The following is a 288,358-nucleotide window of genomic DNA, read 5'->3' as shown; positions in this document are numbered from 1 at the left end:
TTAGGCCTCAGGACTTTTGCATGTACTATTTCTTTAAAGCCGAAGTCCCCTCTGCTCCCATTTCCACCTGGTGAACCACCACCCAAGCTTATTTTATTTTATTTTATTTTATTTTTTCACCCAAGCTTATTAACCCAGCTCACATCTCACCTGTGTTGGAAAGTCTCCCCAGTGTTGCTAGGCAAATTTAACTCCCTACTTTATCCCTCATAATTCTCTTTAGTATGTACTCTATTAAAATATGCAATCATCTCACTCTATTTGTTTATGTATCTGACTTTACAACTAGGCTGAGACCCAAGCAGCTAAAAAATAAACAAAAGCCTTACTCATCCTTGTATACAGAGGCACTTAATAAATCCTTACCAAAAAACAAAAACAAAAACAAAAAAAACAGGCTTTCCAATGAGCTTCAAGCCAAAACAGTTTTTCACTTTACTCCTTCCTTCCCACCCTTGCCCTATTCTAATTTACTCTTCAAAAAAGGCTATGGGGGGCAGCCCGGATGGCTCAGAGGTTTGGCTGTGCCTTCAGCCCAGATCGTGATCCTGGAGACCCGGGATCGAGTCCCACATCGGGCTCCCTGCATGGAGCCTGCTTCTCCCACTGCCTATGTCTCTGCCTCTCTGTTTCTCTCTGTCTCTCTCTGTGTCTCTCATGAATGAATAAATAAAATCTTTTAAAAAAGGCTATGGAAGCAACATGATACTCACTTAATACTAAAGCTGGGGATCCTTGGGTGGCTCAGCAGTTTAGCCTCTGCCTTCAGTTCAGGGCGTGATCCTGGAGACTGGAGATTGAGTCCCACATCGGGCTCCCTGTGTAGAGCCTGCTTCTTCCTCTGCCTGTGTCTCTGCCTCTGTGTGTGTGTGTGTGTGTGTGTGTGTGTGTGGGTCTCATGAATAAATAAATAAAATCTTTAAAAAAAAAGAATACTAAAGCTGAGGATGGTATTTTTAAAAGTCTCCATCTCTCACAGACAAATGACAAGATAGGAATACACACTAGTGACTTGTTTCTCAGAACACTATGCTGAGAATTTAGAAGGTATCCTTATTCTCCAAAGACTCATTCAGGAAAAGAGATAAGATACCATCATGAGTCATTTAAATGTTTCAAATGCTAATAGCAAGTGTAGTCACCTAGAGGTGGGGGAGAAGAGAATGCTTCTCAAATTTGCCCACCAGCCTTCTCTCCCCAGCTATGCTCCCAGTCAGGGCACCCTCCCCTCCCACCTGATCAGATGTGCTTACTCACAAGTGTCCCACCCACCTCAGCTCTGCCCTTGATCTGCACCCAGGACAACTTCAAAGGCCTCCTATGGTCTTCATGTGGTCCTTATGGTTCCCTCCAGTCCCTCATGGGACTCCATGACCCCAACAGGTCTATGCAGGCCAAGCTTCTCCTGCATAGACCTGTTCTACCTGTGGCTTTCTCCCCATCAAGCTCTGCTCCAGGCTTACTGTTCAGATCTTGGCTTACATGTTGTGTCCTCACAGGGTCCTTTCTGGATCTCTCTTTAGAAAATAAGTACTTCTTCACTTCCTTATCAACACATTCTGGTTATTTTCTTTACCATTTTCATAAGTATGTCTGTGTTTGTGTGTGTGTTGGGGGGGTTGCCTGGGAATGTATGTGTGTGTGTGTGGTGTGTTTAAGGCATTTGTTCTTATTTTTTTAATTTAATTTAATTTTTTAAAAGATTTATTTATTTATTCATTCATTCATGAAAGACACAGAGAGAGAGAGAGAGGCAGAGAAAGGCAGAGAGAGAAGAAGGCTCCATGCAGGGAGCCCGATGCGGGACTCAATCCCCGGACTCCAGGATCACACCCTGGGCTGAAGGCAGGCACTAAACTGCTGAGCCACCCAGGTGTCCCTAAAATTTTATTTTAATGCCAGTATAGCTAACATACAGTGTTAAATTAGTTCCAGGTGTACAATATAGTGATTCAAGAAGTCTATATATTCCTCAGTGCTTATCATTTGTTATTTGTTTTAAAAGATTTTATTTATTTATTCATAGACACAGAGAGAGAGAGGCAGAGACACAGGCAGAGGGAGAAGCAGGCTCCATGCAGGGAGCCTGATGTGGGACTCGATCCCGGGTCTCCAGGATCACACCCCAGGCTGCAGGCAGCGCCAAACCACTGTGCCACTGGCGCTGCCCTGCTCTTATTTTTAAAAAAGTAAGGAACTTTAGGTTAGAATATCCCCTCTCTCTTTTTCTCTTCTGTATTCTACCACCTAGCTGAGTGCCAGGAACATACCGAAGACATGTGTATTTGAAGGGAGGAAGAGAGCAGAGAGCAAGGGAAGGAAAGGAGGAGGAGAAGGAGGGAGGAAGACATCCGTAATTTCCATGAGCCCTATTCTTCCGTGCATTACATCCATTCGTTTTCTTCCAACAGAATTACACTTCTGAAGTGGAGACTTAGTGCAAAACGTGGTAGGTCAACTGGGGTGAAGGAGGAAGGAGAAGTACACAGAAAATTGCTCTTGGTCTGCCGTATCAGTACCAAAGATGTTGAACTGTAGAGGCAAAATAATTTGGCTGTATAGACAAAATGCAGTTTTGCTTGTAAACCGCCTTTTATCCAGGTAACTGTCACTTATCCCTTCCCTCTTCCACTGTCTTGCTTTCTGGGAAGGAGTGATCAGAGCTAGGTAATCTCTCTACACATAGTTGCTGCTTCTTCCAGGCTCACCTTTCACCAATGTTTTGTGTCTCCACTGACTATGTAACATGGCTTTAAAATGATTATCAGCCAGAGAGTGAGCAAGAAGTCTTTACCCAAATGTCCTAAGTACATTCCGAGTGCCATGTGATAGTACAATAAAACTATCGTCCTTGTACGCTAATGAATTTAACAAAGGTGTTTATTTTAGAGCCTTTGTCTCAATAAAATACATTGAGTTGATTTCTCCCTGCACTCCCATGACATCACATTCACCCTCCTTTGCTCCTATGCTCCAACTACTCATTCTTATTTTCTGGCTCCCTTGCTGGCTCCTTCTACTTACCTATCACGTTAAATGTTGGAGTTTCTCCAGGCTTCTAGATCCTAGGCACTTCTCAATAAGAACACCACCAGGAATATAACAACAGCAAACACTGCCTATGAGCCACTCATCTATGAGATTTTCTCAAGCTTTCTCATTTACCTCATGAAAGCTAATAAGATATCATCCTCTACTATTGTCTCTATTCCAGAGGATGGAATTGAGACCCAGAGAGATTCAGTAAGTTACCCACCCTGTGTAGTATGGCTGGTCATGGACCAAGCCAGGCAACCAAGTACCACAACCTCAGTTCATAACCGTAATTCTTTACCCATGGTTCTCAACCAGAAGCAATTTTGCCCCCTTGGAAATAATTGAAAATATCTGAAGACATACTGGTTATTACAACTGCGAGGGTGGGGGGTGCTACTGGCATCAGGCATCAGAAGTCAGGGTGCTGTAAGTATCCTACAGTGCACGGAGAAGTCACCCCAACAAAGAATTTGCCAGCCCAGGATGTTAACAGTGCTAAACTGAAAAACCCTGCTCTACACCTCTTTTGTAACCTTTTACAAGGTGAGCTTATCTGTACCCCAAAGTCCAACCTGTACACTAAATATACTAGAATTGACATTCTTAGCTCTGACCTCTCCTTTGACTTTTTCAACTTTCCTGCATTTGGATATACAACTCGATATCTCCATTAGATATCACAAATTTTTTGTATCCAAAGCTGAACTCGTGGGCCTTCCCCCAGTACAAATCCTCCTCCAAGGCTCCCTATCTCCACAAATGGCACCACCATCCAATCATCTACACAAGCCAGACACCCAGGAGATCCCTTGGCACTGCCTCTTTCTCCCTCTTTTCCAATTCTATCCAACAGAAGTATAATTGATTTTACCTCCCAAGGGCTCCTCTGGAGCCCAACCATTCCTCTCCATTACCACCAATATCACCCTCTTGTTCCCAGTTTCCCTGCAGGCATTTCTAGCTTCTTGGGCAATGACAGTCACCTCCTGAGCTCAGCTTCACCAGGTGAACCTCTCATATATTATGATCCCTGAGAAGACATCACTTAAGAATTGCTATGCTGATCAAAAAATAAAACAAAACAAAAAAAGTTCAAAAGATATTAAATAGTTATTTTATCCAGCTCTAAAAGCATCCTTCTCTGAGCAGATTTCCCAGTTTGGCCATTGTTAATCCATTGGTATCTGAACAGATGGCACATTTAAGACAGAATGGTTAGGACCAAGATGGCAGAGTAGGAGACCCAGGTTCTATCCTCCAACAATGAACAATAATTAGACAGACATCCATGTAATGAATGAAAATAGCTCTGGGAAAGCTCAGGAGTCCACTGAAGAAGCTGCTTCAACACAGTAGAGCAAAACCCCTGAGATTCATGGAAATATGTACATGTGTCTTTTTTCTCAATCTTAAATACCATGGCTGACACATAGTAAGCACTTAGTAAATTAAAAATAAAAAGACCCTGGATATATATTGAGCACTCTGTAAGCACCAGGTTCTACACTAAATGATAGGATCACATTGATGGATAAGATTGGCCTGGTTCCAAAGACCTTACAGTTACAACCTTTTCTGATCATGAACCAAACATCTTAACTATTCCAGCAGGGAAGCTGTTACACTTGTTTCTGGTAGCCAGTCCCAGAGGCCCTATCCTCCAGAGAACATTGGCTCTGGATCCTTTTCCATTTACCTTAATTCTTTTTTTTTTTTTTTTTTTAAGATTTTATTTATTTATTTGAGAGAGACAGAGAGAGCAGGAACAGGGGGAGGGGCAGAGGGAGAAGCGGACTCCCTGCTGAGCAGGAAGCCCGGCAACAATGCTGGCTCTATCCCAGGACCCCAGGATCATGACCTGAGCCAAAAGCAAATGCTTAACCAACTGAGCCACCCAAGCGGCCCTTCCTTAATTCTTGCATGAATTTCTCTCATCCACTTTGATGTTTGAAAGGAATATCTTTTATAATCTTCATTTTTTTTGCTTATCCCCTCTAGGACTAAATGCCTGGCCAGAGTCATCATGCAAAATATGAAAAATCAATGCATTGTTGCTCTGAGCGTTCTCAAAGGAGGTTATGTTCCCTCTATTGATTCACTGGACCACATTAAAGCCCTGAATTGAAATACTGACAAATCTTTGTCTATGTTTATGGATTTTTATCAGGCTAAAGAGCTTTCTTGTACATTTTCTGCCATAATACAATTTCTGCAGCCTGCAAGAGCTTCTGGTTTCAGACCACCCAAACTGTTTTATTTGAATCCAATATAAAATGCTCTGGAGAGCAATTGATTTATGGCTTAATGACTTTCCAAACATAGTATGTTCTAGGACAAATTATCTGCAGGGCATAGCATGTTGTGGTTGAGTGTAGAGAAAAGCCATGTTGCCAGAAATAGTGTGATTCTTCCGCTTTTACATATCAACTAAGAGATCCTTGAACTCCTAACACTGGATTGAAAAATGTCTTAAATTTAAGGACACCTCTTGCCCTCAATGCAAAGTAAAAAAATAGTTAGAGAATGAAATTAATGCAACATCATGGTAAAACAGGATTAGAAATAAATTGAAAACCAGGAGGCCTGGCTTCAATCCCCTAACACTTTCACTCACTACATATACACAGATGTCACTTTTCCCCTTAGCATCCCAATCTGCGGAATGAAGTAGCTGGACTACATCAGAGATCACAAACCAGCAGCCAAATGGCAGGATTTGCCTGGCAACCTAATTTCTTTGGGTTGCACAGTATAAAACAAACAAAAACCAGCAAACAAACATTAAAACCCAACATAGCCAAGATTTTTCAACTGAAGAGATTTCCACTCAAATTCCACATCTCCAGGCTCTCCAGAGAAATCAGAAGATGGGGCCACATCCATATGCATTCCTCATGGACATGGCTGTTAGAAGTGTGTAACTGCTAGCCACTTTCCCTGGCGCCCCAGCAATACAGTTCGCCACTATCTCCTGACTCCTCATATCAATCCCTGGTACTGGGAGAAGTTAGTTTTCATTTATATTCACATGACTCTGTTGTTCTCCTATTGTAGAGAACCATTTCATTTTCCCACTAGTGATGGGGCGGAGGGGAGAGTATGTACAGGAGCAGATAGACAATGAAAGCTGCGTGCTTCAATAAAAGTGGCAAAGAGAACATGTTTTTGTGGAACCAAAGACTATTTCTAAGTGTATCCTGTGCAAACAGGATGCATCCTTGTTGAACTGATGCAACAGGATGATTTCACTCATTGATGCTACATATCTGGAAGGCCAGTGTTAGTGTTTATATCTCCCAGATGAGATGATCTCAGGGGTCTCTTCCAGTTCTAGAGACTCTATGAAAAATGTGTGTTCTGCTGTTAGAAAAGCCATTTATAAGTGCCTGGGTGGCTCAGTCAGGGAAGCGTCAGACTCTTGATTTCAGCTCAGGTCATGATCCCAGGGTCGTGGGATCAAGCCCCCACATTGGCTCAGCAGTGGGAGTCTCCTTAATATTCTCTCTTTCCCTCTCCCTCTGCCCCCCACAGACCCCTCACACATGTGCCTGAGTACTCTTTCTCTCCCTAAAAAATAAAAATAAAAAATAATTCTAAAAAAATAAATGAAACAAGAAAAGGGAAAAGCCATTTATTCACCTTTTAGGGCTCTCTCTTTTTCTTTACGAGTGTAACTCACATACCAAGAAAATGGATGTCTCTGGAGAAGAGGATCTTAACCATATTAAATGGAAAGTATGAATTGACGAAATGAAGCACAGCTTGTGTTCAGAACACATTATGTGGGATGAAGCCATCTGCTTAATAGTCTATCTCCATGAGTAAAAATCACCTATGCTCTTCGGCAGGGGCAGAAATGAAATTGCCAGCATGATGGGTGGCATATTGATAAGTTGTGTATAGAAAGGCAGCTCATTTCTCTATGTCTACCTAAGCATTCATCACCTACAGCCAGAACCCATGGATCCAGTTAGGTCCTGCAATGCAATGCGCTGGAGAGTCTCTGAAACATCCTAGAAAAGTGCAAACTTTTGCATGCCTATGCACATGAGCATTCTTCTGAGATGATGGTCCATAGCTTTCACAAGATTCCTGAAAGCCCCATGACTCCTAATCCCCAAAAGTTAAGAACCCTTGAGATACGCAGGGTATCAATTAAGCTAACCAACTGCAGATGTGTTCTTGCTGGGGCATAATTACAATGACCGTATTTTCAAAACTAAAAGCTGGGGTGCAGATTTGAGCACACAGCTGGACACCAAGACAGGATATTGAAATGACAATTGTTCCAGGAAACCCAAGTCATTCAGTCACTTTGGAAATAAGGCTGTCAGGATGTGACAGGAGCTGAGGAAATGTGGTGTAATTACTAGGGGGTCCTGTCAAACAAGTTAGAAAAAGCAGTAACTGTGAAGACCACAGAGTTACTGGCAAAATCAGTACCAGACTCTGGATCTTTTAACGACCTTTTTACAATTCCATCCCCTTGCATTAATTTCAGATCAGACCCTTTTCCTTACCTTCCACCCTACACACACACACACACACACACACACACACACACACACTGTTCTATTCCCACTGGGAGAAAGCCTAGCAAAATAGCTCCTCTAGTTGTGGCCTGCTGTCTCCTCCTCCCTTCTCTTCTTCAAGATTTATTTATTTATTCATTCATTCATTCATGAGACAGAGAGAAAGGCAGAGACACAGGCAGAGGGAGAAGCAAGCCCCATGCAGGGAGCCCGATGTGAGACTGGAATCCCAGGACCCCAGGATCACACCCTGAGCCGAAGGCAGATGCTCAACTGCTGAGGCACCCAGGCGTCCCTCTGAATCTTCTTCTAGTCCAGGACATATGTCACAGTGATTTACATATCCTATTTTTTTTCCTTTCTTTTTTTCATCTCTTCCTCCTCCTTTCTCCCCTCCTCCCTCTCTCTTCTCTCTCTTTAGCAGCTGTGATTCCAAAGACTCAAATTTTGATCAGAGAGTCTGTATCAGAGTAACAAACAGGAAAAATGGAAAGGAATGGAAAAACTCCCAGACCCTAAGTTCTCATTTGTCAGTCAGCCTACTAAAGTTTCTTCTGCTCCCTCACTTGCACACTTGCTCTTCAGAGCGTGGTCCCAGAACCAGTGGCAATAGTATCACCTAGGAATTGGCTAGAAATGCCACGTCACAGGCTCTTCCTCAGACTTAGAGAATGGGAATCTGCGCTTAGCACCCCATTCCCAGGGCAGGGGTGGCAGGGGTGGCGGGGGTCGGGGGTGGTGGTGGAGATCTCGATGCACCTTACAGTTGGAAAGACTGCAAGAGAGGCAGGTGCCCGGCCCACAGTTAGAGCGCCCCAGCTGGCCAAGGGCTGTTATTACAGCCATCCTCAAGAAATCAGGAAACCAACATGCAGTGAGATCTGGTTATATACATAGACCATAGAGGTGTCCCTTATTCCCTCATAAAGAGTCGAGAATGGTCCCTCTTCAAGACTTGAATGCAGCATGATGGAACGGCAAAAGGACCGCTGTTCTAAATGTCCAAAACCTGTCTTCTAACTGTAGCCCTGGCACTTACCTTCAGGTCACTGGAATTCCCTAAGGCTCTGTTCCATCTGATTCAAAATAGAGCAAATATTACCTTTCCTGTCCATGGGGCAGCGTTTCTGCAAATGTCAAATGGGAGGGAGTGCAGGGTCATGGTTGAGAGTGAATCTAGGGCCCTAGATTTAGACAGCCCCAAATACAAAGTGTTTGTCCACCACTTCTTAGCTGAGTAGACTTAGGTAAGTAGCTTGCCCTCTCTGTTATAATAGTACCTCTCCCATAGGGTTGTTGGAACATTTTAAAAACCAAAGCCGCTGGGTGGCTCAGCGGTTTGGCACTTGCCTTCAGCCCAGGGTGTGATCCTGGAGACCCAGGATCGAGTCCTGCGTCGGGCTCCCTGCATGGAGCCTGCTTCTCCCTCTGCCTGTGTCTCTGCCTCTCTCTTTCTCACTCTGTCTCTCATGAATAAATAAATAAAATTAAAAAAAAAAAAAAAAGAAACCAAAGGCATGGGACGCTTGGGTGGCTCAGTGGTTGAGCATCTGCCCTTGGCTCAGGGCATAACCCAGTTCCGGGATTGAGTCCTGCATCAGGCTCCCCGCAGGGAGCCTGCTTCTCCCTCTGCCTATGTCTCTGCCTCTCTCTGTGTGTCTCTCATGAATAAATACATAAAATCTTAAAAATATATAAAAACCAAAGGCACTCCATAGGCACATAGTAAGAAACTGGTCAGTGTTATCACCGATGTGAAAACCATTTGGTAAACAGTGACGAGCTCTATGCATGGGTTTTATTCTCAGTAGTAGGCAGGCATGCAAGGTGATCACCCCTAGATGAGAATTAAGAAGTCACCCATGGCTCACCAAGGAATTTCCCAGACCTCTGTCCCATGTCCTAAAGTATACATAGAGGCACCAGGACCTTAGTTTGAGAGTAACTCAGGGTTTCTCCATGATGTATAGGTAGCAAAGCCATGTAGTCGCAAGGCTTTTTGTGAAAACCTATGAAATAGTGTTTAATTACAAGCGTTTGCTCATAAATGCTCACAAATGTTAACCGCTGGCATTGCTGTTATTTTTAGTTTCATAGAATATTATCTTGTGATAGATTCTAATAAACCTAGGAGGCAGAGAAGCACCAAAGGGTGAATCAATAGGATTTCCTCAATTTTCCAAACATGGCTTTATGAAACCCATTTTGTGAAAATTAAAACAGACCTCTGTCTCATGAAATTATCATGTTTTAAAGGTTTTTACAGGTAGGATCCCAGTTTATCCTCACAACAGACTTACAGGCTAGAAAGAAGTAACATCCCCATTTCATACATGCTGAAACTGAGACCCAAGGAGAGAGAGAGAGATTTGCCTAGGACCGTGCACCTGGTCGCAGTGGAGACAGACCCTGGTCTGTGAGAGCAAAAGCTGTTGCTTTATCTTTGCATGAGTCTGTCTCACTCTATTGTTTGGCTCCAGCCAAGGTCCAGTTCATTGAATATCTGGGAGAAAAGAGTGTGAGCACCACCGGGGAGATGGGACTGTTGCATAGCAACCCTGCGCTTGAGCTTGGTGAGGGGAGAAAGGCTCCTCAAGGTTTTAAAACACCATCACTAAAAATAGCCCCAGAAATGACAGCTAAACATGAGGTCTCCTCCAAGAAGAAAAACCTATCTTGTGACTGAGTGTCTTGGCTGTGTCGTCCTTGAGAAAAGCACGTGAAATAATGGTAGGCTGAGCATCAGCAGCTTCTCTCCACAAACACACTACTTCATTCCACTCATTCACCTCATAGGTGAAGGGGCTGCCATTTGTATGGTACTCATGAAGTATCTCCATATTTCTTTCCACTCCAAAGCTGGAATTCAATCCAGGTCGAGGCAAGCGCAGCCTAGTTGATTGCAAAACATGGCCTTCGGCTTCCCTGTATTAATCTTCCAGAAATTAATCACCTTGGTTGGAACCACCTTTGGTGCAAATGCGTCTAATGCCTACATTCGTCACTCCAGGAGAAACCATGCCAATTACCGTGGCACCAACTATAAATTTCATGGCTTCTAAAGAATATTAGATATTTAATTAGATCTTTAAAACCCTCTTCACCTAGTACCTTAAGGGTCCCCGGGTCCTCTTCTGAAGCTGATAATTAAAGAAAGAACTCTGTCCTAAATCTGCTGGCTTCCTCTGGGAATCAGAAAATATTCATCAGAATAATTACGAAGCCTGAATATTGGCCTGACATGAACAGGCACAAGAAGCCACACACACAAAAAAAAAACTTAAATGTAGCCATTTGCCCACAAAGAACTTCCAAGAAATAATGGTCGTCCAAGACATTCATCTCCTAATCCCTAGAACCTGTGACTATGTTAAATTACATAGCCAAGGGGAAGGAACTAAGGTTACAGAAGGAATGAAAGGCACTAATCCATTGACTTTAAAATAGAGAGATGAGCCTGAAAAAAATAAAATAAAATAAAATAAAATAAAATAAAATAAAATAAAATAAAATAATAGTGAGATTAGCCTGGATTATCCAGGTGGGCCCAAGGCAATCACCAGCACCCTTAAAAATGGAAGAAGGAAGCAGGAGAAGAGAGTCAGGTAAATATCTGACTATAAAAGAAAGATGCAGAGAGATGTAACACTGTTGGCTTTGAGGATGGAAAAGGGGGCCGTGAGCCAAGGAATGAGGGCAGCCTCCACAAGATGGAAAGAGCAAGGAGACTGCTCTTTCCTAGAGCATCCAGAGCCTCTGGAGCCTACCAACACGTTGACTCTGGCCCAATGAGACTCCTTTCATACCCTTTGACTCCCAGAACTGTAAGTTGATAAATTTGCACTGTTTTAAGCCAGTTTGTGGCACTTCGTTATAGCAGCCATAACACCCTAATACAAGCTTCATCAACAGCTCAGAGCTCAGTACTAGGAACATAAGAATGAGGGAGACAGCCACTGCCATTACCCTCTTGCAGTTTCTACTCTGGTGGTGGAGACAAGAGGGAAAAAAACAAAGAACCACAGACTGCAAGATGCACAATAAAGAAAAACCAAAGAGGGGTTGACAAAAAAAAATAAAAAAAATTAAAAAAAAAACAAAGAGGGGTTGACAAAGAGACTAGCAGAATGGGAATGGGGGAATTTAGATGGGAACAATGGAAGGTATCTCTGCAGACACGACATCTCAGCCTAAAGAAAGAGAAGGGGTTGAAGGGGAAAGAATGCCAGGTGAGGAAAATAGCACATGCAAAGTCCCTGGGGTGGAAAAGAGCCTGGCACACCCCAGGCACTGCTGGAAAGCCAAAGTGGGTGAAGCACAGTAGGCCAGAGAAGAGGACGTGTGAGACGGCAGTGACCAGTAAAGAAAAGGCTGGTCATGCTGGGCCTCTCAGGGCTCTGTGCCAGTTTGGATTATCTGCCAAGAGTCCTGGGTTTGAAGGAGTTTAAGTAGAAAACTGGTGCAATGCTGTTCAAATTTAAGAAAATCCCTTCTGTTGCGTGCAGAGGAATGGATTGAAATGGGGGACCACGAAGACCCCAGGTCTCAGCTATAGTCCACATGGGGTAACGAAGGTGGCTTACGCATGGGTCTAACTATGGAGATGGGGCAAGGTTCAAGACATATTTTGCAAACAGCACTTCTAGACTAGCTGAGCACCGCTCTTTGCGTCCATTTTGTTACCACCACTACTATTTTCTTAAGCAAGAAGGAGACAAGAGGCAGGATGCCATTTTTATCTTAAACACTAGTCAGCTCTTGTTCATACAGCTCTTCATTTAGCAAGTGTTTACTGAGTACCGACTACAAACCAGATGCTATTTTAGGGAACTGGAAATATTACAGTAAACTCAATATACACCCTGTCCCAGGGTGCTTAAATTCTAGTGAGTTGGGCAGATAATGAGCAAATCAGTGTAAGCACATATAATGAAATCTCAGGTAGTCATAGACGATGAAGAAAATAATACAGCGGGGCATTCCTACCTCAGGGGGGATGGGAATCCTGGCTAACTCATGGAAATTATGAGTTCATTAGCTAGCCTAACCAGGAAATGGGAAATAAAGACGTTGATTGTGTAGTTAAGATAATTAGTAATAACTGCAAACAGGAGTTGTCATGAGCCCTAAGGCAGCTACATCTTTTTCTGTCAAATGATATTCTGAGGTGAAACTTGGATTGGGCCGTGGAGAATGCTTTTATTTCTGACAGAAGGAAGAGAGTAGACAGGAAGAAGGGGAAGAATGAGAAGGTGGAGTGACAGGGAGGGGGAGGCATGGGGAGGTCACTGCCAGCCCTCAGTGGGCACCAGATTTGTCCAACCTAATCGTCGATCAGTGGACCATGGCATGCTTGCCTGATGACACACAGGTACCCCTTTTCCTTGGTTTCCACAAGAAGGGGGAATAAGTGCCCCGGCTGTATGATTTGTGTAGAATACTGAAATTCAGAATTCCCCCACAAAATAAATTGCCTTTGTATTCAGACATTACTGGAGTTTGTCAGGACCGGAAAAGCATTGCTCCCCAAATCAGAGGGGCCCCAGCCACAAACAGGAACATAGTCAGGCGACTAAACTCTTTTGGAACTTTTCTGTGCTGAAAATAGAAGCCTGGGACACCTGGGTAGCTCAGTGGTTGAGCATCGGCCTTCAGCTCAGGTCGTGATCCTGGGGCCTGGGGAACGAGCCCCACATGGGGCTCCCCACAGGGAGCCTGCTTCTCCCTCTGTCTCTGTCTCTGCCTCTCTGGCTGTGGGTCTCATGAATGAATAAATTAAAAAATCTTTGGGGATCCCTGGGTGGCGCAGCAGTTTGGCGCCTGCCTTTGGCCCAGGGCGCGATCCTGGAGACCCGGGATCAAATCCCACGTCGGGCTCCCGGTGCATGGAGCCTGCTTCTCCCTCTGCCTGTGTCTCTGCCTCTCTCTCTCTCTCTCTGCGACTATAATTAATAAAAAATAATTAAAAAAATATTAAAAAAAATCTTTGAAAAAAAAAAGAAATTATACTGATGTTATTCCCAGATTATTTTTAAATTTAGAGAAGTCCACTTGACATATCGAAGAAGAATCCAGAAATGGGTAATATTTCTTCTTGAATCACTAAGTCTAAACTATAACTTTATTAATATGGGGATGCCTGGGTGGCTCAGTGGTTGAGCATCTGCCTTCAGCTCAGGGTGTGATCCTGGAGACCCAGAATCGAGTCCCACGTCGGGCTCCCTGCATGGAGCCTGCTTCTCCCTCTGCCTGTGTCTCTGCCTCTCTTTCTTTCTCTCTGTGTCTCTCATGAATAAATAAATAAAATCTTTAAAAATATATATATAACTTTATTAATATGAGGAAAGAATATTTTCTAGTTCCAGGATAGCGTGAAATACTCTTTTCCTCCAGACGAACCACCTTTGCCTGGAGTCAGAGACTCAAACACAATAGGAAAAAAAATGTGAACACACCTTAAGGCTTCCTCCCATTTCCCCAGAAATCTAGTGTGAAAGAGAAGAGGGAGTCTCAGCAGAAAGGGGAAGCACAAGTTACAATTTCTCGGCACTCAGACAGAACCACTCGTGCCACGGGTGGAGGGGAACTCAGCATGGACTCCCATGGCCAGAGGGATCCAGCAAATCACCCCCTCCTCGTCCTAATGAAGCAGGATGGGTTTTATACATGCACAATCCATGCATACTTCCTCACAGACAGTTAGAGAGGAAATTCTGTGTTTCAAGAAATATGGGAAAGAGTGTTTGCAGAAGTGAAAATGATTCCTATTTTTTCCAAGTTTGAGATGTAGGTAAAGAAAGGTATCTCACTCTCCTTTTCTCTCACTTGTCCTGATGTGTGTCTCATGGTACATGGCCAGGGTTGTCCCGCTTCTCAGTCTGGAGGACAAGACAGGGAATGGTGTAGACTTTGGTGAACTTCAAGGGGCAGCCACCACCCATCATCATGTTGCGAACTCAAAATGTAGCATGCAACAGAATCCCCTGAGAATCTTTATAAAAATGAGATTCCTGAACCAGAAAGCCAAGGATTCCGGTCATGGGGTCCAGAACAGGGTTCTGGAGTCTGCACTGAAAAATCACCTTGTGCCAGCACTAACCCAGAAAAACACACTGTGTGCTACAATTGCAAGCTGCATATGTAATTATATTTTCTAGCAGCTACACTTTTAAAAGGCAAAAAGAAACAGAAGAAATTCATTTTAAAAATATATTTTATTTTGGAGTGCCTGGGTGGGCCCAGTCAGTTAAGTGTCAGCTGAACAGGGAGTCTGCATAAGATTCTCTCTCTGCCCCTCCCTCTTGCTCACTCACACTCACTCTCTCTTTAGAATAAGCAAATAAATCTTTAAAAAAGTACTTCGTCTCCTGTCATACCTATCATTTCAATTTTTTAAAAGATCTTATTTATTTATTTGACAGAGAGAGAGAACAAGCATGGGGAGAGGCAGGCAGAGGGAGAGAGAGAAGTAGCATCCCCACTGAGCGGGGATCCCAGGACCCTGAGATCATGACCCGAGCTGACGACAGATGCTTAATTGACTGAGCCACCCCGGCACCCCTATAGCTATCATTTCAACGTGTAGTCCTTATTAACAAAATCCTTGATTTCTTTCCAAGTCTTCAAGATTTGGTGTAGTTTATACTCTCAGCACACCTCAGTTCATAGTAGCCACATACCAAGTGCTCAACTGTCATTATTGCAAGAGATCATTCTTGATCAGCTTTGCAAAAATCATACTTGCATCGATTCCCATTGCTGAAATAAAAGCTTCCTGGCTTAGTTTGTTCAACTTGCTACAACAAAATACCACAGACCAGGTGGCTTATCTACAATAGAAGGTTATTTCTCACAGTTCTGGAGGCTGGAAGCCCGAGATCAGGGTGGGTGGTCAGTGTGGTTGGGTGAGGACTTCTCTGCAGACTTTTCATTGTCCTCCAATGGCAGAGGAGGGAGCTCTGTGGGGTCTCTTTTATAAGGGCATTAATCCTATTCATGAGAGCTCCTCCCGTATGAGCTAATCACCCCCCCAAAGACTTTATCTCCTAATACCAGCACATCGAATTTTGGAATTTCTTTTTTTTTTTTTTTAATTTTTATTTATTTATGATAGTCACACAGAGAGAGAGAGAGAGAGAGAGAGAGAGGCAGAGACACAGGCAGAGGGAGAAGCAGGCTCCATGCACCGGGAGCCTGACGTGGGATTCGATCCCGGGTCTCCAGGATCGCGCCCTGGGCCAAAGGCAGGCGCCAAACCGCTGCGCCACCCAGGGTTCCCGAATTTTGGAATTTCAACATATAAATGTTAGGAGGACACAGACATTCACACCATAGCTGTGCTCAAGGCCAGAGAATATATTTGGCCACTATCATTTGCTCCGAACCCCCCCCCCCCCCCACACACACACACTTGGAATAGCAGACTAAATTCCCAAATCCAGCTCTGCCTATTAACTCCATGACCTTGGACAAGTGACCACTTCATCCAACAAGATCCCAATATCCTCATCTATATGTAAATTTCTTGAACAGGAAGATCTCTGGAGATGCCTTTCTAAAACTCAATAATGCTAACAAATGGATTATCTGCCCTTTAGTTCCAGAAAAAGAGCATTTTTCTTTTATTCCTGTCTTTGTTTTGTGATTTGTCTCCAATAGTAAGAGGCGAGGCATGGAGGACTCGTCTAGTCTTCAGAAAGCTTGGGTGGCACCAGTTCTGTGAGGCTGAGAGTAAATTACCGACTAGCCTATGAGATGGTCACACCTGGGAGAGTCTCTCCGCAAAAATGCTGCTCTTAACTCATGCTCACCTATGAGGAAGCTGAGGATTTAATTTAAGCTCCTGGTGTTAATTAGAACAAGTGAGACAATGCTGATAGCACAAATGACCCCCGAATCTCAGTTGCTTAAAACCAAAGTTTCTTTTTCCCTCACACAGATGGCATGTCCAATGTGGGTCAATACTATCTATTATGGGTTGAATTTTGTTTCCCCCAAATTCATATATTGAAGTCCTAACCCACACTACCTCAGAATGTGATCTTATTTGGAAGTAAGGTCAGTGTAGCTATAATTAATCAAGATGAGGTCAACTGGAGTAGGTCAAGTCCCTAGTCTGATATGACTGGTTTTTTCATGGTAAGAGGAAGTTTAGAGACAGACATGCACACAGGGAGAGAGCCAAGTGAAGATGAAGGCAGATATTGCAGAGATGTTTCTAGAAACCAGGAAACACCAAGAATTGCCAGCAAACCACCAGAAGCTATGGAGAGGCTGGAACAGATCCTCCCTCCCCCTGTCCCTTAGAAGGAACCAACCCTGATGACACCTTGATCTTGGACTGTTGGCTCTGAATGAGTTCTGGGATGGATGAGTATCAGTCATGATGAGTGAATAATGGGCGAGAACAAGAGTATGTGCACCATGCACTCGCCCCTCAGGTTCCAGGGGGAGCAGACAGAGATGTTGGGGCAATGCCTATCTCACCATCAGCATAGAAAAGAGGTCAGAACCCCTGATGTTAGGCCTCGATTCCAAATAACATGTGACAATCCTTTCCCAGATATGTAGACCCCTTGATGGTTTTCGAACCGTTCCTACTTGTTTTCTCTCTTTCTGTAATTCTCAACACTCAGAAGGCAGGCATCTTCGAGAAAGGTAAAGGAAAGTTTCGCAGAGGCTAAGTGACTTTCCTAAAGTCATGCGGTGTTAGTGGCTTTCAAAAACCAGGATTAAAACCCACTTTTCTCAGGTTTCTCTTGTCATACCCCCTGGTGCAGAGGCTCGGCTCTCATTCCTCACTGGCAAACCCCATAGTCTCTGTTCTAGAAAGAGGTTTGAAACAGGAAAAGGAAACACCATGCCCTGCAGCCATCAGTAAGATACACTCCAGGAGCCAGCATGTAGGAAGGCCTTATGCAAGGACTTGGTCACCATTATTTCTCTTGACGTTCAGGAATCATCCGGGTAGGGCAGGTTCTGTAGGATGCATGGGTTAAGGCGCTTTTGTTCTGACACGTGTAAAGGAAACCAGAGGCACACTGCTCCACAATGTAACAAGTAGGCCAGTGTAGAAACATGCGTGCAAGCTCCAAGCTTCTAGGTGTTCAGGTGACATAACCAGACAGCATCTCCATCCCGAAACTTCGGCTTGAGAAGCTTCTCAAACATACAGCGTGAGAAAGATGATTAAGGCATTTCTTTTAAGATGACTTTTTAATTGCAAAATACTAATATCCCAGCATCTCTGCCTCCCTGAGCGGAGGGAAATATTTAGAAAGTGTTTGTGTGTCCTAAGAGAAAGGCTGGTACATAATTGCAAATTACTACCACTTCTGCAGGTCAGGCTGCCGAGATGATCTCCCGGCAGGCTGGCAATCAGAAATCTGCTTCTAATCTGGTGGTTTTTCACAGCTGGTAACCTTTTCCTTTATTCCTGGATAGAATGGAAAATTAGCGTTGTATGCTGACTCCTTTCGCTTTCACGGACCATTTATCATATCAAAGCCCATTTGTCTGTGTACCAGCCTAACCAAATTAGGTAAACAGAGTTCCAGGAGGAACCAACAGCTGTTAGTGAGACAAGTAATCACAAAACAAAGCCTCCTGGCAGCAGCTGCCACCTAAACACAGTTTTCAAAAATACGGCAGCTAAGAGGCAGTTTAAGGAGAGCATCTTCGGGGGACTATTTACAGTGCTTAGGTTGAAGTGGAGGCTTGGATTCCCAATTCCTTGATCTGGCCGGAAAGCCCTGCAGGACCTGGCCATGCCCACCTTCCTGAGCCTTTCCCTGCCTGCAGGGGCCAGACCCAGGGCTGAATGTACTCCATGCACTGCTCCACTGCATCCTGGCAGTGCACCCAGGCAGATCTAACGGTTACTGCCATGCTTCTCGAGGACTCTCTGCAATTCAGAGAGGCTGAGTGATCTGCCTAGGGTCACACAGCTAGAAAGGGGAAGAGCTGCTTGAATCAAGACACTCTCCACTCTTATGTATCATTCAGTCATGGGCCACACACACTGTGCATGAGTCTGGGGATTGTTAAACAAAATATTCCAACATTTTCCTGAGATCGAGCCTGTGCTGGGCCCTGGGCTTGGCACAGAGTCTGCTTGAGATTCCCTGCCCGTTCCGCTTGTGCTCTCTCTGAAATAAATAAACAGGGACACCTGGGTGGCTCAGCAGTTGAGTATCTGCCTTTGGTTCAGGTCATGATCCCAGGGTCCTGGGATTGAGTCCCGCATAGGGCTCCCCACAGGGAGTCTGCTTCTCCTTCTGCCTATGTCTCTGCCCCCCTCTCAATCTGTGTCTCTCATGGATAAATAAATAAACAAACTCTTTAATAAAATGAATAAATAAATCTTTAAAAACAAACCCATTCTGACCCTCCCTTTGGTTTCCTTTTCTTTCATCAGTATGTGACCAGGTGGTAGAAGGTAGAGGTGGTGGCAGCAGAGGGCAGAAGTGATGAGACGAGTTGCAGAAGCCTGTGTGGGTAGGTTTTAGGACCTGCCAATAATCCGTGCCCCCCTGGGAGAGGCTGCCAGCCCAGAGCTGGGTTTTGGTCTCAGGTCTGTATCCCTTAGTTTCTGGCACTTTCTCCCTGGCTGTCTGGTCCGGGGTGCGTCTTCTATCTAACCCTGATGTACCACTGGGATTTGGACAGTGCCCCGACAGGGCTGGCTCTGATAGAGTTAGCTCCAAGAGAAGGGGGTTGGGGAGACCATGTCCTGCTTGATTATACTGGATCCTTCTCAGCCCTGCATTTTGTTATACAGGGGGGACACGGGTCCTCACCAGCAGTGAGAAGAGCCTATTGTCTGTGGACATACGAGGAAGATGTAAACTGGAAACATTTAACAGGATGTAGACACAGGACAAAAAAGAGAGGAGCCTGCCTTTCTTCCCTTGGCTACCTGGGAGGTCGCAGATAAACCTGAATGCAATGAACATCTTGCTACCTTGCCCTCTGCTTCTGGTACAATTTCCTACTCTTTCCCACTCACACAATCTGTGTCTCTGGTCTTCTTTAGTTTTAATATCAGGCAAATCATCTTAAACCAGTTTCTAATAGGCAAGGTATACATTACAAATAAAAGACGTCTCAGGGCATATACTTACACACACACACACACACACACACATATATATATTAAGTAGTAGTCAAATAGACACAAAAATACAGAGAAAGTATAAAACCCATGCTCAATAAGGAACAAAAGTCATACATGGATATTGCCATTGGAGTGAAATGGTTTTTATGCAAATCCTAACTCCATCTGTATCTGTTCTATGCTACTCACCTGTTTATCTGCTCTCTCAGAATGCTCACAGGCAAAGAAAGGGAAAGAAGTTCCACTTTGGAGCGTGGTTATAAGGACTAATTAAACCTATCCATGTAAAGCAAGGAACACACTTCCCTACAACACCTCATACATGGGTCCCCAAGCATAAGGGGCTGTCACTGATGATGATTTCTGATATAGAAAGAGTATAAAACTCACATTGTCACAGTGCCGGAAAAGGAAAACAAGTAATCCCAGGGCTGCCACGGTGACGGAAGATGCTATCAGAAACACATTTTTACCTTTACTAAGCTGGCATACATTTTAATCTCAACACAAGGTCAGAGTTAGACTCATGTTGTGGCAACTGTAAACATCTCATTTCCCATGAGGCTATACAAATGAGCCTACTTAGCTGCCCAGTACCTACCTGGGGGAAAAAAATGTTACTTTTAACTATGAAGAAAGACAAACAACATTAATAGAAACATGCTCTGCTTTTTATCCCTGCCTCTAGAGCACATCTGTATTCTGAATGACAACACAGAAAGGAAATACGGTCCGACAGCAGATGCTTTTTCCCAGAAAGATGACTCACCTCCTCTGTGAGTGTCCTGCTGAGACTTGTTTATAAGGATGGCGTCCTCTGGGAACCTCTGGTTGTGCATGTTTTATGCCATGCATTTTGCTTCCGTGTACACGGAGTGAGGCAAGTTCACTAGGAATGTACAATCTTGTAAAAATTTATAAAAGCAAATTCCGTGCATACATCATGTATGTATATATAGCACTGGGTATATTGTGTGCTGCTAACCTAGCCGGAATGCTAGAAGATGCGAGTGGCCCACTGCCCACACTGCCTCTTCCCCAGTAGAGAACCCAGCACTCTCTGGAGACAGAAGGGTGCCCCCCACATCTCACCCCTCTTAGGAGTTGCTCCTATACAGCAAGCCAGTCCTCTCTCTCTCTCTTGCTCTCTCCTCCCCTCTCTCCCTCTCTTTCTCTCCTCACCAGCTGGCCTCCATTTATCTTTGTAGGCTTTCCCCCACTACTGGCTTCCTGCCCTTCCTTCAAGCACCCTCCAAGCTTCTCCTTCCTCCTAGAGTGACTAACCCCCTCACCGAAGCCCATCAAAATCATCCCTGTCCTTCAAAGCCCAGTTGAAACGTTTTCTTCATTTCCATGTTTAGAAAAAAAAAACAAAACAAACAGGTATTGAAATCTGGATGCTGCAGTTACAGTAATAGGGGAAAAGATGCACTCTTCCCGTCTCCTGGATCTGAGATTTTAGTGAGGAGAGGCAGGAAATTATGGAAAAATAAACATGTATGATATCATTCAGCAATGAGTGCTTTGAAGAGAAATAAAGTGGGTTAAGGGAAAAAGGAATGGCAGCATTTTAGGGGCTATTTTGGGCAGCAGATCATGCTCCCCCATGAAGGTTTCCTTTATCCCCAGGAAGAAACAGTGCCTCCTGCCCCTAAACCCTACTCATCGCTCTAATTCGGCACCGCCCAAAGTGCCTTCAACAAAACACTAGTTCAGATCAATGCTAGTGGGTATTATGGGAGTAAAAAGAACTCCATGGCCAAATACATCAAGAAAAGCTGCCATAAACAAAATAAAGGAGACTTCTTTACAGCTTTACTTCTTGGAAACTTTGCCATGTTAATATAGATCATAAATCTGCAAGAGGAGGCATCAAATGCAGCTTTTCCCAAATGTATTTGACCACAGTCTGTCCCACAGAGCACTTCACAGGCCTGCATTTGCTTGGATCCCACTTTGGGAAACACAAAATTTCCCTTTCTAGAATATCAACACTTCGACACAAGTGTGAGTATGACACTTGATCATTGTGTTCAACACATGACAACACAGCTCATGCCATGTAGTAGTCATGAGCAAATAAGCACTTTCGTTGCTAACAGCTTATTGTCTTGGGTAAATCTAGAGGCCTGATACAAATCCTCACTGATGTGATAGGAGGGAGGACAAGAGTAGGTGTCTGCCAGAGGGAATGTGAGCTCACATTTGTTGTTGTTGTTGTAAAAGAAGGGAATTAATAAGGATGAGTGCTTCTAGGTTCCATCTCCCAAAAATACCCTAGGAAGAAACCTGCAAGAATTTTCTCCAAAGCACATGTTTAACTAGAAGTTAGGTCCTCGAGCTGATATTTCCAAAAAGGTTGCAAGATGGTTGGAAACTCAGAAACTACAACCATCAGACTGTGCTAATATGGTGGCCACTAGACACCTGTGGCTATTTAAATTACCTGAAAATAAATAAAATTTAAAATGCTTAGTTCTTCAGGCACACCAAATAATCAAGTGCACACCTGGTTGGTGGCCACTGCATTAGAAAACATAGAGATTCTTACCCTCATTGCAGAAAGTTTACATACAGCACTGCTAGAAGCATAACCCTCCACCACCAGATCCTTGAAATTGCTCCAAAGCAGCCTGTGTCCTTTTCTGGCTTCCACTGAAGACCTCAAGCAATGACCAGCACCCTTCTTCCCTGACAACACTATTATGCAGCCATTTTAAGACAACATCTGGGTGACTCAGTTAGTTAAATGGCCTTTGGCTCAGGCCATGATCCCAGGGTCATGATCCCTGCATTGGGGTATGGGGTGGTCCCTGCTCAGCAGGGAATCTGCTTCTCCCTCTCCCATTTCCCCACCCCCACTTGTGCTATCTCTCTCACTCTATCTCAAATAAATAAAGAAAGTCTTAAAAAAAAAAAAAAAGAACAGGACACCAGCCATGGGACAAACATGAAACCAGAGGCTAGCAACAAATTGGTAGCATCTTCTCAAAAGACTTGTCCATCTGTCTCTCTGCCCACCGCAGTGTTTATTATGCGTTATATCAGGAGAGGTTGCATGCAGAGTGTCACTCCTACGGGCAGAGCACAGGTAGCATGGTTTCTGCTGAAGTGTCAAGAATGGGTTGAATAAGGCATCAAGATAGGTGAGTGGTAGAGTCTGGATTTGGGGAGGGATATGAGTTTCTTCCTCCCCCACCCACCTGTAAAGGCAAGATAATTTAACCAGGGTTGAGTTGTGAGTTCTGGGTGGCCCAGGCCAAGGTGAGGACACAGGGTGAATTCCCTGTGGAGCAGAGGCTGTCTTCTTCTGCAGACACTGAGCTTCCTACATGCACTGGAAAGATCTTAAACCAATTTCACAACTAATTCACAAGCTAATTGGGACCAGACGGCTCCTCATTGTGGGGCACAGTCACGCCATTATATGCATCCTAGGCCGAGCGTTCATTTAGATTACAGATTTCCCAGCACACTTGTTACTGGTAATTAAACCTACTTGATGGTTCCATTACACAAAGAAACATGACAGTAAAGGAATCAAACATAACTAATCTTTATCTCATTTCTAGAGGGGCACAGAAATGAGAACCAACAATGATATAAAATAGACGAATTATGCACGCCCATCAGTTTTGTGTTTTTGCCAGCCTGGTTCACCGAAACACAGAGATTTTAAGACATCTTAATATGCAAGCATATATCTGTTTTATTGTTTCACAATGAAAATTAAACGTGGGTGAAAACACCATGAATTACTTTGAAAAATCACATTTGCAGTGCCTGGAAATAAATCCTCAGCAATTTATGTTTTTGTAATCTAGGACAGTTCTAAAAGCATTTCCCTGTAATCCCTACCTAACCTTTAATTCCTAGCCTACACCTGCTGCCAGAAATCCAGGGCTGCCTCAGGTCACTGACTTTTTGGCTCAGGTGCCTACCCAGACTTCTGGGCCAGGCTGATTTCCACCATTTTATTTTATTTATGTTATTTTATTTTATTTTATTTTATTTTATTTTATTTTTATTTTTATTTTATTTTCAGATTTAAATTCCACTTCTCCCCCTTTCAAAGCATATACTTATATCACAATTGCCCAAAGGTTAGGACACAAATGCAGATGCTTGGGCCCTGAGTCAGTATCCCTGAGGCCTCAGCTCAAGAACATACATGTTTAATCAGCCCCAGGAGATTCTTGTGCAGACTAAAGCTACTCACTACCATATTTGACACCAAACCCTCAAGAGCAAAGACCAATTGCTATGTATCTCTGCATCTCTAACATCCAACTCCATGCCTAGCCAAGAATGGGCACTTCACCAGGGAATGTACTGAACCAAACTCATAAACTCTTTTCTTTTCAATGGGTCTTAAAAAGAAAAATAGAAAAAAAAAAAAAAAAAAAAGCAAGGACTGCATCATGTAGGAATCTCTTTATAGCCAATTCACCTCAACGCTTGCTCAGAAATGCATGATCCTTGGTGAGTTTTACACCGAGAGAAGGACCTGTGGGGTGGGATTTGGGGGCACTGAGGTGTCCATGCAGCATCCTTGCCCCCAGATGACTTTGATGCCGAGGACCCCTAACACATAGAGAAATTCGTCTTTAACCCTAGTCCTTGGGATGCCTGGGTGGCTCAGTGGTTAAGCGGCTGCCTTTAGCTTGAGTCATGACCTTAGGGTCCTGGGATTGAGTCCCACATCGGGGTTCCCACAGGGAGCCTGCTTCTCCCTCTGCCTGTGCCTCTGCCTCTCTCTGTGGGTCTCTCATGAATAAAGAAATAAAATCTTAAAAAAAAAAAAAAAAAAAACCTAGTCCTCAAAGAACTCCCTCTCCTTAAAAGAGGGGAAGGCTATGGCTCCTTAATTCCATCTGATTTGGGGGTGAGGGAGAGTTGATGGAGGATGGGGCTGTGAGCTTGCAGGGTGAGAGGGGGAAGCATGCGTCTGCTTGGTAAATGCCCCACCCAGCAGTGGTAGCCAGTACACTCTGATGTGTCTATGAGACTTAATCTAAAGCCCTCCCCTGGGGATCCCTGGGTGGCTCAGTGGTTTAGCTCCTGCCTTTGGCCCAGAGTGCGATCCTGGTCCTGCATCAGGCTCCCAGCATGGAGCCTGCTTCTCCCTCCTCCTGTGTCTCTGCCTCTCTCTCTCTATCATGAATAAATAAATAAAATCTTTAAAAAAAAATAAAAAAATAAAGCCCTCCCCTATGACTTCCCTCCAAGAGTTTGGAGATCCTCCTGCAAACTGAGGGAGTGGGGATCCCTGGGTGGCACAGTGGTTTAGTGCCTGCCTTTGGCCCAGGGCGCGATCCTGGAGACCCGGGATCGAATCCCATGTTGGGCTCCCGGTGCATGGAGCCTGCTTCTCCCTCTGCCTATGTCTCTGCCTCTCTCTCTCTCTGTGACTATCATAAATAAATAAAAATTTTAAAAAAATAAATAAAAAATAAAAATTAAAAAAAAAAAACTGAGGGAGTGGAGGAAACTTGGATTTCCTAGGAAAATAATGCCTAGTGCTATGTGTTCCCTAGTGTCTCACCTGCTCTCCGCAGCCTATCTAGGCCCCAGGGCCTATACCAAGAGAGAATTCATCATTTGCTGCTGGTCCTCGCTCCCCAGAGCAGTTAGCCCTTTTTCCACGATTAAAGCACTAATCTGGCATTAAGGCTAATTGTTTGTTATAGGTCTTTTCCCCAGATGTTCTTTGTTCCTGAAGGCTGACTGGTATTTTCTTATCTCTGTACCACCCCAGCTGGCCATGAGGTGCTGCTCAAATAAAGTTTCCAGGTGGGTAGACTTCAGATAAGGCCCCTCCTGCCCCCTGGGATGTGCTTCTTTAACGAAACTGCACCAGTGAGGTGTTAGCTTTGCAGGCTGGCCTGAACCTTGTCACAGCTTTGCTTCTCTTTAACATGTTTTCCAGAATTATGTTACTACCAACAAGTCTGTGTGCAAAAACTACAGAGACAAGTCACTTCCCCTAAAAGACATTGCCAGTTTAACCTTGAAGCCTGTTTTGTTTTGCAGGTGCAGATATATGCACACACCTCATACATATATAATCTTATTATGATACATTTCACCTTGTGATGCTCTCTGTGCTATGGCTTCCAGCCTTACAAAAGCCATAAGAACTGAGTTTTTTACAACAGTATTTCTGATCTTGAAAGAAGAAACTGTGCATATAGCCTTGGTGCACCTCGGGATGCCATGTTATACTTTAAAGCAACCCAAACTCCTGTTACCTTCTGACTTTCTGATGCTGAGAGTATGTGAATTTTTCTGAAGGTTTAAAGCATCTTTTTCTGCTCCTTGGGCCCAGACTTTTGGAAGAGCCCTCTGATCACCTCCGGTCTCTCCCCACTTTCATTCCATTCCCATCTTGCTTCCACAGAGATCTTCTTGGAAACCCTGACCTGTTATTCCTCTCCCTTTAGGAAGAAGTTCAACTTCCATTTTGCTTTGGCTTCCAAACCTTTTTATGTCTTCCCAGAGCTACACTCTGCAAAATGTCCCTTTTCGCTCCAACTGTGCTATACTGCCTCCCCGTCTGAACAAGACTCTTCACCCAAGCTTGGCTTCTGCTGTTCCCTCTGCCCAAGAATGTCGACTTCCCACCTTGGCCTTTTGAAATCCCACGTATCTCTCAAATGCCACTAGAGTGCCAGAGCTGTAGCTCAGTGGATGAGATCAAAACCTGGCTCTTCCATTTACCTTCTGTGTGACCATGAGCAAGGCACTCCAGCGTGCTCATCTTCACAATGATCCAATCAAAGGATATCTAAAAGAAGAGCAAATAAAATCCTCAATGATTTTTCAGCCTTCAACTTAATCCTCTGAATCACTCTCCTATCTATTTTCATATAGAGCTGAGAACACACTGTGCATTATGAGAGCTGAGGATCATGTTTATTATCACCCCCAATAGACCAGGAACCCTTAGAGATCAAGGGGCCCCATCTTAGACATGGCTAGCATGCAGTTGCTACTCAATGGATATTGGATGAGGGGCTTGATTTATCTCCTCATTTATAATCAGACTCACATAATTCAAAGGTCAGTTGCCTCTGAGAGGTGATGTCAAAATAAATGAACACAGAGGTCAGAACCAGCTAATCTTTAACCCTAGCAGTGTGACATAACACAAGACACGTCGTTATTTCCTAATCTGGAAAGTGAGGATAGTAATAGCTCTAGAGAAATTACTTTGTGCAGTTGCTCAAACTAAGTTTGCTAATGTAGGTGCAAGTGCCGTGAACATTGTTATTTGGATGTCATCAAGCTTTTAGTTTGGGTTCTCCCAGCCTTGCCAAGGACTGGCCAGGTGAACATCTGAGACCTGAGTAGTTTTAAAGGTCTTAGGAACTGTAGCTCAGCTGTCCCATGATTGAGGGCCACAGTGTGACTTTCATGGAGATCAGGCAACCAGGTTTTTATGGACCCCTTCCTCCATAAAATGATAATGAAATAATTCTATTTTATGACTGCATTCATATAAAGAAGGGTATAACTCAGGCTGGATTCATTATTTCATGTTGCCTATTATTATATCCATTTTCTTCTTCTGATTTTAAAGATGATTTATTCATTTGAGAGAGAGAGCACCAGGGGGGAGGTAGGGGCAGAGGAGAGGGAGAAGCAGACTCCTCGCTGAGCAGGGAGCTCCATGCCACAGATCCCAGGACCCTGGGATTATGACCTGAGCCTGAGTTGAAGGCAGATGCTTAACTGACTAAGCCACACAGGTGCCCCTCTTCTTTTTATGTTTTGTAATTTTATTTTTTTTAAGATTTTTATTTATTCATGAGACACACAGAGAGAGGCAGAGACATGAGCAGAGGGAGAAGCAGGCTCTATGCAGGGAGCCTGATGTGGGACTCGATCCCAGCACTCCGGGATCACGACCTGAGCCAAAGGCAGACGCTCAACCACAGAGCACCCAGGTGTTCCTTCTTTTGATTTTTAAAAGAATATAAGTTGGAACATTTTTGTGAAGCCCCAAGTTACTGTGGACCCCAGGCATTGTACCTCCTCCTGAGCCTGTGCCCCATGGAGAAGTCAACCTGGCTTTCAGTCTTTGAAGTCTGGGGTCTTACAAGTATCAGCTCAAACCAGGCTCCCCTCCAACTGCCTCTCCTCCAGCCACTTCTGCGGTCTTCGCACAAACTTATTCTTCTTCTTGTAACTCCTCTGTCTCTTTCCTTTATTTATTTTCCACACATACCTTAGAGTAGCTCCCCAATGATCACACTCCCTTACAGCACAGATTGCTGGGCCCTATCCCCAGTTTCTGACTCAACAGCTCTGGGGTGAGCCCCAGAATCTACACTTTTAACAGCACCACATGATGCTCATGCTCTGAGGACCACACCTAGAGCACATGCACACCTGCTTTCTCCTTCCTTTCCTTTCCCCTTTCCTTTCCTTTCCCCTTTCCTTTCCTTTCTCCTTTCCTTTCCTTTCTCTCTTTCTTTTCTTTTCTTTCTTTCTGATTTTATGTATTCGTGAGAGACACACAGAGAGAGGCGGAGACATAGGCAGAGGGAGAAACTCCCTGGGGGAGCCTGAGCACAGCTGCTTTCCTCCCCATTTCCGTGGTCTCTGGTAAGCCTTCTCTGACCTGGTTCACCCACGTTTCTCCCTGTTTCTCCCTCATATATTCGTCAAGGACTAAAGGCCTCTGCTTTATCTATGCACTTGTTTCATCCATGTCTCCCTCCCTCTCTCTCTCCCACTTGCCTGTAGGCTCCGCGTGTCTTTTTGCTAGGTGGGATCTGCGCCCTGCTAGCACAGAGGAAACATGCGCAGACGGCTGCTCAGAAAACGAGCCAATTTAACCTCCCAGCAACAGTGAATGCAGGTGTCAAATCCTCTGAACTCACCAGCACTGCATTTGTACGTTCTTTCCTCTTCCCTTTTTTTTTTTTTTTTTTTTTTACAAGGACCAACCTCAGAATTCTTTTCCCTTCCGAAGAAGCGGGGCAGAAACCGCTTTGCAAACCCGCGAAGAGCCTGGCCCTAAGCCCCGCCCCGCGGCCGCAGGCCCCGCCCCCGTTCCCGCCCCAGGCCGCAGGCCCCGCCCCCGCCCGCCCCAGGCCGCGGCTGCTCTGCGCATGCCCACCGGCTGAGCGCTTCCGAGGCGTCTCCATCCGAAAGCAAACTTTTGCCTGCGGGATGTCCGGACCTAGTCGGTCCCCGGAGCCGGCCAGGTAAAACCTCCCCCGCCCTGGGCACGCGGAGCGCCGGAGCGCCGTGCGGGGCCTCTCTGCCGGGGCCTCCTGCCGAGCGCACCTGCCCCCGCGGAGCCCGGCTCGGAGCGCCCGCCTACCTGGCCGGCCGGGCCCGGCGCCTTGGCACCTCCCCGCGCGAGGCGGGCGGGCCTCGGCCCGTGGGCTCGCCTCCAGCCTCCCGGGTTCGCGCCCGTTCCCCACGGGCAGAGCGCTGCCGCCTGCCCAGAGGCCGGCCCTCTTCATCCCAGGGCCGCTGCGGACCCTGACGCCGGGAAGCATGGGCGCGCCCCGGCAGCTCAGGGTTCGGGGCCCCCGTGGTGACCGTGGGTCTCGGTTACCTAACCTGACCCGCCTGGGCCCCGAGCAAGGCCTCGTCTGGCGGGACCGTCGCGAGGCTGGGAAGAGAAGCGTGGAAAGTGCACCGGGGGAGCGCATGCAGGGCGCCTGCTGCGGGGGGGCCGTGTGGGGTCCTTCCAGGGACCAGCCCCAAACGTGGACAGACGCACTCTCGCCACTGCTGGCGCCCCTGGTTGGTTCTGGGAGAGCCTCTAAAGCCGAGGTTGGTCCGGGGCGGGGGTCCTCCGGCGGCCTGCGTGCCTGGGATGCACTCCCCCCAGAACGCCCTCCAGGGCCACCTAATGCTGGAGACATTTATGGCGGTAGTTGCCGTTGCACTGGGCGCTCGCCGGGTGCCAGCCACGGTATATGCCATCAGTGTCACCCCGGCTCACAAATATCTTCAAGCATGTCACAGATGCGGAAAGCAAGGCTTGGGGAGGTCATTCCTAAACACTTGAAAACCACTGCTGCCTTGACTTACATACCTCATTTTGCCCACGATGTAAAAACTGCCTTTCCCAGCGGAAAGTTAAAACCAAACGGTTAGTTTCTAGGCCTGGCATAACAAACTACCACAAGCTTGATGGCTTAAAACAACGGAAATTTATCTCCCAATGTTCTGAAGGCTGGACATCCGAAATTTCCTGCCTCTTGCAACTTCTGATGGATCTTAACGTTCCTGAGCTTGTGGCAACATCACTCCAATCTCTGTGTCTTCACCTTGCCCTCTTCCCTATGTGTGTGTCTACGACCTCTCCTTTTTACAAGGTTGCTAATCACTGGATTTAGAGCCCACCCTAACTCCAGGATGATTTCATCTCAAGATCCATAACTACATCTGCAAAGATACTATTTCCAAATAAAGTCACATTCTGAGCCTTCTGGGTGACATGAATTTGGGGAGACACTATTTAAACTACTACACAAACCAGCCACAAAAGACACCAGTCGAAAGGACCGAAACATTCAGGGTCATGAACTCAAGGCACCCAGTGTTTGTTATAAATCCAGATACTTTGCACATTGTCCTCAAAGTGGGTTACCCTGGCCCACAGGATCAGCATCACTATTGCTTGGGAGTTTGATGCTAACTTCCAGGCCCCACCCCAAACTTCCTGAGTCACAGTTTTGGGGTGGGCCCAGCCCTCTGGGTGAATCTGCTGCCACTAAAGTTTGGGAACCACTGTTACAAGGCAACTGAAGACGAAAGGGTTTGATAATATAAGAGAAAGTCCTTAACCTGACAGTTGTGTAACCTTACAATGACTTGTTTACCGACACTGCCTTACTGGAATATAATTAAGAATTCAACATTTAACTAGGGCATTGTTGAAAGAATATTTTACCATAATTTCTATTTAAGTTTCAAAGTGAACTTGTGTACTAAACTGTATTCTTAGTTTTTTATTTTTTTTATTTTTTTGCTCATCTTATCTTGCCAACAGTCATGTGATTTGTGTGTTGTTATTTCTGCTGTGTTCCTGGAAAATACAATGAGAGTCAGAAATGGTAAGCTCCAAGATACACAATGAAACAGAAACATAGGACTAGGAGCTTTTTATCATAACTCTGGTTACTAAAATATTTGGTTTGTTTCCATTTTAGACACAGTTTGATGGATGAAGCTAAGGCTCGCTTAAAAAAGCATGATGTTGGGACCAAATATTCTCACTTGTCGTCTAACAAATTTTCTGTCCTTTTACCATTGTTGGTAAAAGAAGGAAAACTCTACCTGTTGTTCACCCTCCGGTCAGAGAAGGTAGGTGACAAAAGACTCCTGCCATTCAGTTCCAGGACATTTGAAAACCCCACAACAATTTGTCACTTGCACACATTTTGAGACCATGCATTCTCAAATGGACTTTCAAGATTTGTGATGTTCAGGGGTACAAGAAGCCACAGGACAACAAGGCATTTTTTGGAGAAGTTTTTTTAAAAAATAAGTAATTTAGCTAGCAAGTAATTTGAAATACTTTTAGACCAGGGTTTCTTAATCTTGGTGCTATTGGCATTTGGGCTGGATAATTTTTTTTATTGTGTGAGCTATTCTGTGCATAATGAGATGTTTAGCATCACCCTGGGCTTTACCCACTAGGTGCCAGTAATACACACACACACACACACACACACACACCCCTTGTGACAACCACAGGGGTCTCCAGATATCCCTGTCCTGGCAGGGGTGGGGGATGGGTACAACTGCTGCCACCAACAGCCACTGTTTTAGACTCCCACCCAGGTTATAATATGAAAATTCTAGAGCACAGAAATTAACAGCCTAGGCCCTGAAGCTGGCTGCCTGTGTTTGAACGCAGGCTCACTCCTTGCCAGCTCTGTGATTTTGTTCTAATTATTTGCCCTCTCTGTGCTGCAGTCTCCTTACCTGCAAAATGCAGACAAAACGCTAGCACTTGCTTCATAAGGCTACTATGAAGATTTTCCAGGGAAACAAATGCAAAGCAACTAAACTGGCCCCAGCACATGGCAAGGATGCAGTAAGCTTCAGCCGCCATCACTATTGCTGTTGGCAGACATGGCCTGAGGTTTTCAGATAAACTATTCTAACTTTAAAGAAATGTTGGGCTGGGAATGGAGCTTCCCTGGGTACACCCCTGGATATAGTCATTCTCCTTTGCTGTTGGGGTGCTTCTGAGGAAAAGTTGGGGAAGCAGTAACTTCAGAGTTATCCAAGTACAAAAAATGAAACTGGGCCATACAGCATGGCTTCAAAGCAGAACAATGAATAGTATCCTCTCAGGGGGGAAAAGAAAGCTGAGGAATCAGCTGAAGTTTTCTGGGTTTGAGATCAGACTCGTGTGAATTCTTTTGGGTCTGGGTCAGGTAACAATCACATAAACACAGGAGGTAAGAAAGTCCAGATTCCAACAGGAGATACCTAGCTGGGAGCCAGGGGACCTGGGTCTGTTCTCAGTTTTGCCAAAGAGCAGAGGAGAAGCACTTCAATATATTTTTCGAACCATCAGACAAATAATAATGTAGACAGTTGAGGCAAGACCAAAATGGATCTCAGGTTACTACTTCATCCAGAGAGCTTTGCCTGTTGATTATTATGTGAGAATCATCTTACACCATAAACTCTGGTGTGCAAAGATCACGTTTAAAAAAAAAAGTATTAAAAAATTTTTTAAAATTAATTAATTAAAAGTATTTAAATCTAATTAGATCTGATTCTACCCCTGTCTCATTCTAGGGGCAAGAAATTCCCTCCCAGGCTTTACTGGAGCTGCACAGCTCCCTGGAGTCGCACAAGTAGAGAAGGGGAAGGGGTGCCTATCCCCAGTCCCTCCTGCTTTAGCATGGGCTCTCCTACCAACTCTGGAACCTAGAACAAAGTTTTTAATCTCTATGAGTCTCTGTTTTCTCATTCCTAAAATGGGATTGAAAACAGTGCCTAATGTTATGAAGGTAAAGAATCCTCCTCTCCTCTCCTCTCCTCTCCTCTCCTCTCCTCTCCTCTCCTCTCCTCTCCTCTCCTCTCCTCTCCTCTCCTCTCCTCCTCCCCTCCCCTCCCCTCCCCTCCCCTCCCTCCCTCCCTCCTCTCTCCTCCCCTCCTCTCCCCCATTCTACTTGTCTTTCCTTTCCTCCCTCTCCCCCCAGCTTGCTAGGGCTTGAAACAGGCAAAAGAAAATGCAAGAACAAAACATAGATTTAAGTTTTGGGAAATTAGGGATCCCTGGGTGGCACAGCGGTTTAGCGCCTGCCTTTGGCCCAGGGCGCGATCCTAGAGACCTGGGATCGAATCCCACATCAGGACTCCCGGTGCATGGAGCCTGCTTCTCCCTCTGCCTGTGTCTCTGCCTCTCTCTCTCTCTGTCTCTGTGTGACTATCATAAATAAATAAAAATTAAAAAAAAAAGTTTTGGGAAATTAGCCTACAACCTTACTGGCTTCTAAATAGATTTCCATAAAGGTTTTATTTAATAAAAATTTTTATGCCGTTAAAAAGAAAGATTAAAAACGTCTGTACTTAAGGCCCTTTTTGGCACTGACAGTTATGAATAATCATTTTTATGAATGTGTCTATTTTCTTCAAAACAGCATAGCATTTTCTTAATAGTATTTGAAATAGCCATCCCATCAGGTCTGTATTTCTGTCGAGCCTGCTGACTCCCCATAGGTGCCTTCTGCCACGAATGCTCTGGTGCTCCATGTGCTACAATAGAATACTTTTTTTCAGAGGTGATGTAACAGTAGGTTTGTTTCTTAAAAATTTGGGTAGTCAGTAGTCGAGATTGTAGAAACCTATCCCTCAACCTTGTTTTCACCAACTCTCGTAACTGTAATTGATGTGAAGATGTGTGTGATTCCTACGTCCTGTAGCAATTCCTGCAGTGTTCTTGATACATTAGCAGAGAGTTACTTTAAAATGTTATCTTTTGTTTTTTTAAAAAAGCTTGCTTAAATGGGACTTTAAATTCTAGAGCACTACAGAATTTATAACAGCATCTAGTTTATTCTTACATAGATATATTGGCCCTGGTGCTAAAAATGCCAGTGAGATCTCTTGATTTAGCTTCTAAACATCAAGAACTGACCTTACAAGGTCTCATTAATAAATATTTCACATTGGCCAGACCCTGTGCCATGAACTTCAGCCATCAGCCTATGTGACTGGCTCTGTGACCTTGGGAGATATACAGGGACATTACCCCTGTGTCATCCCATTGAGAAGAGGCCCACCTGGACTCCTGCTGAGCCTGAGGCCTTATAGCAGTTCAATAGAAAGGATGGTGGGCACCAGGCAGGAGTGAAGTCAATAAAGTTGGGTTATATTTGTTGTAACCCAACCCAAAGATGGAGGATGCTACAAATGGAGCCACAGTTCTTCTAAAGTCAGGAAGGCATGGAATCAAGAGTGGAGATGGAAGGGGCAGTGTAGGGAGAAGAGACTTCTGTTCCCTTGCATGCATGCACAGAGATACAGAGGTGCCGATGTGTCCATGCTAATGGCTCAAGTAGCGGTCACATTACCTGCCTTTTAGTAGGCCTTAATGCATGTGTGGTATGCTGGTTAAGAGCATGGGATGGAGAGTTAAAACACTGGTGTACATTCTGGCTCTACTACATATATAACCCTTGTGTGACCCTGGTCAGGTTTTGTTTTATTTTGTTTTTTGTTTTTAACTCTTTTGAGCTTCAGTTCCCTTGTCAAAAGAGGAAATGGTAATAGTGTAACAGTAGCTTCTATATCCATCAACGGATGGATGGATAACAAATACATGATATACATGGCATAGGTAAATCCATAGAGATAGAAAGTAGGGGCAAGGAAGCGGGAGGTTGGGGAGCAAGTACAGGGTGAAGAAGATGTTCTGGAACTAGACAGTGGTAGTGGTTGTACAGCATCATGAATGTATTAAATGTCACTGAGTGGTTCACTTTAAAATGGTTCATTTTAGGGGCACCTGGGTGGCTCAGTCAGTAAAGCATCTGTCTCTTGATTTTGGCTCAAGTTGTGATCTCAGGGTCATGAGATGGAGCCCCTTGTCAGGCTTTGAGCTCAGCAGAGTCTACTTAAGATTATCTCCTTCTCCCTCTGCTCTCCCTGTCCCCCTGCTGCTCACACTCTCTCTCTCTAAAAAATTAAACATATGGTTCATTTTATGTTATATAAATTTCACCTCAATTAAAAAATAAATGCTTTTTAAAAATAACAGCATACGGACCTGTTCTAAGGGCTAAGTGGAAAAGCTTCTTGTGAAGAAGCACGCCTGGAGCAGGGTAAGCATCCAGTAAAGGCTGTCTATTGATAACATTGCCCTTTTTATTATACTTCCTTTTGGCTCCCACCTCCCCCCCATTAAGCATAGATCTGTTTCGTGTGCTTGGTATCTTTTAGGGGCAAGTAGAAAAAAATTACAAGTGAATGAAGTTCTCAAAGCTCATTTTTAAAGAGGATTCAAGTAAAAACTTTTTTGGGGAGGGGGTGTTCTTATTCCCCCCCTTATTACCCCCAGTGTGGGAGTGGTCTCTGGCACAAAATAGGTCAGTAAATACTTGTTGAATGAGTCAACTGGAATCCTGCATCACAGCTCTGTTCTTTCACTATCCAGCTAAGAAGGTCACCTGGAGAAGTTTGTTTCCCCGGAGGCAAGTGTGAACCTACAGATGTGGATGATGTGGCCACAGCTCTCCGGGAAGCCCAGGAAGAAGTAGGGCTACATCCTCATCAGGTAGGAGGTTGTCTGCTGCCTGGTGCCGTATCTGTTTGACGTAAGTGGTAGAGTGGAACTGGATTGCTTACACTGTCATGAGCCCCTGGTGGATCCATGATTGTCAGCATTCCGTGTATGGGCAAGCATGACCCTTGACAGATGGAGCCCAGAGACAGATTCTCATGTAGACTCTGCCCCTTGTCAGTCAAGTGGCCTTGGGCAAGCCCCCTTTCCCTTTGGAGCCCCTCTTTGCCCATCCAGAAATGAAAGGTTCGAACTCCATCTCTGAAAGTGGATCTCTAGAATCCTGCAGGTGCTTCGGGATTCTTTCTTTAACATTCAATTTACACTTTTTTTTTTTGCCAGTATACATTTTTTTTGAGAATTCAGTTGAAAAAATAATCATGCCCTTGAGCATGCTGTGTTCTAAACTTTAGCCTCTTGGAAGCCACTAGTGTCTTACCTTTGTCCTAAATATACATATTTTTATACATACCATGGAATCAAGCTTATCCATATCACATTAATAGAGAAGTACCCTGAGATCACTAGGCAAGCTGTTTAAGAACTATTACTATTTGTAACTACATTTCTGTGTGAATCAGGACTTCCTTGATTGTATACATAAAAAAACAAACATGAAAGGAGTAAAATGAATTCTGGGGCTGATATACCCAGATCTTACTGCACATGAACTTTCAACTGTTGCATTAATGGACTTTAGAAGGAGTAAATGTTGTAAATTTGTACTTGGATGACAGCATTATTTTATTGGTTTAAAATTTCTAATATAAACTTGTAATGTTAGCATAGTTACAAATTTACAGAAAAGTTGCAAAGATACTATGGAGGGTTCATGTATCCCGCACCCAGTTCCTCCCATTGTCAACATCTCACATCACTGGTGTATGTTTGTTACAACTAAGAAACCAATGTTAATACACTGTTATTACCTAAACTCCAGACTTTATTTGCCTTCTACTAATTTTTCTACTAATGTCCTCTTTTCTGTCCTGGATCTCATCTAGGATACCATAGTGTTTTTGGTTGTCACGGCTCTTTAGTCTCTGGTCTGTGACAGTGTCTCAGACTTTCCTTATTCTCGTGACCTTGACACTTCTGAGGTGCACTGCTCAGGTATGTTGTAGAATGCCTCTCCATTTGGATTTACCTGATATTTTCCTCGGTTAAGCTAGGGTTATAGGTTTGGGAGAAGACTACCACAGAGGTGAAGTGCTCTAATCCCATATTGAAGGTAGGTATAAACTGTGTGCTTTATATACATTGGGCTTTCAGGTACATTTTTATTTCAGGAGGAGAGTCCCACTGATGCATAACAATGAGAAAAACAGTGAGTCAGACCATCCTTTATGTTCCATTTGGCTTAAAGTCTCGGTGGTACAGTCTTATGACGATCAGTGATGCTGAGACATCGATCTTAATCAGGCCCATTTTGAAAACAGAGAGGTCACCACTCAAAGGAGATTTTGTTCAGAAGAAGTTAATGGCCTCTCAAATAAATGCTTCCTAAATGAGAGGGGAAAGCATGGGATTAGGACAAGAAATGTATCAATTACTTCCTAGGCAACTAAGTTTTCTAATGGGAACCCCTTCCACTCAACGTCTACAAATCCCCCAGCCTAAAGGGGGGATTTATTTTAAAACTCTATTGACAGATTGAACCCTAATGGTAAAAAAGTTCCCAAAGTGAGAGTAACTCAGTTTCCAAGGCTCCTGGGAACTACTGAGTTCTGCCTATGAGGGATAAGAATACGACTGTCTTCACAGGAGAATGTTGGGTCTTCAGGAGATTTTGGTGGGCCAGATGCTCCTAAAGCCAGAGATTTCTAAAATGACCTCCTCTTGATATAATAATGCCAATCACATTATCAAGAAATTAGGACGAACAAAGGCTTTCAAGAAAGATGTCCTGTGTTTGGAAGTGCTGGCGAGGGTTGTTTTGTTCTTTGGGACCTTGCAAATCTTTTAAACGTAGTGTAAAACTACCATTTATTAAACACAAGCAGAATCTAACTCAGTGATTCTTACTTAGAGCTGATTTTGCCCCCGGGGTACATGGCGATGTCTGGAGGTGTTTTTGGGAGTCAGAGCTAGAGAGGGTGCTGTTGGCTGTTTCCCACCTCCTTTGTTAATCCTTCAAGGCAGGCTATGGCCTTCCAAGCCCACTCCAGGTGTCCTGCCATACATGTATGTGCTTCTCTTTGCAACAGCCTCGGGAGACATTTCTCCCTTTTCTCTTTAGAAGCCACAAACCCATACATTTCCACGCATTCTCCTTCACTTTGCCACCTCTGCAGCTTCAGCTCCTGTAAGCATTTTGGTGCCTTTCAGTGGCATTTCCTTTCCCGAGAATGTTTCTAAGTGCATGTGGCTTCTTCCAGGAGCTGGAAACATGCCTTATCCCTGCTGCCACGGCAGGAGACAGTCTCCATGGGATTTCAGCTCAGCAAGTGGTCAAAATTCAGTCTTTCCTTTGTCTTAGCATGTCTGCCGTGCACGCACCATCCTTTTTTCCTTCTAAGGCAGACACCTGTGTTTTGGGAACTATGTGTCCAGAGATTCTGGTTCATCCACAGATTTCCAAAGTCTTTCTGACTTTCTAAGCTAGAGCCGTGTTGAAAATGCCTGACTTCCCAGCAGAAACATTCAGTATAACAACATTACCTCCCTTTGTGGCTTTGATTCCCCCACCACACACACCAGTTATTTCCTTAGACTCAGACATGTGAGTCCAAGGGCCAGCACTGCCACGCTAAGTTGCTTGTCCATACCTGTGCCTAGCAGTTTGGCCCTTCCAGTAAGGGTGAGTTTGTGCTCCTAGCTCAGCCCTCAGGAAGAGCTTGAATCCGAGCTGCAGCTGAGAACTCTCCACTGCAGTATGTAAGCCATGTGCAAGGCTGATGTGTCATCTCTGAGATAATGGTGACATTTGTGTCTTCATAGCATTTAAGCACTATGCTCTAGTGTGTGGACAGCAGCCGGTGAATCCTGGTTTCTACCAAGTCTTACGTGGCCATGACCTTGAACAGGTTGCCTCAAGTCTGCTGTTAGGGCTTCTTCAAGTTCAGACATGTTGTGAAGAAGCAGGGAGAGGGTGCTGGGTACTAGACAGGGCCCCAGAAGCTGTGGGTCACTTCATGGTGATAGCAACCACAAATGCACGTTGAACGAACACTGCAGGTTCTGTTCAGAAGCCATCATATCCCTCTTACTGTGTTTCTGAAAGTTCTCACCTGCAGCTTTCCACCCTTCCTTGCTCACTGAGAGCCTGGAGGGCCTGAGAATGGTCTTGGCTGGGCAGGCCTTCACCAGTGACTGTGCTGAGGGGCATGACAGCCTAGCTCTGCACCGTGCTTTACACCTGGATGCCCCGCAGCACCCTCGCCCTCGCCTGGCCTCCTCCCTACCTCAGGCTTTGTCCTGGGAGCACTTCCTTAAGAAATCACTTGCATCTGAGTGTTCCCCACCTCCCAGAGACTGCTTCTGGGGAACCTGTGGCCAAAGAGGCCAAGCATTCACCCAGGGCCATGTGTTGTTCACTGATGATAGAATGCTGTTTCTGCCTCGGGGCCCCTTAGGATCCCAGATCTCCCACCCCAAGGACAGCTAAAGTCTACACTCCTGGTCCAGATACTGACTTTCACCATGAATTCAGTTAATGGTCTGACTCATTACTGCTCTTAAACATGCTTCAGCTGTCACAGCCCTGAGAATTTTCCATGGACCTCTTTATCCTGCTCTAATATCCCAGCTTCACAAGGTATCCCTGGCTTTTCCCAGCTACTTTCTCTTGGAATGCCCACCCCGCCCCTAACTCCAGATTCTTCTCACTTTCCATTTCAAGTTTATGCAGCTCTTCTCTTATGATGCAGCTCCTACACTAAACCCCAGGCCTCACCCTGGAGATTTCCCAGCAGGTCTTTCACTTAACAATACCCTGCATTCATTTGCAAGCAATTGTGGTTATAAATAGAAATCCTTCTCCACATATAAACATCTGTTATGTAAAATAGTTAATATATAATGATAAATGTAGTTTCCCATAATTGGGTATATGACACAGTTAATATTGTCACTTTTCTATTAATAAGATGGCACATCCTTATCTGTCCTGATGGGGAAAGGTGTCTATCTCATGCATTCTGAGGGCCGCAGAGTATCCTGTAGATACACTCATAACTGACCGACCCTGAATGTCCATCAGTGGAGGAGTGATAACTTTATAGTTTGGGACTATTGCAAATGATGCTTCAGTCTTGTATCTTTTCTCACTGGTAGAAATTTATCATACAGATATATTTACACAAATGCGGTTGCTAGGTCTAAGGGACCATGTTTTTATAATATTGTCAGATTGCCCTTCCGAAAGATTATACCAGTATGTTCACAAAAGATACCATTTTCAGACTTGTCTCATAGACACTGCGTCAGGTAGGGGTGAGACTACCCCCATTTCAAAGGGGATATGACGTTCACCTCTGGAGCAAATTCTTGCTCCTTCCCTACCCACCTTGTGTAATTGACTGCTTTGCACTGTTTTCTTAATCTGCGTATTTTGTTTTCTGCTTTTAGAGAGATACATTGATAACCCCGGTTGTAGGATTTATAGACCACAACTTCCAGGCCCAGCCTAATCCCGATGAAGTTAAGAGCGTGTTTTTGGTGCCTCTAGAATATTTCCTACATCCGCATGTCTACCACCAGAGCTACCTGACACATAGTGATCATCATGTTGTTATTCATTGCTTTGAGTACACAAACCCTGAAGATGGTGTCACTTACCAAGTCAAGGGAGTAACTGCAAAACTAGCCCTGTTCCTTGCCTTAATTATTTTGGGGAGAAAACCCATCTTTGAAATGGAGTTTAATCTCAATGACCTAATTTCATCCTCTGAAGAGAATTTCCTGAAACTTCATAAACATGCTACAAGCAAGTTGTGATTTGTGAGACCACCACCCAAATAACTAAGAGGATTTTGTGGGTGCTGATCCAGAAGAACAACAACAATGCAAGCTATTGGAATTTGACAGGTGCAGCTCTTTTTCCTGCAATATGAAGACCAAAAACCTTGACTTTTTCCCTACTTTGCCTTGTATTAGCTGAAAGAGCAAAAAGTCTTTCAAAAGTGGAAAAATGTGTTCAAAGTGTTGCATCATTTCACCCACAACATGTCAGTATTTGTTCTACACATGTAAGGAAAGGTATCTGGCACAAAGTAGGCACTTAATAAATATTTGCTGAGAATAAAATTAAAATAAATAAATAAATAAATAAATAAATAAATAAATAAATAAATATTTGCTGAATATATGAATGACCCTGTGGCATTTATTTTATTCAAGAGAGGTAATATCTCTTTCTGTCTGTTGTTACATGTGACTAGAAACTTCTGGCTGGCCATTAGGATCTATCCACCTTTTCCTCCCTGGCAGTAGAGTCGAAGCTAAGTTCCTATCTCCCCAGGAAGAAACTGCATTACCCAGGATCCCCTGCAGTTAAATGTGTCTCTGGAACTTAATTTGGGCCAATGGGATGTGAGTAAAATTTGCTCTTGCAGGTCATCTCTTAAGTGAAGAGGTAAGCCAGCTTCCTTGGACTCTCCCTTTTCCAGGAGCTGCAACATGGATTTATCTGCAAACCAGCCTTGACCGTACAAGTGAGGACAATTCCTAGGGGGATGGCAGGACTCAAAGGTGGTAGGAGTTTGGATCTCTAAATGACTCTGGAGTAAAGCAAACTGCCACCCTGCATTGTTCACTTGGTCTTGTTATGTGAGAGAAGAATAAAATTCTGTCACTTTTCGGACTACCGTTATTTGGAGTCATTTTATTAGAGCAGAGCAACAGCTCTGCTAAATAATAAACCATAACACTTGAAAATGGCTAGATGGCTATTTACCCAAACTTGAAGTGTTGCCAGCAATTAGAATTTGGGATGATTCTGACATTTAACACATGTGTCTGTGACATGCACAAGACACCCATGGGTGTTGGTAGGTTTAGTAGTCATCATCCAGAGCAACTGAAACAAAGGAATTTAAGAGGCCCACGTGCCCACCAATTGGGAGAGACCATGTTCTCTGTCTTAAGATGATGAAAGCAGAAAAACACTGGTTTTGAGCACAAGCCCTAAGTCAAAAGTCAAAAAGACAAACGTTCTGAATTGCATGCCTTGAGATCTACCACTCTTATGTGGACATCTCCATACATCATGCCCTCTAGTTAGCAAGAATTTCTTTGTTCAATTATCGTATTAACCATCCTGCACAAGGTCAGAGAAACCAGTGCATGAAGCAACATGACCTCAAGTCCGTGGTGGCAATTTCCTATCTTACTGACAGTTACCAGAGTTTTAGAAAGCCAAACCAGTTTTAGGAAGCTTCTGGTATAGCTGAAAATGTGATTGCCTACACCAAACAAATCAATCGGCTGGCAGAAGAAAAACACCCGATATGCTGCTTTGCACCCATAAGCATGGAAATGGCACAGATCTGTCTCCAACCTTGAAAGCAGATGTTGGATAAGCTTCTCCATTAACATTCAGTAACTGGCCCTGCATGAACAGGCCTAAACTGTTTCCGAGCAATTATAGAAGCATTTGCAAATGTGTATTTACAATCTGACAGCAGTATAATTGCCTGGTAGATTGTTGACCTCTCTGGCAGTGCAGAAAGCTGCCTTTCTGAACTGTTTGTTTCTGTGAACTCCTCAGACCTGCCTGGTTTCTAAGAGGAGTTGGCTCAGCCGAAGTCTACAGTCTGAATGAACTCGTGGCCACCCAATTTAAGGGGCTAAATATTTAGCAATGGAGGTATTGCCTCCCCCACACACCTTTTTTTGATGTATTTTCTATATTTTATGTGTTTTAGGACATTTCTGTTCAGGGTTCCAGTTAAACATCCTTTGGTTAAAAGGAACAGAAGTCTAGCGAATCTGGCTCAAATGAACGAAGTTATTGGCAGGGTACGGCTCTCAGGGAGTCTGCAAAACCACTGAACACATCAGCAATGGGGAAGGAGCAGCCTCAGCTAGCTACCTCAAAAGCAAGAAGTTGTAAACCTTCTGTGTTCCATCCTGTCATTACTGTGGGAATAACCATCCGTTTGAGTTGATTGATACGGGCATAGAAAAGCAACAGAAGCTCAGTGTGTCAGTCTCCAGGTCCTTGGAGGAAGCTTCACTTAGCCTAGCTTGGGTCACCTGGCAGCTTCCCAGTAACCTGTGGATGTGGTCAAGGGTAGGGTCTGGGACCGCAAATGCACCTCTCTCCCTAAGTCCCCAGAATCAGCAGGCTGTGAGGAGGAGCATTTCTCAAGAAAGTGGGCTAGGTGAACATCCCAAAACATTTGCTGTCTCCATCTCTAAAGTCTATACCTAAATTCTGTAGACTGTGCCATCCAGCCAGCTCAGCTAGGTCCCCTTCTTTGCATCCCTGCCAGCCTCGGTAAGCAGGTGGTTAAGAGCCGTGATCCTGAGAGTCAGCATGCCAACATTTGAATCCCAGCTCCAGCATCAGCCCGTTTGGTGACCTTTAGCAAGCGACTCATTGTCTACGAGCCTCAGTTTCCTCTTCTGTAAGTGGGAGAAAGAAACTTTTTTAGGCTTTTGAAGGGATTGATTAAAGGAGTGAATACACCTGGCCCCTTTACTGAAAGCACAACTAAATGCTCAGATTAATGCCTAGGAAGTAGAAAGGGCTCAGTTACCTGTTAGCTGGTAGTTGTAGCATTATTATAACTGCAAGATTATATGATAACAATAATATTAAGTATTATAATTTCTCTGGTTCACACATCATCATTTCCTTATGCCAGAGATTCTTGAGCTTTCTTGGTTCACAGTGAGCACCCTTGGCATATCAGTAATTTTTTTCACGGTACATGTAGGCCAAAAGAATAATTTTGTTTGTTGTATTGTTACATCCAAACAATTTATTTTATTTTTTAAATTTTTAAAAAAGATTTTATTTACTTATTCATTAGATACACAGAGAGAGAGAGAGGCAGAGATATAGACAGAGGGAGAAGCAGGCTCCTCACAGGGAGCCTAATGCGGTACTTGATCCCAACACCTAGAATCACACCGTGAGCCAAAGGCAGATGCCCAAACGCTGAACCACCCAGGTGTCCCACATCCAAACAATTTAGTAAGTGTTCATGTCCTACTAACTTGGTAGCCATTTGAAATTATACTATATGCTAGAAAAATACTATTTTTATTTGAATCTTATAATCACTCATTAAGGGGATACAAGCACCAGTTCAGCCCACAAGTAGATTGAAGATTCACATACAGTCTTGTGATAGGAATAAACATGCAGAAACAGAGAGAAGGGACACATGACTCAGACTTGGGACTCAGGGAAGCCATCTCAGAGGAGATAGTGGCTGAGCTGAGCCTTGCTAGATAGGGAGATGCTACTTGAGTGAATGGAGTGGTGGAGGTGATGATGGGCACAAACGTTGATTAAGCTGGCCTTTGAGTTTGCTTACTCATTTAACCCTCATACCAAATCTGCAGTGAGTATTAGTCTTATTCCCATTCTTAGGAAATTTTGAGGATCAGAGAAGTTAAATATTTTCTCCCTGGTCACACAGTTCATAAATGAAAGAGCCCATCCAAACCCACATGTATGAATTTTGGAACCTATAATTTTTTTGCTACTTCCCACTTACTCCCAGATGAGGCTCATTTCATCAGATAGAGGCAAGAATAAAAGATTAAATTTATGTTTCCCTTGATTCCCCACATATGAAAGGGAAAACAATAAAAACTTAATAAATTGGAGGGAGAACAGAGTTTATTTTTGCCTTCATCATGTCCTCCAGCTTCTTCAGCTGGCGTTGCACACAGTGGAATGAGTAATTAGCTAGGATGATTTTAATTAAAATGGAACCTACCAATTAATAAATGAAAGTGCTGGCATACTTGCTAGTTTAACAACTCAGTGTGTGGTGCCAGCTTTCCAGTTAAAGAACTGAGATGGGGAAATATTGCTTCACCCCTCAGACAAGATGATTAAATAGAACTTGAGTCTTATGCTTGGTTCCAGTTGGCTTCTTATCTGAGACTAGCACAAGGTTTTGATATAATCACTGGAGTGATCATCACTCAGTCTAGTTGTCTTAGATGTGGTGTGTGGGTCCCTAATGGAGTCTGTGTGTATATTGCATTTAGAATTCCTGATTGCCTTCCCATCGCCACTCAGCCTCTCCCTGTGCCTTCCCACTGTTGAGCAGCACTCAGCCTCTAAGTGTCAATCCCTGGGTGCCCATGACTTCAACCACCCACGCTGCATCAGAGCATGGACACTGTTTCATTGCACTGCTTTGCTTATCTGATTAGTACATGTGTATCTTTGTGCCTATTCCAGCCATGACCCAGGAAGGGACAGATCAGCATACCATGACACCCCTCAGTTTAACTTCTCCTGGCCTGAAATGAAGCGAGGAATCAATGGCCAACCCAAAGGCAGTGTCTAATTTGATGGCCAGTAATCTATGACTTGTGTGGTCTGCTTAAAGAATTGAGCAAAATCGATTAGATTTTCCAAAGAATTTGCATTATACCAGAACATAATACTTGTTCAAGAACTACTTTGGGCCATGTGCATAATGGTGAGTAAGTCCAAAAAGTCAGAGGTTAAAGGTTAGTTAGTCAGTAATTGGTGGAAATGTGTCTTTAGGCAGTCTCGGTCCTGTCAGAGTCCACCAGATACAATTGGAAGAAGAAATATTTCCTGAAGCAATTTAAAGATCCTTTTTAAAGGGCTCATATTCAAGTCCATAAATTTTTATTTTATAGGTATAGCCTTGGTTTGATATTTCCTTGACTATAACTTTCCTCATTTTTCATTTTATATTGTCAAGCCTTTATTCCATACTTCATCACGGTTGTCAATGGCACTTCTGTTTCTCTTTTTTTCATTTCTTTCTCATGTGAAACCAAAGCTTTCTGGCCACTTTGTTCTACTTTTTTAATTCATTTGTGTTTCCTTATTAATTTGTGAACAGATTCCTCTCTGGGCTCATTTCCTCTCCTCCCACTAGCCTGGGTTTGTCTTCTAAATCTCCTCTATTCCATGGAGCCCGTAAAGCATTCTGAGAAGTTACTTAGTTTTTTTTCTGATTTTAAATCGGTATGGCCTAACATTGAACCAAATGATAAATTGAAGATAGTTTTGCCAGGGCTCCTAACCTCTTATAAACATTTATCAATCTGACTTAGCCCCCTTTTGTGAATAGTGGCCCTCAAAAGATATATCCAGGTCCTAATCCACAGCACCTGTGAATGTGACTTTATTTGGAAATAGTCTTTGTGGATGTGATTAAGGATCTTGAGATGAGACCATCCTGGATGGGTGGGCTTTATATATATGGGCCATTTGTCAGGGTGGGCCTTATCAGTGGATGCAGAGGGAGTTTTGAGACATACACAGAAACACAGGGGAGAAGGCCATGTGAAGATGAAGCAGGGGTTGGAGGAACACAGCCACAAACCCAAGGAACGTAGCAGCCACCAGAAGCTAGAAGAGACAAAGAAGGTGCCTTCCCTAGAGACTTCAGGGAGAAGTGTGACCCTGTCAACACCTTGATTTTGGACTTCCAGCCCTGAGAACTGTGAGAGAATAAATTTCTGTTGTTAAAGGCCAGCAAGTTCATGGCAATTTGTTACACCAGCTCTAGGAAACAAATACCCCCTGGTTCTGAACTCCCACACGCAATTTTGAGGAATAAGTCTCCCCTCTGCCTTAGGATTAACATGGAAACAGTCCACTGTTGACTGTCCAGGGATTGGCACACAGCCCGGACTGTTAGATTTATTTGCTCACTAATTCTCTTGGGATTAGGATCAAACAGCACCAGAGCCTGTCTGCCTGCACTCCGGAGAACATCCTTGGGGTGTTCTCATTAACTAGACTATACGTTTTAGTTAGTGGTTGCTAACTAGTCAGTGTTGCTAGACTGACTATAAGTTCCATGAAAGCAGTGACTTTGCCTTGTTGGTATTTCCAGGGCATGGCAGTGTCTGGAATGCAATACTTTCCAATGCTTCTTAGCTCGATAACCTGGAAATCTGAGTTGCCCTTGACACTGTCCTTGCCCTTACTCCCTAGCAGACACAGTCACTCATGTTCCTAGGTCCCCATCAATGCAATGAGCTCCAGATAACTCCCAACAGCCAATTGTTACATCCTGTGCCTGAAGATTTTTCTAAATCCATAGCAGGCAGGTTGGAAGTGCCAGAAAATTAATGGCCCCTATATCAATCCTCAGTCAATGGCTAGAAGAATTTGATATATCAGTAGCCCAGCTATTTCACCTCTTAGGTGGGATAATTCTGAGGTGCAATTCTTCGTTGATGCTGAGAATAAACTAAGTTCCAGTCATCCTCTATGGTAGTTGGCTTAATACCTCACTTTTTAGTGGCTGCCTTCTTTTTTCTTGTCTCATTTCCCCACTCCTCTACCAATGAGTCCTATGTATTCCAATAAAGTACTTGAGTCTTTGTCTTAGAGTTTCTAGTAAACTCAAACTAGGATACTCCTATATCCAAACTGCCACCAAATTCCACTGAATCTACCTTCTGACTGTCTGTCAAAGCTAGTTTTTCATATCTCTACAGACATCAACTTAATTTAAGGCATTGTGGACTTCCGCGAAACATCTCTCTGGTGAACACTGCTCTGTACCATTTTCCCCTACGGCCAGAGTTGTTTTTCAGCATTCAAATATGATCATACTTTCTTTGAGACACCTTGATGACTTCCCATTGTTTTTATGAGAAAGACCAATGGAGCATATAAGCCTTGTATTCTGCTCCTGCCTACCTCCTCCAGCTGTATATTGTATCAAGTGCCCCCTTCCTGCTTGTCCCACTCCTATATCATTGGTTAAATTCATGAATGCCACAGGACTCTTGTACAAGAGTCTCAGCTTCTCAGGGAAGCCTCTTCTGGCACTGTAAGTAGGTCAGTTCCCCTGGTGATCCGTTCTCTTGGTACCCTGTACCTCTCCCCCATAACTCCTATCAGAACTACATTATTACATCTCTTTGTCTGATTCCTTGATTGATGCCCCTTTCCTCCTTTAGACTCTGAGTTCTACAATAGCATGATCACGTCTCAGTTTTGGCCCATCATTGTACCCTACCATTTAGTGTAGCAGTTGGCAAAAAGTAGATGCCCAAAAGCTATTAATTAAGTGAAAGAAAACTAAATGGGCAAAGACAGCTATTCCTAATCAAATAGCCAGCTGGGTGGGCTGAGAAAAAATCCAGTCTCTTCCAAATAGAGTACTGAACAAATATCAACCTAAAAAAAATTAAAAATAAAAATAAAAAAATAGCTCAGCATTGTTAGTCAACCCTATTCACAGGATAAAGGGTATAAAGTGCCTTACCACGAATGAATCAGGGAGGGGCTCCTATCTTCAGTCAGTAACTTGGTTGTTTTCCACACCTAGCTCTCCATATACTTTCCTATGAGCACTAGAGGGCAAGAATTAGATCTCTTCATCCTATCTCCAATGCATGACACATGTTTGGGCCCCCATGCGCCTGCCGATCTAGATAAACTTGACTTAAATCCCCAGTGTAATTCCAATGCAAAGCTCAACGTCCAATGTTCCGAGATTTATTCAAGGGTTTATTCAAACCCTTAAGGGCTTACGTTTCCACGTATCACCTCTGGTTCAATTTCCACCTTCAGCGAATCTTAGTTCTGTGTTCTGTATTTTTTTAAATTTTTTAAAAAAGATTTTATTTATTTATTCATGACAGACACACAGAGAGAGGCAGGGACACAGGCAGAGGGAGAAGCAGGCTCCATGCAGGGAGCCCGACGTGGGACTGGATCCTGGGTCTCCAGGATCAGGCCCTGGGCTGAAGGCAGCGCTAAACTGCTGTGCCACCCGGGCTGCCCCATGAATGTCTTTATTTAATTAGAGACAGAGCAGCATCAGCCAGGTAAGTAGATTGTAACTAACAGAGCAGAACTTAAATTTGAATATCGTGTTTTCATGTTCTTAAAAAAGGTCCTGTTGGGATGCCTGGATGGCTCAGTGGTTTAGCGCCTGCCTTTGGCCCAGGGCATGATCCTGGAGTCCCAGAATCAAGTCCCACATCGGGCTCCCTGTATGGAGCCTGCTTCTTCCTCTCCCTGTGTCTCTGCCTCTCTCTGTGTTTCTCATGAATAAATAAATTAAAAGCTTAAAAATAAAAGGCCCTGTCCATTACTGCCACATCAGGTTCCAGGTTGACATGGCATTCCTCAGCACTCTGGCCCTTGCTTTCTCTCCTCTCTTCACTTACACTACCAAAGTGGCACTCATTTATTAGACTCCCTGCATCTCATGACCACCAGGACTTAGCTTCCACATCCAAAAAGCTTAGCAATAAATTTTCCTAAATAAAAATAATTCATTTAAATATGGTAAACGGATTCCAATCACACTTCTTTCTCATTCCACTGGACATTTTTTTTTTTTAATGAAATGACAGGGTCAAGTGAGGATAGTCTTATAGCAAACCCACAGGTGCTGGATTAAAAAAAAAAAAAACATTTGTGCAAAACATATTTAGTGTGTAAACACATTGATCTTGTATGGAGATAGATGAGCCTGAGAAATGCTGGTGGGAATGATGATAAGATCAGAGGTAGGACCTGGAGTGAGACGCTGCTTTTGAGGAGGGGGCAGAGGGAGGAGGGAGAGGGAGAAGCAAGGGGATCAGACTGGACCATAGAGGATGGAGGTGGAAGAGAGTGGGAAAGGAAGGAGCAGTCAGCACTTGACCTTTGGAGGAGAGGTTTGAGAGGAACAACCTTGAAACACCTAGAGATAATTTTGGGTCACTAGCCAGGGACATGGGCATTGGCCCTGGCACTGCCTATTAATATGCTGTGTGACCTTGGAGACATTAATCAACCTGTCTGAACCTTAAGTTTCTCATGTATAAAGCAGATTTGAACTAGTTGCTCTCTAAACAACTTGTACTTTGAAATCTCTAATTCTGGACCTTCTCCAGCCATATTTGAGCATGTACAGGTATCTAATCACTTTTGCTTAATGTTTTACAGAGGAAAAAAATCTGAGGAAAAGAAAAGAATCGCTTTTTGTCTACTGTTTGAAGCTAGCAGCATGCAGAGAGCTCATTATGCTAAAATACCATTTGGGGAGATTAATTAAAAACTCTGACATTCAGAGCAGGGATTTGGGGGCAGGAATGTACAAGTCCAGAACTCTGGGCAGAATTAGACAGGCATCTAAACGTTGAACCTTATTAGGTATCTAGCTAGGCATTAAGAGGGGGACATTTCGAAGCCAATATTCCAAACCCAAGGGCTGGTTGGCTTTGTATGTTTTGTTTGAATTATTGCACATTTAATAGGATTTGGCTTTGGTGCCTATGCTCAACAGTCTGTTTCCTTGGCAATGCAATCCCCAGAGGGGCAAAGGCCATATGAAACACATAGGTCATTTTGCAACCTAGTGAGTAAGGCGAGTGTGTATCCCCCTTACATATACGGTAAGGAAAAGAATGAGCAGCATAGGGTAAGTACTCAATAAATAGAAGGCACTATTATTCTTACCAGAAAAAAAATCCACACTATGCTTCATATTATAATAGATGTGCAAACAAGCTATTTTTTTCCAAAAATGATTATCAGACAAAATAACTCTTCTCAGCAGTTCCATTGGCATTATCTTTGATTCTAGGTTTTTCCCCTACGTCCTTCACTTGCTTTCCACCAGCAAGTCTTGTTCATTCTGTGTCCAAGTCATACTCCAAATCCATCCAGTTCTCTGCATTTCCCCTGTTACATCTGGTTTTAGCCACCATCACCTCCCACCTGGACCCACAACAGCCTCCTAACTGGTCCTCTCTTTACACCTATTCTCACCCTTGCATCCTTCACCCAACATCCACAGTGATCTTTCAAAAACCTGAGCAAAATCATATCACTTCTTGTCTTAAGACCTTCTTGTACCTTCCAACTGTACCTATAATGAAGTTCAAGCTTGTCTCCTGGCTGACAAATTGGCACATTCTGGACCCTGCCTGCCTCTGATCCCCTCTCACCCTGGGCCACTTAGCTTCCTTCAGTACAATCTTCCTTCTCTCTTTGAAGCATAAGACGGTCATCCCTACAATAGAGGTTTTGCACCAGCTGTCTCCTCTACTTGGAATGGTCTTGCTCTGGTCTTTGCATGCCTGGTGCCAGTTTTATCATCAATTCTTGGCGTACTTGTCCTTTCAGGAGAGTCCTACCTGGTGCCATGCTCTATTATATACCCATATTTCAATTTTCTGCATTCCACTTTCAATACTGATATTTTTGTATATTTATTTACTTGTATTTTTTTCCTTTCTCTCCCACTAGAACATAAGCTCTGTGAGTATGGAAACATTTTATTAGATTTTATTTTCTGCCAGGACTCAGTAAATATATCTTGAATGCATGAATGGATTAATTTTGTTGAAAACTAGGTAGCCAAGTCATTTTGCCACAATGAATTAGGTCAGCACTACAGTGAAATCATACCAATGATCAGGTCAAAAATTTCTCAGGTATTCCAGTTTTTATTTTTATTGTATTTTGATATTGGTAATTCGTTTCACAATGGGACAATTTTATAACCATTTATGCACCTTTAGTTTTGACCATTTACACATTGTTAACAATTCTAAATGGAATTCTAACATCTTTTGCTTTCTTCTTAAAAAATGTCTAATTTACTCCAGGTAATTAGTCTGGCTTTATGTTTGTATACATTAGGAAAAAATTAGGACAACCTAGGCACCCAAACAACTTGTGAACTGTTTAAATAAATTACCATAAATTATAGAAAAGTATATATTATTTCATTTTTGTCAAATGATTTTATCCATACCTCTCTATTTAGATAGTTATTCACCAAGGTGTTTGAAATTGTCTTCTCAGGAAGAGGGTTAAGATCATGCTACCCTTTAACACAAAAACTTTGAAAGACTATAAAATATAAGGACCTGGGATGTTTGAGTAGGAGGAGAGAATTTAAAAAACAAAAAACAACCTAATCCCCAGTAGAGAAAAAGGTAAAAAATCCAAATTCTGAAATCAAGAGTTTGAATGACAGCATTCAGCTGGGGGTGGGGGTGGGGGTGGGGGTGGGGAATCAGAGAATGGTGATCCTGGCTGCATCTTTGGCAAGCATTGGCTCAGCTGACCAGGCAACACTGTGATAGTCTATGGGTGACTTTGAGACTGTCTTCTTTTTTGTTCTCTCTCCTACTCCATTCCCTGCACCCCATATCATCCCTCTACATCCCAGTATATTATCTTCACATACCCACATTACAAATTGGTCATGTATAAAACATTCAGAGAAGTTGAAAAGGTCTTCTGAATGTATGGAAGATACATATGGCTATGCATCTTCTTGGGCATCTATTTTCACCAACTAATTCTCCTGCAGCAGAGCCATGTTCCAGGACAGTGAATTGAAACTAGCCAGTAATGAATGGGGTCCAGCAACATGCAGGCATGTCAGAACCTGGTGCAGGACCCCCACTGCACATAAGTTGCCAGGAGAACCACAGAGCCCTTAGGAGAAAATCAACCTGGAAGAGAGTCTAGAATAACAGACTGAGACTGGGAAAAGAATCTGAAAGTTCTTTTGAATTTCTGAAAAGAAAAATCATGGTCCAAGATAGACAGTGGCTTCTGGTACTCCTCCTGCCACTTTGACAGTGGATATGTGTAGCCACGGGAGGAAGCACATGCCTCAGAGGGCTGAAGCTGTGAGGCCTCTGTGGGCGTTGAGGTTCTTGCCACTCCCCTGTCTTAAACAATGTTGATATAGATTTATCGCAAGACCATCCCCAAAGACTAATTCACTAAAATGGGGAAAAAAATATTTTTCAATCTTGCAAAATGTCAAGGCTATTTAATAATCACGAATGCCCTGAGCCGAAGATATGAGTTTCCATTATGGCCAGATAGAGGTAATCACTTGAGAAAAAAAATATTGTACCTAAAAATGAGTCTGAGCCTTTGCGTAGAGAAGACATTTTGCTTCTCATTCCACATATTTTTAATATAAAACCACAAGTGGGTCCTTCTGTGGGATCCACAGATATTGAAAACCTTCACTGATCAGGCAACTCTTTCCCTATGGCTTTCCCTTCTACCCACTCCTACTGGAAGTGTTTAGGTCTAAAAGGACCCAAGCAATGAACAGAATGAACAATAATGTGTATTTACAGAGGGTTCCCATGTCACACTTCTTGTTCAATTGTTCTTATGATCCAATGTGCAAGACTGGAACAGTTAGCTCCGTTGTTCAGCGTGAGCAAAGAGATTTGTGATGTCTGATGCTTGCCTAACAATACAAGGCTATTTAAGTGAGGATCACTACTGCAGAACCTGTACTCCAGTGACTTTCTTCAATCACTTGTTCTGACATTCCTGTCATAGATACCAGTATTGCTTTTCCTCTCTGGACAGCAAACTTACAGACCTTATGGATGATCCTATGGAGGTACAGGGGAAATAGAATACTATTCAGTCTTGTGTCCTGAGAACTCTAGGCAATATGAAGTCTGGAGGACCCACAGGAGAGACATTAAACAAACAAACAAAACAACAAAAACCTCAAACACTAAGCAGATGACAGAGTGGAAACTGTCTGCCAAAGAATTCTATCCTTTTCGATCTCTACTCAAGGCAATCTGACAAAATTAATTAATTTTGACCTCTAGCCAATAACACATCAGGAGATAGCTCACTGATGAACTTTTTCGTTTGGAACATAAGGTCACTGATGTTTGTAGGGCATGCAACACTGTTAAATTAACGCTTATGCTCTGTTAGTGGCGGAGGGTGGGAGGGTTAGGTTGAAGTTGCATTTTTTGGACTGAAGTCATCAGATAAATTCTCTTGGCTGTAAGTGCTCAGACCTCAGGGATAGCTGAATATAAACAATTAGATTATCTTGGTCTACTCACATTTTGCAGATAATTGTTCCCTATAAAATTTCTCTTCTCTTGCTCTTCAGTTGAATCTGGACTCTTGACTATATTAATAAGAAATGAGCCAGGCTATCTATTATTTATTTCTCAAATTATCCTCACTTATTATAAGATTTGATCAATAAAAATTAAATTATTAAGGGACCGACATATTTAAAAAGTGATACCCAAAACACTTGGATTATAGAATTCTGTTGTCAGATTTAAAGCCTAAAGGAAAGAATCCACCCCTGCCCTACCAGCACTTACACACACACACACACACACACACACACACACACACACAAACTACTCCCTAGAGGATAAACAATGAATTGTATCAACCCTAATCTTTGAGAAACTGGCAGCTGAAAACAAACAAACAAACAAAAAAAAAACGGTTAGGTCAATATGAGATACTTCTAATAACATTAGTGTAGAGTCATAATTACTACTGCCATTTTGAAGGTTTACTTCATATTCCTTTTTTAAAAAATATTTATTTATTTATTATTTATTTATTTATTTATTTATTTATTTATTTTAGAGAGAGAGTGAGTGGCAGGGGTGGGGTCCTAGGGAGAGAGAGAGAATCTCCAGCAGACTCCCTGCTGTGCATAGATCCTGCTGAAGGTCTTGACCTCAGGACCCTGAGATCACAATCTGAGCCAAAACCGAGAGTCGGACACCCAACAGATTGAGCCACCTAGGTGCCCTAAGGCTTACTTTGTATTATTCTAAAGCAGAGATCTGCAAACTCTGGTCTGTTTTTATAAAGCTTCATTAGAACAGAGCACACCCATTCATTGACATATTGCCTATGGCTGTGTTTGCTCTACATTGACAGTGTTGAGCATTGCCACAGGGACCTATGGACCTAAAAAGCTACAAAAATTAATGCTCTGACCCTTTACAGAAAAAGTTTGCAGAACCCTGGTCTAAATGGTTCCAGCATTTTCCTTTTTAACCATCACAAAGACTATAAGCTAGGCTGATGCTATTTCCATTCCCACTTTACAGATGAAAAAACTGAGACCCAGAGGGTATCAAGTAACTTCTCCAAGTAAAGCTAGGGCCCAATCCATGTAAAACTTACCTTCCTAATGAACCCGCAGTGCTGCCTATTGCCTATTGCCTGCATGCTCTTGCCCTTCCTTACACCAGTACTCTCTAAAACCTGTAAGATCTGCTGCCTGGGCAAGAAAAATAGCTTTGGGAACTAGGATAGGAGCCTCCAAAGAATGGATTGTGGAGGTGGATGCAAGAGAACTTACAGGGAAAGCCCTTCTGTATCAGGCATAACATAAATATCAGCCAGCGGCCAAAGATGTCACCATAAAATTAAAGCTTCCCTGCCCAAATATACTCTCTCCTGTCTCCTAACCTCTGATGATCTTTAATAATTTAGGAAAAACTCAAGGATTTCCCTATATGTTCTAAGCCATAGAACAACAGGAGACAAAATCACACCAATAAGGAACTTGCAGGAACTCTGTGGCAAACTCTTAGGTCAGACTATCAAACCAATAATACATGCATAAAGACCAACCAACAGCACGGCTGCTTGAAGGAACCCATCATTTTCGAGACAGCTTGGGAATGACTTCTGTAGATTAGTAGTGACCTTCACCACCACCTACAGCATCAGTATGAAGGTTCCCATGCTACTGATGAGTAGACCCACCACAGCCACAGACCTGGTGAGAGGTAAGAGATGTGGTCTATCTCCATGGCCCCTGTTTGGATCCTACTACCACTGCTCTTCCATTCTCGTTCTGGATCTGCATGTTCTCTTCCTATTGCAGTCCTGCTCCTGCTCCCTGGCCTTGCTGAATGCTCTTGGCTTCTCTGATTTGACCTTTTGGGAGCTCTTTAAGGGCCACCTCATGTTCTCAAGCTTGTCCTCTACCCATGCCTGGAGGGATTCTCTCTACCCCTCAGCTCTTGGACTGTCATCCTTGCACAGGGTCCATGCCAATTTTCTCTGTATCGCTCCAATTTTAGTATATGTGCTGCCGAAGCAAGCACTTGGATTGTCACTTAACCTACCAGAATGCCCTGGTAAAAGCTCTGGTTCCCTTTCGGCCTTGGTCTTACCAAGTCCAATTTCAATCCCTGGTAACATGTGCATATTTCACTGAGGGACGTGAAGATCTCCACTGAGGCTCCAGACATTGCAGGAAAATTGAAAATCACTGCTCTCTCAGCAAAACCCCATAGCACATGCATATTATTCCTTATTGAGAAAAGGTGGTCGAAGGAAGTAGGGGGAAAAAAACCCACTTATTTTGGACCCATTAGGTCTCACTCCATGTGGGTGTGGCTAGTCTTTTAATACTCTAGGCTGTTAAATCATCATGTGTAAAAGAAAAAAAAAGCATTAAGTGCCTCGTCATCAGGTCTGTTGGAAGTGATAGAGACAATAAAGAGTGACCTCTGGACTCCCAACCAAGAGGGCACTGAGTAATCATTGGTACCATCATACATCCATTCCAGGGCCACCACTACATAGATTCCTGTATAGTGGATCTTTTTCTCTAAAACTCTGTGCCCACAGCTACCTCTCTAAAACCCTCCCTTCACTCCATCCAGTTTTTGTGTTCACCCCACTGCTCGAGTCTGTTGCTTCTCAACGTGTGGTCCTTGGGCAAGCAGCATGGTCCTCACTCCAGAGCTTACATGAAATACAGAATCTCAGGCCCTTCTTTAGACCTGGTGAATCAGAATCTACAATGAAACAAGATCCCTGGTGATTCTTGGGAAGTCTGGGAAGCACTGCTCTACTTTATTTTTCTCCAGTAAATCCCATCTGTAAGTTCTGTCCCATCATGCATGTAACCTGGTGTATCAGATTCCTGTTGCTGGTGTAACATATTAGCACCAATGGAATGGTTTTAAAACCCACACATTTATTCTCTTGAACTTCTGGAGGCCAGAAGTCCACAAGCAGATTCCTGGACTTAAAGCAAAGTGTTGGCAGCACCATGGTCCTCCAGAAGCTCCTGGGAAGAATCTGTTCCATTATCCTTTCCAGCTTCTAGAACCACATTCGTTGGCTTGTGGCTCCCATCTTCAAAACCAACAGGTAGCATCTTACTTCAGCCTTCACATGGCCTTGTGTCTTTCTTTTGCTTCCTCTTTTTAAGGACTCTTGTGGGTCCAAACAGATAATCCAAGATAATCTCTATATATGAAGATCCTTAGCTTAATCACATCTGCAAAGTTCTTTTTGTCACATAAAGTAACATTCAAGGTTCTAGGGGGAGGACATGGATATTTGGGGTGGGGTATTATACAGTTTACCATGCCTGGGGCTCTAATTTGGCACTTAGTAGGTCTCTCATAGAAGTTGGTTGGCTCCGCTATCATTTAGTGGATGTCACAATTAGTATATGCCAACCTGGACATGCCTTCATAGAGACACGCAACTAAATAAATTGGCTATAATTGATCTTAATCAAATATTAATGAACATATCCCTCAGGTTCATGTGTTTTCAATGGAAGAAGTAATTAACCTTCAAGGCATCACAAAAGAGGTGAACGAAGTCCTGATAAATGAATAGAAACTCAGCAGGTGACTGAGACAGGGAGAGACACTTCAAGCAGAGGGGAAGGCATGTGAATAAGCGTGAAGACATGAAATAGCAAAGCCCATTCAAGGAGCTATAAGTATAGGGGAAATAAAGCATCAGTGTGAAGCCAGGAAGATCAGAAGATGAAGCAAAGGCAGTCAGTAGGGATCACAGGAGGAAGGGCTTTGAGTGCCTGACCAAGGAGATCAGTGACCATCCTGTAGATAAGCATTAAAGTGCTAAAATCAGGATATTGACAAAATCAGACATTGTTGAAGGAAGGTCATTCTAATAACTATGTGGAGGCTCTTTTGCAAAAGCTCAGCACAATTAAATTAACGTTCAGTTCATGGTAGGTGTTAGAACAAATATCTGCTCAATGTTTCTTATGCACCATCACACTCGAACTGCCGTAGAAAAAGGGACCCAGAATAACAAGATGTTCTGTTCCAAGCAGGTGCCACTCTGATCTGAGCGGGGGCAAAGCTGCTCAGTGGTAATCAACATGTGAGTTGCTGCTCAGTCCTTTTTAACTAACGAGGAGACACCAGGTATTAAATGGCAAGAAAGTTTTTTGGCATAGCATGCCCAGAAGGCACCCTGATTCCTTCAAGGCGAGCTCGGTCAGTTCTCTGCTCAGTGCTTCTCAGACTCAGAAGATTTGTGCCGGTCATAGTCCTCTGACCTTTTGAATGGATATATCTGATGGTCAGCAGGATTAAGGAGCACCGGCCTAGCCACTTGAGTTGCTCTTTGATAGTGTGAGATTCAGGAACTATCTGGTTCAATGTAGGTAGACAACCATGAATTTTCCTGGCTTGTCTGGAGATGCAGATAACAATGAAGAAGCTGCTGGTAACAATAATCATTCGATCACTTCCTCTGTGCATAGCACTTGCCTTACCTACATTGCCTCTAGTCCTTACAACAGCGTCCCTAAAACTTGAACGCCACCCACAGTAGAAAATTCATTTTATACCATAATGCATTATACACATACATACATGTAAACATTCCGTGAAACTACACACTGCGGGTAATCCATTATGGCATTTTCTATTCCATTTTTTCTATTTCATTTCATTTTGTATTTATATTTATTTATTTACTTACTTATTTAAGATTTTATTTATTTATTCACGAGAGACACACAGAGAGAGAGAGAGAGGCAGAGGCACAGGCAGAGGGAGAAGCAGACTCCATGCAGGGAGCCTGATGTGGGACTTGATCCCTGGACTCCAGGATCAGGCCCTGGACTGAAGGCAGGGGCTAAACCGCTGAGCCACCCAGGGATCCCCATTTCATTTTTTAAATGTTGGTCATCATGTCCCAAATTGACTTAGTGATCGCAGTTCAAGAGTAAAACATGAGTATGGTGGTTCCCCTATCTCCTAGCAAAATAATCGAAGATGGGATGCATTTAGCACCATTGCCCAGGGCAATGCAGATCCCAGTCTGCAGTTCCCATCCTAACATGCTGTGTCCCAAGGCACAGAGCCTCTGCTATTGGGAGAAACGCCTTAGTACAGCAGAGAAGGGATATAACAACAACCACAGCAGTGATATAACAAATATTAATAGCTAACACCTTCTAAGCCCTGTCGATGCAATACCCAGCTTCCTAAGCTTCCTGATTCCAGGATGGAGAAATAGCACCGGAGAGACAACACTGTGCAATGGAGCATGTACTGAACTGAGTACCCGAAGCCTTGCATTTGCTCCACTCTCAACCCTGACCTCCACTAACTAATTCCAGCCTCGGATTACCTAACTGGATACGGGGACCGATTACTCACTAGATGCCAGCAAAAGCATCTACTAGTTATATTAAGGATCAAAAGTGCAAAAGCCCTTCTTAAACTGTACAAATGTCAGTTCCTTACTTGCTTACCTTTCTTGAAAGGCCCACTTAGCAAAGAAGATGGAAAAATGCAAAGCCCTCAGCTTTGTCCTTTCATCAAAGAAGGCAAATATAAGAGTCATGGTGTTCCTTGCTTCAGGAAAAAAAAAAAAAAAGCCTGATAGAACAGGGCATTTTGCCAAAAACAAAAAGCAAAACAACATAAAAAACCAAAACCAAAACCTTGTTTCCTTCCAAGAAAGGTAATGCAGCCGTCATCCACCAAGCTGACACTTCAAGTGGGCATCGGTCCCTTCTAGAGCCACGGAAGATGTTGGCACTGGCCCTGGAAACTCATGCCCACCATCACGCACCCAGAAAAGACAAGGATGTTGGATACCAAGTGGGCCTGGGAAAGTTTGTCTCTATCCATGAGCCTTCTACCCATTCTTAGCTCTTCCAGCAAGGCCTTTGCTCATGAAAACTGGATGACAAAGGGATGGAAGTTGCATGAGAAATCCAGAACCCAGTATCAGAAGGAAGAGCTCTATAGACACTTAAGAAATGGGCCCCAGACGGACACACACACACTGGAGCCTGCTGAGATTGGCACACAGAGGAAGCACTAAGTTAGACCATCCTTCAGGTGTGTCCCTACAGTTCCCTCTCACCTCCAACCTTTGTCTACACTGTTCCTTCCCCTGTGATGTCTGCTCCATGCCACCATCTCATCCAGCTGTGGGCTGTCCTTTCCCTGTCTCTATCTCTCTGTCTGTCTCTCTCTTGTTCCATAGCACTTCTTCTAGTACTTCAACTCAATTCAGTGGAAATACAAGTTCCAAGATCACACCAACACCAAATTTCTTTTTTTTTTAAGATTTTATTTATTTATTTATTCATCACACACACACACACACACACACACACACACACACACACACACAGGCAGAGACACAGGCAGAGGGATAAGCAGGCTCCATGCAGGGAGCCCGACGCGGTACTCGATCCCGGGTCTCCAGGATCAGGCCCTGGGCTGAAGGTGGCGCTAAACCGCTGAGCCACCCAGGCTGCCCCCAAATTTCTTAAGAAACATAATTGTATAAAGAAAAGAGTGTGGATTCAAATCCCACTCTGCCTCTTAGCAGCGGTGTAAGCAAATCCTATATACCATTCCGCACAAGACCTGATGGGATAAAACTCAGGATTTGGGCCACAGCGCAGTTTTAATCCTGGTTCTAGAACATGGCACATAGCATGTAGTGCATTTGGGCAAGTTGCTAACAACTGTTAAGTCTTAGCATCCATACCTGTAAACTGAAGAAATGATAGTACCTTCTTCCTGGTGTAGCCCTGAGGATTGGCAAGGTACTGGGGTGTGCACGATGGCGCCATGGCTGCCTGAGGCTCAAATTTGCCATCTCTGGACCATTGTGAGGACAGAAGGAAAGGCTGTTGTGTGAGGTCCCTAGCACCATCCACGGCAGTGTGAGCAGCTCAGTAGCTGCTCTCCCTGTGGTTGGCTAGGGAAAAGGGACACTCTCATGCCTTCTAGCTCATTTTGGGGAGTCCTCTCCATGCCTAATGATGTGCTTTGGCCATAGCAGGCACTAGGTTAGTATTTGTGAAAAGCAGAACACCACTTGGGGAGCAAGTTAACCAAGATCCAGCCAGCCCAAATCTCCTGATCCCAAATCTTCCAGGAGCCAGGAAGATGCTACAGGGACTCAAATTGCATCTGGTGAGAAGTGTTCACAAGATCTAAGGGCCGGGTACTACAACTGGAATTTGGCAGGTTAATGCCTCACATCCCCTGAATCCATCCATCTATCCATCCATCCATCCATACATACATACATACATACATCCCATCCAACCATCAATCCTCCCATCCATCCATCCATACATCCATCCAGTCAGGCAGACAGTAATAAATGAGGCCACTCCTTCCTTTCTCTGAGTTTACTAAACTAAGGAGAACTTTGTATTCAACATTTCCCTCCGAAATATCAACTTGGCCAGATTCAAAGGCCTTCATCTGAGCATTCCAAAAAGCCAGAGTCATGAGGACTGACCACTCTTGCCAGACATTCTGAGAGCAATCAGCAGCACCACCGCTGACACAGCATTTCCTAGGCATACAACTTAATCAGCCCATGGCCCCATGGAAAAACACGGGGCATGAGGCCAGGTTCCTGCACTGTAGCCCCAAATGTTCTCAGTTTGCTGTGCACCTGTGGGTGAGTCATTTTACCTCTCTGAGTGGGCAATGCCACGCATGCTTATTTATATATAGATAGGACACCACTATAAGTAGAGCCCCCACACTCTGCTGGGTACTTTGCGTTCATTATCTCGTTTAATCTTTGCAGTAGCTCTGTGTTGGGATTTGACCCAGAGTTGATCTGACTTCAGATGCCATGTTTTTCAATTTTTCAAAAGCCAGTTGGCTTGTGTATCATCTCCATGATTTTTGCCATAAAAAATGCCATGTGGCACTCCTATTATTTTCAAACTTACATATACTTATTTTAAAGGAAAATATATTTCACTACCATGGAAGGAAAACCAATATCACTTGAGAAGATCAACTCAAAATGAGGCATAAAACAATGCTATAAAATTCTACCCATTATTAGTGCTTACTAGTATGCATCCAGGGCTCCTCAGAAGACAGATGATATTTTCAAATGGGGAAACCAAGAGAATTTAATGGAGAGATTATTAACAAAGATGCAGAACAAGATTAAGGGAAATTAACCTGGCAAATGACAGGAGCAATGACCCACTAGAGTAGTCTTGATAGATTTAGCAAACAGAAACACAGGATATCCGATTAAATTTGAATTTCAGAAAGCAACAAATAGATTTTTTCTTAGTATAATTATGTCCATGCAATATTTGATGCCCATCTGTATCAAGGTTGTTTTTTGGAAATACAAATTTAACTGGACATCCTGCACTTTTCTGGCAACACTGCTCTAGGAGGGAAAGAGTAGGAGAAGTGGTTCTTAAAACACCCCAGAGCATGGCATCTGGAGGAGAGCCCATGGGGCAAGGGAAGGAGCTAAGGGAATGAAGATCTGAGCTCTTGCTTCTTCCCCAGGCTTCCAGTCACTTCCTGGTATTTCCCATTATTAGAAGAATCCAGAAACTAATGGGCAAGTGAACCTGTTGACAGTCTTCCAGTGGTTTCTGTGGAGATCAGCCTCTCAGGGCACAGAACAGGGTAGAAAAAGGAGAGGCAAACAGAAGATACCTAGCACAGGTATCTCAAATATCCAGGATATTTGAGTCCCAAATTGAATTCCTTTTAGTAAAAAAAAAAAAAAAAAAATTAGCAAGGGTTAGTTGCAGAGGTGTTAAATATTTGCTAGCACCCAACCTGATACTTTCTCTTTAACTTAGCCAGAAGCTGTGGAAAAAGAAAAACTTCCTCATGAAGTGAGTGGTGTTATTTAATGTCATGGCCATGTACCACCTACGATTATCTTGTGCATGGCCCACACTTTGGGAAACCCTGTTATAATGTCAACCACTGCAGGGGCAGGACTAGGGTCAGAGGATTGAGGCACTCACCTAGGATGCACAATTTAAAGCAATACCAAAAATGTAACCGACGCTAACAGTAGTCTAATGCGTGATTCCTAGAAATTGGAAAGAGTGCAAGTATCCATGAAAACCGAAACATCAATATTTTAATAAAGACAGGATCCGCCCCTGCGTTTGGAGAACTTACCCTAACTTGTGTCCTCCTAATCCAGGGTCTGTAGGTAGTATCTGTATTTGGTGGGTGTGGTAGTACCAATACTTTTCACATTAGGGAGTACTCTTTAATGCTACAAATTATTAGCATCTTATTTGAAGTTCCCAAAAATCCATGAGGGAGCCAGGAAAATAAAAATCATTCCTGCTTTAGAGTCATAGACAGGTAGTTTTTATCAAAGACCTGGGTTCAAAGCCTATATCTACCTCTTACAAGTGTGCAACCAGGGGTGATCTGCAAATTAACCTTCCCAGAGAATTCAGACCTTCCCCAGCCTCACTACCCCCTTACTCTCCCTCTGCTGCAGAGCCCGTTCAGCACCCTTGAAAGGTCACTTCTAGAACTTTCAGGGGGAGCCCCTCTTGATTGAAGACTCTTCATTTCCTACCAACCTAGTAGCTCTCATTCACTGTAAGAAGCTTCCACTTGTTGACTTATTTCCTTTCTTATCCGTGAAAGGAGAGTAGGGAAGGTTCACCGAGGGACTATACAACCATTTTCTGCTACATGCACAGAGAAGCCAAGAAAAGGAGGAGGGAAAAAGCAAATTTTTAGAGAGAAGCAAAGAGAAAGCACCCCACTGCCCCAAGAGACCTAGAAAATGCCTGGGTCCAGACGTCTTTCTTGTTCCGGGGCCCCATCCGCCCCTGGCATCCTTCCAAACACCACCAGCTTTTTCTTTAAGCCCATTGTTGAAGGTTTTCTTTTGCTTTTAAGACAGACAGTATTGAAAAACCAAAACCACTTCTGCAGCAAGCTAATTAATTCACCTATAGCTCTTGGAGTTTCCATGGCTGCCCTCCTATTCAGAGTGAATTTCCCCCACTCCAAACAAGAGGTACAATTGAATTATGAGATTCGTAAAATATGCCAAATAAATATTCATCACTGCTTCATCTGCTTATTCAAAATCACTCCTGGATATTTACAGATTTTCTTGTATAGACTCTAAAGCGTATAATACTTTGGATTGCTCTGTACATTCTGAGCTTTGAACAAAGCAACAAAACACACCAAAATGTAGTTTTCGACTCTCTGAAAGACTCTGATTGCTGCCACCATAAATTTATTGTGGGTTCAGTGCTTTTGAGAAATATGACTCTTTGAAGAAAATGGCCTGGGGATTTGCGGATCAGACACGGGGTACAAATTCTAGTTCTGTCACTTATTTGCTGTGTGGTCTTGGGCAAGAAACTTAGTCTCTCTGGATCTTATAAATTTGAAATCTATAAAGTGGGAATAATCTTCTGGGAGTTCTAGAAGAATCAATTAAGATGTTATATATATGAAGGGGCACTGAAGTTAGCTCTAACATACAGGGTGCAAGAACATCACATTTGTTTCTCTAAATAAAATGTAGCCTAACAGCCTTTTGCATCTCAGCTACAAACAAGTATTTACTTGTTTATAGAATCAACATAGAAAAAAATCTATGCTGATTACCCATCCCACCAGGATGGCAGAAAGTACAGCAATGGAACTCTAGAGCCAACTTGTGAAGGCCCTGAGGGTCTTTCCAAGAGCAGAGCATTCATTCAGGAACCTCCTGGGCCTCATCAGTATGGTCCTATTGCTTCCAAGCACAGTATGAGTGCAAGGGCTCTGGCGAGGCAGAGGGTCCTGGTAGCTGGAGCTCAGCCCCCTCTGAGCTTCCCCCTCACAGCTACTTTCCCCGGGGATCGTGGATCGGTCACCTCTCTCCTGTGCTGGGAGGGGGTAGAGTGGGGGTCTAGATCACTCATGGAATGCGCAGCCCTCCCTCAGTCCTAGAAAAGAGTCTCAACACCCGCCTATGACCTGGCTACTTCTGCCTCCCTAACCTCCTAACCCTGGAATCTTCTCTTTCCTCAGAGACATTTTGACTCTATGTGAACGTGCAGGCCAGAGGTGATAGACTCACAGCCCACAGATGTGTTTTAGTCTATTTTACAAATTAAATTTGTTGAGATTTTAAAATGGGGTGAGAATCAACTTTGGTACATACACACAATGGATTACCGAGCAGCTGTAAAGAGAAATAGGAATGATCTCCATGAACGGATTATAGAGTGACTTCCAGGAGAGATTGTTAAGTGAAAAAAAGGAAAGATCCAAAAGGCGCATACAGAATGTGTTAGAAGAGACAAAAAGAAAACAAACATGTATGCACTAATCTTTTCCAAAAAGACAACGAAGATAAGCCCAAAAACAATGAACTTGGTTACCTACAAGGCTCGGATAGGAGGAACAGGGCGGGAAGAGATGCAGAAGGGAGTCGACTTCCCTAAGCATACCTTTTTTTTTGTATAGTTTTGACTTTTGGAAGGATGTTAATGCTGCACATATTCAAAAAATAAAGTGAAATCCACAAGGATGACCAGGAAGGAGTGGTCCGATGTTACGCAACCTAGTGTCAGTCGGCTGCTTACACATCCGCCAAACAGTCCTTCATCTTGGGTTTGGGTTAGACCATCCAGGCCATACCAACCCTAGGGCCAATGGCTTCCCTATGTCATCATTTTAGCACCAACTCTCCAGCAAGTGAACAGAGATGAGATCTTCCAACTCTAAGCATCTGAGGTCATGCTTTAGCACTACTTATTTTACAGTTAAAAGATTAAAAATATTTTCTTCCTTTTTAAATTCTCCCTATCTCTTCCATCCACTACCCTTGTGTCTCTAGTCCTTTATCTCTCCCCACTTTCTGTGAAGGGAGAGATTTTCCTTTTCTTTTTTCCTTCCTTCCCTCTCTCCCACCCTCCCTTCCTCCCTTCTTCCCTTCCTTTCTTTTTTTCTGGGTGAGCTCACTGGGAATGAAGATGCATGTTCCTCTTGGACGCTGCAGGTGAAGCATCTTCAGTGTAGCTGGGGCCTCTCTGCTGCCACCTGTAACCTGCCCTCTGTGCTGTCCCAGAGGACTTTACCTCTTTCCCCACCTTGTGTCCTTTTACCAAATACCATCTATTTGCCGAGGCTTGGTATATTGTCTGTCCCAGGGGAAGGGCGAGGAAGGAAGTAATTCCACCTCAAGGGTAAATATTTTGGGATGTTTAAAAATCTGATAGACTAAATTCCTGCCTTCCCCCCAACCCCAGAAAAGGATCTCGAAGCCAGACAGAACTTTGGGAAATGAAAAACATAGGTGAAAGAGTCCTTCAGAAGATCCTTTGGGACTTGGTGACAGATGGTGTGATGAACATATATGGGTTTTGGAACCAGTCAACCCGGCTTGTACCCAGTTTTTCCATTCTCTGGTGTGTGTATCTCAGTTTCTTATAAATGACAGTAAAACTAAGATAAATCTACTTTCTACTCCATAGATTATTGAGTCAATTAATGAGACGATATATATATATATAAAGATCATACACCATACAGCTATTCATTTACTTATTCAAAATTACTTCTTCTTCCCATCAGTAGAGCTGGAAGGGAAGATGTACGCCAGATTTTTTTTTTCTTAAAACAAAGTCATTTAAAAGTATTCAGTATGAAAGCAATATATGCTAATTGTAGAAACATTATAAAGTACAGATACGCACAAAGAATAAAAATTGCAGGATATTCATAAAATAATCAAGCACAGATAATCACCATGAAGACCTCCCTTGATCCTTGCTGATCATCTGAACATTAAATACACAAGCATATATGTAGGTATCGCTTATCTGAGTGCTTTTTCAACCTGCTTAAAATACTCTACCATTGATGATATTCTCAAAGAGCTCATGATTTTTAATTTTATGGATATGAAAAACAAATCTCTTATTCTCACTTCTGTTGTAGAAGTTAAGATTTCCAGACTCAGAGTATTATAATTAATGCCACAGTGAAAAATGCTTAGAGAGGAGATATTTGCATACGTCTTTAATAATTTCCTTAATATATGTTTCTAAAAAGGAATTGCTGAGTCAAAATTTATATCTTCCAGAGGCTTTTGTTTCACATGCACAAATTCTCTTCTCAAATGTTTGTACCACTTTTCACCTCCAAAAACACCCATGTGGATCCTCTGCTCTATGCCTGTAGTCACGCTGGACTGTAGCATTCAAAGACACACAACGACACGCTCGTCACATGCTTTTCAAATTTCCTGGCAAGAGAAAGGAGCTCAGCATTCAAATTTGTATTTATTTGAGCTTATTTTTTCAGATGCGACTTGCTTACCAACTGGAACATTCTTAAATAAATCACTGTCCTATCCAGATTGTGTGTCTTGGGACTTTTCCATGAATACGGATGGTCTTCTCACTTGAACTGTGTCTATCTGAAAATGACTTTCACTTCTGAGCATATGCCTTTCCATGAAATCCCAAGTTAATACCCAAAAATACAGATGGAAAACTCTTGAATAGATTATACAGCCCATCTGTTTCCAATACTCTTCTTCTGGGAATAATTTTATTTTTTACATAATTATAGAAAAGTTGGTGAAGCAAATTTACCTGGGACCCTAGAATTTTTTATTAAAAATAATAAAAGCTTCATTTCCCCCCAAAGAAGCTCTGGTGTGTTTACTGAAGTCAGCAAGAACTACTGTTCAAGAGGTCTTGTTTAGGAGATTTCCTTTGTGTTTTATTTCCAGAGAAATATTTTATTTTCCAGACTGGAAAGCCATATCACCTTTGAATGTCCCACTAGTATTTTTTTCTATAGAACATTTGGTTTTCTTATAAATACTTTGGTTTTATACCCATGTGTTCTTTCTTCAAACCACAACCGCGGTTCCCTACCCTTCAAAATATCTTTTCCCATACCAAGTGGAATTCTTTTCTGCTCTGTTCTAAAAATTGCACTTCTCTTCTGGCTCCTGCCTGAAGATTCATTGCCCCGATCTATTTGTGTTCAAGAGTTGGAGACCTAACAGAAACTGTTTCCTTCTCTCCTTTGCCACCTCCTTACCTTCTTTAAGGACACATTCAATGCCTACTTTTGTCCTCAAAGAAATAAACAAGACATAACCCTGGCCTTCCAGAATGAGATGTCATAACAGGCATGCAGCGATAAGATTACATTGTGCTTACCTACTCAGAGCACTTCCCAATTCCTTATCTGGGGAACTTTAAAACTTTTTTTCTTTTTTTTGACTACTTTAATACTCTTTTGGGACTTTTTCAGAGGATTATCACCAGCCCACCAAGCTTTCCTTTGCCTCTTTCATGGTGACATACTAAAGATAAAAGAAAAGGGAAAGATCAGGGCACCTAGATGGCTCAGTGGTTGAGCATCTGCCTTTGGCTCAGGTCATGATCCTGGGGTCATGGGATCGAGTCCCTTATCGGGCTCTCTGTGTCTCTCATGAATAAATAATAAATTCTTAAAAAAAAAAAAGGGAAGAAAAGAAAAAGATCCTAATGGACATTAGTCAACTTTTTTGACTACTCAGGTTCATCTGAACCTCCTTCTTAGGCATGCCCCGCCTTGAACCTTGGGAATAGACAAAACCTGAATCCCAATTTAGGACCTGATGATACAACGTGTTTGCTTTGCCAGTCTCCCCCATGGTTAAGATGCAGGACTGTGGTCCAAGTGCCACTGATCAGATTCACGCCCAACCTGGGCTTTGCGGCAAAGAAGCAGAGAACTGACTCTGAGGATGGGTGCCTGGAGCAGGGGCAGCAATGTCAAGGTTTTAGTGGTAACAGAGTGATGGAACAGCAGTGGTACCCACCCAATGCCTGCTGTTGGTGGTGGGGGCACGAAGGGGTCCCATGTTTACCAGATATGGTAAGAGCCATGTCCTTACCAGACAGCTCCTGTGGCATAATTTCAGCTGGGTTCCTGTCCACTTTTCAACTTCTGTTGTTCTAGCAGGTTTCCAGAGCCTGGACTCCACCAATCCTCCCACAGATCCCCCAAGTGACCCAACATCCCTCCAATTAATTCCCATCCTCTGTATGTTAGATCAGACAGTTTCAAGTAAGGACCTGGCCTGAAAAATGATGCACCATGTCACATGAAGACCAAATGACCTCCTAACTGCTGGATTGACTTTATGCAGCAGCTGGGATACAGAAAAGTAGCGGGAAATCTAATTATCACAGGATATTACTGGAACTCTGGATTCAGTAGAACCTGCCCCTTGATAATTAGCGCCCTATTTACGGTGCAAAACTTGATTTTGTTTGACCAAACAATACCACCTATCGCATCAAGTTACCATTGTAATTTTGACTTGTATTCCTTTTTACTGCTTAAAAGTGTAATATGTAAAAAATAAATACATTAAAAATAAAATAAAAAATAAAAATGTAGCATGTAAGCATGTCTTGCCTTTTTGAATCATTTATAAGGGCTCTAAGTATAAGGATATCACAGTTGGCTTGTATTTCTATAAGTAGTGTGATGGTAATAATAGCTTAAATCAATATGCTACAGCAGGTGCCAGCGCTGCCCTACCTGTATGCCCTTAACACTCACCTCTGCACCCCTAAAGCTGCTGGCTATGAATACCTGCTATTCTCTGCCTGAGGGCTTTTGCTTTGGGAACCAGCTTGGCCTGAAAGCAGGGCAAGCCAGAAGTTCTGAAAAGTTAATGCTCCTGAAAGCAGCCCTCAGCAAATCGTACAAGGGAAATTCCTGGTGCATAAATACCTCCGCTTCATCGGTGCCCATTTGGAATAACCCAAAGGCATGTGTTCCACTGTCTTCCATAATTCCCCAGTGGGGATGAGCACTGGGTGCAACTTGCTTGCAAATGCACCCTTCTCCTGTTTCCTTCCAATCCTCATCTATTCTTCGCTCCAGTACCACCACTTCTTGGGATCCTCTCCCAACTGTTGGAATGCACATCCTAGCCTCCGGGTCTGCTTGACAGGGAACCCTAGCTAAGATAGCTGTGCGTCATCAACACTGTACATTTACCTGATGTCATGTGTGTGAAGGGCTGCCAGAGATTGCAGGAACTCACTCACACATGTATCATACAATTACACTGATTTGCCAGCCCGGTAAGCAGAGGGTACAGGAAGTCACCAGAAGAGTGATTACTGCCCAGAGAAGGGGCAGAGCTAGCACATTTGGCAGTTTCTCTGGGCCTCAGACCTAACAGGGGCACAGCTGCCGAGAACACTGTGCACCCAGCATGGGGTTTTGCTTTGCTACTGCTGTTGTATCTTCAAACTTGTATTACCAGAAGATCTTGCCCAAACAATCTACACACCACTGTTAAAGCAAACATCGTAAACCCCTAGCTTCCCTGAACGTTCCTGAACGTGGCTCGGCACCACCAAAGGTCACAACCTCCTCTTGCAGGGTTGGAGGTGGGGGTGGGGGGAGAATCTGGTCAGTGCCCAGGATCCCTAAACAACATCCCTGCCTGTACCTCTCCAGCATCACAGAAAGCCTTTTCTCCAGAGTGCTTTACCCCATGTGGGAAACCCCACAGCACGTGGAGGAGAGGAGGAATGAGTCCACAGGAGGGCTGCCTGAGTAGTGGGTGGCTTACTGCCTGGGGGGATGGGCTCAGAGTTCACATCAGCAGTAACACACTGGGTGTAATGTCACATTAGCTCCATTTACTCTGTCCTATTCCCCTTCTACCACTGCTTATCCGGGTCAAAGCATCGACCCCCCCACTCCATGCGCCTCATCCTGCAGCCTGCCTCAATTCTGCTGTAGGTGTGATTGAATTCAATCATACCGATAAGACAAAAGAGGGGCACCTAGGTGGCTCAGTAGGTTTAGTGTCTGCCTTTGGTTCAGGTCATAATCCCAGGGTCCTGACCCTGCATCCAGTTCCCTGCTCAATGGGAGCCTGTTTCTCCTTCTCCCTCTGCCTGCTGTTCCCACTGCTTGTGCACGTGCGCTCTCTCTGTCGAATAAAATAAAATCGTAAAAAAAAAAAAAAAAGATAAAACAACACACACACACACACTTACACAAACTTACACTTACACAAACATGATAATCAACTGGATGAACAGGTTCATGCGATGCCAAGACTCAAATTCAATATCTAAGAGATGATCCTAGTTGGAAAGGCAGGGGTATCTTAAATTAAAGCATGTCCTTTGATTCTTCCCCCCCTCAATAAAATATGAACTGTGTCTAAAACAAAACTGCCCAAGACGATTTAGCAGCCCTCTAAGATCAGCTTCAAATTTATTCAAGTGCCTGGAGTGAGACCTGCATGAAACAGGCTTCTGAACTCTTCCAAAGGACAAACAGTATCCCAGATTGGACACATTCCCCTGGTGTGTGCTGTCATTTCAGGAGCTATCATTTCTGATCAATGTCGTTTCTGCAGAGACAGCCCTGGTGCCAGGCCACTGCCAACATTGACGACTGATGTGACCTCAGCCCCTGGGCTGGAAAGTCCCTTGAGCATCAATTAGTGCAAGTGTCTCCTTTTACCAACTGGAACAAGGACATTTCCAAAGTCACACAGGCAGCAAGTCAAAACCACAGGCCTCCTTGCTCACAGGATCTAAGGATCCATGGCTTCCAGCAGGATCTTTTGACTTTGACACTGTAACATCTGGGGCTGGAGATCTCTTTGTTGTGGGCATTCTCCTGTGCCTTGCAGGCTGGTTAGTGGCATCCCTTCCCTCTACCCACTAGACGTCTACAGCACGAGTTGTGACAACAGAAACTGTCTGTAGACATTGTCAAATATCCCCAGAGAGGCAAAGTCACCCCCGGCTGAGAACTACTGACTTTGGGCAAAAATTGCAAACTGGTACCATGTGGGCTAAGTTTGGCTCAGCTATGTTTTGTTCCTTATACATAACATTGGTTAGATTTTTTTAAATTTGGGAGATTTCACCTAAAAATCCAGACTTCTGGCTTCTCTTGAACATTTGGGAGACCTGGCATACATTCTGTGAGCACGCATTCTCCCATGGCCATGAGGGATCGAAATCGAATTGATTCCAGTCTCTTTAGAATGGCTGTCTACCCTCCTGTGTATCACTGTCCCCACTGCCCTCTCATGTTCCCCCCACACAGACATGTGATTAGGTTCACCATCTTCTTGGGCACCAATTAATATTTAAGTCTTCTCAAAACTGTTTGTAGTTTCATTTTTTCTCAAGAAAGCCTCTCAGCTCACTGAGGGTAGATCATGTCATTTCCTCCTTTTGATTCTCCAATAGGGCCTAACCCTGAGCAGACATTCAGGAAGAGTTTTCCATTGATTTGTCCAGAGCAATATCTCCCAAAAGATACCCTGCAGAATGCTAGTTGTGGACCTCAAGGAAAGAAAGGGGCTAGAAGTTGAGCAAGTTTGGGTGAGGCTGTCTTCTGTACTCTAAACTACTGTTTTATTGAATGTACTTTGGAAAAGGTTATATCAGAACTCTAAAACTTTCAAAGTAAACACAGTTGTTAAGATACTAAGTGCAAAAAAAAAGATACTAAGTGCTATGACAAAGGCAATTACAGAGTATTATCGTGATTTTTCCAAGCATTGATATTTATCTGGGTTACTTCTTTTAATTTCCCATGCAAACTGGTAAAGTAGGTGTGATCAATATCCACATCTTACAGATTAAAAAATAAAGCAACAGAAAGATTAAGGAATTAGCCCATGGTTACATAGCTAGGAACAGTTCAAGCCAGGGTTGGAAAACAGCCTGCCCAACCCCAGTTTCTATGCATTTATCCTGTATCTTCATTGTCCTGCCTCTCCGGGACATTGTGCCATGCTGTTGATATGTTTGTCTCCCTCTCAAGACATGCACCAAACCTTAGTCATGAAGGAAGCAGAAAGGGAATTATTGTCCATTCACCTACTGTTATGTGTGAGGAATAATACTTGGAAGAGTTTGGCATGGTGTCTTATGCAGTTTTTCACACTATGCCTGAAAATGAGGTCTTCTAGTTTTTAATTTGGGCAACTCTCTTAACCTATTGGATCCCAAAAGCCACATAGCTAGTAAGTGGAAAACTGGGATCTAAACAAGTTCTGGAAATGTTATATGCTCCTTCCACCTTGCTTATTGCATAGCAGGGATACAAAAACTAGGCGGGTGGAGGGATGGATAAACAGATGAATGGATGGATGGATGGATGGATGGATGGATAAATAGATGAATGGGTGGGTAGATGGATGGATGGATGATGAATGGACATTATTTCTTGCCCACTTAGTTTGGGTAAAGCACCCCACAAACTTTGTAAAGAGGAGGGGCATACTTAAAGGGATAGGGTAGGATGCCTGCCCCTGAAATTTTTTTCTCCTGGGGTTGGAGTCTTTTAATCTCAGAACAGGAAAGGCAAAATGTGCTTTTCTCATACTGAGCATTTTCAATTTACATTGAGGTCTTGTAGCTTCACACAGTCATTACTCTGAGAAAGACCCAACCAACTGGATATGGGCCAGTAAAACAACAAAGGAAACAAAACTCTCAGAGAAATAAACTCTTAACCCCAAAATATCAGGGAAATAAGAGGCTGAGTTAGCTGGAGGGTTACTTCATCCTGATTTATAGTGTGATGCTCTCGGTTTATAAGAAAAATGGTGACGATGGGTGGGGGAGGGAATGCTCCTCCTTCCTGATTTCTCTTGGACTCCATCTGAGGAGTGAATGCTTTGTTTACTTCTGAACCTGAATTTCACATCCTTCTCCCTTTACCATTATTCACCGTGATCTATAACAAAGTACTTTGGGGAAAACACAGCTCTCTGCAACATTTTAAAGAGGCAGACAGCATCATTGTACTGATGATTCATGAAGGAAATCAAACAACCTCAAACTAGGGGGAAAACCCTAGATAATAATCAGAGGAAAGGGTAAAAGAAATCACTTAGAAATTACCTTTTAGCATGAACAGTGCTCAAAAACATAAACTACTTGTTTAAATTCCTTACTCAGTCCTCGGTGATATATTCTCCTTACTTAGCCATCCACGTTTACCAAATGATACTAAACAATTGATAAGATCATCTCTCTATGGATAAAAGGGTAAGCATAGGTGAAATGTTTCTATTTCTATTCATACATAATCATGCTCACAAAGTGGTAAAGACAATTTTCAGTGACCTATGACTGGTATCTTTTGGTTATGGAACAAGAATTGGATTCTCTTGTTAACTTCCTTTATAAAATTACAGTTTCTATAAAGAGAAATTCATTTGAAGAATTCTTATTAAGAGAAGATTCCAAGAGGGTGGAAAATTCTCCTAAAGGAATTGATGAGAGAGCAGTGCTGGGTCACAGGGGTTGAGATCCTTGGGTAGCATTGTGCTTTTGGGAGGCCTGGGAAGGACTGGCCTCCATCCTCCACACATTCCCCATTCTCTTCCAGTGGCATCTCCATACCCTGCTATACCTTCCAGTGTTTTCTCTCGTCTTTCCCATCACTTGAATAACCCTGACTTTTACCTAGGACAATGTCACATAAGTAAAAAAAAGCTATTATTTCCTAATTTCCTTTTCAACAGGATGTGGTTGTGTGTCTAGCTCTGGCCAAAAAGAGAGAATAGATGGATGTAGAGGACTTCTGAAGTCTCCTTAAAAAGAAGCATGTGGGTCTTTCTCCTCCCTTCCATTCATCTCTATCCTGTTACCCGGACCATGGATGTGAGGACTGTAACTTGAACCATGAGACTGAGGGCTGATCCTCATCTAGTTGAGGCACAGAGCTGGAAGGAACATTGATCCTTGGTGACTGACCTCGTAGAGACTCCATACTATCCTTATATATGCTTATCTTCTTTAAGCCACTTCTTACTTTGTTGTTGTTGTTATTCATAGCTGAATCTACTACTTTATCATCACTTTCATAGGGAAGCCTTCTTTGACTGTCTAGGCAGCATCTTATACTTCTTCTTTATAGTGCTTATCAGGCTGAGAAATGTTTTAATTACTTATTTAATATTTTTGGCTTAATATTTGTAGCAGAGACTCTCAATGCTCCACCCACACTCTCTTGGAACTAACTCCTCACTGCCATGTGGGACGGTCGAGCAGCATTACACTGAAGCATGTGCAACATTTTCAGGATAGCTTGGTCTAGCCTTTGACTCTAAAACAGCCACTGCACAGGGCAGACCAGAGGGGCAGATGGCTAGTGCCCTCCCCCGCCCCCAACAGCCCTAGACCAAGGACTGACAGGAGTTGGTAGACACTCCATCTACTTGCCTCCTGATCAGAATGCCTCTGAAATATGTTCTACACCATCATCTAGAATTCTCCAACAGGATTTCACCTGAGCCAATGACAGTGATAACCTGCTGGATAATGTATCTTGTATCGACTTCTTTCTCTTTTTGGTCTCATTTCCACAGACCCCTGTTTCCTGGAATCACCACTCAAATAAGTCATTTGCATTCAGGAATTTGAATGAAGAAAGGTTTGCTTCTGGGGAACCCAACCTCAACCAATATGTGTCTCCCTGGGAGGAATGCTGCTCCTTTAGAGCCGGGAATATGTTTTTCTTATTCACCATTCTATCTGCAGTATTAGCAGTAGCCCAAGGCCAGCACTCAAAAGGTGATGAATAAATGTCAGTTCACTTTTTTCTCCCCTCTTACACATCTAGAGTTGTCCGCCTATGACTGGTCCTATGAGATACAATTAGGAAGCGTACTCTATCACATTCAGGATGGGCTGCACACCTATCCAGTACTTCTCTGAAAATAATGCTATGCCCATGGCAATCATGCTCCATTATCTGTTAAATTACATCAACACAAACTATAGGAAATTACGGCACATGTTCTTTCGTATGAGCCCTTAGATTTTACAAAGGGTTTTCAATGGCCAGAATCTCCTACCTTTCTTTACTATTGACCTTCTAAATTTGTCTCCTTCCTCTTGACCCATTCTATGGCATTTTGAAACTATAACAGCATATAAAACTACAGACATTACAGCATAGTGGGTAAGTATCCACCTTTTAGACTCAAATGGCTCCCACTTTAAATCCTGTCACTGCCACAGACTAAGTTGGTGACCTTGGAAAAGTTATTCAGTTTCTACTAATTTTTTTTCCCATATAAGATAGGGATAATAGTACCTATGGCACAGGATTGCTTTGTAGATTAAATAATATAACATATGCCTAATAAATGACCCTACTTGTATTGAGGAAAATACAAGAGAATATTATTTTTTAAACTTTTTTTTAAGAGAGAGAGACTGGGGAGGGGCAAAAGAGGATGGAGGGATCCAAAGCGGGCTACACGCCCAGCATGGAGCCTGATGTGGGGCTCGATCTTACAACCCCGGGATCATAACCTGAGCTGTAATCAAGAGTCAATGCCTAACCAACTGAGCCATCCAGGCGCCACAAGAGAATAAATATTATTATTTTGTAAAGATTTAAATTATTCATGAGAGACACACAGAGAAAGGCAGAGACGTGGGCAGAGGGAGAAGAGGCTTCCTGTGGGGAGCCCCATGCAGGACTCGATCCCAGGATCCCAGGATCATTCCCTGAGCCAAAGGCAGATGCTTAGCCACTTGGGCCACCCAGGTGTCCTGAGAATAAATATTATTAAAGGATATAGCTGAAGACATTTCTCCTTGCTCCAGGTAACATATTTCTCCAGAAAGTTACTGAACCATTTCAAGTTATTTAGAAAACCACTCCTAAAATTGTACTAAGACTGCTTCCCATATATTCTTACTCAAAGAGCTCACCTCTGTTAGCCACTCTCTCAGATGGTCAGTATTTTGAGGGATTCCTAAATTCGACTGTCTGCACTGCTCTTAAAGGCACACCCAGCTGTTCCCAGGCTATAAACAAGTCCGTAGAGCTGAGCTGTAATACTGTGTCCCACCAGAAGCGGCTGCTGTTTGACATCGCCCTACAACTATTTCCCAATTGAAGTTCTAAGTGAGTGAATGCCCAAGAAAGCAATTTTACAAATTGAAAATAGATTTATTGTGTTTATTTGGAGAGGTGCCTTGCAGCATGACTCTTGCCATCAGAGAGGCACAGCTTTGGGAATATTTAACAATCCAAATAGTGGAATATAGGACTCAGAGGAAGGTTTTTGTCCCCCCAGCAGCACAGACTGTGGTACGCTTCCTCTTGGTTGTTGTGACAATCAGCTGCATACCAATTATAATCTGGGGTTTGTAAACTGCTAGAAGATTCCCTTGGAGGGAGTAATTATATTTCCTTTAACATATAAGGCAAACATTTTTTCTTAAACATGCTATGTGCTGACTGCAAAGTAGATTTACTTTACTCATGCTAAAGGAAAACCCTCGGGATAAAGGCGAGGAATCTTGGTAGGACAGAGATATTAGGAGGCCAATAAATGAACAGAGAACATAAATGATGCCATGGAGTGTTATCATTCAGGGGTGGAGCTGGCTTGACCAGTTCAAGTAAACATGCATGATGAGATGTTAAGAGCATTGATGTTACGACTCAGTTTCCTCTTCTAGAAAGCAGAATAATGCTCATCGAATAAAGTTATTCTGAGAATCTAATTATAAAACACATCTGAAGTGTCCAGAACAGCAGATACCCCAAAACAATATCATATACTGTAGATTGTCAGCCTCTAGCCCATCTCCTTTGGACTCACCATTCCCTATACAACAAGACAATGGTTCCCTAGTGAAAGCACTTAAAGTTCTCTGCCTGGGGATTCTCTCAGCCCAGGGGCATGAGGCGGGTTGGAAGTGCCAGGGAGTTAATATTCCCAAGAATAGCCCTTAGCCAATCATGCAGAAAATTTAGTGGTAAGTACCCATTGCCTTGCTCTTTGGGCAGGACAACTCTGGGGCTTGTTTCACAAGGGTCTACTGTGGGTTTGAGTCCCCTTCATCCCTGTGCTAACCTGCTGATTAATGCACCTTGGATGGCTTCTCTGGCTTCCCTGTCTCACTTTCCTACTTTCTGATGGGAGCTTCCCGGGATTACCTCCAAAATAAACCACTGGCACTCAAAGTCTTGTTTCGGGATAGAATCCAGCACTATATCTTACACTGGAAACTGACTTCATAACTTGGGGATCACAATGACATATTCAATTCACTAACAAGCCTTGTCTATTCAGTTTCCTCTCCAGCCCCTCTTCCGTCCCACAGCCACTACCTCAGTTAGGGCTCTTATTTATCTATTTATTTGTTTATGTCTGCACCATAGTCTCTAACCAATGTCCATGCTTCCAGTAAATCTGTCTTCTAATCCACCATCCACTTACTGCCAAAGTTATTATGCTAAAATACCGTAATGCCATTCCCTGTTGTTTTTTTTTTTTAAGACTTCAGGGGTACCCATCACCTCCACAATTATGTCTTAAATTTTATAATGTGGTATGTAAAACACCTCAAAAACTAGTTCCAATCTTTCAGCACCTTCTCCAGTGGTTGCTAGCCACAGCTAATGGTCAGCCTACAAAGAACAAGACAGTGTCTTTTCTTTCCACCTGTCACCTTTCCAAGTGTTTGAATTGCTTGTGATCTTCCCTGTCTGAGGAATCTGACTTATTGTTCAAGCTCTAGCTCAAACCTCTTCACCTCCGTGAGGACCTCTCCAACTCCAGGAGCCAGTTCCCTCCTCTGGGCTCCCATAGAGGATGCTCCCTCTGGGCATCTGTATCCACTGGCTCATTCATTCATTCACTCACTCAACAAGGGTTCTCCTGAGCACTTTCTATGATGTCCCAAGCATGTGCTAAGCGCCAGAGAAACCATGCTGGATAAAAGCAGAAATCACTCTTGCCCACATGAAGATCACAGTTGGAAAACGGAAACAGACATTAATTGTCAAGTGATCACATAAAAGTTCACTACAAACTGCCACAAGAGTTTACTATCAATGTTGCAGACCCAACCTCTGGATACAAGGAATAGGTGCTTAAGTTGAAAGTGGAGTAGAAGATAACATCAGATGAAGGAAGTGGAACATACATTTCAGGCACAGGTGGTAGGAGGGACCACAATACTCTATTTGAGGAATAGAAGAGAGGCGCGGGGAGAATAGAAGGAGAAGAGCCACTTATACCATTCACTTTGTCCTTCCTACTTGTTGGCTGTGACTTCCCTCTCTCATGCTTGAGAATAAGGTACCTTAGAGGTAAGGGCCATGTTGCCACTGAAAGTCCTATCCACTCCAGCGCTTAGCACAATGCAAATAAACAAGATTAATGTACCCATTTTACGGATGAGAGAGTTGAGGACCAGAAAGGTTGAGTGAGTTGCCCAAGTCCCAAAAAGCTGGCAGTGGCTGCGCAGTAAGTAGAACAAACATCCATCACTCCCCCACCACAATCTCTCTTTAAACAACTGCATGGCAGTCTTCCTCCACCTGCCCATCTTTTTTTTTTTTTTCTAAAAAGTCCAAGTTTTTCTATAAGCTCCTTTTCAAAGGGCTCGTAACAAACCCCAGAAAGCCAGTTATTGGGGTCTGCGTGTGTGTGTGTGTGTGTGTGTGCGTGTGTGTTGGGGAGGGTGTGCACATGGATCTTGTGGTGGTCAAAACACAAAGAGGACCCCTTTCAGGTACAGAATTCTTTTCTGAAGACTCTCTGATGGCCGGCAAGGGTGCGGGTGGGGAGACTTAGCCGTCCTACGCGGCTCCCGGTGATGCCTGGTGAAGAGCATCTGCCCTGACCCCGAGGGGCTGGAGGGAGAAGACCCCGCTTTGGACTCTTGGGGGGGGGGGGGGCGGTGAGATTTCTCGTTTCCCGCTTCCCGAACCTCTTCCCCTTTGCAGCCGGCCCCTGCGGTTTGGGAGGCCGCTCCCGCTCCCGCCTGCCCCGCGGCTCGGGCGGGTGAGGTCGGCGGGCGAGGCGGGCACCGGGTCCCGGGAGGCGGCCACCCGCTCGGGGAGGCGCCCTCCAGGCCCAGACGACCGTCTCTGTCCCTTTCGAGGCGCCGAGGCTGTGCCGTAAATAACAGAGTACTGCGCCCACCGCGGAGGACCCGGCGCCCCCTGCGTGTTCACCCACGAGTCTCGGCAAATCTGGGCCCCGCCGCGGCGACCAACGGGCCGCTTGGAGACGGGCTCCGGGGCCGCAGCGGTCGCCTCGCCCGGGCGCGCGAGGGAGGCGCGGAGCGGGCGGCGGGCGGCGGGCGCGGGCTGGGGCGCGGCTCTTGCGAGGATTACGGCGGAGGCTGGGGCCCGGGGCGCGCTCGCCGAGGCTGCAGCCATTGCATCGCCGAGCATCCCGCATTCAACAGGAGGAGCCCGCGGGACACCGGCCGAGCCCCCGCGCCGCAGCCGCCGCAGCCCGTGCGCCCCGCGCCCCGGTGCGCCATGGCCAAGGAAGGCGCGGAGAAGGCGGAGGAGACGGAGCAGATGATCGAGAAGGAGGCAGGCAAGGAGCCTGCGGAGGGCGGCGGCGGCGGCTCTCACCGCCTCGGGGACGCCCAGGAGATGCGCGCCGTGCTGCTGGCCGGCTTCGGGGGGCTCAACAAGCTGCGGGTCTCCAGGAAGGCCATGCCCGAGCCGCAGGACGGCGAGCTCAAGATCCGCGTCAAAGCCTGGTCCAGTATCCGCGGCTCGCTCGCGTCTCCCTCTGCGCGCTCGGCGCTCGCGGGGCGGGGGTGGCGGAGCCTCGGCCGCGGGACCCCCAACCCCCGCGCCCCGCCCGGGTCGCAGGGCCTCGCGCAGCCCGCGGCCGGCCCACGCCGGGGAGGATGCCGCGAGGTCGCCCCGGCCCCCTGCAAGCCGGAGCCGGGGCGGGGGTGCGGGGCGGGGAGGGGGGCCCGGTGGGGGCGCCCAGCGCCCGGGGCCCGTCGGGCAGGGCAGCTCGGCCGCGGGAGGGGGAGTTGGACGCCCCGCTTCGACCGTGATCGTCACCGCCGGCCCCCTGTGCCCCGCCTTGGATTTTAGAGTTGTATGCGTGCGGTCTCGTTTAGTACTTCTGGGACCCAGGGAGTCGGGTACCATCTCTGCCCCCCGTTGCAGGCGAGGAGACCGGGGCCCGGACGGGGTAAGGCGCCCACGGTGCCCCCCGCCGCTCCCGATGGGCCCGCCCGGGGCTTGCTCCTCCATCCCGCAACCCTGTGAGCGGCGGATGCGCGGGCGCTGGCCCCCGAGCCGGGGCTGGGCAAGTGCGGGGTCTGCCCGGTGGGGAGACCGGGCCCGCGAGCCGGCGGCCAGGCGCGGGAGTCCCGGCCTGGCGAGGAGGGAGGCCAGGGCCCCCTCTGCCCCGCTGGCATCTTCCGTGCCTCTCCAAAGTGGAAGAACCAACCGCCGGCAACCTCCTCAGGACTCCTGTGCCCCCTTCTCAAAGGAAGCTCAGCCATCTGAGGGTCCTGACGTTCCCCACTCGCTCCTCCCGGGGGAACTCCTGCCCAGCTAGGATTCCCCCCTGCAAGCTTTTCCGTGTGCTGTCACTAGATGATCATTTCTCTGAAGTTCCAGGAGGGAGGGCTCACCCCAGAGGGTTCCCTGGATCCAACACTCTTGAGTTCTTTATGCAGTAGTAGGAAGCACCTACGGGGCACTTGCTCCCAGCGTAGTGAGATGGATTTACCCTTTCTCATGTCTGTGTCTTAAAGTCCCCAGGAGACAATGCTCTGGAAAGCAGCAGTCAGCTTACTGCTCCTAGGTTAGACCCCAAACCCCAACTCTAGGACCATATGCAGAGAGGCAAGAGAAATGCAAAGGAGATTCTTCTCCTGTTCACTGCTTTGAGAGCAGGTGCAGGATTCACTTGCCAGGCTGGAAGGCAGCTGGCAAGAGAAGCGGGCTCTGGTCTCTGACTCACTCCTCATACATGTAGCCGGTCATGGTTGACTCTAAACATGACTCTTGGGAATTCAGGGTACGGGGAAAGGCTTTTGCAAACTGGGGGATCCTGTACAGTTCTATTTTGTTAACTCTTGTGAACTAAGCTGATTGGTCCCAGAAGGCAGAGCTTACGTCTGCCCTTTGCACAAATAAATCCCCAATGCCCAGCACAGTGCTTGGCACACAGTATGTCCAGCATCAGTTCCTGCTGAGGGACCAAGTTATTGCTAAATGAATGGAGTGAGAAAAGATGCTTGGATCGGGCTTGCTGAGTCCTTAATTTCTTCACTTGCTGTTGGAAGGACGTCTGCCTCGTAAAACTAAAACTATGTATTGAAAATTCTCTCTCCTTATATGTGTGTGTGTGTGTGTATGTATATAATTTATGACCCTCCATCCAGGGTATGTTCAGAGAGTGGAAGTGTTGAAACTACTTTTTAAAGAAAAGAGCATCATTTGCAGTACAAATAGGTCTGGGTTCTCTAGTCTTATGCTAATTGCATAGATGCTGATGGGAACTGAAGCATTTTGAAATGATACATGTCAAGATGAAAGCCAGGAGATTGCTTTTCAAAGCCAGATGCACAAGCCTGTTCTTTATCGGAGCTGTACACACACACACACACACACACACACGCACGCACGCATGCATGCACACAGTAGAATCACTGCAGATTCCCCACCCTAGTTGTTCAGGAAGCCAACCAGGCATGCGGGAACAAGTGGGATCCAGTATTGCAAAGGGCCCAGGTTGATTTTCATTTCCCTAAGCTGGAAGCATAGTTAATCAGTTTGCAAGGAGGGATTGAGGTAGGTTTGTGAAGCTTGCCCGCTGGGCCTTTCCTCCTCCTCTGGGCCAGGATTGGCTGGCCAAAGATGCCGACTGATTGTAAGTTTAGCCTTGGGAGCCAGGATGACTCATTCTGTATTTTTATGAATCAGCTGATGGCTTCCTGGATGAAGGTCCCCCTTTTATCTGCTCTCTATTTTTAATGGAAACCTTTTATCATCAAGTAGGATATGCTGTTTGGGGATAAAGCATAGTCCATCTTAACTAGTATTATTCAGACCTGGAATGAAGGTCCCAGTTGGTTACTCTATAAATTTTGTGGAAATGGAAGAGAGGAGGTACAGGGAAATACATATTTTATTTCATTTACTCCCTCCCATTTATGGTCCAATGTGATAGGTATTATGGTAGAGCAAATGGAGGCTTGGAGATGTTGAGTAATTTGCTAAAAACATCACACAGATAGTACAGTTAGGATTTGAGTCTTGGCCTGTCTCTCCTTAAAGCTCTACTGTTTTCCTTTTATTCCATTTGGTCTCCCTCCGTGAAAGAGCCACAGGAAATGTGATTTACCTCTCTGGACCTTTGGCATGCAAGCTTGCTTTCCTTCCTTTCTTCAGAATATGGCTTCTTTGATCTTTTTATGTCCAATTTAAGAGAACATTCTCTGGCTATTCCCAGAGTAATAGGGCTTTTCTCCTCAAATGGAGACTTGATGGTGAAATGCAGCTTAAAAAGAACCACTTCGGAGAGTGTAGGGTGGGAGGGATTGCAGAGTCTTCTAATTTGTTACAAGAGCATCAGCTTTGATGGGGAACCCATTCATCGAGCAATTTACATAGCAAGTGATTTAAGTGGCCACGCGGAAAAAGCCCTTGGCCTTTGGAAGAAGAAGGATCTGGATGTAGACCCAAGCCCCATCACTTCCTATCTGTGTGACCTCAACAGACACATCTCAGCTTCTCCATCTTGCCACGCCTCGACTGCAAAATGCAGATAATACAATGAACCGCATGTTGTTCAGAGGATCAGATATAAGAAAGAGACTGGCACTAAATAGGTAGTAGTTGTTGTGACTGTTGTCATCATGGTTGTAGTATCTATGCCTATATGACTTATTTCTTGACAGTTTGGTAATTTGGAGGCCATCATTTAAATCATGTATATAATATAGGCAATGTCATGTTACATTTGCTCAGTGATGAAGAGTGAGACCTTCCTAGACATGAGTCCCAGCCCTGCCACTTGCTAACCATATGTCTTGGGTCTTGCACCCCAGAGGCAGAGCCTGAGACGGGTGCTTTTTTAAGTGGTTGATTGAGGGGGTGCTTTCAGGAGAATGGGAGCAAGGGGAACAAGACAAGGAAGGAGCTAAGCAAGGATTTCATCTCCCCTGGACCCCACCAGGAGTTCTGGAGCATGAATTGTACCATAGAGTCAATCTGACCTTGAAGCAATAGGGGAAGCCTTTGTGCCTCCTGCACACCCCAACCCCCTGTCGTCAGTCGGGTATGGGCAGTGGATGCATGGAGCCTCTCAGGCAAAGGTGTCTTCTGTTTGAGCTCCATTCCTCTGGAAGAGGGTGGGGGGTTAGGGCACTGCATTGAGCCATGAGCCGCCAACGCTCCCAGCAGTTCCCCAACTGGGATAGGTGTACTGCCCAGGAAAAAGGGATCTGAGTGAGGCACAAACATGGCTCTCTATGCTGGTTGACCTTGAACATGTTGTTTACTTCTCTAAACTTCAGTTTCCTGGTCTATAAAATAGAAATGATAATAGCACCTCCCTTTACAGTGTTGTCATGGAGCTGAAATGAGATACAGTGTATAAAGACCTTTTTGGTGATGCCTGGCATATAGCAAGTGGTCAATAAATGATAGCTATTATTATTTAAACCATTGTTCTTGGTTTCCATAGCTACCGTCTACAGTGTTATCATTCAAACTGGAACTTTTGGGGTAAAGGGGCACTGATTAATAATTACTCTGGAAAAAAAAATTACTCTGGAGCAGGAGCAGACTAGAATTGTTCTAGGCAAACTAGGCATGTACCCCACACTAACTGCTAAGGGTCAGGTCTATGCCTTTGGCGTCTTGTCAAAGTGGGGACTTCTCTTGGACAGAAGCTAGGAGGATTTGAGGCTGAGGGTCTCTAGGCTGGGCTGCAGAAATATATTTAAGTGGCCATTAACAAGCCGTGTCTGGTTTGTGGCTCAAATTGGCTTGTGATGGAAAGGCACTAATGGATTGGGGACATTTATTTTCCCAGACTGATTTACAGAGAGAGGCTAGAATGAGAGCAGTTGGATGAAAAATGGTCCCAGCCGGTCATGGCTCTATTGGCTGATCTGAAAATGGGCTGAGGGCAGGCCACACTAAAGGAAAGCCAACACACGGTGGGATTCTGACATGTCAGAGGGGTAGAGTGCACTGGGCCAGGGGAAGGAACTGACATTGGCTGAGGAGCCACAAACTGACTTGCCTGCTCTGTACTTCGTTCCATTTTACCTAATAACGACTCAACAAGATCAATACTACTATCTTCGTTTTAAAGATGGGAAACTGACATTCAGAGATATGTTAAGATCACAAACAACTAATCCAAGTCCACGGGCTCCTCGACTCTTTACATTTGGGAAAATCAGTAAGACTCAGGGACAAAGGCACAAGAGAGAAAGGACACAGAGAGAGTAAGGGACCAAGAAATACAGAGAGGCAGACAGACACAAAGACTGGAATCAAGAATACAAAGAACCATGCGTGCATTTGACTGGTTGGAAGTTGATAAGACTCAAAATGGCACAGTGCCATCTTGCCCCCTCCAAATGGCCATTGGGTTTCCAAACCACATCCACTTTCCCTCCACTGCTGATGTATGGGACCCTTTGGAGATCCACTTTGGATCAAATTGCTATGGCTGTTGACCCAGAATATCTGTGCTGATTAAACACAGTCACCACTCCTTGGACCCACTCAAGACATTCAGATTCCTTCCTCTGCCCCCTTTGCCTCGACTGGGCTATTGCTACATTGACAACTTGACTGTAGAATATCCCCAAACAACATAGGATTAAAGTGTCACTGATAAAACCAGGCTAATGAAATATGGCCAATATTATCTTTCCTGTGTTTATGCAAATAAACGAATAGAATGCACAAGGTTAAGTGATACCGATGTTTGTAAAACTGAGAAATTGTTTGGAAGGTCCTGTAATACCCAAGCCAGGAGCCACTCTGGCATGGAGATTGGAACAAAGTGTTCTGAATCACTCTGTGTTGGATAGAGATATCAGGATTTGACAGGAAAGGATGACTCTGTGCTGACTCACATTGAGCCCCACTTGGTGATGAGGAGATGGAGATGCTACTGGAGGGATCTTACTTTATTCATGAAAGTTTGCATTTTTCCCATTAACTGTGTCCTCCCTGATGAGAGCTGGGGTCAGTGACTATGTCTGCTTTTCATCCAACAATGGAATGGGCTTCTTGCTTTCCCAGCAATTCAAGGAAGAAAGGAAGCCCAGAACTAGGGCTTCTTTTATTTCATAGAAAAAGGAAGTACAGAACATTTTATAGAACATCCGGCCTACAGCAGGTTCCCATAAGTAGCAGCCTGATCTTAGTTATATCGGCACTCATCAGAAACCAATGGCAGGTTACCCATGACGGGCAAAGGGAGTGATGGCTGAGAATCGTGCTCATCCTACCCTACACTTGCACCATCTTTGTAGCAACAAAGCCCATTATCCTCCATTTCCCATAAGATGCTCATAACTCCGTGAGGTTATCATGCGTATTTTCAGAGCTGAAGTGGAAAGAGCGAGAAGCTACAGAAGATCTGAGTTCAGACCCTAACTCTACCACACCACGGTTGTGTGACATTAAGCGAACAGTACTTTCAACCTGCCCATATCCTCACTTTGGTAATTATATCCACTTTTTAAAAATTAATTAATTAATTTGAAGTTCAATTTGCCAACATATAGCATATTACCCAGTGCTCATCCCATCAAATGCCCCCCCCCTCAGTGCCCGTTACCCAGTCACCCCCACTCCCCTGCCCACAGCCCCTTCCACCACCCCTTGTTTCCCAGAGTTAGGAGTTAGGAGTCTCTCATGTTCTGTCTCCCTCTCTGATGTTTTCACTCATTTTCTCTCCTTTCCCCTTTAATCCCTTTCACTATTTTTGATACTCCCCAGATGAATGAGACCATATGATGTTTGTCCTTCTCTGATGGACTTAACTTCACTCAGCATAATACCCTCCAGTTCCATCCACATGGAAGCAAATGGTGGGTATTTGTCGTTTGTAATGGCTGAGGAATATTCCATTGTATACATAGACCACACCTTCTCTATCCATCATCTTTCGATGGACACAGAGGCTCCTTCCACAGTTTGGCTATTGTGGCCATTGCTGCTAGAAACATCGGGGTGCAGGTGTCCTGGCGTTTCACTGCATCTGTATCTTTGGGGTAAATCCCCAGCAGTGCAGTTGCTGGGTCGCAGGGCAGGTCTATTTTTAACTCTTTGAGGAACCTCCACACAGTTTTCCAGAGTGACTGCACCAGTTCACATTCCCACCCACAGTACAAGAGGGTTCCCCTTTCTCCACATCCTCCAACATTTGTTGTTTCCTGCCTTGTTAATTTTCCCCATTCTCACTGGTGTGAGGTGGTATCTCATTGTGGTTTTGATTTGTATTTCCCTGATGGCAAGTGATGCGGAGCATTTTCTCATGTGTATGTTGGCCGTGTCTGTGTCTTTCTCTGTGAGATTTCTGTCATGTCTTTTGCCCATTTCATGATTGGATTGTTTGTTTCTTTGCTGTTGAGTTTAAGAAGTTCTTTATAGATCTTGGATACTGGCCCTTTATCTGATACGTCATTTGCAAATACCTTCTCCCATTCTGTAGGTTGTCTTTTAGTTTTGTTGACTGTTTCTTTTGCTGTGCAGAAGCTATTTATCTTGATTAAGTCCCAATAATTCATTTTTGCTTGTTTCCTTTGCCTTCATAGATGTATCTTGCGAGAAGTTGCTGTGGCCAAGTTCAAAAAGGGTGTTGCCTGTGTCCTCCTCTAGGATTTTGATGGATTCTTGTCTCACGTTTAGATCTTTCATCCATTTTGAGTTTATCTTTGTGTCTGGTGTAAGAGAGTGGTCTAGTTTCATTCTTCTGCATGTGGATGTCCAATTTTCCCAGCACCATTTATCGAAGAGACTGTTTTTTTCCAGTGGATAGCCATTCCTGCTTTGTCGAATATTAGTTAACCATAGAGTTGAAGGCCCATTTCTGGGTTCTCTCTTCTGTTCCATTGACCTATGTGTCTGTTTTTGTGCCAGTACCACACTGTCTTGATGACCACAGCTTTGTAGTACAACCTGAAATCCAGCATTGTGATGCCCCCAGCTCTGGTTTTCTTTTTTAATATTCCCCTGGCTATTCAGGGTCTTTTCTGATTCCACACAAATATTAAGATGATTTGTCCCAACTCTGAAGAAAGTCCATGGTATTTGGATAGGGATTGCATTAAATGTGTACCTTGCCCTGGGTAGCATTGACATTTTCACAATATTAATTCTGCCAATCCATGAGCATGGAATATTTTTCCATCTCTTTGTGTCTTCCTCAATTTCTTTCAGAAGTGTTCTGTAGTTTTTAGGGTGTAGATCCTTTACCTCTTTGGTTAGGTTTATTCCTAGGTATCTCATGCTTGTGGGTGCAATTGTAAATGGGATTGACTCCTTAATTTCTCTTTCTTCAGTCTCATTGAATTATACCCACTTTTAAGTGTTGTTATGAGGACCAGCTGAAAGTCCATCAAGGCCCGACTGCTCCTTGCACACCAGGAGTGTTCAAGAAAGATTATTTTCCTTCCTCAGTTGCTCAAGCTGTAAGAGACAGGTGGAAACTTGATGCCATCCTCTGGTTCCTGGCTTTGCTGTTCTCCTGCCAAACTACATTGGTACCAAGGAGCAAGGTGCTGGCTTTTGAATCTTTTCCCCAGGGTTGGAATGGATTTGGACTGATCTACAGCTACCCTCACACCAGCCCTCTGCATGCCCACCCTTTGGTGGCAGCAGGGATTTCTAGGATAGTGGGGTGTGCCGAAGAGCCCAGCCTCTGAAGTTTGGTTCACTCTCATTGAGAGGAACCAAAATCCCACAACCTTTGGGCACATCACTGACATTTACCACCGACAAGAGAGCTCACCCAGGCATGGGGAAATGACACCCCTATGACCCCAAGTTCCTGGCACTTCTCTTAATAGGGGTCTTTTTTGGCATCTTGGCATTTGTCAGAGAAGAAAAAGTTTAATTAGAAACAAGAAGAGCCTCTTCATAGGAAAAGGCCAACAGGCGTGTAATCTTAAATTAGTTTGATTCCTCTGTGTGTGATCTCACACAGAAAATCAGTTGGAGCCATGGTATTAAAATGAGGAAATTTAATGTTTGAAGGCCCAGGAGACAAAATACGTGCTTCAGGGAAAGAGGCTGTTTCATCTTTGAACGTGATATTTTCTTGATGAAAACACACAGGGAGCTTCTGTCCGCAATCTCATTCTGTCAGTGACCCTTGATCCGTGAGCTAAGCCTCATCCCTACCATTGTTCGGGACCGGGGGTGTGCTAAACAGTGCTTTCCCAGGCAGACCTACCTTGGGAAGTGAACGCACTGGGCCCTCTTACTCCCGATTTGTCTAAATGGCTGTAGTCCCCAGAGCTCAATGTAGGATAGTTATCTTCTGTGAGGGAAATGGTAATGATTCATTTCTTGGGCTGGCATTGACTACACACCCAGACTGGATGGGAGGAAGTATGCTTTTTGGTTATAAAATAGTTAATGTCTGAAATGAAGCAGAACTGGTTTTGAGTCCTGGATCTGATTGTTTTAGCGACCTGTCTGACCTTAGGAAAATGACTTTGGCTTTTATTACCTCAGTTTGCTCATCTGTAATATGGGTATACTTACAGCACCTATGGGGTATTTTCTTTGTGGGAAGGTAAAAAGAGATAAATATGTCTAAAGTATCTAGCAATGATGTTGGCATATTTAATATTTGTAATTTGAATTAAGTCTTTGTCATATAGTATATGTTTAATATATATTAATGGGAAGGAGGAGATGCAAAGAATAAGGCATTAAAAAGTCCCTCCAGACTTCATGAAGCTTTCTGGATGGAGTCCCTATTCAGATTCCAAAGGGCACAAGACTGATATCAAAGGTGGTCCAGACAGGATGTGCCATGAGATACGCAAGAAGAATCAGGTGAATTTCTGAAGGAACAGGAGAGGAAACAGAGCCAAGATGTATTGTCTCCTCCTGTGTGCCAGAAGCTGGGCCAAGCTCATGGATCTTCAACAAGAAGACCAGTCACTTCTGCTCTGATTTCTTTTTCCTTTAGTTCAGTTCTGCCAACCATCATGGACTTCTAGGCTCCCCTCTTTCTTTTCGCTTCCCTATTTTGTCTTCTCACAAGGTAGCTTCATGTGCTTCTCCTGCAATGAGCTTCCTGATAATTGGAGAGATGGTGGCCTTCTGCCCCAGATGCCTTGTGCAAGTGTAGCAAGGCTCAATGCAGAGCCCCAATTTTTTTCCCCAATTTTCAAATATCAAGGAAGGAATCTTAATGGCCCACATACCAGCCTCTGGATCTCTCTTCCTCTCTCTGCCTGGCCCAAGGGAATGATGTGCTTGGCAACATTTGCATCTCATGCCCTCCAACCCTGACCTAGAAGAATAGAACATCATGATTGATTGCTCTACTAGGAACGCATGAAGGGTATGTGTATGTGTGTGTTGGGGGGTGGGTATATACTCTGAAAGGAATGGAGGGCAGTTATCAGAAGACAAGGGTAAGAAACACACTGAACTGGTCAAAATGGTAGCCACCGCGGGGAATGGGTGACTGAACTTCACCACAAAAAGTGACGAATCAGAGAAGGGACTGGAGAAGCCAGCTCCATTTCCTATCCTAGGACCTTATATTCTTAGCACAAAGTGATTGAATCATCTAAATGACATATGTATTTTCAACTTTGAGGCCCATTGTCCTTTTTTTACTTCTTTAAAAATTTTGAATTCAATTAATTGACATATAATGTATTGTTAGTTTCAGAGGTAGATGTCAGTGATTCATCAGTCTTATATAACACCCAGTGCTCATTACATCATGTGCCCTCCTTAATGCCCATCTCCCAGTTATCCCATCCCCTCATCCCCCTCCCCTCCAGGATCTCTCAGATTGTTTCCTATGATTAAGAGTCTCTTATAGTTTGTCTCCCTGTCTGATTTTGTCTTGTTTTATTTTTCCTCTCTTCCCCTATGATCCTTTGTTTTGTTTCCTACATTCTACATATGAGTGAGATCATATGGTAATTGTCTTTCTCTGATTGACTTACTTTGCTCAGCATAATAAATACCCTCTAGTTCCATCCAAGGCCCACTATCTTTTAAATCTCTTTGGTAACCTTGGGAATTCTGGAAACTTGTTCTATTATCATTTAACTGCTGAATATCAAGCCTAATGCTTGGTTAACAGTAGGCACTCAATAAATGTCTGGGGAATGAACGAATACATTACCGACTTTCCCTCAAACGTTAGGTGCACAAGTTGCAGCAACTTTCTGCAGAAGTTGCTGTGTCACTTGCAAATACCAGTAGTATTTACTTTCCTAATATGGGGGCAGCTGGTCCACGCCAGTGTGGTTTCTAGCTCCCCTCTGTCACCTCCACTTCCTCTCCAGCATGTGGGGCTTCTAGTGGAGACTTGAGAGGACACCCAAGGAGGGTACCAAATGTTTTCAGATGGTTTGATTTTACGTCTTCTTGATACAATTTGTTCTCTTGAAACTGGATGTTGGCTTTTTGAATTCTCTAATAACTACTTTCCCTAGGCTGGGAAATGTGGGTCTCTGACTTCTCAAGATGTCTATAATTTTCTCCTTCTTGACATCCCACTGCCTCAAGTGTTGGAGGCCCAGGATCTTAAAGAGAACCCTCGGTGCTGTGTCTGGGGATTATTCCTCCTGGAGCACTTTACTCAAGTGTTCCTGCGCTGTTTGTCTACCAGGGGACCCAGGCCCCAGCAGCCTGGATGCTCAAACAGTATTTAAGCAAACTTCTGAGGCAATCATTTCACGATATACACATATATCACATCATTATGCTGTACGTCTTCACCTGAAGCAATGTTATATGTCAGTTATAGCTCAGTAACACTGGAAAATAAATCAGTTATTTCAAACTACTGGAGGGGAAAACCTAGTCTTTTTAAAACAAAGAGTATGTCCATGATAGCTCCTACTTTCCTTAGTAGGTATCAGGACCCCCCCGCCTTGACACCTGCCAGGTAGGTGCAGGGGTTTCCTAGGGGGTGCTGCCCTGACACTCACAAACTGTTCTCCTGGTTGCCCCATTGATTCTGACCCCCTCCTTTTGCCCTGTTCCATCCCTCCTACTGTACACTGGAGCCACCCCACTATGTTCCCCATTTCTTCTCCATCCCTGGTGCTGTAGCCCTCTGCTTGGACCATGGCACCCTTTCTACTTCATACAGGTGAAAAGCATCAATATGCTACCTTATGTGTTCATGCCTCTGCTGTTCAGAGCTAGTAAATGTAACACTCTTTCGTTAATTACTTCTCATCGCTATTATCATAATGACTCTTATTGAGTATTTATGCTAAGTGTTTTATAGGAACTTCTAGGATACCAAACATTTCACAGATGAAGATGCACGATCAAAGAAGTGTGGGAACTTGCTCAAGATCACACAACTAATTAGACAAAGAGAGCTGATGTTGATTGAGCCAGGGCTCGCTCTCTCTCTCTCTCTCTCTCTCTCCCTCTCCAGGGATTTTGTACCCATTGTCCACTGCTCTGTCCTAGACTTAGCCCCCCTGGAGATGATGGGTGATTCGCATAGTAGCATATACCTCATATCAGAAGCAAGCCCTTCCCTGCCTTGAATTGCCACAGGTGGTTTCACCCAGAATTACTTATATTCTCCAACTCACATTTCACTTAGGATGAATCTTTTTTCTTTTCCCCAGAAGGCTTAGCTGCTCTTCATGATCCATAGTGGCAGCTCCACTGGCCCAGACAGTCTGAGTTCTACAGTGAACTCTGATGAGGCTCTCAAGCTGTAACTCTGTAGTCCCCCCTCCTTCCTCCCAATGCAGACATAGGTGCCTCTTCAAATGGACTATCCATCAAGTTACAGACTTCGTTTTTTTTAAATTCCTTGTCTAAGATCAGAAACAATTGTTTTTCATTTGTCTATACTATACCCAGTTCATCAACTAATGATGAACTATTATCACTATTATCACTATTCTTCTGATTTGCCTGAAGGATCTTGTAAGTGGACATGTTTTTACCCTCCCCACTAGACTCACTAACATTGTACTTATTGGGGGACCTTCATAATAAACTCTGAGCCCACATTCTGCAGCCAGAACCCAGGATGTGAAATGCAGCTAGCAATGTGCCCACCTTCCCCAAACATTCCTTCCAGGTTTATCTGCTTTCGGATCCCTGAGAGCCTTCTCTGACTGCAGACAAGTCCTTGCCTCTGGGACTCCTCCTCCATAGGAAATAAACAGCAAAGGTGATTTTCACCCTCCTACTCCCTTGGAGCCCCTCATCCTCTCTGTCCTCAGCCAGCAGCAGCACTTGTGGGAGACTCGACTTCTTGCTTTTGCTCTTTTAACATTGTCTTTGCATTTCCTATTCTTCTTTACCCCTTTTGTATCCTTGACGTAGGTGGGTCTGTTCATTCTTGAATAGAAGCCCAACTTCCAATATAATTTCAAAGCACTGTCAAATTCTGTTGAGTCCTTTGGAAAACACCAGTGCTAGATCCATTTGTGCTACAGAGAAAAGCCTCCCAAAAATGTCCTCTTCCCATCTCCATCCCCCCATGCCTCCTGCTAACCTCCAGGCTGGCCCCCAGTGCTCTTCAAACACCTCCAGACTCTCAAATCCTACCCTTGGATCTCTTGTCTTATACATTTATCTCTGCTCACCTTTCACGCCTATTCTTTTATCTTCCAGAAGTAAATCTCTACTCTTCCTAAAGCACATCAGGACTTTGATCCTCTGTTTACCTCCTTCCTGCTCCACCAAAGTACACAACAAGGCTGAGATCATTCCCTTCAGCAAGAGGGAAAGAAAGAGCTTGAGTCATTCCTATGTTCCTACAGACACCTTCAGTGGAGGAATGGTTTTTGCAAGACCAGACCATGCCCTGTGCTAAGCATGAGAAAGGTGGATTTTAAGACAAACTCTTCTGCCTTGGAGCTGCACATTGTCTATGGGGAAGGCAGCAGGGTAGTGACTCTGCTACTGCCTCCTTCTTAGGCTAATTACATTTAAATATTAATTAGCCTAAATTAAAAGTTCAGTTCCTTAATCACTCTAGCCACATTTCAAGTGTTTGGTAACCACATATGGCCAGTGGCCTCTAAATTAGACAGGCCAGGTACAGAATATTTCCACTGCTGCAGAATGTTCAGTTGGACAGTTGGCTGCTCTTGTCTTCAGCTCACTTTTTCCCTACGAAACAATTGTTATACTAAACATTGTTTTTATCAGTAGCAATGACTTAGAGGATAACTGTCATGTTATAGCGAAAATGGACTTTTTCTTTGTGGGGCCCTTGCCCCTCTGGGTCTCCAGTGAGAAGTCAAGCAGGAACTGCTTTGTACTGTCTGACACTGCTTTCTTCCTTCCGTTGAGAGGTGGGATGAAGCAGAAGAGGTCAGGAGAACAGGAGCAAAGGAGACACCCTTTTCCTAAGTGACACTTTCCTGGAGACACCTCTCTGATTCCTGCAAAGCGAGTTAGTAACTGCCCTCTCTAGCTATGACCCTTGTACCGGCTCTTGTTAGGGGGGAGTGTCACACAATGTAGTCACTTATTTGTTGATCTCTGAACTCCTGGGAAGCAGAGCTGCCATTGTCACCGTGGTAACATTAATGCTGAGCCAAGCCCCAAGCCATGGAGGGGCTGCTGAGTTTCAATCGAATTAGATTGAATGTTCTACATAACCAATCCCTGCCAGGCACTTGTTTGAAGTCAAAGACTTGGTCAACGTCTAACATGGGACCCAGAGATTTTAACCATTTTTTGGAACCTTCTCAGGAACAAATACCTGCTGTGTCCCCAGGAGAGGCTACAAGTAAATAAATAACTCTAGGTCCAAAAATCAAGGGATGAGTCTTGGCATCCAGCAGAACTTGTTTTAAACCCATTGGTACCATGCTTGTCTGCTTCTGTTGAAAGCTGGCTCTTGATATTTAGATTCTCAATCATTGGCCATTTTGTTCCATGTTTGGAATACTACCGAAGTGTGGTTTGAATACTAATTGGGACATATGGCTTGAATATATTTCCTCTCTCAGAGGGAACAGAACAGACGTGTACAACGCTAGCCCAAACTGTGGCCCTCATCATCCTCCAGATTTTGTGGCTATGGGGCTCTGGGGGTGGGATGGGGCAACGATAGGATTTTTTACTTCATTAGCAAAATGGTAGATAACTAAACATCAGATGTGTCAGAGAACCTCATATGTTTCAATGGCCACAGTGGTCTGTTTATCCAAAAATAGTGGTTAGAGAGGGTGGGCAGGGACATGTGGAGTGGAACACTGAGGGAGCCAGTGTGAGGAACCACAGGCCAGCGATGGGAAGAAGGGGGTCTGAGCATCCCTTCCAACCACTGATGGAACACGGGTGGCTTCTCTATCCTGAGGTCCATCCAGGACAGTTCTGGCTGTTTTCAAATGAGAGGTGCCATTTGAGATTTGCATAAAAGGTGTCCTTGTTTTAGACAATGAGTGGGGTTTTTTTTTGCCCTCCCCCAGCAGATTGGTATCAGTCTTGAGATAACAAAACAGGTGCTTACACAAGCCCAAAAAGAAAAAAAAAGGGGTGGGGGTGGGGAATTTGGAAGCAAGATTTTCTGAGATCAAGGCCTATTGTCCTGGGCTTTCTCAAGTTATCAGCTGAGATGAAGAAACAAAAACAAAAATGTCAGCTCTGGGGAGATGAGGGAATGGCTCAGACATCTGCTTCTTTGCCTCCCTTGGATTCGGAGTTAAATGCTTTGATGAACATACGCAACAGCAAGATGAGTGCAGAATAAAGAAGGCACACCTCCCCCTTTGCTCAGAGCAAAGCCTCACGTGTGGCCCTCTCGCTCTTCCCGGAGCTGGCGGAGGTGCCCACGGATGCTCCCCAAGCCGAGCAAATCCCACACTTCCCCCCTGGAGTGTGACAGCGTTCTCCTTCATGTCCACGTAGCTTCCAGTATCCTGTAACCTCTGACTTCATACAGACCCATAGAAAGCCCCAAACTCCTATTTTTCCTGGACCTTCCCAAGCGATTTACCTGCATGTATTTTTTTAAAAGATTTTATTTATCTATTCATGAGAGACACAGAGAGGCAGAGACACAGGCAGAGGGAGAAGCAGGCTCCTTACGAGGAGCCCCATGTGGGACTCGATCCCAGGACCCCAGGATCACAACCTAAGCCAAAGGCAGACACTCAACCACTGAGCCACCCAGGTGTCCCACCTGCATGTATTTTGAAAATCCATCTGCCTTTTACCTTTTTTGTTTTTCTCAGTCTCTGTCCTTTCCTTGGTGCTTTGATCTCTTCAATTCCTGCCTTTCCCTTTCCTCTTATTTTCTCAGATTGGGGCGTAAAGATCTCATTCTCTTTTCCTCCCTCTCTGCATTAGTTATAAAACGCCCAGAACTTTCCTCCTCAGGGGCCACTATGCAAAGGAGCTCCATAAATATTCACCATCAGTGACAACTGCTTTGTGCCCACAGGGAATAAAACCTGGAAAAGGAAGAATGTGCCACCCCTCTCGTAGTGGATACTGGGTACACCACCTGGAATCATCTTTTAGGACCCAGGACCCAGACTGAGGGTGGCTGAGTGCTCCCAGTTATATCCCTGCTGAGGCATTGGCCAAGGCTGCACTCCCTCCCATGACAAGCTGATGTGAGGGTATGAAGGCCTAGTCCCCTGGCCTTGATTCACGGTGACTCGAGGGGCCATCCTAGCTCTGGAACTTTCCATGGCCAGATGGAGTCTTTTTTACTACTACGTCAGTATTTAACTTCTTCCTCCGCCCAGGCCAACTGCCTCACGAGAGCACCCCTTGTGTTGTTTCCTAGAGCTCCCCCCATCACACCTGCATGCAAATCTCAGGCTCAGAGTCTGCTTCCCAAGGAACCTGACCTGTGACACTTCTTTGTGTCGTGATGGTGGGAGTGGGGGATGGTGGTGACAATGACAGCAGCTCACATTTATTGAGTACTTACTCTGTGTGAGGCACTCTGTTTTACATGTAGTGTCGCATACGATCCACACCAATACCCCATAGGGTGAGCGTGTTGCTACCCCATTTGTGAGATGAATAAACTAAAGCTCAAGGATTGCAGCAACTCACTTGAGGGGGAGTCAGAAAGCTAATGCTAAGGACCTAAATTTAGCTTTAGTGCTTGCAGAGGAACACTAGAACAATTCCTTGGGAAATTTTTTCTAGGGGTCAGTGTTCTGATTTCATGGTTACCTTGTGGGATAGCAAATGTCCTGGTGGCTGTGTGAGCACTCTGTGTATACCTCTGTGAAGCCACCCATCACGCCGTACTGTAATCAGCTCTTATAATCTTGCAGCCCCCTGTTCCCTCTGTATATCCAGTCCTTAGAATATGCTCAGGATGTAGGAAGTGTTCATTGTGGCAGATGAGTCGAGAAGCCCTCTCTCTGTAACTGGGAAAACTGAGTGATGGTCTCTCGAAAGCAAAGCACAGTAGCAAAAAGTACAGCCTTTGGACTCACACTGTTTGCTTTTACACCTTGGCTTTGTGAACCTCAACATGCCTTGGTTTTATTCTCTGTAAAATGTGGTAATGGGATTTATCTCTTGGCGTTGTTATGGTTGCTGTAAAAATTATGCTTATGAAACCCTCAATCCCATGCCTGCTACATAGCAAGTATCCCATAAATGTTATCTAGCCACAATTAGTAGCCACAGATCATCCCTTTTGTCCCCATGCTCTATCATCAGAGAAATTAGAATAGGGGTTTCTACATATCTGCCAGCTTATGGAGGGGGAACCCTCCAATTGTCACAAATCCCTATGAGAAAACCCTTTTCAGAAAGAGTACATCTGTTCTTTGGGGGAACAGCTGGCTTTGGGCTACTAGAGCGATTTTTCTCAACCCTAACAGCACATGAGAATATGTGTGTGGGCTAAAGCGACTCATTGCTGGGTCAGGATATACACCTTTAGAAAAAGAAAAAAAATCATATATATATATAAGTGAACATCATAATAATCTAACTTGTGACCCAGAAAATGACTGTACTAGGCTCTATCAGGCTGCACCCTCTGTGGTCAGCAGTTACTACTACAGAGGAAGGGGACTGACTGCCATCACCCACAAAGACCAAGGTCTCATGGTCTTACTGGGTGAGTACTTGTTACACACAAATTCAAAGGTCTTGGAGAGGTTCGTAGGAGCTCATGATTTCAAGAAACTTAAGACATGTCAGCTATTCCTGTGTTTTAGATCCCCTCCCATGACATCTTCCATGATCTTCACAAATACCCCAAGTCACCAAGAACGTGACAACCTATATTTTTATCAGCAGTTAGGGCATAGATGTAAGTGGCATGATAATCATGTTTTCAGAGGATACAAATTCAAGAGGAAGAGCCAATATTTTGGATGAAGGAATTAGGATCCAAAAAAGAGCCAGACAAATTGGCATGATGAAGCTAATCTAATAAGACCACATTTCACAAGGATACATATAATCCTTTGGACTGGGATCAAAAAATTCAAGTGCCCTAGAGAACAATTGAGAGAGCTTTCCATTTTCTTATCTATTTAATCATCGTCTATTAATTTTTACCTTGCCTCATTCCAAAAAGGACTTGAAGTAGCTTAAAAAGAAAGGATATGGCAGTCGTTCACTAAGTGGCATCCCCAGACCAGCAGCAGCGGCATCACCTGGAAACTCGCTAGAAATGCAAAGTCTTGGACCTCACCCCAGACCTGCTGAGTCAGAAACTCAGCAGTGGGGCCCTACAATCTGCATTTTAACAAGCCCTCTGGGGAATTCTGATACATAATAAGTTTTGAGATGTGTTATCATAGAGTTTAAGGTTTTTTGTTTTTTGTTTTTTTTAAAGAAACTCCAAAGCATTCAGAAAGTTAAGATGAAGTTGAGTGTTAGGATGACAGAATGAATACCATAAAGCTCTGCAGTTGGGTGGCGGCAGGGGGAGGGCTGCAAATTTGGCTCAGCTTCCTATTAGCCAATGCAAAGAAAGGAATACCATTAGTTTATAAACTTCTGGGACCGTAAGATCCATACAAATCAGTCCTTGTGCTTATGTATGAGGAACAGTTCCTCTGTCTTCATAAAGAAGCAAATATATATTGTAACACATGATATACTCAACAATATTCCCTAGTAGGTAAAATAATAGGCTTCTGAAGGGGATTGGCCATCTCTCTCTTAATTGAACCAATGACGAGGCAATACTTGGGATTTCTATTGAATGTGAGATCAGAATATATGATGGGGTTCTTTCTACTGATCTGTGTCAACAGAAGTAAGCTGCTGGAAAAGGGAGGTTTTCATGGTACTGTTCTCTGTGTTGTGGTCGGACGATGTTCGGATTCCCATGGCCAATGCTCAAGAGTACTGACAATAGGGGGAAGGAACTAAAAGACAAGAGATCTACAATCCTTTCGTATAAGCAACCCCTCCCCACTTCCTTTCACCTAGGGAATAAAAGACAGTGGAACTTCTCCATATCTACTTGCCTCTTCTTTGCTAAACATCTTTGGGCCAATTTTATCTCAAATTGGAAACTTCATAAACCATAGCCGATTCTTCCATCATCCACTTAGTGGTGTCCTGTAATAAATAATTTGTGTCTTCTTCAAGATATTAGCATATCTAAAAGAAATGGACAGCTCCCAGACATGAGCTTTGAGGACAGGAATACATAGTAGTCCACCATGGTGTACAGTTAACAGAACGACTATCCTAGTGGTCAACAACGCAAGGCTGGAAGTCATATGAAAAGGGCTCGTACCCCAGTTGTCATACACAAGGTATTTATCTTCTCCAGGCCTGACCTTCCTCTTGCACAAAATGGAGAATGAAATGGTCCATGCTTTAATGGATGTAGCATCATCAGGGGAGCAATATTTGTTGACTCTAGCAGAACATAAAAAGAAGACAGCTAAACTTCTCTCATGAGACGTTACAAGGTTAGCATCCATCACTTAGTAGATAACAGAAAATAAAGGATAGGGGTCATGGTATTTTGCCTCCCTTCTAAATAGGATCTAAGCATCCCCAATCAATGTCTTTTCCTAAAACCACCAAGCATTCCTTCCTATTTACCTAAGTTTTTTTTTTTTTTTTTTTAAGATTTTTAAATTTATTTATGAGAGAGAGTGAGAGAGCACAAAGGGTAAAGGGGGAGAAATAGGCTCCTTACTGAGCAGGGAGACTGATGCGAGCTCAATCCCAGGACCCTAGGATCATGACCTGAGCTGAAGGCAAACGCTTAACTGAGCCACTCAGGTAACCCCCCTATTTACTTACCTAAGTTTTGATGTGATAATATCTTAAGGGGAGTGCACAGGACAAAGGAGTGCCAAGTGAACAGCGTGGGAGAGCTGGGGAGGGCTTCGGAGACTCGGCCAAGGCCCTTGCATGCATGGACGGCCGCATCTACTTGTATCTAAGAGTTCTTGGTGTCATGGGATACACAACAAGCAAGGAGTTTGAAGACCTTAGTTCAAGTCTCAGCTCCGCCATGTGCTAATTGTGTTGTCTTTGACAAGTCAGGTTGCTTGCTAAGGAATCTTGTTATTCACATCTATTTAATGGGAATAATAACATCTGTACTTGTGCCTTTCTGGGGTGTTACAAGGTCTAATTCGATGTGTATGAAAGCACACTGCAAACTGCACCATGCGGTTCAGATGTAACAGAGGATTCTTTTTTAAAAGGACTATCCCCACATTTCCCTGTGTCTTCTATAACATCTCTCGTCCTTTGCTTTGAGGTTTTGGGGGTCCCTTTGTCAAACCTGTCTTCATTCCTTCACGATCCAATGTCTTGTTAATAACCATTTAAACGTGGGCTTTGAATAAGAATATGGGAGGAAACACTTAAGGCCTGTTTTGTTAAAATTATACTAATCTTTGAGAAAGCTAAGATTATCCAGCAGAATACTATGTCAAGCACTTTCCAGCACTATTTTATTTCTTGCAACAATCTTAAATGTTTAAGAGCCATATAAGTATTAGATAAGAGAGACATCTGAAGATTAGCCCCTGTGTGAGGCCGGGTCATGAAAATAGTCACTGCCATCCCAAAACAATCTCTAAGTGAAGATCAAATTATCTTAGAGAATACTGGAAACTATAATTAAGAAGGTGTATAGGTTGGCAAAAGAAAAGTGTTAGACCCCAGTTTAAGTCCATGGCTTCACTCTTCACTGTCTGTGTGGCCTTGGGCAAATAACTTATCATCTCTACACAGGGTTACTGGTTTTGTTTTTAAAAAAACGAAGTCAATAATGTCTGTCCGCTGGATGATTTAGGGTTATTGATTACGGTATTTGTTTTAGTTTGTCTTTTGGCTTCATGAGACAGTGACCGCACACGTAACCCAAACAAAGAGGTTCTCTGTTCTAAAGACAGGTGTGGAGTAGCAAAAGAATCCTGGGAAATCGGAGGGCAGGGGGCTCGCTGGGCCTGGGCCTCACTGGAGACTGGACCTTCACAATCTTAGCAACTTGGCAAAGAAGTTTGTAAAGCCCATCCGGGGGCAAGCTGTTGGGTTGCTTCTGAGGCTCTTTGTCTTTTTCTTTTAATTTCCCTACCTACTGGCTTTTTCACTTATGCTTCCCCAGAGTGTAGGTCAGTAGGTCCCTCTAGCTCAGTTTTATCTTTTGACGTCCTCTCTGATTAGTTGTTTTCTTGCTACAGGCTTCCTAATTCAGAGTCTTTGAGAGAACATTCAGTTCTTAGATCAGCTCGTTTATTTCATACAATGCAATGGATTCCTGCTTAGAGTAGGAATGGCCGTTCCTCCAACACTGGGCCCACCACTGGTGCAATCAGCTGTCAGAAAGATAAGTTATAAACGTGGCCCCTTGGACATGTCACTTCAGCAAGGGCAGTGGGCGAAGTTCCCATAAAGAGGTGTGGTATGGGGATGTCTGGGTGGCTAAGTGGTTGAGCCTGGGATCAGGTCCTGCATCAAGTTCTTGCAGGGAGCCTACTTCTCCCTCTGCCGACATCTCTGCCTCTCTCTGTGTGTCTCTTATGAATAAATAAATAAAATCTTGGGATGCCTGGGTGGCTCAGCAGTTGAGCGTCTACCTTTGGCCCAGGGTGTGATCCTGGAGTCCCGGGATCGAGTCCCACATCAGGCTCCCTGCGAGGAGCCTGCTTCTCCTTCTGCCTACGTCTCTGCCTCTCTCTGTGTCTCTCACGAATAAATAAATAAAATCTTTTAAAAACAAGAGGTGTTGCATGTAAGGGCTCAAGTTCTAGACTCTGCTTGCATTCAGATCCTGATTTTGACAGTTTTTAGAGATGTGACCTTAAGCAAATTACTTCAACTTGCTCATCTCAGTTTTCTCATCTGAAAAATGGGTGATAGTTCATACCTCGTAGTATTATGATTAGGTCTTAAATAACGAAAGTAAAGCACTTAGCACAATTCTTGCTACAAAGGGAACTCTCAGTAAATGCTAGCTATGTCCTTATCAGGAGCAGGTGTGTGGGCAGGCAGTTGGAAATAGGTCTGGTACAACATGTAGAGGTACTCCGCTAACCATTGTTCATCAACGTCCCCTGGGATATGCCTACTTCACGGTGCTTTCCTGAAGATGGGCAGCGCTCTCCATGCCCTTGACAGAATTGCTGCTTGCCTCACTGCGGAGGTGGGGTGCTACGGGCTCTTATAAAGTCAGTCTTGGGACGCCTGGGTGGCTCAGTGGTTAAGCGTCTGCCTTTGGCTCAGGTCGTGATCCCGAGGTCCTGGGATCGAGTCCTGCATTGGGCTCCCCTCAGGGAGCCTGCTTCTCCCCCTGCCTGTGTCTCTGCCTCTCTCTGTTTCTCACAAATAAATAAAAATAAAAATAAAAATAAAAAAATAAAGTCAGTCTTACTTTGCCCTTCTCACTGAATTTGAGTAGCTGGGCTCTCAATTTATAATCAGTGTGCCCACTTCATGCTGGATAGGGGTAGAAGGCAGCCCGATTGAATAGCATTACAAGCATCTAGGATGAAACCTTCTCCAGGGGGCTAGTATGTTTACAGAACTGTCAAGTAATTTCTTCTGGCATTTCTCCATCAGGGTCTTGGGAAATCATAGGGTTTCATTCAAAGGAGAACACAGTGAGCTAATATATGCATGAAACGAGATGGAGTGCTTGATTTGGGAGATAGGAATTCCTTTTATTGTTACGTGGTGATGCTTTATTTATTTGGTTATGTTGGAAAAAGGGCTGTTTCACAGAAGTGGAGCTTATGGGTAGCTCAGTTTTCCCATCACAGCTCTGAAACTATTTTTAACTCCCGTTTAATGGCAGTCTTCCTAAAATGTATCACATACTTCTGCATTCTTAAGAGAAGGCGCAAATTTAAATGTAAGCATTTACTGGATACTTGCTATGTACCTGGCATCATGTGTAGGTGTTTACCTGCCATGAATTTTCCCAACATCCCTGTGAGACAGGTACTACCAGAGCCTCCATTTTAGTGACAAGGAAATGGAGGTTTACAGAGGCTAAGGAGCTGGTCCAAAGACACAGGTGGAAGTGGTGAAATTGAGATTGGTGCTCAGGCCTCTCCAAGCTCTTAAGAAACTGGCCATGCTACTGGAGGACAGTTTGGTTAGACAATGGCCCTAAGAACTATTAGCAATCAAAGTGTAGCATCTTTGGAGGTCTACGTACACATTCCAGCAACGTGTCCCTTACTTCGAGCACCCCTTGGCCACTTGTTGAAAGGAGTTAGGACTCAAACGGGCAGCACCTCTCTTTGAATACTCATGAATATTCCTTCATTTGGCAGATGTTACTTGAGTACTTGTATGTTGCTGTGGGCCTGATGCATGCCGGGGACTCTGGAAACAAAGAAATATGAGGCATTCTGCTGCCTTTGAGGAGGACACACATTAGAGATACTTCAGCTAGGGCCACTGTGAAACTTGCTTGATGTGTGGCCAGGAAAACCTTGAGAAGGTGGCCACTCTTGAACCCACCTTTCAAGGAAGTCATCTCCTCATCGTTACCCATTTTCAATGGGTGAGACTAATGACCAGGAGATTTAGGTAGAATTTGATGTTTCCTTTTCTCCAGAGAGGCCGAGGAAGGAATGAGCAAGCTTTGAATCATCTTGCTTGGAAAAGAAGCTGTGGCCAGATGCTAATGGACCTTGAGCCAGACTAAGCAGTTTGGTTTCTATAACCCAAGTCTTTCTTAGAATGGTGGCTTATACACTCTACCTACATTGTGCGTGCTCTCTAATAAATAAATAAAATCCTTTAAAAATGGGGGATTATGAAAACAGGAAGTACATTAGAACATCTGGCAAAAAAAAATACATGTTCAGTGGGATGTGTTTTCTCATTTGATTAGTAAATGACTGTTCAGCGCAGTTTCCAAGACTAGCTCTTAAAAAGTTAACAACAGTTTGGAGCACTGATGTTATTAAAATCAAGTATATGGCTTTCCAAGGTGATGGCTTAATATATCTTAATGGTAGCTTTCCTGTTTCAAAAGTAATATGTTAATCGAAGAGACCTAGTCACTTTTTTCATCCAAAGAGAACTAAGATCTTTGAAGCAAACCTTCCAGTATTACCATATCCATTGGTCCATCCATTTGATCTCACTTCTTCTAGTTACACTCCCCCAGTTGGATGTAACATCGTCCCTCGATGGCTCGTATTTGCCATTATGGGTGCTGTGTATGGCACAGTGCTGGGATGAGTTTGTGTAATGACTAATTGTGTGTCAATTATTTCGAGACCTTTTAAATTTGTCTTCTCTCTCTTTCTCTTTCTCATAGATGGCTGATGGCCATTGTGTCTGGCTGCTTTCCATGTGTCTTCTTATAACTTCTTCCTAGTATGTTCTTTACCCTTGAGGAAGTGCTAGCATGGCTAATGACCAGGCTAGCCGACACGTGTTATTAGAGTAAGAGTTAGCAGGCTCTGAATGAGGCCAAGGGGGCTGTCGTTTAAATCAGAGGGTAACATCTGCAACGGTCATTCTAACTGCCAGGAAAGCATTCCCTGTTTATAGAGATCATTGTTTTTGCTTTCTTAGTGACATCCGCCAAATGACTTACTATTAGGCATATTTTACCATAAAGAAACAAAAGAAAGGAGAGGAACAGGGGAGGGGAGAGAGGGTCAAAAAGGGAATGTAAAAAAAGTCAAGCCCATGCGTTCCGTTGGATTCATTTGGAATGTCTCTTTTCACATCTGCTGTTCACAGTGGTTTGAACTTCATTGACTTGATGGTGCGACAGGGGAACATCGACAACCCTCCCAAGACTCCCCTAGTGCCAGGATTTGAATGTTCTGGGATTGTTGAAGCTCTGGGGGACAGCGTGAAAGGATACGAGGTAATATTTCAACTCATGATGGAAAAAAGTAATACCTATTTGGAATCTGTTGAGATAATAAAAGATGATGAAAAAAATGTTTGAGAGAATCTATGGTGTGTGTCATTGTTGTCGTCTTATTGGTCGGTCTTATTAACATGTTTATAAATGATAGGATTTTCCACATGCCTCATGCCTTTCTCATGTACCATCTTGGTTGCTCCTGGGAACAGCCTGGTGAAGTGGCCAGGGCAAAATCTGTCTTCCCTTTGCTCATGTAAGGTAGCTGTTAGTAAGAATTCCTGGCCTTGGATTAACTAGGTGTGCATACCCCCTCACCCTACCCATGGCTCCCATTTTCCCACTATCTCAGGCTCAGAAACCAGCTACAAAACATATAAGAGAAATGGGGAGAAATATCCCTGTATTTCATAATCTGGTTCCTTTAACTATCTGCTTAACTGATGCATTTAAGAAATCATTTATAAATGATTATTTCAGACACTGGGGAAGTGACATTTTTGAATGATGATTTTAAAGGCATAGGGTAGAGGCACCTTCCAATGAAACAGAATTAGCCATGGGTTGATGGCTTTGGGAATAGGGCAATGGATAAAAAGGGTTATTTTATTTTTCTGGCTCTTTTGTATGTGTTAAAAATTCTCCATAATAAAAAATTTTTAATCGATGAAAAGATATATGACCCTTCCTACCCCTGTAATGCAAATCAAATAGAATCCAGTCTCTTAAAAACTGAAAAACTGTGGGCAAATCAATTGCACAAAACTGCAGCAGTTTGGAGTGAGAAAAACCAATGCCAATCAGGTACGAGAGCTCTTGCGCATAACTTAAGTGCTTCCCCAGGGAGAGATGAATAGAGCTAACATTTGAGAATCCACCAGAACCAGAAACATGGACACGTCATCCTTCTTCCGCCTTCCCACAATGATGCAAGGTAAAGATTGTTATTATCCCTTTGGAGGTGAGGTTCAGAAGGGTACAGTTGTTTCCGGTGAAGTCAGAAAGGTAGCCAAACATGGATTCAAGTCACCAGATCTTCACCCATTTCCAACCTGCAAAAGCTGCAGGGCTAAATGCAGAGACGAAAATCCTACAAATGCAATGCCAAAATGCCCTTGGCATCAAATTGGAGCCCGCCACTCAGGCTCAGTGCGTCTGAGCCTCGACATACTCTGAAAATATCTGTATGTTCCAAATTCACTGTGATGAATGTCTGAAAATCTCATCCCACACATCAGTCTTTATGTCACTGGTTTCCAGATATTACAGCAGAGAAGTATAAGAAAGAAGTAAATGTACTTTTCTTTTCTTTCATATGACTTCGCATTTTTCTGTCCCCAGGTAAGCAATATTACCAGAGGCAGCGCCAACGCTCCCTGAAAGTGCTGCATATGAGAAATATTATCTGTTCTTCGCTCCTCTACCTGGTCCCAAAGGAAAAGATCATGCTACTAATGCTATTAATCCTGAGCATTGCATAAATAATCCATTGTTTTAGAATATAACAGTAGATGGGGATGTTGTTGGCCTCGGTTTAGAAGGAGGACATACTATGCTTGATTATGTGTTTTTCCCTTATATATGATCTTTCTTCTGATGCTTAGGCTTTGCTTACTTATTGTCAATCCTACCCTTCACTCCCACTCCCCTCCAGTGACTTTTAGCTGCACAAACAAATGAAGGAAGCCACCTCCAGGTTTCCTTTCAGGGTGTGACTTGGGGGAAAACCAATACTAATATCCCCTCTATAATTTTTTTAAAGATTTTATTTATTTATTTGTTACTAAGAGAGAGAGAGAGGCAGAGACACAGGCAGAGGGAGGAGCAGGCTCCCTGCATGGAGCCTGACATGGGACTCGATCCCAGGTCTCCAGGATCATACCCTGGGCTGAAGGCAGCGCTAAACCACTGAGCCACCTGGGCTGCCCTCCCTCTATAATTTTGACTTAAGATTTTTAGTCATGTCACAGATGGAATTTCACGGGGCGGTACACTGAATAGCTTTCTTGGTTTGATCTACTGCAAGGGAAGCTTGCAAAGTTGTCTCCAGAGGCACAGCAGTAAAGGAGTAATTGGGGCTCAGTCACCCAGGACTAATTTCTTTTTATTAACAAAATCAAATAATGAGATGAATTGGATATTAAAAAAAAAAAAAGCTGCCTACCTCTGGACTCAGGTTAGGGCTGATGTGATGGCTAAGCCACTCTTGCCATTTTTATAATGTAATGATGGAGCAAAGTTGAATGAGAGACCTGGAGTGGTCAACCCTGGTGTGCTGGCTGTGACCATCATTGCCAAGGTGGTTGAGCTACTTTTCACTGCCCTCTGTGTTGGCACAGGGCCATCATACTCCATGATGTTATGTACCTTTGGATGCATGATTCTATGCAAAAAAAAAAAAGGATGCCAGTGTTGCCTTGATTATCCTCTGGTCTAAGTGGTTGCATTTAAAATGGTAAATCCCAACATTCATCATTTGGTCTTCAACCCTTCCAGGGATTGAGAGACTCCCTGCCAGTGGGGCAGCCTCTCCTTTCCATCAGTTCTATGGGATGAGAAACCAGTCTGTTCTTTTTAAGAGTTAACACTGAGTGTTCTTTCCTCACTTTCTATGCACCATGACAAATACACTGCATGCATATTATATTAATCTCCCCATAAGGACCCTTTCCTAATATACTTATTTTACAGTTGAGGAAACATAAAGAGTTACACTAATATTCTCAGAGGTGGTAGGTCCCCCTGGTGTACACCCTTAGAGAACCATGTCTTCTTTGTAGCGCCTACCTCAGGTGTGATGAATTAATCACTTGTATTTGGAATCAGCCTTGCCAGACTTAAATCCTTGCTCAGCTACTCCCTAGCTGCATGACCTTGGGCATGTGCTTTCATCTCTCTCAGCCTCAATTTCAATGTCTGGAAAATCTATAATCATTCATCTGTAATGTGAGCTCTTATAGACCCATCTCATAGGAGGCTTTTGTTGTTGTTTGTTGAGTAGGGAAGAAGAGAAGTGCTAAGCTTCAGAGAAAATAAAACAGGAGACTCAGTTATAAATATATAAAAACTAAAGCACACGAGTATGAAAGCCATTCATTTATTGAAAATTCACTCTGAGCACAGCAGTTTGAAGATTATGTTTGAAAGTTGCAGTCCAAGCAACTAATGTCAAAGAGCAGAGTGGTTTGACTTCACCAGCGCTTGGCAGTTCACACAAGCTCCTAGGATCAGTTCACTCATTTGTATTTCCCTTTAATAATGATATGGAAAAGCTTAGCATGCCATGGTAACCACTCTATAGGGAAGAATGCTTTATTTCTTATTTTTTTTGCATGATGTCTGGCTATGTAAACAACTGATAAAAAAGAACACAGTATTTGGCCATGCCTTCCTAGGGGTTTTGTAAAGATCAGATGAGTTAAAGCATGTGATGCCCTTAGGACAATGCCTATTATATGGTATGTGTTCCAAAAAAGGGTTAGTTGTTATTCACACCTCACGGTATCCTATTTTGCTCTAAGTCTAGTTGTTCTTGTTCAGTCTTCTGCACTTAGATTTACATGGCTCTTCTGATCACATCTACTGTGATCCGTAATTCAGAGCTAACCTGTGATGCAAATACCCCAATAAACTAGCCTGGCAGGGAATCCCTAAGGAGCAGCATAAAACGAATGAGAGTGATTTTTATTCCCAGCTCTGCCCATTTAAACTTCCTTATGGCTTAATTTTCCTCAACTCCCAAACAGAGATGGGATGAGAGGTTGAGTGGGTAAAATGAGCTTCTGACACGAACATGGCCTGGTGTGTGATGTGACGGCGTTGTATAGTTATGCTTGAGAAGAAGGGTAGAGAACCTGGCTTCCGTAGTCCCTGGCAAGTTTTCATAGATGGGCTTCAGAGCATCCACAAATGCCTTGGAATTGGGAGGCAGGTGAGGGGGTGCATATTTGAGGGTTTGGTTGTTTTGTTGTGTTTTCAGGAAAGGAATCTATAGTTTCCATTTAGGTTCCTAAGAGGATTTGAGAAATCTTTAAGAAAAGAGTAATAAGTTTCCATTAACCCTGTGCCTCCCCGTTTCCAGATCGGGGACCGTGTCATGGCATTTGTCAATTACAATGCCTGGGCAGAGGTGGTCTGCACGCCAGTGGAGTTTGTCTACAAGATCCCAGATGACATGAGCTTCTCGGAGGCCGCTGCATTCCCCATGAACTTCGTCACAGCCTATATGATGCTCTTTGAAGTTGCCAATCTCCGAGAAGGGATGTCTGTGCTCGTGCACTCAGCTGGTGGCGGCGTGGTAAGTTGGTTGGTTGTGCGTCCTTTTCCTCAAAATCATAAGGGTGAAAGTGGACTGATATCCAGTTAACAGTGGCATTCCTGTGTGAGCTATGTCCACTAGTAGTGATGATCTCTGTGGTTCTGGATGAAGCTCACATGCCTGGCAGAACTCCCCATCCATTGGGAGTAGGATGACTGTGTTAGGGGTAGGATGAACCTCTGGAGTTTGAGAGGTCTCCAAGATGGCATATTAGGACTCAGTGGGTCTCAGAGATGGTTTCAGTCTTGGTAGCACACTAAGCTGTGATGTCAGTCATTGTGTGATGCCTCATAAGTCACATACGACTAATATTATCTGAAACGCCAAAATGGTAGATGACTTACTTCTTCAATAAGTTGCCATGGATCCTAGGTTGTTCCCATATTAGTGACATCTTTATTCATTCGTGTTCTGATATATTTTCTTGAGTGGGAGAGGTGAATGGAGATCGTATTAGCACACTGGGAATTACACATGAACCTAAGAATAGCTGTGAGAGTGGTTGAATAAGCAAATATCACCTATCAGGTGTGTCTTTGATAAGGGGAGAAATAATGGAAATACAAAATTCCTGCCCTGCAGTTTTGAGATGGCAGAAATTTCTTCTATGGTTTGGCTATATCTCAGTGCCAGTCTGTCAGTACATATTGCATGGCTGCCACACAGAACGCACTGTGTTCCCATCGCAATCTACTGGGACTGGAGTAGAACTTCAGTCTTTCTGAGCATGAGAGGTCTAACTCATTAATTCAGCAAGTATTTATTGAATATATACCATATTCTGGATTCTTATAGGTTAGAGATTTAAAAGAGACGTTCCTAATACACCCTTTAATAGGGTTTGTTCTCAGTACTGGTGATTTTGTGGTTTGGTGAGCTCAGAAATGAGCTTGTATGTTGGGGTCTATCTTGAAGATGTTTTCATTGGGGGTTCTCCCAACATCATTTTTTTTCTTATCTTGGATTTCTACAACTATCAAAACCCTACATGGTGTAAAGCGCATTTCTGTTTTCCTTTCCAAGAGGACAGACTCTCCTACGAAAACATGAAGGCAAAGATGTGAAACTTTAGGAATGCCTTATGAGGAATATCTTCCATCGCTTTAGCAAATGTGCTGATGTCTCCTGACCATGAGTAAAGATATAATAAAAGCTAAACATCCTTAGAAAAGAAATGGATTTCATTGCCAGCGAATCTACTAACAGCAAGCAAGCCATTTAGAATGCTGGCATTTATGGTCTCAGCGTGCTCAGCATACCGGAGACAGAGACTTGGGAGACTTGTTTTCATATCGTCAACATAAGCTCCAGTCTCTACAGTGGTGCTGGGCCCAGTTTGGCTGGGGCCCAGTGTTTAAACATGTTTCCTTTCGTGTGTGTGTGTGTGTGTGTGTGTGTGTATGTGTTTCATTTTGAGTTTGTCCCTGGAACAAAGAGGAATGTATCAGGGGCATGTGTCTCACAAAAGGGAAGAAAATCTTGGAAAATAACAAAAGTTTTTATCATGCCTTATTCTGGGCTTCTAGACATTAAAAGAATAAGACCCAAAATGCAAAATAGATGAAGGCAAACAGGGGGAAGAGACAATGAGGTTGCAAGATAAGTGGGTGCCCATAACGTGGACTCTGATGTCCTAAAGTTCTTCCTTCCTAATAGTCAGTGCAAAGAGGGAAAAACAATCAGCCATTTGAGCTGGTGTTCATTTAAGAGGAAACAGACCAATTAGCAGGGGAACCGCAGCTAGTACTGGGTCTGAGACTGGAAGTATTTCTCTGTGGTTTCTCATAAGAAACGTATGCTGACATGCGATAAACCATCTTCCGCAAAACTGTTATAGTAAATGCAACTATTTCCGTGATGCTTTTGCTTATGATGTGCCCCAGATGTCATCTAATAGCACCAAATTAAAGCAATATTTTGTGAAAGTAAATATCCTGGGGCCAAAAGGAGACGGCCTGGTTTAACCTCTGGAGAGTTTAAAGGTGTCATTGGACAGCTCAACACTCAGGTGAGTGGGTCTCCTTGAATGGTGTTTCAACCAAGATTTGACAGATGGTGTGCAGCACTGAGTTCAAGGTGACCATTAGAGGAAAGACTTTTGGCCAAGTGCAGATCCACATATCTGAATACTCAACCAAACTGGGTGGAGTTGACACTATCTTATAAAAATTGAGCAGTCCTAGGGAAAGCCCAGACCATTCCATTGCTCCACTGTGGAAAGACCAGGCAGAGCTAGATTCCCCCCAAAGAAACAAATAGACACTGCTCTCATGGTGGGGGGATCTCCCTAGGGAGTACTTTTTATGTGCTCTCTGTGGTACCCTGAGGAGAAATGGAGGTACTTCCCACCACTGTTGAACAAATCTGGTAAGTGCAGCCTCTGGCTCATGATTGTGGTGGTAGCAGGATTATGACCTCCCACTGAGGTCCATGCCCTCATCCCTGGCATCTGTGAGTAGTTTACCTTGCATGGCAAAGGAATTTTGTGATGTGATTAAGGAAAGGACCTTCAGATGGATAGATTTGCCTGGATTACCCAGGTGTGCCCAATGTCATCCCAAGGGTCTTTACAGATGGAAAAAGAAGGTAGAAGAGTCAGAAAGAGATTTAAAGATGTTACACTGCAGGCTTTGCTGATGAGGAAGAGACCACAAGCCAAGGCATGTGGGCGGGCTCTAGCTGCCGGAAAAGACAGGGAAATGGGCTCTCCCCTGGAGCTTCTGGAAAGGAACAGCCCCACTAACACTTTGATTTTAGCCTAGTGAAATCCATTTTGGACTTCTAATCTCCAGAACCAAATATAATACAACTGTGTTGGGTTTTTTTGGGAACCACTATTTGTGAGTAGTTCTAATTGCAGCCACAATAGGAAGTGAATACAGCTACATTTCCTGGGCTGCCTCCCTTCTCGTGGTGGAGAGCCCACAAGGACTTGAAAAAAATGCAAGTAGCAAGCAGCAGAACAAGGATTCGCTCCCAAGTCTGGCTGATTCCAAAACCTATTCTCTCCATTAGACAACTCAGAATGTTAGGAGAACCCAGATCATTCATTCCTTCATTTATTCATTTGACAAATATTTGTTCAACCTCTACCCAGTGTTAACTGTAGAACCAAGGGCTGTGGTCAGTACCTGTTTTCTCACTTGATGTTGATGACATGACAAAGATTAAACCTAATTAGGAAAGGGGCACCTGGGTGGCTCAGAAGGTTAAGCATCCAACCCTTGATTTCAGCTCAGGTCATGATCTCAGGGTCGTGAGATCAGACTCCGTGTCTGGCTCTGCACTGGGCATAGAGCCTGTTTAAGATTCTCTCTCTCCCTTTCCCTCTGCCCATCTCCCTCACCTTCTCTCCCTCTCTAAAAAACCCCACAAAACCCCTAATTAGGATAAAGTTTCCTAAGTCGAGTTAATATGAAGTTTGCAGTTCTAACAGCACCAAGACTTCCATCTGATTTTTATCAAAAGTTGGGGGAACTTACAGACAGAATGTGAGGAATGCCCGCCTACAGCGTGATTTTGAAGAACACTAATACAGCACAGCAGCACCCTCTTATCCAAGGGGATTACATTCCAAGAACCCCCAGTGGATGCCCGAAACTGCAGGTGTATCAGACCCTATGTAGACCATGTTTTTTCTTACCTGTGCGCACCTATGACAAAGTTTAACTTCTAAATTAGGCACAGTAAGCGATTAACAACAACAGTGATAAATAGAATAACTGCAACAGTGTTTTGTAATAAAAGCCTTATGAATGTGATCTCTCTCTCTCTCTCTCTCTCTCTCTCAAAATACCTTATTGGGCTGTATTCCCCCTTCTTGTGATGATGCAAGATGACAAAATGCCCATGTACTGCTGACTTGAAATGAGGTGAATGATGTAGGCATTGGGATGTAGCGTTAGGCTACTACCGACCTTCTGACCAAACATCAGAAGGAGGATCATCTGCTTCCTGACCCAGGTGGACTGTGGGTAGCTGAAACTGTGGAAAGAGAAACCGTGGCTAAGGGGGAATCGCTGTATAGGAAAATCATTCGATCCAGAGCAGGTTAGTCTCTCCGTGGAATTGCCGGAGTGTCTACACTGCTCTGTCATGTCTTTGAAGACACGTTCTCACTGACAATAACAGAACCAGATGGTCTGAGAAGGGAGGTCCCTCAAATCATTTCTTTCGATTCTGGCCGAAAATGGTCTGACAATCTCTTAGAGGAGAAGTAACAAGAAAAGCAACCGAGAGGGGCTCACGTCGGGACCCCATGACGGGGACGATTTTGCTGCCCGGCCCATTTGACAAGCTGCTGTGACTTGGAGCATCTTGACTGGAAAGGGCTTGGTTTCTGCCGAGCAGCACATCCGTCACTCTGTGGTTACTTGTGTCTGTGTCCGACATTGATGCTTTCCAGGTTTTGGCGTCCTTTTACCTGTTCATCATGTCATCTGAACAGAGAGGAGCAGCCTGCGATGGCCCAGAGACTTGGAAAGGATAGCAGAGCTCAAGTTCCTGACAGACTCAAATGGCTACTACTCAAGTTCTATTCATTATGGATGGGGCATTTCCTGTGCCTTTCAAATCATCATAAAGGAGGGAGAGCCAGGATCTTTGGAGGAGGCATCCTGAGGCTCCCCTACCTCATGCGGTCCTCCCTGAATGGCCAACTAGCCATACATCAGGTTAACATTAAAGTGGCAGAACCTGGGAAGAGTAGGGGTCCTTGGTGGGTTGGACGGTTGGGACGTATCAGATAGTCATTCCATTTTAGCAGGAAGGACATGACCATCTGCAGAATCACTACTTGAGAATATTTTGTTGAAAATAAAATCCTCATTGATCATGAAAGTTACCAGCATCTACCCAGCCAGCCTAGCCAGCAACCCATGAGTTGTGGGGAGCCCTTCTCCTGTATGCAGTAAATTTCCATATCCTATGATTCATTCTTTTATTCATTCGCTCATCCACCACAGAGGTGCAAGGGCCCACTCAGTTCCAGACATCAGATTAGGCACTAGGCACTCAGCAGAGGGTGCCCAAGGAAGTGGCATTTGCACCGCGATCTCAGGGTGCCCAAGGAAGTGGCATTTGCACTGCGATCTCAGGATGATAAGCAGGCATGCTGGATAAGACTGGAGGTGGAGGTGGAGGGTAAGGCGTTTGTGAGAAATAGAGGCAGGGGTAGATATAAAGAATTCCGGCCAACAGGATGTTTTTTATAGCCACCCGCCTCTCCCTGCCCCATCTCCTGCTGGTTTTCTCATGGCCCTGGCCTCTCTCACCCACTTTCCTGTAGCAGGCATTTGATTGCCTTTCCATGCACAGTCCCCTCTCTTAAGTCAGCTCTGTACTTGCAGCCAAAATGCCAATCCGCTCTTGTCACTCCTTGCTTATAACCCATGGAGACTCCCACTGTTGATAGGATTGAGTTCAGTCTCCTGAGCTTCTTGGCACAAATGGCCCTCATTTTCTGGATCTTGTCTTTCCCTCTGGCCGCTTCTCGCCATCCCTCTTCTTTCAGTAACACGGAAACACTCACAGGTTCCACAGGTGTGTGGCTGAACTGGCTGCCCAGCCAGGGACAGCATTTCCAATCCCCTCTCCCTTATCCCTGCCCCTGTGTCCAGCTGGGGCACACACCCGAGCTCAAGCCAATGGGACGTGGCAGGGGCCATGTGATGCTTCTCACTTCCAGGCCTGCCCCTTCCTGTGAGACCTTCCATGCTCTCTGTCTTTGTGGTTTCCTGGCAGGTGGCAAGGCTGACCTGGGAGTACATGTTGAAGATGGTAGAAACTTCGCCAGCTCAGGACCCTCAATGACTGCCTTTTCATGCCACGTCCTGTCCCTGCCCCTACCCCACTGCCATTTAGGCTTTATGCGAGCAGGGGAAGAAAAGAAACTCTGTTGTCTTGATTCCTGAGATTCCAGGGATTGCCTGTCACAGCAGCTAGCGTTGCATTTCCATTACTCCACACACAGGGCGCCTGGCTCTCCTGCATCCCCAGGCTGTACCCACCTCCTCCCTCTGCTGTCCCTGGGGTAACGGCAAAGGCACAGGCCCTGGAGGCAGACAGTCTACCTCCACAGCCCACCTCCTCTGGCGAGCTGCTCATCTTCTCAGTAATGGGAATACTGACATTACATTTATTCTGCAGAGGGTTTTTGTGTATGTCAAATGCGTTGATGCTCAGGAAGCACTTAACATAGGACCAGACACAAAGTGTTAGCTATTATCATTATTATTATCATCATCATCATCATCATCATCATTTGTTGGTTTGCTTATCTTATCCCCTCCCCCAAGCTCTAAGCCCTATCCCAGAGCACCTGGGTCTTATTCTTTTTTGTGTCTGTTCCTTCCTACTTAATAAGGGCAGTAAACGTTTGTGAATCAAAAAGCCATTGCAGGCCATTTTTCTATGTTCTAGAAGAGTTGCTTGCTGCGCTAAGGAGAGCCCCGTCAATGAGTTAATCCCAGGGGGGAGAAATTGTTCTTAGCGATCTTACCAATTTTAATCTATTAAGCAGTCCTCGGTGATCTTGCTCATCCAACATTCTGAGTGTTCTTCACTGAGATTTTTGTCTGCATTCAGTGTGCATTACTGGTTGAAGGAGGCGCTCTTTTCATGGCCCTGTGGCTGTCCCACCCATCACCCCTCCATCATTCCATGGTCCAGCCATGCTCAGCCTGTATCCTTCAGCCTCCCCTCCCCGCCCTGCCCAACTAGCATGACATATGCATGAGACCTTAGGGCAGGAAGGAAACAAAGACCGACACCAACTTGTGTCGAACATACACCAGCCGTGTAGTAGAATCTTTGAAAATGTGACTCACATAAGCCTTCATAACAGCTCTCCCCCAATGGAGCCCGTTGGATGGCACATGGCGGTGAAGAGCTGGAGCATGAGCTTTAGAGTCAACCTCCCTAGGTTTAACCCCAGCTCCACCTTCCCAACCCTAAGACCCAAATTCCTTATCTGTAAAGTGGGGTGATGTTAGTTCTAGCCTTGGGTGGAACTTGTGAACTTGGAGCAGTGCTCGGCAGAGGATGAACACCCAGTGAAATGTGGTGATCATATTTGGTAGGTTAAGAGATTTGCTGTTGTTTCTGAGGCTGCAATGTTAATTAGTAGGAAGGATCGAGAAAACGCAAATATCCAGGGCTGGGGGGAGCTCCCAATCTGGTGCTCTTGGCACTAGACCTCAGAGATGCGCGCCTCCTCTCGTTTCTTTTGCTCGCCCCACCCTGCACCCCAGACAATGAGGACTTCACTAGAGCAAGACCTCCAGCTCCCCGGGGGCTATAGCACTAGGAAATGGAGCCTCTGAAAATTTAAAGAGAACAAAGTGGCTGCGTCATATCCTTCATGAATAATCGAAAGTCCGAGGATAAACGGCTCGGCAGCGCCAGCAGCAAGGGCTGCAGACCGAGGACCCTGAAATGGCCAACGCCTTGTTCTCTGATGGCCCCAAGAAGAAGGCCATCACCTTCCTAAATGTCAGAGGTGCTTCAGTGACATGTCCTAGAGCAATGCCCCACCTCCCTGCTTCTGGAAACCTCTGGGGCTGGCAGGCAGTGCTTGGATTCCTTATCAGCAATATGCCTTAGGTTAAGAAAAAAATATATCTACAAACACTTCTTCCAGGCTATATCTACGCCTGCAAAAGCCTCATTTGATCTTTATTCTAGTTGCTTTTAACTCCTTTATAGTAAATCATGACAGGACCAAAGAAACTATCTTTATCATAAAAATTATAAAGGTTAATTTGATGTCTGAGATGGGATTCATTCATTCAATAGTAGTTGAATAAGTATATCAGTTCACAAGCGGGTAAGGGCTGAATAGATGGGAGCCAGTCACTTCCATACCCTGTCTCTGAGGAAGATACTATCATATCCCCACTTTAACAAAGAGACAGAGACACGGAGAGGTTAAGTAGCTTGCTCCAGGTCACACAGCTACGAAAGAGGAAGAGCTGGCGCGTAGGAGAGCCCACGTTTTCAAGTATGAGGTGGGGCTGGCAGGTTAGATTGCTTCTGCTTAGATTGTGGTGAAATGGATTCCACCTCATAGGTTTTGTTGGTGGCTTTCCCCCCAGAAGCTGAGGCCAACCTGGGGTTGCCCAGGAATTAGAGGATCTTCAGAAGGAGGGAAGGGGGCCAAGAAGGCAGCATTGAAGTTATGGACATAATGGCCCCGATCCCAGAGTCAGAGCTGGTTTCCAATCCTAGCTTCTCTGGTTTCCAGGGGAGAAAAGACCTAGAACAAGTACTTTGACTTCATTGGACCTTTTTTCATCATCTGTAAAAAAATGGGTATAATGCCTATCTCATAGTTTTTATATGATGGCTTATTTATTTTTTAAAAGATTTATTTATTTATTCATGAGAGACACAGAGAGAGGCAGAAACATAGGCAGAGGGAGAAGCAAGCTCCATGCAGGGAGCCCGATGTGGGACTCGATCCCAGATCCTGGGATCATGCCCTGAGCCGAAGGCAAACGCTCAACCGCTGAGCCACCCAGGGGTCCCTTATATGATGTTTTAAAAGAGCATTTTGTAACGGGCTCAGAAAACTCAACTGTCAGCGGCTATTATTAGTGTTATTATTATTACCATCATGTTATTAAGATCATTATCTGATTAAAGAATATTACTCAAGAGTACTCCGGCCTTTATAGCCAGAAGCCAGCGGGCAGCAAACAGTAGAGTCCACTGGTGGCTGGTGGTTGGAACCTGGAGCAACGGGCAGCCTGAGCAGATCTATGCTCCCTTTGTGGATCTTCCCTGACAGCCAGCTGCTCGGTGCTCCCAGGTAGGGGTAGGTGGGGTGTCACACAAGCCCCTTTCCAAACATCACTTTCCTCCAACACAGACGACATAATTAGACTTTAAGGAAAACCTAGCTCCATAGTTCCAGCCCCTGGATACATGCCAAGAACTCCAAACGACATAAACCAGTCTTTGCTGAGTTTATATGGCCCTGGGGATGCATCCGCTTCCCCAGTGACACACCCAAAAGGCCACAGTTGCTGTTCAGAATATTATTGCCCTTATTAAGAAGAAAAACCAGTTCAGCTGAGAAAAAGTGAGATGCATAGCAAGCAGCAGCCTCGTTTCTTTTCACGGACACCACCAGGGTGTCGGCCATGGGCCTGGGTACCCTAGCACCCAGGCTGGCCCCAGGGCACCCTGCAGCTCACTCCATGATACTCAACACTACGTATTACTCACCCCTATTCAGTATGTGCTCGGGCTTCTCAGCTGTGCCACAGGATACTGAGAAATCTGAACCCAGTCTTTGCTTACACAAGCTGTGGAGTCCTCCCACCCTGCCTCCATCCTTTCTGGCTCACACTCATCACCCTTGATCATAACCCCACCCCCATCTCTCTCCCATCTCTCTTTGCCTGGGCTTTTTCTCTGTCTCTTTCTCTGTTTCTCTAGATCTCTCTCTCTCATGCTTCTTTCTTTCTATGTGCTTTTCTGTCTCTCTTCTTCCCTTTCTTCTTTCTCTCTCTCTCCCTACCCACCGACCCCCACTGAAGCCTGCAGCCTTGTGCATATCATGCACATTTCCTGGAGGCCCATGAATCCCTGATGGCATGACAGGGCAGTGATTGTAGAACATGGGACCCAAGCGCCTGCTCTAGGACATCAGAGATGACTGTGCTTAGGAACGAAACTTAGAGCTGGTATCTAAGGATGAGGAGGAGATGGGGAGATAAGCACAATGGAGGAGCGATAGAAGGTTACAAGAATGGGCAATGACGTGGAATCTGCACACGTTCATGGAGCTGACCTGCTCATGGCAGGAGAGAGGGAGAAAGAAGTGACAGTGAGTCATTGGCAGACAAATGACCACATAGCAGCCGTGTTGATAATTTTATCCCTATCCTTACCCTAAAAGCCATGTGGAGTCATAGAGGCTTTTGAGCAGACATTTAACTCATGGTTGACATTTTCATAAGCTCCTGTGTTGCCAGAAGGTGAATAGATTGAGTGGGTCAGGGTGTCAGCCGGGTGACTTAGAGATGGCTGTGTTCCAGGGTGTTCTCTCCAGCTTCTCTCATTAGAGCACTTAGAGGGAGGGCAGTACCCAAGACTCTGTGCTTTGGGCTGGTATCATCATAGTGGAACCTGAATAGCCTTATTCACATTTTGAATAACCTTTTCTTGTGTCTCAGGTTTTCTGTAAAATGAGGCAGAGCCACTCCTGCTTCTGTAAAAATAAGGTAGACCCAATATTTCATGGGTAAAATTAGGAAGATACATGGTTTCTAAGCCCTGTCCTTTATTGGAGATCACGTGTATTCTTGTTTTATTTTGTTTTTTAAAGAATTTATTTATTTGTGAGAGAGATAGTGAGAGAGAGAAAGAGAGTGCATGAGCAGAGGGGAAATGGAGAAGCAGGCTCCCCACTGGGCAGGGACTCCCAACGCGGGTCTGGATCCCAGGACCCTGGGATCATGACCTGAGCTGAAGGCAGACTGTTCACCGACTGAGCCACCCAGGTGTCCCTTGTGTGTTTTCTTTTTTACCCACCAGCTGAAAACTTCCTAACCTGTCACTCTCCTCAACAGCACTCCCTCCCCTAACCCATGGCTCCCTTCTTGAAACTTTTTCACAGTTAGAGAAACAGTTAACAATGGTTGTTAAGCATTCAGTCTCTGGGGCAGACTTGCTCAATTTGAGTGCTGATTTCTCTGACTTCTTACTTAGCTGGTCTTTAGTTTCTTCATGTATAATATAGTTATGATACTTACTTCATAGTACTGGGAGCCTTGAATGAATCAGTACGTATAAAGCATTCAAACATGGCCTGACCACAGTGTGTACTGAATAAATGTTACCTAATAAAGCTGTGATCTGCCACCCAGAAGACCCTTCAGGACTGAGGTACTCATTTCCCCTAGCTGCCACGGTGGATGCCTCCTGGTGACCATATCCCTCTCTAGAAATAGGCCTCGGGGAAAGGAGCTGCCTTGTACAAGTTCCTGCCCCTTGCTGGGGCAGCCCGTATTCTCATCACTGTTGGATACAGGGCTACAAAAGCCCAGTCCTCCTGCCTCAATGGACACAACTCTGAAGAGCTAGCCCAGTTTTGGAGCAACTCTTGGGACGAGCTAAAGCATCTCTTGCAATTGCGCCCCAGCTCAACTTCCCCTGTCTCCCCAGTCCTGCTTCCCTCATTCTTTGGCAGATGTCATGCCTGAGAGTACCCCCCAGTAAACACCCCGCATGCAGACCTCACTCAGAGTCCTTCTTCAGGGATCCTGACCTATGATGATTATTGTGGTGCCCATCGTTACTATCAGGTGTCGTATCTGGAGCCCATGCAAACTTCTTTGCCTACCTGGTCCACTGGGTGCATACCTCAGTGATGGATCTCCCTTAGACCTTGCTTCATAGCCCTGGTCTCACTTAGTTCAGGAAACTCATCTCTTTTCTCAGAATCCTCCCTGAGTGCCCAGAAGGAGCTTAATGAATGCTAATGGGTTGAACAAGTGGGTGAACAAGGTTGCTGCTGAACATTTTTTTCTTCCTCAATCATTTGGGCTTCTCTTGGTATTAATACACCAAGGATATGTACCAGCCAAAACATTGGAATAACCACAACATGAGTTGTGGTTAATGGCCCTGAGCTGGGTTAATGCGGCCCCCGGCGTTAGGCCCCTGTGGTGGGCTTTGCCAGCAGCTTCGAGAAGTAATGTTCTTTTCTGGGATCAGCTGAAAGAAGAGAAGGTCAAAGAAGAGATTAAAGCTGTATTTCTCTTCATTTGGGCCAGTTACGTAAACTCTTAAGACCTCAGCTTCTTCCCTCGCATCATGAAGTGTTGATGTGAGTGTTCAGTGAGTTGATTCAGTGGCTTCCAAAGTGTGGTCCCCGGACCATCAACATCACCTAGGAACTTGTTAGAAATGTCAGTTCTTGGACCCCACCCCAGACCTACTACAGAGTCAGAAGCTGGGATGGGGCCCACAGTCTGTGTTTCAACTGCACCTCCCTCCCCCACAAGGAGACTCCAATGCAAGCTCAAGTTTGAGAACCAGCGATACAGAGAGCTTGCGTAGGACCGAAGTTCAGGAGGAATTAGACATCGCAGTCGTTGTGTGGCAGTGCTGTCCTACGTAATGCACGTTAAATATAGACGTAAGGAACGCGTTAGTAGTCACTTCAGTCCCCCGTGCTGAGGCCGGCTAGCTCATGTTGATCACGGCACAGAAGCTTAGAGTCTGCAAAGCCAGACCCACCTGTATTTGCATATTGGCTTCAGCAACTGACGGGATGGTCTTAACCCAGTTGCTTAACCTAAGGCTCCATCCCCTTGTGTGTGAGGCTGGCGTGATAGCACCATGCTCTCGCTGTGGTCCCTCAGTTAGCCAGATGAGAGAATCATCAGAGGATGCCAGCTCCAGGTGAGCACACAGTAAATGGTGCCTGTGATTACATCCAAGTTACGCCCTACCTCAGAGGAGACAACAGCAATGGGATAATGCTTTTGTATATGTTTCAGCATTTGCTAGTAAAAGCAGATGCGTACCAAAGATTCAGCGGGATATGGCACGGAATAATGTCCATTTGGCTATTTTTAATTGTTCTGTTGGAAATGATGTTTTAATCGGCAAATGCCAATTTTTCAGATTTTAGGAAGTTTATGTATAATGTATATAGATTTTATATATGTAAAATGAGGCATGGAAATATATTTTTTCTTAATGTTTTTACAAGCATGCTGTCAAATGCTTTGTACCCATTATTTTATTTATGGTTACAACAACCCTGTGAGGTATATATTTATCATCACCAACACATTTTGAGAGTTAGGTAACCAAGGCTTGCTGAAGTGAAGTCGGTTATCCGAAGCCACAAGGCTGGCAAAGATGGAGGTAGAAGTCACACTCAGATGGGTCCTTCTCAAAGCCTGTGTTTTAAACCACTAAGGTAAGCCAGGGAATGAGGAAGGTGACAGCAGGTACAGGTCTACCCATCTGCTCAATGCTTTTTGCCTACTCACCTATTTTGGGAGCATCGAAGCTACCTTGCTACCAGCTGTCTTTTTTGATGGCATATAGGGTCACATTGGCCTGAGCAGCCAGGTGGCCGTGGGAGGGCAGGAGAGAAGCACAGGGGGCAGGGCAAGGTGGTGGGTATGCATCGAGCCACCCAGCGTGTAGTGGTGGCCACGTTACTCCCCACTTCTCCAGGGCCCTGACAGAAGGTTGATCCTTATAGGGTTGCCAGGTTTAGCAAATATGGATTTTATCTGGCAATCCTCACTTTCCAGGGGCCCTTGAGTTCTCCCACAAAAAGTTCTAAACCTTCCAGGGAGTTAATTATACTAGCAAGGCTGAAATCCTGGATTTAGATGATTAGGAGATACATCCAGTGAGGAATGCATTAAGGAGGGCAAATATTTTAAGCCTCAAGAAAGGCACTGAAAGAGCCCTGTTCTCTAGAGCCCATCCCCATGATGACAAGTGGCTATGAGTTCAATGCCAAGACCTGGACTCCCCATCCAGGGCTAAGCAGAGCCAGCCTTACTCCCTGCTGCTCAGGGCTCTTCTGCAGCCACATAAGCCCATAGCATGAAGAAATGACAGCACCCTAAAGCCTGGAAATAGGAGACGGGACAATGGAGGAGACGAGCCGTCCTCAGCCAGGGAGTACATGAGACAGGCTGTAGATCCTATTTATTCACTCAACAGACCTTTACTGAGCATTTACTGTGTGCTAGGAGCATGCTAGGTGTCTGGAAGGCAGTGGTGCGTAAAGGAGCTAGGCACATAGTCAAATAACAAATACATGGGTACATGTTTTCTATATATGTGTATATATACAAATATAAATAAAGGATCAAGGTGCTAGCATTAAGAATAAAGAAGAAAAAAGATGCAGATTGAATCTTCAAAGATGACCTCACTGAGTGAGGGACATTTGAGCAGAGACAAGGAGGCAAAAGAAGCTCATTGTGGGCTTCAGGAAACACCAAACCTCCCCCAGGCAGGAATTGCTGATGGTACCAAGTCACTGGAAAGGGCCTGTTTTCCCCGCCTCATCAGAGTTGGCTTGCTGGCATCTAGGCTGCTACCCACTGGGCTTTGTGGCAGGCGCCCAGACGCCCACCCCTCCTGGTTCGTGCCAGCACTCACTGAGGTCATTTCCTGGCTTGCACTTGGCCCTTCCATGGGCAGGCTGGGAACCTCCCACAACATATGAGCGAGGGGGTTGGGGGCCAGATTCCTGAGCTTCCACCCTGTGGTGGGAGGATGAGCATCAGCACTATCTGCATGGTCTCTCACAAGCCCTCCCCGCCCCCAAGGGATATGTCCAGCTGTGTACCCAGGCCCACCATTTGATGGGCTTCTCTCCCTCCCCTGCTTCTCTATCCCACACCCTCATCTTACTCCTTCATCCCATCTTTGGGATTCCTAAGTAAATTACATGCACATAGATCTTCATCTTAGGGGCTGCTTTGGGGGGCGGGGTCACAAACCATCTGAATAAGCCATTCATGGTCAGCCAAAAGTAACTCAAGCATCCCTCATCCCATCATCCCCCGGCCCTGACCAACCCTCATATCTTCTGACATGCCCATCTCTCCATCTTCCCCTTGTGACCATATACTTTTCAACCTGACAGCCTTTGCTAGTTCCCTTTATTCCTCTGCCTGGCAAATTCCCATCCATCAAGTAAATGTTACTTCCTCTTGGAAGCCTTTCCTACGTTCTCATCTCTATACCTTCAGCATTGTTTTACTGATATTGCTCTCACCAGCCTCCATCCATCCATCTATCCATCCATCCATCCATCCATCCATCCAACAGATATGTATTAACTACCTCCAAATGCCAAGACCTAGCATGCCACAACTGTCTATGGGTCTTCCTGTCTAGACGGATCTTCTTGAGGGCAGAGTGAGTCTTAAGCACTGCTGTGTTTCTAGCACATAACACAGGATCCAGGATGGAGTGGGCGCATGGTGATTGTTTGATCGAATTAAACTGATGAGCTTCACCTGTTCCAGGCAGACGGCATCTGTGCAATGATAATGAGATTTTTAATTACACAGAGGAAGGTACATTTATTAAGTATGTAGAATTAATAAATGAGTATGTTTTCATCAAATTGTGAACAATATGGAGGCAGTTTCATTACTTAATATAGCTTGTAAGCCATTAAACTAGTGACCATGTTTGATTTACCAAAACCAAAATGTATTCTCAAAGCAGAAACGGCTCTTGGCAGGCTCTGTTTTATCACTCTGTGGGTCACAGAGTCTGGAATTCCCGCTTTGCCTTCCAGTCTTCTCTTTGGAACTCTGCTAAGCTTTTGACCTTGAAATTTCATACTGGTAGGGTTGCCATTTAAAATACATGACACTGTGCTATCTACTGGCAATATCTTCTAAAGAAAGATTCAGAGTTCGTCAAACAGGGACCCAGTCTGTATTGAAACATTGAGCATCCACACTTTGTCCAACAATGTGCTCGACACAAAATATACAGCAGCCGATAAAACGGATTTAGTCTCTGCTTTCTGAAACTAAAAGTCAAAGATCTATGTACAAAGATATTCCCTGAAATATGGCTTATAAAACTGTGGCATTATAATTTCCTGTAAGACAGGGGTTGGTTAAGAGAAATTATAATAGATCTACATAATAAAAGATTCCCCGGCCATTCAAAATGATGGTGTTAAAGAATTTTTCATGACCCACGAAAACGCTTACAATATAAGCTTAGAAAGAAAACAATAATCAGGCTACACAGTGGTATATTCAGTGTGATTCCAATTCTGTGGACAATCAAATATTGATGTCTACATGTTGCAAAGCTATTGGCACAAAATGAGCCAGATTATGTAGAGTATTTATCTCTGAGATACGACATTGTGGTTGGCATTTTTACAGTTTCCTGTATTTTCCACATTTTATTCTTTACCATGGGCATGAACATGTGTTGCTTTCATAATAATACTTTTTAAAGAGCTTAGTGGAAATCAGAATAGATCCTTCCACTGCAAAATGTGGCATTTCATCCTCCCATATATCAGAAGAGCTTACTAAGATGTTCAGAGTTTTGTGCTGTGCTTGGGGAAATAATAGCTTCAATCTTGCCAGGAGCTCTTTGGGAATGAGGAAGCAGACAGGAAACTCAGAAACTGTGAATGGTTTACCTTCAGTGCCTTTGTTGATTGCAACCTATAAATATTTAGTGGCCTAGAAGCAGTGGATATGTGAGGGCAGGGAGGAAGGAGACAAAAGCCAAACGACCTATCTCTCCCTCTGTCCCCCATGCTTCCCCCATGTCTCCCCATGCTTCCGTCCCCCATACAAACCTGTGATCCTCGAATTGGGTTGCTCGTATACTGTACCAGCAGTGCCACAAAAGTGGCAATAAGGACCCACGTGCATGCTTTTGCTATAACTGAGGAGGCATATCCTGCCTGCCCACCAGAGTGTGGACTTGAGAGGGCTCTAAGATGCAGCATATCATGTGATACTACTTGCTGTGTGTCAAAATGAGGTTAAATGATATGGTTATCGAAAGAAAAATACCTATTTACTGGGCCATGCAAGACCATTGTCTTATGCGGACCTATAAAGAGAGCCTGATCAGCCACTAAGCAGTTCTAAAATCGAGTGGCAAAACCCACAGACCGTGGGATGACTGTGTTGCCTTTGCAGAGACTGTGAGATACTGCTACACGGTGATCGTGAGTAGCGATGGAATTTCACCCTACTTTTTTGGTGCTCTTCTCATCTTCTTGATCTATTCAAGTTCTGTTATACAAAAGTAGGCTGTGAACACAGAAATATCTAGAACTGCCAATGCTCAAGTGGAGGGAGATGGTCCCAGCATGCCACATTTAAGAGGGTTTCCATTCTATATTGTCCACTGGACATAGTTCTGTTTGTCAGTGACAAGAACTGAAGTGATTGGACACAGGCTGGAAAAAAAGGATTCGGGATGTAGGAATGATGTTAGGACTATCAACAGAGTAGTAATATGGGCTATGAGACCTCCAGATGTGTTGTGTGCCATGCCCTCTGGGAGCAAAATCTACAGGGAGGCTTCCCACAGCACAATGTAAATGAGACCTTCAGAACCATAGAGTTGGCCCCAAACAGGATGGGCTAACCGGGGAGGCCATTCATTCTCCATTCCCATCTCATCGGTTTGCATCCCAGAAGCACATAGCGGGAGCTGAGTCAGGCTTTCTGCACCAGGTGTGTGGGTAGAGAGCAGGGACCCCATAACATCTTTAGGTCTTGAAGACTCCAAATGTAGGCTTTCAACACTTCGTGGTCCTCCCTCTTTGTCCCGCCGTGCGTGATTGCCTGGTGAGAGTCTTTGCTGGAGAAATGGAGGAGGAGTCCACGTCCTTAACCATAATTTAGCTGGTGCAGGCAGGATGCCCAGCCCTTTACAGGATCACATCTGTCGCTCCTCACACCCTCTGAGAGGCGGGCACCATTACCATGTACATGTGTGGAAACTACCGTTCTCAAAGCTCACGTGACTCACCCAATTCCAGATGGCTAGTAAGCACAGCCAGGGCTATTCCAGAGGCAATCTGTGTCCAGAACCTGCTGCCTGCTGCTAGTATTCCCAGAACCCAGTTCAGGTGCACGGCACAAATTAAGTATGTATAGAGCATAGCACACTGATTTATGTGCTGAATGGTACAACAGGTAAATGTAAGATTTGTAGGACTGTGAAAAGCAAACCGTGAAAGGAGCAGGATGCCACCTTACTGAGATGTGCCAGAGAAGGAAGAGATGTGAAGAGATTTTCTTCTGTTCATTCATTCCCACATTTTTATGAACCCCTTCCATGTGCCTGGTGCTATGCAAAGGTAGGTGGGGTCCTGATAGAGGCTGTTAAAGACATAGTGTTGGACCTGGTGGCGTCACTGTAAACAAGAGAGAGGGATTGAGAAACAGTATCAAGAGTGGACTAATATTACACTTGTTCTCTTTACAAAGAAAGTTGGTTAACTTTGAAAGTTTGCTGTTGATTTGAGACAGCAGGACAAGGCATTGGGAAGTGAGCTGCTCTTTAGAGAGAGTGGGTCTGAGGATGGAGAGGCCGAAAGCATTCGGGGAATTGGGCTAAACATCCCCCTGGGAATTCCCATCTGGAGACTGGCCTCTGCACCTCGCTTCCCCACAGGCCTGAAGATGAAACGTGCTCTTATCCAGAGGCATCCGATGCCACCCCATGCCCAGACAGGCTCTGCAGTGTCAGGTTCAGAACCTCAGCCGAGGGGTTTGAAGCTACAGAAAGAGCCTTGGTGTGTGATCTCCGAGGGCAGGCAGGGGAGAGCAGCGCTTTGAGAGTTTGGGTATTTCATGCCTGGGGAAGTTGTTTTCCAGTGAAGCTGTTGATTGTAGCAGTAGGTCAGGCTCCTGTTCCTGTCCCGAGGTCTGGTTAATGAGGTGTCTTCAACGAACAGGGACACTCAGGGAAAGGCAGGCAGGCAGGTCACTGAGGTGTGGAAAGCATCATCCGAGTGAGAGCAGACCCTGCCAGGCACTGATGCATCTGTCTTCCCAAATCTCTGCAGTTGGGTGTCCCTGGGTGGCCCAGTGGTTGAGCGTCTGCCTTTAGCTCAGGTCATCATCCTGGAGTCCTGGGATCGAATCCTGTATCAGGTTCCTTGGAGGGAACCTGCTTCTCCCTCTGCCTACGTTTCTGCCTCTCTCTGTGTGTATCTCATAAATAAATGAATAAAATCTTAAAAAAAAAACTCTGCAGTTGGGATGCAAGCAATGTAGTAGATGGGGAGTAGGGCATGCAAGCTTATACCTCCTAAGCCCCTCTTTGTGCTCGACCCTGTGCAGAGTTTTTCTATATATGTTTATTTAACACTCATGCCAACCCTGTGAGGTAGGAAACATTACCCCAATGTTAAAGATAAGCTGTCCATTCAGAATAAGTGGCCCATTGTCCCTCAAGTGATGAGTAGTAGATCCAAGGATCAAACTCCAAATCCCATAGATTCCTACACCTTTGCTCTCCTCTCCTGGCCACCTTGAATTTCCTTGACTTACTATTAGGGTGGCCACTCCAATAGTGGTGACCCAATCCACCCACGACACTTCCAGTTTATACCTATTGGATGGGAAAAATTAATAATAGTATCCCTCTTCACTCGCGAAGAGTCTCCCAATTTAGACAAGAAATTCTATGATCACTCTATCTAACAAGGTTTTGGTTGAAATAGATGCATTTATCAAAACCACAGCTCCAAACTGTGGGTACAAATTGTAATTTGGCTGGAAATGTGAATCCGGCATCCCACCATGCAAATGTAATCATCCAGGAAATTTATCCAGATGCACTGCATGGAAGGCAGCCAGCCTGGAAGTGGTTCTGCCCCACCATGATTTAGAGCCCCATGAAGGAGATTTTGCCATCTGGTGGGCTGGACTGGCTCCCTGGCTAGCGTTCCAGTCACGTGGTTCCTGGAGTCCAAATCTCAGGCAATGTGGGAGTCTGTGAACTAGGGGTTGGCCTATGGCCACCCGTGGTTTCCATCAGTCGGAAAGTGGTACTGATGAGAGATGCAAGACTTGACATGATCCCCATGAGGGCTGGATAGTAGAGTCCCCTTGTGTAGTTGGGCAGGTTGTACACTGCACAAAAACGCTCGACTCCTGGGACGAAAGAGGGATGCTCTTTTGTATAGTTTTAGTAGATGGTCAGTCAGATGTGGCCACAACAGGAGACAGAGGCGAGGGTCAGGAAAACAGTTTATTATACTCGTAGGTCCTAAAGACATGGAGGCACGCAGGACCACAAGGGAAAGATACCAGGGTGGTCAGGAGGCAGAAGACAGCAGTGGTGCATGCACTTAAGCAATGGTCTCTATTAGGGTTTCTGGGGAAAAGCAAGACAGGGCAGCGTGGGCAGTTTAGGATTGGCTAGTTTGAATAATTTCAGTGTGGGGTCTGGGTTACAGAGATGGTTTCTGTTTGCCTGTATCTGGCCCTGGGGTGATCCAGGCAGAGGAGTATTGCCTCTTGGAGTATATGGACCAGGTGGAGGAGGTCTGGCTCTGAATTAGTCAGTTTGATATCAGTGGCATACTCCCAACTGAGCCCTCTTTTATTTCTAAGACTGGCTAACCTAGAGAAGGACAGTCTCCCTAGCCAGAAAGATTTTTTAAGGTGCCAAAACTTCATGTAATTTACGGGAAATTTGAAAAATTTACGATACAGATGCCCACATTCCAGTTGCCAGGGCTCACAGCTAAGTCTGCCAATTGGTGGGGGAGTGGGGAGCGGTGGCCATAAATCAAACCCTTCCAACCCAGCTACCTGTCCTGTCGTTGACAATCATAAATCCCAGAGCGCCTGAGAATAGGCTGTATAGCCTGGAACTAGTGGGCTGAAGATCATAGCATAGCATGCAGCAGCATAGCATGTGGGAAGAACAGAAGGGCCCTAAAATTTACTATCTGCTTGGCACTAAGCATTCTAGTCTGCAGCTCACCAACGCTTTGCATAGTTGGCTCATTCTCCATTTTATAGACGAGACACTGCAGCTCAGAGAGATGGAGTATCTGTCCAAACTCACACAGCCTGTCAGTGGTACATCAAGATTCAGGTTTCGCTGACTCAAATGGTGCTCGGTCACCACTCACCGTCAAGGAAATGCAAATGAAAATCGCAATGAGATACTCACCTGCTAGGATGGCTGCTCTCAAAAAACAAAAGGTCGGTGTTGGCAAGGATGTGAATAAAAAGGAACACTTGTGCACTGTAGGGAGGAATGCAAATTGGTACAACCATTATGGAAAACACTATGGAGGCTCCTCAAAAAATTAAAAATAGAACTACTGTAGGATCCGGCAATTCCACTTCTGGTTATCCGTCTCAAAGAACTGAAATAAGATCTCAGGGAGATGTTTGCACTCCTATGTTCGTTGCAGTATTATTTACAATCACAAAGACACGGAAACAACCCAAATGTCCTTCAACAGATGAATGGATAAGCACAATATGGTATAGACACACACGAGAGAGCATCTTACAGCCTTTAGAAAGAAGGAGCTTCTGCCCTTTGCTACCCCATGGATGAACCTGAAGGACTGTTATACTACAGGAGATAAGCCAGACCCAGAGGAACAAAACCTACATGATCACACTTAGAAGAGGAACCTAAAAGTCACAAAAGCAGAGAGTACAATGCTGGTTGCCAGGGGCTGGAGGAGGTGGGGTGGAGAGGTATCAAAGGGTGTGTGGTTTCAGTTATGTGAGATGAATGAGTCCTAGTGATCTCCTGCACAGCACAGAGCCTCTAGTTAATGATACTGTGCTGAATACTTAAAAGTTTGTGGAGAGGGTAGACCTTATCTTAAATGTTATCACCAAAAAAGAGAAAGAGGGAAGGAGGAGATTTTAGAGGTGCCGGTTGAGTTGGTGGCATTATTTATTGTGAGAGTTTTATGGGATATATGCATTAAGTTCATGAAAATGTATATATTAAATATGTAGAGCTTTTCTCTTTTAATCTCATTCCAATTTTTTTTTTTTAAAGTCCCTATTCTTCTCTCCCAACATGCTGAGCTGCTTCATGTGGGACTGCAGAGATGTCCTATATGAAGTCCTGTGTTCTGGCCCTTCCTGCTATTATGAGCAACTCAAGCTGAAATGGCAGGAGGATTAGGACTCAGTATTTTTTTAGGGGTGAGGGGGGCAGAAGAAGAGGGAGAGAGGGAATCTTGAGCAGGCTCCAGTCCCAGTGCGGGGCCCAACATGGGGCTCTATCTCATGACTCTGAGATCATGACCGGAGCTGAAATCAAGAGTCACGCAGGTACCTCAGGACTCAGCATTTCTGCTCCTGTGTGTCCAGGGCTCCCTTTGGAGCCACCCTACTTTGGGTCTTGTTTGGAAGGGGGGAGGGCTCATATAATCTATTTTTCTATGACCCCATATCTGTGTCTCCCTCGACCCATCTTGGGGCTACCCTTCCTTTTTGCTCAAAAATGCACCATGTTGTTGGACCCTCAAACACACCATGAAGTGATACCAGACTGGCCTCCTTCTTGATCAGAGCAGAAGGCCGAGTTGCCACCAGGGCATCATCCCAGTTGGACCCTGTGTTCATGGGACCATCTCCTAGGAGGAACTTTGGAAAAGCAAAAGTCACCTCCCTCCTGCTCTTAGTCCCCAAGATGCCTGCTGCTTGGTGATGCACAGTCCTTAGGATACCAGCTGTGATAAGACTGAGGGTTTCAGGCATCAGGTGGGGAGCTGGGCTCATGCCTGGTGTGGGAATGACTTGCCAAGTCCCTTCATGAACACATCCCTCTGTCCCCATAGGTGACCAGATTCTCAGAAGCAGGCCTCTACTGGCAGGTGTGCACGGGTGGGAGAGCAGCATCTGCCAAACACTGGGCAAGGAGGAATGAAGGCTGTGAGCCAACTGTGACAAGGCTCTGGTGGCTCTGCGAGAAATATATTTCTAAGCCCACACCTGCCTGACCCTAACATTCTTTCCCTATCCCTCCCTCGTCTCACCTTTCTCCCCACTCCATATGGATGGTGGAAAAGAAAAACCAGAAAATATCTACTCTTGGAAGGCACTTAAGTTCCCTCATCAGTGTAAAGTTGTAACTACCAAGTGGGTGTGGGGTGGACTCTGTCCCCATCAACCAAGGGATAAAGCAGAGAAGGGTTTGCATCCCCAGGCTCAGCCCTGGACTGCCCTCTGACCTCGAGAGTCCTCTCTGACCTTTGCTATTTGTTCTCCAAATTTCTGTTTACTGCTGTTTCCTACAGTCAATAACACAGTCACTGAGAACTAAGCAGTGGGCTCAATACTCTAGATAAAGAGGGGAATAAGATATGGTCCTTCCCTTAAGGAGTTGACACCCGGTGGGAGATACAAAAAGAAAGATTTTTTTCAAAAGGAAGAGAGAGGGCAGGCAGCCTGGGTGGCTCAGCAGTTTAGTGCCTGCCTTCCGTCCAGGGTGTGATCCTGGAGACCGGGGATCGAGTCCCACGTTGGGTTCCCTGCATGGAGCCTGCTTCTCTCTCTGCCTGTGTCTCTGCCTCTCTCTCTGTGTGTGTGTGTGTGTGTGTGAGTGTCTCATGAATAAATAAATAAAACCTTTAAAAAAAAACAAAAGGAAGAAAGAGAGACAGAGGTGAAGGAAGAGGAGAAAGGAAGAAGGGAGCGGGAGGTGAGGAGAGAGAAGAATCATAGAACAGAGTAAAAGATGGTTGAATAGTGATGTGTGTGAGTTTGGGGCAAAGCAGGAGATATTAACCCTTCTGGGGATCTCCAGGAGGTCTTCTCAGAAGAGGTAGCTTCAGAGGGCAATGGGAGATAACTCGCTTATTGAGCACCTGCTCTGGGTCATCCCTGGGGAATCACATTACTTATAGTTGTCTCCTTTGTCCCACATGAAGTAGAACTCATGAAGTAGACATTATCATCCCTGACTTAAATAAGAGGAATCAGAAGCTCAGCCAGGTTAGGTGGTGACCTGCAGGACTGAATCAGGTGTGGGATTCAGGAACTTTAGCTTGTTCCGCAACCCCTGATGTGTCTCATCTGTGTTCTATTGAGGTCCAGAACAAAGAACTCAGGCCGAGTGACAAGGAGGCTTGGGTCTAAATCCCATCACTTCCAGTTGCTAGTACATACTTTTGGAACCTCAGTTTCCAATTACTGGCAGGATCACCTTGAGTGCATTCACTGATCTTTCTGAGCTTCCATTTCTGAGCCTGTCTTCATGACGGGAATATGATGTCGGGAGGTAAAATGAGGTGTAGGAAGTGCCTTCAGGGCTTGACAAAGAGTTGCTAGCCAGTATGAGACAGTTCCCCTTCGTTCTCTCCCCTTGGCCTTCAGAGTCATTACTGTCCTGGAGCCAGACAGTGTGGGTCAGTTCTCGTCTCTGGTATCGCTGTGTGACTGTAAGCATTTACATAACTACTCTGTGCCTCAGTTCTTTCATCTAGAAAATGAGGATGCAATAGTATTTAGCCTCCAGGAGGCCACGGTGCAGTCAAATGGCCTGTGTTTGTAGAGAGCATATAGACGCGGCCTGGCATATAGCAAACTCCATGCAGATGAAGTTGAATGAGTAAACCCATACTCTTCACTGCTGCCTTCCTGCTTCTCATCTGAGTGCCTCTGGGATGAGCTCAGTGCTGTATGAGCAGGGGAAAAGGTTAAATATTCACCTTTGCAGTCATCTGATGGGCAGACCTGTGAATGGCTTGGAAAACCTGGATGATGGACAGCAAAGCTGAGGCCTGGGGAGCAAGGAGGCTGAATTTCTCCAAGTGTCCAGAACTTCAGACCTTGCTAATGCGATGGTGACTTATTTTCTCTTCTTGCACCTCTGATTCACAGAAGATCGTGTTAGTCATGCCTTGATCTATAGGATCCCACATCGTAAACTCATGGGCTGTGATGTCAACCCCAACTAGGAAAAGAGGGTTGCTATGATGCCATCATTGACCAAATTGGTAGAAGGGATACTTTTTTTTTTTTTTTTAAAGATTTTATTTATTTATTCATGACAGTCACAGAGAGAGAGAGAGAGGCAGAGACACAGGCAGAGGGAGAAGCAGGCTCCATGCACCGGGAGCCCGATGTGGGATTCGATCCCGGGTCTCCAGGATCGCGCCCTGGGCCAAAGGCAGGCGCCAAACCGCTGCGCCACCCAGGGATCCCGGTAGAAGGGATACTTTATAGAGCGCTGGACTGCAGCAAGGGCTGCATGTTAGAATTATGCATACTATAAATATTTACTCTATACAATGAAGATGTATTAATAATACATTAATACAATTAATACATTGTATACATAATGTATACAATGTACATAAAATACATTAATACAATAATACATTAATAATAAAGCCCCACCTTGGTTTTAAATGAAGTATCTGATATTAAGATATCCTGAGCATCATAGGGGCCTTAGTGCCTAAATTATGTGGAATAGAATGTGTGCCATTAAAGATGATCTATATCAGTGGTTCTCAATGTGAGCTGCAGTAGAATCTTCTGGAAAGCTTGTTAAAACTCAGATTCTCAGGCCTCACTCCCTGAATTTCTGATTCTGTAGTCTAGGTTGAAGTTGTTTTTTTTTTTTTTTTTAAGATTTCATTTATTTATTTGAGAGAGAGAGAGAGAGAGAGAGAGGAGTTGGGGGAGGTGCAGAGGGAGAAGGAGAAGCAGACTCCCCTATGAGCAGGGAGCCCAATGTGGGGCTCCATCCCAGGACCCTGGGATCATGACCCAAGCCAAAGGCAGACGCTTAACAGACTGAGCCACCCTGGCGTCCCTGCAGGGTGGTGGAGCTTTCTAACAAGAGTCTACATGATGTTGGGGCCGCTAGTTTCAGCACCACATACTGAGAAGCACTAATGTATATAATAAATATAAGCAGGAAATAAAGATTTTATCTACCAGGTCTTCCCTGGAATGTGTCTACTGCTTTCTTGGATTAAAAAGAAAAGTTTCCATACTTCTATCTCGAGCAATTGATTCCTCCTTTTCTCTGGTCCTTCAGCCAGGAGCCACTGAAGCTCCTTGCTATTGAACTTCTCTGCACATGTATGTTAAAGCGAGTATCGTGTGCAGAACAACAGGTTTGCAGTGCAAATAAGAAAGAAAAAGAAACCTGACTGATTCTTAGAGTGTACTCGGTGAGAACATAGAATATTCTTTGCTGCCTTTGATGACAGGTCACGCGGATCAGCCCCCACAGTGGGATTTGAAAATCCTCCCCTTATAACAATTGAGTCAAGTGAATTGTTGAACAGCAAATGACAGCACCGCTCTGAAATAAACGTTTCAAAACTTGTGTCTAAATCCCAACGTGGGAATGTGTACTGTCATAAGAAAAGCATAAGGCCGGCTCAGGGACCCAATGCACAAGATGTGAGAACGTTCAGTTAGCTCTATCGGTCTAAGTGCCTCTATGCACTGACGAAGATGAAAAGGTAAACTGACAATTCTTTGGAAGAAAACAATCTTTCCTCATCATTTACCCAAGGAATCTTCTAGGTACTTTCACGAGCTCACTTTGCTAATTCTTTTCCATTCTTTGGCTCTACATAAGTGCTCGGTGGTTTACATGAGCTGTTTAAAAAGTGAAAGCGACTTTTGGAAGAGATAAACGTAATCCTGTTTTTAAAATGATCTCAGAAATGGTCAAGTTAGCCATAGAAAGTTACATTTTTCATCAGACTTCGGGTAATGAGCAAACGTGCATTCTCTTTGGGAGGCTTCTTCAAAAAGATTTTCTTTAGCAGCTGAAGAACTGGTTGGTGTGCGCTAGAAATCTTAGGACCGGAGAGGATATAGAAACCAAGTCTAGTGTCCATCTTATCTATTCTTTCCCCCACATGTTCATTTTAGTACATGGCTCTCGTTTTCTGTACATTTGAAAAAAACCATAGTGTACCACCAATGTGGTCTTATCCCAGTGGTTCAGGGTTTGAAACTGGTATTCTCAGCCTCCTGCTTTAGGTGTATAACAGTACTTTTAATTGTATGCTTATTTTATTAACATGCTTGCCTCTACAAGGATGCAAGCTCCAAGATGACAGGGACCATATATAACTTGCTCACCTTTATCTTTCCAGCACCTCTCATAATGTCTAACCTATTAGAGGCACATATTAAATAACTGTAGAGGCTATTATGCTGAGTGAAACAAGTCAATCAGGAAAGGGCAATCATCATATGGTTTCACTCATATGGGGAATATAAGAAATAGCGAAAGGGAGTATAAGGGAAAGGAGGGGAACTGAGTGGGAAAAATTAGAGAAGGAAACAAACCATGAGAGACTCCTAACTCTGGGAAATGAACAAAAGGTTGCAGAAGGGAAGGTGGGTGAGGGGTTGGGGTAACTAGGTGATGGACACTGAGGATGGGATGACCATTGATGGGATGACCACTGGGCACTATCACACACACACACACACACACACACACACACACACACACACATATGTATATCTCAATAAGTAAGTAAGTAAGTAAATAAATAACCTCAATGATGGAATGAATGACTCAGTGAAGTACCAGACGGGCCAAGATTCAAAGGATGACTAGACCCATCCAGGAGAAAAGACAGGGAAAAAGGATTCAAAGCAATGGAAACTTCATGTGCAAAGGTCCTGTGGTGAGAAAGGGGATGGCACTTAGGAAAGACTAAGCATAGAGTTTGGGTATATGATGAAAACAAGTCTGAGGAGGAAGATGTTATTTGTGTTCTAGAGAAAGCCATCCATTCTTTGCATCCTACTTAGCTGAGTCTGTGATGCTGATTTATGAATATCAGTGCACTGACAGGATCATCTATCCTAAATTCTCATTGAAGGGGTAACTGGAATTTCTACTAAGCTCAGTCCTAATTCCAGAACAGTGATAGCTAAAAAATGCCATTTGTTGAATACTTAGTATGTACCAGACAGTGTACTAAGCCTTTGATATAGATGCATTTACCCCTGGACTCATTTGTCTGGCTTTTTTGGAATAGGATTTAGCTTTGAACCTCAGTCTGTTGATAAGAGATTTCCGTGACCCCAAACAGCTCCCTTGTAACAACTGTCCCTGGATTTCTCATAGTTGTGCTCTGTTTCCCGACAGCCCTGGAATTAGGATTGAGCTAGTTGAAATCCACTCACCCACATGAACCTGAGACAGAGCTATCTAAAAAGTGACTCAGGGAAGCCTTCCAGACTGATGCCAAGCACCCATGGTTTTCTCTAAGATTTCGGTTCCATGTCAGCAACTTGAGTGCTTAGCTGGATGGAAAAGAAGACTAATAGCAGAGTGGCTTTGGAGTCGGGGAGACCTGAATTTGACCCTCAGCCTCATCACTTACAAGCCATATGACCTTGGACAAGTTCCTGTCTCCATCTAGATCCCCATTTTCAGGTACAAAAGGGAAATAAAAGCATTTACTCTCAAAGTGGTTTGAGGATTTAACACAGCACTTAAGCGCAGTGCCTGGCATATGGCGAGGCAAAGGGAACGTCAGCTGCTGTACTTGCTGTCTTGCTGGCCATAGGGCAGAGAAGCAGAGGCTCGCTGCAGAATTCTTACATTCCAAAGAGGGACAGGAAAATCAATTAAAAACAAGTACGTGCAAAGCTTCATTTGCTGCTGTTGCTGGGAGAATGGATTGCCTTGTTCATTTTATGTTCTGGGTCTGTAGGTAAATTGCAAAATCCTTTTTATTGAAAATTCATTCCGTCTTCCACAAATGTTTATTGAGCCCATGCTATTTTCTGGGCACGTGGGAGAAACAAGGATAAATTAGATGCTGATCCGGCACTCACCTTGGGAGTCGGAGAAGGGAGAGAATACAGATTTTCTGTAAATGTGAGCGAAAGCACACATTCTACTTCAGTACAGAATGCTGAGTATTATTTACTTTAGATCACTGAGGATCTTGCAAGGGCTTCTCATTGCCTTAGTGAGTTAATGGAGAGCTCAACACCGAGGGCGGTACGAGCAGATGTCCACTGAATTTGGTTTTCCACCCAGTATTATTTATATAGTGATACAAGTTATGATATAATATTCTATGTAATACTTGCAGGTTGTGCTACTCATATTATGACCATGTAACATTACACTAATTATATGTTATATACCAGATATTACTACTTACATGTGTATATGTGTATATAATACAAATTATATATTCTTCTAGTGATACATATTATATAATATTTATATATTTCTGTGTTTTGTACTATATAAAATACTCATATAATCTGCTACATAATTATATAAATACATAAGTCAGTTACTTACATCATCTCACTTTGCTACCACATGTATCTTTTTCTTGAAAATGGAAATGATCAAGTTCTGCTCCAGTCAGATGCTAGACACGTTAAATGAGTCTGTGCTTTACACCTAGTATGCAATAGTAAAGGACATGGCAATCTGCAAAATTATGAGGGGGCTCCCCATTACGTCACATTCCTGTAGCTTCTCATACATCCATTCGACAAGTGTTACTAAGTAACACCTGTTATGTGGCAAGCTCTTCCCTGGACACTGGGGTACAGAGTCAGATATGGCATGGTCCCTGGTCTCATGGGACTCACAGATGGATCCCTTAGCAGCCCCAGAGGGCCACGGTGGCCGCTGTCCTGGAGGAAAGAACCACAGGTCTATCGTGGCACAAAAAGAAGCAAGTGACTGCCTGGGAAGGATTTCTAGAAAAGGAGCTCCCCTAAGGGGGAGTGGCTATGGTCTGAAGAAGAAAGTGGAAGGACAAGCATGGTAGGTAGGGGACAGCATGTAAGGAACTAGTGTCAAAATTAAAATGGCATGATACATCCAGGAGAGTAGGACAGTAGATTTGCTGACATACTGTCAGATACCACTGACATAATAATAGCAAGAAAAATAATACTAGTATTCATAGTAGTAGTAATAGCAAATACTGAGCATTCACTGAATCTAAGTCCTTGGATGCGTTATGTCAAATAGTCCCACAAAAACCTTAGGATATATATAGCCTTACACTCTGCATATTAAAATGAATGACCAGGAGAACTGATATGTTACTCAAGCTTGCTCAGCTGATGATTACAGCAGATCAGGGTCTACCATCTTACCCTACTGGCCTTGGACCTGGTGTCTAACCTCTGTCTCCTCAGCAAAATCAGGTTAAGGGTTCATTCTGAGAACATCACGGAATGAGGGTCGCACAGCACTGGGATCATGGCGAATGTTAACCAGCGGTGGATAGAGCACCATGTTTGTCAGGGAGCAGACACTGGAAAAGTGGAGGGACGGCATGTTAATGAGGTAGACTGGGTCAGATCCAGAGCACTAGCCTGTGGGAGAAACTTAAGGGTGTACTTTTCATTCTAAAAGCCATGGTAGGCATTGGGAAGCTTTGAGACAAATAGTGAGATGCTCAATGTTTTGTTTGAGAAAAATCACTGTCCACAGTGTGAAGTACACATGGAAACAGCCAGACCAGCCAGAAGGGCCTTGTCATTATCCAGGCGAGGAAGTTCAACAATAAGAACTTCCTTATTCTTATTCCTATTCTTATTATTCCAGAATAAGAAGTGATAGTCACGAAGATCTGAGTAGAAATGATACCTTAGCTGGATGTGGGCTGAAGGAAGAAGAAAAGTCAGGTGACCCCAGGATTCCTGACTTTAGTCTAGGGATAGGTGAATGGTACAGTTTCATCCACTGAGGCAGGAAATGCAGTAAGAAGAATATTATGAGTTGAATTGTGCACCCCCCATTCATATGTTGAAGTTCTAACCTCCAATATCTCAAAAGGTGTCCCCTTCTAGCACTGTGGTCTTTATAGAGGTAATCAACTTTAAATGAGGATGAGTCCTAACCCAATAGGACTGGTGTCCTTACAAGAAGGGGAAATTTGGACACAGGTTGGCATAGAGGGAGGACCAGGTGCAGAGGCCTAGGGAGAAGACAGCCGTTTACAAACCAAGGAGAGAGGCCTGGACGAGACAAGTCTCACAGCCATCGGAAGGAACCAATCCTGCCAACACCTTGATTCTGGACTTCTAGCCTCCAGAACTATGAAACACATTTCTGTTGTGTAAGCTCCCTAGTCTGTGGTATTTTGTTACAACTGCTCCAGCAAAGCAATATGAGGAGAAACTCATTTGGAGATAGCCAAGAGTTATATTTTGGATGAGTTGAATTTGAAGTGTTGTTTTGGATAGCCAGGTGGGGACAGGCACCAAAGTGGTCATTCAGTACAGGAATCTAAGACTCGGTGGGGGACCTGGGACCAGAGAACAGAGATTGAGGTGTGTTACTCATTTCTGACACTCCTGCATCCACCCATAGCACTGTGTGACCAGTACATAATGGGAATTTGAAAAAGTAGTTGAGTGGATGTCATGGTGGCCTAAGGACAGTGGGCAGGACGGACCACACAGATATTGGAACTCATTCTAATCTCTCATCCCAGGACAAACGAGGTTAGCTCCAGCCCTGTTGAATTTTAGAGGACTGCTGCATTGGTTGCCGATATTTCCAGTCACCAAGAAGGATAGTTCCCTCTTTGTTCTCTAAAATCAAGTGATGAAAAAAAAATTAACCAAATATCAAAGGTATTCTTAGAACAGAAAATGATAGCCTGACTGGAGTCTTAGGTTCATGCCCATGTTCTGAAATGTTGACCTCCAAGTCTATTTTAGGCAGCAACTTCAAAGTCTGCTTAACTTAAAATGTCAAAATAAGTAGACGGCACGGCATTACAGAAAATGGCAAGAACCAGAAGTTAGGAGACCTTGCTTCACATCTTGATCTGCCTCTGAAGAACTGGGTCAACTTAACCTTTCCCTCATCTGTGAAACAATGATGGGGAGGGGGTAATTGGATGATCTTCTAACTCTGACATTCCAGGATTCTGTCAATGTTGCCTTTCACTGCCAGTGTTAGAGAGAATAATATTTCCAAAAATAGAGCTGCCAACCTGATTTAGTCCACCAACATGAAGGCACGTAATGAGGTGATAGGCAGAAGTTAATATCACAGGTGACTTTGGTAGAATAATTCCTGCCTCCTCAGGATGGCACTTGGAAGACTGGAAAGAGTACTTGGTTTTAAATTTTTTTTTTTTTTTGAGTATTTGGTTTTAGAATGCACCTTCATTACCAGCACATTGGATTTTACTGGAAGGTTTTCGAATTCACATGATCACAGTGTTTTGTCCGATGGCTTACATTTCTGACCACACTGAAAAAGGATATGAACAAAAACACCCCTTCCTAAATACGTTTGTGATTTCTCTTAGACCATTCAATATTTAAACTTCATGCATTCACCTTTTCTTTATATGCCTGGACATCTTAGCCACAAAAAGGTGAAGATGATGAAGAGTTTTTAGGTACCTTATATTAAGTGTCATGTTTTGTGCCAGGTGCTTGACCTGTGTTGCATATTGCCTCATTTAACACACCCCATAGCAGATGCTGTCCTCATATCTTCTCTGCACTCAACATGGCTGAAGGTTGCTTACTTAAGGCATCTGTCTGGCTGTGGGGACATGCTTGGCCCAAGAGGACAGGCATATCTAGGAGTTAACGCTACAGGAACAACCCTCGAGTGATATCAGATGGAAATTTGGGGAATAAATACTTCAGCCTCCCCCACCATGTGTTTTGGGATAACTCTGAGATATATTCTACACATGCTCAGGAAATTCCTCAAAGGGACTGAGTTCTACCTACCCATGGTGGGTATTGACTTGATAGCACACCCTTTATTGGCTGCCTCCTCTTTCTGTCTCGAAACCCTTGTATTTCCTGTGGTCCATATTCCAGATGAAGTATTTACTCTCAAATCCTTGCCTCAGGATCTGCTTCTGGGGATCCAGGCTAAGACATCTCCCAAGATCTCTGTGGAGTAGGTACCATTATTGCTAATTTATAGGTAAGGAACCTAAGGCTCAGTGTGATAAAATAATAGTTGTTAAGATGGTTAAGTACTAGGGTTTTGCTGGCTCACCCTGACTTTCCTCTATACCAGTAGTCATCAACCAAGGGGACATTTTGAAAGGTCTGGAGACATTTTGAGTTATCAAAACCAAACTGGCACCTGGCAGGTCAGAGGTGAGAGACGCTGTGAAACATTTTACAATGCCCAACTTAGCCCCCTGCAATAAGGACTTATCCAGCCTTAAAAAGGTCAGCAGTGGCAAGGTTGGGAAACCCTGCTCTAAACCAGCAAGACTGGCTGTTGGATGATAACTGTCCTGCGTGACTTGTCTATTGCATTTCACTTCCAGGGCCAAGCTGTGGCTCAGCTGTGTTCCACTATCCCCAATGTGACTGTCTTTGGAACAGCTTCTACTTTCAAGCATGAAGCAATCAAAGACTCCATGACCCACCTCTTTGACAGAAATGCAGACTATGTGCAAGAAGTGAAAAGGTAAGGTGTTTGCTCTAAAGAGCACCAGGTTGTTCCTTGCTCTTCTCTTTCTTAAAGAACAATAGCACTTGTTTAGAGGAGGGCTGATAAAAATAATAGTGATAGCAATAATAGTAAGGATATAATGGGGCCATAGTATTATTAGCTCTGTACTGAATACTTCACATCTATGCTCTCATTTAATTCTCAGCAGCCCTATTATAATGCCCCTATTCTGAGAGGATAAAACTGAGAAACCGTGCAGTTGATAACATGCTAAGCTTGCATAATTTAGCTAAATTATGATAGCAGCTATAACAGGGCCTTAACATAGAGAAGTTTATCTCTCACTCATGTAAGAGAACAACCCCTGTGTGACTGAGAGCCCCCGGAGCACAAAGTGGTGACATGATCAGAGTTGAGTTTCGTGTAGAGAAGGACTGGGAGGTGGGAAATCGGGTTGCTGGTGGTTGCAGACCCAAGCTGGGGAATGCTGGTTTATAACCTGACCCGTGCTCCACCTGCGATCCTGAAGCATTGACTCTGGCCCGTGCATGTCAACACAGGGAATCAGGTGGAAAGCCCAGCTGATCTTTGAGATGATTTGTGCGTCACACCCCTGCTGCTGCTCAGAGCGGGTGGAGGCTGATGCTCAGGTTCTGCTAAGCAGCTCCTGAGGGGATTCAGAGATGTCTCAGAGCTGTGGTTGTGGTCTTTTCATTTCCCAGCACTAAATTGTAAGATACAAAGAAATTCAGTTGTCTGACTAGCATTATAATAAAGAAGCAACTTTCTCCAAATTGAGGGACTGAGAAGATGGGAGATCTGGTTGTGTAAGGCGATAGACCAGACTAGGTGAATTATGGGGAGCTTTTTGGAAAGGAGAGTCTTCTGATGGCCTGGATTTTCAGATTTGTTTTTAAATGTTAAATGTAGAGATTTGCACAGAATTTAAGGTTGTACCAACATTTCCGATGGGACATGAAAAAAGAGCTTCCAGACCAAATATTAGAAGTTTGCCACCTGTTTCTCAGACGTCTAGACATTGCAGGCATGTTTTCAAGGCTTCCAGGCTAGACCTTGGCCTACTTTCCTAACCATTGGGTAGCTCTTCCTTCTTGTAACTTGCATCTCTCAAGCTGTGATCTGGAAAATGAACTGTCACTGTCCCTCCAGCAGTCTTTGCCTTTAATCCCTTAAATGATAATTTTGCAAGCATCCTTTCCTCATTCATACCCTGACCTACTTAATACAAGGTGTCTGTGATGGGCCAGGTGCTGTGCTAGGGCAGAAGATTTGGCAAAACAAACAAACAAACACCTCGAGAGTCACTTTCTTCATGGAGCTTTGAGTCTACTTGGGGAAGAGGGATAAAAACCAGTATTTTTAAAATGTATTGATTTTCACTTTTGGTATGTGCTCTGGTGGAGAAATGCAAGGTGCTGGTGGATACATGGAGGCAGCAGATCAGACATCAAAGAGTGAGGTTCAGACTGAGCATTAAAGGAGGAGAAACTGGACAAAGGAACAGCATTTCTGACCAAGAGGAATTGGATGTGCTAAGGCCTAGGGTTAGGAATGACTTGGTAGAGGCGCCTGGGTGGCTCTGTGGCTGCACATCTGCCTTTGGCTTGGTTGTGATCCTGGGGTCCTGGGATCGAGTCCCACATCGGGCTCCTCGTGGTGGGTCCGTTTCTCCCTCTGCCTATGTCTCTGCCTCTCTCTGTGTCTCTCATGAATAAATAAATAAAAATTAAAAAAAGAAAAGAAATGACTTGGTAAATTCAAGAATCTGAAAGGAGACCAGAGCCACTGAAGGTAGTAGGATATAGGAAGTAATGGGCAAAGAGGGTCACGAGGTGGCCATTCTTTTAAAAGAAAAAAAGTGACAATGCATAACCAGATAGCTCCTGCCTTCCCTGTTTTCCCTGGAGAATTTCCTAGCCCCCTCAACCCTTCACTGTCGTCAGCCTGCCACCTTGCTAGCCTGAGTCAGTGATTCATGCTGATGTCAGAAGAGCCGGAGATGACAGCATCTGAGACCCACTTAGCCACCATCTTCTTTCAAAAGCGACTTCCAGTGATTTCTTATGTTATTAAGCAGAGAACCGAGGATTCCATTGAAAATGACTAGGAAGCCACAGATAGGTTCCCACCAACCCTCTCTCAGGAAAGAATCCAGAAGAACATAAAAGCAACAGGTACTCGGTGCCTGTTGCAGAGCCAAGCACCACTTCTGCATGGTAGGTGCTCAGCATATACCAACGGGATGAATTGTAGCATTGTCTGTAATGGTGAGATTTCAGAACGAGCCTCCATTATCAACGGGAGGGAAACAGTTCAGTGCATTATGCTACACCCACACGCTTGAGTATTATGGAGCCCTTAAAAAAAAAAGATAATTATGAAGATTCTGTGACAAAATGAAAAAATACCCACGGTAGCATATTGAGTGGGGAAAAAAGCAGAATGCCAAATTCCAGCTACAGTGTGATCACAGCTTTGTATAAATTCTTGGCTCATGAAGACAAAAAAAAAAAAAAAGAAAAGAAAAAAGAAAGGAAAGTGGGAAAAAAAAAAAACATCCATCCACTAATATGCAATAGGAGCAGAATGTAGAGTGATTTCTCTTTGGTTTTTGACTGCGGATATTGTTTGTTATAGTGTTCTGTGGTGATAGGCTAGGGAAAAAATAACAATATAAGATTTCTTGAGACGGAAAGTATTTTGTAAGCCAGTCAACTGGTAATCTTCTTTTGAACACGTTCTCAGCCTTCAGCCAGACATGGAGTGGCAGGGGGAGATTATTTGTAATATAGACCTAACCTTTATGTCACTAGCCTCTTCTCTGTTTGACTATGCTCAAAACCGAGTAGAAGAATTAGAAGCTTTGAGTCATGTGCATCTGGCTGTAAGGACTTCAAAAGTAAAGAAAGATAGAGAGAGAGCAACAAGGTGGGCAGCCCCCGACAGGGAGCCTGATGGATGGGACACATTTCAGCAGGTAGAGGGAGGTGGAGAATGAATCCCAGCAAGGCGAGTGGGCACAGGCAAGGCAGATCATAGCACCAGGCTCTGCTGGCCTCCTCTCCCTCTGCTGACCCATACGACTGGACCATGGTGCATGCTTCTCAGTCCTGCAAGGGGAAAGTTCCTCATTTTACAGATAAAGAAACTGAGATGGTGGAAATCAAGGGGAATCTAATCACCTGGAGAGAACAGAGACCATGATCAGGAATGGATTCCTAGAGATGGTATTGCTAAGTAATTGTACACATTCACTAGGAAGCCTACTCTGTGCCAGGCACTGTGCTCAGCACCCTTTGGAAAGCCTCTTGTGCACTGGGTACTGTGCACAGCCCTCCGGGAGAAGGCTGCTATGTGTGTGTGGAATTGCACTTGGCCTTCTGTGCACCAGACACTGTGCTGGACCCTCTGGGAGAAGCCTGCTGTGCACCAGGCAGTGTGCCGGGCACCCTGAAATGGCCTCATCCCTCCATCATGAGCTTGGAGGTGATGGTTAAAGCTATGGCACAGATGAATTCTCAGAGAAAAAGGAATTCAGAAAGAGAAGCACTGAGTGGAGAGCCAGAGAATCAGCTGGAGATGAAAGTTAAAGGGGGATTAATTTCCTGGCAAAGTCAAGGGCTTCTCTCCCAGTAATAGCCCTATTGGACCTAGCACTGCTCAGGAGAAATTCTTCACTCACCCGTGTGGGTGGGAAGCAAAGTGATGGCATTCACAATAAAGGGGCAATAGTTTTTTAGGGATCCAGGAGGGAGGGGCAGGGTTTGGAAAACCTTGGATCAGCATTTCCAAAATGTCTTGCTGCTGAATTTGGCTCAGAGAATCTCTGAACCGAGGCTCTTTGTGTTTGCTTTTTTGAATCTGCAGAGATTTGTGGCAGCAGGAGAAAGCCCTCATCCTGTCTGCTTTTGTGTGATTATGATTATGCACACACAGGCGAGGCCGACACCCCCAGGGATTGGGGAGGTGCCAAGAAATGAGGATAGCCTCTGAGCTTCCGAGGAGTCACCTAGCTCTGCTTGTGATTTTCATGATTATTCCATTAAAAAGAGCTGCTAAGGTGCTTTTCAGTGTGAGCTTGAGTAAAGGAGGCCCTGTTCCAAGGCTACTTCTTGTGGGGCCTGGAGCATTGGAAATAGATGCAACTGAGTCCCATTCCGTCCGATTCATTGGTTGGACTTATAATTGATTGATTGAATGCATGATGGAGCATTTTTTCAATTTTGAAACCCACCTGAAGGAACATATCTAGCCTTAAAAGGAGCAACATCTGCTTGAAGATTTGATAGAAACAACCAAAGCATCCTCACCTTCGGGGTCTGGGAAATGACATCTCCCTCTGCTCACTATCCATCTTACTCTCACCTACCACCCCCACCCCACCACTGACCTTCAAAAGGACACAGTGACAGCAAGGGGCATGAATTTGTGGCTTATATGACCCTTGTGCCTGTGCAAACCCTATCTTACCTGATTCAGCTATCACAATGCCAAGAGAGGCTGAGAGAGAGGTACACAGAGGATCTATGGTGTCTCCCTCCAGCAAGAAGCTCAAGAAGGCAGCTCCCAGCTTTTCTCAGCCCCTGCTGGTAGCCTGCGTGCCTAGTGGTGGCGGCAGTGGTCACCAGGGCTGGCCACAGCTCACTGTATGAAACCCTGCCTTGCTTCAGGGGCCCTCACATGGTTTCTAGATGTGATGGGTCAAACCAGAGTCCCCTCATTCCCTGTAGTGGGTCCTAGGGTATGTTGCCTGACTCCATGGAGTCTCAGCTTCCTTATGCACAAGTGGGGTAATGATGGCCTCTGAGTCAAAGGGTTGGCATGAGGCATTCTCAATGAGATGGGATTTAGGAAGTGCTCAGCACTGTGCCTGGCACATAGCAAGTGCTTTTGAATGTGGGACATGCTCTCTTAGGAGGATCAAGGGTATCAAGCCTCTGCTCTAATGGTTTCTGGACTGGTGGCTACACCCACCTTGAAGGTTGCTTGGGTTAATGGTTTGGTTGTTGAGGTTTTGCAGTCTTTCCTTTATACTCCTTTCCCAAACTAAAAGAATTCTCTTTAAGTTGGCCCACTCTGAAAAAAATAATTAAAAAGCTACCAATGGACACAGAAGTTACCGTAAGCCAGGCCGTATGTCTCATGTGCATCAACTCATCCAAGCTTCCCAGAGAAGCATGGGGCAGGTGTTATAACCATCATTTCCTTCAACAGTTGGGGACACTGAGAGGCAAACTAAATGATTAATATGGAGATTAAATTCATATTCCTAAGCCCAGTGCTATGCTGCCCCCATGCCAACCCCATGCCTGCCCTCTACCTCTATGTTGGTTGTCAGTTGTGGCAGACACTCTTGGGTCCTTCTGAAGGAGACAGCGTGCAGACAGGGTCTCTCATTACCATGTTGGTGTCCCAAAGCCTCTTCCTTTGGCCTGTTCAGCACTGATTGCCCTGGGTCAACCTGTCACAGTGCTTTCTGTAAAATGCCTTTCCTTCATCACCTGGCTAATTCCTGCTCATCCATCAGCACTCAACAGGATACTCCTCCACTGCCCCAAGTGGCTCTGCTGAAGCTGTGGTGACTGGCTGGGCCATTTGTTTAGTCTGCTTCCCTAATATCCATAAGCTCCCAGATGGCAGGGAGGAATTGAGCTCCTATCTATGTCCCCCCAGCTCAGCATATACCCTGTCCAGCATAGTATCAGCACTGAGTGGTTGTCCAGTGGCTGGAAATGCAGAACGAATGTATAGCAACCCTGACCTTGGGCCTCTTCTATAATCTAGGATGGGGAAAAAAAAAAAAGCAGTTTGAAAATAGAAACCTCCTGGCCTATCTGTTTGGAATAACATGGTCTAACTCTGGATATATCTATATTTATTTTTGAAGACAACATTTAAACCAGAATTCTACAAAGAATAAATTAAATTGACTGCTTCCCGGAGCTGCTTGCTAAAACGATGCTTCCATAGTTAGACTGATTTGAACATTAATTAAATCTCAAATTCAGAATGGTGAAAAGGCCATTGCTCTGGAGTGAAACTGGACCAAGGTTTGAATTCCAGTTGTACCTGTTACATAAGCTTGGGAAAGGCACTGCATCTGAGAACCTCCATTTCTTCCTCAAAAAAATGGGAGTTAAAATGCCTGTCTCAGACTTGTCATGAAAATTAATTCTGAAATGCCCAGGATATAGCAGAGCTCAGAAAATGTGAGTTTCCTTTGAAGGAAGTACATATATAGAAATGTGGGATACCAGTCTTAAAATGTTTTCTTCATTGTTCTGCATTCATTCACTCCTCCATTTATTTAATCATCCATTCATATAATCAATATATGTTGAGATCTAATGCCTCATCCATCAGAATGAGAAGGACCAACGATACAACAACAGGCAGCACAAACATGGTCCCTGTCTCATGGGGCTTAGGTTTTGGTGGAAGAGACAAAGAAATAGAATAATTACAGCTTATGACAAACTGAAAGTGTCTTTATTATAGATACTGAAGCAGAGATAACGGGGGGCTGCCACTTCAGGTGGGGTGGTTAGTTACATCATCTCCAGGGAGGTCACATGTGGGTAAGACCTAAAAGATGAGAAGGAGCCAACTCCAAGTAGAACTGGGGAAAGGCTGTTCTGGCAGAGATTATAGCATATGCAAAGGACCTGAGGTAAGGAAGTTTTAGGAATAGCTCCAAGGTCAGAATGCCTTGAGCAGTTAGTGGCAAGTGAGGATGAGGAAGTGGGCTGTAGCTTATAGGTCACCCCTTGCCAATGGATTGCCCTGCATTTCTGCAGAACCAGAGTATAGAGTAACAGGCCTAGATGGGGCAGCTAATTAATACGAGCAGGTGTGACTGGCAGTTTGTGGGAGAAAATGTGCACTCACAAGCAGAATACAGACGTGAGGAGCATCAGGCAAGAAGTGAGCATTTGGGGGGCAGGTCCTTTAGGGATACCCAAAAGGTGTGCACAGCCCAGCATTTGGGAGGCTGCTCCTGAGCCCAGGTGGGCATCTTGCAGTAAAGGAAACACGTCCTGCAGAAAAGCAGTTTACAGGGAAGACTTGGTGGCCCAGGATGGCTAGTAGTAGAAATGGAGAGGGTCCTACTTCTATAGGAGTGAACACACTTGGCAGAAAAAAAAAAAACTTGGGAGAAGTGAGGAAGGCAGGAGCATAGCTACCCAGCCCATGATGCAAGGTACAGACCTGAGCAGTCGGTGTGAGGCACCAACCTAGAGCCCACCAATGGAGTCTGTGTGTTCCAACTCCCACCTGCCTCTCAGGCCTCGCCTCTTTACGTTTCCTTTGCTCCAGCCAAACTGGCTGCTTCCCAGTCTTCGTCCTACCACAGGGCCTTTGCATGTGCTGTTACCTCACCTGGAACATTATTCCTGCTGCTCTTTACCTAGATAACTCCTCCACTTCGCATTTCCCCAGGGATGCCTTCTCTGGCAGACTTGATTGGGCAAACTCTAGATTGACATGATCTCAGAGCACCTGTGTGGCACTAGACACCATGCATTTTAATTTAATTTTTATTCGTGTAATCGTGGGTTTAACATCTACCTAATAAAAGTTCTAAAAGCGGAGAAATCAAAGCTGTTTGGGCTCACCACTGTGTCTCCAGTGCCAAGTGCAGTGCCAAATATTTAATCGACAAATTAATTGTTAATATAAGAAATAATGCCAGTTTGGCTCCTGAGTAGCTGGCTTAGACCAGTGGTTCTCAGAGTGTAGAGCCAGAATCAGCAGCATCAGTATCTCCTGGGAACCTGTTAGAAATGCACATCTTCAGGGCCCACCTCAAACCAAGTGAATCAGAAGCTAGGAGAAGAGGGGGAGGGAGGGCAAACTGCAATCTCTTTTAATGAGCCCCCCGGAGATTCTGATGTTCATGAAGGGTTTAGATCCACTGGCCTAACTCCCTGGTTCTGAATTTATAGGTGGAACTTGAATAGATACACCTTTACAGATAAGGATCCTATTAGGCAAAAGCAAAGCTGATAATTTTTTGATGAGTCTTTGTAATGCCTGGATTTTGGACTTGACTCGAGAGTTTTTGAAGGTCATGACTCAGCTTTCGAAAGTCATGACTCAGCTGTCTTGGGTCATGGGGCAGTTGACTTAGTGTCTGATCTCTAAAAATGCACATGCAGAATTTCCTACTTCTGAAAACAGGATCTAGCTGTCCACATGAGCTGCAATGGCCGAACTTGGTTTGAGGATGAGGTTGGAGGTAGAAATGTTGAGCAGTGTGCTAAGAAAGATGATCCTGCAAACTCACAAATCCGGGGAAATGCTATTCTTGTCTTAGCAGAACAAGGCCTAACCACAACTGGGAGCCCTGGGAGCATGAATAATAGCTCCCCTACAATCCCCAGAACCTTCCTGTTTACAGCTCCCTTCTGCATAATATCTTTTAACAGTGGAAGCCCAGTGTATGTTTGTTAAATGCATGAGTAAGTTGAATCAATGAATCTATAAATAAATTAATGGAAGAAGGGATCAAAAAATATTTTGTCTACTTAATACAATACAAATGTGGTTATACTCTGGAACCTTCTATTGTTATAAGACGATCCTATGTATTTTTAAAGATTTCTTTATTTTAGGGGAGGATGGGCAGAGGGAGAGGGAGAGATAGAATCCACAAGCACACTCCCTACTGAGTGCAGAACGCAACATGGGGCCCGATCCCCGGACCCTGAGATCATGACTTAAACCAAAACCAAAAGTCAGCTGCTTAACCAATTAAGCCACTCCTGTGCTCCAAGGTCCTATCTATTTAACCCTCTTCCTCAAAGATTCCATTTTAGATTGAACCTAGAGATTGAATGAATACAAGTTTGTGAGTTACATTAATGTGCCTTTATGGCACTGAGGATGGAGAGAGAGAGTGAGGAAAGCTAGTCCCTGCTAGACTGGAAGCCGCAAGCAGACAGGAGCATGTTAAGTTTTGCCCACCCCCGCTCTGTCTCCAGCACCTTGGACAGAGTCTAGCCCATAACCTAAGCTCCACAGATCAGACTTGTTGAGTGACTCACTTACGGAGTGACTGTTGTATGGCTGGCAATGGGCCACACATTTCATCTGTCACCTTCTTCATCCTCAGCACAAGAAGACATGCTCACTCCACTTTACAAAGGAGAAAGCTAAGGCTCAGAGAAGCAGTGTGAGGTGGCTAGATACAAATTCAAATTTTTAAAAAAGATTTATTTATTTGAGAGAGAGAGAGAGAGAGAGAGCCAGCACACATGTGCACAAGCAGGGGGAGTAGCAGAGCGGAAGGGAGAAGCAGAGGGAGAGAGAGAAGCAGGCTCACCGCCAAGCAAGGAGCCTGATGCGGGGCTCCATCCCAGGACCCTGGAATCATGACCTGAGCTGAAGGCAGATGCCTAACCGAACCGACTAAGCCACCCAGGCACTCCTTTGCTGTCCTATTTATGGCTACTCCCAGAGCCCTTGCTCTTCCTGATTCTGGGAGTAAACAGCATGACACAGGAAGGGAGAGTAATCAAGTTTGGTCCCTAACAGGTAACAGTATCTTACTTTGTCTTCACACCATTTAGAATCTCGGCTGAAGGAGTGGACATTGTTTTGGATTGCCTCTGTGGGGATAACACTGGAAAAGGTCTCAGCCTTCTCAAACCACTGGGAACCTACATTTTATATGGTAAGTGTTAAAGAGAAGTGGGGATGGTCTGCAACAGGGAGCACTGTCCATATGCTCACAAAAGCTCTGATGAATGAAATGTGTTGATATGTTGGGGTAATGAGATTGAAAGGGCTTAATTTTTTTAAGATTTATTTGAGAGAGAGGGGGGCAGAGGGAGAGAACCTTCAAGTAGACTCCTCGCTGAGCACAGAGCCCAGCATGAGGCTTGATCTCACAACCCATGAGATCATGACCTGAGCCAAAATCAGGAGTCAGACACTCAACCAACTGAGCCACCCAGGAGCCCTGGGAGGGCTTAATTTTTTAGTGTTTTCCATAATACTGCTATTGCCATTAGTTATTTTCAATTATAAAAGTAACATATGGGGATCCCTGGGTGGCGCAGCGGTTTGGCGCCTGCCTTTGGCCCAGGGCGCGATCCTGGAGACCCGGGATCGAATCCCACGTCGGGCTTCCGGTGCATGGAGCCTGCTTCTCCCTCGGCCTGTGTCTCTGCCTCTCTCTCTCTCTCTGTGACTATCATAAATAAAAAGAAAACAAAAACATTAAGGTTTAAAAAAAAAATAAATAAAAGTAACATATGTGTCTACTGCCCTATTACCCCTGTGAATACTTCTCATTCCAAAAGGGGTAAAGACCAAGCCAGTGCAGTCATTGATTTGGCCCACAGAAGGTGGCACAGGTGGGAAATATTAATGGCTTCAAAGGAAATTTTAAAAATGGAGGAATGAAGGACCCACAATAGGATGGGAAGGGTGGCTAGGATATGCAGGTTTTAGGGCCATTCTTCCCTAGTGGAGATGATGTTGCAAAATACAACTCTCAAATTTGAAACTACCCCTGTATGTCCCAAATCACAAAGAAGCTCTGGGTGGTTAAAGCACACCAGTATGCTCCCGGTATGCTCTTTTGCAGCCCCCGGTATGCTCTTAAGTCTGAGGGATTTATCAAAGATATCTGGGAGATTTTCTCAAGCAGAAGACTTCAGAGCCGCCTCCTCATCTTCTTCCTCTCTTCTGTAATATGCTTGTAAACTAATTTAAACATTAGTCTCTCTACAAAGTCAAAAAAGCCTATCTGAAGCCAGATATCATATTACAAAGCCAAATGATACTGGGGTTAGCCAACATTTGAGATTTTTGGCAGTTCTGTTCCATAGATCCCATAGAAGATTGAGACTTAGCTCTGTATAACTCAGAAAAAAAAATTTCATTTCCCTGCTATTCCCTGAGAAACTTATAAAAGAGATATTTGAAAGATATAAATATTCAAGCATCTTTTTGTCATTGTTATTATGACAGAAAGAGAGGGAATAAGCCTCCCGTTGCTGGAGTGTTCTGGTATCTTCAATAGTATCTGAAAGTCCTTACAAGTGGGTTCATAATTCTTTAACTATTACTGTTGATAACAGAAGCTGTGTCAGTGCACAATGGGGGATATTGGATAGAACTAACCTGGGAGTCAAATGTTCGATGGCCAATTTATTCTTTCTTACTTATTCACCAGTTCTGTTTTTGCCCCACTTCCATGATGCATTTGGCAGAGTACAATTTTATCACCTTGCAAGTATCTAACTGATTACACTGATTACTAAGGAACCAAAGCCTGGTACCATGATGCTTGGTGGTAGTCACCCCATAAAAGCAGGCCAGCGATTAACTAACTAGTCTACCCAGGCCAAACAATGAAGTTTAAAATGTACATTGTTTTTTCATTAAGTAATGGTTCTCTAAGGGCTTATTCCCAATCTCTGGGGACAAGGCAGGAAAGTCACCGAAAAGGCACCGATATGGCATCTGATTTGTTAAGAGCTCTGTCATCCCCTCCACATTCCTAAGAACCACACAAGGGAGTCTTTTCTCTCTGAAAGAGAATCTTGGGAAATCTTCCTAACACCATTTCCCATCTTCTTTCTGAATGTTATTTGTTTCCATTAGCAAAGCTCGGTTTCTCACACTATTTGTCTCAAGTGGTTTTGACCTCTCTGCTCAGATATCTTTGGAGTTAGTATGTTCATCATATCACTTCCCTGGCTCCTGAACCTATTTTCACCCACACCTGCTCTCCTGTACGCCATTTTTTCATTCATCTAAATTCTAGTGCAGTCGCATCTCTCCCTGCCACTTAAGTGTCCAGCCCATATCAGAGCCCCAAGCTCCTTACTTGTTAAGAAATCAAATTCAAACCATGAATTAGGCTCACATAGAATTTCACTTCCCAATCTTGAAGAACAGAACCAATATTTTAAGCAATTCATCATTGTATTAGAATGTAAATCACATTTTTGCTACATGCCCAATTTTCCAAAATAATGACGTGGTCACCTTGAGAAATACTACTTTCTCTTTGATCCAGGGAAACTTGGCTAAAATTAAGTCAACTTGATGTCATCACTCCCTCCATTTCCCTCATTTTTCCAAGGCTGAGTTGGGCAGTTTTGGACCAAACAACTGCCATTCTTCCATGTATAGCAAGAGATGTTGGTTTTCATTAGCAATAGCTTGATTTGGGAATCCTCCATTTACAGGTTCATCCAACATGGTGACTGGAGAGACCAAGAGCTTCTTTAGCTTTGCAAAATCAGTAAGTATCCATACGTGTCAAATGTACTGTGGTAATGCAGTGACTTGCATGTTGTGAGCTCTTCCAACTAAAGACATTGACTAAGCACCTAAATCTTGTTTGTTCTTCATCTGCATCATTCATTTTCAATAAAGCCTGTGTATTCCTGCCTTGCACACTACACACGGGCAAGACTGTGTATATACTTCGGCTGCTTTGTCTAAATGAAGTGGAGAGGTGGGAACGTTTGAGAAAATCACAAAAGCATTTTGATTTCAGCCAAGATTGTTTAAGTTCTTGTGTTTTTCATCATTGCTTAAAAATAAACTTACATTAGTGCATTTTATTTGCTTCATGGAGAAACCAACTGTGAGTGTGGCCTCTTTTGACCAGGTCCTCTGGGGGTACTTAAGATTTCTCCGTATCTCCATTCTACTGAGCTGGAGATACAAATGGGATCCCACAATTTTAGTGAGTCCCCAGGGTGATTTTAGACATAGGCAAATTTGTGAACCACTAGCTTAAATAATCATGCTCTGAATGCAGTGTTTACTTTGCGATTGAGAAACCACATCCCTGGGTATTCGCTATTCCTACCTAGAACAACACTTGCTAGAATTAAGCTCATTTGGGCTAGAACTTCAGTTTTTAGCCATGCCCCCTCAATAGAGAATTGCTACTTCTTATGAGAGAGTTTGCTCTTGTATCCTATCCTCTCAACTGCCTTAGCAGCCAGTGCAGCACTCATTGGTTCATTTGCTTTACAAGCATCTTCTGAGCACCTGCCATGTGTGCAAGACACCAGGGGATTGCAGTGAATGAGATGGGCACATTTTAGCCCCTTGTGACTCTTACATTCTAATGAGGGAGACAAACTGAAATAAGAAAGACATATTAATAAGATGATTATTCTAAGTGGTCATAAGAACTCTGAAAAGGATTAAAAAGAAGATGCAGGATGGGGTGGAGGCATTTTGCATAGGTGGCCAGGGAAAGCCATAGAAATCATTCTACGTGTGGCACTATGGGGCATTCATATGCCCCCTAAGTGCCAGCATTGGCTGGCTTTACCCTTAAACATTCCCTGATTCTCGAATTATTAGTACTGCCTGCCCTGTTACAGTAGAATTAAGGGCCTGTTTTTGCCCTTAAACTTCAGAGTTTAGGTCAAGATCATTGCAACAAAAGAATCTGTAAGGGAGCAAGAATGGCATGTAATGAAGGATGCTGTCTGGAGCAAGTCCCCTGAAGATAGGCTTTGTGCCACTCACAGCTGTTTTGTTGCTGTGGCTGTAATTAACGTGATGCTGACAGCCTGCTGTGGGTAACCAGATTGATCCCAAATTACATGCAATTGTAAGAAGTGTTTTCCCTTTCTCCCCTCAACGCACAATCACAACACACAGTGTTAATGAAATAATTGCAGTGTGCCCAGGTTCAATGACAGCACTCATAGAAACATGGCCAGGATGGAGGTTGAGATTCTCCTGCCTGAAACAGGGGTGCCGATTACAAGAATGCTATATAGTTGGAGGTCAAGAACAAAGACTATTTCCTTTCAGAGACCTGGTCCAATGTTAGTTGGTCATTTAGAAGCAAAATGAAGATAGGGCATGCTAAGGAGTGGAATGATGACATTGTTCTAGAAGGTTCTAGAAAGGAATTTTCTTCTACCTATTGAAGAAAGGCTTAGAAATTAAAGCCATACTTAGAACTATACAAGAATTTCTCAGATATCCTAATTATGTTCCACCTTAAAGCTCTTGCAGAGCTTGTACTCACTCTTTATCAAATATGCTATTTGCTTTTAGACTATAGCAATGGTTAACAGTGGTTAGCACTTAGAGAGCAATCTGACTCCAATTTCAGAGCTCCTACTCACTAAGTCAAAGATAAGGGAAATATTTTATATTTATAGAAAACCTACTCTGGGTCAGACACTGTTCCAAGAGCTTTCTGTATATTAACACATTTAATCCTCATGATGACCCCATGAGGTGCAGTAGGGAAACACAGCCTAGAGAGGTTAAGTGACTCGCTTAAAATTGCACAGCTACTAAGTGGCAGAACTGGGATTTAAAACCAGACACTTGGCTCTAGAACTCACTTAACCACAACTATGCAGGAATTGCAGATTTAGCAAGCATCCGTTTCACAAACATTTACTGAGACACCGCAGATGCACCATGAAACGAGTCATTAATCATTTCTCTACTTGGTTTTTATGGGAAGCCAGTCCATGGCCAAATACATGTGTCTCTTGGAGCTGGCCTCCGGGCCCTCAGGGAATGTGCATTAGTAAAAAATTTTGTGCATGAATCTTATCCTTGCTTTTGACTTGTTTTTCTCACACTGATTTTCCTGACCATATGATTTTCCCACTTAAAAAAAAAAATCAAAATCTTTTGTGAGCTCCCACAATTCAGGAAAGAGACACGGTGTAAATAAACACACCAATAATATAAACATTACCAATGTTCCTAAGTGCCCATCACATTTCCCTTCTAGAGCCCTCTAGAAATTGGAACTTGGGGTTTCTAAATTCTGGTCCTGTGTACTATAGGATGTTTACCAGCATCCCCTGGCTTCTACCCAATAGATGGAGTAGATTCCTCTGCCTTCCAGTCACCACAACAAAAACGTCCTCAAATGTTATCACCTGTCCCATGGGAAGTAAAACTTACCTCAGATAAGAACCTCTGGCTTAGTCCCAATGCTATGGCTTCGCCGCCACATCATGCTGTTCCTTCTGCCTATATTATGTTCCCTCGCTCTTTTCCTCGTGGATTCCCACCCACTTCTCCAGCTGTGCCATCATCCCCCCTAGGAAAGCTGCTCTTGTGGCTAAATCATCATCCCACTGAGTCCCCACCACACTTGGTGGACTTCTCTGCCACCCTGCTCCTGCCCCCACCAGGTCACTGCCATCACCATTCATACGCTAAATTCTCCCAGAAACCTGAGGAAATACCCAGCCACTATCCGTAGCCAAGGGATATGAAACACACAGAAGAAGAGAGAGCACAAGTGAGAGCCAGGATTTGGCTCCAGAGCTAACAGTCCCAGCCCCACGCCTCAATGGTCCCATGACATGTGTCCTAGTAGCTGTTTTCAGGAAGTCTGTTTCTCACTTCCACCTAGAGCTCGTGCTTTGCTCATGAGCATCACCAGGCACTTATAGCTCTGCCAGCTAAATAGCTGCTTTAAAAAAATACCCCAACAAGGACCACCCCTGGGCCAGCTGGAACCCACCCCACTATAGCAGCCCCCTCCTCTGCCTGCAGTGCTGTGGACAGGGCTGGCTTGGGCTCCCTCTAACTGACACCTGCTCTCCCTCCAGTGGTGGCAGGTCGAGAAGGTGAACCCCATCAAGCTCTATGAAGAGAACAAAGTCATCGCAGGATTTTCCCTCCTAAATCTGCTCTTCAAACAGGGCCGTGCAGGCCTCATTCGAGGAGTGGTGGACAAACTCATTGGGCTCTACAACCAGAAGAAGATCAAGCCTGTGGTAGACTCCCTTTGGGCCCTAGAGGAGGTAAGAATGATGTCACCACCCCCAGCAAATAATCTCTTTTTACTCCAAGAAGATCTGGGCAGCCAGATACAGTCTTTTATTCGAATATTATTCTCCGGGCTGGTTCATTTTAAATGAGAGTCCTAAAAGTTGTTGTCCTCTAGAATCGTGCTTTGGATATGAGAAATATTCTCAGTTCCATAGTGATTTTCAAACTTTGTGCCTCAAACTACCACTTGTACTATGACCCCTTCTCAGGCCACCAGGTTTTCATGGGTGTGGACGATCCACCTGGGTTCTTAGAGGGCATGAATATTACTGCAGCATCATTTATGATATCACCTTGTGGGCATATGACATTAAGGTGGGGTCAGACAATGACTCAGAGCTGATATATTTTGTGTGCTAAACCTCAATGCTTGGAGACCCCTGGAGACGAGATGCTATTAGCTGTCACAATGGGCATTGTAATTATTAATGAATTGTTGGATCTAGTATTCATCTGAGTGTATTAATTGATCTACCAAAAGTTCTAGCATTTGAAAGTGTTCCTTTGACCATGAAAAAATCAAGAATCCCTAATGAATCTTTAAGGATATTGAAGCATGAACTGTCTGCATTGGTGCAGGTAGGATGTGTTAGGAGGAGGCAGGGTCTAGAAAATCTTCCAGGACCAGGGAAGTTCTGGGCATATGGGTGGCCAGTCTTGGTGGCTACCTGCTAGGAGAAAATAAAGAGGTACAGCCTAGGTTTCAAGAGACATTTCAGTGGGAAATCTTCCTAAGTCAGACCTTTGGCTTCTGGGAGCCATGAAGCCCCTGAGAAATATCTTAAAAAATATGGGAATGTGTTTTGTGTTTGTTTCGTCTTTGCATTTTGCATGGGTGAGTGCCTTACAATACAAGAAATTTTTTGTACTTTTGGGAGTCACACACATCCCTGAAAAAGCTAACAAACATAATGTGCTGTGGAATGGATAGTACGTGTTGTCCTGGCAATAAAGCTGGTGCTATTTGCCTAATGAACTAGGTTAGCTGAGATCAAATGGCTCCCCTAAGCACAGAAATCGCCCTACAAAAAGCTTTGTGGGGGTCCGCATGTAATCAAGTAGAACTGGTCTTAGATGCACGGACCAGGGGTGCGCCTATATATGCCTCTCTGATACTGCAGTATCCTGGATGGTCTTTAAAAAAAACCAACCAATAAAACCCTTGTGTCTTCTAATAAAAGAAATACATGCTTATTGTAGGAAAGTCCTAAATTAAGAACAGAAGCATAAGGAGAAAATAAACTGCAAGTCTACATTCCAGAGATAACATAGCTGACATTTTGGTTTGCGTCCTTCCAGTCTTTTTTCTTTTGCAGATGTTCACTGTGATTCGGCTTCTTGTTAAACCCAATAATCGTGCATTCCTTTGCTTTGTAATTTCCAAGATGGTTAGCCTACTGTTATGCTTTCCTCAAAAATGTTTTTAATTTACCGAGTCAGACATCTGTTCCATATTCACTGTGGTATCTCAGTGGCATCGAGGAGGGCTGGACTACATGGTTACTGGTTCTCAGTGGTCAGAGAGGAGAGAAAACTGGAGGTAGTCAAGACCAGGGCTAAGAGATGAACTTGACTATGGGACAAAGAAGGGGGCTTATACTTAAACTCAATGTTCCGAAGGACCCAACAAATCTGGAAGCATTTAAGTAAGAGATGAAATCCAGAAGGGGTCCAATTGGCCTGGTGAGTCCTTATTCTAGTATTTGAAATCATTCCTTGGTCACAATGGTATTCCTTGGTCACAAATATGTATTGAATAATTACTGTATACCCAGCACTGTGCACATGCTGGAGACATAGTGGTGACCAGACAGCCAAGATACCTGGGTTTCATGGAGCTTACATTTAGAGGGATGGGGGAAGCCCAGAAAATACTGGGAAGGAGACAAAAATAAGCAAGGTATTTGTCAATTTTCCGAAGTTCCTGAAAAAATTTAAATTAGGGTATATGTTGGCAAGTAAGTGGAACAGGGAGATGGTCTCCCTAGACCATTGATTTTCAACCTCTTTTTCCTTATTATCTGCCCTCTCAGGAGACTTTTTAAACTTCTTTTCCTGCTGAAGCCCCTCTATGATATTCTAATACCATGGGTATACCATCCATCCCTCTGTATCAATTTAGCTACCTACCTATCATCTAGCTAGCTGCCCTGCTGTTTATGTCCTGCATGTATATCTGTGCTTTACAGATTAGAAGAGTAAGATTTTTTTCATCTTCCAAGAATCAATTTCCATCCCTTTGAGGGGCCGTATTGTACTCACTGGAAATACATGCTGTTGAGTGACTTCAGACAAAAAATGTTAGGTATCATTTGTGCTGGGACATGAAAGAGGCAGAAAGCTACAAAAAAAGTGCCCCTGCAAGGCAGAGGCCCACAAAAGTAAAAGGACAAGGATTAGAGGGATGGATTATGTGGCCCCTTTCAACAGGTTGGTGTGAGCAAATGTGAAAATGGTATTTATCCAAAGGACACAAATATAGTGATTCGAAAGGGCACATGCACCCCAATGTTTATAGGAGCAATGTCTATAATAGCCAAACTATGGGAAGAGCCCAGATGTCCATCAACAGATGAATGGATAAAGACATGGTGGGGGGGCGGTATATAAACACACACACACACACACACACACACACACACACTGGAATATTACTCAGCCATCAAAAAGAATGAAATCTTGCTCTTTGCAATGACATGGATGGAACTAGATGGTGTTACATTAAGTGAAATAAGTCAGAAAAAAGACAAATGTATGATTTGACTCGTATGTGGAGTTTAAGAAACAAAACATGAACATAAGGGAAGGGAAGGAAATATAAAATAAGAGGAAATCGGAGAGGAAGATAAGCCATAAGAGACTCTTAACTCTAAAGAACAAACCGAGGACTGCTGGAGGGGAGGTTGGTAGGGGAATGGGTAACTGGGGGATGGGCATTAAGGAGGGGTCTTGATGTAATGAGTACTGGGTGTTGTATGAAACTAATGAATTACGGAATTCTACCCCTGAAACTAGTAATACAGTATATGTTCATTAAATTGAATTTAAATTAAAAAAAATTTGTTTAAAGGAGTGCCTGCCTAGGTGAGCAGGGGCTGGATAGAAATCTGGATTTTAGTCTAAGTCCCATGGGAGGCTGCTAACAGGTCATGATCAAAAGCTGCCACATTTGGGACCCCCAAGGGTATTATCCACCAAGGAAGAAGCAAAAATTTTAAGGCTGCATCCCAGGCTCCAGCTGTAGAAGTCTGATATCCAGGAAAGCTCTCAACCTGATCAAGGAATGAGGGGGTCACCAACGTAAACCCGGCTTTTATTAGGGAAGATCTGCTCATGTAAGGCAGGGGGACTGTGGAACTCCTGTGCAGGTGGGAGTTAACAGGGTGGGCTAAGCCGAGGATGCAGAGCAAAGGCTCTCAGGATGCGCACTGACCAGAGATGGGTAGCTCAGGCTGGCAGTTGGCAATGGACTGAGTAATGGGTCCTATCCAGGCAAGTCCAGGAACTTTATTCCAAATGCTTCCCAAATATACCCACCTGCTCTCCTTTCTACTCATGGCACTGTGGCCTGAGCTGGCCTCCCTCCTGCAGTGAGCTCCTGACTGGCTCCTCGCTTCCATCTTGCCCCTCTACAGCGCATTCTCCACCCAGCAGCCCAAGTGGACTTCTCACTACCTAACCCAGACACGTCCACCCTGCTTAAACTCCCGCCATGACTTCCCACTGCACCTGAGATACAGTCTGAATTCTGTCCTGGACTGTACAACTCCTGCCCCACTTACCATCTTTACACTGTCCACCTCACCTCCTCCCTCTGAGTTTCAGTGGCTCGCGTGTCCCTGGTCCTGAAACTACCCAAACCTGTGTGAATAGGGGTATTTTGGACACTCCTTCTCCAGATTTTCACAGAGCTGCTTCCTTCTACCAATTCGTCTATCAACTTCAATGAGACCTATAGAAAGAGGCCTTCCCAAAGCCCCTCCTCAAAGTGGCTTCCTGCACAACCACCCACCCAGGTATTCTCCCCCTTTTTACCCTGTTCCACAATCTACATTGTATTTACCATTAGTTGAAATTATCTAGTTGGTCTGTTGGCTTGTGGAGACTCTAGTCTCCCTCCACTAGGAAATAAACCTCAGATGAGGAACCCCGACTGTGCCATTCCAACATCCCAGTGCCTGGCATGGAGTCAATGCTCAATAAACACGCATTATATGAGTGAATTGATGAATCCAGCAATACACAGAAATAGGACTACCTGGGTATTGTCTCCGTTCAACAATAAATGTCTGTTGAATGAATGCACAAGACATACAAAAACAAGGTATTATTTAAGATGACTTGGGCCCAATTGACATTTTGGCCAAATCATCCTTTGCTGGGGGTAGGGGTTGCCCTATGCATTGTAGGATGTTTAGCAGCATCTAAAGCATCAAGTGGTTTCTGCCCACTTGATGCCAGCAGCACCCCTCCCTGCCAGCATTTTTTATTTGACAATAAAAAATACCACTAGACATTGTCAAATGTCCCCCAGATGGGATAGGAAGAAGGGCAAAGCATCCATTAGTTGAGAAACACTGCTTTAAAAGAAGCCATATTGGTTAAGATAGTGACTAGGATAACAAAGGAATTACAATTTCCTGTAGCAGGCTAGTCATCCACAGAGGATGTTGCCTGTTTGCCAACAAAAACATCTACAGTCACTCATCAGTAACACCCACCGACTTTCTGGGGGTTCTTTTCTACAATATTTACAGACATCTGTTTAGAGCTGCAGTTGGGACAGACTCGGTTATTTATCAAGCCCACGCGGCTCTTCTGGGCTTGAGGAGAATAGAGCCTGCTTATTACTTGCGAACCTCAGAAGGATGACTGTAATGATTTTTCCCCTCCCCTTTGGTAAACGATTTCACAAAATTGCTTTTCAGGCCAGCTCTGTAACTTCATCAATGGAATATAAAGCCCATAGGGATTAAAAGAAAATTTTCTTGGGCTCTCTGAGCCCTCAGACTAGAAGATTTAATAATTTCAGAAACAATTTAGTGTTTCTTTTTTAGCCATCTGTCTTTGACTTTATTGTAAATTTAATACTTGAGGCAGAGATACACTCCGGCTTCAGGTTTGCCTCTAGATATTAAATGTGTAGCTATACATTAAGTCAGAGAAAAGCTCATCTTTCCCAACAATTCAGACGTGGAAATGAAAAATACTTGTATTTGTCAACCAGCAGGAGTGACTTTATTGAGACCTACTGTGTGCTAGTACTATTTTAGGATTCCCTGATCCTTAGGTTTGTGACTTAGTTTCTGAGACAACACTGAGGTGTCAGTCGTGGGGTTAAAAACTAGAGAGACTACTGTTAAGTAAGAATGAATGCTCAGAAGTGGCTCCAAAAATGAGATGGGGCTTAGTTGAGATCAGAAGGATACAAATTCCTTGGATGATGTTGGGTTAAAAAAACAAGGCTTTCAGGGGCACCTGGGTGGCTCAGGTCATGATCCCAGGGTCCTGGGACTGAGTCCCAAGTCAGCCTCCCTGCTCAGCGGAGAGTCTTCTTCTCCCTCTACCTCCCCCTTCTTGTACTCCTGCTCTCTCTCTCAGACAATAAATAAAATCTTAAAAAAAAAAAAGACAAAAACAAGGCATTCTAAGCAGGAGGGACAGTGAAAAATCTCCAAAGCAAGAGTAGGGGGTAGGTGGGGTGAGAGGTCTGAGTGAAACACAGCAGAAGTGGTTGCCTAAGGAGGAGAGGAAGGTAGGTTTGGTCATGGAGTCACATCCTGGAGGCCTTCACTGCCAAGCAGAGAAGTAGGACTGATGTTCTAGGTGAGGTGATCGCTCTTGGAGAGCATGGTCTGAGGAGCATGGTACCATCTGATCCTTTCAATTCCTAGAAGCCCATCCTGGTCCCAAGTGGGACACTAGTATGATACACCTGGAATATGTAGGTGTGACCTCTAATTAAAAATGCCTTTCCCATCTGCCATTTTGTAGCACAGGGTCTACTCTCTTATGAGCCGAATTGCATACCCTTACACATTCATATGTGGAAGCTCTAATTTCAGTACTTCAGAATGGAATTATATTTAGAGATAGGGCCTTTAAAGAATTAATTAAGTTAAAATGAGGCCTTGGGGTGGGCCCTAATCCAGTCTGACTGGTACCCTTCTAAGAGCAGAAGATTAGGACATATGGAGAGACCATGTCAAGACATGATGAGAAGATGGCCATCTGCAGGGGCAGGAGAGAGGCCCCAGAGTATAACCACCCCTGTCGGCACCTTCATCGGGGACTCCCAGCCTCCAGAATTGTGAGAAAATAAGTCTCTGTTTAAGCCGCCAGTCTATGTTATTTTATTATGGCAGCCCCAGGAAAATGATACAGGGTTGCATGGAGATCTTGGCAGTTTCAAAATCTTCTATTAAAGGCACTGTCTGTAGCATTTTACAATATTATTTACATAGTCGTCTGTGTTTGCACTCTGCAGTTTGATACCACTAGCCACATGTGGCTATTTAAATGTAAGTTAATTAAGTCAAATTAGATTCCGTTCCTTAGGGGTACTAGGTGCATTTCAAGTGGTCAATAGCCACACATGGCTGGTGGTTACCGTATTAGACCATGCAGAGATAGAAGAACGTGCCTGTCATTACAGAAATCCTGCTGGAGCTGATCTTTGAGATGATGTCATCCTTCTGTTTGAAAGTAGGAAAAAATTTTCCTCCCTAGCAATCTGGCATGATTACCTTTTAGCAAATTATATTAATTATGCCCTTCCTTGTGTATCTCTCTTTGCTATCCAAATGTAGTCATTTATTTAAGTGCCCCTAAGCCCTCATTATATTTTCCCTGCATTTTCCCCTTCTTGTTAATAGTCATGGTTTAATTACATGTGTGTCTTTCATCCTATGCCATCACAAAGCTATCACAAAACCTATACAGAGATATAGGTCTGCCTAAAAGAATTAATGAAGGAAAAAAAAAATACAATGCTGAGCTTGATAGGGACACTTATCTGTCCTGGAGCAGGAGGGTAACTTGGTAAGAGACAGTTTAATGTTGAAACCAGCAAGCAAAGGTGGAATGACCCAAGAGACCAGATCGGGTGGGAGTGTGATTGTCAGTGTAAAAGAATGGCAGGCTTCGACTCCAACACCAGACTGGGAAGTTCACAGAAGATGAAGCCAGGCATCGGAAACAGTTGTCTAAACTCAAGCTAAGGAGGCAAAGATTCAAGGAGAAACCATGAAAAATTCCACTTAATTATGGCAGCTGGCAGCTGGCTGCATGGACTGTCTTTAAAGATTTAGAAGCTCCTTTCGAGACACACTTGGGGGTAGGGAGGGTATTTTAAAGACATCATCCCAAAGCAGGCAATGTGTGCTGTATCATGGGTGCATTGGTTTGGAGGATGGATTGGGGGCAGCTGGTCTGGCCCGGAAGTCACTGCAGATTTTGAAATACAGGTAGGTGAGCCCCAGGCAAAAGTGAGGGCAGCGGAATGGGAGAGAATAAGTGAGTCGGGGTCACTGGAAGGGATGGAAATTGAAAATAAAAGAGAAAAGAGAAGCAAGAGTCAGAGATGACCAAGGGTCTTATTACCTAGGAGACGAGGAGTGGGGTGCTGGAAAACACCATTTTTACTCAGCAGTGGTAAATACTACCATGAAAAAAATCTGATGAACTTAGTTATGAGTTTGGTTGAAGGGGATGAGAGAACATGCAGGTGGAGATGTCCACAATTCAAACCCCCAATCACATGGAGATGCAAGAGGAGGGTCCTGACTGGTGCTGTGACTACTGCTGCGGCTACTGCTGCCATTTCCAGAGGATTCACTGTGTGCTGGACTTTGTTAAGTGTTCTGCATGTATTAAATCATTTGGACTGCCCCAAGCCCTGAGACCCAGCTGCTATTATCCCCATCCTCCAGGTTACAAATGTGAGGCTTTTGGGAAGCTATACTTGTCCAAATCTCCTGCTTATGTTGAATTTAATGAAAATTTGAAGCCCAGTGAAGTCTGATGCAGAGAAGTTATTGAAAAAATGGCAATGATTAAACTCACTGAACAAAAGAATAAGCAAAATAATCACATTAGCAAACACTTGGCATCGCCTGTCTACATGTGCCAAGCACTTTCCATTAATTAACTCATTTCATCCCCACAATAACCTCGAGGGGTGGGTAGTGTTATTATCACTGTGGCACGAGTAAGGAAATGGGATTAGTGATGAAGTAAGGTGCCCCAGGTCACACGGCTGGTATGTGTCCACGATGGCAATCACACCAAGACAGATCAGTTCTCGAGTCCGTGTCACTTCTTTGCTGCAGAGGGAAGAGGGCTAAGGCCTGAGACCCAGAATCCCCCAGCCTTCACGACAGCAGGCAAAAGATGAGGTGTCCATAGACGGCGGTGGCATGGGGACCACCACGGTCTGACAGGTCATTAGTGTCGGCTGCTGCTGACAAGTCAGGAAGCACATAGAGGAAAAGCCTTTGGATTTGACTCTGGGTCATGCTGACCTTTCAGAAAGCCCTCTCTGTAGGATGATGAGAGCAGAAGTCTGGATGCAGAGGGTCAGGAAGGGAACGTGTGGGTAAGACAGGCTGACAGCCAGCATAAGCCTCCCATTCCACATTGAGTGGAACAAAAGCTCTGAGAATAGCCAGGAGGAACAGGCTCCAGGGTAGGGCTGTTTAGAAAGTAGACTAGTGGTTGCCTAGGGCTGGAGGATTTGGGGGGGAAATGAAAAGGTACCTCTAAGTGGTATGGTGCTTCTGTTTGGAGGATGAAAATGTTCGAAAATTACTGGTGGTAGTGGTTGCACAACTCTATGAGTATATTAAAGACCATTGCATTATATGCATAATACATTATATGCATTATCATGCATCATGCAGTATGGTTTGCAAATGATATCTCAGTAAGGCTGTTATATTGTGGGGGGTTGCATAGAATTGGGAATGGGAGAGATGGGAGGAGGTACAGCTTGGGAAGTCCAGATCCCTGGCCCCTATCCTTAGAGAATCCTATCTGCATGACCTTGTGAAACCATCCATGTATCTTGGTCCCTTCCTCTAGTTTCCAGATAAGGAAACCGAGTCTCCAGAAGCGACTGCTATGTCTGCTTTGTGTCCCTAAACTTCATTCTTCCTTTGCCTCATGTTCCCCTTCCTCTCAAGTAGAATCTTAGATTTTTCAATTCAATCAGTCCTGCCCCACACATGCGCGCACACACAATCTCAATTTCCATTTCCACGCACAGTCTCCCTGCATGCCCCAGTCACAGGTATTTTCTGCAGCTCAAACATCCCAGGACCATCCTGCCCACAAGCCCTCCCATGCACCTGCCCTCAATCCTGCTCAGAGCTACCCAACACATCAGCAAATTGAGACACAGCTCCGGCTAGTCACAGCTCCGGCAGAATAACAGCCACACAAGACGTCCACTTCCTTTTTTTTTTTTAAGATTTTATTTATTTATTCTTGAGAGACACAGAATGAGAGAGAGAGAGAGGCAGAGACACAGGCAGAGGAAGAAGCAGGCTACATGCAGGGAGCCTGACGCGGGACTCGATCCTGGATCTCCAGGATCCGGCCCTGGGCTGAAGGCGGCGCTAAACCACTGGCTAAGCCACCCGGGCTGCCCAGATGTCCACTTCCTAATCCCCAAAGTCTTTGAAGATGTTACCTTATGTGGCAAAAGAGACCTGGTAAATGTGTTTAAGGATTTTGAGGGAAGGAGATTACTATAGATTATTTGTGTGGTGATCATAATCACAGGAGTCCTTGTAAAAGGGAGACAAGAGAGCCGGAGTCAGAAAAGGTGATGTGACAAAGGAAGCTGAGGGAAAGACATGACATGATGTGGTGCTATGAGCCAAGGCATGCAGGCACCTCCAGAAACCAGACACGGCAAGGAGGTTGATTCTCCTCCAGAAGGAACCAGTCCTGAAGACACCCAGATTATTTTATTTATTTTATTTTATTTTATTTTATTTTATTTTATTTTATTTTATTTTATTTTATTTTATTTTATTTTATTATTTTTTTGAAATATAAAATTGTTCTTCTCTGGCTTCTTTATTTTTTAATTTTTTTTAATTTATTTTTTATTGGTGTTCCATTTGCCAACATATAGAATAACACCCAGTGCTCATCCCGTCAAGTGCCCCCCTCAGTGCCCGTCACCCATTCACCCCCACCCCCTGCCCTCCTCCCCTTCCACCACCCCTAGTTCGTTTCCCAGAGTTAGGAGTCTTCTATGTTCTGTCTCCCTTTCTGATATTTCCCACACATTTCTTCTCCCTTCCCTTATATTCCCTTTCACTATTATTTATATTCCCCAAATGAATGAGAACATATAATGTTTGTCCTTCTCCGACTGACTTACTTCACTCAGCATAATACCCTCCAGTTCCATCCACATCGAAGCAAATGGTGCGTATTTGTCGTTTCTAATGGCTGAGGAATATTCCATTGTATACATAAACCACATCTTCTTTATCCATCATCTTTCGATGGACACCGAGGCTCCTTCCACAGTTTGGCTATTGTGAACATTGCTACTATAAACATTGGGGTGCAGGTGTTCCGGCATTTCATTGCATCTGTATCTTTGGGGTGAATCCCCAGCAGTGCAATTGCTGGGTCGTAGGGCAGGTCTATTTTTAACTCTTTGAGGAACCTTCACACACACAGTTTTCCAGAGTGGCTGCACTAGTTCACATTCCCACCCACAGTGCAAGAGGATTCCCCTTTCTCCACATCCTCTCCAACATTTGTGGTTTCCTGCCTTGTTAATTTTCCCCATTCTCACTGGACTCCCAGATTTTAATGCAGAGACCCATTTCGGGCTTCTGACCTACAGAACTGTAAGAGAATAAATTTGTATTGTTAAGCTACTGAGTTTGGGGTGGGGGTGGGGGTTGTGACAGCAGCAATTGGGAATTTTTTTTTTTTTAAGATTTTATTTACTTATTCATAGAGACACAGAGAGAGAATGAGAGGCAGAGACACAGGCAGAGGGAGAAGCAGGCTCCATGCAGAGAGCCTGACGTGGGACTCGATCCATTGTCTCCAGGATCACACCCCGGGCTGCAGGCGGCACTAAACCGCTGCGCCACCGGGGCTGCCCCAGCAATTGGGAATTAAGACAACATCTATTCAGCAAACACAGAGGCCGGGCTTTGAAAACACACTTATAAGTGGGAAGCGGTGGGTCCACACTCAGGTAGCAGCCAGGTAGCAGAAGTGAACAGCCAGACGGTTACCTAAGCAGGACATAAAACCCAAGGGAGAGAGCTGGAGGGGTGACCAAGACATGTGCTATAGCCCAGGCCCAGGCCTGGACGTTGAGAGAGAGGAGGTGGCTGGCACATCCAAGCACAGGGAGAAGGTGCATCTGGCTGAGCATGAAGTGATGGGGATGCCAAGAGGGAGACCTTGAGAGGAGGATGGGGAAACGGAGCACGTGCAAGCTCCCACCCCCACCCAGTGTGCCATCCTCACTCCTGCCAACTGGACTGTGTGGTTCTTCAAGAACCTGGGTCTCTATTGCCCCCTTGCCTGTCTTCATGCTTTTCTGTTATTTCTGCTTATCATGCCCTTCCCTCATCCTTAGCCTATGACGTCCCTGCTCCCCTTTCAAGATTCAGGGATGGTGTTGGCTCTTCTGCAAAAGCATCCTCAACATCCCATGGTCTTGCCATGATGCCCAAATCCAAGAGAGGAACCTCTGATTTTGGGTTCCCTGGGCTTGCCTCCTTCATCAACATGTTAATGGACAGCTACCTATGAAAAAATGGGGAAAAGGGGAAAAAAAAGATACATGGAGAAAATGGTATATTCTACCAGTTTCTAATTGGAGGAATTAAATGACCTAATACCTGACAAATATTAAGTGCTCACTAGCTATTACTCTTGCAGTGTGACGTAAATGTATCCCCCACAGAGCTGAGATCTTTGGGGCCAGAGACTCTCAGGCAAAATATCAAGCAAGGAGAACACAGGGTGCGCCATGCTGAAGATTTCTAGGGCCTCAGGGCAGGTGTGCCCATCAGCCTGGTGCAGCGTCTAACCATCCAGGCTCTAACCAATTTCGTCTCCACCAGAGACCACAGCAGGATGCGGGATTAGGTTTATTCACAGCTAAGTACTCCTTCTGGGAGCTCAGCAATGAATACATTTCTGTGATGAAGAAAATGATTGCTTTCGCCTCCAAGCCTATCGTTTGGCTGAAAATATATCACAAAACTGGAGTTTCTTGTAAGCCAGGGATAGAGTCGATGCAGGCTGCTTTTGACTGTGTTTTTAAAAGACCTAGACAAAATTCTGCTGCTTCTGAGGCTAGAAATGTCTGGTTGCTTCTGTTTGCTTTCCAAGTCGATGGAGCAATCAGTTTATAGGTCTCATTTGCAAGGCTAACACCAGAAGGACTGTTTTCAAATATTTTCCGAGGTATTGTACTGATGTGTTAATCACAGATTCTGAACTATTCACTAGAAGCAGATAACGAAGATCTGGCAGACCAAGATCGTTTGAACCACTAGAGCACACATTTAAATCAGAGAATGTGCAAAGAAAGGTTGCTCGTCGGCAGGTAGGCGTGCTGTGGATGTTGCCTCTACTTCCACCTGCTGGAGGCATTTTCCTCCCTCAGCATCCCTTTCCTCCATTGAAAATGGGCTGCTGGAACCAAGGACCACAGGCTGAATGGCTTGAAACAACAGAAATATATTGTCTCACAGGTCTGGAGCCCAGAAGTTCCAGATCAAGGTGTCAGTAGGGTTGGGTCCTTCTGAAGGCTGTGAGAAAGAATCTGTTCCAGCCCCTCCCCCAGCTTCTGGTGGTTCACCAGCATCCTTGGTTGTTCCTTGGCTTGTAGACATATCACCACATGTCTGCCTTTGTGTTCACATGGGGCGCTCTCTATGTGACAGTCTGTCTCCAAATCTCCCCTTCTTAGAAGCACAGCAGTTGTTGGAATAAGGCTCCCTCTACTCCAACGTCTTAACTAGTTACATCTGCAAAGACCCTCTTTCCAAGTACAGTCACATTCTGAGGTCCTGGGAGTGAGGACTTCAACATATGAATTTTCTATGAGGGCCTGGGAGCGCAATTCAAGACACAACAGATGGTAAGTCAGATACACTCAAAATGAGAAAATGTTTTGTGAAACGTAAAGGGCTGAAGAGACAAATTTTTGCCTAAGAGTAGGCTCCCAAACAGGGCCAAGTCCTCCTTCCACTGGCTACAGATGTGAGTCTTTGGGAAAGGACTCTAGGCTCCCTTTGGTCATCTGTGAAGTGGAGATAGTAGCGGTGCCTCCTCTATGGGGTTGTTGTGCAAATGCCATGGGTGGTACAGGGCAAGGTTGTGGGGCATGTCCAGGCACCCTATAAAAGTCAGCTGTGTTATCACCTGGGGATGCATGGATAGGGTATGGCCCTGCCTGTCTCTTATAATTCATCCTCCCAGAGCTGGCCCCTCTCTGGTTTGCCACCACCATGACGTGAACAGGCTTTACCGTTGCTCTTGCCTTTGTTTTTACTCATTTCCAAAGGCATCTGTGGGAGCTGCTTTCTGGAACAGAAGCTCTAAGCAGCACAAATGATAAACACATGCTGGTGTTTGGATCCTCTGATCCTCCAACCATCTAGGCTCTGATTACTAAACCGTTAGCTTGTTTGAGGTGGTGCTGCCAGGAAAGTGCCATGCTCTGGTTAGTCATTTAATAAACTCCAAGTGAGCAGCTGCCTCTGGAGCCCTGGGCAAGCGACAAAGTAACAATGGTGGCTCAAGTTTGACATTTAGCCTGAGCCAGGCATCGTCCTGGGCATTTTGCATGCACCGGCTCATCTAGACTCACAGCAATCCTGAGTGCTGTAAGGAACTATTATTTCCCCACTGTCCAGATGACATTGAGAGGGGTTAGTGGCTTGGATAAGGTCATACAGACAAAAGTGCTAAAGCCAAAACTCAACTCTCAAGCTGGCTCTCTCCTGAATCCGTGCTCATGGCCACAGCTTGGCCCCTTCAGGAGTAGGGGTGACTCCTAGGGGTGTCCCAGGCCCTTCTTCACCCTGCTTGCCCAGTCTTCCTGATTGGAGGGCACTTGGTTCAGGGGAAGAAGACTGGTCTTTCAAGACCTTGGTTCATTCTTCCCTAACTTCAGTGATTGCAAACGGGTGACTTTGAATTGCAAGCCTCAGTTTCCTGGTTCCGTAAAAATGGGCTGATAACCCTTGCTCTTCCTGCCAGTTTTAAAGTCTGTTACAAGCCATGTGTAAGCTGTAGACTGCATGCTGTATGGAAATGCCGCAGAGTGGGTGCTTAACACAACTCTAGTTTCTTTCTTGCCATATCTCTTCCCAAATGTGTGTCATTTTTATGGCTTCCCTAGCACATACACACATTATCATTCGGCGAATTTGCTCAACAAACCCTCGGGTTGGGGACATGTGAGGATGGGGACATGATGATTTAGCTGTTGGCCACATGATGCTCACCCCGATCTTTTGTAGGTGGCATGGTTATGTCCACGGTTCAGATGACAAGACTGAGGCCAGGCAAGCTGAGGCCAGGCAAGCTGATGCTTCCTCCAAGACACAGGACTCTAATGGCAGCACAGATTACCTTGACTTCAAGGCTGGTACTTGAGCTCGCTACTTCCCTTCCCTGTCTTGCACCAGTGGCTACAAATTATGAGCTAGTTGGGGCTAATGTTATTGCATTTCTATTGCTCGGCACTTGGATGTACTCCACACGATGGCTTTTATCATCCAAACCCCTGAATGCAAAGCTGTGCTGGGAAGTATAGAGGTGACAGTTCGGAGAGGCTGCACCCTGCCCTGCACCTTCTCTTTGCACAGCATTTTACTGGCCTTTTGGGCATCAAGACCCACAGTGATAGGCAGGACAGATGACACAATGCCCATCATAGAGAATTTTCAAAAGAGGGACTGGGCAAGATAATGTGTACGAGGTAGCAGAACCAGGAATCCAAGCTAGGTTTCTTGTTCTGGAGCTTATGTATGTTTGTGAGTATGTGTTTGTGCATCTGTGTGCGTGCGTTGCTGATTATATTGCCTTTTCCTCAGAATAACTTTTTCCTTGCAATTAAAAGAATAAGTTATATAAATATCATATAATCACAGTAGACAGCATTTAGAAAACAAAAGAGAAGAGATCACTCAGTTGTGCAACCCTAAGCAAAATGACTGCTATTGTTTTAATGTAGCCCATTCCTGGCTTTGTTCCTATACATCTGCTGCCCCTGCCCACAAAACTGTGGTCCTAAGTGCCCCAGATGTGCTCATGAGCCTGTGTGAGCAAATTAGGAGTGTGTTTGATGCTTGCTTAAGGAGGGACAAAGTATCCCTTAAAAATGGAGGAGGTATTTGCTTTGGCCCATCGGGGGTTAGGGTTTTAACATACAAATTTTTTGGGGGGGGAGGGGAGGCCACAAACATTCAGTCCACAAGCACCTCCTTGATTCCCTAGAGACATTTAGATCAATCCTTTTCTAATACAAGGGTTTCAGGTAAATAAGCGTGCTTTCAATATTGCTCGGGAGACTCAGGGATTCTTTCCCTGACCCACTTTTTATTTAAGAAAATGCTTTCTTCAATTCCCTGTAGTTGCATGGAGTAATCCTTCATTCATTTGTAACCCAACTTGCCTTTACTGAGCACCTGCTATCTCCCAAGCCCAGAGCTGGGCGCTGGAGAGGCAGAAAAGCAAAGGGTCCTTGAGGAGAATACCAGCTGGTGGTAAAGCAGACGTGTCAACAGACAATTAAACTATAGTGTTGCAAGCTGAATAATGGGAGAGGTTCACAAGGAAGCCTGCTGGCAAACAGAAGGAATTCAGCTCTGCCTGAATGGTTACCTGGTTACGAAAGCCTCCTACCTGTCCAGGACCCGGGCTTTATTTGCATGTCCCTGGTGGGCAGCCTGCAGAGACAATGGAATGTTTCGGTGCTCCAGATCTTGAAATAATTTTCCTATGGCTAAGAGAAAGAAAGGTAAGAGTCAATGTCTTGCCATGGCTTCGTTATCTTTAAGGAAAAAAAGAATTAAAAAAAAAAAAAGGAAAAAAAAAGAATTTGAGGCAGAATCAAGAAGAAAAAGCAATCGCTGAGAGGAGACAGCTGATATTATTCTTACTGCCCTCCTTCCCTTTGCCAAGATTCCACCTTTATTTCTTGAGTTTAAAATTTTGGAGGTTTCTTTAGATCTTCCCCGGAGGCAAGCTTCTGAGAGCAAATACGGAAGAGTCCCTGCTGCCCCCACGGAGATCATCTTTCTGTTCAGATCAATTTTCATCGCTTTCCTGCTTCTGGTTTCCCAGTGGTTCCCAGTGTCTTCGGCCATCCTGTTATTTCCAAGTTGACTTCCTTTGGTCTGTTTTCCCGGTTGGCAGGTTTCCCTGCATCGCTATTCTCTGTTTATGTCATTAGATGCAATTTAGGTTTGTTGTGTTACAGGATCTTCCCTCAATGCTCTGCAAATATGACTCACTCTGTCGCTTTCATCACCAATGTCTGTGCTTCCCCTAAAGCGTTTATGAGCTTATCCCAGACTTGCAGGGTTGGGAAAAAAAAAAAAAAAGTCATTAAAAATAGTTAGGAGCAGTGGCCACTGCTTCTCTCATTGACATTCCAAGCATTTTGTCAGGGCTCATGTTTGCTATAGGCTTAATTTTTTACATTTCCTTGCCAGTTGTTGGTGTTTCCTCTCACCATCCATCTCTGCCATTTGGGGATGGCCTTGGCACACAGCGGGACTTCTTGTTTCCATCTTCCACTGGGCAGTGAGTGTTGGACCAACAGGCTCTTCTCAGATGTGCCGAACAGTAAACTTTTTAAAAAGTGCCTTCTTTATTCGCTCTTCAGAAATTTTCCTGATACCTACTCTGTGCCAGGGAATGCTGTGAGAAAAGCAGCGTGCCTACTGCCTTAATGCCTCGAGTGTGGAAGGAGAGCGGTCTGGTGTGTAAATCCATCCATTCTAGAACAGGGTGGTTCTGTGGGGAGCACAGTATGACCAGGGGTAGGGAAGCGAGGCAAGGCTTCAAGGTGGCCCTTGATCTGGTTCTCCGTCTTGGGCCACTTCCTACTTATCACTGTGGTTATCACAACAGGTGGGTCACATGCGAGGTGTTGGTTGGTACAGTCAGAACATGTCTTAGGCTGGGATCCCCTCAAGGCAGAGCCTAGCGTTCAGGCTTGTGTGCAAACATTTATGTGGGAAGTGATAAGGAGGAGAGAGAAGTGAGGGAGGCGAACATTCAGGAACCGAAGAAAGGATGTGTTATCAAAGCAGCCAGTGCGTTGGGAAGTGGTTTCCAACCACACTCTTCCGAGACCAAGGTGATCCCATACGAGCCGCATCAGGAGGAGGAGAGGAGGGGAAGCAGGCAGGACCGGGTTGATGGGCAGAGGCAGTATGCAGGTATGGACAGCCTCAGAGTCCCAATGATGCGGGTCCAAATTCAGTCTCCTCCCGAGCAGATGCACCATCTCTGACAAGTGACTGAGTCACTCTGAGCCCTCGTCTCTTTAGCTGCCAAAGTCAGACTGGTCGTGGGTAGATTGTATGAGTAAATACAGCTAGAGTGTTCGATTCCTGGGGACACTTAGGAAACGTGTCTCGGAACTGCTTTCCTAGGACACCCGAGGGGAGGTGTGATCACTGAACGTCAGGCCCCATTAGCAAAGGGGGTGCCACGGGGCTGTGCGTGCATGTCCCCCACTTCCACGTCAGGGACCCCTCAGGGTGAGGCACAGGTGTGAGCAGGACTGAAGCACTGCACAAAGTTGCTCAGCACCTCTATGGTTCCAGCGGCAGCAGCTAGAGTAGGAAGGGAAGCCAGAAGATATGAAGGGCTAAGTAGGAGGGGTCTGATACGATAAAGTTTCTTTAGTGAAATAAGATGCAGACGCTTCAAGGGGGATACACCTTGCGAGGGGTAGCACAGAAAGTTCTCAACAGGAGGTGCACACAGTGGTTATGGTAGTAAGTGCTTCAGCAACTGGGCCTGGAGAAGAAAGCCTTGATGTGTCGCACTTGCCAGTGTCGGTGGCGTAAGCACTCCTACCATGACCAGGTGATCAATAGGACGTCACTGAATGTGCAGTTGAGAAGAGGCGCACATAACCGACTGCGGGAGCTAGCTTCCCGGGTACACATGCCTCGGCCCCGGGCTCCAGGGCTTGATTGACAGTCCGGTCACTTGGAGGACGCATTCCACCAGGCACAGAGCTCACTCTTGCTAGCCTCCTGTGTGAGCAAACCTGGCTATGTGCCTGCTTGACCACCGGTGCCATATAACACAGGCGGAAACAATCTCAGAACATTCCAGAATCTTTACTGTGAGACTATTAAAAAAATCAATATCTGGGGGTACCTGGGTAGCTCAGTCAGTTAGGCATCTACCTTTGGCTCAGGTCATAGTCCCGGGGTCCTGGCATCGAGCCCCCCATTGGGCTCCCTGCTCGGTGGGGAGTCTCCTTCCCCCCTCCCTCTGTTCCTTTCTCCACTCCTGCTCTCCCTCTCTCTGAAATAAATAAAAATATTTTTTTAAAAATCAGTATCCAGGCTTCAGGCCTGCCTCAGGTCCATTTCTGCATGATTTTTTTAAATAAGATTTTATTTATTTATTCATGAGAGACACACAGAGAGAGAGGCAGAGACTCAGGCAGAGGGAGAAGCAGGCTCCATGCAGGGAGCCCGACATGGGACTCGATCCCGGATCTCCAGGATCGCGCCCTGGACTGAAGGCGGTGCTAAATCGCTGAGCCACCCAGGCTGCCCTGCGTAAGTCTTTAGGCTTCTGTTTACCTGGCATTTCTTGGATACTCCCCACTCCCTGCTGGACTTTTCTCAGCTCAAGTCTGTCCTGTGGGCTCCCCGGCACCCTGTACTTCCAACACTGAGATATACTGTCTTTCCACCATCCATAGTCTCCACCAAACTGTGAGCTTCCTAAAGGCAGGGGCAGACACTGTGCTGAGTTTTATATTCCCAACACCGAACTTACAGTTCAGTGCCTGAAACCTCATGAATATTAGTTCTCTTCTTCCCTACCCCAGGAAAGAGTACTGAGTTGTGCTGTGCATTGTGTTTGCCCTGAGCAGGGTACGTTGGGTCTGGGAAGAGCAAAAGCCCAGCTGTGTTTCTCAGCATCAGTGATTAGAGAGAGGGCCTCTAACTCTTATTTTGTACCTGTTTAGGGAGAATGGTAACAGAAGCAGAGAGTAGCAAAGAAAGATTGAATAACAGCTCAGACAACAATAAAAAAGCCATCCTAAGGCTCTCCATGATTAGCTCTCAAGTGAAGCCCCAGATAATAGCATCTATCCAAGCTCAGAAGGCGAGAACACTTGTGGGATGCGCAGAAGGGTTAGGCAGCCATCACCTAGTAGTGATGATCTTTTAGTGACTTCAAATAAGACAAGGAGGGGCTCCTGGGTGGCTTAGTGGTTGAGTGTCTGCCTCTGGCTCAGGTCGTGATCCCAGGGTTCTGGGATTGAGTCCTACATCAGGCTCCTCTCAGGGAGCCTGCTTCTCCCTCTATCTATGTCTCTGCCTCTGTGTCTCTCATGAATAAATAAATAAAATCTTAAAAACAACCAAAAAACAAGACAAGGAGAGAACTGAGAGAAGAGGCAACAGGAAGGTGTGGGGAAAGGATGATACTAATAACAATACTATAATAATAATAAAAATACAAAACACACATCGAATACTTGCAATGAACTGGGAACGGTCTTTTTTTTTTTTTTTTTTAAAGATTTATTTATTTATTTATTTATTATTTATTTATTTATTTATTAAGAGAGAGCGAAAGAGAGGCAGAGACACAGGCAGAGAGAGAAGCAGGCTCCATGCACCGGGAGCCCGATGTGGGACTTGATCCCGGGTCTCCAGGATTACACCTCGGGCTGCAGGCGGCGCTAAACCGCTGTGCCACCGGGGCTGCCCTGGGCACTGTCTTAAACACTTTAAATGCACTATTTAATTTCATTTGACCCTCACCATAACCATAGGAAGTAGTAGTATTATTTATCCCTATTTCAGAGGAAAGAAAATGAGACACAGAGGAAGAAAGTAACTTGCCAAGGATCACACAAACATGAAAGAGAAGACAATCTCTTGTTTCTAAAGAGGGTTTTAAAAATTAGTTTAATTTTAATTAATTTTAAAAAATGTGAAGGCAGTTCTTTCTCAAAAAAATTGTATGTTTCCTCTAATCCTTGCCTCCTCTTGCACTTCTTTGCCTCGCTTCTCGGCATTAAGGATTATAAAGACTTCTTGAGCTATTAGGTGCCAGGCAGTCTACCTGTGATCTTTGCAACCTACTCACAACCAGTCCAACCTTGGCAGGGAGACAGAGATTCAGAACTTGTCCAACACTGCACATCTACTTGGTGGAGGAGACAGGATTTGAACCTGCATCACTGGGATGCTAAATCTGTCCATGCCTGCATACTGCCTCAGCCTATTGACCCCATCCCGCCAGCAACCCCTCCCCACCTTCCTCCTGAGAGCTGCTCAGGGACACCTCAGGCTCTTGGAAGAATATAGTTGAAAATACTATAGCCAAACTGCTAGAGAGGACAGTCTTAGGAGACTCCTCTTCTGATCTCTTGGGAAACAAGAATGACCAACAGGGTGAAATTTAATTAGACTTGAATATTGTTTGTAAATATATACATTTTCCCACATGGAAAACTGGGATGCCTGAAGCTCCTCTCAATTCCCTGGAGCTCTAACGAAGGCCCCGGTATCTGACAAACAGGCACAAATAACATTTCCACTTCAAAGGAAGGAAAATGAAAAGTTGAGAAGCAGCACCTGCTCTTTTCTCCTGAAGGGAAGTTTCAAAGAGTTCCAGATAGAGCTAAAAATGGACTTCTCAGGGCATGTTTCACAAGCATGAATACCAGCGGTTTGGGAAATTTGGCATATAGTATCACTTGGCATGTGACATCTTAAGGATTGGAGAAGTCTGCATTAAAGAAACCTTATTAATACCAGTTAGATGATCATTGCCCAAAGGCACTAGCACATCACTGACATTGGCATCAGCATGAGCATCGTGCATTATTTGGGCACATACTGCATGCCAGGCATCGTGTTAAGAGCTTTATGTTCAGTTTCACCTTGAACCCTGACAACAAGTGAGTAAGACGCAATCATGATCCCCATTTTATAGACGATGAAGCAATGTCTTGGGGAGATTCAATACGTTTCCCGAGGTCACATTGCTAGTAATGGGCATCTGAACCCAAATAGACTGACTCCAGAGCCTTGCTTATAATCATGACATGTGAACATCGACTATCATCCTGCAGAAGAAGGCTGCCCAACTGGTTTGCAGTAGTGACCAGCCAGTATCTACACCAGCCTGCACCACCCAATAAGGCCAATGTCTCAACCAGAATGCCAGTTTTTAACTGACAATGAGAAACATAATCCCAACCTTAGACATACAGTATCTTTGGTTAGCTCCATGTCTCAGTTGAGGAGAGAAAAGGGGAATCCAAATGCTAATTGGCCAAAATCCTTGTTTATAATAAGGAAGTAACAAAGAGGTCAATCAGCAGCTTCTATTACTTGACCTTATTCCCCACTATCAGAGCAAGGACCGACCCTCTCATCCTCTGGCTTGGTGCCCTGAGCAGTTGGTCAACAACATTTACTGAGGGCTGCCTTATTTTTTCAAGTTCTTTGGTCTTCTGCCCTTTTGAAAACTAAAGCTGCTCATTCACACAGCAAGTATTCAGAGAGCTTTTACTGCAGCCCAGAACTGTGCTAGACACTCTGAATTACAAAATAGATGCAGTGGTGTGCCGGAGCTGGCTCATACCAGCTCACAAGAGCCTATTGTTAGATACTCAGGAATTTTGTGAGCCAGTCATTCAACAAAACTATTTTATTAAATATCAAAGTATATAAACTTATAATTTAAAAAACTATGTTGTAAGAAAAGATAATATATACTTAAAACTCACGAGTTCTTAACTATTTTATATTTCACTCTCTGTGCTCTTGAGGTTACTTATTTTATCTGCATGGGTAAAGTACTATATAATGGTGCTTCATGACTCTACATGCAGTGACATCACTTGGGTAGCTTGAAGATCAGCTACAGTGGGAGTATTTACACCATGGAAACCAGGGCTTGATTTTTTGTTGCCGTTGATTGCATAAACTTAAGAAAGTAAGGCAGAAAATGTGAATACTGCAGATTAAATTTGAAAATATGTCACATCTGGTGCTGAAGCTGAAAGACGTGACAGTTTATTGAGTTAAATCTGGATGGAGGTGAGAAATAGCTTAACAGTAGATCAGGTATCAATCATATATCAGGGTCAATAACACCGAATCTATTGGGCATGCAACTCAATTTGTCAAGTCATGATTGAATTGTGACCATCGGTTGGTTACAGATAGAACAGTTCTGCAAAAATCAGCAAAAGCATTCTGTGAAAACGAGTCAGTTGACTCATATGGGCTTTAAAATAAAGAGTAGAGTGTGTCTTATTATCAATCGTAAATTGTGGACTATCTATTCTCCATGTCAGTAAAATTCTAGTAAATGTATATATGTCAGTATATGCATATATTTTTTTTTTCCCAGAGAGTCAGTTGTTAAACATTTACCAGCATACTGCTGGCTGTGCACATGATCCTAATATATAGGAACTTAAAGTCTATTTTTGGGAAAACAAATGCTATGGATGAAAGAAGAATTAGGGGACAAAGAAACATGACAAAAGAGTATATTGTTTACTGTGGGGAAATAATGCAGAAGACCTGGTAAGTAGGTGGAAGGGACCCATATGGGGATCATCAGTGAAGACCTCACAGAGGAGATGGACAGGAGTAGAATGTTAAAGAAAGCATAGAATATGACAGTGCCAAGGTTGAGTAAAAACAGAGTAAGCACAAGCTTAGAGGCAGGAGAACATATCATTGGCATTTAGGACTGATTGTGCTCCAAGACTAAGCCTATAGGGTTGCATGAATGAATGGAGAACTAATGGTAAGTAGGGGTGGGAAAGATGAGATGGGACCAAAGGATCTTAGAAGGCAGAAGCAGGGATCTAAGTACAAGATACTTATTTAGGATCCAGCAAATCCTGGGAGAAGTAGGAAAGAATAGGAAAAGAAAGGCAATCATTGCAAGGTGCTTTAGCAAACCAACTACCCCTGTGGGTAATGGAGGTTAATCTGACGGAGGAGATAGGAGGCTCCACAAAAGTCCCATCTCAGAGTAATCCCACCTGAGGGATGAGGGGAACCAGAACACTTAAGTATCAACTTCTGACAGATGCTCCAAGGATGAGGAACATTAATATTTTTACACTTCTGGCCTGCTGTGTTGGTAGCATCAGCAAGAGGAAGCCTTTGGGCAAAGAAATGGGTGAGCAGCGCTCTGGGATCAGCGAGGATGAGCGTCTGCTATACCCATTAATTTTGGGTTTAGTGAATTCAACAGTAGAGATTCACGTGAGCATGTTCTTGAGCAAAGAAGTATCCTTGGAAATGCTGCCTCCACAGGAACTTCTCCTATGATAGGATCCCTACAACATTGTACAGAAGAAGGTACCAGGGGCTTGGGTTCAGAAGATTAAAGTTCAAGTCCCACCTGTGCCACTTACTAGCTACAGGACTATGAAACTCAGGAGGTCCTTGTCTCTTCCTTGTCTATAAAATGGGAATATTACTGTGCTCCCATAAGATTGGTTTGAGGATAAAGAATATATACATATAAATGTGAGGATGGTTTCTAAATTGCTATTTTGTTATTTTATCAACTGTAGAAATATCAAAGAAAGAAAGGTTTTTAAAGGAATCTATAGCAGAGTTTCTTTTTTTAACTTCCTCCTAAGGGGATCCTTCTTATGACATATTGAATTCTTTCCTTTTTTGAAAGGCAGGCACATCTTCAAAGCAACCTCTGTCCTTTCTCCACTTTGTTGTCAACATCCTGTGCAAAGAGTGCCCTCTGATTAGTGATGATTGCTCTCATGGTGACATTAGTCATCCTCAGAGTAATAGCCAGGCCAGCCAGGAGCTCTAACACACATTGCTTTGATTTTAAAAAGTAATAATAATAATAAAATAAAAGTCATCTCTGTGTATTACTTCAGTGAATCAAAGTTTATGATTCATCTGCCAGCATTTGAAGGATTAAGATAAGAGATATTCTTCAGTGATTTGTCTTCTTGGCCTAACAGAGCCTCTGAAATGTTACCTAGATTCTCAGAATCACCTTGGAAGTCTCACTTCATTAATGGAGGGCCAATTTGGATAGATGATGAAAAGAAAAGAAAGGAAGAGATTAGAGGAAGTCTAGGCTCATCTTCTCAGTAAGTATTACGAAGAGAGATGGGAGGTGGAATCAGAAGGGGAGAAAAGTTAGAAGAGACAAGAAAGGGAAGGTTAAGGCATGTTGAGCTCTAAGATATGCCTATTATGTGCAAAGGCATATCTACGCTTTGTAATGTCAGTGATAATACCTTTTATTAAAGTAGTTCCTATAACCCTACCTCCTCTAATATTGGGTAAAAAGAAACTGCTAAAGGGATTTTCAGGTCCCATTGCAAATTAACTGAGATCATTAAATTCATCCTAATGTAGTCCCAAAGATCCCTGTTCAGCTTGAAATCACTGCATTTAGGAAGGCACTTTTCAATCCAGCTAGAGAACTAACCACGTTTTCTTCATGTTTTGCAGTATTTGCAGCTTCCATTAATAGGCAGTTTACATAGCTACTGAGAGAAAACCAAGGCTCTACAAGACTGGTATGGGGGGAGCAGAGATTTGGTTCTTGTTTTCTAACCTAAGGGTCCCTCTACTATACTGCCAAGTAAATTTCTTGAAATATGTTAAAGAGTAATGAGGAAGGTATATGATTTGTTTTGCCTTTGAGTGGGAGACACAGGTTGGGAGGATCCTGAATTCCCAGACTTCCCCATCTTCATGGGAGCCCCAGGAATGGAAATCACCCAAGTCAGACACTGAATTTCTCGATCTATAAGACCCTCCAGATGTAGGCAGCCCCTTCCCATCATCTTAGGAAACAATAAATTATAGGACATCCACCTAGACAAGGAAATGAGGAGAAGAGACATAAGCCTGAATCTCTTCCATCAAAAAGACACATTTTGAAGAATTTCATGGTCCAGTAAGTGTGTGAATGGGGAGCTGTGGGGATGCAAAGCAAAGGCATTAAGGAATTTACTAATTGGCTCAGGAAACTGAAAGGTTCTCTCACTGACCCTACACCAGCTGGCCCAGCAAGCTGTTTATTCTGTGTTGTCTCAGAGGCTAGGAAAAGATGATACAGTGAGCCCAGTAAGCTAGTTACTGATGGAGACATTTGGATATGTTGTTCTCATTATATCCCAATTAACGGTACTATCATCCACACAGGCGGCCATGGCAAAACCCTCTCCTCCACAGACACATATTTTATCCATTCTTTCTTCTGCATTTCTCTTGAATTTAGTCTTTTCTCCCATAGAAAAGGGAGAAAGTAGCTTATGGCTACTTGCTATAAGCCCACTCACTGTTTTCTCTGTTAGGCTTCTTCTCTGGCCACTTGTCTCCTTGCTTCCTGTCCCATTGACTCCTGCTTTCCTTGTGGCCAGCAAATGTCTGCTGGGAGTGTAGGTACTACTCACAATGCACTTGATGTGCCTGAGTTGTAGGAGGGATGGAAAAATCTCTTCTGACTGTTTCTCAATATCCAGCCCCATCCCTGAAAATACAGTCTTAAAATGGAAGGGAGATATGTCAGCCCTCCAAAGGGGATCATGAGTATGCATCTCGTGGGGCAGTGAACAAGGTTTCTTAAGTTTTCAGTCCATACTCTCTTTGGTATGAGCTTTCAGGGTTCCTTGTCTTCCCTCCTTCCCCACAGCCTCCTGGGCCCTTCCTCATCCCTGACACTCCACAGGGCCCTGGCTTCATCCTGGAGTAGCACACATGGGTATCATCCCAATTTCCATCCTGCTGTGTAGTCAAAGAGGCATATTGCCTTTTACACTCTACAAAAGGGGCATCTACAAGTCAAACACGTTTCTCTTCTTGGTGACCTTGTTGACACCCCCCTCCCATAATATAACTTCAATATATTACTTTTTAAGTAAACTATTTCTTTCTACTCTTCTATCCAGAGGCAACCTCCCTCCAACACAGACACTATGGATGAGGAAGGGTGGAAAAGAAGGTCACAAGAATAAAAAAAAAAAAAAAAACCCTGTCCTATCAAGAATTCTTTTATAGTCAAACCAAACATTTCCTCCAGAGAGCCTTCTTTGCTCCCCATGTAGAGCCAACCACTCTCACCACCATGCTCCCAAGACCCATGGGTTTCCTCTGCCCTATCTCTTATTACACTCTACATAATTCTTACTTTGCCTTTCATGGCAAATCCATCCAACTCTGAGCTCCTTGGCAGCAGGAAACTTGCTTTATCATCTCAGGGTTCGGAATGTATAACACAATACCTGGCCCAGGATAGGCTCCCAGTAACTGCTCAGTGAATAGTGCGTTCTTTCTCTCATTAGGTTAGCTTGCTTGTTAGTTAAAATTAAATTGCTCGGGAAGCAGGCATTGTCCATCATTCTTTCCTATCTAGCTTCTTATTTATTCACAAGAGTCTTGGTTTGATAAACAATGCTGAGGCATCAATATCACCTTTCACAGTAGAAACTGTGCCCGTGGGGAAGTGGAAGGGTTGAAACCAGCCAGCCACTAGACTAGAGAAAGGATACAAGTCCCTTGAGAATTTCCAGGTGTGTGTGTGTGTGTGTGTGTGTGTGTGTGTGTGTGTTGTCTGCAACCTGGGTGTCAGGAGTGGGGGATAGAAAGTCACTGGTGCTTCCCAATTTGCAAATCTGATTGGCCCTTTGGTGATGGGTGTTGTACCTAGACCAGAATGCTGTTTTGATTGGAAAGGATGCTGGGCTGATTAGTTGAAATAAAACATTCTCCAATTAACAGAAATAGAGTCAGGAGCTGGAATGTGAAGTGTTCAGCAACAACACTGCCAGGCAGCCTATTTAAAATTAATTAGAGGTGGAAATATGCAGAATGGGAGAGCCCCCCACCCCTGCTGCCTCTCCAGCTCCACGGGGCTGGGTAGGGTGAGGAGGATGTGGGACTTTGCAAGGATGGTTGAGTCAGTTTGAGCTGTCTTCTCAGACCCCATTTCTTTAAACGGGATCTCATGGAGCAGGACTGAAAGTGCATCTGTATATGAAATAGAGACAACAGAGAAAGGGCAAGAAATGAGAAAATATCCTTTTCTGTCTAAATCTCCTTGTTCTTGGATTCAAAGAGCAGGACTTCATTTTTTTTTAATTTTTATTTATTAATGATAGTCACAGAGAGAGAGACAGAGAGAGAGAGAGGCAGAGACACAGACAGAGGGAGAAGCAGGCTCCATGCAATGAGAGCCCGATGTGGGATTCGATCCCGGGTCTCCAGGATCGCACCCTGGGCCAAAGGCAGGCACTAACCTGCTGCACCACCCAGGGATCCCAAGAGCAGGACTTCAGAAAGCAAGAAATACCTGGACTTATTAGGACAGGTTCAACACTTCTCATTTACCTAAACTGCAAACCTTACCCAGACACGTCATAATTCCAGAAGAGAGGGAAAGACCTCACTGTTGGAACTTTAAAGAGGTGCTGAAAGCCTAAGCCTACTCAGTTGTGACCTAGTTCAGCACCTGGGGACTTGTACTTTTCACACAGTTCTAACCACTGCAGATCTTGGCTGCTTTGGGATATGAAGTTTTAAAAGGTGGAGGAAGGGCAGCCCGGGTGGCTCAGCGGTTTAGTGCTGCCTTCAGCCCAGGGCGTGATCCTTGTGATCCTGGAGCCCTGGGATCAAGTCCCATGTCGGGCTCCCTGCATGGAGCCTGCTTCTCTCTCTGCCTGTGTCTCTGCCTCTCTCTTTCTCTCTCTCTCTCTCTTTCTGTGTGTGTATGTGTGTGTGTCTCATGAATAAATAAAATCTTTAAAGAAAATTAAAAATAAAAAAAATAAAAGGTGGAGGAAACTGACAGAGGCAGGTCCACTCACAAGTTGTGGAGAGGAGTATGACAGCCAGTAGCCCAGCAACAGGGGAGGAAAAAGCAGAATAGACCTCCACAAAGCCGTCCACAGGTCTCAGCAAAACACAGCTGCCATTTATAGCAGGAACAAAATAACTCTGTGAGCACATTAGCACTTGAAAAACCCCACTGGATTATAGTTCAAGATGTTACCTAATGATCAGAAGACTAAGTATATATGTATACGTAATATGCCTCTGTATATGAATATGCACTCTATAAGCGTATCCAGTGTGTGTGCATGTAGAGTGTATACACACACAATATAACGAATCCATTAGAAGTTAACACGAACATCCATTCTTCTAGATGAGTAGCAGTGGCAGATAAGTTTTCTCTCACATACCAATTTCAGTGGGTTGCCAGGGGCTACCTGGAAATCTGTGTTGGGAAGGATTCGGAGGCCAAATCTCATGTTAGCTAGAAGGGCTCTTACTGAAAGGTGATAGGACTGTCTTGGGACCTGGGAAGCGAGTGCTGACAGGCTTCTGACGGTTTCCTAGTTGAAGCAAGTGAGAGCCCAAGAACACTGTAAATCAAGGCCTTATTGGTCTGACTCCTCATGGAACTGCTTTTACTGAGTGGTGTGCTGACATTTTCCTGTTCTCCCCTGAGAGACGCTGCAATAAGATGAGACTCGCTATGTATCTCATGGGGGTGTTTGCAGAACTTTAACCATGTCAGGGGTTCCGTTCCCCTTGATGAGGACCCGTGGGGAAAAAACATCCAGGGGGAGGAGGAACAGTGTTTCTCTTAAGAAACGGGTTGTCTCTGATCTGCTGGAGACTGCAAATCCTCTATGCTCTGGTTGTGGGAGCCAGATGTGGGTTCTCCCATAAACTTGTAGGGCCTTTTGTAGGCATTTTGTCTGCTCCTCCCACCCCTAACTTTATGTCTCTATTAACATTTTCCCTCTGTCCTTATTTGAGACTTTGGGGGCATATGTATCTAAGCCATTTCAAATGCCTCTTCAATAAATAACAGGGAATTGTGTACACTTCAGGAAAACTTTTTTTTTTTTCAGATTAGCACCTATTGAGACAAGTCATTACAATCTGGAAAACTCAAAGCATGTGGGACACTGTATTTGGAAAATGAAGAATAACTGCGTGCATATCTGTGTGTCTGTACACGCATATGTACATGAAATGCATGCAGCTCTTATTGGGTCTTGGAATTAAAAGGCACAGTGTTCAAGCTGAGTGTTTCAGAGCCACAAAAGTACAGTAATTACCAGGGCCTGTTCCATCAAGGCAGCCAAGCTAGACATGTTTCAACTGAACAGACAAAGGAAGCCTGAGCCATTGTGAGAAATGCACTGCTTATTAATGGTTGCAAGGGAAGGTTCTTTTTCTGCCTTGGCCTCACAGTGAATGGAGATTAATTCCTTATGAGGAAAAGGCAGCTGCTGGTGGCTTGTCGCAGCTGGGAAGAGAGGTGGTTTGGCAGTGACAGCAGAGGTGGGAGCTTATGGTGGGGGAGAAGCGGGAAAGCAAGCAACCTCTCAAAGACGGGCAGAGGGGGAGATGGGTGCAAACATTTATAAAGCTCCTACTATATGCGGCACTGTGTTAGGCACTTTTTGGAAATTCTTATTAAACTTTCATACCCCTAAAACCCTTTCCATGTGATTCATGAAGAAGCTTAAGGACAATCAGCACCCTTTTGTCTTGATGTTATAGAAATTCTTTTAATTCAGTTTAGAATTCCATTTAGATCCAAAAAAGCAGCAGCAGCTTAATAAGCACAAAGGACAAAGCTCCTTCCCCACAGCCAAGGAGCTACTAGTAGGGAGAGCCAGGATTTCAACCCAGCTTTGTGGGGCTTCCCAACCCATGTGATTTGCTCTGGATCAGTACCCCTGAGAGCGCAGTCTGTGAAGCACCCGAGCTGGATTCCCTGGGAGCTCTGTAATGTGGGTTCCAGGGCCCCAACCCAGAGCTTCTAATTCAGAATCCTAATTGAACTTTACATGCACTAAATCTTGAGAACCACGGCACTAGGCCTGGTAGCCTCTTGCCACAGGGCCGGGGTTTGGAAATTTCTGCAATTCATGATGCTCTCCCCCAGCAGCTGACCTCATAACTTGAAGATCCCCCTCCCTCCAGCCCAATACACACACACCTCAGCTTCTAGAGAGTAGTTCAGCAGGAGGGGCAGCTGGGAGTTTATCAGCCAGCAAGTAAGTAACCAGGGACTGGGTACAGGCCGTCCATTAAAAGGAGCAACCTCAGACTCAGAATCAGGTCTTCAGATCCTTGCCCCAGGAAGGATTGATTTTAACAAAATCAAGCAGACCTCCTCACTCAAAAGACCTTTTCTGCTCTCGTTTGGGCTTCTGTAGAATCCCTTTGGCATTTTTCAGAAGCCAGCCTCCTGTATGGTCACTGGACTTTCTCCTCTGGGCCTTGGTTTTCCAAGCCATAAAATGCGAGGACATCTCCCAATACCCCTCCTTGCTTAAATTTCCTACTTGAGTTGATAGATGCAGCTTCTGAAAACAAAGTGCGTTCCACGAAAACAAATGGCTGCTGAGAAAACCATCAGAGAGCTATTCAGAGCTTAGTGGCCACAAACTGGTGTGTAGGGGATGTATTTGTCGAGTTAGGCCTCTTTCCACAAGCCTTAATGTCTCCCTCATAGTTTGGGACCTGCCTTCCCACCTTCTCTCCCTCCAGCACACATGAGGACGAGGTTCATGCAACTCTGAACCTAGACACACCAGAGGTTGGACCCCCACTCTTTCCAGCTGTAAGCCAATGAGCAGAAGACTCAAGATCTCCAAACCTCATCTTCTCCATTGTACCTAATATACAGATGCCTTCTGGGGACCTCCTTTCCCCTTAAAAAACAGTATTGGCTCATATGCCCAGCGATTCCCACGGTCTGCAAAAGTCTGATACTCTCCAGGATTTGCTCTGTTGTGATCTGGTGGTCTTCCCATGATTGTGGCAGGGTCTCTGTTTCACCGGGAGCCATCCTGGCATCAATTCAGCACCATCACTGCATAACACACCCCTCCCGACCCCACCCCACCAACACCGCCACACATGTCCAGCACACTGAGCTTTAGTCAAATCTGCTCAAGACTTAAGAACATATGAGGGTGTGGGGAGGGGTCACATCAAGGTTCATGAGTCCTCAGCCTTCTTTAAATTGCCACTCACTCCCTCCTCTTTCCATCTTCCCTCAACCCTGTCTCCTAAGACCTTCAAATTCTTTTTCCCTCTGTCTGGCAGAGTAATTTCTTCTTTTCTTAGACTTGCTATCAGCAAATACCTAAGCCCCAGGGCAGGGAACATGCCAGCTCATTCTCTGTCCCTTTTCTCTTTATTAAAAGGATTTCCTGCCAAGTATATGGGCCTCTCAAGAAGAGAAATTCTGGTTTAGAAAATTGTTTCTACCTAATTATGGGCACATGGAAGGTAAATATACCGTCTCTCAAGGCTTTTCAGAAGATAGTGGTTCTTTACATAAAGCTCCTGGCAGACTGTCCAGTTCATAGAAGGCCCCTAAAGTTAGGAGCCCACTTACCCGTCTCCCCACCACCAATAACGAATCCTGACAGTCGCATGGATGGACAAGGCTAGGACAGAGGAGGCACTCAGTGCAAAATGTGAGGAATTGCTCACTCTCAGATTCATGTACAATCTTGTGAGTGAACACCCTCCCCCCCTTAAATCTCATCTTACTCTTGTCCTGGTTACAGCACTGTCTGCCCTCATAGTTATTTGAATCTGACAGGTGTGAATTTGAGCCCAGTTTTACCAAATAGTCTCTATTTGGACTTCAGTTGCTGGAGCTTCACCCTGGTTATAAAATTGAGTTCATACCCCTAAATGTAAAGAGTTGTTGAGACGAATGAAAAGTGTCCATATATGAAAGGTGTTCATTCAGTAAATGCTGCTTTCCTCATGCCCCAGCTAATATAAGAAAAAAGGACACTTTCAGCTTCCCGGGTTCCAGTGTTTTCTCTGTTCCTAATAAAGAAACTCAGCAGGAGAGGAGACTAACCCAAAGCATTTTCACGGTTTCCCTTCCTAAAATCAATTTTGCTTTCCCCCAGCACTGTGAATGATATAAAGTCTAGAGGAGAGGCTAGAGGAAATTGAGATTATTATAGATCGTGGACTTGGGAGTCATTGCTGGATCACAAGATGGTGCCCTTTGAGAAATCTTTAAAACAACATAAAAATCTGGAAGCATCATCTTTCTTTAATCCCCCCCACTACCTTTTCTTGTTTTGAAAGTCCTTGACCATGAAATTGACTAGATGCTTTATTTGGTCCTTTGATGATCAATGGTTCATGTCCATTTGATTCTTTCCTGCCAATGATCCATCATTAAAGAATAATGGGGAAAAAAGAGAACACTCAAAAATGTGGTAGTTGATTAAGTATGTGCAGTTATTTATTTTTTTAAAGTATCTCGGAATACAAAATAAACTTGGCTCACAGTCCTCCCAACCCCACCGCCAGGCCCAATGGCTTTCTTGACTGTGCAGCTTCCTGACCCACAGCTCTAACTGAGCCTTTGTTTTCAGCTCAGAATTGCAATCCCTCTTGCAGTCTCCCTTTGTGGGGGGCACTTCTACCCCGACTTGTGACCTAGGAAGGACTCCAGCTCCTCGGATCACTCGATCATGGCTATCCCTTCCTCCAGATTTTTAATGACAATTACACATTCACATAGTCATCTATCCCACTAGGAGTATGCAATACAATATAATAATCATTAGCTACTTATTGAGAACATAGAACCCAGCACACAGGAGGGCTTTGCATACAGTGAGTACTGCTATTGTCCCTAATTTACAGATGGAGGAACTGAGGCTTGGCAAGCTTAAATAACAATACATCAGGGATGACCTGATGAAGGTCAAACAACTGCTGTGTCCCTGTGGTCACTCTAGATACACCCATTGATTCACATCCTGCCATCTGCCCTGACTTGTAGTTCAGAAAATAAAATTGCTGTGGCAATTTTTTGAACTTCAAAATTCAAGTTCTTGTAATTAGCATTCCTGATTCTAACTCCCCTTTCTCTTGTGTGTGGAAATCAAGTGTCATTTGGCCTCTGGTTTGATCCTTGTTCTTTCCAATGAGATGCCTCCTCTCTGCGATATCAGAGAGATAATAAAGCAGTTCTTCTGTTGGTGTCTGCTGGCTCACGTGGAACGTTTTCATAGCAGGACTTATTGACGAGGGAGTTTTCATGTAGTTGAATCCCATCAAAGACCCCAGAGCTGGCTTCCCTTTGTGAAATCTTTGTGAGGACATCCCCACCCAGCTGTGGACCATTAGCTACCCATAAGGTACCAGGGAAGCCATAATCTCTCTAGACACCATTCCTTTCTGACAAATGTGTATGTGGATAACTCTAAATGAGAAAAATTATGTAATCACTTAGCTCCATACCCAGTACTTGTAAAGACTGTTCATTAATTCTACTATTGCTAACTGATTATTTGGCTCTCACTATTATTCCACATGAATGGGGGAGGACTTAGGGATGGAAAGAGGTTGTGTCTCAGCTTATAAAACTTCATCATCAAATGTTGAGACTCTTTATAACATTACATTACATGTGAGACAAAAGTCATATCCAAATGTCCCGTTAATTGGTGTCATGGAAATCTCTCCCTTGGGTGTTATGTGCAACCTTTCCTCCTTAAAGCATTTGTACCTCACTCTCACCACTATGGTGACATTTAAAGAAGTAGCTATGATCAGGGGAATAAGATTTGAAAGAATCCCTTCTGAAATAACTTGTTTCATATTCATCCTCATAATGACTTACTAAAATCAGTTGTAAAAACAAATGTGCAAAATATCTTACATTGATAGAATCAGACAAGTAAAAAAATTTTTTTAAAGAGTATTTGAAAATTTCCAGGTTACTGCAACAGAAAGCTGTTATTTTAATGCTGCATGGTATTGATGTACTTTGAATGCCCTTTATTTGAGCGCTGAATTCTCTAGATGGATGGATTATGACATCTTTCTTTGTCTCCAGAAATCCCCCGCCCCCTCTTCAATAATTAGCACTTGGCTCCATGCCACCTGAACAGTGGGACATTCTCTTCCAAGCAGAGATCACTAGTAAGGGAAAGACCAGCAATATTTTTCTACACTGGTGGGAACAGGAATTACACAAGCTCTCTGTGTGTGTTTTTAAGAACATATATTTGTATTATTCCCTAAGGAGTTTTGAGACATGCTGAATTTCTTTTAGTGTTTAATACTTCATAAATAAAGCCTTAGTGGCAATTCTCAGCTCTAGCAAATCATGGATATGTTCCAGAGAACATTTAAAATATAAAAGTAAATTTGAAATGGAAGCAAACAGCCCCATTTTCCCAAGTAGTCAACATATCTCAAACCAGTGACATTTCCGGAATGGAGAGGGAGACAGGGAATCAAACGGGAATTCTGTGGTGGAATGAAGACTCTCACAGAATGAAGCAAAGGCCACCCTCACCCTTAATAAGTGCTTCATACTCATAAAGTGATATGAGGGAGGTGCTATAATTACCCTTATTTTACAGTTGAGGAAACACTTAGAGGTTAAGCAAATTGTCTGAGGAGACCCTACTGGTAAATGATAGAACTGGGATTTGAAGCCAGCAGAATGATTCTGAAATGCCCATCCCCCCAGGCCACCATCCTATCCAACATAATACACTCTGCTTCCTGCATGCCTTCCTAGAAATAGCACTGTATTTCCAGATGAACCTCTAAACCACACCCATGGCCCCCATCTGTTTTGGAATGAACCACCAATATAGCCCCTTCTCCAACCCACATCTTGTCCTTCTTGGAATGAGCCACCAACACTTCCCACCAACATCCCCAGCCCATATTCCATCTTCCTAAAATGAATCACCAACATCTATCGTGGGGCCATATTTCTTATCATTTGTGGAATGAAACCCAGATTCCACCCCAGCCCATACTCTGAGTTTGTTAGCCATGCGTGGCCCCAGTGGCAGCCATTGGGTTTTCTTCACTGTTACCACTACCTAGTGTTCTTTAGGGTACACTGCTCGGCAGTTTTCTGTGTAGTGGCCACCGTCCCCTACTCCCATCCATCGGTCCTGTGTCTCACCACACTGAGGAGGACAAGCAGAAGTTTAGTCGGACATTGGCCTTTGTTTTTATTTAAATTCAAGTTAGTTAACATATAGTGTAGTATTGGTTTCAGGATAACATTATGCTTTGAATGATTGTCACAGCATGTGAGACAGGTTCCAGGGGTGGGGGTGGGAGATTGGTGTCATATAGATGACACCTCATTGAATCATACTCAATTGCACACCCCTAATCCTGATCCAGTATTCTAGATGGGTCTCGGGGCTCTTCTTGCTTCAATTTACATCACAGAGTGAATTCCCTGACACCCAGTAAAACCCCATGCATGGGCCTTGTATGGCATGGATCACCCTTTAGTGCTTGGACAATATTAATCCCAGAACACTGAAAGTCTTGACTGCTAAGAAAATCCTTTGTTCTTATTCATAGGAGATGTACATCTCCTCTTGGCCTATCCTGATATTGCAGAGTTATCCAAGGGAACATGAAGATATATGTTCTCTCTCCAGCCAGTGCGTTTGTCCTTTAGGTGAAAAAAGGTGGGCTGGTCTCTGACACTTTATTCTCTTCAGCTTGACCCTGACCCAACCTTAAGACATAATATTCAGCCTTGTTTCTTGAGTGCTTGTGATGTTCCAGGCTCTGTACTAAGTATTTTAAATTTTATCTCATTTAAACTTCACAATTCTAGAGGTGGATAAAGTATTACTTCATTTTGCAGATGAGGCTAAAAAAAAAAAAAAAAAAAGGTCACTTGCTCAGAAGCACACAGCCAGTCGGTAGTAGAATTGAAATTCAAACCGAAGTCATTCTACTCCAGAGGCTAAGAGCTTAATCTTTTTATTAGACTACTTTCCAAATCAGAATTATTGCCTCAGAAGAACATTCTTCTGTTGAAGGGGGGTGAGTGGGCATTAAGCAGCTTAGTTCATTCAAGACTACATCAGCACACACAAAATGACAATATTGGAAGTGAAATGTTCAATAGCTTCTTTTACCTACCTACCTACTTGTTTACCTACTTAAGCTACCTACCTACCTACCTACTGTACCTACTTATCTACCTACCTAACCTACCCAGCTATATATACCTACCTAATCTACTATCTACCTACCTATAGAGATAAGGAAACTTAGGGCCAGAGAGGTAAAACAACCTGGCCCAGATCACAGATTTTATCTCTGGGAAACAAACAGTAGCAATCTACTTAGAAATCATTTTTACATCAGATTTTCCCGCATGTGTTCCTGAAAGAGTAAGGCCTGCGAGATCTTAAAAGGTAGATCAGGGAAGGGAGTAAAGGTTCTGGGGTCAAATACTATATTTGCTGGTGTACAAAATTCATTGATTTTATGAGATCTATCCCAATTTCATTTTTGTGCAAAATAGTACTTTTCATCACTTTTTAGGAAGTGATACTATAGAGGGGAAAAACCCCATATACATGTAAGTACAGAATGTTGTATAGTGGAATCTAGTTGGAAACCATAAAATCGGAATATGTCGTAATTCCTTGCAAACCCATGAGGGGATATGAACATTATATAGCTTACAGAAATGTATGGGCCTTAGTGAATGTTGGCACACGGCAGCTTAGTAGTAATCAATTAAGTTCAAAATGTTAGGGAGAAAACTCAAATTCTATACCTAAGCAGAATGTGGCCTTTAACTTGCTATTTTGATAAGAAAACTTCTGAACTAATGTTAAAAAAAAAAAAAAAAAAGTATCTTTACTGGGCTATTTTTCGGCTATCCATTTTTCCTCTAAGGAAGTCATCCAGTATTATTTTGCCTCAGGTTTTCATTCACCCATCCATACCAGGACATTTAGTGCAGGGTGATCTTTGGATTCTTATTCTTTTGTTGCAAGGTGGGGAGAGGACATGCAGGAAATGCATCTTTTAAGCTTGAACTAGGGTATGTTTAAGAAGTGCCAGGTTAAAGAAAGTTCAGCAGATTTCCTTCTTGGTGCAGGACTTCTTGTTAACAGGTTCTATTACACTGTCCTACTTTGGACTGTGGAAACTCTTCCTTTGTAGTTCACTTAAAGGTTCCTGAGGCACAAGTGTCCCATGGAGCACAGTTTGGGAAACTACCTTCTTTACAGACATATAGCTATCTATGTCTCTGCCATCAGACTGTCAGATCTTGGCAATGGAATAGTTCAAACCTGGGGGAAAGACAGGATGGTGCTTCCCTACTTCGAATCCACAGTAGAGATGCAGCACGTTTGGGGAAAAGAATACCACCTCCTACCAACGAAGCAATCTGTGAGATATCACCATGCACTATTTATGCCAGCCACAGAGCCCAGGCTGCTCTTTCTCTCTGTTCTGCCCACCAACCTACATTCTTGTTTGCCTCCATGAATTCACAGAAATCCAAAGGGGGGGAAGAAAAACAAAAGGGGTCTTTCTGAACCAGGATTGCTGAGAGAGCACAGAAGAGAATGTTGTCTGAAGCATGCTAGAAGTGCGCACTGAGGGACAATGCAGTGGGACAATTCTCTCACACCAGTCTCATTGGCTAAAACCAGTCACATGGTCCTGGCTCACTCTAACGAGGCTGGGAAATGTAGTTCTCCCGAGTGTCCAGGAAGGAGAGGACCAGATCTGGGCAGCACCCGTGTTTCTACCTCAAACCCTCAAGTACCTAATTTCAATGGCCAAGAGAAGAAAAGGAGATTAATGCGATAGAATACTTCAAGTATCACGTTTTAACAGTTTCATTAATCTATTTAATTTGAGTCAACTTGCAATTCACCTTAGTTCCAATTTTCAACTGGGGGAAACTAGCTCAGAATGTAGCTTGCCCAAGGTCCTTCAGGTATTATGTAATAAAGCCAGGACCAAACCCATAGCTGTCTGACTCTAGATGCTATATGTACCTTACAGGGCTATTTTGAGGACTAAATTAGAAATCCATTCATTCATGGACTTATTTATTAAACTCCTACATGTACCACTTGCTATTCAGGATGTGGGTGTGGTTAAGTAGAAGAGTGCCCCCCGAACATGTCCATGCTCCAATCTCTGGAAACGGTGAATATGTTATTCTACAGGACAAAATGAAAGATCTCTAGATGTGATTAAGTTAAGGGTCCCAAGGTGGGGATGTTTGCTTGGATTAGGCAGGTGGGCTCAATGTCACCCCAAGGGTCCTTATAAGAAGAAGCAGGAGGGTCAGAGTCAGGGAGGGATTTGAGGATGCTGCTGGCTATGGAGGAGGACGAAGGGGCCATGAGCCAAAGGACATAGCCAGAATCCAAAGAAACAGAAAATGAGGTGCTCACATCCTCATTTTAGCCCAATGAAAGTCATTTTGGAGCTTCTGACCTCCAGAAATAGGTTTGTGTCATTTTAAGCCACTAAGGTTGTGGTAACAAGAGGAAACTAATACAGGGGTATGCGGAACAGTGCTTTGAAAACTGTAAAACATGAAACAATGGCCACCACAGAAACCTAGGAATTAGAGCAGACAAGACAGAGGGAGACAGATGGCTTTATTGTTCAAGTGGAAAACAGAAGCGAAATTAATAGTGTGGTAGCACAGGGTTTCAAAGACAAGCAGGAGGTGTCCATTTATGGCAGGTCCTGCAAGAGATGACAGAAGGGTAAGGATGAGCAAGAGGAAGGGCTACATGTCATGGATGAACTCTGCAGGCTGTGTAGCCATTTCAGTGCAGCATAATGGACCCATCTTTCATGTGACCTCTCAAAGGGACCCTCATCTAGCCTTCATTTTTGAGTATCCTCACAATACTCTGTTGCCTATAGACCCCCAGAATGTTTCCTTAGACAGTCTTCCTCTCTCTTACTGTAGCCCCACTGAATGTAGCCTACTCCACTTGACTCTTGACTTTCCAATGAAACCAGCACAAATGACTCACAGGATATAAGACATCTCTGAAAAAAATTATGACAGACTTATTTGAAGAGTGAATTTTTTTTTTTCAGTTGTAGGAGACGTCTCTTCACCGAATCTGATATAATTCTAAAGTGATAACTGAGACTTTTATGGAGTGCAATTAAGAAATGTCATTACTGCTCATTATAGATAATGAAATAAATTGGCAGTGCGGGTAGCGGAACGGATATTCTACAGAATTGCAACTCCTAGGGAAATCGGAGGTGAGCAGCCTCTTGGGGGCACCAGAAAGTTTTTAAATATTTCCAGTCAGCGGGAACCTTGTGCCCAGTACTCCCTCCACTGCCCATTCAGTGATGTTTATGAGAAGATCCTGCCCTTACCCTAAATCTCAGAGAGAGACAGAGAGAGGCTGTCTCCAAAGAGGGAGGGAGCAAATGAAGATCAGAACAGGAAGTTCTAATGGGAGAAAGAGGTTCAGACTCCTAGGATTTTGTCTACAGCCCTTGCAGGACACGGAACTGCTTGGTATAATCAGTACTGGTGGCGAAGTTACGCTGACCAGAGTCTGGCGCAAATTATCCGGGAGACCATGGGCAAGATGTCCAAGCTCTGAGCTTCAGGTTTCCATCCATCAGACTGATGGAATCACACCTGTGTGAGGCCTGTTTAAGCATTCTGATGTATGTAAAGTGCCCAGCACTGTCTAAACATAGTAGATGCCTAATAAATATTCATTTCATTCTCCAGAGCATCCTGCCTCTCATCCTCCACACCCCCTGAGTTTTCTCTTCCAAGAATTGGTGACATGTGCCTGGGTGAAAGGAGAGCAGGTAGGAAGAAAGGGGGAGGCATGCTTAGGCTGTTTGGTTCCTTAGGCTGATTGGGGAAAGGCCTGGTAGGTACAGTGAGAGCCTAGTTATCTTAATATACTGACACCGAAGGTCAAAGGGTTCTTGTACTTCTGTAGCCATATTTCCTCTGCCTAAACCTCTGAAGCAGTATGTGTCCTATTTTAGAGCAGAAGAAACTAAGGCTCAGAGCAGTTTCATGACTTGCCCAGGATCACTAAGTTCAATTCGGTGAAAGGCACCGAATTTTCTCAAATCACCACGCAGGAAGTTTTTTCTGCCGCAATGCACTTGCCTCCCACCTTCATGAAAAAGCCAACAGCAAAGAGAAGGAGCAAAGTTCTGAGACCAGGGGAAAAGCCTGTGGACAAGGCCAGTTGCATCTGTAGAGTTACATAGAGGAGAAGACCAGCAAGCCTGCAACCAGCTGTGATGCCCCTAGGAGGTGAGGATTCAAAACAGGCTGTTAAGCCAGAGGTTTTAAGAGAGTTAACAAGAAAACGTTCCCAAGACTTGAGATAGGACCATGGTCTTTGAAGGAAGATGCTAAGTCATGAAAGATTTAGGAACTGGGAAAATGCGCAATTCTGAAAATAAAAAGCATCGTTCTGAACAGGTAAAATGGTTATTTCACCTCCACGTCTGTTGATGCTGGTGCTGGCACTAGAAGAGCCACAGTTAATTAAAATGGTTCTGAACTTACCCAGAGAGAAGACCACTGCTTGGGTCATGCCTCCCCGACCAGGCGTCCTCTGACAGGTCCACTCAGTTGCCTGCCACCACCCGTGAAGGGGGTGCTGAGAACATGCAGGGCAGATCCCTTCCTCCTATGAGCTGTAGCCACTTGTAGTTACTCCCTCTGAGTACAGAGACTGCGTTTCAGTGTGGACCCACGTGGAGCGAATCCCGAGCCTCCCCTCTGACCCAGCAAACCAGAGGTTATTGGAAAGGGGACCAGAGTCTTCCATTTTATCAGAATCCCCTGCTGACCCTAATTCCCATCACAAGTCAGGAACCTCTGCTCTAAGCTCTTGTGTTTGCCTACTGGATCCGAATTAACAGATTATTTATTGAATTCCAACTACTTTCCAAGCTGTGTTTTAGGCACTTGAGCTACGCTTATAAACGGAACAAAAAAATAAAAAATCTCTAGGGCTTACATTCTTCTGGATGGGGGTTGGGGAGGAAAATAATAAACATAATGAATAAATAAATAGCTTTTCACTCTGTATCAGAAGGTAATAGAAGCTAAGAAAATAGAAGGATAAAGTGGAAATGTGAGAGCAGGGTTGGGAGAGAAGGGGTGTACTGGCTCGGATGTGTCCCAGAATCCTTTCTCCGCTCCTGGAATGAGGCTTCGGGCCTCTCCACCTGCACCCATCGGCACTGCTTAGCCCTGGACCGCCTCTTCCCCCCCCCCCCCCCCCCCCCCAGCAGCTTCTTCCCCTGCAAGCGCTTTGCTGCCCCCTTCCGGTCCCCATGGACTCCACCCACCCACAGAGGACAGGAGGCCAACCCTTCCATTGCTGACTGGAATTTGTCACCGCCTTTCCAAACTGGGGAAGTACCTGTCCACACCTCTCTGCAGAACTGAGCACTTGTTAGTTCTCTGAAATGCTAGAAGGACTGCAAATTCACTTAAGCCACACTCAGGAGTGTGCTGGCGCCACCATGCACCAGCTCCTGAGAGCCCCTTACAATGCACCTCTTTCCAACTATGCATCAGTGACATTATAATGTAGCTTAACTTTGGCTGTGGTCGCAGTAATCAGCAAGTGCCACACATCAGATTCCCCGCCACACACACACCAGATCCAAAACAAATGTTTGGTTACCCACTTAACCAGCACACTGATAAAGCCCCACCCTTTCCTTGTCAGGTAACCTGGGTGTGGTCTCTCTCTTCCTGGGTTAGTGAAGACCAAAGGGTTTGGGATTTTGGGCCAAAAAGATACACAGAGAGGCTTGGAATGAAACAGACAGTGGTGACACGAGGGAATACAAAGGGTGAAAAATCCACGCACTCAATTTATTGTCTTATAGTTTGTTTTTGTTGTAGCTCCCTAACAGCCATTATACCCTCAGACACTGAGTTTCCAGGGCGTTATCAATTCCAGCAGTTAGCAGAGCCAGCACTAAAAGAGCTCATTAAAGAGTGCGTGTTGGAAAGAAGGATTGTCAGTGTGCTTTATACACAATAATCAATTACGGCCGATTTCTCAGCGGCGGTTTCTATCACTCTTCTTTAAGATGCAATAATGGAAATGAGGTCATCACACTTAAAGAAGTTATTCAGTACATCTCAGATTGTTCCACACCGAGTCTCCAAGGCAGGAGGAAGGGAAGGGATGTCCCCAGAACTCTAAGCCTAATGAAGAAACCCCTTTACAAGTTCAAAATGGCATGGAAAGCTTTAGCTGGAGGAATGCTCGGGAATGTTTCAACAATGGGATTTTAGGGGTATGGGAAGCTCTGATTTATTTGTAGCACTTGCTAGTATTCATGATGTAAAGATTCCCACCATTGTGGTTTTAAAGCGGCCAACATGCTGTCTACTGACTTGCTGAAAATCCGGAGAATTTAACCATTAATTCTCCTGAGCAAGTCCAACACACCATTGACTTGGTTTTAAGGTTAATGAGAATTTTTGCATTCAGCTCAATGATACATCCCTGCATAAATGTTTTTAAATGGCTTTCCTCCTGCTTTCAGATCTTTTAATAACATCTAATACAGTGTTTCATCTGCTTACGTGCAATGGCACGGTGTAGGGTTTGAACATGTAATAGCCTCAGGGTTGAAACACCCGTTGAGAAAGGTATGTCCTTTGGGTTTCCACCTTAATCCTCTCTGCAAAGAGTAAAATCCCAGCGGGGGAGCTAGTGTGCTTTAACACCTCTAGAACACTTGCTCCTCTCCCTCTTTTACAAAGAGGGAGTGGGCCTCAGGTTTAAGTCTTTAGGCAGGCAGTGGTATCAAGCTAGGATGTAATAAAATTGTTGCATCTTATTTTACTTACTATGCTTAGCTTTTTATAGTAAATGATTCTTATGTTTTTCATTTATGCAGCACAGCAGTTTGGTGGGGTTTTTTTTTTTTTTTAAAGATTTATGTACTTAAAGAGAGAGAACATGAGTGGGAGGGGCAGAAGGAGAGGAAGAGTGAATCCCCAGCAGAATCTTCTCCGAGCATGGAGCCCAATGATGCTGGGGCTCAATCCCAGGTCACTGAGATCATGACCTGAGCCAAAAACAAGAGGAGGATGCTTAACTGACAGGGCCACCCAGGCGGCCCTCAGAGTTTTCTTTTAAGCATGTTACTAAATGTGCTACTGATCCTTAGGAGGTATGTGGATGAAGCAGAAGTCAATTGCATCTGGGAATCTCCAGAAGATGACACCCCGCCTCCATGGGGTATGCTTGCAAGCCTCTCTGGGGGCAGAAGGGCCTGGAGGCAGCTTGGTTGCATTTGTAATTATTTTCTACCTTTGGTATCTCCTGCTCCCATTCATCTAAATCAAATAGATTTAGACTCAGGCAGTGGTGTGCTGTCATATGCTGATTTGCAGGTGCCAATTTTTCTGGTGTAAATATTCCTACCATGGCTGATTTCAAGCAACCGACATGACATCACTGGATTCAGAACTGGGAAGAAACGTGCACAGTTTTCATGAACCAGTAGGAGCTGGCTCCCAGCACACCATTGGATTTAAACACCATGTATCATATAGGTTTCAGATTATGCTGCGAGGCACCACACAGGGCATGTTTCCTTGACATCTCATGCAAATCCCCAAAACTGTAGTTGCTAAAAATAATTTCCCATTTTGCAGAAGCAACTACTTTGGGACAGAGAGGTTACAAGACATGCCCAGGGCCATGTGGCTTGTAGGTGATGGAGTTGGGGTTTGAACCAGGTCTGAGTCAGCACAAGCATCCTTCTCTACCCCTGGAGCAGACGTCGCTGCCCTCGGTGCCTTATCCTCATGCATCCCTTCAGATGCATCAGCCCCCGGCATGAGGAGCGTAGCTCCCTTTCTTCTACCACTTGAGGCTCAAAACACCCTTTGTGGCATCTGAAGCTCTGCCCATCTTGCCCTTCTTGCCTTATCTCTCATGATGCACATCTTCTGACCCAAGCCCATCTACACAGCATGCAAGTAAGAAAAATGAAAGAAAAACATTTAATCCACCTGGTACTTCATAAGGGACTCATTCAGCCCCCTGACAGTCCCAGTCAACATCCTGCTGGTAGAGCTCACTTTCACCCTGACCATGACATTGAATATCCTCTTCCACTAGGGTAAAGAGGAAGAGAAGACCCATTGTTTATTGAGTTCCTGCTATATGCCTGGCTTTCTGTTTATGGCTTTACCCTCTTCTCTCATTGTATCTTTTTTTTTTTTAAGATGATTTGAGAAAGAGAAAGAATGTGCATGCATGTGCACACACATCAGTGGGGGAGGGCAGAGGCAGAGGGAGAGAGAATCTCAAGCAGACTCTCTGCTGAGCATGGAGCCTGGTGTGGGACTTGATCCTATCACCCTGAGATCATGACCTGAGCCAAAACTAAGAGTTGAACACTTAATCAACTGTGCCACCCAGGATCCTCTTTCATTTATCCTTATTACCATTCCATGGAGTGGGTGTTGTTATGCCATTTTGTAGATGACAAAAGTGAGATTCTGGGAGGTTGAGTGACCTATTGAAGGTCACCCCATTTGGGAGTGATGAGGCTGGGATTGGAGCTCCAGTGTTACTGTCTCCCCTGAGCTAGCTCTGCCCCATGACCCAGCACAAGCCCAGACACACTGAATTCAGGCTAAATTTCCTTGTCAAGGTACAGAGCAGAAGGGCAGTAGAGGAGGCCACTTGACCTCCTGAAGCTATTGGCAGGATTTACTGAACTGGGTCACTCCAGAAGGCATATTATACTAGAGGACTAGAGGGATTCCTTGGATTTCCATCCAGCTACACCTCTGGGAATTGTAACTAAACCTCACAGTCCCATGCAGAGTTAGGGACCATCTTTTGGGATGTCACAGTGCTTGCTTCATCCTCCCAAAGTAGACCCCTCTATTCTGGATGTAAGTGTGCTGTTTGGCCCTCCCTGGTCCCTGATAGTGAGCTCCTAAGCCAGGGAGGAGGTGGTATATCCCTGTAGATGTTTGTTGAGTGAATAGATCACATGGGTCAACTTTGGTGGTGTTGGGGTGTCTGTCATTTGCCCAGGTGCACTGTCTTGGAGACAAGCTCTCAGAAGCGAGGATGGGCTAGAGGCTGCATGGACGCAGAGCAGGTGGTCTGAGGCCAGACTCTCTGCAAACCGGTGTGTGACACTGTGGCAGGTGGCCACACCCCTGGCAGCTTGTCTGAGCCTCCTCAAATGCAGTCATTTCTAGAAAGGTTGCTGTGGCTCTCTCAGTTCTGGAGGCGATCTCAATTCTCCAGATGATCCATGAGATGTGCAGGTGGGGGCGGTTCTTAAACACTGGTACCTGCAAGTCGGATAGAACCTGCCCCCAGTCCTATTTCCAAAGAAAAACCAGAGGCATGAAAATGAAGCAACTGGCAAAAAGTCAAGATTCCTCTAAAGCATCGAAACCATACTCCACTGGTGGTCTTCTGAGAACCCAACTCAGCCACCTTTCCCTCTTTCTTGCTGTTGCCTCTCATGAAAGAGTGATCGTGGCTTGCTTGTGAGTCCCTAAGTGTGCTGGACGAGATTTTCAGCATCCACATTGACTGCAGTCCTCCAAGAATAGTGGAATGAGCCGGGATTGCCAAGTCATACAGACTAGGATCTTAATCCAAACTTGGTCACTGGGTAGCTGTGTGTCCTCAGGCTAGTCCCTTTTACCTCTCACTGCTGATTTCTTCCTTGGCGTTCTTTGTTCTTTATCACTGCCGGGTTATCCTGAGACTAAGAGAAGATGCCATGGTCTTCATCCAGAGATGAGTAAATTATTGGAAGGGGTAAAGTCAGAGCCTTTGGTTAAGCCTTAGTTACATGTTATAACCAATTTTCAACTCATTCAGTAAGTAAAAATTGCAATGGCACACTCGGGCCAGACAGGGAAGGACAGCAGCGCCCTCCACAGGTTGGAGTGGTAATGGCAGTGGTGAGAGTGGAACCTTTGAAGGGGAGATACTTTGAGGGAACAGCTCTCTCTGTCTCTCCTCCAATTAGTGACACTCACAACCTAGGAGGATCAGGTTAAGGGAGGCCCCACGGTCATATACATGTAGACACTGCAGCACCATGGTTTGAATCCACAGACCTGCCACTCACTAGCTGTGTGGTCCCTGGCAAGTCATTTAACTTCAAGGCGTCATCATGTGTCTAGAAGCACAGAACACATGGCTCTCCCATAGCAGTGGTAGCTATCAGAATGCTGTTAGGATCCTCATCCCTATTTACCTCCCACGAATGCAGTACCAAGGAAAAGGGGCACTGTTTAAAGATGATACAACTTCAGAGTTAACTCCACCTATACTTGGCTGCATGATGCTTGGCCACAGACCTGTCCTCCCCTGCAGCTTGCAATTTCTAATGCCTACCTCTTAGGCAGTGGTTCTCAACTGGGAGAGAGTCTGTTCTCCAGGGGGTAGTTGGCAATGTCTGGAAGCGTTTTTGGTTCTCGCAACTGGGGGAGACTGGCACTTACTGCTCACCCACTGCTACTGGCATATAGAGGCCAGGGATGGTCTAAACATCCCACAATACACAGGATAGCTCCCCACCACAAAGAATCATCCACCCCATGATGCCACCGGTGTCGAGGCTGCAGAACCTATCTAAAGAGCTAGTGAGCTGGGTCACTGTGGAAGATGTGTTTGTTCTATTGGGATACTGGAAGCATCTCTGGAGTTCCCATGCTGAGAAGGAATGGCATAGCCTCCGTGAATTGTAACTACGTCTCATACTCTGCTGGTGGAGTTAGGGACCATCTTGGGACTGCAGTGGCACTTTCCTCATCTTTCCACAATGGCTCTCACTTCATTTGCTCCTGGTGACTGCCTCCCATATGACACTCCAAGGCACCTCCCAGCAAGGCAGCCCCATGGAGCAGCACCTAGTTTCCAGGACAGCAAAACCAGTCACTTAGAGCATGATTTTTTTTTTACCTCTTCAGTCATAAGGTATGGATGAACACCCTGATACTTGGTGTGCAACACTCTTGATGTTGATTCAAAGACGCTTTGGTTTGGTTGGTTGACTATTACGTTTGGGATGGATGGATGCACCTGGAACTCTCACTGTCTGTCTTGCTTAGAGTTTCTCAGCCTCTGTATGTCATTTAATCAGGCTTTCAACAAATCTTGTTAAGCATCTGCCCTGCCCTGGGCTCAATGCAGAGTGTTAGGAATATTTGCCCCTGCCAGGTGACAGGGCCACTGCACTGTAGGAGGGAGACGGAAGTAGGCTCTAGGGTCACACACACACACACACACACTACCTGGGTTTGGATCGTAGCTCTGCTGCCTGCCAGCTGCACGATGTTGGGAGAGTCACTCAACCTCTCTCAGCTTCAGGGTTCTCATCCTTAGAAACTGCAATGATGCTCCAAGCTTCTCAGACGTTTTTGGAAGCACTAAGTGACTTCCTTTTTTTTTTTTTTTTTTTTTTTTTTTTTTAAATTTTTTTTTTAATTTTATTTATTTATGATAGTCACATAGAGAGAGAGAGAGAGAGAGAGGCAGAGACATAGGCAGAGGGAGAAGCAGGCTCCATGCACCGGGAGCCTGACGTGGGATTCGATCCGGGGTCTCCAGGATCGCGCCCTGGGCCAAAGGTAGGCGCCAAACCGCTGCGCCACCCAGGGATCCCATTGGAAGCACTAAGTGACTTCCTTAATGGTGATGTTAAAGTAGACTTTTTTAAAGTATATTTTAAATACCTTGGTTCCCCTCTTCAAATCCTCGCTGTTCCACTTTTTCAGCTGTGTGACCTTGAGCATAGGAAGCTCTAGGATTCTTGATTCCCTCATGTAAAGTAGAAACAATGCACCTGCATATACAGAACTGATGTGAAAAGTAAGGGAGGTGATGCCTCTAAACCCATCAGCCGGTCACTGCTGGCATGTTTTAAGTAGTCAGAAAACATAACCGTTATCATCATTACTTTTACTATTATATTGCCTAACATAATCAGAGCTCAAATAGCTATTTTTGTCCACATTATTATTCTGGATCTATTTCAGTTTCTTAAACAGCTGTGGGTGGCTGAAAGGCAGGTATACCTGCCTCTTTTTTGTGCCAGGACTTTGCAGACCGATGAGCAGTGGTAAAGGAAAACAACCCAGGCAGATGGGACCTTCACGGGGGCAGGTTTTGCATAATTCCACCTGCACACACGCAGAGATTCACTGAACGCTCTCCCAACCCTTCTTCATCCAAGGGATAATTTCTTTAAAATCTGCATGGAATCCCAAGTAATGAGAAATGATGAGGCTAATTACAGATTCCGTATTGTACACAGGACTGTCTGCTGTGTGTTCGTACAGATTGTCTGGGGTGAGTCGGAGTCTGTTCTGAATGCTCAGTGACAGAACCATGCAGAAGCTAACAGACCTAGTCCGTCATATCCATGGGGCAAAACTGCTGTGTCACCTGGTCTTTTAGGTCCCACAATGCCTAAAAGTGCTTTGACAATAGAAGGGCCTGAAAACAAGTATATAGTAAGGGGCCTGTGGCACCTGTACTTGCTAAGCCTATCAGCTCATTCCTTGAAAACATGGCCAATTCCAGATTGTAGAAATTTTAAAAATTTCCTTCCAGCTGGAAAAATAACACATACTCAGTGGAGACATTAAAAATATGCCCCTTTACCATGAACAAATGAAGGCTTGAGGAGATTTTTAAACCTAAAAAAAAAAAAAAAAAAAAAAAAAAAAATTGCCCCTTTAAAGAAAGAGAAAATATAAGAAAAAAACCCATCTGTAGCCACGTCACCCAATAAAAACCCTTGTGAATACAGTTGATCCTTGAACAACATGGGTTTGAACTGTGCAGGTCCACTTACACGCGGATTGTTTATAATACAGGACTATAAATGCATTTTCTCTTCCCTTTGATTTTCTTTTCTCTGCCTTACCCCTTTGTAAGAACACAGTATATGAAACACACAATATGTGTTGTATGAAATATGTGTTAATCGACTGTGTTATTGGTAAGGCTTTCGGTCAACAGTAGGTTATTAGCAGTTAAGTTTTGGGGGAGTCCAAAGTTATACTTGGATTTTCAATTGTCTGTGGGGCCTGGGGGGTGGGGTTGGTGCTCTAACCTTGCTGTTTTCAAGGGTCAATTGTACTTTTTTCCTTTTTTCTTCTGATATTTTCATATTTGGGGGGTTGGCTTTGCTTTTCTTTGGCTCAGGGATGTGACATTTTTTTTTTTTTAGCAATCATAATCACACTGCTTTAAAAACTTGGCAGACTGATTTTTTTTTCGCCTCTCAGAGACTCTTATTAAGCATGTTAAACTATCATGGTCACATAATATGCCAACAAATTAACATGTCAGAGTTTACTCAACTGTTCCCTGTTTCTGGACATCTAGATTTCATTTTTATTTTTAGAGCTGTAACAAACATTTTGGATATTTTTTTTCTATTATTATTCCATTTGTAGGATTACTTCCTTGGACTGTATTCCCCAAAGTGGAATTACTAAGTCAGGGAAATTTAAAGGCTTTGCAAGGTGTTTTAAGGACTTTTTTAAAGACCCTACAAACATTTCCTACAGTACTGGACCTCAGTGTCTTATTAGTGTAGGTGAATTGCCATCTGCTTCTCCAGCTACTACCAAACCCTTTGTCTGTTATGGGGACCTTCCCAGATCCACCATCCCCCAAAGAACGGAGAGGATCTGACTCTTGTCCAAAAGCCATCCCTTAGAGATCAGTCCAGTTTGACCACACAGTCACTGAACCCCACTTTGGAGCAAGAGTGACTCAGCCACTCTGTCCCCTATATGCCAACAAGTTGGCTGAGGCAGGGGACCCCTGACCAGGAATGGAAAGTTGCTGGATGACAACTCCCTCATCTTCCTACTTCCTCCCCCCCACACTGAGTCTGTTTGCCTTCTCGTTGCCATGGCAACCCCATCTCAAGGCTAATAGCTATTCCTTGGTGCTTAGAGGAAAAAAAGCTGACAGACAAGCGAGAGAGAGAGAGAGAGAGGCAGGAAAGAAGAGGCTAGCCCCCCCAGTACTCCTCTGAGCCTCGGCAAATGGGCACAGATAATTAGAAATTAGACTTCAGCGTCACAGACTCTGACATAAGGAAGGTCCCAGGGCTAGCAAGGTCATCTGTTTGCAAAGCTAATTAAAATGGATGAAGATAAATCAGATTACCTCAGATCTCATCTCCACTTGATGGAGAATCTTTCAAAACATAGGACATTTTAGAGGATCTTTCTAGGCTTTGGGGAATTGTATGGCTTCTGGAAATAGCCTGAAATGGTCTTAAAGGAGAAGTGGGATTTAACAACATATCTCGACATCCCACTGCCATCTTGGCAGTTCCATGTCCGCAGCATCCCTAAGTCCCGGATCTCACTGGTTTCCAGTCTCTCCTTGTCCAGTGCCCCACCTGCCAGGGTACACCTCCGATTGCATCCAGGTGAAGGCCTCTCCCACTCCCTGCCCCATTCCCTGTACCCACGAGAGAGCCCAACCATCAAAACTCAGCACGCAGTGTCCCCCTCACTTAAACTCAGTTCCCTGAATGAGTCATAAATTCCCTCCCAGCACTCTGTTCTTGCCTCAAGTACACGCATTTCCTCTTCCCGGAAGACGCCTCCCTATCCTTAAAAACCCAACACAAATGCCATTTTTCTCTAAACTGAGTCATTTCATCTCCTGGCTCCAACGCCTCTTCATTAATTCCCACAATATAGCTCTTCCCACACTCTCCTGGAATTGAGTGTTCCCGTGGCCTCCCCTGTCGGCAGCCCTGGGCTCGTGGAGGGTAGGGGCTACGTGCATCATCCCCCCTAATGCAGCCTGGCATGTGGTCAGTACTGGAAGTTGTTACCTTCTCATAGCTGGGCTATCTGGTTGAAAGGGTACATTCTTCTCTATGGGGAAATATCAACACCTCGAACTTCTCTAGCACCAAATTTCTAAGGAACCCAAAGCCCTCAGTTGTAATGTCATCATCAAATATATACTGGGTTCCTAATGATGGTGTAACAGTTGAGCATTTGGGTGCTGCAGTTGTTGTTGTGGTTGCTGTTAGGGGAGCAATGCTCAAAGTTCATATTTATAAGCTTTTTGCCAAATTCCAAACGTATTCAAAATTAGCAACAACACTAACTGCCCTCCCCCAACTACACACCCATCAACCCAGCTTCTACAATGATTAACGTTTGGTCAGTTTTGTTTTCTCTGTTGCCCCCACCCCACGCCACTGTTTATCTGGAGTGTTTTAAGGCAATTCCAGACATAATAGTTTCATTTGTCTATATTTCATAAACAATCTAGGTTAGAAATCCTTGCTCTTCTAGCTACTGTGTCTGTGACCTCAGGCAGGTTAATTAACCTCCCTGATCCTCATTTTCTATAGATGTAAAATGAGAGTAATGATGATACATCCCTCACAGGCTTATAATGAGGAGCAAATGGAATAGTCCATGAAAAACACTTGGTGCTTATTTAACATGTGCCTAGGTCATGTGCTAAGTGGTCAAGAATAGCCATTAAAAATTATGATTATTATCACAATCATTATTGAATTTACGGCACAGTCCTAGCATCTGGGGCATGAAAGACAAACAACAGTATCCATCAGCAATCATGGCTCTGGCAGCAGAATGAGGACAGACTGGAATGTGGAAAAACTGGAGCCTGGGACCAGATAGGAGGCTGGGAAAATCACCCTCCAGGATGGGGGACTTGAGGTGGGGAGACAACATACATAAAGAGATGAAAGCAAAGACCTCCCACTGACTGGCTGCCACAGGGGTGGCACCTTCTGGAGTTAAAGGTTGAGTTTCGATTCTGGTGGCCTGGAGAGAGTCAGGTGGAAAATAATGAGTGTCCTCTTGGGCAGCATGGATGGGGCATCCTCAAAGAGACACTGATTGTGCTAGCACATGCTCTCATGTGGCTGCTGGTTCATTTACTTTGGATTCACTTGCACATCTCCATGAAAGGCTCCAGATTTCCATACCCCCCCCCAATAAGCTTCCCTCTGCCTCTGCTCTGTAACCTCCATTCACTACTGGGATGATCCAAGTGGAGCTGCTGCTTTACTCACCATCACTTTTATTTTAAGTGGGATTATTTCTTTTATTTGTCTTATTCAAGTATAGTTAACATAGTGTTATATTAGTTTCAGGTGTACAATATAATGATTCCACAATTCTATACATTTCTCAGTGCTCATCAAGATAAGTCTACTCTTAATCCCCATCACCTGTTTTCCCTACCCCCCCCCCCCCCCCCCCCCCCCGCCCCTGGCAGCCACGAGCTTGTTCTCTGTATTTAAAAGTCTGGCTTTTTGGTTTGTCTTTTTCTTTCTTTCTTTGTTTTGTTTCTTAAATTCCACATACGAGTGAAATCATATGGTATTTGTCTTTCCCTGACTGACTGATTTACTTAGCATTATACCCTGTGGGTTCCTCAAAAAAAAAAATTAAAAATAGAATTACCATATGATCCAGTAATTCCACTACAGAGTATTTACTCAAAGAAAATAAAAACACTAATTCAAAAAGATATGTGCACCCTATGTTTATTTCAACGTTATTTTCAATAACCAAGATATGGAAGCAACCTGTGTCCATCCGTAGACGGATGAATTAAGAGGATGTGGCATATATATACATACACATATAACTCAGCCATAAAAAAAAAATGAAATCTTGCCATTTGCAACAACACAGATGGACCTAGAGAGTATACTCACCATCGCTTATACTCTACAATGAATACAGGCTCATTGTGGACATTTTTACAAACACAGAAAAAAATATCTCACTTATATGTGGAATCTAAACTAGTCTCACTTACAGAAGCAGAGAATAGAACAGTGGTTGCCAGGGACTGGCGGAGGGAGGACTGTAGAGGCAGTAGTCAAAGGCAAAGTCAAATTTCAGTTATACAAGATAAATACGTGCGGGAGATCTACTATATAGCATAGTGCCGACAGCTAACAACACTGTATGTATTGTACACTTCACATTTGCTAAGAGGGTAGATCTTACATTAAGTGCTCTTCTCATAAAATATGACTAAAACATAATTATTATAATGAAGAGAACAGGAGGAAGCTTTGGGAGGTGATGGGTATGGGTATGTTTATGGCTTTGATGGTGGTGATGGTTTCGCAGGTGTACACTTATCCCCAAACTCATCAAGCTGTAATCATCAATTATATACAGCTTTTTACATGTCAGTTATACTTCAATAAAGTGGAATGAATGAATGAATGAATGAATGAATGAATAAAAATTTAAAACACAGATAATGAGGGGAATGAAAACTAGCCATGTCCTTACCACTCAGATGTCGCCAGGGTTGTTAGGTTGATACAACCTATTATTATTTACATTAATATGTATTTTATATACATGTGATCACACTGAATATACAATTACCTACTCTCCTTATCATGTCAGTAAGATACAGAGATATCCTGCAATTCTCATAACTATTCTATTCCCAATGAATATCTTTCTCTAGTTTTTTAGCCTTTAAATATCAAATAAGGAATATTAACTATTAAAGTAGTGGATGTTTTACTCATACGGATTTATCCTCCTTCTTTCATTTTGCTTCTCTTGAAAAGCTGTTGCTACCGGTAAATATAAGGAAAAAATAGTTTATTCTGCCTCTGCTATAGGAATTGTTTATCACTGGTAATTAAATAATGGATAAAGGGACATGTCTCCTCTAAATTACGGCAGCTGAGAACCAATCAAACCTTGATTTTGAACTTCTAACCTCCAGAACCGTGTGAGAAATTGCTATTAAGTCACCCAGTTTGATGTATGTTGTTTCTGCAGCCCTACAAAACTATTACCCAAACTTTACCACGTGTTCATAATTTTTTTAATGAAAAGAATGGTTTAGCGGTAGACTGGGTATGATTATTCAAGGTATTACTACCAGATTCCTGTCTATATGCAAACAATTATTTACTTGGTTGTATTTATAGCTAAATACAATTTTTATTTCTGGACATTTTTTTTCACCTTGCAGAGCACTGATTTGCATTTCTTAATTCAAGGATGTATGTCTCTACCAGCCATTGGGTCACACTAGATCCCACTTTCCTTCCTCAAAATGAAACAAGCCTTCCCACTGCATTTCCAGCATGCAACTCTGCTTCTGATTTTTTTGCTCATGTCACAGTAAGATCTGGCGCATTGTACCACAGGTTGTGAACTGCTCAATAACTCACTGACTCTAACTGATACACACACATCCTATGACCCCCACCACCACAGACATCATCCCTTCCAACCATGAGTGCATGAAACTCAGCTGCTGGGTCCTTTGAGGGGCCACACAGAGCCAGTGAATGGGTATAATTAATCATAAGACAATATCCTGAAGGTTTCTTGATGCACTGAGCAGAAATCAGGTTGTTTGAGGTCTACACAAGGGTGCAAAACCAAAGCTGACATCTGATTACTTCCCCTATAGCCCCGAATGGGAGGGGCTGCAGCTGTGGCTCTCTGCCACATTCTAACATGCAATGATATATAAGCCAAGTGTTAAACTAGGCTCTACCCAGATATGAGAAAAGGGAATAGAAGCTCATTCTCTAAGAGCGATCTTAGCCGAGCAGGGGCCTTGTCTTTCCTGTTCCTTGCCATGAGTTAGCCAAGCACAGTGCCTGATTTATAGTCGGCAGTCAATATTTGTTAAATGAAGAACCAGTGAAGTTCAAGGGTCTGAAACTTAAGAGCCCTGAATCACCTAAAGTGAAGTATCTCCACAGGCTCCACAAACAGGTGTACGGCGAGGCCAAAACACCACTTTAAAAGCCATGCTTTGTGATTCTGGTGCAGGCAGCCTTCAGTCCACACTTTGAGAGAACCTAATATAACCAATGAGCATTTTGAGATCATAGGCCATCTTGTGTTCTTCTGTTATTGAGCACCTGCTATGTACTACACACTCTTCCTAGTCCTAGGAATAGAGCAGAACCCAGGATCCTGTGGGCAAGTCCCTGTCCAAGGTGACATGTGAGTACTGAGGTGTGGCAACCGCCTGCCCTTGAGCCCACAGACCAGTGGGAGGGGTGGAGAGGGGATAATGGGGAATATGCTCCCATAATACTACAGGTCTCAACTGGAGGCGATTTTGCCCTCCAGGGGACACTTGGCAATAGCTAGAAATATTTTTACGTGTCAAACTTGGAAGTGCTACTGGCATTGAATGAGTACAGGCCAGAGATGCTGCTGAACACCTTGTAATGCACAGGACAGCCCCTCCCAACTGAGAATTCTCTGGTGCAGAATGTCAATAGTACCTCAGTTGAGAAACTCTTCAAGAGGGAAGGGAGTAAGTGTCATAACCAAGAAACCAGTAAGGCGTATACCAAAGTACAGAGGAAGTAACACATTACTGGTCCTACAGTGCAGGGCCCCGGGCCCCAGAGCCTTCCCTCCTGTTTCCTGCAGCATCCCACGCTTGCATACCTTGCAACCGTGCATTAAGCCCTGGAGTTACACCGGGTTCAGTTGGAAGCCCGGCTCTTCCGTATTCCACTGTTTCACCTTGGGCAAGCCACTTCTCCTCACTAAACCTCAGTTTCATCTCAGCTGTCCTCCAAGAGCAATGGGGACTCCAGAAGAAACTGGAGAATTTTTTATGTACTTCTGACTGACAGTCCAACAAACCCCCGCTTACCTCACCGGGTTGATGCAATGAAATGAGGTCATGCCTATAAGGTGCTTTGCTCGGTGACAGCACCTGCTGAGTGTTCGTCCTATGTCAGCCGCTGTGATGATGACGAACAACGCCCACTTCCACCCCATGGAGGTGCTGCCTCTGCCCTCCTGTCCTCTACATTTACCTGATTTTTAGATGCAGCTCTTTCCTTGGCACTCTTGCCTTCTCCTAACACAATGTATGGACCTCTGGACCTAGTTGCGTAGTGATATGAGAGTCACCCTCCACGTGCTTGTGGCCATCAGTGACTCATTCTCTGAGTTGAGCAATACTCCTATGGATTAGGTGTATGTCCTTCTATTGGCTGAGTGTCCTTCTATTGGCTATTCTACTCAACCTATGAGTCTCAGACTAAGAGCTACTTCCTTGGTTTTCATCCTTGTCCTAACCCCAACTGCTTCCTCTTTTATGCCCTGTCACATTTCAAATGTCCCTCTTACGGACTGTACAACAGATATTTTTCTGCAGGGAGCAGGAATCATCTTCTGCACCTTTTTCCTCCCCAGAAACCTCACTCTCATGTTGGAATAAGAGTCCACTGAGTGTCCACTTCAATTCTATCCAACCATCCAAATCCAACACTGGGAAACATGGTTAAATGAGATAAAACAGTGGAGAGAATTCATAAGATTGTTTTCCTCTTTTGCTTTAGTTCAAAATACAATAGGGATAAAAATATATAGTTTGGCTCAATTATTAATTGCAGATTTCTACAGAATATCCTGGCTTTTGGTTCAATTCATTGAACCCCTCGTGACCACAATATATATTTGGTCAAAAGAGTCAGTGTCGTCCACGTACCCATGAAGGACGAAGGACCAGTTACTCCAGCCAGATTCCACCATCTTGTTTTCTCCCTTCCTTCTTCCTCCTACTCAGAATGTTCCTTACCTCTTTTATACAAGTGTTCCCTACTAATGGCCTCTTGAAAAATCCTTTTGGAGCACTTCCATTTTCTGTCCACTGGCCAAACAGATGCTTCTAAAAGCTACTTAATGTTTCTCTTCTTAAAGAAACTCCTTTAGGAGTAGAACTAGGATGGAGCCAGGCAGGTAACAAGGATTAAAAGGTAAGAGGGGCTTCCTCTCAGGTGCCAACCCAGCCCCTGCATGACCCTGAGAATGGGTGCATCCTTAAATTTTGCACCCTTGTCACCTCCCCTTTTCCACCCTAGTCCAGACTCTGTATTATTGCAACGACCCCATGTGCAACTAGCCCCAAAAAGCAGTTGACTGTTTGAATCTTCTGTTTTCCCAAGTAGGTTAATCCATGGTCCCTGGCATTTTACCTTTTTGGTCACTCTTTCATCTAGGTCAAAATCTGGGAGCTCACTCACTTTAGACTCCTGGAGCTACTTGATAGAACACAGAAATTCCGGATTCCAAGTCCACTTGCAACGAATGTGTTTTTTCAACACCCACTTTGTATTTTAAGCCATCCCAAAGATGGCTGTTGTTAATGTGAGTAATCTTCCATAGATGACATTGGTAGATGTGCTACTTAATTATAGTATTACTCATTTCTTCCTTTTCAAACCTTTTAATTTATCACCTAATAGGCACAGTGATCCATGGAATAACCCATCTTAATTTTTTTCCTATTTTAGGTGACTAGGCTTATTATTATTCATAGCACAGGCCAAATGCTTTGATTATTAAGTGGTATCATTTATACCCTAATGACTTTGTGTCTTTCACGCCATTCAAAAGGAAATTGAATGCCTTGAAACATTAAATGAGATCCCAACAAAGATTGAGCATTGTTAACTCTCATTACTCAAGTGTGAAAAACTGACTACTCAGTGAGTAACTGGAGGTAGAGAGATATTCTAGATTTGTATGGTCAGTGTGGCCACCGCATCCTTGGAAACTCTTTGAAATATAATACCAAAGGCCCTAACCAAACTTGCCAGCACCTTGCCCTATATTCACATTTGCTGTTCATCCTCATGCCCACTGGTTTCTTTTCAGTCTCTCTTTTCACATTCTGCTCCTTCCACTTGGAATGGTCCGTCTCCTTTTTTGTCTTAGTTACTCCCTACTCATCCTTTAAATCCCAGCTCAGTTACCATTTCTTCAGGGATGCCCACCCTGATCTTCCCAACCAGATCAAATTCCCTACCCACCTTCTTTTAACACCATTTTAGAATTATCGAGCAGCAATCTTACATTTATTCGAATCATTCTTTGATTGCATATGTCTCCCATAAGACCATGAACTTCATGACAGCAGGGAATCTTATAGGTGTTTACTCACCGTTATCTTCCTAGGCTTCCAGAAGCCGCAACTCCTAGTTCTACTGCAGACAGAAATAGGAATGACCGTTAACTACTGTTCCTCTGCAAACATGGTCTGAATCAATTACATTTCCCCCGTAGGTCATGCTTGAATACCACTTTGAATGCCAGTGGACTTTGCTGGAGCATGAACCCATGGTAAAGGATCAGCTCTGATGGGTTGCAATCTGTGGGGGCTAACTAAACAAATCAAGAACACATTTTTTAGTTGTGAGATTCTTTTTATTATGACTAGCCTATCTAATAAGCAAAAAAAGGCACTGTGTACCTCTGCATTGAGTACCTCGGCACAGAGAAAGCATATCTGTTTCATCCATTACTTTATACACAGCTCCCAAGTAAGGCTTTGGCACTGTTGAATGAGTGACTGACTGCATGAATAAATGGATAGAATAGCTAATATCATTTAATACATTAAGAAGGTGAAGAGTAGAGATGATGTAACTTGCTGGAATGACATTGCTGAGTTAAAGCAGAGCCTGGGACTCAGTGATGATCTCACTGCCTCCTATGCCATTCACTTGGGATGGTACCAAGGAAAAGCTCACGTAGCCTCTGTGTGCAGGATCTTGGCATCTTGAGATGTTTTAATGAGATGACTCAAATTTCCTCCCACTGTCTGGATGGGATACCAGCTCTGGCTGGGACAGTCTGAGTATGCCCAGAATCCTTCGCCCTGGAAAATCCAGCTGCTAACACCAGATCTGGCCAGCCACACAGCTGGCAGTGGCATCTCAAACTGAATGTGAAGGGACCATGGCCCTGATTACAAACAGAATCCATTGGGCCACCCAGGCAGGCAGCACTGAGGAGGCCACCAAGAGGCATATGGGTTACATGAAACAGAAACCTCCCGTGTGGCTCAGCCATGTGGCATCTCGCTCTCTCCACATACCTGCTTGTTCATTCATTCATTCATTCATTCTGGAGGCTATCATATGCTAAATACTCCTGTGCCCTGGGGTCCCTTTGCCCTGTCCCACCATCTGAAGCTGCGCTCTCCAAAGTTGAAACATGTTGTAAATGTAAAACACACCCTGGATTCCAAACACGTAGTACAAAAGGGGAAATAAAGGAATATAAGATACTCATTAAGACGTTATTATATGGGGCATATACTTAAGTGATAATATTTTGGATAGATTTGGTTAAAGAAAATACATTATTAAAAGTAATTTCACCAGTTTCTTTTCATATTTGTTAGTGTGAGTTACTAGAGAAATTTTAGTACTTCTATAGCTCATTTCCTATTTCTGCTGCACGGCACTGGTCTAGAGAATTGTACTGTAGAGAAGAGGGGCCAAGTTCTAAGCCGAGGGCAAGGGTGACATTACTAGCTGGCCCAGGTTGTGAAGGGAGCTCAAAGGAGACTCGGCCCCAATTTCAAGGGGCAGGGGCGGGGGTGCAGAGCAGCTTTAGAAGGGTTCACATCTAAACCAGCCACAGGACAGATGTGAGTTAGCTCCAGGACTCCAGGAAGGAACTCAATCCATACAGAGGCACAAAGATGAGAAACCCAGTGAACTTCAGATAAATCTCCAGCAGCAGGAGTGAGGGCGGTGTAAGAGGAAAAGAGGGAAGCCGGAAAGAGCAACAGGCAGCAGCTCCTGAAGATCAAGTCCAGGGCTGTCCAGCAGAAGTACAACGCGAGCCACACGTGAAGCTTTCAGTTTTGTAGTAGCCACATCAGAAAAGAAAAATGTGAGCAAAACTAGCTTTAGTAGTATGTCTTACTTAGCCCGGAATATTTAACACACGATCGTTGCAACATGTGATCGATGTCACAGTGTCTGTTCTGTCTTAAGTCTTTGAAGTTGGCCAGGTGGTTTACACCAACAGTGCGCTGAAGTCTGTGCTGGCCTCGTTTCTAGTGCCCAGTGCCACATGTGACTTGTGGCTACTGTGTGAGGCAATGCAGGTCTACCAAGCTTTTCCTGAGTCCTAAGGGAGAGAGTTTTAAGCAGAAGCGTACTGTATCGAAAACTGCTAGCCAAAGAGACAACCAGTAGCTTTCTGGAGGTTGTTGCCACCACCTTTTGGTCACTGTCACCTACTGAGGTCCTTCAGCTTATAAACTGGTAATTTAGGAGCAAAGTCTCTTGACCTTGCCATGGATTTCCTGGAGGGCAGTTCTGGAGTGTGGACAGCAGAGCCCTGCCTGTCCTGAATTTTGTCTGAACTCTGGGAAAGGGGAACCCGCTCTCTTGGTTCCCAGGTGGTTCCTGGGTCACCTTTCAGATGGTGACCTGGGACAGATTCCTTAGATTTCTCACCTTTTAGGTCTCTCGTCTATGAAGCTGGGTTGTGCAGATAAAAAGAAGGAATGTATGTAAAACGCTTCATACTGTACCTGATAAAGAATTGATCAAAAACTGGTCATTTCTTTCTTTCTAAGCTGTCCTCAAAAGGTCTCTTGCATGTCTCCAAGAGCAGCCTAAGAGGATATAAACTCAGACAGCATGGCTGGGGATCAGACTACTTCAGTCACCTCTTGGAAAGACTCCTACCTTTTTCTCTACCCGCCCCCCGCCAAAGGAACTTCAAGGAGTCAGTTTATTTCAAAGAAGAAATGTCCCCCAAAATATGCAGATTAGAGTCAGCCCTTCAGGGGGCTTTTTTGTAACATCACAATAAGCTTTAACTGGTAGGAAAACAGCTTTTCAGTTTCCCTGGGCTCTGTCTAGTTGGAGATGCAACACAAAAATTGTTCTGGATCTCCAAGGAGTTTCCAGGTGCTTAATGACTTGCCAGGGTAATAAACAACTGAATTCTGGGAAGTCATTATGTGAGACTTTACCTACCACCTTCCTCTGCCTTTGAGAATTAAATGAAACACAGTCTGCGTGGAACTTGGAAAAAACATCAGTTTTGAAGTCTTCACAAACCTGCGTTTGAATCACAATTCTGTCACTGATAGCCATTATCATCTTTGGACAAATTGCTTATATCTTTGGGCATCAAGGTACTTACCTGTAAAATGGGTATAATATAGGTCTCGCAGGGTAAGAATTGTATATGAAAGATAAGAAGGTTAGTTATCTCTTGCTGCATAACAAATTATCCCCAAAACTTGGTGGCCAAAAATAATATTTGTGACCTCATTTTATGTGGGTGAGGAACCTGGGCATGGGCTCCCTGGGTCCTTTGGTTTAGGATTTCCCAAGGCTTCAATCAAGGTATCAGCTAGGGATAAGGTCTCATTTCTGGGCTTCACTGGGGAAGGGTCTGCTTCTGAGCTCTCCCATTGGTTGTTGACAGAATCTAGTTCCTCATGGGCTTTTGGATTAAGGGTAATGGCTCCTCACTGGCTGGTGGCTGGAGGTCTTTCTTAGTTCCTTGCCATGTGGGCCTCTCCAGGGCAGCTCACAACATGGCAGCTTTTATCATCAGAGGAAGAAGGCAGGAAGAGTCAGAGAAAGAGACTAACAGGCAGAAATCAGTCTTTTATAACCTAATCTTAGAGGTGACATCCCATCACTTTTGTTATATTCTACTGGTCAGAAGCAAGTCAGGAGGTCCAGCCCACACTCAAGGGAGGGAGATTACACGGGAGGGTAAGCGTCAGGAGGAAAGGATGGGGGGGAGCCATTGTGGAAGCTGTCTGCCAAATTTTTAATTTCTCAGTAAATAAATTCTGGTTATGACCAGACATGACAGCATCTTGAAAAGCAATGTTCACCACAGAAATAAATCTATTGGCATATGTATTAGGGTCAGGAAATTTAACAATCATATGACAGTTCAGTCTATAAAAAAGGCTGATTCTAACCAATGCTAGGTTTTCCAAAGACTATATTTAAATATGCATTTAACTTATATTAAGTACTGATTTGAATTTGATAACATGTTACCAAATAGCAATGTTTGGAGTTAAAAGGCATTTATTTCCCCTACCTGATGCTTTATCATATATCCAAATCCCTTTCTAGTTATTTTAGGATGTCCATGTTTTTATGGGGATATAAATAAAAATATGCATCTCAATTTTCAGTTAGCAATATTATAAAGGCTTTTAATCCTGCTGTACATTCTTTATAATTAGCAGCTTAATAGCAACAAAATATTTCCATTTCATAGATAAATGTAAGAGCCATGGTTTACTTAACCATTCCCTTATTCTGTGATACATAAGTTGCTTCGGTGTTTTGCCATTAAAAGCAATGCTGTGATTGAGTGTCTTTTGTGTGATTAAGGTTTTTTTTTTTCCCCAACAATTTGAATTATGTCTTTAGGATAAGTCCCAGAAAAGCAATTAGAGTATGCACATTTAAATGGCTCTGTCAAGTTGTTATCCAAATGAGAAGACAGCTTTGGGGTTTTAAGCAAACGCTACTCCATCAGCCCCAGTTTGAGTTCCTCAAAGACAGACATCATAGCTTACTTAAAATTAAAAACAAAAAACAAAACATGGCATCTAGCTTATGAGGACATTTACAGAATACTTTGTGGACTGAATGAGTGAACAAAAATATTTAAAAATCTGAGACTGTAGGAAAAATATTTAGGCTAGATCTCTTGTAGCTTTGTTTTTTTTGTTTGTTTATTTGTTTTTGTTTTGTTTTGTTGTTTAATCAAGAGATGCTGTATTTCCATTTAGATTTCACTGAGAGAGAGACACTTGGGTGGCTCAGTGGTTGAGTGTGATCCTGGGGTCCTGGGATCAAGTCCCACATCGGGCTCCCAGTAGGGAGCCTGCTTCTCCCTCTGCCTGTGTCTCTGCCTCTCTGTCTGTGTCTCCCATGAATGCATAAATAAAATCTTTATTTTTTTTTATTTTTTTTTTAAAGATTTTATTTATTTATTCATGATAGTCGCAGAGAGAGAGAGAGAGGCAGAGACACAGGCAGAGGGAGAAGCAGGCTCCATGCACCGGGAGCCCGACGTGGGATTCGATCCCGGGTCTCCAGGATCGCGCCCTGGGCCAAAGGCAGGCGCCAAACCGCTGCGCCACCCAGGGATCCCTCATAAATACAATCTTTAAAAGAAAAAAGTTGCAGTAGGAGATGTGGAGGACCTATTCATGCCCAGCACTGGGTAGTGTGGCCCTTTCCTTATCTCATTTTACCCGCACAGCACCCCCTCCAAGTCCATTTTCCTCACAGCCACGGAGTGAAAGGCTAAAGCATCAATCAGATGAGGGCACACGTTGCCTTTTTTTTTAGAGGGGCTTGGTCTGACAGGCCCCTATCATATGAAAAGGAATCTAGGCCTTCTTTTCTGGGTAGACTACTAATTCTGGAAAAATCTCTACTTTGGTGGAAACAAAATTTCCACCCAATAACCAGGACTAACTGAAGGGAATTTTCCTGAATATGGGTTAGCCTAGGCAATGGGTTATTTTAGTTAAAACTATGAATCAGAGTTATATAACATTTTGGTAAGCAGGATCACAAGTGACTTTGAAAAAAAATGATTTTGCTGGTCAAAATTTACTCTGGCTGATGTGTCCTCTGTCTTTTAGAACTACACAGTCCTCTCCTCTCCACCACCCCCCACCTTTTTTTTTTTTTTTAAGATTTTATTTATTTATTCATGAGACAACAGAGAAAGAGAGACCGAGACACAGGCAGAGGGAGAAGCAGGCTCCATGCAGGGAGCCCGACGCGGGACTCGATCCTGGGCCTTCAGGATCACACCCTGAGCCAAAGGCAGGCGCTCAACCTCTGAGCCACCCGGGGTGCCCCCCCCCCACCTTTATTTTTAAGAAAATTTTGTCTTATTTCAGGAACTACCAGTTTCATTTTTTAGACCCAGAAGACTGAGCTGCTTGCACAAGCTCAGTGTGCGTGAGTGACACAACCGGAATGTCTTCGCACCCTGGCCCCCCTCCAGCGCGGCTTGGCGGCTAACCTTGAGCCACAGCCCCCCAGGCGGGCGGCGAGTGGCGGCTCCTCCACCTGGGCGCTTCTCCCCCACCCAGCGCTTCTGCTTTTCTCCTCTCAGGTGAAGGAGGCCATGCAGCGGATCCATGACCGGGGGAACATCGGCAAATTAATTCTGGATGTGGAGAAGACCCCGACTCCACTGGTGAGTCAAAAGCCGACGGATCCGTTCAGTTCAGCAGAAGAGGGCCTGCCGGGGCAGGTACAGGGTAGGTAGAGGGAAAGCCCGCAGTTCTCGACCAGCCTAACCAACTGATTCTGCAAATGAGCCATTAGTCACAAAGCTGGGACGCACGCTGAAAGGGCAAGGAAGGTGCCCATGAGAGCATTTGAGGAGCAATCAGAGGGCAGTCAGGAAAGGAGCGGATAATCGACCCGTGTCGGTTACAAGGGCCGTCTCTTTGCTGCCACAAGTGGGAGGAATTCCTGGTAAAATCTAATAAACTCACACTCAGTACTCGGAGGAGGATGCCACCTGCCTCCGAGATGCCTCCTGATGATTGCATTGATTTTCGTCTCCTTTCATCAGGATGATACCCTTACACCCATGGAACCCATCAGGCATGAAGCATGTCACGCTCACCCAGCCCCCTTGCAGTGGCCACTGGTCCAGGACAGGGGGCAATGTGGTGGGTGGGTGGTCTACACACAGAGCGCCCTCAGACTTCCTCCACCTGAAGCCCAGCTCTGAGCTCCTGTGGGTGACCCTGGGCAGTCATTCTGCTACTCCATCTTCGTACCCCTGCCTGTAAACTGGAGATTGGTAAATTCTCACAAGTCGGGTAGAATGATACACAGGAATTCATACTAAATCCTAGGGAAGGCTTAACCAAGAACATATTTAGGAAGAGTCTTTTGTTTGCTTTCTCACCTGTTTAGTCTCAAATCTGCATCAGACGTTTGTAAAACAGAAAGAACTAAAATCTTTAAATCTTTGCATGTTTTACCACGTGTGGTTTTTTTTTTTTTTTTTTTTTTTTTTTTTTTTTTTTTTTTTTTTTAAGTGTTTCCTTGGCTTTTGTAACCATTAGGTAGTTTGGGAGTGATGGTCATCTCACTCAATGAAGGATGGCTTCATGAGGAGGCATTTTACAAAGTGCAAGTGACTTATAACAATAGGGACATTGTTCAGTGAGTGCTTACTAAGTTCCAGGACTGTGCCAGCAAATGTCTGAAAGCAGATGAGGGGGTGAGACTAGGGGAAGGGGGCTGGGTCACAGGTCTTCTTGCACCTGTGTTGTTCTTAAAACAAATAACCAGCTCTATTTTACCCTGTCTGTAGAAGAGATCTAGGACCATCCTGGACAGTGTGTTGCTTTTAAGCAGGATAGTTGACATCAGCTTCCTGTCTGTATCCATAACACGTGAGGTCCTACTGGGACCCTTGGGATTTAGGAAGGCCTGTTTGACCACAAGGGATTTTCATCAGAGCAGGAGCTGAAAAACCCACCTTTGAGTGTAAGAGCTCAGAGCCTGCTTTGGCATATGCCAAGGGCCTTGTTCCTGAATCTAAGGAGGGCTTTTCTGAGGCTTTGGGTAGAATCAAACTCCACGTCTTCACAGAAACAACTTCCAAGCGAAGGGCGTAGACCGCAAAGTAGACAAACATGCATTTGTTAGCATTGTTTTTCCGGCTTAGTAACTGACAGCACCAGGACTTAAACCCTGGCCAGTCTGTGCAGGGTATGCTCTCTCTGCCCACCCATGTTCCCCCAGTGCTGACCCCTCTGCCTGAGAACCTCTAGTGGCAGGAGCATGTTGGGCCAGCATGTCTAGAACTGGCCAGAGATGACAGGGAGATGACCCACCTTAGCCATTCCCTGGCTTCTTCTCCCTCAAGTAGGGCAACTATGAGGTGTGTCCCTCATTGGCTCCCAGTGGTCCCCAGCAGGACTGAGCCCCAGGTGCCCACAGTAGGAGCCTACTTATTAACACATCCTGTCCTGACTTCCTTGCCTTTTCTGTCCCATCTCCTCCCTCCCTACCTGTGCTTCCTGGAATCATCTCCCAAACTCCAAATGTTTGCATTCAAATCCTTATCTCAGAGTCTGCTTCTTAGGACACCCAACAGAAGATGGCTAGCAGCACACTGCCTTCCTGGGGAAGAAAGCAACCCTAACTCTGAGCTCTCAAAGAAGTCCTTCCCAAGGGGCGTCCTCAGATATGAAGAAAGTAAGAGACAGACTGCAGACCCTCTAACACATCCTCTGTTGAATTGTAGATGGCCAATGACAGCACAGAGACCAGTGAGGCGGGAGAAGAGGAGGAGGACCACGAGGGTGACAGCGAGAACAAGGAGCGGATGCCCTTTATCCAGTAACCCAGGACCCAGACAGGAAAATGTGAAGGATGGTTTGGAACAAGAGGAGCCTGTTGAGAAAGCTCTTCTGTGCCCCAGTGAACAAATGCTGTAGTCCACTGTGTGTTGTGTTTGTCTGCAGTCAGCTGAGCTAAAAAGCTGTTGATCACTGTTGTTTTTGACATTAAGTGCCAATCCCATTCCATGCAGTATTATGTCCCTCCCCCATCTGTGTATTACACTCTCTCCTACTTCAAAACTATACATCTTTGGGTCCTTCTTGAACAGTTCTAGAACAGCCTTGCAAATTAATACAAGCCCACAGGCCCAATGCCTACGAGACCAGTCATGGGCAAAGACAAGTGTGGATTAAAAGGTGTTATCATAAAAGCACTGTCCAGATTGTAGAATTCTTCAGGCCAATGACACTTTTTGCTGCCAGCCACCCATGATTCTGACAAGAGCACTTGCCAATGTGGCTGGCAGAACGAGGGTAGGCCAGGAGGTGCTTTTATGAACCCATATGTGTAGGATCTCTCCAAATAGTACTTTCCTTCTCCCCATTTAAGAGGCAACTTCCTTACATTCATTTAGTTTTTTAATGGTCAAAAGATTAAACCACTCTCCTCGCAGCCTCCAATGCTTGATCCCTTCACTGGTTCTTAATCATCATTACTGGAAAGTAGATAATGGATTTCTCAGGATAGAAGATGGGTCAATAGCATGAGTTTGAGGATCAGCCACAGAGATTTCTCCTCTGAAACCAGGTCTCATGAGCAAAATCTTTCCCCACCATATATATTTTCTTTTAATTTTAGGAAAACTCCACATGTGTGGGACTATTTCAGAAGTCATTACTGAGATTTGCCTACGTTTGCACACTTGCCATGGGCATTACTGATTTTGCTCTTTTCATTTCCAGGTAGTGAGCAGCTACCTTTACCAAGGATCCCCAAGGAAGACCTCCCCTGTAGACCATATTTGGGAAAAATATTCAATGAGTATCTCTTTTCTTGCCAAAGCATGTTCTGACATGTAACAAACTCTAGCGATACAAACCGGTTGATGTTCAGTATCTGATGCCAAATGTGCAGTTCCTCTCCTCTAAAATATAAAATTATGGTGCAGACTCTTTGCAAGCCCCTGCTTTTTGGAAATCAGGGACCAAACTACTTGATTGTATACCCTTGTCGAATTTTCCAGCTCCTAAACTCTTAAGAAACCCCACACCTGCCCCACCAATACTTGACATGTCTTGAGGTGAACAGTTCCCCTGGAGGATGAAGGAGAGGCTCGATGTCTCCACAAGAGCACTCCTCATTCCCTCCTCCCACTCCTTATGGCTCAAAGAGTGACTCCTTCACTCACAAACCAAGCTGGAGACACAAGGAGCCCACATGATTAGCACCCCAAGTCACTTTGCCTTCTAAAAGACCTTGGAGGGCTCCCTGATTGCCCCATCTCTCCACCAGTGAGCCTTAGGGTAGACCCAACTCTTTCCCCAAACAATGGGAATGAATGCATTCCAGCAATTACCTTTCTATTTCCAAAGTCCTTTTGTAACAAATGTCACCTCATTAATCATGTTCTTTTTTCCTACCCTGAGCTTGTGATGATGACTTATTTATGCCAAATATTTATCTGACAGGAGTTTCTCCTCATTGTGAATGTACTTGTAAAATATGAAGACAAGAAAGAGGTGCTGCCATCTGATGAGCAGAGAGATGAGAGTATCAGAAAAAGACACTCACATCATCTTTTGTTCGTACCCCAGGGCTCACCAATATTTCATTTCTGGGCCATTCAGAAAGAGGAGGTTTATCCCCACCTCCCCCCAACACTTTTGCTAAATGCTGTATTATTGGTCATGTTTCTCCCATAACCAAGTTGACAATGAGGTTTTAAGGAGAACCACAACCCAAGTGACATTCCTGGTGAGCTGGACAGAATGGCATTTTCTAGGGCTGGGGTAACAAAGAGCCACTGGCCATATCAGAGCTGTCCTCTGCCAAGGGAGTGGGAACTCTACGTGCAGAATCCAAATGGCCTTTGTTCTATCCGGAGGAGAGGCATTAAAGAAAATCATGCTTCCCCAAATCTGTTTTTCAACTAGCAAAATCAATAGTCGTCACAAATTATGGCAGTTGGTTAAAGAAAACCCTTTTGTCTCTTCAGAATACAGCGTGAAAAGAGAAAACTAGAGTTTGACTATCAAGGTCAAGCTATGCTGCGAAGAACAGGAGAAAGATAATGCCAAAATTAGCCATTTAATGCACTCTCGTTTTAAGCACCTTCTTTCTGTCACGTGATTGGTTTTCTGAAGGAAGTGTAAGAAAGTCTCAGTTTGCCTTAAAGGAACTGTGAAGGCTTCTCTGTCATTTAAACTTGATTGGAGTGAACTGAAACATTGTCTAATGTATTTGTGGCTTTAGAGCTTTTGTTACATTGTGCCTACAAAGCAAATTATGTTTACATAAAATATATAAATAAAGTATTCAGCATAGCATAACCTCGCCTGGCATTGGTGACTCCACATAAATAGTTGTTGGAAAAGCAGCCCCACTATTAAAAATGCAAGGAGTGGGTGACTAAAAAAGAAAAAAATTAAAAATTTGTGATAGAAGAATTCTCAAATGAGAAACTAAAGACTGTGTAAAGGAAATAGGAGTCAGGATGAGAGAAGCCTTTAAAAAAATATTCAAGTTCCCTCAAGCAAGAAAGTATAACCACTAAATAAAAGGACTATTGAAGACATCGTATAATAATAATGGCAATAATTATAATGGCACTTATAAGGCACCTACAATATGCTGTTAAGAGAGCTGTATATATATATATATATATATATATATATATATAAACTAAAGTTAAATACTGTATACAGTAACTTTCCTACCTTCCCAACAGCCCTAGAGGCAGGGTTTATCATTACACCCATTTTATAGGTGACACGAATGAAGATTAAGGTTTTGCACTTGGCCAAGATCCCACAGTTCGTAAGTGATGGGGCCAGGATTTTGAGCCAAGCTAGAACCCATGCTCTTAACCACCTTAACGTGCTTCTTGGCTTAAATAGGCTGAAATATGATGCATCTCAAATTACCATCCCTTGTTCCCTAGAAACTCTTCAGGTATTCCGTTTCCTCTGATTTCAAGGATATGTTTGTAAATTTGTTTTGCTGTATAGCAAATACTATGCATATTAAGAAGCTTTTTTTTTTTTTCTGGCTCCATCCCAGTGTTCAGTGAGGTGCTGATTTTAAAACTCACACATCTTACTCTCAAAAAACAAAAACAAAAGAAACACCTCACACATCTCAACCATTTCATTTTCATGATCCTCAAGGTTATCAAAGAGATACACAAAAGTAAATCCCCAAGGCTAAGATTTCATGAAGGAGGAATTTGTGATTAGGGAGGCTTCACTGTGTTTACCATATTCTCAGCAGGAAGCCAAAAAAATAGAGCTAAGCCCCATATTAATAAAAAGCCACATACATAAACCTGAATTTGCAAGGTAGAAATATTACTCACATTGTCAGTGAAATTCCTTCTACAAAGGATTTTCTTACATATTCTAATTTAATGTTCATGTATCCCACATAAATCTTATGGTCTCACTTAGCCAGTGTTGGTACACCGTCACATTTAAACACAGCCCAGCACCACTCTGAGAATGGGGAAGAAGTGAAGCAGTTGGAAACAAAATTCTTTTCAGCAGTGTGAATGAGCTTTGGGTGGTAATGGAGGTAAATCTTTCAAAAGCTATTTGGGGCTGGGCACCAGGGTGGCTCAGTGGTTGAGCATCTGCCTTCAGCTCAGGTTACGATCCTGAGGTCCTGGGATCGAGTCCCACATCAGGCTCCCTGCATGGAGCCTGCTTCTCCCTCTGCCTATGTCTCTGCCTCTCCCTCTGTGTCTCTCATGAATAAATAGTCTTTAAAAAAAAAAAAAAAAGCCATTTGGGGCCATAGGCAAACATTTGTGTAGAAGCCAGGAGGTGAGAACATCTGAAGGGCATAGCGAGGAGTGGAGAGTAGAACAGTGTAGCTGAAATATACACATGGGGATGGAGTGGAAAAGGAAGAAGGCAGGATGGGAAGTCAGTACCACATGTGGAGGCCTTTGAATGTCAAGTTGATAATCTTGGATTTCTGTGGAAAGGAACAGGATGTGTGGTGTTCTTGTGGCATGAAAGTTTGGGCATGGAGGTGATTACCAAGAGTGAATGTGGGGTTCAGTGTGATGAGCAATAGGAGATGAGCCTAAATGTGGTCCCACTTAGACATCAAGTACCTCATACCCCCTGCCCTGCTTCAGATCCTCCAGAATCAGACACTGAGTGTCAGAACAAGGACTTGAGTGTCAGCAGTCTTGGGAGGTATTCCCAAGAAGCACAGCTGGGGAAAAGAGGGATAGAGAAGAAGCCAGTTCAGGTTATGTTGATGAACAAGTTACCACTGTGGGAGAGGTAAACAGCCCCTATAGTTGTTTCATTTGAAAGGTAAAGAAGTTGTCGCATGTCCATCAATTCCAATGTATCATTGGTAGAAAGCTGCTTCTAACAAGTGTGTTGATTCCCTGACGCACTTGACCATCACCTTGTGCGAACCATGCACCAGACAGTGCCCTCAGATGAATTGCCACAAGAAGACATTAGGATATATGGGAGCAGTAAGGGAATTCAGAACAGCTAAGTTCCCAAAGCTCCTACTGTGACTCTTCCAGGGAATTTGCTCTTTCTTTGGAAGTCAAAGGGGGAAGCTGTTGAGGCTTTCCACTAGCCATACTCCAGGCTTACTAACTACTTCCCCACTCCAGCTATCCCATTAGCTCATACCACTCTTTCTGTTTTGCATTTGTTTCGTTAACTGGTCTCTTGACTTGAAGAATATGGTTTCTGCGCAGAGACAGCCAAAATGCCTGCCCCCCACCTAACCTTCACTGTGATGAGTTCCTTCATTGGGGTCTTCCTGCAAATTTCAGGTCTCATCACTGGGGCCAGAAGATCTGGGGCTGTATGTTAAATGAAGACACATTTATTCAACAGATTTTTAATGCACATTTACGGGGCATAGGACCTTATTCCAGGTCCTAGAAATAGAAAAAAAAAGAAGACACAGACCTTTCCTTGAGAAATTCAGTCTAAAACCATGCTATACAATAAAAATATGAATATGAGCCACACATTTGGTTAAATTTTCTAACAAATTTTAAAAAGTAAAAAAAAATCATTTTAATATTTTATTTAACCCAATATACAGAATGTTATCACTTCAACATGCAGTCAATATAAAGATTATTAATGAGATATTTTACATTCCAATTTTCACACTAAGATTTCAAAGTCTCGTGTGTATTTTAATACGGCACATCTCAATTTGGACTGAACACATTTCAAATGCTCAGTAGCACTTGTGACTAGGCTTCCATTTTGACAGACAGGTCTAGAGAATGGGCAGAAATGGACACCGATATATGCAACATAGCTTCAAAGAGACAATGTTAGGGGGGCAAGTGGGAGCACAAAGTAGAGAGGGGTCAACTCTATGATAAAAGAGGGTGTCAAGGCAAGTGTACACAGAGGAAGTGATGCTTGAGTGAGGACTTTTTTTTTTTTGAGTGAGGACTTTTAAGATGAGTGGCTGTTGTTCATGGGAATAATGTACTTAATGCACATGGCATAGTGCCTGGTACATAGTAAGCATCAACATTGGCTTCTTTTCCCATTTGCTAGTGCAGGGAAAAATGGGATACTTGGGAAATAGTAGCTTCCTTTTTTTTTTAACAATAGAAAATACATAGATCTCATTATTTCACCTCTAGATTTGTGTGGGTTTTTAAAAAGATTTTATTTATTTATTCATGAGAGACACCGAGAGAGAGGCAGAGACATAGACATAGACAGAGAGAGAAGCAGGCTCTTCGAAGGCAGCCCTACACAGGACTCGATCTCCAGACCCCGAGATCACAACCTGAGCCAAAGGCAGATGCTCAACTGCTGAGCCACCCAGGTGCCCCTCATTTCTAGATTTGATTGTGGAAGAAAAATAGTTGTTATGGACTGAATATTTGTGACACTCCAAAATTCTTATGTTGCAATTCTCTTCTCCCATGGGATGATATCAGGAGGTGAGTTTTCAGAAGGTAATCAGGAATAGGTGAGGTCATGAGGGTGGAGCCCTCATGAATGAGATTACTGCCATTAGGAAAGCCAGGACAGTGTCTGTCCCCTCCCTCCCCAAACACACACACACACACCCGTCGTGTGTGGATACAAAGATATTGGCAGTCTGCAACCAGAAAAGGGCTTTCTCAAGAGCTTGACCATGCTGGCAGGCTGATTTCAGACTTCCAGCCTCCAAACAATAAGAAATATATTTCCATTGTTCAGAAGCCACCCAGTCTACAACACTTTGTTACAGCAGCCTGGATTGTCTAAGACATAAGTGTTTTTGCATAATGAGCACAGCTCCCATTATCAGCCAAGCAAAGATGCTGGGAAATATGTCCCATGAGTTATTCAAATTGGCACCCAAACACCAAACGAAAGAATGACTCAGACAGGAGCAACTGCAACCTCAATACACCACAAGCATATGTACCCACATGTGCTGTGATTAAGAGCATAAGACTTGGAATCTTGCAAATTGGGGATCAAATCTGGGCAAATTCCTTGGCATTTGAGCCTTCCCCTACTAAAATGGGAATAATCATATTGTCTATGGCCTCGAATTGTTATGAAGATCAAATTTAACTGTGTATGTGTGAGCAGATTGAAACCACGACCCACAAGTTCCAGTCTGGAAACCAGATGGTAAATGCTTTCAAACAAGGTTTTTCATTCATTTGACAAACATCAATCAAATACTTAGCATCTTCCCAACACAATATTTTTAATGTCTTAGGAAAAATAAGAAATACATAGCCTCTGCCATCCAAAAGCTTACAATCTAATGATGAAATAACAAATAAATTATATCTCTTCTGGAAATGGCAGCTTATTTGGAAAGCCTGCCTTGGTACTGAGAAATTATGTGGGCAGAGTGGTAAAGAGTGCTGTAATTGTTGAATAATGTCCATCAAGAGCAGGTGAAGAGAGTTGTCCAGGAGAAAAAACTATCTTTGGGCACATCAGTGGGGTAGGTTCACAGAATGGCCCTTTTAGCTATTGTGTGTATTGAGAGGAGAGACAAAAGATGGACTAGATTGGATTATAGAAAGCCACAAAGGTCCCTTCCAGAGTTCTGGATTTTTACTAAAAGCATAGAGACTAATCAAGGGATTATTGGAGAATCTTCTCAAGTAAGAGAAAACAATAGAAAATCTTCCAAAAATAAATATCACCATTTTACTTGGTCTAGTTTGGGGAGGCAGAACAGACTGGGAGGGAGGACATAGTGGTACAATGTCCTCCTGGTACATAGTGGTTCTCTGGTTTGTCCCCCAAGGCCGACCCGTTGTCTATTTGCTCATGAATTAAGGTAGCTACCAATCTAGCATGAGTGGGAACAGAAGGACACATCTTTCTTTCTGGAGTGGTAAGACCACGAGGGGCTGTTGATGCAGCTTCTCCTGAGGACTGGGGGACGCTTGTCCATGGGAAGTCCCCAGAACGTAAATCGCCACCTATCAGAGCTGGGTGTCAAAACTAACAGAGGACCCACATGGCATGCTCACAAACACTCACATGCATAAAGATGGGAATCGCTTTCAAAAAACTGTCCCAGCTTAGCGTTCAGAGATTTCCACAAAATGGAATCAGATCAAGGCAAACCACAAAAACAAAACTAATATTTAACTGAGGATTTGCTTCTGCCAAGCATTTTACGTATATTCTTGCGGAATCAAAACAATTCCTTGGATAGAAGGCATCAATCCTGCTTTCAGATAAGCACACCACCTTTCTGACAGGTTAGGTGACCTGGCCATGTTTACTCAGCTGGGGAAGATGGGGCCCAGCACTTCTAACTTAGCACCCCTAAAACTTCCAATCTACTAGCTCTGCTGAGAATCAAGGAGCTCTTGAGAAGGCTCTGATTCCTCCGGCCTGGGTCACGCATCTATCCTAAACCAATCACGGAAGCAGAGGGTGGGAGCCAGTGGATAAATGCCCACATTCCCTCTGCTGTCATGATTCTGGGGCATGTTCTACACAGGATCTCAAAGGTTCAATTCTTGCTTCTTGATATCACCTTCTAAATAAATGACCTGCACCCAAGTCCTTATCTTGGGGGCTACTTTGGGAGAAAACAGCATTTTTGATGTATTAATTTTCCAAATACAACAACCTTATAAAGTAAGTGATATTATTCCTATTTTACTGATGACAAAGTAAAGTTGAGAAAAGTTAAGTAAAATGCCCAACACTACACAGAGCAACTGAGTTTCCAGAATTTGGGCCCAGAAATCAAGCTAAGCACTCTCTAATGCCCGAGTCACTGAAAACACACAATACCACTTAACAAATTGGAAAAAAAAATTATTCAAAAGCCAAGCCAGTGTCAATTAAAATGACTTCTGGGGCCAGACCTTCTCAGTTTTTCAAAAGCCTACCCAGGGAGCAAGAAAGGATTATTGCTGTTTTTCTGACTCCAGAGAATTCTATCCAAAGCCAGCAGGAGGGGGCCCAACAGCCTGATGAATTAAAAAGCTTGTGCTGGGAAGCAGGGAGTCAGACTAACACACACATCACAACATACTTGATCTCTTGATCTCTTTGCAAAAACAACCAATCCTTTGCAAAAATAAGCATAAATACCTATTTACTGAGCCTAAGCTCAGACTGGTGATATTAAGAGTGGGGCTGATTGTCTGTTTGAGGGCAGAAGTCTGGATATCCCAATAATCTTTTGAGATTAATCAACTAGCAAGACAGGAAGTCACTGTACATCATTTTGACACAAAGTATTTTATTGTTAACTAGATGAATTAAGAGGGTATTAAAAGCTCCCATTCTCAATCAGGAGCGACCTGTCTTTCTATCTACATGTAAGTATGTATTACGTATCTATTATCTATCTAAGCTAAGGGAAATATTACTATTATCTAAGCTAAGGGAAATATTACTAAGGAGACTCAATTCAAGTCTACAAATATTTACTCAGCTTTTGCTATGTGCATGGCCCTGTTTTATGCGCTGTTAAGGATTCAGAGCTATATACAGCCTGGCACTGCTGGTAAGGAGCCCACTGTCCAGAAGACAGAGTGAGACAGGGACCCAATCACGCAGAGAAGGCTAGCAGTGTAAAAGGGAGAGATGCATACAGCTCTAGGATGCAAAATTGGTAGATGTGATATTTGTACAAGAGTTAAGTCTCTATGGAACGGAAGAGGGTGGGCACTAGACTTCTGCTAAGTACTGACTGCACTTTACCTACAGCTCAGTGGTCAAAGCAGGGACTCCATAGATCACTAGGTTTGGGACTCTTAAAAGTTACCGGCTATATGACCTTGAACACATGATGTGCTTAATCTCTTACTTTGTTGTATCCTCTGTAAAAGGGGAATGACAAAAAAAAGGGGGGGAGGGAATGACAGCATTAAAATGTTATCAGGTTGTGGTTTATATTAAATCAGTCAATACAGATGTTGAATTTTTAACTGAGTGCCTGGTACATAAAAACTACTTGTGATTTTGAGGTGTTTTGTCAATTGTGCCTGATTTTCCTTTGGGGAATGACCCTGCTTTGTATGTTGTTTCAAGGGTCTGGTAAGTCAAGGTGCCCTTCCCTTCTCTACCAAATGGGACTCATGACCCGGGGAAAGCCCAAATGGATGTTTTCCTAGTAATATGAAGTTTAAGAAGAGGGATGCAAACACAGGAAAATGAACGGAGTGCATAATCCCAATGGTGGTACCCTAAAGAGCCTCCCCATGATTCCCTGCTACCCAGATCCCCAAAGATATCATGTTTCTATTTTCCCCCAGTCTAGATCTTCAGACTTGTCTTAGATTCTGTGGGCAATCCTGTATGTATAGCTTAAGTAAGCCAGACCTAATTTTTATTGCATGCATAAAGAGCCCTACCTGATTAAAAGGGGGTCTTTGAACTGAGCCTTGAAAACCTTGGTGAGGGGACGCCTGGGTGGCTCAGCAGTTAAGCGCACCTGCCTTTGGCTCAGGGTGTAATCCTGGAGTACCGGGATCAAGTCCCACGTCAGGCTCTCTGCATGGAGCCTGCTTCTCCCTCTGCCTGTTGTGTCTCTGCCTCTCTCTTTCTGTGTCTCTCATGAATAAATAAATAAAGTCTTAAAAAAAAGGAAAAGAAAAAAACAAAAAAAGAAAAACTTGGTGAGGTTGTAATGGGGAGGGTTTATTTTCCCGGCTGTATTCTACATTTCTCAAAGGAAGGTCAGGACATAAAGCCTGACAAAGGATTATTATTGCACAACAAGGAAAAGAGGCAGTGTAAGAGACAAAGTGTGCATGTTAAAACAGAAGCACTTTGGAAACATTCCAAGTTTTTAATTGGGACACAATGGTCAAATATTTGAAATACAAAAAAATAGAGCCAACCCAACTACAATATAAGAGCAGTGTTTCCCAAATTTCTGTTATTTGCATACCAACATTTTTGTGATTTTTGTCATACTTGGGCCCCAAGTATCACTAATATTTTTCTTAATATTTTATGTATGTGCATATATTATTATATCATTAATATTATATAATTAATTATAATAATATTTTTCTTTAAATAAACTCACTTTTAAACATAAATTTCAAAAAATTCCATTGCTACTATAAATGGAAAATAATTATCATTTACCATGAAGAGAAAGTAATCGTAAACATTAATACAATGAAGGTAGGTTAGGGATTCCTACTGCCCGAATATGGGATGATTCGAGCATCAAAATAAATAATGGTAGTCATGGATTATGAACCATGACTAAAATCTAAAAATCTAAGAGTCTACTATTAAATGATAATTACAGTTGAATGCCCACAAATAAATACAAAGGAAATGTTAAAAAATCAACCAGTTGCTTAAAATTTTGATTACAAACAGGTTATTCACCTAGTCTCAAACTAGTTCCCCACAAATCACATATCAATTACAAAGTGAAAAATGATAATTTTATAGTTGAGAGATCTGACAGGCAATGTGTTAACCAAGTGGTCAAAGGCAATATCACTAATATGGACAAACTTACATTATATGCTTCCTGATAAAATGCACTGAGAAGGACAGGATATTACTTCAGTAACATTCCTGCTAGAATGTGCATGACTGAATTTATTCACGAGGAAATGCCTGACAAACCCAAACTGAGGAATGTTCTAATAAACAAACAAAAAGAAAAGGGACTATACTCTCCAAAAATGGCCAGATCAATAGAGCTAAAGGAAGGCTGAAAAGCTATTACAAACTACTGAAGAGATAAGAAACAGGACAACTAAAGGAATAGGCTATCCTGAGTAGAATTTTGGACTGGGGTGGCGGTGGAGGGAGGGTATTATAAAGAACTTTACCGGGACAGCTGATGGAATTGACTATGAACTGCAAATTATGTAAGAGCACTGTATCAACAGGATATGACCTGATTTTGATCATTAAGATAAAGTCCCGTTTCTTAGGAAATACATACGTCAGTACTTTAGGTATAAAGGGGAATAATTATCCAAAATTCACTCAAGTGGTTTAAAAAACATATAGAAAGAGTAAGAGGAGGAGGAGGGAAACAGAGAGAAGCAAGGGAGAGAAAGAGAAAAAAGGGAAAGAGAGAGAGAGAGAATTACATAGCAAATTGGGCAAAAGGTAATCAGTAGGTGGAGGGTATAAAGGAGTTCCTTACACTCTTTTTTGCATCTTTCCTGTTTATTGGAAATTTTGTCAAAATTAAAAATTACCAAAAGAACACTTTAAAAAAACTAATATGGGGCACCTGGGTGATTCAGTGGTTGAGTGTCTGCCTTACGCTCAGGTCGTGATCCTGGGGTCACAGGATCGAGTCCCGAATCCGACTCCCCAGAGGGGAGCCTGCTTCTCCCTCCGCCTGTGTCTCTGCCTCTTTCTCTGAGTCTCTCATGAATAAATAAATAAAATAACTTTTAAAAACTAATATAATGCATTATTAGAGTCTGGTTAAAAACTAGTGCCTACTAGAGTCTCTGGGCTTCAGGTCAGTTTCTTGTTAATAAAAAAAAGAGATAAGTGAGTTTGGGAAAGATTTTAAAAGACATACCAACATCATTTTATCATATTAAAATTGCCTCCTCTTGAGAAGACATGCCAGTGCATATAATTTAATACCCTGGTTTGTCTCTAAGAAATGCACTTCGCACACCACAGTTTTGAAACAGATCTCACTTCTGGGTGGTGACAATGTTTTCTTCAGCCAGCCGTTTCTATTTAAATGCTGGCTAAGGCCAGCTTCAACAATGAATCATCCACAGAAGTTTTGTTTCCTCCACACCAGGAAACTCAGATGTAAAGAGAAACCATCTGTCAGCCGCATCTATAGCTCGTCACTCACTGCCAAGCATCTGTAGTCCCAATATCAAAATAGAATCCCCCAAAGGCCCCCCCCCATAATTCCAGTACTTTGAAAGGGCTCAATTTTAGCGGTGCCCAAGAGTGCTAGGGAAGAAACCACAGCCATGCCCACGGAGTATTTTGCTGTCGTTGTTAGGACATCCTTAGGGATTCCAGCATCATCCCCACCAAAATTTATGTATCACTTATCAAGACAGAACCCCAAAAAGCACTCTGCAGGGTTTATTTCATCTCATTTTCTCACTATATGCTTTCGTTTTACAGATGAAGAAGTTAAGTAACTTGCCCTGATTCCACAGCCAGCTGTGTGGTGACAGGATTCAGACTCAGGTTTGCTTCTAGAATCCATGTGTTCAGCCCTCATCAACCACTAAGCTGTGCTGCCTCATGGGATTAGATAAAGAGGAAGCTCGCTGGTGGGTTGCCAGCTGAAATACAGGATGCCTACTTAAAGTTGAATTTCAGACACAAATAACTTTTTAATATAAGAATGTCCCAAATAGGGGATCCCTGGGTGGCGCAGCGGTTTGGCGCCTGCCTTTGGCCCCGGGCGCGATCCTGGAGACCCGGGATCGAATCCCACATCGGGCTCCCGGTGCATGGAGCCTGCTTCTCCCTCTGCCTGTGTCTCTGCCTCTCTCTCTCTGTGTGACTATCATAAATAAATAAATAAATAAATAAATAAATAAATAAATAAATAAAAATTAAAAAAAAAAAAAAAAAAAAGAATGTCCCAAATATTACACAAGACAGACTTACACTAAAATAGCGTTTGCTGTGTATCTGAAATTCAAATGCAACTGGGTATCCATCTTGTATTTTTATTTGCTAATTCTGGAAACCACAAATATAGTGGTTTCCAAACCACCACCTCTGGCTTTGAAGATGTGTGACTTAACTATTAGGCCACAGGGCTGGACAATATAGGTAGGACCTGGGTCTTCTGGGATCTTTCACTAAAATCTGCATGCCCAATCATTTCAGAACTTTTTAGGGGTGGAAAAGTGGTGGTGTATGAATTCTAGAAAGATGCCAAAGAATCCCAGAGGCAATTATTATAAAGATCCTGTAGGCTGATCCTGCAGTACTGGGTCTGGTGTGTAAGACAGGGAAGCTGCATAATAAATCACCACAAATTTGGAGACTTTAAACAATACAGTTATTATTTCATCGTTTCCATGGATAAGGAATCTGGACATTACTTAGATGGGTCCTTCACTTGTCTCACAGGGTTGTAATCAAGGTTATCAGAAATGTGTATTCCCTTCTGGATCCCAGGGCCCTTTCGATGCTCACACGTGCTCACATGCCTTCTCACAACATGGCAACATAAACCTTCCAGGTCAGTAGAACAATATTTCTAGCTTGATGGAAGGCTTGGACCCTCTTTCATCAGCCCACCTGATTAAGCAAGGCCCACTCAGAATAATCTCTCTATTAGCTCTAAATCAACTGCTCAAGGACTCCAATATATCTGCAAAATCCTTTCACCTCTGTTGTATCCTATATTAATTGAGAGGGAATTACAAGTTCTTCACACATTCAAGGAGAGGAGATTATACAAGGGCATGGACCCTAGGGAGGGAATCATAGGGGGAGGGTTTGGAGGAATCATCACTAAGAACGGTGCCTATCATACTCTCCAACTACCAGTTCTTTTCTGCAAAATGGAAGAGCACCCACCTTGCACTATTGTGGAGAGAATTAGTGGGAAATCCTAGACAATGAGTAAAGCATGGTTGATTCTCTCTTAAGAAAAACAGCAAATGCCTACAAGGAATCTCTTGGGCTGGCATTGCAAACAGTTGGATGGCACCATTAATAATGTAGTAACTAAGGGGTGTGGCTCTAAAGTTAGACTACATGGATTTCAGAAATCCTGGTGCCATCACTACTTTACTACCTATGGGCCCACAGACCAGTCCTGTCATCACCTCATGTAACCATAATCACTTTCCTTATACATAGAATGAGGATGCTAACAGCTGCCAGCCAGTAGAGTTGCCATAGAATGAAATGAGATCACAGACATAGCACTTAGTCCTGTGCTTGGCACAAGGAAGGGTTCAAACACCACCAATTTATGGGCATAGCTGACAGCCGCGGTGTCAGGGAGGGAAGGAAATCTCAAAAGAGCACAATGACATGTGTGTATCTCACAAACTCTAAGCCTCACTATACAGCAAAAAAAATGTGTCCCAGAAGATGCCCTTGAACTCGGACTCCAGTGTGTTTCTCAGGAACATACACTATTGCGATAATGAGGTCCCTCTACCTGCAGCAGAGACGGCTGTTGCACATCTCTGAAAGTCTGTCTTTCAGGGTTAGGCATCCTATTTGCTTTGATTAAGCTTTTCTGGAGGAAAAAGAAAACGACTTTATTCTTCTGCCTAAAAGTGGGGAGGGGTCAAGAGTGAAGGCAGTAAAATATCAACTACTAACATTCTAACTTGCTCTAATCTACAACATTACAGAGGATTTCTGTTTCCTGTGTTAATTACTCTCATAATGTGTGAATTTGTGAAAAGACCACGGGCCATGGTGCATATAATCCAAAAAAAAAAAAAAAAAAAAACCAACCTGTGTATGTGCATATGTCTTCATTTGTCTGCATGTTTGTGCGTGTATGTATGTATGTGAAGCTGGAGGTGGCTGGAGCATCCTTGGACCTCCGAAAGGGCCCATGAGAATCTCAGGAAGCCTCCTGAGAAAGCCCAGCAGAGTGGTTCTCACACGTGGGTTGTACATGAGAATCACAGGCAGCTAGTTCATAGCCAGGGTGACCGCAGACTAAAGCGCTTCCTGGGATTCCGATTTACAGCCCACCACCCCTTCCATGAGCAGGCCCTGTCCCATACCTGGCTCTGTGAGAAAGCGTGCAGGACTGGTGAATGTGTAATGGGGGAAGCAGGGAAGTGGGGAGAACTTGCCTACTTATGTTTTTGAGATTATCTATACATTTAAGGAATTTAAGAAATGTTAAGTTTAAAAAATGCACAGATCCATAATAGCATGAAAATTTTTTTTCCATCCTCTCTCTGTATTTTTACAACAACGGAAATAAATCCATTTGTCTGTGAGGCCTTTTCGTGAATTTGTAGTCTTAGCGTGAGGCTTTTTGTGAAGGCCTCCTGGCTCCCTGCACACACACCCCCGCCCCCGAACACTCCCATGCAAACCTTATTCTAGAAAGATATTCAAGGCCCCAAGGAAGGCCTGGTCAACCATCTTCATCCCAAGGCAGTGAGATACCTGAGCTTGGACTTAGCGCGATGCTCCTACCACCTAGTGGTCAGTCAAAGGCACGCTGCTAATTTATCTTTACCTCCCATCATTTCTCATTCCCTGATCCAACAGACCTTTGTCAAGCGCCTATGGTATTGTCAGGCACTTCGCAGGACTCTGAAGGTAAATAAGACTTTTATTCACTGGTAGTAATGCTACCAGTCACTTCATTAAGTCAAGTCATTCCCAATGGTGCAGCTTCCTCTGAAAAATCACCCCAAACACTCTTTCCTCCATGCAACAGGGGGTGTAAACTAGAATCACCCATGGGGTTTTTCTGAAAATACACCCGTCTATTTCAGGAGAGGCCCACTCCCAAAGCTTCATATTCAGAAAGCCTCAGATGGGCTCCCTCCCAGTAAATATATTTTTAAAAACTCTATAGATCTTTATTTCTTATGTGTTCTCTCTCTCTCTTGCTTTCTCTCTCTCTCTCTCTCTCTCTCTCTGTCTCTGTCTCTGTCTCTCTCTCTCATACACACACACATTAAGTTGGAAATCAGTTTTACATCCTGAGGCTCTTGCCCAGGTTTCAATGTGTTAGTGACCTCTATATGGCATGTTAGAGCTTACAAACTCCCTCCACAAACATATCCATTATTGTGTTTGACCTTCACAGGATAGTGTGCAAGCATAATTTCCATCATGCTGATAAGGAACTTGGACTTCACAAAGGCTACTCCCTCAGGGTCCCATAACTGACCAGTGACAAGGAAGTGTCTCAAATTCAGATTCTCATCGGTTTCAAATCCCATAGTTTTCTGCTATTGTGCCCCTGGTCGGATGGTTGGTTGGACAATAGTAATGCAAGAGGCCAAGACTGAAGGACTGATCTCATGTGGGCCAGTCATTAAAGTATAACATATTAAAAGATAAATGTCTATTTAATAAATATTTTGGGGATGTGCAATGTATAAAGCATAGGGGAGGAACAGCTTTAGAATTAGCAAGACATGCGTCCTGCCTTCAAGGGCCTTGGTATTCTCTGGAATCACCATATATCACATATATCTCCACTTAGACCCAATTGCCCACCCCCCCCCCCGCTCCCCATAACACACAGACACCCACTCAGAGCGAGTATGCTGGCAAACTAGCTCTCCAGAATTTTTTAAGTTATAATTTATAGCTGCTGATTTGTGTAAATAATTCCAACATGGTTAATTCCATGCTATCACAAGTTTGACAAAGAGCTTGCAAAATTCCCAAATACTTACACACTGGTTCTGATGTGCTGATACTAGTCGGTTCCTGCACACAATACGGCCACACATACAAAACAATACTGTTATCAGATTAGTACTATATTAGTTTCGAATTACTTCCATTAAAAATTAGCACAAGCTTAGCAACTTAAAACAATGCAAATTTATTATTTTATAGTTCTACAGGTCAGAAGTTCAGAAACGAGTGTTACTGGCCAACATCAAGGTATCAGCAGGACCAAATTCCTCTGGAAACTCTAGAAAAGAATCTGTTCCTTATCTTTCTCAACTTCTATAGGCTGCCATGTTCCTTAGCTTGTGGTCCCTCCCAGCTACGGAATCACTCCAAACTCTGCTTCTGTTACCACATCTCCTTCCCTCTACCTCTGACCCTTCTGCTTCTCTCTTTATGAAGACCCTGTGATTACACTGGCTACCCAGATAATCCAGAACAATTTCCCCATCTAAAGACCCTTGAGTTATCTGGAGAGTCCCTTCTGCCATATACAGGTTCCAGGGATCAAAGTATAGGCATTTGTGAGGGGCCATTATTCCATGTCCCATAAATGCATTGATGAAAGCACACATAGGATCCTGGAAGGACCAACCAGCATTCATTTAGCACATTCTGTGTGTCAAGAACTGGAGAAGCAAAGATGCAGAGTCCTTCCTCTCAAGATGTGTCCTTTGGGAAGATCCAGGTAAGCCACCAGCTGGTCCAGAAATATTCCATAGTGATATGATCTTGTTTCTGGTCTCCAAGTACCTGAGCAATATCTGCCTAGGTCTGCGCTGTTCTCAGAACATTGTCACAGAGGAACCATACAGAATAGGCCTATAGTGGATAGGTACTATGCTCATTTCAGAGACCAAAAGGCTGGTGCTCAAAAAGGCGAAGTGTCTAAGGTTAGAGATCCTGTAAACAGTGGAACCAAGACATAAATAACCCCCACATTTCACTCCAAAGTCTTACCCATTCCGTGACTAGGGGCCCATGGAAAGAGCCCTAGGATAGGATCCTCAATTCCTACAACCTACATATTTGTCCCATCTACAAAATGGAGTTGTATCGGGATTCTTTCTGCTGCCAAGAACTCAAACTAGCCTAGAGGGAAAAACAAAACAAAACTGGGGAAGAGGCAGCATTGCATTGGCTTATATAATTTACAAGATCCAAATTTACAAAAATGTAAGCTCCAAGACAGCAGGAGCCATATCTCTTTTGCACTTTGGTATTCCCTGGTGTGATGCCCGGTACATAAAGTAGGTTCCCATAGCAGACAAACTTACTGGTGACTCCCAGTGAATCACACATAATTCCATCCCCTTAAATGGAGGTGGAACTTGTGACTTGTTTCTAATCAATGGGATATGGCAACTGTGATGACGGTACTCCCTAGATTAGGTTACATTGTATACAATTCCATCTTAGCAAACTAGAGCCTTTGCTGGCTTTGAGGAAGTGAGTTACTATGTCATGGGTAGGCTTGTGAACGGCCACATAGCTAAGAGCCATGGGTGGCCTTGAGGACTGAGAGTAGCCTGTGGCTAACAGCACTAAAACAGGGCCTCAGTCATACAGATCCAAGGAAGTAAATGGTGCCAAAAGCCTGAGTGAATGAGGAAGAGATGCTTCCCCAAGCAAGCTTCCGGATGAGAACACAGCCCAGCTGATGCCTTGATAGAAGTCTCTGAGCAGAGGACTGGCTAAGCCCTGACCCTTGTCTTGACCCAATAAGACTCAGAAGATAAACTTATGTTTGTAATAAACAGGACTCTAAGTTTGTGGTAATATATTAGACAGCAATATGAAACTAAAACTGTATTCAATAAATATTTGGCAAAAAACAGAGAGATAAGAGAGGAAAGAGGGAAATTGAAGAAACAAACAGCCAGGTTGGTTCTGTAAGATATTTAAAATTATAACAACTAAATCCAGAACTTCCAAAGATGTTGGTAGACTGGTTCACTCTCTCTCACACATGTGTGTGTGCATTAGATATGTCCAGATGGGTAAAGAGTAGCATGTGAATCTTTGTCTGCCAGTAACTACTTCCTCAGTAGTCTCAACAGGGGAAAAATTGAGTCTTGCTGATGGTTCTGATGTTTATGCCCCAGAGAGGACTCTGGCCTGGCTTGGCATGACTGGCCTGGAGATAAGATTTTCTGGTTAGTCAAATCTGGTTTACTGGTCTACCTCTGGAGCCCTGAAATGGGAGCTGTTCATCTCTACCTAAAGCAGAATTTGTTCCTTACAGCAGAGATTTTATAACCAAGAGAAGAAAAACATATGGGCAGAAAAAAATCTGTTTATGTCCATCATGGAGGAATAAGAAATTGTATCTCACAGGTGAGCATTAATTGAGAATACACGTAATAGTTCTCAAAAGTGTAGATGTCAGGAAACATTAGAATTTAAGCTTTATGTGGGCAGAGATTTTTGTCTGTGTGGTTTACTGTTGTATCTTTTCACCTAGAACACTTCCTGGCACATTGCAGAACCCGATCAATATTAATAAATGGACAAACCTGAAAGAAGGATGCAGACAGGGGCCATATTCCTGTAAAAACTAACCAATGGCCTTCCCATTCACAATCCAGCAAACCAGGTCTGACACATGACCCATCTCCCTCTCTATTTATTCTCATCAACTCGACAAGCCTTGGTGGGGGATGGCATTATTATTCCAGAGGAAGCAGTAAGGAGCATGAATCCTAAGTTATGAATATGAGCTACAATTATATCGCTAAACTCAGAGCCTGTTTCCAGGAGAGTCTGATTAATATTTAATCAAGCCTTGTCAGTTATACAAAGTAAAGGAGAAATCCAATTTCCCTGTCATGGGACTACTCATTCACAGTGGAACATTCTAATTGCTAAACATCCAAGAATCTTGCTTTATTAAACAGTTATGCTGAACAAGTCAATTGAACATTCCTGGGACAGATTTACAAATAACAGTCAGTGGAACACTGAAAAGTTTACTGCTTACAATGGTTTCTATTGATCAGGAAAAAATTGAATGAGCGAGCCAGATCAGGGAAGGAGAGGGACTTCCTGGAGTCCCATGTGCCTGATCCTGTATCCTTAGGCCTGAATTATGAGATGTATAGTATAGCAAGAGATATAGACATCGTTAAATAACGAACTACCCAGATTACAGTGATTGGTGTTCCAAAGAGAAAGAACTCAACATACAACTTCCTCCCCAGGAGTTTAAAAGAAAGCTCTGACTTAACAGAAGTAGTCCTTATAAAGAGACAGGGATCTGAAAGATAAGCGGGATTTTGTCAGGTAAAGATTTTGTGGCAAACCCTACTGGCTGTCTTTCCACACTCTTCCTTGCTGACAGAACCCTGTTTTATTCAAGAATCTGGTAGTATGGGCACCTGGGAGCCTCAGTGGTTGAGTGTCTGCCTTTGGCTCAGGTAGTGACCCTGAGGTCCAGGGATTGAGTCCCAAATCCGGCTCCCTGTAGGGAGCCTGCTTCTCCCTCTGCCTGTGTCTCTGTCTCTGTGTGTGTCTCCCATGGAAAAAAAGAGGGATCTTGTAGTGTGCCCTTCATGTCAGAGAAAATGGGCCTACCTCTTGGGATGACCCTGTGGCCCAACTCAGGCCAATGACACATTTAGAGGAAATCTGCTAGGGAACATCTGAGAGCGAGTTTCCTCCTGTGATTAAAGGGGGGCATGTGAGGATTCTTTCCATCCCACAAATCCGATCTCTGCTTTCAAAGTGATGCTATGAAGATGTGATGTTTGAAGTTATTGTAGCCATCTTATAACTGAGGAGAAGGCCCAGAGGATTGGGAAGATGCTGAACCCATGCCCAGTAGTGAGCCACTGAGCCCACACTGGAACAATCTCCCTCTAGATTTTTTTATTATATAAGAAAAAAAAAAAAAGCACCTTTTGTGCAAGGTGCAGACTGTCAGGGTTTTAGAAAGGATTTTTACATCTGTTGTGGGCAACAAACCACCCCAAACTTATGGACCTAAAATAATAGCTATTTCGCTTACTCAGAATTCCATGGGTCTAATGGAATTACCATGTGTAACAAATTACCCCAAAAGTTAGCGACTCAAAATAACAATTAACGTTTACTATCTTGCATAGTTTCTGTGGGTCAGGAATTTGCAATGTGTTTTATGATGTAATCTTGAAAGTCCCATACTGCCATTTCCAGAACATCTTACTAGTGACACAGTTCAGTGTTGCTCATAAGAGGGGACTGTAGTCCCAAGAAGTGAGGACTATTCATTGGGAGCCATCCTGAAGACTGGCCATCATCTGCCTATAATTCTGTTTTATCAGACAGGGTTCTACCCGAGAAGCAAAGCCATTACAAGATGCACACATTTACGTACACACCCACATATTAAAGGGACCACTTCAGGGGGGCACCTGGTTGGCTCAGTCAGTTAAGCATCTGCCTTTGGCTCAGGTCATGATCCGAGGGTCCTAGGATCAAGTCTCGCATGGGTCTCCCTGTTCAGTGAGGAGTCTGCTTCTCCCTCTCCCTCTGTCCTTCCCCATTTGTGCTCTCTTTCAAATAAATAAAATCTTAAAAAAATAAATAAAGGGATTACTGCAGGGATTTGACCTTATTCAATAGTGCAAGCTAGTTAAATGGTCTCTGTAAGACTGTAGTCTTCAGGCCTAAGGTCCATAGGGCTGGCCATAGGAAAGGGGAAGATGGGAGTAAAGTGAAAGAGAGGGAAAATGAGTTAGAACCCTCAAACACATGCCAAATCCTGATCAATCTCTCATTGCCTCCTACCTCGATGCTGCGTGTATCTGCAGGGGAATCTGATGCCTCACTATAACCCAAAATATACAGGGAAGAGAATTCTGGGAAACAGCTGAACTGGGCGAGGTTGACATCGTTCAACGCCACTGCAGTGGTTTATCTTTTAAGGAACAGTGACTTGGACAGGGCTCAAGAAGTTTCTGGGGGTGGGGGGCGGGTGTCGGGAACCTTCTGTTTGCTTTATCTAGGTACTAGTAGGAGGGCCAGATTTAAATTTTATGAAGAATCAGAAAGTTGTATTTTGCAACTTGGGCACATTTCTGTGCATATGTTATACTTCAATAAAATGTTTGTATTTAAATATATGTTTTACACTTATAAAAGCTTAGAAAATCAGAGGAAAAAACCCCGCCATAATCTCAACACCCAAAAGTAACCATAATTAGTATTTTCACCTATCTCTATTTACATATACACGCCCTCATTCACACTCTGTCTACCTATTACTGTCCACCCCATAAGTTCTGGTTTAAAACTGCTCTTTTCCCTTAGAAATATATTATGGGCATTTTCCATGTTGCTCCATATCCTTTTTGGCAGAATTTTAATGATGGCTTAGAAGTCCGATATATTAATCCCCCTTGAGTAGTCCTCTTTCAATTTTTGGTTATAGAAATAATTATTTTACTTACTCCTAAACTGTCATCAGACACAAGCCAGGACTGTTTGCTCCTTTATTTCCAACAAGGCATACTCAAGGCAAGTAGTGGGTTTTTCAATTGCAATCCCAGTTATCTGGTATATATTTTGGAGGGTGGCCTAGTCTCCTTGGGCAGAAATAAATTATAGAAGGAAGCGGGCGTGGTGAATGTGGGTCTTTCAGAGACATCAGCCTGTCTCCTGGACTTGCTGTCTCCACACCCAAAAAACCAGGCTCTGGGAATATTTCCTGTCTGGTTTCTACTGGAAGGAAGCCTTTGGCAAAAACCAGCATCCAATGCAAATTGGATGGCCCCTCTCTGTTCATCGGGGGAAAGCAAAAGCTGAAAAAAATCTCCTGAGATGAAAAGTAGATACTCATAAAACACTGACTCCTTCACTGTTTACCAGACATTCAAAATGGATGTGCTACTGGTTTCCTGAAAGCAAAGAAAAACTGGTTCCTATTCTAAAGCCCTAAAGGCTCTGAGAAAAAGAGCAGTGCTTTCAGGACACCAACACGGCTCTCCAGTAAGCCACCATCTTCCTCCCTAACCTGAGGGTCTTCTCCACATCTCTAAGAAAGGATATAACATAGAAATCTGCTTCTTACATACTTTTTTTCCTGGTGGGAAAATGGGCACATTCATTTTAAATAGTTATGTGCAATGATGGCATTTGGGGCCTTATTAGATGATATTATGGTCAGTGAGCACATAAATACCTGAATCCTGCCTTGGCCCACCCAACCCTCCTCCTTCATGCATGAAGGACAGTGGTGAACGGACACAAGGACTGATTTGGCCAGCACAGAGCTTGTGTCTCAACATCCACTTCAGAGCACTCCACAGTATACTGAACTAGAACACAGAACCTTGCCCCAAATTAGGAACGTCTGTATCTTTCTTAGCCCAGACCCACATCTGAGGACCTTAACACCATCCATCCAATTGCATATTACAGAGAAGAAAGAGATAGGAAGAAATGTTCATGGGAAGAAGCAAAGAGAAAGAGCTAGCCATTCCCATGTGGAACCCTTTTAAGAATCAATGACCCTAGGGATCCCTGGGTGGCGCAGTGGTTTAGCGCCTGCCTTTGGCCCTGGGCGCGATCCTGGAGACCCGGGATCAAATCCCACGTCGGGCTCCCGGTGCATGGAGCCTGCTTCTCCCTCTGCCTATGTCTCTGCCTCTCTCTCTCTCTCTGTGTGACTATCATAAATAAAATTTTAAAAAAATTAAAAAAAAAAAAAGAATCAATGACCCTGCCTGCCAGGCCATGTGATCTAACCTGTGTCCTAAAACGGACTCTCCTTTATTCCTCCTGGCCCATCACTGCTCCCTCCTCCTGGGAAGTAGACAAGCTAAGGCCTTCTCCTCCTTCCCATCAAATATAATTAGCAATATGTATCAAGAATCTTAAAATATTCATTCCCTTTGGCTCAGTAACATTAAATATTACTAATGCTTACTGCAGGCTAACTGTTGCTTTAAGCAAGTGCTTTACAAGAATTAATTTAAGTCCCACAGCAAGCTTATAATTTAAATACTACTGTTGTCCCCTCTTTTATAGATAGGGGAAACCAAGACGTGGGAGAGCTGAGAAAACTCAACTGCTGGCGGCATAGTCGACATTTGATCTCAAGCAATCCACACTCCAATCTGTGTTGTCAACCTTTAGACTATGCTGCCTTTCAGGAAATCCATTTATAGACTAAAGTGTCCTAAGAAAATAATCTTGAGTACAGAAAAAGAATTAACACACAAAGATGTAGATCTCACCATCATTTATAATAAAGGCAAAACTGGAAATTAAACAACTGGAGGAAGTTTAGTAAAGTAAGGCACATGTTATGTATCCATTAAAACAGTGTGTGAGAACTTGGATTGTTGGCAGAGTACCAGGTGCAAACCTGTGGCTATTGCAGACCCATCCGACGCCTCTATATGGTGCAGAGAGCTGGGATCCTGTGAGCCATCAGCCATCCGCCTACTGCCCTCCTATATTAAGAATCAGGAGGCCAGCTTCCCAGTAGAGGCTGTAGGACAATTCACCAAATGGACAATTAGTCCCACCGTGATGGACAAAAATTTCACCCCAGAGTTAGAACCACTCAACATTTCCATCTATTTAATGGGTGTTGCCAGCATTTGCTATTGAACCGACATCGTTGCCAGTGTGTTATGGGCATTCACTAACTTCATCTCTACCTAGCAGGTGGGTGCCATTATTGCACCTTCTCTTCCTATGAGATAGGAGATACTGTAGCAGGGACACACAGCTGAGAAGTCATAAAGACAGAATTCAAACCAAGGTGGTCTCTCTTCAGAGTCCTCAGCCTTAACCACCACCCCCACCCCTGCCATTTCCACAGAGAGCTTGTGGTGGGCACACCTTCTGCCCACCGGCCTGTGGGCATGGATGTGTGTGGTCTCGTGGCCGGCACATTCCTGCACTGAGAGTGACAGATACGCGAGATTGTGGGTCTAGAGCCAGGTCTGCATAGAGGATGGGGTAGAAGCAGGGATCAGGCAGGAGACTGTGGAGGGACAGAGGTGCTCCCCCTTTGCACCATACACCACCTACTCTCCTGCCCCTGACAAAACGAGCAGGGACATACATGCAGGGGGCTGGGGCATACTGGAAATCTCTGCATCTTCAGTTCAATTTTGCTGTGAACCTAAAAAAAACTCTACTAAATAAATTAACTTTTAAATCTCTACTTAGTATTTTCCTCACTGCAATCTAGTTTCCGTGATTTATGCCTTACAAAAATTGCCTAGAGTCCTTTTTCTAACTCTCAAGACCAATGTTTATTTTAGTCGTTTTCCTGTTTTACTTCTTTGACATATTTGCCAGTTCTGTCTCCACTCTCCTCCCCAGGAACCTTCACTTCAGGTTCAAAAAATGTGGAATCAATGAAGGGAAACACAGCTTTTCTTTAGCTTTTCTGACCACTGACTCCTTTCCCTGTCTCTACCCACCCGTTAAGTATCTGGGACCCCATGGATTTGTCTCTGATCCTCCTCTTTCCCCGTAGGAGAGTCCTGGCTTCAGACCCATCATCAGTTTCCCACTGTTAATGTATCATTGATTCGCTATTAACAAATTATTGATTTTTCTCGAAGAACTCTTTTTTTTAACTTCATTCTAGTGTCCAATCATTATTTCCTATCATCAACTAGACAAATCCAGCAGTGTCCCATGAAAAGTTTAAGATTGATTTGTCGAATACCAAACTTGTCTCAATTCCTCCATCCTCTCCATCTTATGCTTCTCTTCCTCTATCTCTTCATTTATCTTAGATTACAAAGAAATATAAGTAATGCCTTGTACATACAATTCATCTAACTATTTGGCTACTTTTCCTACTCTTTATAAGAAGCAGATATCATGGACACAATTTCCTTGGTATGCCCATCAAGGACAATTTCTTCAGGGTTTCAGCCTCAGGAGGCACTTTCTGGGGAGATGACTATAAGGCAATCCCTCTTTATGCCATTTAAACCAAATGAAATAGCTTGACTATGTAATTGAGCCAGCTCAAGGGAAACACAAGATGGCTTTAGTTATATCATTAAATTTCCACTGGTGAAATGGTCATGGACTTAAAAGTTGGAAACTTAGTTAATATCCAGAAAAGCAGGTTTTCTCAATGGTTCACTCTACAATCTGCAGTCATCTTGCTCTAAACAGAGAGAGTCTGCAAGCCTCTGGATTCTAAGGAAGAACAAGGACCGCACTGTTGTTACCTGAAGCTTGAAGACTGTTTTCACCAGGTCCTAACCTTGGGAGGCCTACAGAGAGGAATTATAAAGGTTTTCCACTGAGGGCTGCTCTTGCTCCCAGAAGAAGGGAGGTGAATACTGACTTATTTGTATTCTTGGACCATCTTGGCAGCAGGGCCAGGCAAAACTCACAATAAATTTGAAACGTTAGTACACCTAGGAAAAACAGACCAATGGAATGTTTGCTTTCTTTAAAAAATGAACTGTTCACTATATTGGGTGCTTGGAGGGGGTAGAGAGATAACAATAAGGGGGCAGATTGGATGGCTGCAGAGGAATGACTTCAGAGTGAAGTCAGTAAGAGCTAGGACATTATTATAATGATGATGGTTATAATAATAACTAATTTATCAATAGAAAGTGCTCATATGAAATATCTCTTCTGTATCAGCCAGTATATTGATTGTTTTCAGAGAATCTTTTTAATTCTCCCAATAATGGTGGCATACAGTTATTATGACCAACAACTTATAGGACTGAGAGGCTCAGAGAGATTAGTGAGCTAGCCCCAATCACCTAATTGGTAAGTGAGAGAGCCACAATTCAACCCTGGGTCCATATGATGTCATTTGTGCACTTTCCACTACTTTGTGTTGCTATGGGAAGTGAGGACTTCAGTGAGGTGTCTGGCTTTTCAGGGCCAAGGATGCACTGGTTTAGCCACTGTCTGAGAGGGCCCACAAGAAGGGAGAATGGAATGGAGCCAGAAGAAAAATTGGTCCCAGAAGAGGAGAGGGAGCTGGTTCAAGATGAGATCATACACTAGAAACTAGCTCAGAGAAGTAGCTACCACAGGCCTAGAGCAAAACCCAAGAAACTCAGGGAGAGGTTAGCAAAATTGGCTGCCTTACTGGGTAGTGAATTTTCCATCATGAGAAGTGTTCAAAGTGGAGATTTGTCTCTCCTAAATCTGGGACTCCATTGTTCTAATTCCACTACTCTGACTTTACAAAAAAAATCTCATTCTGACTTCCTAGGTAAGCCTACAAAAGCCCCAAATCCCCTTCACCACCAGCTGGGTCCTCCCCTCAACTGAGGAGATGAAGCTTTTTGGTTTTTGGTTTTTGTTTTAAAGATTTTATTTATTTGAGAGATAGTGAGAGAGCATGAGCAGCAGGGGGCTGGAGGGACAGAGGAAAGAGAGGAAGAAGCAGACTCCAGGCTGAGCCGGGAGCCCAATGCAGGGGCTCAATCTCAGGACCCTAGGATCATGATCTGAGCCAAAGGCAGACACTTAACTGACTAAGCCACCCAGGTGTCCCTTAAGGAGACCAAGTTTGACTAATACTTAGAAGCTGAAGATTCTAAGAAAGGTCACATTACTCCCTAAGGGTAAGTCCACCTTCTATCCCTAGAATAATGCTTTCCTTATAGGATTTACACTACAAAAAAAAATCCTAGCACAATAGTCACGATGAGATTAATTGAATCTAAATCACCACTCTCTTTACTCCAAATCCTCTTGGTTGGACCATTTCACATAATAGACATTTATTAAATGTCTATGTATTAGTCATTTTGTGAGGCACTAAAATTGTGCTAATATGGCAGCTCTTAGTCACATGTGGCCACTGAGCAGTTCTACTGGACAGTGTTGGTCTAGGAAATCAGCAGAGAATCTTGGCAAGATCCATCCCAAGGCAAAAAGATGTGAGAGATACAAATATATAAAATAATCATAAAATATTGACAAGTTTTACGATAAAGTATTTTCATTGTGGGTGCAAATGGAACCAAATCTATGGGGTTGAGGTAAGGGCAAGGATGAATCTGAGGACCTTACGGAGATACCTGTTGCATCTATCTGATGGTTATTAGGGAAGCCTAGGCTCCCTGGATGGATCCCCTACAGTGACAAGACGTGGCTTGCGTGTTTTATACACATGCTCTAGTTTTCTCAGTATTCTCTAAGACAGATCAGGAAGCCAGTTAGGAGAAAGGACAAAATCTGACCACATCACACAACTAAAAAGTAACAGAGCTGAAATTTTAATCCCAAACTATTGGAGTCCTTGGCTCTTTATGTATATCCAATGTTGCCTCATGTTAGCAGGGTCTTTGAACCTTATTCCTAAACCCTGTCTTCAGTTTTCTCTTCAAATTTCCTGACACTTTCCCCGTCACACCTACAAGTAAAAGCCCTAAGTAAAAACAAGACAACTTACACATACACCATAACCAATCTTTCCTTCAAGCATTTCAACCTCACCTCTGTTATATCCAACTTCAGCCCTGTCACTTTCCCTAAATGCTGTGCTTGAACCTCTGAACACAGCCTTCAAAGATTTCAGCCTTGAGTACTAACAAACAGCAAGTAGGACGATGGACTTGTTTGTTAGACACTCTGGAAAACAGCAGCTTAGAGCAACTTTAAAATAGCAACCAGTGGAATAAACACATCAATTACACAGGGTGGTCAGGAGATGTGCTGTAAACAGCAATTTATTAAGGAAATTTAAACTCTAGTGACAGTTTGTAAATCCTCGCCGAAAGGCTTTCCACCTAACGGCAATATTTTTATGGTTCCTATTCCCTGGCTATAAATGTGCACTTCTTCTTAAATAGCCCTTTCACAAGCCCTGGTCCAGCCCAGGAGACAAGCTGGTGACATCATCCTGCTCCACAAAAAAGGGATTGTTCAGCCTCCAAGAAAACTGAGTGAGGCCTGGCTTCCCCGAGAACAAGGTGGGTTCAGGGACACCCGCCCCCCATTATCTTTGATGTATGTGTAGTTCTTGATGTGCTCTTTTCCCAGATTATTACCATTTTCCCCATCCTATTCCTATTGGGGTTTTGGGGGTGGAGGCCATGTCTGATGTCAATCAGCTTTGGGACAAGGACAAAAACCTTACCTTAAGAATATCCTCAGATCCAACTCTTTTTCATCTTCTTCCAGCCAATCCTGCAGGCATTTAGTTTCCAGTGGTTTTCCCTAAAGGAAGATGAACTGAACTTGGAATCTCAGCAGGAGGAAGAGAAGTTAAGGGAAAGCTCCCAGCCCTGTCTGGTCTCAGGGCCAAGCACCTGCAAGCCAACCAGAGTCTCCCCAGTGCTGAGTGGGATGGTTTCCTAGCATGACTCCAAGTGTTATTATGCCAAGTGAGTCTGTCTCTTTACTCTTCCAAGAGTTGAGTTGCTATTTCCTTGGTCAAGTGCCTTGTTGCCGGAGTCTCAGAGCAGAGGTCGAAAAGGAGGGAAGCAAAAGCAAAACCATCCTGCTACACATTAGTTAAGAGTTATTGAGCAGACACTGTACTGCATGCATAGTGGAGCTAACCCAGCACAGCTCCTGCCCTCTGGGAGCTTTCAGCCTAGCCGAACAGCCTGACATCTAACCAGTAAACCAAGTAAATACATTTTTTAAATGAGTACCCACTATGAGAAGTGCTATAAAGGAAGCAAGGTACTTTCTTAGAGAAAACAGAGTAGGTCCTTGCTACATTATGCAGATAGAGAAGCTATGTCTGAGAAGGCGATCTTCAAGTTCAAATCTGGAGGACAAGAAAGAGTCAGTCATCTACAAAGTAGCACTAATTTGGACTCACACCAAGAGGTCAAGTTTGGGAAGGGATGGTGGTATAGTGACAGGGAAAAAGTGTGTGGAAAAGCACCATGGGTATGGAAAGACAGAACAAAATACAGCTCAAAATTGGCAAAAGATCTCCACAAAGGAAGAACCAGGTGGATCTCACCAGGTAGGAGGTCCTAGGAAACCAAAGTAAGAAGTCTGGTTTTCATCATAGGTACAATGGAAGGATTTGGAAGGTTTTAAATCTGAGAGTGACATCCCATCAGTGACGTGTGGAGCATTCCCTCAGTTGGGTAGGGGCAGAGTGGCTGAGCTGGGCCAGGACAAAAGCTATTGGTGATGTCAGATGAGATGATGACAGAAAAGAGGAAGCACCCATGTGGTGGTGGAAACCACAGCATTGCTGCTGACAAGGACACAGGGAAGGGTGTTGCAGACAAAAAATTGAGGGGGGTGGCGTGGCAAGGCACAAATATTCTTCCAAGTTTTCAGAAATGGCCCCCTGAGTGGTTTGGGGACATGAATTGTGCTGGAGAAGAGTCAGGAAAAACAGACTTTTAAAAATCCATGGGATGTTAATGGGGGTAGAACCCAGAATTTAACTTCAACCTTCACAAGTTTGAAATGTCTGAGACATCCAACTGGAAAGGTCACATGGGCCACTGGAACTGTCAATCTGAAGGAGGAGATCAAATTGATAGGTAAATGTGAGAGTCCCAGACAGAGAATTGGAAGTCACAAGAAGGATTAAGATCATCTGGGGAGAGAGAATTGGAGATTAGAGCAGCCCCTGAGAGAGTCCTGGCAGTACAGCTAGGGAAGAAATGAATCCTCAAATATTTAATTAGAGCAAAAAGTGTGGGCTTCAGTAGAACTCTTCTGGATGCTACTGTAATGGTCGATACATGACATTATACATTTATTTTCCAAGACCCATGGAGCTGTACAACACAAATAGTGAACCCCAATATAAACTATAGGGTTTAACTGATAGTAATAGATCGATATTCATTCATCAATTATAACAAATACACCACACAAATACAAGATTTTGTGTTTTTTTCTTTGGCTTTTGTTTTTTTGATGTTAATAATAAGAGATGTTAATAATAATAAGATGTTAATAATAAGAGAAACTGGGGAGGGGGTAGGGCAGGCTCTCTCTACTTTCTGCTCAATTTTTCTATAAATCTAAAACTGTTCTTAAAAAAATAAAGTATTAATTTAAAACGAAGAAAGCATAGGCTTTGAAATCTGGCTAAAAGAAAACAAATCCAAAAAAGCGTCAGAGGCTTCCTGGAAAGGAATAAGAGCCTAAAACAATATAGATTTATTTTGAAGAAAAAGGCAGCCTTTTCTTACAAATCTAGTTTGAATATAGCATAGATCAAAGATCCAAGAGAAATCATTAGCTTTCCACAGCTATTCTGTACCTCAAAAATCTCTTCTCAGAGTAAAGGATTTGAGAAGCTGGCAAGAAGTATTTTCAATCAATCATAAGATCAGTTGTAAAGCATTGATCCTTTTCCACATGCATATCAAAGCATAGTTTTCACAGGCCAGGTCAAAGGAGAGATCTTCCAGGGTCAATCAAAACTAGGTTTTAAATTCTACTGCAATTCCCCTGGAGTCTGACGGATGAACAAGTCCACTTAACTTTCCTGAGGTTCAGATTCAATCATCTATAAATGGAGAGAATACTTACTCAATACAATCCAGTCTATAAATGGAGAGAATACAAATCATGGAGTATTTTAGAATACCAAAGAGATCTGGTATTCCATGAGTTGCACATACTATTATAATTAATGGTAAGAATGTCACAGAGGTTATTACTATTATTATCATTAAGCACTGGGTATTGTGCTAAGAGCTTGTAGCATTATCTCATCTAATCTTTCCAACAGTAGGCATTCCTAGCTCCGTGTGAGAACAGGTTCAGTGACTTACCCAAGATCACACAGCTGATAAATAGGTGAAATTAGAACCTGAACACAGCTGGCTTCCACAATGCTGTCAAGTGCCTGTTCATAGAATGCCCAAATCAGTACAAGGAGTCTGCTTTATAAGTAAAATCTTTACTCTTTATTCCACACTTACATTGCTAAATTATGTCAGGCTTTTCTCTATCGCGGGCTTACTTTGGTGTTAATACGTGGGTAGGGTACAAAGAGGCTTTCACTGGAAGGCAATGAAGATAGATTAGACGGTAGTTTTCTCCTAAGATCCAGAAGGAATCAATCAACCCTTGGTTCTTCCTATGTTGTCTCAAAAAGAAAATGAAAGATAAGGGAAGTCCCTTGCTTTTGATTCAAAAGTCGGTCTGGTTCCTAATACTTGTCCTAAAAAGCCCATTGTTAAGGTAAGAATAATTAAACCATATCTTTCACTCTATTATTCTCTTATTTCTATACTCCCTTTGAAAGTATTTTTTAAGTAGGGTAATTTCAAGGCAGAAAGCATTGGGTGATGGGGATTTGCAAAACAGCTATAGTTGATATTTTACATTATCCTTACAGAAATAATTCACCATCTCAATTTCTTTTCATTCTAAAGTGTGTTTCCCAAAACTGTAATTCTTGATGAATCCACAAAATCTTATTAGAAAGCCTTCTGCTTTATCATGGACTATCTACTTTGGCCAACCCTGTTACTCACTGTGAGCAAACCATTCCCAAGTTCCACTTGAGCTGTGTAGACACAGGAATGTGTGTATAACTCTGGCATCACATATACACACGCATATGCAGTAGCTTTCCTAGTTTTTTGGGGTGTGCTTTATTTATTTATTCGCCCCGAAAAAGGAATTGAATTTCCCAGAACATTAAAAGAACTGCAGAGCTCCAAATCAAGGGCTTAAATATTGGGGTCTTCACAGAGCTACTCCAAACTTTCTGCCCTTTAAATTAAAAAAAAAGGAAGACAAAGAAGGAGGAGAAGAAAGCAGGCAAAACCCTTAATCCCATAGTTAACTCTGATACGCTCTAAAAAGCGAGTCAAGTAGAAAATGTAACAGGAACATTAAAAACTAAAAAAGTCTAACATGAGACAAGAACAAGGGGCCACCTTATGCTGCGGCCAGCCGAGGAATTCAAACATTTCGTCAGCAGGATTCCAGCCAACCTTCACACGCACTTTTATAAAGCTGGCCCAGGCTCTCCAGAGCAAGATGTGGCTGTGCAGTCTTCTTGCCTCTTAGCTACTTCACAGGAGCTGGCAAGGTGGTCATCAGACTTGCCCAGGAGCCATGGCAAAGAATGGACTTGTAATTTACCTCCTGGTTATCACCTTACTCCTGGACCAGACCACCAGCCACACATCCAAATTTAAAGCCAGGAAGCACAGCAAACGCCGAGTGAAAGGTAACGGGGCTTTTCAGCCCAGCAAAATTCTAGGCTTGCCCAGTGTGGGGAGGGACTGGGCAATGTTCATTTCCCAACTTCTCCAGGAGAACTATCTCTGGTGATAGTACCATGCCACCGTGCGGATATGGCAACCCAGGGGACAGAATGGCCTTTTAATTCTCTGGAACAGTTTGATATTTAAAGGAATCATGTGGCAGGCCTTTTTCTTAATAGAAAATGGTTTTGTATTGCATAGCCTTTGTCAAGTAAGCTTTGCCACGCAGAATGCTCTTCAGAGGGATATGTGGATATCCTGGATATGTGGATATCTGGTTTTTATGAGCAAGGGATCAAGTGGAATAGACTGATAATTAAAATATACTGTTTCATTTCTATACATAGTATAACTGTTCAAATATATTTCTAAGATAACTATAATCTTATTAAATGTGTAGTCAAAGATATAGACCATTTTGTCACTGGTTATCATGTAGGTGTATTTTCACACTTCTGACAATATAAGGACAGTCTATACTGCATGTTTAAGCTTTTTCATGTTGGAGAGAAACTGAACCTCTTTTTAAACTTAAAAATATTTCAACATGCAAAGTTACATAGTGTTCGAAAACATTTTAATGCAATACTGAATCTCTAAGCAATCCTCAAATCTGAGTGGGTTGAACTGGGTTAACAGACAAAAAAAGGAAAAAACAGGGGTACCTGGGTGGCTCGGTCAGTTAAACAACCAACTCTTGGTTTTGGCTCAGGTCATGATCCCAGGGTCTTGAGATCGAGCCCTGTGGGCTCCATGCTCAGCAGGGAGTCAGCTTGGGGATTCTCTCTCCCTCTGCCCCTTCCCCTGCCCACTCTCTCTCCTTCAAATAAATAAGTATATCTTTAAGGGGGGGCACCTGGGTGGCTCAGGGGTTGAGCGTCTGCCTTTGACTCAGGCTTTGATCCCAGGGTCCTGGGACTGAGTCCCATATTGGGTTTTCCGCAGGGAGCCTGCTTCTCCCTCTGCCTATGTCTCTGCCTCTCTCTGTGTCTCTCATGAATCAGTAAATAAAATCTTTAAAAAAAAAAAGAGAGAGAGAAAAAAAGAAAAAAACAAACCTTGCAAAGAACAAAGATGATAGCAATTTATTTGGAATATGCTGAAACCATAGCAAGAGGGAAAAAGCATCAAGAGAGACAGAGTGATGTTTTATCTTATCCTCTGAGTCATTTTCATTTTCTTACCAGAGTATTTCAAGGTCAATATATATGATACTATTTCCTTATCAATTTTATTTCATTAGTAATAAAACATATAAACATACCAACAAAGTGCAAGCCTGGACTTGACACAGTGTGGATGGCTGGTGGGTAAAAAGGAGGCTTCTCTTGGTGTGTCATGTTTTGAATATAATGAAGTGCCCTGAAAAGGGGGCATTTATTTCTATGATTTAGATCTGATGCGAAGTTTCTTCAGTGGCATCTTTTTCCTTTATAAAATATTAAACATTCGCGTTACCTCTTTTAAATAGAAGATTAAAATACTTCTTGTGAGTGATAAACTATATTGGTGAAGATGAGGGCAGGGAAGATACCGTGTGATGTGGTCTATTTTTACTGCTAGCATTTCTTCAGCTCTGGGAGGTAGAGGCAAAGCGGTGACCACCCAGTAGGGATGTGGGGAGGGATGTGAAGAGGAGATGTGTGTATGCTGTGGGCATGTTTCTGAAGTCATTCAGTTCAGGTCACCAAGAGCTCCCCAACGCCACCCCCAACCACACGCAAGTGTGCACACATGCTTTTCCCTTTTTGCTTTTTAGCTGACGGGGCATACCTCTTCAACATCATCCTCCCAAGGGAATTTCTGTGAGTCTCCGCTATTAGGTCCAAGAAAGTAGATTCTACAGCTGTAAGGGAAGCAATAAGCCTAAACTTACCAAACGCTTCTCTCCCCACTAACGCACACGCTTTTAAAACATTTTAAGCACCTGAGAATTTATGAAATCAAAAGTGAAAGCCAAAAAAAAAAAAGTGAAAGCCATTTTTTCTCTCCCAGCCCTCTTCACAAAATTACTCACTATTACCTATTGGGAAATAATATTCCCAGAGTTTTTCTAATGCACAATTAAAACCTGTTTTTAACCGAATAAGAATTGGCTATTCATTTATCTCATCTATTGAATCTTGGATAACTATCAGTGTAAGGGATATATCAGTCCTTTTAATGACCCTATGATATTCCACTGCATAGATGTGTCATGATTCATGTTATCTATTCTCTCTTGATGAACTTCTGTGTGGCTTCTAATCTATCTTTTTTGATCCAATGCCTCAGTGAACTGCTTTGTGTACCTATACTGACCCCATACGAGGAAGGGTGTTATGATACACCTCTAGAAAACTGCATGTTCAACACATTTTCCAACTGTTTCCCAAAATAATAGCATCAACCCACGTTGCTCCCATCTTCAGTGTATGAGAGTGACCATTCCCACATACCTTGACAACTTAACATTGAATCATCAGCTTAAGCTCTGTCAAGGTAACCAAAAAACAAAATATCTCTCTTAATTTGTATTTCTTTAATTGCTAAAAAGGTTGACACTTCTTTGGTTGTCAATGAGGTTGAAGGTATATTTCATATATCTACTGGTGATTTTCCAGGAATTTTTTTGTATTTCTATACCGAAACTACTTTTGGAGAAAAACAATAATAAAATGAAAGGGAGTTTTTTGGTCTTTTACTCAAAATGTTAATTGGGTGACTTAGCTCAAAAACAAAATTTCCCTGGCCTTTAATTCATAGGTCTCAACAAACTACGTGTTGCACAAATGAATACAATTTAATTTTTACATTGAAGTAGTTATTCCCTGTATTCATTGTAGACAAAGCACATCCACATTTGTCACAAAGGTTAGAAGCAGAAGCCAAGCCACCTGGATAATGATTTCCATAATGATCTCCCAGGAGCCTAATATTATTCATGTCTTCATGGTAATTACAATACTTACAGCTTCCCTGTAGAGGCCGCATATTTATACAGAATGGAGCAGGAAGCTGAGAGGGAAGGGGGATGACATTGGTATGGCTGACAACTTGAAACTTGGAAGCAAGTCTTTAGTGGTCTTTGTGAACCAGGCCTCCAACAGTTGATGGTTTTCCATTCTGAATGTGCCCTTATATTTATTCTGGGTTGAATGGTCTCTTTGAGGAAATTCTTGGGTTATTATATTTCTGAGCTGAGCTATTGGATGCTTTCAAAATTGGGGTGACGGGCACTGGGTGTTATTCTGTATGTTAGTAAATTGAACACCAATAAAAAATAAATTAAAAAAAAAAACAAAATTGATGTGCATTATCAAGTGAAACAAGAGGTGGGGTCCACCCCTGGATACAGCAGAAGGCATTCCTAACCCAATGTGGAAACACCTGGCTTGCAAATCACATGTTTAAGAGGATGATGAATCAACATCTGTGGATTTAGTATCGTGCTGAAAAATCCAGAGCAGAACACAGATTCCCCATAAGGCAAATAGATAATGAGGCAGATGGGGACAAACCATACCAAACTTTAAGCATCTTCTCTGTCCAAGGCCATGTGCTTGGGATCAGGCAATTACTTTGCAGGAGCAGATCAGAAGGATATGAAAGCACAGAATTGGAGTAAAAGAGATTCAAATCCCGACCACACCTTATGAGCTGGCGGGCCTAAGGCAGGTTAATTCAGCTTCCTGTGCCTCTATTTCTTCTATGAACTGAGGATAGTGAGAGTGTCTATTTCACAGGAATATTGAAAGAATTAAGCCCCTACTACACAGTGCATGATGGCTTTTAATATTTTTTGTCATTTATTATGGTTTATTATAATTCTTGCCTTTGAAGAGTTCAAACTGTCAATTTCTAAAACAGTCCCCATCAGTCCTAGAATCTTGTTTATTCATTCAACTATGAACAGCTATTATACATCAAGCATTGTGTTAATCATCAGGAGCACTATGGACAGTAAGACACATCGAATTAAGTAAAAATAATTATAGAGAAAAGTTCTCCCAAGAAAAGTAAAGGCTCAAAGGAAGAGATCAGTCAGACAGATGCTAATATAGAGACAATCACCATAGAAGAGTTTTAGAAAAGATATTTCAGCTCAGTGAGGAGATGGACAAGAACTGGAGCAAGAGTGTTCCAGGCAGGAGGAACCCAAAAGAGTGGATCCCAAGATGACATACCTCGCTCTAAGATGCTCTGAAAGTCAACAAGTCTGATGCCTGATAGGGGGAGAGTCCCACAAAATGGGGCTGGAGAGGTATAGCAGCCCTGTCTCAGAGAAGGACCATTTAGTACAATTACCACGACCAACTTCTTATGAATCTTCTTGACCAACTTACTTTCATGCATTAATTTCCATGTACACTTGGCCCAGTTTCATGAAAACCACCCTCACCTTAGATTGTCAGCTTAGATTCTGGGTTCCAAAACTTTATTTTATTTTTATCTTATTTTAATCATGCTTTCCATTCCTCCTACCCTACCCCACCCTAAAATATCCCCAGAAAAGGATGGAGACCTGAAGACTCAAGTTGAAAAGCTCTGGAGAGAAGTCAATGCCCTGAAGGAAATGCAAGCCCTACAGACAGGTAAGACCCAACGTATCAGGACTTTGTCTCAAAAGACAGAGGAAAAGAAATCATGATTTTCCAGCAATTCAAACTATACCCACAATACATGTCAAGTTCTAAGTGACACTCTTTAAAAGAGACATTTTCAAACCGAGGATACCTGGGTTGCCCAGTTGGTTAAGAACCTGACCCTTGGTTTCGGCTCAGGTCATGAGCTCACAGTCATGACATCCGCATTGGGCTCCACACTCAGTCAGCAGAGTATGCACAAGGTTTTCTCTCTTCCTTTCCCTCTGCCCCTCCCCACCTCAAACAAACAAACAAACAAACAAACAAACGAATGAATCTTTACAAAAAGAGAGAGATTGACAAGCCAGAGAGGTATCCAGGAGAAAGGATCCAAAAGCTGGGGAGACAATTGTTTTGGGAAATCAGCTTGATTTTCCACTCCCTTCTCCTATATATAGGTGGTATAGAAATAAAAATAGGCATCTGAATAATGCATTTTAAAAGTTTGTCCATAACTCTTCTCTAATAGTCAATGAAACAGAATTGAAGCAAATATTCATTGGTGAAGATACTTAGCATTCATTAGATGTTTACTAAGTGCCCACTGGGAGATCTGCTGAGGTTCAACTAAACACGGGATCACAGGACTCAGTCTGACCACATGGAGGACCAGATGCAAATGGAAAGCCATTGGTTAGAAGCACAGCTTGGCATTCCTCTTTACAAAGGAGTAGAGCTCCCAACAGCCTATGCAGCTATACACCTGTCTTCCAGGAGTTACCCTCCTTGGCTCCCACGGGCTAAGGAAAAGAGAGCCACACTGGGTGGGTTCAAGAATAGCCCTTGCTCACAAGAGTTATACCTCCAGGATCCAACACCTCACATAGCAACTCCAAAAGCAGAACTTCAAGGGTCCTGCGAGAGACCTGTCCAATTATAAGAGTTACTGCTTTTAGGGAAGACTAAAGTTATGGCTTTCCATCAAGGATTTATAACTCCCAGGCCAGCTTTGTGTTACCAGTTCAAGGTCATTTTTACCACAAGCAACTTTGCCTAGTCATACTGGTGACATATTCCATTTATCAGGTTTCCAGGAAGAGAATACAAAAGCCAAAGGAAGATTAAATGCCCATGAGGAAGGCAAAAGAGTTTTATTAATGCCTTGCCCACAGCTGGGCACTTTAAATACATTACAAACATTAAAACATTAGTCCTCCAACAATTTATGAGATAGGTACCATTATGATTATCCTCATTTTATAGATGAGAAAACGGAGGCATAAATAAATAAGTATTTTCTCCAACAATTACACACCTAGTAAATGTCAGAGTCTGGTTCTCCAGACTTTGCCCTAAAACTATCTTTATGTTTGGTTTATCCTGAATAACCTAAACAATATTACCAGGGCTGAGTTACCTGCATAATAAAACCACTTTATTTCCATATGTCAATTCAGACTCTTGTTTTTGTTTGTTTTCTTAAATAATTATGAAATACTAATACTTTAGTTCCAAAAGTTCCAAAGAAAGCAGCATACAATAGAGCTACACAAAGAAACAAGCATGTGTATATCAAAGCAGCATGAAACTAAAAATGCCTTGAGGGTGGGACAGACCTGAGTTCATGTAGTTATGATCTTATATGCTACATAAGTTGCATTTTTACACACAAAGTCGTTATAAGTAACAACTTCTATTAGGCCTCAATATCCTGATATGTAAAGGTGAGAGAAATAAAATCTCACTTTATGGGATTATTGTGATTATTACATTAGTTCATTATTATAAAGTGCTTGGCACAAGGTCTGACACATACAAAATCTCCAATAAATGTTAATTTATAATTATGATCACACATCACTATAATTAATAGTAATATTAACTACTATTTTCCAAGTCCAATCCTGGATGTATAATACTAAAAAAACATTAATATACCAAATTTCACATCTTTACAGTCTGTCTCCGAGGCACAAAAGTTCACAAGAAATGCTACCTTGCTTCAGAAGGTTTGAAGCACTTCCATGAAGCCAATGAAGACTGCATCTCCAAGGGAGGAACCTTGGTTATCCCCAGAAACTCTGACGAAATCAATGCCCTCCGAGACTATGGTAAAAGAAGCCTGCCAGGTGTCAATGACTTTTGGCTGGGCATCAATGACATGGTCACAGAGGGCAAGTTTGTTGATGTCCATGGAGTCACCATCTCCTTCCTCAACTGGGACCACGCACAGCCTAATGGCGGTAAGCGTGAAAACTGTGCCCTGTTCTCCCAGTCAGCTCAGGGCAAATGGAGTGATGAGGTCTGTCGTAGCACCAAGAGGTACATATGTGAATTTATTATCCCTTAATAGACCCTTCTCAAAAATGCAAGATTGATCACGATTTACAGGCTGATGGTTCACAAGAGTAAGTCAGAATTGTCACATGGGCTTCTTTTGTGTCCACAGGTAAACACGAGTCAGCCAATTTTGCTACCACATTTCACTGTGATTTTGCTCTCTTTGGAGTATAGGAGGTCAGAAATAATGATCCAGCTATGTGCACAATGTTAATGTGGCTTCTGCAAAATGGGCTATCTAATCCTTCCCACTTTCCTAGGCCCTCTCCTTTGTACAGAAACCAGGTCTGTTAAAAACACAACAGCTACCTGGAAGATTTTCTCTTGGAAGTTTATATTTGATTGATGAGCATTCTCTAAATCAGAAATTCTGGGAGCAATATAACCTAGAAACCTCTTAGTCTGATGCCCAATCTGTTCCAACCCAGTCATAGCATTTTGCTAGCCCATAAACCTTTCTGAGTCATTGCATCCCCTGGTGGGACCTGCATCCTGTCTGCCACATCAGAACATGGATATCTCAGAAATGTTCTGATTTAACTTTGTTTTCTTCATGACCCTCTTCCTCCACCATATACACACCCTGATTTTGAAAATGCCCGGTCCAGTCCTGAAAGGGAATGATAAAACAGGATATTTGGTCAATTTGTAGTCCCAGAATTACATGACTATTTCTGACTTGAATAGGTAACACTAAAGCAAACTGTATGGGAAAATAAAGTAGGAAAAAAATATGTTTACTTTTCCCTTGCTTTAGTATCCTTATCCTCCTAGATGAAATTGAGGGTTGATATTATATATGTCAGTTTCCTTTACATACTTTATGTACTTATATATGTGTAAACAAGCATATATTGAAGTCTATTAGGGGCAATCTACCTTTGGAGGTTGAACATTGGATTTAAATAATATTATTTTGGAGTCATACATCTATGCAATATTTTATTCTGTCAAATGCTATTTCCATTAAATAGTTTAACTAGATTGTATAAAATAACTTTATTGCCTAACATGAAATTACAAAGCTTAGGCATAGGGGAAATGGGCTTTTTAGAAGCCAGGAATTCTAAGTATATTCTGTTCTTCAAATAAATGTCATTTTCTTCTTTAAATATTGAATAAGTTTTATGAACAATATCTTTCTTTGCAAACTCGAATTACATGTGCTTGGAATTAAGTTTTAGTTTTTTTCACTGCACAATAATAAAGCCTGAGTTCTGATCGACGTGGATGTATTTGGATGTTGATTAGTTATTCAAACTACGTTAGTTTATATCAAACTTGGCACAATTTGAGGGGAGGAAATACCCTAGATCTGATCAAACTGGTGATTTAGATATCTTAGGAGAATAATTTTATGTGACAATAAAGAGGTAGTCTGAAGAGAGGAGGAGAATATTAAAAAGAAAGTTGTACCTACAGTTGTTTTTGGTAGGCCCTGACCCATCCCCTATTCCAACACAGTAGAATTCCCCACAAAGATTATGACAATAATGAAATTAATAGACATTGATGGTAGTAAAATCTCATCATACTCCAGGTATTGTGCCAAATTTTATATAATTCTCATTAATCTCTAAAACAAACCTGGGTATTAGGCTCTAGAATTATTTCATTTCATAGAAAGAAGAACAAACTGAGAAAAGAGAGATACTAACTTGTCCCATATCACACTCCAGGAAGTAGTGGAATTGTGTCCAGAACCCAAAAAGTTGACTCAGATCCTACTTCTTTGGCAACTATGGAAGAACTGTGACAATGTCAAGGCTGTTCAAGTAGGCAATGGAAGTGGACTCTAATCCATTCTCCCAGTTTCTGTCAGTTGGGATAACATTTTGGGCAAACAGCTGACCTTGGTAAGGCATTCAGTCTGAGGTTGTTTCAAAAGGGTAAATAAAGACAACCAGGGTTCATACAAGTCTGTGTCAGAGTTTGGGTCTCCAGGAGATGGGGCATATAGCTAAGATGATCCTTCTTCCGAGTACTCCAACCAGAAAGATCAAAATAAGCTTAATTCAAAAGAACAGATGAAGGTTAGTGAGGGGAAATCACGAGATTAGCATGAGGAAGAGCAGATGGATGGGAGACAGAGCAAACTGGAAAGAGTAGATTAAGAAATTATCTGGTTTGCCCAGAGCCGAACTCATGACCTCGACTTTATTATTTGGCCAACAAATTATCCAAAAACCATACCCACAAGATTCAATAACCTAGATTTCCCTTTAGTCTATTTTGCCTTTTGGATACTATTTTGCAAACAATTGATCTTCAGGCAAGATTAATAAATAGGTCTTAACTCTTAGGTCAATTTTTCTTTTTTTTTTTTAAGATTTTATTTATTTATTCATGAGAGACACAGAGAGAGGCAGAGACATAGGCAGAGGGAGAAGCAGGCTCCATGCAGGGAGCTCAATGTGGGACTCAATCCCAGGACCGTGGGCTCATGCCCTGAACCAAAGGCAGGTGCTCAACTACTGAGCCACCCAGGTGTCCCATCTTAGGCCAATTTTTCTGTCTCCATGAAAGTTACCAGACTAGGCACAGAATGTAGACAAACATCCTGAAGCTTGGTGGAAATAGTGCCCTAAGCAATTAGTAATGTCTCTCACAAGCTCATGGTACGAGAACATCAACATTTACCAACATTGTCATCCCTAGGGTAAACACTTGGCTTCCCGAACATATCAATTATAAGCCAAGCCCAATGGTTAAAGTCCTACAAGCCTTCCAGGAAGCTGATTTTAATCTATAGAGCAGTGCTTCTCAAACTTTCTTGTGCTTACAAATCATCTGGGAAACTTGTTAAATTGCAGATCCTGAGGGTCTGGGCTGAGGCCCTAGATTCTGGATTTCTAAAAGCTTACAGTTGAAACCAAGAGTACGAGATCACACACCATGATCTGAGAGCAAGAGCCTAAAGCTTTAGTTACTTGCCCAGAGACAGTCTCAGATGGACTCCTGCAAGTTTACTTTTCTTTAACTCAAATGTCAAAGGTAAGACCTGCAGTTCATCTGAATGAAGAATAATACTGAGAGCAATTTTTCTACCTACCACAGATGCCGCTATCCATATCATTAAATGAGGTACAAGGTAAAAATCAATTAGTTAAAGGAAATATCAATAAGAGAGGCTGGAATTCATGATGTGAAGGAAGACTTACTGCAATGATCAATGATTTCTTTCTCTTCCCTAGCACTGCTGAATAGCATTTCTTAAACTAAAAATAAAGAGAATTATAGTCTTTCCTGCTTTCAGAGTAGTGAAACCTAATCATATTCTCACCAAATAAAACACATGTAATGAATGAAGAAGCCTACAAATTCAGCTAGTCAATTAGCTCATTTAATCTAATGTCAGAAATTCAGAGGATAGCTACTAACTATAAAGTACTTCGCTAGGTAATATTGGAGAGACAGAAAAGTGAATTATGGTTCCTAAACTCAAGGATATAACAACATGGCACATAGGAAGAGAGCAAGACTGACTACTCATTGGAGTCTAAGAAGAAAATATTAGTACCTCTATTTATATATGGAAGTAAGTGGACTATAGTTTACTACTATGTAGTTTTGCCTAAATTGAACACCATAAAATGGTCGGTGATTTAAATAAGTTTTTGCACAGAAACACCAAATTGAATTTATGCTAATGATGAAAAACAAAAACAAAAACAAAAACACATGCACACATATGAGCAAGCACAGCTGACAATTCTACTCCTAGTGTGATTGGTTCAAAGAAGCATACAGAGCCCCAGCAAAGCAATTAGAATCTTTTCCAGGGGCTGCCCTCTGACATGGGGGCAATGAGACTCTTTCTGTTGGAAATGTTAAATTGGGGCAAAGTCAATTTAGGGCTTCTGGCAGGACTCTTCCCTTCCAGTTGGATGCAACATGCAGAATGAAGGAAAGCAAAGATAAGCAGTAATGAGAAATGATGAGAAGGGGAAGAGTAGAGGAAACAAGCGCATGAAGGTGTGTATGTTCACACAGTGAGGACTTTGTCATTTCTAAAGTCCTGGTTTCTGCTTCTGTAAATTCTATGAGCTATTTCAATCCCTTCAAGCTACACAAGACAAGTTATCTTTTCCATTTGGGCTAGTTTTTATTGCCATATCAGCCAGGATAGGCTAGGTTATGATCTCACAGAGTTTACATCTAGATAGGCAAAACATTTTTTTAAAGATTTTATTTATTTATTCATGAGAGACACAGAGAGGCAGAGACATAGGCAGAGGGAGAAGCAAGCTCCATGCAGGGAGCCCAATGTGGGACTCGATCCCAGGACTCCAGGATCACACCCTGGGCTGGAGGCTGATGCTCAACTGCTGAGCCCCCCAGGTGTCCCTAGCTTGTCAAAACAGAACAAACATGCAAAAAAACAAAACAAAGTCATTTCTGAAAATGATATAAAAAATGTGGAAAGACTGACATGACAAAATGGCATAATGAAATGGCATAATAAAAATAGTAACAGAAGAAAATAAAACAGGGAGACAAAAGATGGAGTGACTAGAGAGAGCAATATTAGACATGATCAACCCTTTCTGATACAGCTCTCTCTCCATTGAGAGACAGACTAGAAAAGAAAGCCATCTTACAATCAACAAGGCAAAAATCCAAGAAAGAGAGACCCTGAGAGAAGTGAGTTACTGCAAACCACCCAGCAAGCCATGGACAGGGCAGGGACTAGAATTCAGTTTTCTGTCTTCGAATGCAGAGCCTAGAACATGGTAGCCTAGTTCGAAGTCAGATAAGGTCATGTGACTTAGAGTCAAAAGACCCAGATTCCATACTTAAGACATACGGGACTCCAGGTAAGAATAAATTTTGGGGCCCCCCACTCCTCATCTATCAGTAGGAATGATAGAGCATTCCAGGACAGTGAGGTAAAATTTGCAAATACAATTTATGAGAAAGCAAATATCCTAGACATGGAACCTTTATAGTTTTGTTGCATTATAAAAATAAAACACCTCATCATAGGAAAAAAGATTGAAATATAGAAAAGACATTTTATAAATTATCTTTTATCTCAGACTTTTTCATTTATTTAGCCAATTAATATTTATTGAGCATATATATCCAGCAGTATCTGATTCTACCAATACCCATACAAAGTTGTAGAGGATACTTCACTAGCCAATGCTATATCCTGCTTTATTTTACTTATAAAAATCATTTTCCTACTTTTTCATAATATTCTTTTCATGGTTCTATAATATTTCAATGTGTTATTCTTTAAGCACATATGCGACTGCAATTTTTCAAATACATTTATAGTTGAAACTTAACTAAATATAAATGTTTTATATTTATTTAATAAATGGAAATTTTGCTTTAATTTTTCTTGTTCTAAACAATGCTGTATGAACATCTTTGTGGTGATTTTTTTTTTCTTTTTGACTTTGGATTTTCCTCCCCCATTAAGAGAGATTTCCAGAGTGGAATTATTGAATCAAAGTGTACGAATAACTTAAGCACTTTGCAATTTGGTGCTAAGCTGCTTTCTAAAAGGATTGTATGGGGCGTCTGGGTGGCTCAGAGGTTGAGTGTCTGCCTTTGGCTCCAGTCATGATCCTGGGGTCCTGGGATCAAGTCTCTAATTGGGCTTCCCACAGGGAGCTTGCTTCTCCCTCTGCCTCTGTCTCTGCCTCTCTCTTTTTGTTTCTCATGAATAAATAAATAAAATCTTGGGCAGGGGTCCTGGGTGGCGCAGCAGTTTGGCGCCTGCCTTTGGCCCAGGGCACGATTCTGGAGACCCGGGATGGAATCCCACATCGGGCTCCCGGTGCATGGAGCCTGCTTCTCCCTCTGCCTGTGTCTCTGCCTCTCTCTCTCTCTCTCTCTCTGTGACTATCATTAAAAAGAAAAATCTTGGGCAGCCCAAGTGGCTCAGCAGTTTGGCACCTGCCTTCAGCCCAGGGTGTGATCCTGGAGACCTGGGATCAAATCCTACGTCAGGCTCTCTGCATGGAGCCTGCTTCTCCCTCTGCCTGTATCTCTGCTTCTCTCTCTCTCCTCTCTCTCTCTCTCTGTGTCTCTCATGAATGAATAAATAAAATCTTAAAAAATAAATAAATAAAATCTTAAAAAATAAATAAATAAAATCTTAAAAAAAATAAATGGGGGCAGGGCAAGATGACAGAAGAGTAGGGTCCCCAAGTCACCTGTCCCCACCGACTTACCTAGATAACTTTCAAATCATCCTGAAATTCAGCCTGAGATTTAAAGAGAGAACAGCTGGCACGCTACAGAGAGAAGAGTTTGTGCTTCTAACAAGGTAGGAAGACAGAAAAATACCTACCTATTTACACACATACATACATACATACATACATACATAAGAATCCAGTGGGGAAGGGGCCCCCGCGAGGAGTCGGGCTAACGCCTGGAGGCAAGAGCCTCCAGGACAGGAAAGCCCCGACCCGGAGAAGCAGGAACTATAAAAATCCACCCGGATTCCTCCCGGAAGGAAAGGCGCTCGCAGGGAACTGGGGCAGGATCCCAGGAGGGGCGGTGGGGCCCCGAGGCTCCCGGGGTCACTAGCAGGGGAGGGGCACCAGGGAGAGTGTGGTGAAGGGCCGGAGCACCCGCGGGGCCAGGGGAGCAGCTCAGGCGGGGGCTCCGCGCGGGGGGTGGGGGTGGGGGCTGCATGGCCCCGGGAGTGGATTCCAGCCGCGCAGGCCCCGGAGCCCCGGAGCGCAGGGGACACAGCCCCGGATTCTGCACTCCCCCGGGACGGGCGGAGGCGGGGAGGGCCCAGGACAGTGAGGACGCTCCTGCCCCGGGCGCCCCCGAGCTGCGCAGGTCAGCGCCCCCCGCCCCGGGCACACCTAGGCCGGTGCGGACTGGGAGCTGCGGTGGTTACCGGGAGCTGACTCCAGGGCTGGAGACCCGGCCGCCGCCAGTGGGGTTGTTCCTCCTGGTGCCACCCTGCGCCGGGGAGGAGCGGGGCCCCAGGGGACAGAGGCCTCACGGGGTCCACAGCTCCCACTGAGCCCGGCACCTGGCGGGGGGAGGGGGGCTCCCCCAGGTGCACACACCTGAGAGTCAGCGCAGCAGGCTCCTCCCCCAGAAGACCAGCTGGAAGGTCAGGGGAAGAGCAGGTTCTTTTTTTTTTTATAAATTTATTTTTTATTGGTGTTCAATTGGTCAACGTACAGAATAACACCCAGTGGAAGAGCAGTTTCTTGACTGAGCAGCGCTGGAAAGCTCCAGGGGAAGTCGAGGGATTTACACTATATAGAACCAGAGGGTACCATTCCTTGTTTTTTTGTTGTTGTTTTTTCTTTTTTTTTTCTTCCTTTTTCCAGTACAACTCGTGTTTAGCCACTCTGCACTGAGCAACATGACTAGAAAGAAGAACTCACCACAAAAGAAAGAACCAGAAACCGTACTCTCTGCCACAGAGTTACAGAATTTGGATTACAATTCGACGTCAGAAAGCCAGTTCAGAAGCACAATTATAAAGCTACTGGTGGCTCTAGAGAAAAGCATAAAGGATTCAAGAGACTTCATGACTGCAGAATTTAGATCTAATCAGGCCGGAAATAAATGACAGCCTCAGAAGGAAAAATCTACGCTTAATTGGGGTTCCAGAGGGTGTTGAAAGGGAGAGAGGACCAGGAAGTGTATTTGAACAAATCATAGCTGAGAACTTCCCTAACTTGGGGAGGGAAACAGGCATTCAGATCCAGGAGATAGAAAGATCCCCCGCTGAGATGAATAAAAACTGTTCAACACCTCGACATTTAATAGTGAAACTTGCAAATTCCAAAGATAAAGAGAAAATCCTTAAAGCAGCAAGTGACAAGAGATCCCTAACTTATATGGGGAGAAGTATTAGATTAACAGCAGACCTCTCCACAGAGACTTGGCAGGCCAGAAAGGGCTGGCAAGATATATTCAGGGTCCTAAATGAGAAGAACATGCAGCCAAGAATACTTTATCCAGCAAGGGTCTCATTCAGAATAGGGAGAAATAAAGAGCTTCCAAGATAGGCAGAAACTGAAAGAATATGTGACCTCCAAACCAGCTCTGCAAGAAATATTAAGGGGGACTCTGTAAAAGAAAGAAGAAATCCAAAGAAATAATCCACAAAAACAGGGACTGAATAGGTATTATGATGACACTAAATTCATATCTTTCAATAGTAACTCTGAACACGAATGGGTTTAATGATCCCATCAAAAGACGCAGGGTTTCAGACTGGATAAAAAAGCAGGACCCATCTATTTTCTGTCTACAAGAGACTCATTTTAGACATAAGGACACCTACAGCCTGCAAATGAAAGGGTGGAGAACTATTTACCATTCAAATGGTCTTCAAAAGAAAGCAGGGGTAGCCATCCTTATATCAGATAAATTAAAGTTGATCCCAAAAACTGTAGTAAGAGAGGAAGAGGGACACTATATCATATTTAAAGGATCTACCCAACAAGAGGACCTAACAATCACGAATATTTATGCCCCTAATGTGGGAGCTGCCAAGTATATCAATCAATTAATAACCAAAGTAAAAATATTGACATTTTCACAATATTAATTCTTCCAATCCATGAGCATGCAATATTTTTCCATCTCTTTGTGTCTTCCTCAATTGCTTTCAGAAGGGTTCTGTAGTTTTTAGGGTGTAGATCCTTTACCTCTTTGCTTAGGTTTATTCCTAGGTGTCTTATGCTTGTGGGTGCAATTGTAAATGGGATTGACTCCTTAATTTCTCTTTCTTCAGTCTCATTGTAAGTGTATAGAAATGCCACTGACTTCTGGGCATTGATTTTGTATCCTGCCACGCTGCCAAATTGCTGTATGATTTCTAGCAATCTTGAGGTGGAGTCTTTTGGGTTTTCTATATACGGTATCATGTCATCTGCAAAGAGGAAAAGTTTGACTTCTTCTTTGCCCATTTGAATGCCTTTTATTTCTTTTTGTTGCCTATTGCTGAGGCCAGGACTTCTAGTACTATGTATATGCACTAACTTTGGAGTCAGTCAGTCCCCGGTTTAAATACCAGCATCTGCGTGTTCACTAGCTCTGTGACCTGGAAGTCATCTCACCTCACTGAATACCGACCCGTAAATAAGTTGATGAAGAGTAAAACAGTAATGTAAGAGGTTCATAATATTCATAATAGTTATCTCCATAAAAGTGTTGGGATTAAAAAATAAAACAGTTCACTTTTTGGTAATAGTTCATTTGACGAATATTAATTACTGAGCAAAAACAAACCCAAAACAGACAAAACACCAGATCGCGATACAGAGAGGGGCACTTGGAAGAAGTCTCACAGGGCAGGTAACATTATTATCACATTAGGCATATTCATTTGGGTTCCACAAATGGCACGTCGTGCTAAGAACTGGGCCTATAGTGAAGAACAAACACAGATAGGCGACCAGCATTATATGAAAAGTTCTCAAAAGAGCATAATTACAGGGCAGCCCCCGTGGCTCGTGGCTCAGGCGGTTTAGTCCCGCCTTCAGCCCGGGGCGTGATCCTGGAGACCCTGGATCGAGTCCCACGTCGGGCTGCCTGCCTGGAGCCTGCTTCTCCCTCTGCCTGTGTCTCTGCCTCTCTCTCTCTCTATGTCTCTCATGAATAAATAAAATCTATTTTTTAAAAAAGAACATAATTAGAAACGACGACAACCGTACTGTGAAATACAGCAGGGGCTAAAGAAGTGACATCAAAAGGACAGCCTCCAAGGGAGATAGAGCCCCGAGCCCGAGGATGAAGGGGTACACTTAGCCCCAACCACTTCTGGAACTATTTCCGTGTTGGGAAATAGTATTTTTCCATCCCTTTGTGTCTTCCTCAATTTCTTTCAGAAGTGTTCTGTAGTTTTTAGGGTGTAGATCCTTTACCTCTTTGCTTAGGTTTATTCCTAGGTATCTCATGCTTGTGGGTGCAATTGTAAATGGGATTGACTCCCCGAGAGAGGCCAGGGGGTGGGGCCCTGTCCAGGGGGCGGCTGCAGCAGGGGCCGGCTTGGCCCAGAAGGCGCGGGCGACGGGTGCGGGGACCCCAGGGCCCGAGCGCTGCGCGGGGCACGCTGCGGTCACGGAGGCCGCGGACGGGCTTCGGCGGCGGCGCGCCTGCGCGGCTGTGCGGGTGGCGGGCGCGGGGCGGGAGCGGCGGGCGGGGCGCGGGGCGCTGTCCGCTGCCGCCGGTGCTGAAGCTGACGGCGCAGGGCGCGTGCGCGCGGGGCCCGGGGCTGGGGCGCCCGTCCAGGTCGCGCTGGGCCCCGGCAGCGTCCGCTTGCTCCGGCCGCTGGGAGAGGACTTCCACCATGCGCAGGGCTGCGGGCGCAAAGGCCAGTTTTTCACCAGGGTCGGCGCCTTCCAGGAGCACCTGCTCAGCCTCCTGGGGAGGAAGGGGCAGCGGCCTGGCTTCCGCCTCTCCTGGGCACCAAGGTGAGGCGAGCCTGGGAGATACATCGCCCCTGACTTAGCCTCTCTACCCCCAACACCGGCTGGCCAGGGGGGCCAGAGACAACTCACGGACTTGACTGTCTTCTCTCTCTGCCTTGTAATGGCAAAGCTAGTTCTCAAACCAGCTTTTTTTTTTTTTTTTTTTTGACAGAGAGAAAGCAATGGACTTCCTCGGCTGTAAAATGCAGGTAACATTTGAGAATATCTAGGAAGTGGAACAATACTACTTCATTAAAGTTTTTGTAACAATTTTATGAGATGGTTCAAGTCGCAATCTGTTGCTTATAGGAGAGGCTTAGAAAATGAAAATTACCTCCAGCTGCAAACCAATACCTAGAAACTGGAGAGAAAGCCCTCATCTTTTTAGAAGCAACTGCACAAAAATCAAATATCACGTGGCTCCGAGAAAAGAAATTTCCTGAGTACTCAAAGAACAAGGAGAAGAAAATTAAAATGACAGTGATTTTCCAAGGTGTAGATTTTAGCCAGCCCATCAGCCCTGCAGTTTTTCTTTGAAGAGTGAACACTCTATTTTAATTTTGTCGTCTTTTAGCATGGATTCATTTGGGGGGAAAAAAGCCTAGGCTAAAAAATAAAATTAAATAAATAAATAAATAAATAAATAATAAATAAAAGCCTAGGCTACTGTATAGCCTTATAACACTATGACTCTCTGACTTATAAAGACTTACATGGCATGATAAGCCATAAGTTTTATTTATTTTTATTTTTTAAAGATTTTATTTATTTATTCATAAGAGACAACAGAGAGAGGCACAGACATAGGCAGAGGGAGAAGCAGGCTCCTTGCAGGGAGCCGGATACAGGACTTGATCCCTGGACCAGAATCACACCCTGAGCCAAAAGCAGACACTCAACCACTGAGCCCACTCAGGGATCCCAAGTCTTGTTCTTTTTTTTTTTCCCCCAAGTTATGGTTTTTAAAAAGAATTTTCTGAGTCCCATTATGGGTTAATTCAAAATTATTTAGTGATTTTTTTCCTCTTTGTATATATTTTCATCTCACAAGAATCATATGATGTGGATTTTTACTCTCATTTTAGCAATGGGGAAATTAAGGCTCAAAGAGATTAATTTGTTTAGGACATGTAGGGTGAAAATTGCAGTCAGGATTAGAGTCCACATCTGCATGGCTTCAAGGTCAGCAGTCTAACACCCCATGCTGCCACTCACTTCTGGGGGCATACTACAGATTAAGATCAAAATTAACATTAACCTGTGGCTATATTATCTCATTAATTTATTAGTACTTTTCACATAGACTTTCATATTTATGTAGATAAGTCTAGAGAGCAGGCTCTCAAGGTCAAACACCCAAAGGAAATCAAGTACCAAGCAGGAATAATTTACAACAGATTAATGTTGTTTATAGCTGTAACTGACAGACCATTCACAGTAATCAAAAACAAAACAGACCTTGGTCACATAAATCATCTTGCTCACATACAACAAATACTTATTAAGTTTACAATAAAGCAGATACTGCTGTGTATTTTTAGACAGGCAGTCATTAGTAAACACACAAGATTGAAAAGGAATGCATTCAATTGTTAATAAACTGTTGTTTCTGGATGATAGGATTTTACGGGTGAATTTTATTTTCTTCTTTGTGTTTTCCCTATTTTATATAATTTCTAAGATGAACATATATATTATTTTTAAATTGAGGAAAATGTTTTATGTACGTAAGTGGACTTAATGAACCAACTTGTTTTGATATTTTTGTGCTTGTCAAATATGTACAGTAAAGACCATAGACTCACTTGAAAGCTTAATATTTCAGTAACTAAGATTTCCATTGACTTAAGTTACAGCCCACTTTATTGAAAAAAACAGACATATTTTTACAGCTAGAGTACATCTACCAATTCAAAGAAAGGGGCTAGGTGAAGAAAAAGAAAAATAACCATGTGAAGCAGAGACCAAGTCTTAAGAACTTTTTCACTTGCCAGTAACACAGATCCAGTAGCCAGAGACCAGCTTTCATCCCAGGTTACAATATAGGGAGGTTGTGACTGTGGAGACTCAATCTCAGAATCGTGGAGCAAAAACAGTCTTCACATATACAAATTTTATAGGAAAATTCTGACCAGAAACAAAATATCATACCTATACTTCCTTCCTTTCAAATATTTTTCACCAAGTTACTTCTGCCTAGACATCTGTACACTAGCACAAAAGAATAAGAGCCCAATCAAAAGATTTAAGAACATATGATGGAACACTTAAAAATCCAAGAGTTTTTCCCTGAATCCAAAAATTACCAAAGAAATTGACCCTAATTACAAGCGTCTTCCAAGCAGGACACTCAGCAAATAAAGACTCTTCAACTCATTAGACTTCTCCAATTTCCAACAAAGAGGAAAAAATCCACTTTTATACTTAATTTACATTCTTTTGCTATCTTTGAAGCCCCGTCTCCCTAGCAATATAGAAAGTTTCTGCCTTTCTGTATTTTAGAGTACTCAGTGTTTATATTGTGTCAGCCTATTTCGATGAGAAAGTATACATACGGGTGTGTGTGTATGTGTGTGTCTTAATTGGAGTGAGAGCTGTATAGTAACGTTTATGCCAAAAATGCGAAAAACTTAAGCTATTCTTGCCAGTGGAAAAATCAAACTGATGGTCAAGTTAAGATTGGTATGTTAGCAATAACCTGATGATAGCAAAGATTGTGCTGGAGTCATAAATGTCTTTTTACAGATGTCAAGGGCATAGGCAAACATTTTATAAGCTCTGTGGTTATTTATTCAAGGATGTCTGGCTTGGTTGACCTAGTGATTTTAGTATTTGTTGGCAATTTTCTCTGTCAAGAAAATATTTTTTAATCAGATGAGCTTTATAGCGGTCAAAGGTCAAACAAGTAATTAAAATTAAAGCGGCCCCAATGAATGAATAACTACCAACAAACTAAAGAGAGAAGTTATCTCACATTGACAGCTCTCTAAATAAAAGAGATCTGACATTAGGCAATAAAACTTACTTAGTGAACTGCCCAGAAATAAATGATTTCTGAGCTTTAGTAGTTGTTGGGTACAGAATGAATGAATAATCACTCTTGATATTAGATGCAATGCAACAGAGTAATTAAGGTTCTGAGGTCAGCCAGACCTGTGTACAAAGTAAGGTTCCTAACTTCTAGTTAACTAAAAAACTCACTTAGCTAACTGGGGCAAGGCTCATTTTCTCATCTGTAGATCTGTATCTGACTCTATGGGTCATTATGAGAATTGAATCAATGTCCATGGGTTCCTTAGCAGATATCTATAAGTATCCAATGATGTTAGCTCTTCTTGTTCTTTATTCCTGTCATCCCATTGTAAGCATATTTTCCCAACTATAGAGAATATGACCCCCATCGTCCCGCCCTCTCATACTCCACCTTGAGTGTCTGCTAGTTTCCCTAATGGGGCCAAAATAAAAACCAGTCCCCTGAAAAGCATTCTCAACTCCTCTATAGCCACATGCTCAGATCCCAAATCCTATGTGCTCACCTGCTGTGACAAGCACTGAAAGGTAGTCTGATGTAGAAGAAAAAACTAGAAATTAGTCAACATGAATTTATATATAGGCTTCACCAATGACTAATTACCAGGTGAAATCAGAAATCAGACATTTCTAAACTTTTCAGATACTCAGTGTCCTCCACTAAAAATTAGATATACTTGTACCAAACTCAAAGGATTATTATTGATGATTAAATGGAATGAGATGTGTGGCTGTGTCAAGTACTGTGCTTAACACAAGGTAAGTATTTAATTAGGACTGGTTTGTTTCTTGACACTGAATTATGGGGTAGCCCTCTTCTGAGGTCTCCCTATCTATACCATGCACCTTTGGGGTGCTTCTAGTATAATCCAATAAATGGAAACATATGCAGAAGGTAGTCATTTTATTCCCACAAACATAGCTGTGTGTTATTACACAGTAAATAATTATACAATCATAGTATTAGCCTTGAAAATCTAGCACTACAGAGGCAGCATGGGCAGAAATATCCTTTGGACATACATCATCACGGGAAGGTAGGCTGAGAAGACGATGGGGATGGAATACTTTAACTATTAAATCATTTGAATGGCAATGATAGTCCCTTTCCCCCAGCTTCTGTTTCCCTCCCAGAAAAATAAGGAAGCCTAACTAGGATATTCTTCCCAGACCCTTCAACTCTGAAAGTTATGCCATGCTACTTAAAGTTGACCTTTCCTATCAAATAAATGGGGTGGGAGAAAGGGGAAAGTGAGGAATCCTTCTTTCACCTCTTCTTTCTCTCCCTCATCCTCCTTTGCTATTGCTCTCACTGGGATAGAAACAGTCCTCAGTATCCTATGCTTAAAGTTAAAAGGAAGTACTGGGGTCTTCCTTGATCACCCACTGAGAATCCTGTAAGAGAGGAATGAGAAAGAGCCCCATTGTATAGACAAGAACAAGTGCGCCCATTAAAAATACTTCAGCATTTATTTTTCTGTGTGAACAAGGATAAATTCTCCAAATTCTTGAGCCTTAGTCTTCTGGGGTTTTTAAAAAGATTTTATTTGAGTGAAAGAGAGCGCAAGTGGGGAGAGAGAGGCGGAGGGAAAAGCAGGCTCCTTGCTGAGCAGGGGGTTGGATCCCAGTACCCTGGGATCAGGACCTCAGCTGAAGGCAGATGCTTAACCTACTGGACTACCAGGACCCTCTAGTCTTCTGGTTTAAAAAAAAAAAATGTCAGTTGAGGTAATGGGCAATAGCAATCTCAGATTGTTGAGATGCAAATAGGATAATATATGCTTCTAGGAGCTTGATAAAATAAAAATGTTCAATAGATATTAACTTCTCCCTCCTTTTAAGTCTTAAACAGCCTGAGGGCCTATTGAGATTACAGTAATTTATATTTTTATACACTATGTAGACTTTGCACATAGTATGGTCTAATATAGAAATATTTGCAGGATAAATTTAAAACATGAACAGATATTTTAAAACAAGGCAAAAGCACAATGCCAGCACAATGTCCAACTCTCAGAGGAAGAGAAAAGACCAGAGTTGGGCCACCCGTGTATGGTTTAATGGACAGATGCATGGTGCTGTGATGGATTGTGATTTTCCATTTTGTTACCCATATGATTGATATACTAGAGTTCCAGACTATCAACCCAAGACTAATTTTCAGCAAGACCGAAAAAATCAAGAAGTAGATATATGAGTGATAAAAAAGAGAAAAAAAAGATAGTTTGGGTTTTTTTTTTAAACCAATGGTCCCCGTATTGTATGAGGGGTTATTTAGTCCATCAAGGAAGCTTGAGCTTTCTTCCCATAAAATGCATGTATACACATATGCCATCCACATGGCACCCAGCTTCAAGGGCCTTGTAAGCTCCAGTTTAGAATCCTCTATTTCAATCCACTGAAACTCTAAGTCTAAATTCTATAGCCATTTGTCAACTCATTATGGACTTCTGGAAAAACATGAGCAAATGGTTAAACTGCATTGATTGTGGAGACTCATCTGTACCCTCAAAAGCAACTTTTGTACTTCCAGAGTACAAGATCTGTAGGCTTGCCATGCTGACAGTCAAGGAAAGATGAGTCCTTATTAAATTGCTCAAGAGAATCCTTGTGTTTCACAGATCAACTGCTGGAAAAGAGAGTGTTTATGGACTCCTCTTCTGGAAGTGAGGTGAGCTGAGGAGCCAGAGATGGCCATCAGAAAGACTCTCCCTCTGTAAGCCCAGACCACCAAGACAGCATTCACACTTCATCACTAAGCAGAGTTAACAAGGGGAAGCTTAAGCTACATTTCACAGAATTCATGTCTAAAACTCGAGTCTTGAGACCCCAGTGTAAGATTTCATCCCCAAGCCCTTAAACTAAGACACTTCAAAAGTTATAAGTTCAACGTTGGGATCAAGTGTAGCTGAGAATGTAATTCAGGGATGTTAGCCCATTTGAGCTGCTGTAACAAAAAACCATAGACTGAATGGCTTATAAACAGCATAGATAAATTGCTTACAGTTTTGGAGGCTAGAAGTCCAAGATCAGAGTACCAGCATGGTCAGGTTCTGGTGACAGCCCTCTTCCGGACTATAGATTGCTGACCTCATATAATGGAAGGGGCTAGAGAACTCTGGGGTCTCTTTTGTACACTAATCACTTTCATGAAGGCCTCATGATTCAATTACCTCATGATTCAATTACCTCCCCAAGGCCCTATGCTCCTAATACCATCACCTTGGAAGTTATTACTTCAACATATGAATTGGGAGGGGGGCGGGCACATATACATTCAGCCACAGCAAGAGATGTTTTGGATAATCCCAACGCTAACTGAACCTATGCAAAAGAGTAAATTTAGTTGTTAGGGTTAAGAGTGCGGAGCCTGACAGGGCTCAGATGCTACCATTTGCCATTTTCTTTGCATGATCTAGGAAGAGTGATAACTGCCTTACAGTAGATGCTGTGGGGCATTCCACATCCACCTTCCAAGATGCAGGTACTCATTCTCCTAGCTTCTGGAAGTGTTTACTCCTGTTTGCTCCAGATGAGTCTCTCCTGATGAATTGCCCTTGACTGGAGGGAGATGTTTCACCCAAAGCTATGCCTCTCCTGGGGCAGCCTACATTGATGATGAGAGGCAAAGACCAGGCCCCTTGTCTTATTCTGGGCCCTTGCTCTTCCCATGGGGTCAGCTGAGACCTCTGTTGTAACTGCACCCCATTTCAACTATTCTCTCCAACTAACACCCCATTTCAACTATTCTCTCCAACTAGCTCCCCTCCTGCCCTCCAGATGTTAATCCTGAGGATACTCCCCAATAAACCTGCTGCATGAAAATCTTGTCTCTGAATGTATTTCTCAAGAAACCTGACTTCTGATACTCTAAAAGTCTCACTGTTTTCATAAGTAAAATGAGCATGGTAATTGCACCTATGTTAAGTTCTTTAAGGATATAGTGATAAAATGACAGTAAAATGCTTAGCACAGGATTTGACACAGTAAGGCCTTTCAAAAATCCACAAATTGATCCAGAGAATCAATGCTATCAAGATCAAAATCCAAGCTGGCTTCTTGGCAGAAGAAAAAAAGACATAAGACATAGAAATTGACAAGCTGATCCTAAAATTTATGTGGAAATGCACGGAACTGGAAGAGACAAAACAATCTGGAAAAGGAAAAAAAAATTGGAGAACTCACATACCACATAACTTCTTTTTCTTCTTTTTAAGATTTTATTTATTTTTTCATGAGAGAGGCAGAGACACAGGCAGAGGGAGAAGCAGGCTCTATGCAAGGAGCCCAATGTGGGACTTGATCCCAAGACTCTGGGATCATGCCCTGAGCCAAAGCCAGATGCTCAACCACTGAGTCACCCAGGCGTCTCTATATCCCAACTTTGAAAGCTACTACAAAGCTAGAATAATCAAGCCAGTGTGATACTAGCATAGATAGTATAGACATAGATAGACATAGATAGACATAGATAGACATAGATCAATGGAATAAAATTGAAAGTCTAACAATATACTTATATGTTTATGGGCAATTGATTTTTGAGAAGACGACCAAGATCATTTAATGGGGAAAATAATCTTTTCAATAAATGATGCTGGGACAACTGGATAGCTATATGCATTAGACTCAGTTTGGAAGTTCCCTCATATAATATACCAAAATCAAGTCAAAAGGATCCAATATCTAAATGTAAGAGCTAAAACTATAACACTCTTAGAAGAAATTGTAGGTGTAAGTTTTTGTGACTCTGCATCAGGGAATGGCTCAAGCAACAAAAGATAAAAAGTGACAAATCACACTTCATCAAAATCAAAATGTCTGTGCTTCAAAGGACACCACCAAAAAAAAAAAAAATCAAAAGCAATCAACAGAATGGGATAACAAATGACATATCTGATTTGTATCTAGGATCTACATATAGCCCTTTATGATTCAATCATAAAAAGCCAATCCAACATTAAAATGGGCAAAATATTACATTCTACTCTGATACTTGTTTCTGCCAATTAGTCATCTAACATTCTAGGCTTGAGAGTGGACACTGTGTTTATTCCTTTCTGCATCTCTAGCACCTACTAAAGCAGTGGCAAAAAACAAAACAAAAACAACAACAACAACAAAAAAAACATGGCTTTAAGATAGGAGACATATGTTCAGTTAGGACCCAATTAGCTCTTGGATATCAGACTATTACTTCACTTCTCCAACCCTCATTTTTCTCATCTATAAAATGGGCCTAATAATAATACCCACCTCATAGAATTGTTGAGGCTGAATGCAAGCGTCATATAAAACTCTTAGCGCATGCTTAGGATAGTAAATAGTTACTAAACTACAATGATAATTCTAAGAGTTAATAAAATTATCGTGACTAATAAAATTGTTAATGATAGTAGCAGCAACAAAGAGAATAGCCATATCTGTTTGCTTGTCACTGCCTCATTCATCGACAGAAAACATCCACGTCATTATACCTGTCAGTGTGTGCTCTGTTCGTCATCATCCCATCTTTGTGTCTCAGTTTACAGATAACTGTAAGGAAGGTGGTGGTGCCAGACTGGCCCAAAATCATTGTGGTGGCTGATAGGCTCCCATGGGGAGACCTGCTCTGTGCTGGGGCTCAGTCCAGATTACATGGTGGAATCCTGCAATGCTTATGGAGCTAATGTCACCATCACAAGACTGGACCAGAGACTGGAGGATCTTTCACATTGTTTTTCCCACTTATTCCATTCTAAGCCAACAAGTTGATTATTAGCTCATTTATTGCCTACAGGCAAGCCTATTCTGCCTCTGGCAGGCTATTTACAAAAAGCACCCAACTGGGTGGTTGTGGTTTCCAGGATATCTGCCCAGCTGATTTTCCCACCTAACTGCACAATGGCAACTCCACAGGCTGAGTCATCAGCATGGGGGTGGTGGTGGTGGTGATGGTGGGTGTTAGTTACTGTAGACTTCTCTAATCAATTTGTGCTAAGGATACAATGAACATGACTTGGCGTCAACCCAGACTGCTCAATCTTCGGGCAAAACATGGATCATCCCAAACAAAATTGGTCAGAGATTCCATTACCTACTATTCCAAGAACTGATCAGTTATCTTAGACACATTGGGCATTAACCAGAGTGGTCCAAACCGAGAGATGCAGGCATGTCTGCCATTCATAACCAGGATAAAAAGAGCCAATCTTTCACCGTAAAAATTACTTGGGCCAACCTGCCTTATCCCAACATCTCCTGCTTGAAGCCTCATTTTTCCAACCTTACAAGTGTCAAAGAACCATGGGAATTTAAATAGCCCAAGGATGTTGGGGGATGTCAATCTAGCTTCCAAATTTGGTTTAATAGAAGTCCTGGGCAGCCCAGGTGGCTCAGTGGTTTAGCGCCGCCTTCAGCCCAGGGCCTGATCCTGAAGACCCGGGCTCGAGTCCCACGTCGGGCTCCCTGCATGGAGCCTGCTTCTCCCTCTGCCTGTGTCTCTGCCTCTCTCTGTGTGTCTCTTATAAATAAATAAAATGTTAAAAAAAATCTTTAGAAGTCCTTGAGACCATGTTTGGATGTCTCAGTCATCACAAAAAGCACCTTAGTAACTATACTTCCTTTGTTCTCTAGAAAAATAAAATATTAAGAAGCCAGCAATGTTTCAAAGAAAAACTTGTAAAAGAGTGATAAGCATCCTCCTCAGTTCATTCAATCCCATCTTATTAGTTCTTATTCTGCTTGAACCCAGTTTTTCCATTCATTCTGAAAATTCTTACCCAGTTCAGTTTTGGGTCTTAAAGTTCTCAGAAACCTATATGCTTGAGTGCTGATCAGAATCCTCTCCGTGAAATGCTCTGAAGATGAAGTACCTTTGCAAAGCACCAAAAAATTAACTGTACCTGACAAAAAAACTAAAAACAAACAAACAAACAAACAAAAAAACCCCATGGCAATGGTTTAAAGATCTGATGAGAGGACATTTGATAAGGAAATGTCATTAGTTTTGTGGCATACAAATAATTTAGGATAATTGAACAATGAGAGTATTGACAAATTTCTAGAAACTTTAAACCTTTCTGGGATATGTACATTACTAACATATATCCATTCACATATAACCTAAGAATGTTTATCATCACTTCTTATTTGACAATGCTTCCCTTACAATTTATACACCAGATTTTTAAACATCTTTCTTTTACAAGATGAGAGACAAATTCTATAAGATTTGTCCAGAGACCCTCAAATCTCAAAGTTACTTTGAGGTTAAAAATACTCCATTTTGAATTTGATTTGGGGACGTTGCCAGAATGTAAAAGATGTGAATATCAGCCATATAGGATGGATCTCAGATCACTAACATTTAATGTTTATTTATTTCACCAATATGACAATAGAGGATTTTAAAGGCAAATATAGAAGGTTACACACTTGTGAACAAAATTTAACTTTTTAATATTGAGAAGATTGGGTTTTCTTTTTTAGAAGAGTTTATGTATGTATGTATGTATGTATGTATGCATGTATGAGAAAGAGAGCACACACAAGCATGTGTACGTGCGAGTGTGGGGAGGCGCAGAGGGACGGGAGAGAGACAGTCTCAAGCAGACTCTGTGCTGAGTGATGAGTACAACGTGGGGCTCGATCTCACAACCTGAGATCATGACCTGACCTGGAATCAAGAGGTGGAGGCTTAACAGACTGAACCACCCACCTGCACCAAGACTGGATTTTCTTATGTAATCAAAGAGCTGATAAAGACAATGTGAAGCAGAGTAAACTATTTTGGTAACACACATCTTTGCTTTCCAGGTAGGTTACCCAAAAGGTAAAAACAAAACAAAACAACCCCCCCAAAAAAACCCCAAAACCTTTCACAATCTCTTACCAAGTACAGACCAATAGTCCAAGACAGCTTTGTCCTTTTAATAGAGAGAAAACCAAATTCTAATTTTGCACAAGTATATTTTTGATAATTAAAACTCATTCTTTAAAAACTTAAACAAACCCTTTCCCATTTTAGTCAGTGTGGCCAAACATGAAATTCTGTTTCCAAGACTCCTTTTCCATAAACCTTCTACAACTTTTTCATATTCATTTCTCGTTCTGGAACACTCACTCAATCTACTTTCCTTACATATTTTTTGTACATAGTTGTTTCCTTTCATCTTTATTATTTCTAAGTAGTTTTAATTACATATATTGATTAGAATTCTTTGCCCTTAGAATCTTTAATTCCTGGTGAAAATTAAGAAATAAGCAATGCTGGACCGTTACACTAGCATTCTGTGGACTGACAACATTATAAATACATTTCACAATCTCTAGGAATATATTCTTACTCCTATTAAATTTTTCTATGTGGCACAAAACATATTTACTACTAGGCCCAAGTATCTTTAGTTCTGCTGTAAAAGAAGGCCCAAGATAGATAAACCTATGTTCAGTAATTAATGTTTCAGCGTTTTATCTTTCTGGGAAATGATCTAGACATTTAATAAATATCTACCATTTAACTCATCTCAGTACAACTTTAAGGTTTCAAGTTACCAAAAAAATTTGGAAACTATTTTTATGTAGACATACCATAAAGTCCCATTACTGTTGAAAGGTTTATTTATGAACTTTTATCTTATATCTATTTACTTGTTCTTAACAACTATTCTTAGATTTCTCATAAAAATTTCATGAGACATTAAACAGCTAGCCATCATCTTATCTTTTATGCTGATAAATTTTATAACAGAGATAGTGTGACTTTCACTAAACTAGATGGAATAAAAGTATTATTTCAATGCTGATAACTCTAAAGATATGCCTGTTTTAATTAAATGAACAAATTTAAATAGGTTTTTTTTTCTGATTATTCTAGATTACATGAAGTTGAAAAACATTTGGGTTCACTTCTGTATTTCTGAGAGGATACTTAATTTACAAAAATGCTTATTTGTCTTTAAGCCAATGTAATAGAGCTCTTTACAAATCAATTTTGGTAATACCATACAGGGGCAGAAAAATAACACATATCTATTATATATATATACATATATATGCAAAAGTAACATATATCTATTATATATATATACAAAATAACACATATCTATTATATATATATATATATACAAAAATGTATACAGACTCAAAGATCTTAGCGCTTTCGTTTTAAAATTTTAGCCAACATATAAGTACAGTAATGAAAACTCACTAGTTTATAAAACATTTGGATGCACATTGTGTTTCTGGCAGATTAAGTAAATTAAGGTTACCTGCTCAGATGGCTAAAGCTTTTACTAATAATTGTGGGAAAAACTTTTAAGGTTTTTCATCCATCGTATTTCCCAAACAGGGTTTTCGTTGGTGTTGGTTTTTCTTTTTGTTTTTTTTTTCCTGACAAGAATTACCTCCCTGAAGTTTGCATTTCAAGAGCTGGCTCTGGGTTCCTGGAGACCAGGTACAACCCCGACATCTCAAAGGCACAGAGAAAAGATAAAATTCTCTCCATAAAGGGTTTTTATTTTCTAAATTCAAATCTTTTACAGTATCTGCAAGACTTTTGAGATGAAATGGGGGAGATTTGGGGTTGGTAAAAAGGATAGGTGGGCTTTAAATTGTTTATACCCACATTTCTGTCTTGTAAAGACTTGATTTGTAAGACAAGCACAGTTAGTTTTAATTCCTCAAAGCACTGGGTCGCAACCTGAATGATATCCTATCAAGATACTGACCTACCCATCCAACTAGATTATCTTCCATTTGCTTTATATCAAAGAGAAGTTCTTCAAGTAAGGTGAAATCAAATAATCCCTTGTTCTAGGGATACCTGGCTGGCTCAGTTGGTGGAGCATGTGATTCATGATCTTGGGGTCATGAGTTCAAGCCTCATGATGGGTGTAGAGCTTACATATACACATAAATAAATAAAAATTAATTTAAAAAAACTTGTAAAAAATCCTAAATTCTAGATTTAGAACTATATTTCTTTGGAATGTCTCAGTAAATCCTTCCACAAAGAAAGGGTTTAGGATGCTTTTCCTTCCCTCTGGGTACATAGTTTCATTTTCACTTAGGGGAAAAGGCCTTTAAAAAAAGTTCCTCTAAGCTCTGAATATCAGCTTCCGATTTGGCTAACTTCTGACCACAGAGCTACTCAAAAAAAAAAAAAAAAATCCTTTTGAATATATTGTCCATTTCACCTGGGATAAACAGTAAATATTCCTGGCAGTAATGAGCAACAAGAGAAGGTACAAGAGAAGACCCCCAAAGGATCTAAGAGGAGATTACCCCCAAAAGGTGCAAAGAATACTGCCCTCCCAAGACCCAGAGTCACTCCCAAAGAAAATCAAAAGAACGACTGAGACAATCCCCTGGAGAGCTGGCAACAGTTGGTAGAACCAGACACAAAATGAGACAAACAAGATAGCAACAGCTGTCCTAGAGACGGAAAGGATTGATAACCAATTTTTTTTTTCCCCTGCCAACCGGAATTTGGAAAGGAAGAGACAACATGAATTCCTAACCTTCCTTCCTTGACCAGGCACCCTGGATAAAGATCTGGTATTTGGGTTTTTGGTAAGAATTCTTACCCTTTGCCATCCTCTGCTAGTTTTCCAAGGACACTGCCGGGAAACTCCAAAGTGTGGGGGGTGCCCATCAGATCTCATCCTGGTCACCAGAAACTACAGAGGAGGACAAAATAATTTCCTCTCTCCTTCATAGTGAACGCCT

General features: G+C 43.5%; 3 protein-coding genes and 2 non-coding genes across 5 annotated transcripts; 3 read left to right on the top strand and 2 right to left on the bottom strand.

Annotated features, from left to right (window-relative positions):
- The first annotated feature begins 28,778 nt into the window (after positions 1–28,778).
- Positions 28,779–40,737, top strand: NUDT7 (nudix hydrolase 7). The gene is given in 5 exon segments (XM_025426914.3): positions 28,779–28,898; positions 30,864–31,017; positions 35,333–35,455; positions 35,457–35,492; positions 40,028–40,737. Coding segments are annotated over 5 exon segments (717 nt in total). The 5' UTR covers positions 28,779–28,863; the 3' UTR covers positions 40,397–40,737.
- Positions 40,738–55,365: 14,628 nt separating this feature from the next.
- Positions 55,366–55,474, bottom strand: LOC112647664 (U6 spliceosomal RNA). The gene has a single exon (XR_003128414.1). It is a non-coding gene; the product is annotated as a U6 spliceosomal RNA (small nuclear RNA).
- A 24,179-nt stretch (positions 55,475–79,653) lies between these two features.
- On the top strand, positions 79,654–226,654 carry VAT1L (vesicle amine transport 1 like). The gene is made up of 9 exons (XM_025426916.3): positions 79,654–79,998; positions 104,615–104,744; positions 108,826–109,041; positions 141,854–141,996; positions 151,575–151,678; positions 154,209–154,264; positions 157,584–157,778; positions 221,908–221,991; positions 224,068–226,654. The coding sequence occupies exons 1-9, from the start codon at positions 79,769–79,771 to the stop codon at positions 224,164–224,166; spliced, it is 1,257 nt and encodes a 418-aa protein (XP_025282701.1). The 5' UTR covers positions 79,654–79,768; the 3' UTR covers positions 224,167–226,654.
- Positions 107,983–108,131, bottom strand: LOC112647680 (small nucleolar RNA SNORA15). The gene has a single exon (XR_003128426.1). It is a non-coding gene; the product is annotated as a small nucleolar RNA SNORA15 (small nucleolar RNA).
- A 30,371-nt stretch (positions 226,655–257,025) lies between the features above and the next one.
- CLEC3A (C-type lectin domain family 3 member A) lies at positions 257,026–265,431 on the top strand. Its single transcript, XM_025426917.3, has 3 exons — positions 257,026–257,264; positions 261,792–261,875; positions 263,825–265,431. Exons 1-3 carry the CDS (start codon positions 257,150–257,152, stop codon positions 264,214–264,216), a joined length of 591 nt encoding a protein of 196 aa, XP_025282702.1. The 5' UTR covers positions 257,026–257,149; the 3' UTR covers positions 264,217–265,431.
- The last annotated feature ends 22,927 nt before the right edge of the window (positions 265,432–288,358 follow it).

Source organism: Canis lupus, chromosome 5 (genome assembly GCF_003254725.2).
Source record: "Canis lupus dingo isolate Sandy chromosome 5, ASM325472v2, whole genome shotgun sequence".
Classification (NCBI taxonomy): Eukaryota; Metazoa; Chordata; class Mammalia; order Carnivora; family Canidae; genus Canis; species Canis lupus.
The sequence above is the reverse complement of the archived record's forward strand: the minus strand, read 5'-3'. Positions and strand labels throughout refer to the sequence as shown.

What these genes read in the sequence shown, in the direction of transcription:
- VAT1L (XM_025426916.3), top strand. Translation starts at nt 79,769, where the DNA reads ATGGCCAAGGAAGGCGCGGAGAAGGCGGAGGAGACGGAGCAGATGATC. An exon ending in AAGATCCGCGTCAAAGCCTG is followed by an intron (nt 79,999 to 104,614) that starts GTCCAGTATCCG and finishes TGCTGTTCACAG; the next exon opens with TGGTTTGAACTTCATTGACT. An exon ending in ACAGCGTGAAAGGATACGAG is followed by an intron (nt 104,745 to 108,825) that starts GTAATATTTCAA and finishes CCCCGTTTCCAG; the next exon opens with ATCGGGGACCGTGTCATGGC.
- CLEC3A (XM_025426917.3), top strand. Translation starts at nt 257,150, where the DNA reads ATGGCAAAGAATGGACTTGTAATTTACCTCCTGGTTATCACCTTACTC. An exon ending in CAGCAAACGCCGAGTGAAAG is followed by an intron (nt 257,265 to 261,791) that starts GTAACGGGGCTT and finishes AAATATCCCCAG; the next exon opens with AAAAGGATGGAGACCTGAAG. An exon ending in AATGCAAGCCCTACAGACAG is followed by an intron (nt 261,876 to 263,824) that starts GTAAGACCCAAC and finishes ACATCTTTACAG; the next exon opens with TCTGTCTCCGAGGCACAAAA.